The sequence below is a fragment of the Myiozetetes cayanensis genome, unplaced genomic scaffold (assembly GCF_022539395.1).
Source record: "Myiozetetes cayanensis isolate MyiCay16 unplaced genomic scaffold, myiCay2020 scf24, whole genome shotgun sequence".
NCBI lineage: Eukaryota > Metazoa > Chordata > Aves > Passeriformes > Tyrannidae > Myiozetetes > Myiozetetes cayanensis.
In genome coordinates, this window is record NW_026087456.1 from 8,221,893 (window position 1) to 8,489,998 (window position 268,106).

Below are 268,106 nucleotides of genomic sequence, written 5' to 3' on the forward strand. Positions count from 1 at the left end.
ATTTTGTCCACTCTGTCAAAACTGCATTCTTGACTCAGCTTTCAAAAACTGCTGTTTCTGTACAAATCCCTCTGAAAGGGCTAAAGTTGCTCATGTTCTTTGTGTCACTGCCTATCAGATCCCTGCTTTATCCTGGATGCTTATTGAGGACTGAGAGTTGCAAGTCATTTTGTAGGTGGTAAGGAGGAACTGCTTGTTTCTCATGAGTTTAAAAGAAGAAAACAACTGCAGCAACCCTGCAAATGATTAGCCTTCAATTTTTCCTTCTATCACATTTATTATCATCATATCCTGAGCTGTCAGTACTTAATCCTCATCTTCTGTTGCCAAGGGATTTTGATCCTGAGATGGATCTGTAGAAAGAAGGGTGACTTTCCAGTGAAATTGTTTTGAAAAAACACTGCAGGTTTAATGTTGACATAGATGCCTGGATTGAGAACACTTTTATATCTGCCTTGACATCTCAAGCTTAGCAAATCTGTTTGCTCTAGTCTTCATAAGTGGGAGAAGATAGACCCCAAACATGGCTTTGTGTTAAGGATGGAGGAAAAGGAGTGACAAACCCTAGGAGGAAATATTTCAGGGTGAAATCATCTGGCAGGTAATTCTGGTTTGGTGCACACTAGTTGTTCTGTTTGCCAGCAGAGAAACAATTCCCTTTATTAACCTCTTACCAGGCAGCTACAGGAGAACTCATGGTCATCATTTCAGTGCATGTTTCGCTATTGCTTGCTGGTAGACTCATGTTTCTATACCCAGTTCAAGGTGCTCAAAGTATCCCTGTCAGTCTAACACACACTGTCAGTAGTAGAATATATGCAAGGTAGTAGTTTGATGAGGTTTTGAAAGAATTCATTAAGCTTTTCATTTTTTTATTATGCAAATGATAATAAATTTCAAGTTAGTGGATCAGAAAACTGAAAGGTGTGGGGAGAGCTGGGTATTTTGTTACCATTTATTTCTGCTTCCACTATATTGTCAGCATCACTTCAATGTAGTTAGAGAGCAGATAAAAATTGACCAATCTCTTATTTTGAGTTGAATTCCCACATACAATAGCACTGAATCAGCTCTGTTTTCCACTGTAATGGCTTCTGAGGGTTAGAGAAAAAACAGCTTGAAAATCCTCACAATTGCAAGTTGTGGAGTAAAGCCCAAAGATGGTGACATGTGATCCATAGGGTCAGTACTGCCAGTATCCCTTGCCCAACTGTGCATCTTCTGTGCTCTGCAGGGCAGATTTACCTTATATATCTGAATGTTACTTTCCAAGTTCTTGTTTGTCTTTGGAAAAATTTGCTTGTTTCTGTGTTCTTCAACTGTTCCTCTCTGGGAGCACTGCAAGTCTTTGTTTTGCATTTCAGGGCTGCAGAGCAAGGAGGGGGAGCAGGGTATATCTAACCAGAGAAAAGAAAAAAAAAACACAATTAAAAAGGAGGATTCCAGTGTACTTGCTGTCTTTTTAACCTCTTAAATGATAAGGGTCTGATTAGGGAAAACCCACTGAAGATGACAGGACCCATTCTGCTAATCTTACTGGGTTTTCAACTAGACTTCAGTCTCTGCTCTTCCATGAACCAGCATAAGAAAATGTGTATTTTTTTGCATATGCTGCCAGCAGATGTCTCACACATTTGCTTATGAAAGCAGATTAATGATTTAGCTCACTTTGATCGCGCAGTTCCAACAAACTGAAAGTTCATGAAATATTTTGCATTATGTTATGGACAAATCTTCAGTAGCTTTAACATCAATTAATCTGAGACCTCTCCTGAGGCAGGTTTACACTGTAATCAAACCAGAACATAATTTCAGGGGGTCTTTTGGCGTTTTCACGCTCAATAGGAAACTTAATGTACCTAAAACATCTCACTCCTCACATTAAAATTAATCTATATTTCAGGCTTTCTCATTTTTTATTTATTCTTCTGCCCTTCACACTGCTCATGCAAAGAGACTCTAAAATGGCCTGGAAATCACGATTTATCACAAATGTAAAGAGTTTGGCAGAGCACCCTCAATGCAAATGAGCTTGGCTGTGTTCTTCCGTAATAACTACTCACATTAATTATTCCTTCTACTATCAGAGGACCAGTCTGAATGAAGCTGTATTTTATGCTGCTTGGCTTTAGACAGAGATTGCTCCTGAAAGCCTCAGAGAACCTGTTCTGCTGTGCTGCATCAGCCATTTGCACATGCTGTGTGTGCCTGAGCTCTGGGCAGGCTGTGAGCTGTCGACTTCTCTTAGCCAAGGAGCCAGAGAAGGATTAATAAAAATACCTGTACTCCCTGAGAAGTTCTTATCGGCCTGATTGGTCTGATCTCAGAGCAGGAAAGCAGAAGTGTTATCTGTTCACTTGAGGTGTGAGAGGGATGACACAAAATTGAGAGCTGCTCCTGTTTTTTTCTAAAGAAACTAGAGAGATCTGTCTCCACAAAGAGAAAAGCTGCTGAGGTGCTTTGTGCTGTTGCAGTTGCAGGAGAGTGCTAGCTGTTATTGTGCATTCAGGCCCAATGAGCTCCTCTATACCTGGAGAGATGACTGATGTGACATAACCCGCCTGTCTTTATTCATGGGAGCGCTGCCACAGTAACAGTGATGACTGAGTATATTCCATTGACTTGATATTCTGTGTGCGGGGGGAAATGGATGGCAGGATCCATCCCCAGCAGTCTGAGGGGCACCTTTTTATATAGGTAGGGAGATGCTTTTGAAGGCATTTCATAACTGGCTAAAGATTATAGTAATTTTGGACATCCAAAATTGAGTGCAGTGTTTCTAAAAAGGAAGAAATCACAGACCTGCATCAGGGGCAAAAATAAAATACATAAGAAAAGGGGGGGAAAGCGTGTGTAACAAATACAAGAATGTAACTGCATTGTTTTGCTTCTATTTTCTTTTTATTTACACTGTGAATCTGGTATGGTGAGCTTGATAAGTAGTAGCAGTTTGACCTGAAGCACGTGTGTGGAAGGTGAATGGAGTGAAGGAAGGACAATCCAAAAAGATGACTACAACCAAAAGGGATAATATTCAAAGCAGCAATGATCCGTACAGTGGGTCCCATATTCCTCAAGGGCAACAGAGGTCAGCATGAACTCAATATGTTCCATCTCCACCTCTCAGAGTACACCAGAAATCCTGGGGGCTTGTCTCATAAGGCTAATTTCATGTGTGCCACTGATGTAATAAACCAGATGGGGATCAAGTTTTTATTGCCTGGGACATCGACACTGAGCTTTAAAGTCTTAGACTTCGGTAAATAGTTGATTCTGGACGCAAGTGTGCTGAGCTACCTTAAAATGTGAACATTCATGGGTGTAGCACCACGAACAGTTGGGAAATTAATTGTCCTTGGTTTTATGAGGCAGCTGCATTGAAAGTTTATAGGAGGACAGAGGAATCATATGCAACTTAGAGCCTTTCCTTCATTTACAGCAATAGTGCATACAAAGGGGAACAGTAGCTTGGAAACTCATTCAGGTCTGTTTTCCAAATAGTGCAGAGGTCTCTTTCACTCCTGCTGTAATTTTCCACGGTGGTTTAATGAGTAGGTTATATAGAAGAGCAACATATTATACATCTCCTGTATAAATATGAGCAGTGCCTGACAGTCAGTTTCCCTGTGACAGATGCTGTCACAGGCTGAGCTGTGGCCTCACTGCTGTCAACTAAACCACAGCAAAGGGAGTACAGAGTGCATAAGTGACCTAGTGCAGCCCCTTGCATTTTATTCTGCCTTTATGGGAGCTATGGACCTGCATTTTGTGGTTGGACTTCTGAGCCGTTCCCAATGTGCTTCAAGAGCTTCCTTCCCCATCCCCACCTTGTCCTTCATGTGATGAGAACTGTGCCTGTGGAGCACACACAGAATGCCTTGTCTGGTGCGATTTCTAATCAATTCCCTCCAGGTGAAGTACTTTGTAATAAACTTAGCCTTAGGTTGACATGTGTTAAGTCAAATATTTGCCTCCTATTTCTCTCCCTGCTTCAGCGCTCTACTTGCAGTCGCACGTTTTATTTGGGCTTCAGCGAGACCTAAACATTTGCTTTCAACTAACTTAAACTACTGAAATTTGTTGGAATGCTTACTAACTCTGGAAAAAACCTGCTGAAATCTCCCAGTTTGAGAGAGATTATTGTGGCAACGAGCAGGATTTAGTGGCAGATCGACCCACAGGCACGAACGTTTCAGTCATGTCTCCAGAACCTCCGCTTCCCCGAGGAAGTTTGTGACACTCCTTGGCTGGCTGAAATATTTTAGAAGTAATCAGGAAGCCAGATTTATGGACATACTGGGTCATGTCCATACGAGACACATGAGTTCTGACTCTGCATGAGAGTTGGGGTGTTCAACCTGGAGAGGAGAAGACTCAGGGGAGACCCTGGAGTGCCTTCCAGTGCCTGAAGTGCCATCCCTGCTTGTCCAAGGTCCCTGCCCGGGCTGCTCAGCCTGGCTTTGCTGGGTGCCACTGGCTCCTGCCTGGCTCTGGAGACAGGCAGCCAAAGCCAGGCAGGCTCACAATAGATGGAGCAGACACAGGCAGGCTGCATCATAAATCAACAGAAACTCAGCAGAAATGTCAGCCAGGATCCCACTCCTGCTCATGATCCTTCATTATGTTCTGGAGAAGAGATGGGGCTTGATAGGGTCTGATTAGGGGGAAAGGAAATGTCATTTCTTTGTGTCTCCTTCGCTGCAGTTCTGCACAGATGTTTTCTAGGGTGGTTTCCAGGTAACTACTCAAATCATAATACACTTGTTGGAGACTGATTATGTGTATTTGTTCATTACCCATTGTTTATACAGCACTTGGCGCTTACATTATCCTATACTACACAAATACAAGATATACAATGGGAAGAGATGAGGTCACATCCCTTAAAAACATAAACAAGCTTAAAATTTGTCCTTAAAATGAGTACAGATCTTGTCTTTACCTTTCACATTGTTCCCCAGGCAGAATTTTGCTGTTAAAAAATGTAGTTCTTATTGAAATATGATGCACAGGGCCAAGTCAATAATGTAAACTTCCTCAGTATTAAAAGTTCTTGTGCTTCCAACTCCAATTCAACATCCCCTACCTGCCTTTATATGAAAATCCATAATGGAAATTATCTTACCAAGGGAAATGGGAAGGAACAGAACCTGAATAAAATAAGATCTCTGATAAAAACTGAAGTTTACTGACAAGATTTTTAAGGCACAAATACTGTTAAGTTGTTGGCCAGGGCTTGGAGCAACCTGGTCTAGTGGAAGGTGTCCCTGCCCATGGCAGGGGGTTGAAATTTTACCTCTAGAACTGCATTTTCCTGTAGTCTGCAACACCAGTCTTAGATTCTTGTTGAATATTAAGCAAATAATGTATTTTTGGTTTGTTTTCATAGAGCAAATTATTTAAAGCCGTAGCTGTTTCCTGTGTAATTATTATTAGTTTTTTTTAATATTTGAAGTGGTGAATGGTTGCACTAATAAAATGAGTCTGAGAAGTTTTGTTCATTTTTAAATGGGCTAAGGCAATAAAAATGTAAGCCTGGTTTTAAAACCACTTTGAAATGTTAGAGGCAACCAGATGATTTTAGGAACTACTTGTTTTGCTTAAAATTGGGTCAAGTTATGATTGGTAAACTAAAAAAAAAAAAAAAAACAACACATCTAAAATGGTTAAAATTCTAAATGTTACAAACTAAGCCTCATTTAGGGATAAAAGCTTTCTTTTTTTTTAGTAACTTAATTTATTAAGTTGTGCAGGACTGCAGAAGTCCCTACCTTAACTAGAAGAAATTACTAGAACTCCATTCCATAAAAACCTGTTGGAAATGTCTCTTTCACAACTACAAATAGGTATAGTTGGCTTATAAGATATTACAAGATTTCATGTCCAGATTAAAAAAGCTGAAGAATGTGTTTCTGCTGCACGTGATCAGAAGTAGATCTTGTAAGGGTAATAGTTAAACAGAAATTACTTCAGTGAGTCTTAGCAATAAATGCTAAAATAGATGTGGTTTTGTATTTCCAGGGGCTATTGACTGGAGCCTGGAAAAAAAGGGCTAAAAATGAATCTTCTGGAACTTTCAGAAGGACAAGGAAATTCTGCCTACTGGAACATCTTAGTTCAGGTATGTGGATTGCATGGGATGGGAGATGGCCCTGTCAAATGTCTCATTAATAAACAGAATTAGCTCTCAGGAGGTATCTGCCTCTAACACCAGGGTCAGCCTTTTTTTTCTTATTAGTCTCACATTTCAAACTACAGTAAGTTTAAAACCTGGAACAACTGTATTCCAAGCATTTTGTGTAACAACTGAAGGTCCACTAAGTGGAATTAACCCAGGGAGCATGGGCACTTCGGTGGAAAGAAGGGGAGGACAACACAGGAAGAAAAAAAACCAAATATATCTGCTGGTTCTTGGGCATGTTCTCAGAAAAATCTATTATTTGAATTGATTTGCAGAGTTTCCTAGAATCTTTTCAACTAAATTCATGTAAAATATTCTTCCTTTTAAAACTGATTTGAAAGTATTGACTAGTTCTTTGTCCTTGTTTTGGTGGGAGCATGCTGCCAGCACACTTGCTGCCTTCTCCCCAGTGAGTGATTTTACCAGTGTATGACTTATTATACCATTTTTTTTGGCAAGTATTTCAGCTTTGCTCTTCAGCTCCTCAGATTTTTGTTACCCATGGGATGAAGTGGGACAAATTCATCTCCACTGGACAAAATAAGCAAATATGCAGCTTTCAGTTAATTGTTGAATCTTCACTTCTTTGGGTCAGCTCTTTTGCCTAATCTCTTTTTGAGGCTTTTACGCTGCCATTCCCTGGAGAATGGCAGGAATTCCTGTGGGATGTATTGGCATCAGGCAGCTGCTGCTGTCTGAGGCGGATGCTGGCATCTGTCAGGTACAGCAGTGGGATGAGTTGTCGTGCTTTGGGTGGGGTATTGGAAGGGCTGCCCATAAATGTAAAAATGAAATCTTAGGATTTCCGAATTGATTGGTTATTGGACTTTTAGTGAGAGCTGGTGATGCCTTTTTGAGAAGAGCAGAGCTCTCTCCAGAGTCCTGTCTTTATTTTCTTTGGCTAAGGAGGCATTAGTTCACTCTAAGTACAGCCAGATGTACTAGTCACTGCCAGGAGTGCACTGACATCACATCCAGGACTTTGCACAAATATCTTGCTAAAAATGTAAGCTGTAATCTTGGATGTGTTTTTTCCCCCTATCAAACAATATAAAAACATCTGTGTGAGATAAATCCTATGCTGTTATTGACAGAGCTGTGTGAACTGAACATTCACGCTTTTAAAGTGGTTTCTGCTAAACTGTCAAGTGCTGCAGGACTTTCTGTGCTGAAGATATAATTTTCCACCCTAGGAAGTACAGTGTGTTTCAGCTAAAAATTAGAAATAGTTAGAAAAACTGTATTTATATATATATACACCCACAGTGTTAATGGCTTTAATATGGATATGATGAAGCAGTAAACATAACCAAAGGGAGCCACAGAAACTAAAAATCAATGTAGGGATGTCTGCTGTGATTTGTAATTATGCCTTCTCACAATCTTTTTGGCAAAAAGAAAGGATACTCTGTGTATTTTTTCCATGGCACAGCAGCAGCACAGTTTGCCCAGTGAATTAATCAGCTCCTGGTGTGGATTCCGTGGTGCCTGACATGGTGCAGCTCTGGGGCATCAAAGGCTTTTGTTGTGTGCCGTGGGGAGAGAGCTAGGGAGGGATCAAGAGAAACAACTGATGAAAGGGGAATGCTCAAAACTTGCCAAGGGAAAGAAATCGGATTTGTTTCTTCATGTATTAAAAAAAGGCCACTCAACAAAATGTCCACTAGGAGCTCCTCAGCTTATTCCTCAGTAGAGAGTTCATTAAACCAAACAAACTCCCCTTTGCATGGGATCAGATGTCCTCAAGATGCAATTGTAGCAGTTTATATTTGTATTAAAGATACTAAAAATATGGAAGATTTTCTTATGGTTTGTTGCAGTGTTTAAAATCTATCAATTAAAAATAAGTAATATTTAAAACAAAAATACCTCAGGATCAAAGTGTTCCCTGCTGCATCATGCTATTTTAATAGCACGGGTTAATACTGATTTCCTAAGTGTCACTAAGCAGAAGTTCCAAGTAAGTGCTGCTCTTTTTTACCCAAATTCAGTGAGATGCAAATCTTAAAACTCTCTATTAAATTATTGGTAAGTAAGGTTGTATTATGAACTATGCCATGAGTTTGGGGTCTGGGAGTCCCAGAGCAGTTATTTGCTCTGACTTGCTGGAAACCTGGGCTGTGTTTATAAACCCAGGTTTACTCAGTTAGTGCTTCCCCAAAAGCCTGTGAGTAATTGTGTTAGCCTGGTGTTCTGCTCCTGGTCCTTACTGTGTGCAACTGGAGAATTCCTGGCCTGGAAGTGGTTGGGAACTCGGGAACACTGATCTCAGATGCATCTGTAAGCAGATATTTGGCTTCTCTGTGTGCCTGCTTCTCCATATATCACTATTAAAGATAATTATGCTTTCCTACTGCTGTATTTTACAGATAAGCACATTAGTTGTGAGGTGCAGGGGAAAGGGAATCATGAACCTTCATTGATTAATTTGCCAAAACACATCCGAGGAGATTATGCAAAATACAGATGCATTTCTGAAAGCTTAGGGCTTTTTAATGAACTCATCTAATTTGCTAGCAAAATAGAACTCATTCATTATGTATTATTTTTGTGCAGCATCTCTGTTTAGTGATGTTAGAAGCATAAAGGACACCAAATGCTTTGTGCATTTCAAGACACCAATTTGAAAAGAGGTTTTTAAAATGCTTCTGAGTTCTTTTAAGCACAGCAATATTTAAGCTAAGAACCTACAAAGCACAGAAGAGCAGGGAGACTTTTAAGTGCAGAGAAATTAAGTTCTAGGCCTAATCTCACTGACATTAGTGGCAATATTGACTTCAGTCAGCAGGTATTCATTCTAGAAACATCTACAGCATGCCCACTTCATGCAAGTGAGGAATTCTGTTGTACTCAAAACCAGTTTTATATTTAGCTCTAAAAAAGACTTGGGTTCTGACTACAGGGGCTTTGACTCTTGGGTGTTACCCAGCAGCAAGCATAAGCACTCAGCTGAAGTTTGTCTCAAGTGGAAGCACTTAGAATGGATCCAGGATAGAAACAGGATTTGCATTTTCTGCTAAACTCTCAACTTCAGTCTTTCCTGTTGCTTGATTTGTGTTCTTAGACATTTGTCAATCCTGTTTTTCAAATAAGAAAAGGAATACCCAAAAATAATATTTTATTGGGCTATGCAGGGAATTTCTCTTTGAAGGAAATGCCAGTTTCCTCACTTTGCTGTCAGTCACCCAGAATTCAGTAGCAGCTTTGAGTGTCAAAACTCTGAGAAATTTAATTGTTCTTTCTGTACAACTTTCTCCTATCCCGTCTCTTCCAGCAGGATGGCCCAACATCTGAACACAAAAAATCAAAGTATTTGCTAGAGGTCCTGGCTCCCCTACATTCTGTGGACAAAATCTCATGTATATTTGTAGCTCTGGACAGGGAACGAAGCAGTACAGAAGAAAATACTTCTATCACCTTCTGGATTGCTGATCCATGTTTTGATCTGTTCCTCTTGACTTTCAGCTTTATCTTTGCTCTCACAAATGTCAGTTCCATCAATCTCTCCTCAACAAGTGCACTAGGAGAAGGCTTTTCCAGCTGCCTTGCTTATTTAAACCGGTGTGATGAGGTCAGGAAGAACCCATCAGGTAGATAAGCTTTGCTTACCAATCCTTGATAGAAATGTGATAAAACTCCATTAAAATGGAATGATTCATGGACGCACCAAAAATAATTGGATCCCACGTAAATTCTACTTGTGCTAAAATAATCTGAATTTTAACCTCCAAGTTATAATGGCCTTTGAGAGAATTACTTCCTGCTTATTCCCAGCTGGAGTTTTATTGTATTTCTGATAAATTACTCTTCTCAAACATATACAAGTGTGATGGGTTTTGCTTAAGCTTATATTTCAGCAGCTGTCAGGGTGACCACAAACCCTGTAGGAAGCTTTAGGAATAAGTAAACCAAGCTGTTCCTTCTGATATTGTCCCAAACTTTATTACACTTTATGGGGCTTAACTCCTGAACACTTGCATTGGTTTTCAGATGGAAAATCATGACTTGGTCCTTAACCTAGTTGTTTGCATGTGGTTATTACATCCAAAAAACACTGAAATAATGTGAAGGGTCTGTTAAATTGGCAGAGCAAAGAAGTCTCTCTATATTGCATCAAATTAATTGCAATATGAGAACTGGCGTTGCAGAATCTTGTAGTGACACAGGGGTAAAACTGTTTGGATGTCATTGAAATCCACTGAAACCAAACCCAAGGGAAAGGGAATGAAAAAAGATGAAACTGTTTGCAACCAGAAGACTTTAAATCAGTGAGAACAAAGTGTTTGGGGTCTTTGGTATGAAAGGCCATGTGGGGTGTTTATTTTTTTAATTTAAGTTTTAGTTTTGAAATGTTAGACAGTTTTAACTAAAACAGGGATATGTGCACGATGGTTGAATTCAAATTGAAAGCTTTCAAATTACTCAAGAAGTGCATGAGAGTTTGGCTTGCAACAGCTTTTGAGATTTTCAACTTTCTGTACCTGCTAAAAGTGGGAAAACCAGAATATTTCTCAGAGATATTCAGAGATAATGAAGTTATTTTACATCCTATTCCAATACAGTATGTAAAAGCCAGCAATCATCTGTGTGTGTGTGGAGCCTGATCTCTCCATCAGATCTGGTTTGTTACAATATGAGAGGCAATGCAGTTGAGCCCTCTGACCCTTCCCAAAACAAAATGTGCTTTGGAATCAGTTGTGGTTGAACCCATCACCACAGGATAGAAACAAATATGAGTGCACACTGGAAATGGGAGGAGGCAAAAAGTGGGAGTGTAAGACATGGAAGTATTGGATATTCTGCCAACAAGAAGTGTAACATATTAGAAGTCACTGAGAGATGGCTGCACAAACAACTAGCAAGTGAGAAATAGCATTAAGTTGATTTAGAATATAAGAAAATTAGGCTGGAGGCTCAAATTTTATTTGTGGTTGAACTGTTGAATTATATGGAGTAGATGATTTATTGGGATTTCAGTTTCATTTCAGTTCCTCCTCTCGCCATTAGTTGTGTATATTTAGATTGTCACTGAGGAAGAATTATTTCTTAATACATGTTTTCCTGCAGAGTGACTGGTACAAGCTCAGTGTAGGATTTCTGGGGACCCTGGATGTCCATGGGAAGCAAGACAAACAACTATAAGATTTCCATTTCTGTTTCTTGAGTTGATTTCTTTCTGCTGTTTCACCTTTGATTCCAAAATACTTCAGCCTGTCCCTTCCTGAAACCCATGGTAATTTTGGTTTGCCTGGAAAGTCCTGAGTGAAGGCCATTCAGCTGGTCCTGAATCTGATGAAACTGAGAGGTTAAAAAACATCTATACCAAAGCAAAATATATATGTGTGTGATATTTATATGCCTTTATATTTATAGACACAGTGACTCTCTTTAAACACTTTCACAGCCAAAACTGATTGGAGCTGAAACTTGAAATATGGCTTGGAAATTGCTCTCACCAAGAAGAAAGGCTTGTGAGTTCTCTGGAGAAAATTGGTTTTCATTGGGCTGAATTATGAGCATTTCAAATTGAATATTGAGAACGCACTGGGCTTTGCAGGAGCTTTTAAATGGGCTCATAAATTGAGTAGATAAGGATGGCTTGTGCTGAGAGTGGGGCAAAGAGCTCCTCAAAGGAACTCTTGGCTCAGGGAAAGCTTGACTGCTCCAGCAGGTCTGGCACTGAGGGAAATGTGGGTGAATGGAGAGCCTTTAATCGAGTCATGGGCAAGCTTTAAGTTGACAGCAACCAGCTAACTCATTCTTAAACATGACTTTTCCCCTCTGATAGAGTTAGTTAAAATATATTTAGTGGAAAATATCAACTAATGGGTTTTTCAGCTCAATTTTCTACTTCAATTTGGCTTAATTCACTTCAACCCTTTAAAACAACCATGAGATATTGTAGGTACATGGGTAGTGCCCTTGGGATCTCTGGTTTCCATCTCTATGGGAGCATTTTAGGTTTTAAAGCATCTGATCTCTTTTGCTGAAGGTCAGAAATCTGTTGTAGGAGCTAAAAGGGAAGTTTTTCCCTGTTGTGCAGGTGACTGTCTTCTAATTACACAGCCATCCCTGGAGAACAGACCAGAATCTCTTCTCTCTGCTCTGGTACAGACTTGAGGACTCCTTTGCAGTGCTCTGTCCCTAAAAGCTTTCCTTCACAGGCACAGGGCTTGTCTTTCACAGAGAAAACATCCAGCTCTTCAGAATTTGAATGAGACATTTGAAGTTAAGTACACACAAGGACAGACTAGAAACTGCTAATCCCGAGGGTGTGGGGAACAAAAACAACCTTCTCCTCTGCTTCCTCTCCCCAGATAAATATCAATCAGAGCTTTTCCTAGACTGAAACCTTTTGATTTTGCTTCCTGCCACAGAAACCAGTCTTTAATTATTTTATAAATGACAAGAAAAATTCATACTGACAGCTGTCAGTTCTTTGCTGAACTGCAGACATCACAAGTTTATTTTTTCTCCACGTCAGCTGTTTTGTCAATGCTTCAGCTTTAAATCTGGTATAAACACACCCCAGGATACAGTGGGTACAGCCCTGCTAGAATCAATTTTGCTCTGCACATATTTCTTCTGCTTCTTTAAACTTTTGACTTATAAACATCTTAATACAGTCACAGGTAAAATTCTCTAATGACATTCAAAGGAATTAGTTGTTATCTACTGTATTAGCCATGTAAGTCAGGATTACTCAGGAACCAGCACTGAAGCAATGTAAATTATACTTTCATTAAATCACAGTAATAAGTTAAGATCTGGTGTAAATAATTGAGCAGTGTTGATTATTACCCACTATGGTTTCTTGTCCTAAAAAGAAAAAGTGTCAGAAGTAGAAAAGGAAAAAATTCTAACCACAGGAGTGAGGTTTTGAATCTTTTCCCCCTAAATTCAAGGGATGCAAATGGATGGAAAGAAGGGGTTTGTGGGTTTTTGTTTGGTTTGTTGGGTTTTTTTCACAAGTAGGTATTCTGTTATTCTAGAAGGTTCACAGGAACAACAAACTTTAACAAGTACAACCTTGAATTTGACAAATCTTTGTGAAAGTCATTATTATCTGACAACTTCTGTAGTAGTCAAATACACCCACCTTCAGCACCTTCTGTTCTACATAAACTTATTCTGTCTGATGAAGGCAGAATGCCTTCAATCAAAGGAGATCTTCAGATAATTTTCAACAGCAGAAAATGCAACTCAAAGAAAAGAGAAACTAATATGTTCTGATTTTTAACTCCTGAATAGCTTCATATCAGAAATATTTGGTGAGTAAAGTGCAAACAGAAAAAACAGGGACTACTAGGAAAAAAATGGGTTTGAAAATGACCAGGGAAGTGTCACATTTTGCCTACTGGGTTCTCTTTGGAGCAAACAACAATAAAACCACAGACTTAAAATCAGGATTGCATCTTCCACAGGTACCAGCTTAACAAAAGGATGCTGCTGCTGCTATAAACAACCCAGAGTGCAGGGGGGGGAATTGTGGAGGCATTGCAACATCTCCTTTTCAATAAATGTGAGTTCCTGGCCAGTCACAGGCCCTGACAAAGCAGTTTTATGGCTACTGCTTGAATAGAATCTGGGGAACTGTAGGATTCCCAGTCCACCTTGTTATCCTGTAGCTGTGTTTTTCTCTGGTCTTCAGCAGATTGCTGAGACTGATTCATTTCCCCCACCAGTTCACAACTCTGTGCCAGAGGATTTGCACGTGGACAAAGGAACTCTCTGATAAGACTGCTTTATAAGGAGTTTTGTGGTTGCCCACGTCATCAACTGAAGAGTCTGTCATTACAGTATTTCACTTGCTTAGGAAACTTTTATCAGAAAAATGCATATAACAGTGATGCTCTTTGTGCTTCTTTTGCCCCAGCATAGCTAAAAATGTCATCTGGAAAAAAAGATGAATTATGTTTTTAAAAAATCACAGAGAGGGATGATTTTGATGGAGCACCAAAACCTATACCCAAGGTTTTTGGGCTTTTGTGCTCCCTCAGAACTCCCCTCCCCACAGATAGGGGCAGAAGATGAGGGGTGACTTGGCAAATTGGGGTCCTCTTGCCTGTTCCTTCCCGTTATGAGAACGGGGATACTGAAGCAGAAGCTGGCATGCTGAGACTTGAAAACTGGAGTGGAAAATGGTTCTGAACAGCCCCGTGTTGCTGGAGCACCAGGTGTGCTCTGCAGATGCTTTTAAGCTTGAGAGCTTCTGCCAAAGGGCTGAATCGTGAGCAGGGAGAGGCACCGACCTTTATTGTGTAACGTTTCAGGTGCTGTGTCCACCCGGTGTGTGGGAATTAGCAGACACTTGCAACTTTGTTTATTAGGAACAATAAACAGAGCAACCAAATGAGGTTGGGCTGTCATCTTCCTTCTATCATCTGAAAATGGATAGGTTTTGCTTATTTTCCCCTAAAACAAGTTTTTATTCTCTCTGCTTCCTGATTTTGGTTACTGCTATGTCAGGCCATTTATTCTGAACTTATCAAAGAAAAGAAAGTAAATTCCCATTTTTTATACTGCTTTGCTTGTTTATTTGGCCTCCTGTAAGTTCAAAATTTATGAGTATTCTATTCTGCTTATGTCAGAATCGTGTAGGATGCTGGCTGTAAAATCTACTTATATATGATCTCAAGAACTTTTCTTTCAACTGTTCCTTCTTAATGTGTGAGACATTGGAGATATTCTTCCCTAGGTTTCTGTCCTTGTGATAAAACAGAGCTTGTCTTTGAGGGTCAGTTTGTCTTTGCATATTTTATAACCATGTCTGTGCCTCTCAACTAAAAGAACTCGCTCCCCCACCTTTTTCAGGCTTGAAATGATTCTTGATGCAAAGAGCTCTGCTCATCAAACCACACTTTTGGTTTGTACACAGTGTTCTGGGTGGGCAGAAAGAGAGAGGTTTGCTGGTAGGATTATTTCCATCCTAATAATTCTTTTAATCATGGTTGTTCTTCTATCCTTGTTCTGTTACAGTCTAGACCAGCTGTCACATATCTCAGTGAAAATAATCCCTTTTAAAGTACAGCAACAAACTTCACAAATTAGCTTGGAGAGGAGTCCTCTACACCTTTTTGGGGTCTGCAAACGCTTTTCCAAGTAACACAGAAGGCTTTTCCTGCTGTTTTCTTTACTTTTTATGTCCTTTGGGCACCTGCCCACTATTTCAGGGCATCCCTTAAAAATAAAAAACAAAATGCACAAGATTATCCCACGACATCTTTGGCTCATGGCACAGAAAGAACCAACATCAGCCTTCAGTGTTCTCTATCTGCTGCTGGTATTGACATGAAAGTAGGAATGGGTGACAGGGTTTAGGGCATCATGTTGTGATCTGTCATGTTAGGCTGTCTGTGGAGCACATGTTCAGGAAGACCTTCTGGCTTAACTGTCTAATCATCTCATGATGATGGAAGAATTCTCCTCTCCTGGTTAGGGATATTCCAACTGCATTGAATGATCATAGAAATCAACTTGCATAATATCTATTATTCTCATTAACTTCAGAAGCTATTATTTCTTCTTTAACTGGGTCAGACAGAGACTTTAAGGGCAGAAGAGATGACTTAAATATTCTGAGACAGAAATTTTAAGGGCAGAGGAGATGACTTAAATATTTTGAACTGATCTTGCTTAACTGAGCACAGATTCTTGCCCAATGATTCCTGCCCTAAGTAACACTTCCTACGGGGTGAGGAAGCCAGCAGTAGTCTACAACTGCCCTTTAAATGCTTATGGTATGATTTTATATCTAGCACTTCCATTTTCTCTTAGTTCTGTCTTTTCTGTACATAAGAGAAAGAAGTGTGTTCCTTCAGGTGCAGGTAAATGCAGGAAGCAGATGTTCTAAAAGCAGAAAAGCATTAGATGTGGCTTTGTGTATTTAGCACCAATTGCACACCAGCAGGAAGTTCAGCTATAGGGTGAGAGAGATCTGTGCAAACCAAGGATGGTCCGCAGAAAAACAAGGGGAATATTTGCCTTCATGAAGGAAAGCAAATCAAGCTTTAGTTTCTCTGTCTTGTAAGGTAAAACAAACTATGATAAAGAAATCATATAGATTCTATCCAGGGCCTTGTATATTAATATTAATACAGGAAGAACTTCTGAATTTGGAGTAAATTTTCCTGTTCCTATATCTGAATGACTGGACTGACCTCTAGATAGGGATGTATGTGTGGCTGCCTCCCAGCTTGGAGTATTTCCCAGTGTCCTTCCCACAGAACATGATATATTGTATAAATTAGGCCTGTATTGGTACCCTCAGATCAACGTGCCATCCCTCTGTGTGCACAGTGCTTTTAGTTCTGTTGAGGTTTTTGGTGCTAAAACTAATCTACTCTTCCTTGCAGCAAATATGCAAAACAGGACTTTGAAATGTAGATACTTAGGAACAGTTTAGTTAGGTAAAAATTGCTCGTGGGAGCAATTGAGTAGGTTGGAAAATTTATCTATTAATGGTAAAAAAAAAAAAAAATAGGAAGGAACATTAGAACTCCCATGGCTCTTTTTTTAAACTGTGACAAATCCAATAATTGCTCCAGTAAAATGCTAGTTTGAATTTGCCTACAAATGAGCAGGAATAATTCTATATAAATGTTCTACTGGCAGTGTAGGCACACAGTTTAAAGTCTACGTTGCACAACATGAATTAATTCACCCAGAGGGATTGCTGGGGGGTGACTGTTCCTGAGCAGTGTCACTGCAGGTGCTGCAGGACATCAAGGGACTCGTTCCCAGCTGAGGGATTGGACTGATGGTGAATTCTGTCACGTAGTAGCAAAGTTATTAGAAATGAAAGCCATTATACGCTGAAAGACTCGGCCAAGGAATAAGGTGTGAGGCTTTCTTACAGTCTGTCTTGTTTCTGTTCCATTATAGTTGCAGGGCATAGACTGTAAAACACTTAAGGAACTGGCAAGTACATTTTGGAGCTGTGCAAAACCAGAAAAGCTTGAGAAATTTTGAAGTCTGGTTACGCCAACAAGTGGAACAAAATGTTAGTGTTTCAGATCTCTTCATGAAGAGATATTGCTGGTATTTTAAACACAGAATTGTTTTGATTTTACAGTGACATGGTTTTTAACTTTTTTTCTGCTCTCTTCTGAAACAAAAGATAAAATCCATGTGTTTTCATGGTTTTGACTTTAATAGACTTGCATATTCAGATAAAACATCCTTCCAGTGCTGTTTTTCCAACAAGCTGCATGAATTGTGAACTCTCCTTTTCAGATGGTTTAACCCCACCCAATGAGGTTATGTATAGCTAAACATGAATGAGTTCCTAAACATCACAACGTTTTCCTATTGTAGACTTAGGGTGCAGGTTTTCCATGAGGAGGTCCCAGTCAGTTTTCCCTGGATATCCTTGTGTCACTGGGTTTTCCACAGAGAGGTCCAACCCTCATCCCCAGGGAAGATGGGTCATCCCTCAGCGCTTACGACCAAAGAACCATGAAAAGACTGCAGTGGTCTTGGACCACATGCATAGAAGTATGACATCTGTGTCTGCATTCCCTTATGGAATTCCAGTTCTGGCCAGTGTTGGTGTGAATTCCAGCCCAAGGCACCTAGAAGCAGAGGGGCTGACTTGGCTCTCAGCCTTTCCTCTCTCCGATCCTCGCACAGAGCAATGTGTATCTTTGGCTCTTGTCTCCGTTCCCCCTGGACCAGGCACGGGCCAGCTGGAAGCACAAGGAGAAACTAGAATAGAGCTCAACCAGCAGGATTTCATGTTGTTATTAAACAGCTGTCCAAATACCATGTCAGAGTTACTTAGAAGAATTCTTTCTCTCAGGTTATAATGAAGATTTCTCGAGCAGGATCATAAGCCAACATCTTAAAGACTAGGTTTATTTTGAAATTATACTTCTTTATCCTTGAGAAGGATTTGCATGGCTGTCAATGGGAAGTGAATTTGGGCCCTTGAGTGGCATGTGATCCTCTATTTGGTATATATTGGCACAAAAGTTCCAAGTCCAGAAAAAGAATATTTCGTACCCCTGTAAGATGTTAACTGTTCTTTAGAAGGATGTGACCATTTTTTTCCTCATTTTTTGAGAATTTTTTCCTAAAACATTTGTGTAATTCCAGTTTTATATTAGTGTGTTATAAAAGAAAAAAGCTTATGGCTTTGCATTTGCTCAAATTATTGACTAAAAATCCCTTATCTTCCATCCCTTTTTGAAGACCCAAAAAAACACAATAGGTCAGACTCCAGTCACAGCTTGTGTGCATGAAGCATAATGTGTGAACTTCACCTTTCGAGGTTCTTTCTAAGAAACACTCAGGAAAAATAGGGAGTTAAGCTAAAAATAGAGAAGAAAATAAAATTCATACCAGGACAGATACACATATATATATATGTATATGTATGGATATATATGAGCATCAGAGCTGGTGTTCTTCTCTCAACATGCTCTATATTGCCAGATCGGTTTCACCTCAGTGGCTGCTTGGAAAGCAAACAAATAAACACTCTCCATTAAGAATGGGCAGGCTGGCACAAATATTTAGTGTTGTGACACGTGGGAGCCGCTAAAATTGGCTGCACAGCTTGAGCAAAGTAGACTTCTAGAGCAAAATCTTTTTAAACTTGAAGCATAATATGTATTTTTAGCAGGGAGAGAAGCACTTTCTGCAAGGTCTGCTCTTCCCCACTTTGCTGCTCAATGTGTGCTTTTGTGGAGTTGTTATACTTTGGTGTTTGCCAGGAGTAGAAACATTAGCTAGAGACTCTGCTAATATAAATAATTGAGTTCTATGAACTGCTGCCTTTTCCACCCACGGGGAATCTGGTCCATTTTTTTGAAGGTGCATATGGGCATATTGAAGTGACTAATCTTTAAAAAATGTTCTCTACAAGCATTGCCCACCCTTCCACTGCTCGGCTGCACATTTGCACTTCTAAGCCTTGTTTTCAGTTTATTTTGGAATAATAAATAAACTGAATGTGCAAATCCTGCCCTATTCCAGCTGCAAAGATCTTGGTTATTCCTTCCCCCTTTCTGAGCCTTTCTGGGTTTGGTTTTTTTTTTTTTTTGGTAATTCATATCCTTTTTGCTCTCCAGTTCCCAGCTGCAAATTCCCAACATTATATTCAGCGTTTTCACCATATGTTTAAAATAAAGAGCCCTCCTTTCCCACCCCTTTGGAGAAGAGATCACTCCAACTCAGCCAATGAGACTGTGGGGAAGGACTTGCTAAATCTCGACAGGCACAGAGGGGGAAAAGGCAGCATTCACAAAGATCCTCCTGTTTCTTCTCTCCAGCAGAGCTTCCTCCTTGCAGCTGAGCATGGTAGGAAGTTATTCCCACAGGGCTGTGCTTTCAACAGAGTCAAAATTTACATGCTGCCAGCCCTTTTCCTCCCCACATGTGCACACAGAAAGGAGATTATTTTATCTCCTGAATCTTGCAACATAGACATTAGCAACTTGTCTGAACAAGTACAAAGAGGACATTTCTTGGCATGCAGTGCTTTTCCATGTTAAAGAAGTGAAAAATCACTGCATTTTCTTACAGCTTCTCTCTCTCTCAGCATATGGACATTACTCAAAGAACTGGAACCAAAAATCCCATTTCCAAGGTATTGAGAAACCTCAGGGATGGCTGATGTCATTGGGAGATGTGGTTAAACGAAGACTCCCATATTTAGGATGGCTAAACTGCTGGCTCTGCTCCCACCCTCATGTAGCAGGGCTCCATCAGCTTTGTTTTGGACTCTGGAGAGCCATCAGATAGAAGGAATTCAGGAGTCATGGATGACAGCAGCCCCAGGCAGCCCAACCTTTCCCTTGCAGAATGATCCAGCCTTGTCCAGGATGATCCACGGGCCTTGGAACTTCAGCAGCCCCTGTGCTTTACTTGCTGCTATTCCTAGGAATTTAGGTTTTCCAGTCAGCTCAATGCCTTGCAGAATTCCTCCTTTAGCAGGGAAACCCCACACTGACCACTGGCATATCAGCAAACAATGATGTTCTTTAGAGGGCTGGTTTTGTTTGCCATGCCCAAATCACAAGATCTTTTCAGCCCCTGAGCATCGCAGCAAACACCTCAGGCTTTTTTTGCACTGTGTGCCTCGATGCTTTTGCAGCCCTTGATTAAGTGAAATAAATTCCATCATTTACCTCTAAGAAATATATCCCACTTTTCTTTTAGAAGGTCCGTTGTCTACTGCCAAATTCCAGATGTAGCAAACTCTGGTCCTGAATCAGAGATTCAGGCCCTGCTGAATTGCTTTTGAGAACCACCTGTCCTGACATTCCTTGGACTCTTGGCAAACTTTGTCCCCTTTCCCAGCTGCACCTGGGAAGGTGGAAAAGAATTCCTTGTGCCTGTGCCAGAGTCCATAACTCTGGAGCAGAACCAACCCTTACTCAGGGTTACAGGCTAGTGACACTCAGCATGAACTGCTGTCAGGGTTGTGATCCACGGAGAAGCTGCATTTAAAAGTGGATTGTTGGGAAAGGGCCACACACCTTTGGAACTCAGTTCCTGATGCTGGGTGACAGCTGGACCCTTTGTGAACCCCCCCATCACGTTTTTGTTCCTCACCTCCAGGCTGGGAAGAGCAGAGATGAGCTGAGATTCTGGGCAAGCTTTTAGAAGCACAGCTGTTTCAAACACACTGGGGGCAATATTGAGAGTGACTCACTGGCAGTGTCTGTGCAAGGCATATTTTCAAGAGCTTGTCAAAGGTATCTGGAGGGGGGAACAGGCTTTGTTTGCAGCTATAAAGAAATAATGGACTTATCAGCAGGGCACCAGTATATTTACTTCGTAGCAAGCAATCTCTGGAAAAAGCTAATCTTCACATGCCGTAAAGTAGGAAAGAGCTATAGCTTATTTATAACACACTCATGTTCCTCTGCAGAGCTAAAAGATATATTATTGAAATAGAAAGTCCTTGGGTTTGTGAAATGAGGGTTTAAAAATCATCTCAGTGATTAAGAGTGCTTAAGTCAGTCCTAGAGGAGGGACAATTCATCCAAGTCTTCATGCTTATGTGTCACTCGGAACAAAAGTAACCAATAAATCCCTCATAAAATAGTAATTAACAAGAAAAATATGGCAGATATGGATTGCTGTGAGCAAAAAATACATGTTACACCTCTCTAGCCTCTCTGCAGTCTCAAATTTTGAAAGAGCAAATTCAGCCTTGCTGTAAAAACAATGATTTTCATGAGGCTGAATTAGGATTTGAAGTGAGGAGAGTGGAAGTGATCCAGTAGTCTTTCTCAGCTAAAGGGAACTGGTAAGTGATGTTTGTATCAAAAATGCAGCAGTATTTTCCTGGGTTTAAACTGTATTTACTTAGCAACTGTAATTCCTAAAACTCTTCTTCCAAAATACTGAGATTCATTCTTTTGGGTGACTCTGTAGATGAAAGCAAGCCATTTGAGTGGTTTAATTTGAGCCTCTCAGGACAATGTTGGGCTAGTTGGGTAAGAGCAAACAGACTGTCCAACAGGGCTCAGGGTGTCCCAGAGAACTGTGATACTGCAGCTGGAATGTGTACTGAGGTGGAAAGGTGTAACTGCATCTTTACAGCCAGCTATGAAGTTGTCTGAGTCAGTCAGTTGCTCTGGAAGAGTTAACCACCCACGTGTGGTTCTGGTGAGAGCACAGCTATTACCTCTGTAATCTGTTTGTGGGGGGTGGTTCTGAAAGTAATGCAGCAACAAAATGTTGTAAAAATACTGTAACATTACCTTCCAGAAGTCCTTCAAAAAAATTATTAACAGTTGAAGGTTATCTGAAGGATGACACCTTACCTTTGAGTGTCATGGCTCTGTGAAAGAAGTGCAGGAGCTTTGCAGTTTGGTCTCTGTCATGCCAAAACCCCTGATGAAAAAACCCAGTTATGTCCCTGATTATCAGACAATGTGCTTGCCAAAAATAACATTAAGTAAAGAGCTGGCGCGTAGGAACAAGATTTGCTTTCCCTTAATACACCTTTTGTTTTTTCTTCCTTGAAGCTCTGGAAAGGGGAACAAATTTCACTTTTGGTGAAATAAGTGACGGGTCCCCATTGTGCCTAAGAGTATCCCGTGCCTTGCTTAGATCTGCTGGAGCTGGATTCTTTTCATCCCAGCACTGTGGGTGTGTTGTTTCAGCGAGTACGGTCTTGTAAAGGGTAGGGCCCTGCTTCCTGAGTAACCTGGTGAAATATCTGAGGGCATCTCAGAGGAAAGCACAGTCCAACGTGCAAAAGAATGTCAGAAGAGCCCATTAATCCTCCTCAAGTAATGGTTATGTGTTATTAAAGGTCAGTGGCACGCTGACCCCTGAAGTGTTCCGTCTTCTTTGTAGATCTCTTCTCTTCCCCTGCAGAATAAAAGGATTCTTTGCATTTCAGTGGAAAGAGAATTGAGTTTACATCAAGAGAATGCACAGTAAATTGCGAGTCACCAGAGGGTGTTTCGGTGACTCCGAGGGTACACGTTAACCTCGTGCAATACTTAGCTTGCAAACTTAAAATTCTACTGTTGTGCTCAAGCTTTCTGCCAGGGTCATCTACTTACTTTTTGCTGAAACACTTAGAGAATAAATCACTCCTCTAATTTCCCAAAAGGCCAGCTAAAGCAATACATTCCAGCATGCACAGTTAGTAAAAAGATTTGGGTTATTTGAAAGCAGGACGAGGCAGTTCCAAAGGCAAGGAGCAGTCCCAAGGAAATGGCAGCCTTTTGACTCCTGCCAGGGCCTCCATCCATCAACAGTGTCAAAATGGGTAAAAATAGCGCATCTTTCCATTAAAGATCTGCACGAGGGAGGTAAACGCTGGGAACAGGACCTGTGTCAGGGTCTGAGGCAGCTCTGGCCGCTGGAGGGCTCCTGGGTTTTTCTGGCTGGTCAGAGCCCGGGCTGTGCTCACAGGATGGCTCTCACGGAGCTAGCAGGGATGCTGAGCTGTCTGCTGTCCTGGAGAACAAGCAACCAAGAAAACAGAGCGTTCAACCCAATCGTGTTAACACTTCCTCTACCCGCACTCAAAAATCAGCCTTTCCGTCCTGAAGATTCCTGCTGGTCTCCTTTCTTCAATTCTGATTCATTATTCTGAACTGGAAACCGGAGCATCAGCAGCCCCTCTGCTCCCACCTGGCTGTGAGGATGGCTCAGCCAGCCTGGGGAAAGGCAGCTGGTTTGTGCAGCCTTTGTTGTTGTGTAAACAGTCAGCCCTGAGTGCAGTTCTCCATTCTTTCCCAACAAAGATCAGAACGGATTCCTTGGCTCTGTAATGAATACCCGTGTTTGAAGGAATTAGCACAGTGACATTTCAATTCGCTGGTTTGGAAACGAGATATGAAGTAAAATGCTGGGAACAGAGGCTTTTCAAGAATTTTTGGCTGCCCCTCCCTCTCCCACTTAGGGCCCTTGCCATAATGAGCCCTTGTGTGTGACAGTGGCAGGAGCAGGTCCGTGCAGGCACAGCAGCAGAGCAGAGCTGTGTGGCAGGAATTCCTGGGGCAGCTGCTCCCCTGTCTCACGCAGCTCCTGGCAGACTGTAGTGCTCCTAAGATTTCTTTACAAGTCCTTTTGTGCCACATCTTTTAAGGAAAAGGGTCAAGAATTGAACTGTAGTCTCTGAGCAGGGATGCTACTTAAGCAACCAGATATAATTAAGACAAAAAGCACCCACAGGATTATTATGGGAATCTCAGAGGAGCTTTAGTTGGTAGAAAGTACTGAATATGGAAATAATATGCATTTCCTAAATCTGCTTGAGACAGCCTTCACTGATGACAAATTTGCATTACTTGCCCCTAGGAGCATTATCTCAGGGTCAGTTATGTTACACAGGGCAGAGACTGAGAAGAGAAATACATTGACAAAGAATTCTACTGTCCAGTTAGGAGATAATTAACTATGAGGCTGAATATGAAGAACCAGTAAGACAATGGTGACTGCTCAGAGAAACAATTTGGCACAGATGCATTAGAAACTCCGTTACCACAGGCTGTTTAAATAAAACTGCACAGGTTTTCACTTGCTGCTTTTACTTGCTCCTTAGAGAATCTGCTAATTCTGAGGCCTCAGCATTGAGTAGATGCTTGTGTGTAGTTGGGGATTTTATTTGAGCTCTTCATCTTATCACAGCTCTTTCACTCACATTTCGCCAAGGGCTTGTCATGTGGAATTTGCCAGCACTTTCCCAAAAGGCTGAGGGAAGAATGTGATGTGTTCTGCAATTTGTGTCCTTTTTTTTGACTGTAATCAGGGAGATTACTTTAACAGCATCTTCCTCTGCTGGGGCTGTGCTGGTTGGAGGATGACTGTACATGCTCTGTGTATTCTCTCATCCCTCAGGATGTTATTATTCTTAGTGTTATAAATATCAGGATAATGACTCAATGGCCTATTAGGTTTTCTTAAGCGTTCTGCCGAACAGTGTGGTTGGAAGCTTCTTTGAACTTACCAGCTCACTGATTTTTTTTAAAATGTACCAAAGCTGACATTTACTCTCAAATGCATCATAAAGCACCAGAGATGTAGCTGATGAAAATCCCCAGATTACGTGGAGATCTTAGTGTCCCTGTGGATGGTGGAATGGCAGGCTCAGAGAGCCATAAGGCTCCTCCTTATGGAGGAAGCAGGCAAACATCTTCAGTGCTCCTCTGCCTGAGTTCATTTTCCAGAACAGACACAGACTTTATTTTATCTAGGTTTGAGCATCTTTGTGTAGAAGCACAAAAGCTTTTTTTGGCAAGGAGAGGATTTTAGGTAAATGTATAGAGGGACCTATGCACCTGAGATCTGTCCAGTTTCAGTTTCAGACACCAAGTCCTAAAATACACTAAAATACTTTTCTGCTACAGCGCTCTAAACCCCCTGAATCTTGAGCTGCTGTTTTGTACGTAAATATTCACTTTCAAAACAGGTCTGTAAAAGGCTGCATCTCGACAGCAAACTGTTTGTGCCTCTGTGCAAGTCCTTAGCCCAACTGAGATATGTGATAAAGGGTTTATTATAAAATTCAAGTCATCTTCACGGCATTTGAGTTGAAGCTCTGACAACTGCGTTAGAAAGATAAAACCACTCAGTTTTCCTCCTGCCTTTGAAAGAAAGTTCCAAATCCTTCGCTGGTTTTAACCTCTAAGCTCTCTTAGGACAGAGGAAGAGAATTAACCAGTTTGCAAATGTTGGCATCGTTGTAATAGAAGCAGTGCTTTATCTGTGTGTCTTTTCAAAGAAACAAGAAACCAAATTGGATTTGGAAAGAGAGAACACATTCAGAAAGACGGGGAAAGCAGGTACTTTCAGCTCCTCATAAAGAGATACTCTGCAGTGGGGACTGGTAAAGGGTTCTCCTTGAAAACTTAATCCAAGAAAAAAGGAGCAGGCTGAGCTCAAGTGACCCAGATGAATAAGTGTATGTGGTATTTCAGTGAAAGGGAATGACCACTGCATACAGAGTGGTAAACGTCCCAGGATTTACATCCTAAAGCAATCTCGATAATCCCAGGGATGAGTCTAATGAGGGCTGCAGCAGGAAGAGCAGAGTTTGGGTGAAGAGTGGTTAAAACTAAGCGTTCCCACAAGCTCATCCTGGAACTCTGAGAAATCACTTAGCTCTTCTTGGATTTTTTCTTTTGTCAGTGATCTGCGCACAGGGAAAACACAAAAGCATTGTGAGTCTTCATTCATAAATACTAGTAAAGCACTTTCCATTCCCTGAACTGGAGATGTTGTACTTATAAAAGAATAATATTAGAGGACTTTCTCTTTTTTTTTTCAGTGCAAACTAATGTGGGTTGAGTTGGCCCTGAGGCTTGCGTGGTGAAAGAGGGGAAGGCGAAGCACCTCAGGACTGAGGTGCAGACCTAAATGCCAGGAACATTTAGAAGAGATTAATGTTGTGTTATTAATGCTGTGCAGGCTAAAAAAGGAATGGGAATAGCTGTGGGTGAATCAGCAGTGGGTGGTGCCTTGGATTTTGCAGAGTGGTGTCACCTGTTTGCCTTGCAGCCACTACGTCTCAGTGAGAGCTTTTCGGTTTCCATCAACACCCCGAAATGTTGAAACTCCACTTTTTATTGCTGATGGATACGGTGATGTTTAATGTGAACTCTGTGCCTTGACCCGTCTGGCACAGGAACCACTTGAACTGCAGAGGAGGTGTCAGTAGGAAATTGTGAGGCATTTATTTGAGCCTGTACCACAGGAGTGTATTCCCTGAGCCACAGCTGTGGGGACAGGCCCGGGGTCTGCACTGGTGGGAGGGAAATGGAGTTGGCCTGCTGGAAATAAATTAATTGAATGGCTATGAAACAGGAGAATTCCTCCTGTTATACGATTCCCACTCCGGCTCTCCTTCTGCTGAGGTTCATTTATTATTGCTGCGATGCAATTTTCAAGAGGGTATTTCACAGAGGGAAAAGTTTAATGAAATCAAAAAACTCAAGTAGGAGAGTGCAGTGTTAAAATATTTATACTGAATGTGAAGTGAAAGGACTATAATAAGAGTAAATAATAAAAGAAAATTATGTAATTCCTGAGAGAAATGCTCTAAACAGTAAAATGTTAAACATGTAGCTCTGTGCTATAGAGGAATGTACCATGAAATCAGAGAATCACAAGGCTGGAAGCAAGTTCAAGAGATGATTTAGTCCGCTGCCTTCTCCCCCCCCCCATAAACGTACCAAATGTATTTGTCATTCCTGACACAGCTGTAGAGCTCTTTCTTAATTTTCCAGTGGAGATATTCCAAAACCTCCTGAACCAATCTTGCAGTTGCAGGGCTTTTTACAATATGGAGATTTTCATAAATCTTCCTTGATCCAATTCAATCCTGTTTTCCTTGTCTTATTCAACATACACATGAAGAAAGAGAATCCCTCTCTTCCATTTCACAGCACTCAGTTGTGTTAGGAGTACAGGAAAGCACCAATGTTTGCATAATCCTAATCCAGCGTTTATTTCCTTTGGGCCACGCCTGCCAGACCTGTTACAATTTCTGCTGATTCTCTTTGAGCTTTATCCAGTGTTCCCAGTTTTTACTGAAACACAGAATCCAAGCTGATCATAATGTTCTAGCGCAGGTCTAATCAGTGTTAACTTCAAAGATTTTTTTTTTTATGTAACTCATGAATACTGAGATAAATTCAAGGACAACTTGTGTTCTCTTCATGATCCCAAGTCTCTTTGCTCTACAAGTAAATTGAATTGGCTTGGCATGATTTCTCCTTAACAAGCTCATGCTGGCCTTTATCATCCCTTTCTCTTGGACACAGTCCCTGGTTATCCATTCGGAGATTGGGGGTTCTTTTTCCTAACAAAGTATGCCATTCATTTTTTCATTTGAAAGTTCTGTTTGTTTTGCTTTTTTCTTTGGTCCCGTGTTAAATAGCACTGCTGTTTGTTTGCATCAGGGTGGAGGATAAAGAAAACTTAGACCTCTGTATGTACCCTGACAAAAGTGCTGGGTGGCCTTTTAAATGGAAGAGAAAGAGTGATAGAATTAAGAATTGAGTCTGATATGAAGTAGAGGTTTTTCAAAGAAGAAAATAACTGGCACATTGATCCTGAACAGCAGCTTCCCTCTCCTGACCCATTTCTGAAGGGAAACTACCACATCCACATCGTGGTTGTGTTTTTCCAGCAACGTGAGCTTAGTTTTGGAAGTATAAAACATTATGGTGTGGCCTGTGTAATCACACAGGAACCTTCACTTGTTTATGTGCTGATTCCTATTGTCAGGTAGGCAGTTCCTCCTCAGTTCCAAATGACAGAACATCTTGTTCCAGTACCCACAGGCTCGTTTGCATTCTTGGATATTCATTAGAATCTACAGAACAAAAAAATATTTCTGTTTTTCACAGCTGGTTTTCATAAATACAAACAAAAAAAATGCCAAAGCTGTCAAAATTGCTCCTTTTGGCAACTTCCCACACTTGTGCCAAAAGAAAAAGGATTGAATCCATCCATCAAGGAGATGATGATAATAATGAGAAATCTGAACTTTCTGAAACATTTTAATGTTCTTATGAGGAACCAGAAACAAGATACTAAAGTTTATGTATTCTCAGTACTGGGACTTTCATTCTTTTACCAAGTGAACTTGGAGATCAGTTTTGAACAGTCAGTCCAAACCAGCGAAGGCAACAGGTAAACATTCCGTTACAGAAATAGTTTTATTCATAGAAGTGGTCTTTCCAAAGCAGATTTTTGACGTAGAAGCCTTTTCTTTTCCTCTTAACCTTTTTAATTAACTTCCTTCTGGAGAAACTGCAGCCTGTGAAGGGCTGCATTTATTCAGTCCAGAGGTTGCTGTGTTTGAGGATGAGTCAGGTAATCTCTTTATATAATCTGTAAATTATTTGGCCGTGTTCTGCCAAACCCCATCTGGCAGAAGGTTGGGCTTTTCTATCTTCATATTTTATGAACCTCTGCCTACGCTGCCGAGGATACTTTGGCACAACATAAATATTTACAGTTCCATCAACTGTATTCTGTTTTCCCCCCCTCATCTGTCTCAGCCCTGCAAACCCAGGGTTACGCAGTGTGACTGGCCACAGTCGAACACTTTGTTCACTCCACTCACTCAGGCTTTGCTTTCAGCTCTGGCTCTTAATGAGAAAGGTTCTCCTAGGAGGTATCTTGCCCGTTGTAACTACTAATCACAAATACCACATAAAAACCCCAAGCTTGAAAGAGAATTTTTCTTTTATTGTTATTTATTTAGTCTGTTTTTCTACCTAGCACACATACTAATATTTTTCACAGTTGGATAACAGAAGAAGTGGAAGCAATTTGACCTGACAGTTCTCAAATGAAACACTCTTCTAATGTACCCAATGGCCCTGAGTTCTCCCTCTCCTTGTAAACAGTCCTGTTATCTCCCAGATAATGAGTGCTCACCCAGTGGCGCCGGAATTGCACCCTAAGTGGCTTTATAAAGCAGAGCTCCATAAAAAAAGAATCCAGCTGGGTAGCAAAACTTGGTACCTTTAGAGGCACTCGATCATTTTATCCTTTAGGGTTTGTTTTCTTGATTGGGTTTTATGGGTTTTGGCAGCTTTGAAATCTGTTGCTGCAGTCTTGTGTCTCACAGAGATGCTAATGAAACCTGGTACCAGTAAACAAATACAAGGGCAGGAAAGAGCTTCTGATGGTCCGTGTGTCCTGTCCCATGTCTGGTGTTCCTAATACACCTCAGACACAACATACCTAACATGCTTATGCCCAAATTTTTTTATTTTTGCTGAAAAACCTGAATCTCTAGGTTTGAATCCTTGCAGTAGACTGGTCTTTAAATAATATCTACTTTTTTCCAGGTTTCATGCATAGGAGCACAGTATGCAAATTGTTTATGCAGAGACATGGGGAACACAGTAAATAAATTACAAACTGGGTAAGATCTGCTGCTGAATGATTTATAGGGCTTCAGTTAGAGATTTTTAATGACTTACTGTTGTACGTCAGGCTGTAATCAGTGGGTGGTAGAGGACCCAGTCCTAATTAATTAGCAGATCACATTAAGCCATGAATATATGCTTAGAGTTAACTCAGTAAAAGAGAAATGTTCTTTGGTATTCTGTGGTTTAGAGTTTAGTAATGAGCTTGTAAATTTGAAATCAATTTTCTGTAATTTATTATCTGAACCAGATGAAGTCACTAAAGAACACAAATGTTTCCAGTAGTTTTCAGAAATGAGCTAAATAGCTCATCATAGAAAATGTCTGATTCTGTGTCATTCCTGCTATCAGAGACTCAATACAAGAGTTTCATATAGCAGGTGACATATTATAGTGGTACTACCATTGAAAAAAAGGAGCATAAAGATTAGGCTTTATGTTCACTGGGTCCCTAAAATTGGAACAAGGCTGCCTATGTTTTTAAGATTCCCCATAAAAGATAAGCATGAATCGGTGCTGGATGAATTTACCTTGTGCTGCCTCTGGGATTGGGAGCACAGGAATGTGTGAACTCTCCCAGCGGTCACAGACCTGGCACAGTTCAGCAAAGCCATGGGAAAGCCAGGGGAGGGAACCCAAAAGCTCCCCAGCATTTCAGCCACATGTGGGCAGCCACAGCTGTGAACTTCCTGCCAGTGGTTTGCCCAGATCCTTAATTCTGCTGTGCCGAGGCCGACTTCCCTTTCTTGCCACTCCACTGTGTACATAGTCCAGGGATCAGGATTGTTTTCATCCACCTGGACATTATATACCCGAGTCTTCCAGCTCAGGAGATGAGGTGACAGACACACATCCGTGCTAAACTCTGTACATTGAACTGGCTCATTCCCAGGGAGTCTTTCTCTGCACTGCTCACCCTGCAGGACTACCTGTTTGAGGCCACTACTGGACTCAGATGGAGGAGTATCTGTGACCATTTTCTGGTACTAAAAACTTCCCCTGATATCACACATTCTGTCATCTAAAGTTAATGAAAGATTTTAATGTAAGGCTGTTCTTTTTTAATGGCACTGGCCCTGCAAGGTCTCACAAAACTTTATAATCTCCCTCATGAGTTTTTTCCTGCGCTGTTTATCTTGTTACTTCTTCATTTTTCTCTCCCTGCCACCATCACACAAATGGTAGTTTTTCCTTCCTGCTGCCTCACAGTGCATTCTGATCTATAGAAGGTGCTGCTGCTTCTTGCCACTGGTAATAAAGAAGCAGCAGGTTAATATCTCTGCTATAGGACTGTTTTTAACAGAATTCTGACTCAGAAAGGACAGTAAAACCTTCCTCCTGGAGTGTCACTTCTACAGAAATACCCAAGCTGGATTATGTCTCACATGTCTGCCTTTTCATAATAATAATAATTCAGCTGCTTGAGTCATGAACTGGAAAACAGCTAGGGCTGTAAGGAGCATGATTTCATCCGAGTTCCATGATGTGAACAACAACATCTCAGCAAAATCTGTCATATTTAAAAAATACGAGCGAGGCTATACTGTGAAGAACAGAGACAATCCAATGAGAAAGATTTCATAAATATTCATTACAAGAAACCCAGACATTTGTCTTGCATTGTTCATTGCTTCTAGCAATGCCTTTCTCAAAGTTATTAACTTTCAGTTAAAATAAATGTCTGACTGTCAGACATTCGTGGGCAATAGGTAGGTGTAAACAGCTTATTTTGGTTGGAAATATTAAAGAATAATTATATAACAGGGATCACTTAAAAAAGAGACTCTTTAAAAATGTTATTAATATTTTTGGGTTTCAAAACCTTTCAAACAGTTGCAGAGAATCTCTTAGTGTGAGTAACAAACCCAGAAACAGTGTTCTTTATCACTGGTGATCCAAGCAAAATACTGCCTTGTGCTAATCTCCTGATGTATTTCTACCGGGGGCTGTACTGTGCTCCTGGATGTATGGCTGGCAAAACAAACCAGGATATCTGGATCTGACATTTCTGTGGTTCAGCTTGCTGGTCAGAACAGGAGAAACATGAAGTGTGTCACATTTCCTAATGCAAATGATGAGCTTGTGGAGAAATGCTTCTACCTCATGAATTCAGTATTTGAGCCAAAATCGCTTTCCTGCTGTTGATTTTGAATTGAATGTGTTATTTGCTCACCCAGTGGTTTGGCCCCATTGCTCCCAATCCAAACAAGCCCAATTTGCTACAACAAAGTAAAAAACTTAAGAACTTGTGAAAAGTGTGGTTTGTTTTTTCTTGACCGTCTTGCCACTGTGAACATTCCAGAAGCATTCCTGCCATTAAGGTCTGGCACTCTCTCTCTTCCTCAAAGCACATCCCATTCCTGCCACTGCAAGGATCTAAGTGCCCGTGGATTTACTGTGTGGTGAGCATCCACTCTGCTAATTCAGTGTTAAGTGTTCCTTTGCAGAGATTAAAAATAATTACAATTTTGCCTCTGTTAAAATGGAAATTAGCCACCAGCTTCAGTTTTACCCTTGAGTCTTGCCACGTCCTTTTCCCTTCAGACCTGACCGCATGTCTTGTGCTCAAATTACTCAATAAAAAACTGGGACAGTTTCTTTCTTTTGGTGCACCCAATCCAGAATGTGACTGCAGAGTGACCACGTTGCTGTAAAAATCTGCCTGCAGAGCAGGATGCCTCATGGTTTATTATGGAATGTTTCAAAAGCTGCCGTCTTCCAAAGAGCCACATCAAGGCTTTGCTCACCAGCCATCCAGGTACTCCACTGTGTGCTGGGGAACAATCCCTGAGCCCTCAGGAGAGGACAGGAGCCTGGACTCTTGAGGGAAGGAGAATTCCAAACCCATTGTTCAAATAGGAGCTAAACCTACCTGTGATGCCTCTGCTGGAGAAATGGTCTTTACTTTTTGGTGCACTGAGTTGGTGTTTCCTGGCCAAGAGTGAATATCTAACACTGTTTTCTGCCCAGAACAACTGCATATCCTGCTACTGAAATGAAACAAAATTCCTCTGTGTGGGTACAGCTGTTCTGAACCTCCTACAGGAGAGCAGGGCACCAATAATGAGGTGCAACACTAAGTACTTGTCTCTCTCTTATTTATAAGTTGGACACTGGAGCCAGAGAAGTTTTATTCAACTGGTCAGCAAGTCACTTCACTTCTTTATGTGTGTTATCCATGGCTCTGTGTGGATCAGTTTTCTCTGTTTCTAAGGCACATCTTAAATCTTCTGATTTCAGCTGTGCTTAACACTTTCTTAAATGGCTCTTCAGGAAACAGGAGAGGCCCAAAGCTCTTGGTCTGGGCTCTCGGAGGCACACAGGCATTTCTCTGAATTATTTCAGCTCAGGCAGGAATTCTGTAGGTAAATGGTGGGCTCATCTCACCATTCATCGTTGCTGAAAGGGAAATTCTCTTTCTTCACCACTGTGTGTACCCTTCCTCTTTATCTCGCACCATCACCTTCATCCCACCTGATCCAGGAGAGGCTGCCAGTGGGAAAGCCACTGTGTTTGGTGGCGGGAGTTCAGCCTGCCTTGGCCATTTGACAGCCCTTCCCTAAACCTCTTGAAGCAGAACATCTAAACACTTCAACCTGGCTTCATATCAGTAGCATAAACTCCTTTCTAATTTCTTCTTTTCCCAACAGAGGAACAGCTTGGCTGAGCTTTCTCTTTGCTTCACAACTGCCCATACTTTGCCCTCAGCTTTTTACCACCCAGACAAATGCAAATCCCAAAGAAGTTACACCCAGTTGTTTTCTTCCCCTCCTTTTGTCTTTTAACAAAAACTCGGCTGGGTGCACAGTGGCAGAGCTCAGGTCTGAATAGAAAGAGCCTCCACCCAGCTGATGCCAGAAGGGAAGGGTGGGTTTGGACTTATTGCAGGTTCCCTGTAATTTTTCTAAAGATCATACTGGGCTGACAGTCTGCTTCAACTCGCAGCAGTTCTTTTCATTAGTTCATTAACCCAGTCATTTAATTGCCAGTGCACTTAAAAGATTCCCTAATAATTTTGAAGACACCTTTTTTAACTTGTGTTTTAAGGGATGTGCTTCCAGCCTGCAAAGAATCATCGAGTTCTTTGAGCTCAGCCACATTCTCAGTAAGATTTGGTGACTGGAACCTTGAGAAGTCAAACATGCTCCAGGGCCCCCAGAGGTTCCTGACACTTGGGAAGCGTGGCCCCCTTTCAGGACTGCTTTGAAAGGGTCCTCAGCTCTACAGCTTAACTTTCCATCGCTTTGTACACACTCCTGGTGCACACAAGCTGTTCCTCGCTCTAACTAACCACTGCTGGGTAGGGATTCTGTTTGCCCTGTGATTTAGTTCCATGTAAGTTATCCCAAGCAATCTGGGGTTTTGAGGCAGCTGCAGTCCCTGGAGACTAAAGAGCTATCTTTATTCACGGAACAAAACCAATGTAATAACCAGCGTGGTCCTTCCTATTCACTTGCTGTACTATGGCCCTGATTCCCAGGGAGTACCTAATATTGTTCCCAATTTCACTCCTTGTGTAACCTCTGTGCTTTGAATGACAAGCATGACACTTAGACTTCGTCATGCTCCCTCCAGAATTGCATTTACATTCCCTCAAATGATTTTTACATGGACTGGAAGTTGTACTGAAATAGTGTTACATTACAGGGAACAGCCATAACTGGGTGCCACCCAAAAAAGGTCAGTAAAAGCATTTCAGGTTTGTTGAATAACAAAGCAGATGATACAAACTAGATAAAATCCTGTTATGCTTCACCTCTTCCCTCAACAATATATTTAAGAACTTTCTTTTGAGTGAAGGAGTCAGCAAAGCTTGAAACCTAAAACCAGAAATTGAATCTAAAATCCGGCTTCTTAGGAACTGAAAACAAGGACAGCAACATCGAGTCATTTATTTTTCAGTAGAAGATCATGTCCACAAATTGATTACTTTGGGAAGTATTTTAAAAGGGTACTAAAGCCCTTTGAAGTGGGAGAAAGGTACTGAAACCTGAAAAGACATACATAACTTCTTTTATTTTAGCAGGACTATAACTTTGTAGGACATTTCTGAAGGATTTCTGTGCCACTGGGAATAAAATTTTAAAAACCCCGATGTAAATAATGACCCAGAGAATCCCCTTTAGAAGGATGTTTTATAACTGATGTAAAGTGAAGAGAGGTCTGCAGGTTTGGTGGGTTTCCTGAAAAATTATGTATTTTGCAAGTTGCTTTGTTGTTTTGTGGTTTTTTTTTTCACTCAGCTTGGCATTTTTTCAAGAGTATTTCTGTGTGCAGGTGCTCATCCAGCCTCCAGCAACCCCACAGCACAGAAAACTGGGTACATTTTGCTGTTCTTAAGGAAAATGGGCAGATATTCAAAAGGAGTATGAGTTGTTTAATCTTAAGAAAAATAAGCATTGCTATAATTAATATCCTCAGCGTTAGGAGAGATTTTTCTCAGAAAACTCAAGCAAAAAGCAAGATCAGATAATGTTATTATGAACATTGGTTCTTATGTTTATCTGCACCCTCCTGCTGTGATAAACTACAGCTCCTTTGGGGGTTCTTGACTCACAGAAAGGGAACTAAGGAAGCAGAAATTAGAAGAAATCAACCCATGCTGAAATCCTTCTGGATTCTGTTTAACTCAGAGGTGACTCTGACTTGTATAAGAGGGAGGAAATTGCTTTCGGCTCATATTCTGACTTGCACTGGAGGAATCTCTGTAGGCTTGGAGTTTTCCCTTTAACTGGATAAGCAGATATTGACACACAGGAAACTATCTTTTCCACCTGCCAAAATCTACTGGGGATCCTGTGATGACAGGTTTGGTTTTGGCAAAAGGCAGTAATTTTGTTTTCAGACGTGACCAGCCCTAAAAAGCGCAGAGGTGCAGAAAAATGAGAAAATGAGCAGAAAAAAGGCAAGACGGGTTTTGAATCTGAAAAAAAATTTGCTTGTTGCCTTTTGAGATGCTTTAGATTGGTTTGTATTTCGCCTTGTCCCTGTGTAATTTTTTTAATTTGTAATGAAGTCGAGCAGTCTCCCACAACTCACTCATATCGTCATTCCCAAGCAGTTTATTCTTCCACAAAGGCAGAAAAAGGATAATATGAAATAGACCTTTAGCCTGCTGTTGGAAAAGAAAAGAGAGACTTTCACAAGGATCGTTTAAAGGTCGTTCCTTGGAAAAATTCAGAGTGGGGATGTGCAGAATGTCAAGCAGTTGCTGGGTGTTTGGGGGAGAAACAAGGGGGTTTCCTGCCCAGGAGGGGTGGAAAAGCATCACTTGTAATGGACAAAGGACTACTGGTCTTTGAAGCAAAAGGGTGCCAAGGTAGTTTGGTAGAGAATTCCAGTTTATCTGTGTGACTGACACGTTTAGGGAGTGTGCTCTGCTTGGAGTGAGTGTGTCACGTAACATCATCAACATAACACAGCCGAGGTTTACGCTGGTCCTTTAAGGATTTATCTCAGATAAGTCACTCCATGCTTGCGGTAACTTTCTGTTGTTGCTGTTGTTGTTGTTTTAGGAGTGAAAACATTTGTGAACGCTCTTGTATATACAGTTCCAGGGCCTGAATCACTACAGCATTTGTCTGGGTTTATTTTGGCACCACTTTGCATGTTCTGGTCTACAGCACTTGTTTATTTGCTTAACTCTTGTCCTAAACTCCCAGAAGAAACCACCAATTTCCATTCAGTCACTCAGTTGCTTTTCTGAAAACCAGCACCACTGGGGATTCAGGGAATATGGTATCAGTGAAAATCTCCATGTTTGCAGGGATTTCTTTTAGTCTTTGTTGTCATCCCAAGTCACTGTGACAAGTCATCTCCCAGACGGAGACTTGAGTATCCAAACCCAGGCAGTGGAACATCCGATACTCTCTGCTGTAGTGGATTCCCTAAAAGGACACAAAGATGAGTTTAGAGCCCCAAATCAAAAAGATTTATTAATAATAAAAATAGAAATTATTTCAATTAGATCTCGAATATAAACTCAGGAGAAACAAGGATAGTTTATACACAAGTCTCTCCCTTGCACAGACCAAAAAGTAGAAGCTCGGAGGTAACACCTCCCTTTCCTACAGCACTGCAGACCTGCAGCTCCTGAGGTGTTGCAGTGCTCCTGTGTTTGCAAGGAAGCCAGAGATGGTGCTGAAATCCTGAGAGTGACAATTATGTTCTGGAATTCCCAGGGAATTGATTCCTACCACACACCGTCTTGCCCCAAAGATGCTGGAAAGTGGCATTTCCTCTTTCTCTGGCATTACCAACACCTGTTACTACTTTTCCTCAGGGCAGCTTTGCTGGCTTCGACTTCAATTTCCTTCCCAGTGCATGTCTGAGGAAGTTCTGCCTCAGGGAAAAAGCAAATTCTTCCCTGCTTTTTTCCCTGTGATGCTGGCAAACATCTGGTTTATGTGCTGTTCTATAACTTGCTTCATAATCTGATCTTATTTGCCACTCAAAAGTACTTTCTGCAAGATGCATCTAAAGAGCTACAGATCACTTTTATCTTTTCTTTACCACAGTTTGACTTGAAGCCATTTGTAATTTCTCCTGCGAGAGAGGAAAATCTGATGCTGTGGTTCTCATCCCTGAAGTCAGGCTTGTGTCAGCCTTTCCATTATATAAACCCTTATTTTGAAGAGTTTCAAATTCAGCCGTAAAAATTCAGTCCGTGCTGGAAACTGGCAAATTAAGGCTTTGCATGGAATGTTTCTTTCAATAAAAATTAAACAACCTCGTGCATTCAGTTGCCTTTATGCTTCTTAAGTCCTTGAAAGACCTGTCAGGCTCCACTTAGAATTTTTTTTTCTAGTGAAGAGCTCTTACTGCAAACTTGCCTACTGCCACATTTTACCCAGTAATTCCTTCCCCATTAAAATGTGAAGGACAGGAAGGATAAGGCCTCAAGGTGCTGGCCTTGTTGTTCTGGGAGATCAAAAATCGGTGTAGGTCGGATGCTGAGGGAGGTTTCACTCTGTTGTCAGGCAGAAAAATCACTGGGAATTAATGTGGAAGAAAGGGGAACTTCCAGATGAATTGTAATCATTGATTAAAATAAATATATGTGTATATTCCTCTGTATTGGATTTCTGCCCTGGTTAGTGATGTCAAGGCTGAAAAAAGCTCTTAAAACATGACCTTCCTTTTACTTTTTTTTCTATACCCAAGGTTCGTATTTCCATGTTAAGTGGAGATATTATTTTACACAGAAAGATGGGGAATCACTTGCAGAGGAAGGAAACAAAGCATGAAATTACCCCTGCAGATGGGCCAAGTGCCAGGGCAGTGGAGGTTGCACTTCAGTGAGCACTTAAGCACACGTTGAAGTTTGTTCCTTTCCACCAAAGGACTTACATGGGCTTAACTTTAAGTACGTGCTCACATCCCATTGGAATCACATGGTCAGGTGCTTTGGTGAGTGTGTGTTACTGAAAACCACAGTGGCACAACTGGTAGAGATTGTATTTTGCAAGACCAGTAAATATATACTGATAGAGATTACAGGAGTGTAATCTATATTAATGCCTGCTGTCCCCATAGAAACCCTCTTTGGGGTATATTCACCTTCGTGCTATAACTGGGTTTAATGACAAAGTCTGACCTTCTTCATGCTCCCCTCCATTTCAGGTCTTTCCCCATCTGCTTGGCTGTTTCAAAGCTGGACACTTTCCTTGGGTTTTTTTTTAAAGAAAACTTTTCCTGAAATCACAGAATTACAAGATGGTTTTGCTAATGCATCAGTTTTTATTTGAGAACTCACTTGGCTCAGAACTTTGGGTACTGAATTCCAGAACTTTTGACCTGACAAAATACCCAAAATAATTGGATTTAGATTCTTCACAGGGACCAGCTAACATAAACCTCTCTGTGTGTCAGCGTAGCCATAGGGCTTTCTTGTTGTTATAAATATCAGTGATAAAACCTCACTTCTTAATTGAAAACCCTTCTTTTTTTTTTTGTTTTCTACAGTACAATGCTATTTTTATCCTTGAAGTTTTATGTTTCTTTCTTCTGCTAATCTGCATCTTCTCCCTGGCAATACCCCTGTGCTCTACTGTGCTTCAAACAATTTGGCAACGGAACGAGTGTTTGAAGCTGATTTAATTACATTAGCACGAGATGCCAATTAGATATTTGTAGAGGGATTTTGCTGGATGCTGTTTCTCCAATAGCTGGACAACTCAGCTCCTGCCAGACTGACAGTAATGTAAACTGAATCCCTTCCTGCAGCCACTCCACACAAAGAATAAACAGTGGGTGCGCTTTATTCAAATGGCCTCTTGTTGTAATCACTGAAAAAGATGAACTCCCAAGAAATGTCCTCATTTAGTTGTGTTTTGCCTTGGTTTTTACATGAGGCCTTGGCAGATTGAGCAATTTTCGAGATGAAAATTGGACAACTTAGAGCAAAGGACGGGAAGCCAGTTTGCTTAAATTCTCTTCCAGCTACTCACTCAGCAACAATATATCAAAAACTGTGTTTGTTCAAGTTAGGCAGAGATAATGAGCAAGGGCAGCTCTCATGAAGGCCGAGATGATTGATTTCCTACTTTATCCTTAGTTTTTATGCAATGAGTTTCAAGAATGGGATTGAAAGTTTGGTGTAACATCCATTCAGGCTGTCAAATGATAATGCTCTGATCTCAATAATGGCTTTTCTCCTGGTAATTTCCACTAAATCCCACTCTACAACCCTAAGGGCTGAAGCAGTTCCACAAAATTCAACTTTTAAGGAGGCAGGTTATGAATCTGGCAGGCTATCTGTGGGTGCATATTTATGAAATCTTTTACCTCAAGTGATCATGATACTGTTAGTGAAGGAACTCAGGGCAGCCTCTCTGTGGCTTCACTCTATTGGTAGAGTTCACTTTGAAATATTGACACGGCTCTGAAGGTGCTTGGAGTCGTCTCAAAAGGAACGATTCAGCACTCTGGCAGCTGGTAGTGAAACCTCTGGAAGGAGGAGACCTTCACGTACCTGTGGAAAAGGAAAGTTTACCTGCGGAATTTTGCACGGCCAGAATCAAGAGATTTGCACAAGGGCACAAACCAGAGCCAGAGGTGGTTGTGTAAATAGTGAGGCTTCTGTGGGTCCTTCGCTGTACTGGCGGTTGAAGTCCAGGTTTCTCATCCCCGCTCCTTTGGCAATCTCGTGCCAGGAGCCACACTATTGTCTTGCGGGGTCTGTTGCTGTGGCAACGGCAATATTTTTTTAGGAGGGCCGAAAATCTCCGTGTTTCTAATGAGGCTGCCGGAGCCTCGCGGCACCTGCTCGGCAGGTCAGGGCTCCACAAGGGGGAGTGGGGGCACAGCGAGGGGTAAATGAGTTCCCTAATTCCCGGGAAACACTCCCCTTGCAGCTCAGGCCCTGATGAAACTGCCCTGGTGAGCACCTTTTCCCCAGGAATGGGAGCTGATGTGCAATTCAGTGCGACATTTCCCAGCTGAAAAGATGAGCTGCATCTAACTAATAATGCCTTCTTTTGTTGTTGTTTCGTTTTGTTTGTTTGTTTGTTTTTTTAAATAAGAGTAATAATAACAATAAAATTCAATGTGTTATTTTTTGTCTGCATTGACCATTCATTTCTGCTTGCAGAAATGTGAAAACAGAGGAAGTCTTCTAATGAGAGCAGAGAAATCCTTTAAGGTATGTTGTTATTGGATTGCTGCTGTCCTCTGACCCTTCTCTTACTGGGAATGACTTCACCTACGTTGGTAAGTCTCCTTTTGCTCACCAGTTCTAATCCAGTGGATGTAACTAGTGCTTGCACAACCCCTCTGTTTGCTGCAGTTCTTCATTCCCTGTTGCAATGCCTGATATTTTTGGGACAGCCAGGACGTATCACAACACATACAGCAGCACAATCCCTGCTAAAGTGCGCTTCCATCACCCTTTGCTGTAGATCATATAGACAGACCTATCTTATTTGGGAAGAGCTTATCCCAAGCCAGGCTCACGTGGTACACGGCTGAGAAACCTGCGTTGATGTTACGTTTTGCTATTGTCAGAGAGCTTGTTTAATTTTTAAACCAAATTCCTGCCGTGCTACCTTAATTCCTCTTCCCAAAAAGAGCTGCTGGAGTTTTCTCAAAACTAGGGATAACTGTACTGTAGAGGTCACTTTGTGCTCCTATAAAAATGATTCCTGAAAACACCCCCAAAACTCCAAGCAAGTTGGCAGCTCAGGGGGTGAAATGAATCCAAAACATAGCAAGAACCACTTCCAAAGCAACTTTTTGGATGGAACCCAAGGAATCTGTCAGCTCTTCTGCCTTCCTGGCACTGACTTGAAACACAAAATCGAGAGCATCCTAAGGACTGGGAAAGTGATAATTTAATCTGGAATGTCATGGCCAAATTCTGAGGGCATGTAAATGTCTGTGGAGGGAGGGGAAAAAGACCTCACTTCATAATGACCTCATCCAGAAGAAATTCAAGTGCCATATGTTCCTTTGGCCTGCATTTGATACCGTAAAGACTGTGAGATACATGCAAGGAGGAGAAGGGGGGTGGCTTTTCTATTTTAGGGGAAGAAACATAACAAAGTGGTTGTAAATCTGTGTCTGGATTTGTTCACACCAGTTTTAATCTGCTCCAGAGGTTTCCTCAGATGTAAAACATAATTTCAGGTGGAAAAAAATGGACATATCCTATAGCCACGGCTTAATGTTCTCCCTCTGCCAACCACAGACCATCTTATACATAGCAAGCAAAGGAAAACAGTGGCAAAACAAATTAATGACCCCGCAATATTGAGAGATTTGGTTGAAGTTTTTCCACTGATCTTGCCATCACCCTTAACGAGTTACAGGAATGTAATTTGTGATGTAATTCTTTTTTTCCCTTTGAGTTTAAATCCAGCTACTATGAAAACAATGATAAGTGGAATGTAAATTCCGTTCCAAAATATTCCTCTAATATAGGAAAGGCCTCTGTTCCCGTTCCCTGTTTAAAATGAAATGGCTTATTCAGCAGCAGTGCTGCTGAGGGGCTTCCACCCAGCGCACATCGACACTTAATTAAATTACGGCGCTATCTGAGCAAAGAGGTGCCGCAATTCCAGAGGCTGACAGCTGGATTTACACCCGCGGCTCGCTCCCAGCTCAGCCCCGGCTTTCACAATGCCCAGGCTGTGGCTGCCCTTGGATTCGGTGGCACAGCGCCCCGGGGCGCCGCAGCTCAGCGCTGCCAGCTTGTGCCAGCGCAGCCTCCTTTGTCTGCCGGCTCTTCCCGGGTGATGCAGCTGCGCTGGGGGGGCTGCAGATCCCTGCTCCCTTCCCTCAGACGCTTCCCAGAGACAATTCACAGCGCGGCCTTTGGAACTGTCTGCAGCAAAGGTGCCCTGGCACCTCGGGTCAAGAACAAGCGCCAGGAGGGAAGCCGGGAGGTGTTGCCAAACCCTTTGTGACAGGGAATTACAGCCCGGGGCCGTGCACGCTGTAAATGGGTCTGTGCCAGTTCATCAGGGCAGCTTTGATTCTATCGCTGCCTGAGTTCTGTCGCTGAACTTAGCTGTGGTTGTTCCTTTCAGAGAAACCAGCCCACAATATCAACACTGTTCCCTGTTTTAGGATGTGCCAAGGCTTGCCCTAGTGCAGTGACAAAATGTTTGAATTTACTGCTTCATTTCCTTTGCTCCTTACCACTTCATCTTTTTTTCTTTTTTTTCTCCTTTCTCCTCCATGTTAAGGTTTATGTATTCTCATTTTGTGAGGTAGTTGACCTTCATTTTTTTGAATGATTTTGGTATTTCATTGAAAAAAAAAAAGGCACTCATAACATATGGAGGTTGTCTCGTTTTGAGAATTGTTTTGGGCATAGGAAAGTTGCAATGAAAACCTAATTTAAAGAAATAATAGCATCTCTGGTTATTTTTAACGGGATTTCTAAATTCATTCTTTTTTCCCCTCAGAGAGTAAAACAAATAACAATTCTTGTCATTTGTTGCATAAAAGATTCCTCTGAAGCGCTATAACAATTTGGATAAACAACCAGATCTGTCCTTGGGGTTCTCTTCTTGCTGTCAGTTCTCTTTGCAGTTCCTAGTAAAAAATACTGCCATCTTTCCTTAGCAATTCCAGGCTGTGTTAAAGCAGTGTAGTAATCCAGTGTCTGCATCTGTGTTTTCACCCCTGCACTTCTCACACCCATATTCCAGGCGGTCTGGAATGAAAGGAACCCAGGGAGGAACTCCCCAAATGCTGCTTTGCAAAATAAGAGCCTTCACATATTCAGCCTAAGCAAGGTTTTCCGTGACAGAGCACACGTGGTGTTTATGGATGTCTGTTTAGCAGCTTCTCTTCCTCCCAAACCTTCACCGTTTATCAACAGGCAGAGGCCCAAACTTCCTCACAGTTCATGGGGAAATTCGCTGTGCTGATATGAAGCGAATGCTGCAAAGAGTCTCTGTTCTGAGACTCCCTTTCCAGCAGTTTCCTTCCTTACATGTGCTCTGAAACTCCCCCGGGAGCCCAGCTGTAGTTTCAAACCTACAGAATGTGACTGGCAGAACCCCTTAGTCTTTTTGCTTCTCTTTTCCCCTCAGAAAGGTGTGATGACTAGTAAATTTGTTAAAAGGAAAGGGCCATCGGGGCCTAAGTGGAGGTAATGCTCGACATGGGTGAATTTATTCTATTCCACTTCTTTTGCTTCCCCTTGAAAACATGGAAAGCTGTTCCTTGTGTTTCCAGCAGAATCTCTGCACAGTTTTTAACAAATGGCAGTACCAGCCAGGGCCACTAATTTTTTTTTGTAGAGGCCCAGAAACCTCTGCAATTCTAGATTCATTTATTAACTCATCTGGCAAACTAAAAAGCTCTCATTGTTTTGAGAAACTGAATTTGGATCAGCTCAAAACTTCCTTTCCGTTATAGTTGATCCTTACAAAGTCATTAAACCTGTTATTGTTCTATCTTTACCTTAATAGTCTCTTAGTATCTGAACATTCTTATGGCTCTTTTCTCTCATTAGCCGTTTATTTTCCATAAATTTTGTCCGGTTGCCAAGTTATTCTTTTAGTCCATGAATATAACTTCTTACTAGAAAAACTCTGCCTTTCCCCCCACACACACACTTTCTTTTTTGTTTGCACACCTGTTTGCCTTGTGTCACGTTTTGAGCATCACAACGAGCTGCCAAATTTGCTCTCCCTTCTCTTCCTGGTGCAACTAATCATTTCCAATCATTATTTCATGCTTAAAATATTTGAAAACTAGGAAATAACTGAGATTTCTTCCACATGTCTGGGTTGTTTGTTTTTGTTTAACAGTATGTGTGTGAGCAAAATTATTCACGTGGTGCCATTTTTTGGAGTGTTGTGGTATCTAATGGCTCTCCACCAACCAAGGCATCTTGTACAGTGCTAAAACCCAGCCCAGGTTTTATCAGCCACATCCTTGCCTTCAGTGGCACGGGCTGGAGAAACTGGAAAAGGAGAAAGGAAAAGGGAGAAACTTGTCTGCTTTATGAAGTAAATCCCTCCCTTTGCGCTTTTTTTTCACATTCCTTGCCTCCTCACCTTTGCCAAATATGGTCTCCGAGCCCATGGCTGTGTTTGGAAAAGCAGGGACAGATCATGCTGAAAGGGTTTGGGTCTGCCAGGAAAGAGGATTACAAGGGCAAGGCTGATGATATCCAATATTTACTTCTGCCTGTGTGCTACAACTTTGCACCCATAAAGTAGCAGGGGAAAGTGTGACCTGTGGTAATTAGGCAGCGCTAGCTGGATCTTTCCTAGCTGGATCTTTTCTCCTGTCACTCGCTTTCCTTTTTATCGAACCGTTTTCTGAGAGGTCTTTATTGCTTAGGGAGGGTACTGTGGCTGGCACTAATTTTGCTCATTCAAACACAGATTCTGCGATGTGCTGTTACCTCACATCCCTCTATATTGTGAAACGACAGCTGGGGACCCGTTCCTAACCCGTCGGTAATTTGGTGGTGATGCCGAAGAGGCACGATTTCCACCTCTGCCATAAACCCTGTGCGTGTTTGACTTGCCTCACACGAGCAGTGGGGCTGCTTATGCTGGGAATTTTGAGTGGGGACGTCAGCATGTGCGGGATGAGGGCCACAGTCAGCGTGGGGTAAAGCAGATCGTGCAGAACACAGCTCGGGTTTCATTGCACTCCCAGGTACCGTGAGGAGCCAGCAGGGAGAAGGTGTTTCCAAATGCCTGGAGGCAGCACTCACATACTGCGAAAATCCTGATTACACTGACAGACTTACCCCGGGGTTACATCTGTACCGAATTACAGGAACTCGCTACATTTCTGCAGATCAGAAATGTGTTTTCTGAAGGCAGCACTGTTTCTGCTTCCCTCTCTGTGGATGGGACACCAAAGAGGTTGCTTTGGTGGATAATATTCCATATGAGCTGTAGTGGGTTTCTGTAAGAATTCCTACAGAATTGCTTGTGTAGCATTTACAGCCTGTGTTAATGATGACTATAAAGTTGTTTGTCTTCATGGAATTAGATACATCCATAAGGCATTTTCCAGCTCAGCTATGCTGAGGCAATAAAGCAAATTCTGCTGGCATTACTCACCGCAGTAATTCCCAAATAATTAGTCAGAGTAGGTAATGGATGTGTGATGTGTCCCAGTCATAAACCAGGGTAAGGACATAAAACACGGCGACTGCTTCGGAAATGCAACACCAGAAACCAAGCTGCTCAAGTTCAGTGAGGAGCCAGCTCAAATCCTGTTCTCAAAGCCTCTTGTGTTGCTTTTCTTCCCTTCTAGCATAAGGAAAAATCTAGTTGGTTTCTTAGACCTCGCTTAAGCCCTAGTTTTTCACTTCAAGTTGCTTATTGGTTGCTAAGGAGCAGTGATTTATATGCGTGCTTGTTTTGTTTTCCCTCCCTTTACAGAGGGAAATATCGATGCTTAAAAGCAGGAATATGGGTGGGGTTTCCACCCCCCTCCCATTTTACCTTCTGGCTGCCGTTCTTCTGTCCTGGCATTAAAAACTTCCCAGGGTGTAGTTCAGCTTGTGAAGCGTTGTACATAGTGCTCGCAGTGTTTGGTGAATGTTACATGCGGAGGAAATTTACTGTTGGAAAATAAATCATCCTGAACCGATTCCAGGAGCATTCAGCGAGTGTGAGTGTGTTCGTGCTTGGGTTTTGCCCGTGTGGATTTGGATTTCGCATCCACAAACCGGTGCTCCATTGCCATAGAAACAGCAATATTCGCACACATCCTAAAATCGGTTCAGTACATGATATGACAGCAATTTGCATCAGTGCTCTGTTGTATTTGCTTCCTGGAGAGTTTCTAAAGCACATAAATGTGTCCTTAAGGAAATCACCACCATCGGTGCAACAACAAAGAAAGGAGGCGGATTGCTCGAGGCAACAGTGTGTCATGCAGCGATTTCCAACGGGCTAATCATATTAACAGAGAAAACGCTGGTGCCAGTTTTACTTTAACTAGTAAAGTTTTATTGAGTGCTACTGTCCCTAGCTGCTGCCCTTAACTTCATGTGATTGCTAAACCATCTACAGTTTGGAACTGCTTTTACAGTTCACCCTTCTTACGGGGGAACAGCTGGCAAAAAGAAAAATCATTTAAATGCCAACACTTAAAATGCAAAAAGTGGAAAGAAGATCATAAATATAAAAATCAAAATATTGGTTTTCTTAAATCCGTGGTAATGACCTCACTGGGTTCTCCAAAAGGCAAAATAATCTGGATCTCTGAGGCTCCCCTGAGTGTTATGAAAGTCAGTGGAATAAGCTCAGTCTCTGTGAAATCCCACTGGGAAAATCATCCTTCTAGTTGATCCTGTTCTAGAGCCAATGATCAACTGGGCTGGAGGGAGGTCCCTCCAAAACAGGCATCCTTACTGCTTTTCCTGTGCATCAGGACAGAACTGTTCCCAAGGTGTAACTGGCTGCAAGCCAGCTAAACAATGTGGGAGAAAACATTTGGGGATCTCAGTTTTACGCTGTGGCCAGACAAAACTGCCAGAGGTCCCTTCCAACCCAAAGCCCGGCACTCCATGTCCCTGCTACGCTGCTTTCCAGGCCAGAGCTTTTTTGGATTGAATCTTAGTTGTGTTTGTTAGGCAAATTACAGAGTGCCAGGAGCATAATTGGTGACTAATGTCTCTTTGCAAGCTATGGAAGTGATTCGTGGCAGGCAATGTTTGGGGTCCTGTCACTTGTAGTTAAAAAGTGACCTCCCAGGGAGTTGAATCCATTTCAACGTTTGGAGCTGCCCCAGAGTCCATTTTCTGGTGCACCCCTAAGCAGACAGCTCTCTGTGTGAGATATATTGGAATTCTGTCTGGTCTGTGGCAACCACCAGGTGAGGAGAAAGTGCTGTAGTTTGGAAATCACTGGAGTTACACATGCAAACCCTCAGCAACCGTATTTGAAGTGATATAAGAGTCTCCACCGACCGTATATTACTTGTTTCTGTGAGTTAGATCCAACCTCGCACACTTAAATCTTTCTCCCCCCGAAATTTTACCCAGGGGACTCTTTCCCTCACTATTACGCTGTACATTGGAAACAGTAGATCAGGATCAAGGCCACAGATCAAAGTCTGATCAGCACAATACCTTCCTCTTGAGACTTAATGCATCCACGGTATTAGTCATCACACGTGGAAAGGAACCAAGTTTCCTGTTCCATGCCTCCAAGCATATCCAAGTTACTGTATCCCTGGAATGAGGACCATGGGATATTTGTCTGGGGTATTTGAAGTGAGCCATCTAGGAACAGAACTGAGGATTTGCTATTTACTGTAAATAACTGTGAGAGCTGTGCTCTAACCGAAGGTTAATCTGGTGTGCTGTACACCAAAAAATTGGAAATTAATGTCTTCATCAGTCGGTTGAACCCAGACGAGAGAGAATCAGGAGCTGGTTGCAAGCAGGGCGGCTCTGGAAGAGACCTCCTAGGTTTTTGGCACTGGGTTTCTGACTCAGCAGGGAATTGCCTCCTCAAGTCCTGTTGCTCCAGTTGCCAAGCCCATCTTTAATCAGCGACAGCCTGTGCTTTCAGCAAACATAGGCCCCTTTGATTTTCAGAAAGCAACTTGTGTGGTTTGCCTCTACACAGACCCTGATCTTTACAGATGAGCTCAAGCATCCAAATAATAACTTGAGGAACTACTTGTAACTCATGCATTCTGCTAGTAAAATCAAAATACATTAATTAGGTTCAATTAATCCAGGTTCAGAGTTTACCTTGTTTAGCTCAGTCACATGTCAATTAAGGAATTACAGCATTTCTGCTTCTTCCATCATTGTTCTAAACCTGATATTTTCCTTCTCTGTAAAACAGGTGTGTCCATTTTTATCATTAATGTTGGCTATCCTGGTTGGATTTTGCCTCTAAATGTTTCTATTAGAAAACTCCCCAGAGAGGAATACAAACAGAGAGTGGAACACAGCTAAATACATGTAATAAAGCAGCTGGGCTGCTGGCTTTAACAATTTTATTGCCATCTGAAAATTTACTTATGGGCTGGAACCTGAGTGTGAGAGACAAATGAAACATGACTTGAGATTATCTGTGGCAAATATGTGGTTGTGTCCTTACTTTTTTTCCTTAAAACACTGGAAATACAATGCATTAAAGCCTCAAAATTCAGAAGAGATATAGGACCCACATGTATTAAACAAAAATATTCTCTAAAAATCCCATGAAAATTAGGTGCCTGACCCATGACCTCAAGGCATAGAGCTTTGGCAATATTATAAATGTCCATAAATACATTTATAATTGTTTACTTTAGAGACAAGATTAGAAGGAATTTTCCATGATGATAGAAAGAGAGCTTGTATTTTAATCTCTTTTCCAAAATCCAAAAGATGGATAGAGCTTTAATAGAATTATAAATAGTCATTGCTGCATGTCAGAAAAAAGGGCAACATATTCTTTCTCAGTCCTTGTATTTCACACAGTTCTATTGCACAAAATACAGTTTAGGTTTTAAATTTATTACAACTGCAGTAGAGGAAGTTTGTACCTTACATACTGCTACTGTGTCCAAAATCCTGAGGGTTTACGATAGCAGGAGTTCCTGCCAATAGAGTGTGAGTGAAATAACCTGTGGGATAAAGAGCATCCAAAATTAACAGAAACAGCTATTGTTTTATCCATCTTATGTACATGTATAAAAAGCGTGTGTATATGTATATATACAAACACTGACCTACCAGCAGCTGCAAATTATTTCAGCTTTAAGGGCAGATTTTGCCAAATACATACAGTTAAAATCCACTCCCGGGGAAGAAACAGAACTTACAGATCAAATAACTCAAGGCTGATACTGAAATGTCTGACACCCAGTTGAGGGAATGAGTTTCTCAGGGCTTTTTCCTCTTTTTTTTCTCATTGCTGCACGTGGTGATAGTTTGTATTTCACAGCATTTATAAGGCCTATCGCCAGGGAACAGAGAAAACTAAAGTAGTAAAATTCCCTTTAAGTTGGGGCAATTATTTTAGCAACTGCAGAATCACGATGCAACAGTGGCTTGTGTCATTCCAAGGGCTTCATCCATAGCTCACCAGAGCTCTATGGTTACATGCCTGAGTTTTCTCTGGATTAATCAACCATTCCTTAGTCAAAATGGGTTGCTCCTGTTTGTAGGCACCGTGGACTGTTGTGTCTGTAGGTGCACACTGCAAAGTTGGGTGGTTTTTCCTGGACTGGGCTTGGGGAGGTGGCTGGAGTTGTTGGCACACCTACACCTGCTTGCACAGGGTATTCTCACAGCCTTCCAGCTCTCCTGCACCAACCTGGATGGTTACTGTGAACTCTGAGGAAACAGCAGAGGAATAGGAGCAGCCTGTTCTCTCCTGAGCACTCGTAGAAGAAAAGGAAACGGCTCTCTAGGAGCACATACAGACCTCTAACAACGCGTCCTTTGAACGCTCTGCCCGTGCCTTTCCCTGCCCTGGGATAGGGATTCGCTTCCCTACACAACGCGCAACGCCGCAAAACTCATTAGGCAGCATAAAAGTATTACTGTTCGGTGTCTAAAGAGATTTGTCCCTGGTGGGGCTGAGCTTAATGATACTGTCAGTAGTGCGGAGCTGGCAGCGAAGGACCCGCGCGGGTAATTCATCCCGAACGGGAAGGCGAGGAGACAGGAGCCTTTCATTTCGTCGTGGGGAGGGAAACGTGAACCCACCTGGGAGAGCAGCCTGGGTTTATTGCGGGGCTGTGTCTGTCTAAAGTCCTCCTGCAGGAGCTGGGTCTCCTACGGTGCTGCCTGCTTGGGAAGGGGATGGAGGAGTGAGGAATGAGGAGAAGTGACGGGTGCTGAGGTGACAGAGGAGGACGAGGGAGCGTGTTGAGGAACCTCAACTTTGTTGTTATGGTAAAGCAAAGCTTTCCTTTGCTGATCTGCCCGGGAAAGGATTCGAGTTTCCTTTTTCTCCCCCGCAGTGTTTGGTTAGTGGTGGAGATGTTTCACGAGGTTTGTGTGTAATTGAAAAGACAGCCCGATGCGAGCCATTGAACATGCCTGACAGGAATTCGGAAGGGGCAATCAGTGCGGCTTCATCCGCAAGCTCGGGACGGTGCTGGGGCTCTTAATCCAAGCAGCGATGTGTGTGATATCACCAGAGCAGAACGCTGGAAAGGGCTCTCACAAAATTCTTCATTCCTTACGTTTGCAGTTTGGGCAAGCAGGGGATGGTATGTTTTCCCAAATCCTGGCAGTCCTCCAGGGCCAGCTGAAATCCTGTCTGATGAGCAGAGCTGCCGACTTTGAGAATGCCCACAAATTCCCAGGGGAACTGAGAGAAACCCTCTACCTGTGGAATTTCGGCTCATTGTTATTTCTTGCACTGCAACAGTGCCCTCAGGCTCTAATTTGCATGGCATTACTCCTGCAGAGGGTTTGGGCTGGGGCTTATTGCCCTCTGCAGAATCGAGAGGTTATGCTTTATGCTTTTTAATTACTATTTGAACTTAATCAGCTGTTTTTGATCATCTTGGTGTTCAGAACGTGCTGCTGCCTACAGCTTTTACAATTCTGTGTGGTTCAGTGTTCCACTGAATTCCATTTGGTCAGCTTTTGCAGTATAATTTGATAAATGTATTTTTTTTCCTTCCTTACCTTTTGGTTCCTTAGCAACACTTATTTTCTGCCAAATTAGTTATCCCTTTACCTGGTGCTCTATGACACAAAATATGCACTGAACACTGTATGTTTGAACACTGTATGTTTGATTTTAGTGTATTAAGGGTTTTTTTTTAAGAATGTAGAAGTGGTTAAACGTCATTGATCTGTGTAGCTGCTGTATTAATTTTGTAAAAATTGATGATTTCATCCTAGAAAAAAGTGTCTGCAGCAAAGAAAGGCACATACAACCATTACCCACATGAAACAATAGATTTGGCAAGACAAGGCAAGAGAAAAGCTTTATAAGACAGTAACTCCTGTCCGTCGAGGAGTCCCTTTCCAGTGGGCTGTAAATTGGGGGCTCACAAGTCAATGTCTGCACAGCAGCTTTAATGAAATTTATCTGTAGATGAAGAGGTCATTTCAACTGAGGGCCTTTCTAAGGAGCAATAGAGCCTCATTTATAAAAATGGGAATAGTAAAGTGAGGACACTCATCCCCCCCAAACAACATCCATTTGCGTGTTCATGATAAATACCATTTCTTTGGAAACGTACTATGTTCACACATGCTTAGATAGTTTACCAAGCTTTCATGAAGTACTGTTTGATTTCCATATCAAAAAGAGATTTATAACACACGTCTCCTTTAAAGCCTTGTGGGTTGTTTTTATTGGGTTTTTCCCCCACTTTTTTTTTCTTTTATTTTACCTCTTAATGTGTGTTTTGGTTACATGTATCAGCAGAGAGTTTAGAAACCGGTGAGGAATACCAGTAGTTGCCTCATGGACTGGACAGTATCAAGTTCAGATGAGAAATAAAATACAGAACTTCCAGTGATAGTGTTTAACAACTGGAACAGTGAATCAAGCTCTATAATCATAACTTTTAAATGAAATCTGTGTTCATTTCTATAACACTTGCTCAGATGTTCACAAGAGCATTCATTCAGGGAATTTCTGTATTCCCTGTGGCATGAGCTGCTATGCAGATGATCGTGGTGGGCTCTTTCAGCTTTAAAATCTGTTACTAAATCTAATTCTTAGAGTCTTGACTAAGTGCTACTGTCACTGCTTCAAAAATCTCATTATTAAACTCACTCACAGTAAAAAAAGCAAATGAAGGTTCTTGCAGCATGGACTTGCAAAAATAAAACGTGCTGGTTCTCTTGTGCTACCAAATAAATAGTATTAATAATATCTGTGCATGTTAGCAATATAGCAAGGGGAAATGTGTCCTGAAATGTTTTTAAGTTTTCTTTTAATACACTTTTTGACAATTTAATTAGGATATGAAACAGTTGCTGGGTAAGGAGAGATTAAATATACTTTAACTTTTCAGTGTTCGTTGCTTTAAGACTGGGAGAGCATCATGATTATTCATAAATTCCCGATTCTTGGGAGGAAAATGTGTGCTGAACTGTCATACTAGACAAAAAAAAGAAAAAAGGGATGCAGAGCAACCCAGGAGGTAGCAGGCTTAAAAAACAAATTTGAGGTGGTATTTCTCACAGTGCATCAGCCAAATTGGTGTAAGATCAAAAATAGAAACAGGCTTCATAGAAAACCGTGTAATTTCCCTTTCAATTATTGACTGTGACACAATAAACTCGGGAAATCCCCAACCTGCTGGTTGCTGGAAGGGACCCGTTTCTCAGACAAGAGGCATTTGTTCGGGCTCCAGGCAGATAAGGAATACTCCGGATCAGGCTTTATTGCTGTTTCCAGTGCGTGCAGAAGGAATGCAGTCGGTGTTGGTCTGATTTGACTGCTTGGTTCTGCTGTTGAGCTCAGTGCCCCTGTTTGGTTTGTGCGCAGCTCCCATTGCTGAGCGCGGAGATGACATTCATGATCCATTACCTAACGCTTTTCTGCGGCAAGGACATTCTAGCACTTCATAATTCTGAGCTAGAAATGAGCTCAACGAAATGGCCCAGGCAAAGGTGAAGGAAGGAGGTGTTGGGGTAGGTTTGGGGCTGTTGTTTTTCTTTTGTGGAGGGAGAGACTCAGTGTTTGGGATTTGTTATTGTTGGGGGCTTTTTTTTTTTTTTTTTTTTTTAATCAATCATGACACAGCGTAATTAAAACTTATTACCAAAGTAACCTCTGACACTGCCATTGCAATCTGTAAAGTTCTATTGGCATGACCTGAAGCTTGTGTTTGGTGTAGCAGTGAGTCATCTAAATGCCATTTCTAGTATTTCACAACTATTTAAAACATCCTGAGCCTTACAAGCACTTCATTAGCATTCTTCCTTCTGCAGCCCGTGCACTATTCCCAGTTTAAAAAGCATCCCTCTCCTTAAAGCTCCTTTGGAAAGGGACAGCCTTGTGTCAGCTGTACACCCGTAACCTTGACATCAAATACTTCACGAGGCCAAAAAGAAATACTTTGAGTTATATTTTGCTACACTTAGACCCTTTTGACCAATGTGTATTTTCAGCTTTACTGTTGTAAAGTTCCATACTGTTGTATGGAAAAAAGCATGTCCTGTTGTGTGAAAGACAGGCACTTGGTAAAACACTTGCAGCAGGCCATGTTACATCCCTCATAACCCAGGAAAGTTTTGTTCTGGACCAAGAGAAAGACTTCTCTTCCATTGCAAGACTTTAGTGATTCTGAAAAGGTAATAAATTTTCCACCCTGTTTTAAACTTTCTAGATTTATGTTGCATTATAAACTGGTGCCTTGCCCCAGTTCTCTTGCACTGGCCTTAACTGCACTAATATAAAGACAAGTTTTAAACAAGGTGACCTTGTCTGTAAAAACCTTTGATTTAGGAACAAATGAAACCATTCCTTCTGTACAATTTGTGGCAATGCCGGAGATTGTAGCTGAGAAAGAGACTTAAACAATAACATGCCAAAGCTTCAAAGCTGGTGGCAGTGGCAGCCTCAAAATGTGTGCTGTAAACTCTTCAGATTGTTTGGCTCTTCAGAAAGTCAGTAAAGCCAGGAAAATGTGCACACCCCTCCCTCACTGCCATCCAGGGAACGGTGACCCGTGTTCAGAGAGCTGCTCTGGTGGGAGGTGTCCCTGCCCACAGCAGGGGGTTGGAACTGGGTGATCTTTAAGGGCCCTTCCTACCCAAAGCGGTCTGTGATTTTATGACTTGCCCCAGCATCTGCTGCTAAAATGTCCCCTTTCCTTAGGGAAGCACACGTGGTTGCTGTTTCCAGGAGCAGTCGTTTCAGTAGGGCATTTAAAGGCTTGCTTCTGTTTCGTTTGGGCCCACAAACCTCGTGTAACTGGGAAATGGGAGACTCCTCCAGGAAGGTAACCTAAAGCTGTGTTGTTTCAGTCGTCACAGGGACTGACCCGAGAGGGATATCTGAGGTCACATCCCAGATTTCCAGGGCGACTTCATCGGCACCAGTTGAGTGGCTGCACGTTTACATCACTGCAGGAGCTGAGCTCAGGATCTGGCCCTTTGCCGATGAAACTCGGGAGGGAGTTGAGGAAAGTCTGTGTTAAATATAGACTAAGCGAACAGCAAAGCTCTGTTTATGTCATCAGAGAGGAGGGAGTAAGCCACGGGTGGAATCTGAGCATTCCCAAGCAGCACATCTGTAAATTAATTACCAGGGTCCACCAAAGGAGGCAAAGGGAATGATGTAAGTCCCGTGACTCACCAGGCTTTTTATTCATGTTTTAGGATGCTCTTTCCAGTGATGAGTGGCCTGGCAAAAGTGCAGCATCCACCTGGGAAGAGAATGCAGGGATGTTCGACCTTTTCCTTTCCCTCAGGGGAAGGTATGTTGAGGACAGGGGCATTCAGAAATGAACTGGGGGGAAAGGAAATGCGGTTACAGTTCTTGGAAATATGTGGAATATTGACTCTGTGTGTAGGCCAAAACCTGCTTTGTTCCTACTGTTGTTGCAGCTATTCAGCTAAAAATAGGAGTTCCCAAAGCCCTCCTTTAAGCAGGGGCAAGGTTTTCTGGCCTCAGGCGTAACTAGGAAGAGGCCTGAATTGGACATCCCAAATTGCAACCTTCCTTGTAACTGAGAGCTCTGAGTCAAGGGTAAGCAGAAATGTAGCCTCCAGCTAGGAAGAAATACTTTTCTCCAGCTAGGAAGAATTACCCTTTGAACACTTAGCTGACCTAAGAGTTAGAAGATCAGTTTTAATGTTACTGTAAGAGTGTTAGCACTTTGATCTACTTCTCGCTGCAAACTCTTCCCAAAATCTCATTTACCATTATTATTCCTGCTTTTCTGGAACTGGGAGCGAGATTCCCTCTCAGGATGAGTACTGGCACAAGGAATGAGAGTTGGCATCTTCCATCCTTGGCACACTGGAGCTGTGTCCAGTCTCTTCCTAGACCACAGGGCTGTCACCTCTCCCAGGCAGCTGCACAAAGGGCCCCTCAGGGCAGGGAAAGGAAATGTGTTACTGTCCTTTGTGGAAAACATTTTTATCTGCACTTCCAAAGTTGCTGTCTTCTTGGGGTGGGTGTATTTCAAACATGGATGGTTTGGAAAGGGCGAGGTTAAACCCAAAACAACCCGAAAAGGGCACCTTTAAGAGCCCCACCTGGATGGCAGGTAACTGCAGAGGAGCCTCCAGCAGCAGCCACGCTCTCTGCACGCATTTAATTAAATTAATTTGATGGTCTCAATACATGCAGAGGCTGCATAACAAGTACTAAAAATACCTCCTTTCCTAATGGTGTGCTAAATTCAATTTCAACCAGTGTATATTTGAATTAATGTATTCAGTGCACTCAGGTTTAAATACCTATGGATGTTCTGGATTTTTTTTTCCCTGAGGGGAAAAAATACTTCCTCCAGCTTTCACAACTCTTCTGTTCCTTTCACTGAGCATCCTGAAGGGGCTGTATAAACCTTGGCTGCAATTCCTAAGCATCTACAAATATTTCCTTAAGTGGATTATTAATAGCACGTTATCTTCCAAGGCCTCTCTGCTTGAAGGTCAGCAGAGTATTTTGCTGACATAAGCATACTTTTGTTTGTTTTTTTTTTTTCAAAAGTGGAGGAGGAAAAAAAAAAAAGGGAAGCTTTGTCAAGCCCCTAAAGAGAGAAGGTCGAGTTTATAGATGTCTGGCAGAGATTGCCCTGGGGTGTTTTCGTTTGCAGCTGGGTGGTGACTAACAGGGCTCTGTGTGGCTAATGGGGCAGTGGGAAGCTGCAGCCTCTGTTCTCCTGTACCCCAGTAGCTGTACTGTCTTGTATCTGCTTAACAATATATACTGTTTTCTTACTTTCCAAACAATCTGAATTCCAAACTCTGCTTTAAATGATTCCGTTGTTCTGCTCACTGACCTTGGTCACCTCCTTGGGAATGATCCCCTCCCCAGCCAGCCTCCTGCCAAGCTGAATTCTTTGGATGTGTTGGAAATATTTTGATTCTCTGAGCAAAATTATACATGGCTAGTTATCTATATGTAGATACCATAAGGCATGGGCTATATAATAACTATACCATGATAGGTGATATTTTAAAAACAAACTGAAGAGTTAATGAAAAATATATTTAACTACTAGAAAAAAAAATATGCATGCATGTGATCAGATGTTTAGTAAGATGCTCTGATGTTTGACTGGGTCCAGGGTGCTACTACAGCTTATGTTAAAAGGGCGTCATAATTTATGCTGTTAAAAGCAAAATATCATCACTAATCTGAATTGCACTTTACCTTTTATAGGTTTAGGTTTCTATATGTATTCTTTTGGTCTTGTAAACGTGGGGAAAATGCAGTAGAAAAAAATGTGAATTGAGAATTCTTTTAAAGGGGATATAATTTCAAGGAATGATAGAATGGTTTGGGTTGGAAGGGGCCTCTAATTCCAACACTCCTGACGTGGGCAGGGATAGTATTATATGAAAATTTCAGGGTTTCTTCAGTTTAAGATTTTGGATTTTTTTTTTTTTAAGAGTTGGAGTTTACATGCTGTAAAGTTCCTCTGATTTCAGGAGATGTTCCACTTCAGGGGTTAAACTCTGTAGGTTTTCCAGCGCAGACGTAATCTTATTGTATTACTTTTCAGTGTGGACAAGCCCTTACATCGCACACTGAAATCCACTTTTACTTCCATGTTTCCCTGCTGTACCATTGCAAACTTCAGCACAAGGCTTAGTTATTTCTGAACAGCTCTTTTTCAACAGAAATATTAGCGTGGGGACACTTTTGTGCAGCCTGATGTGAGCAGAACCAGTTAGATTCAACCCAAAAGAAAGTTTCCTCTAGACAGCACGACTTGATTTTAATCCAGGAGGGATCCCAGAGGGATGCAGGCCAGTCCGTTGGCAATGACCAGCTGGAGTTTAGCACAGAGGTGCAGGAACTGGAGGATTCGGTCCAAGTGGCTGTTTAAGAGTTAATGCTTTGTAAAACCCAGTTTGAGTGAGAGTTGTTCCTGTCATGCTGACTCACGTTAGACAAGTCAGACCTGCAGATTTACTTTAGTTCAGCCTAATCGTGCATGAATGTAAGTTTCTGCTTGACTCAGTGTCTTCCAGGACGGGGTGAAGTTGCATTTTGCAACTGCAGCACATTCGTACTTCAACCCAAATTCTTAAAAATTGTTGTATTCTGCAAAGGCGCATTCCTGGCGTTTGCCACAGCCCCGCCAGAACTGGCGAGTTTGGGATTTGGGGCCGTTTTGCGGCTGCAAACAAATCCGGTACGTTCATACCTTCCAGATGTTTGTGGCCATGTCGGAGACACTTAAACCAATCGATATTTGGGGGGGGATGTGTGTAGGACCACCTCGCTCTGGGGGGCGGCTGGCTGGGCGGGGAAGGGGGCTCTCCTCTGGGATGCGGGGGCGGGCGAGGGAAGAGGAGGAGGACGTGCGGGGAGAGGGGAGGAGAGGGAAGGGCAGAAAGAAGTTGCGGACAGGGCGGGCAGGGGCAGGAGCCGGGATTGCGGAGGGGGCGGGCGGGGAGGAGCGGGGCTGCAGGCGCTCCGGGGCCCGGGTGCCCGTGTCCTCCGGCAGGGCCGGGGTGTCCCTGTCCTCCGGCGGGCCGGCAGCCCCGGGGCGGGGGCGAGGGCGAGGGAGGGAGGAGGAAGAGGAGGGCGGAGGAGCGGCTCGTCCCGGCAGCGCCGGCGGGGGCGGGCGGGGCGGCACGTCCCGACCCGTCCCATCCCATCCCGGTGCCGTCCCGTCCCAGGGCGCCGCGGCTCGCCCCGCCATGGGCACCGGCCCCGGGACGGGCTGGCAGCGGCGCCCCGGCGCGGGGCCGGGGGCGGGCCGAGGGTGCTGTGACCCCCGGCGGGGCCCTGCCCACCCGCCCGGCTCCGGCACCGGCTCCAGCGGCTGAAATTGCCCAAGCTGGGGTGACTGCGATGTCCCCCGGGCGGCGGGACCCCTGACGGGCGCTGCCCGCCCCCGAGGCCGCCTGGCTTTGTTGGGATTTTGTTGGTTTGTTTCCTTCTCGTTGCCGTTTTCCTCCCGTCCCGCCGCGGTGGATGGCCCGCGGTGGGCGCCGCTGGCCGCGCCGCCCCTGCCCGGGCAGGATGGTGGCGGCGGTGCTGGCCGGGCTGTCCCTGCTCAGCCTCCTCACCTGCGGCTACCTGGCCTGGGGCAGCCGCCGCACCGGCCCCGGCGGGACCCCGCTGGCAGAGGAGCCCGGGGCCGGCGCCCCTCGCTCGCAGCCGCACATCATCTTCATCCTGGCGGACGACCAGGGGTTCAGGGACGTGGGGTACCACGGGTCCGAGATCAGGACGCCCACGCTGGACAAGCTGGCTGCCGAAGGGGTCAAACTGGAGAACTACTATGTCCAGCCCATGTGCACGCCATCCAGAAGCCAATTGATCACTGGAAAGTAAGTTTGCTACTACTTCGTCATTCACTCTCTCAAGCCTAAACGCTGTCCCTGTCGGAAGCAGAATGGGTGACCCTGGGCGGTTCACCTCTGAGATATCCTGTAGGCAGAGAGGAGCCCCTCTGGTTCGCTTAAAAACCTCCAATGAAACGGACTTCTAACATGTTTGAAATAGGCAAATAAAGCTGTCTCAGCGAGGCAGGAGGGTTCAGCACTGCGAGCTGCCCCGCAGAGCGCTGGAGCACGTTCATGGTTACAGCATCACTAACATACGTGCTACTTGTCAAGTAACGTTGCTATGGCTGGGGAGCGATCAGCTTCGCTTGGCTGGGTGATTTCCGAGGCACTTAGAGGAGGAGTCGTGTCAGGGAACTGCCAGCCTTACCTTTTTCCCTCTGTGTTTGCTGCCGTTGCATCACGGGTCTCGCTGACACTGACTCAATGGGAGTTCTCTCCAAGGGTTGTCCTGAATTTATGAGGTGGTTCCCCATTGTGTCACACGTGGAGGAGCGCAGGGAACCTGGACTCCCTCTCAGCATCCTCACAGCTGCAGCATCCCTCTTGTCACTCTGCAAACCATTAGAAACTTTTCTCTTAAGCCACTGAAATAGATGCCTCACCCAAATGGTGAAAGCAGTGGATTGGTATCCATCCAATGGTGTTTATTGTGGTCTGTTAACTAAATAATCAATTACCCAACCTCAAAGCCTTCTTACATCAGAAGGTTAATGAGGATTAAGGGGGAGAGTGTATGCATTGGAACTGTAGGAACAATTTCCAAATACCTCCAAGTGTGGACCCATTTCCTCTGCAACAAAACTGCCTTGTTTCTGTTTAGCTTAACTCCCTTTGACAGGAGCAGGGAACTCTTAAAAGAGCAAAACATAATGAGAGGAAAAGAGTTTATTTTCTCCTTTCCTAGAGCATAAACAGGAACAAGGCAATGTTAATATTGCTGCTAAAGGAACACATGTCAAATAAAACAAGCAACTGGCCTGGTGTCTTGCATCTCCATATGGTAGAGCTGGAGATAATTCCCAGTCTGGGTCTCGTTCCCAGACTTACTGGACCAGGGAGATTTGCATGAAGAGCTGACAAGGTTATCTAGAGCAAGAATGCAAGAATTCCACACAGGTTTTTGTTTGGGTTGGTTTTTTTCCTTTGTGCAAACCGTGTCTCAGAAGTTATTTCGAGACACCTCCTCAGTCATTCACGAGAACACAGTTGCCCTGCGGCAACTAAAGCAGCAGCTTACAAGGGAAACTTGTATCAGGACAGCGTTTAGCTGTTGTCTTTAAAGGCGTGCAGCGGTTGGGAGCCAGGAGCTCCGCCAGCAGCACGTAGCCAGCCAGCTTTCTGAGGACCGTGGTTTGGGAACCAGTGCTTTACAAAGGGAATGTCATGCTGCACTGGAATGACTCACACAGCAGCTAGAGCGATGGGATGACCGGGTTCCAGGGGAACCAGGGTGCCGCTCTGGCTCTTGGAGGCTGCAGAGGTTGTCTAAACATGAAAAAGAAAGGAAGTCAAGAGTAGCAGTAAGTCGGTTTAACTCTTTTGATCCTTCTCTAAATACAACAAAAGCTAGGCGAGTTCTGAGGAGCCCCGTGCTTTCCATCGGCTCGCCAGGCGGAAATGGCTCTGCAAATCTGCCTACTTCGGGTTTGGAACCTCTTATAGGAAGAAAGAAATTTACTTATACTTGCTTTTTATTTTCTTAGTCTGCTATTCTAAAACCCTTAGAGCATTTGTGTGTGTGTGTGTGTGTGTGTGTTGTTCTACTTTAGGGAAAAAGGAGCAGCAGAGAGAAAGAACTGCCTCGCATGACTGAGAAATCAAGGAGGGCTTGGCGAGGGGTTAATAGGCTGGGGAGAGTATTCACAAGGCAGACTCAGAGAATACTGTTTCCATTCTGGCCGAAGATAAATGCTTGTGATAACTGCTTTTAAGGCTTTCTTACTAGAGGCACCTTATTTAAAATGCCAGGACTTGGAAACTTCCAATCCGGGACAAGTGCTGTTATGTCTTGAGTTCCCAAATGTGTTAGTTCAAGGCTAGAAGCCTCCCAATACACATCCCATGCTTAATGTGGAATCACAGGTTGGCAGGGACCTTTAAAGGTCATCTCCTCCCTGCCAGGGGCAGGGACACCTTAAACTAGAACGTATTGCAGACATGTCCTTACTGATGGGTCAAAACCAGAGGGACCAGTGTAAACCAGAGTCACGAAGGAGCCCTGACTGACGTTGCCAAGTGGAAGTTAAACTTCAGGCAAAGAGACTTTGAGCAGCCCAAAATCTTCATAGGTCTCCAGCCAGTTCCTCTGAGGCTTGCGTAGGTAAAGAGACCCTTCCTTTGGTGGCTGTCCCGTGTGTGAATGAGCACAGGGAAGGTGGCTGGGAATGACATGTTTAAAAGGAAGAGGCAGAATTAGCTGCTCCTTTTCCTGTCCGTGCTGTACCACAGCTGGTGAACTTGTCATCCTGACCACTTCTTCTTCCCTCTGTTTGCTTTCTCATCCCTCGTGCTGGTTAGAGCAGGGCAGTGGCCTGTGTATACTCAGGAGATTACTGGCCTCTGATAACCTGTAGAAAGGCTGTAGGCATGTTTGGGCTTTGTTTCTTTTTTTATTTCTACCAGAGGGTATAATTGAACATAAATTGTCCTCCAGAGGAATTGTTTTGTGTGATACAGTATTTTTGTGGTTGTTTTCCCCTTGAAAGTGACAGGTGTGCCTCAAAAACTAAATTTAAGCAGAACCCAGCTTAACTCTAAGACCACCTTTTAGCTCGCCCGTGAAAGAAATGAAAAAATAAACACATTTCTGTTGTTTATGTTACTGTCATTTACACAGAAGAACATAAAAATAGTGCCTGAGACTTCAAATCTTCGAGTTCTCCCTGCTAAGGAAAAGGGAGGGGATAGATACCCAAGGATACCCACACAGAGAGCCATCTTCACTCTTTTTAAGTGAAGAATTATTGAAGCACAGTCAGGCAGTTTCCCAAAGTATTTTAAGAAATTTTGTAGGTTTATGGCCAACAGGACAAGTATTCCTTTGAGACAAAGACTATGAGCTTAGATGAACATCTGTTGGGGTAGCTGTCCCGATTCCATAGAGGGCATTATGCAATGCAGTGGCATTTGCTGGAGCAATACTTAATTTAGCGAAGGAATTTGAGAACTAATCCTGACTGATAAGAAGGAATCTAGATCTAATATGCCATAAGTGTTTTTGGCATTCTGTAGGCAGCAGACACCTCCTTCCTCCTCTAGGCTCCCAGTTTTCTGCTGACCATCAGACTTGTGACCCCAGGACCATTACATGCACTGGAAGGAATCCCTGTGGGCCACAGGAAGGTTCCTCGGGAATGGGGATCTCTCTTTGTAGGGACCAGTGCCCAGCTGGAGTTCCAGGTCACTGAGGAGTCTGAACTCCCTTTTGTGAGCCATGGAAGCCCTACACAAATCTCAAGAACGAGCTTTGCACAGTGGATGGAATGTGGAGATGGAAGGTGTCGAAGAAATGTTGAAAGTCTGGGGAAATAAATCCTTTTTTCCCCTGGAATAAAATGGAATATGGAGAATTTGCTCATTCAAAGCAGACAGAAATAGATTGTTTAATCAGTAAGCATAATCTAGGTGTTCATTCAGCATAAATAATTCTGTGTGTTACTCTGGGGGATCAGAGTTCCTGGTAAGGCTCCTCTCCCCCTGCCTCCTGGGTGCACCGTGGTCCAACCTGCCATTGCTCTGGGAAGGATCCAGTGCAGTGGTGCGTGACTGGGAAGTTACCCGCTGTGCTCCGAGCTGGAATGGAGGGTCTGGGAGCCTTGACGGGATCCTGGGGAATGTATGTAACACTCCATTATACCTATTCCCTGTTCTGCAGTTAGCAAAATATGAGGGCTGCACAATATCAGCCTGAAGTACCTGGAGGTGATCTGATACTTTATCTGCTCTGGAGTAAAGAGGCTTGGCAGTCGTTGGTCCCGGGTTTAACTCTGATCAGTGTTTCCATTAAGAACCGGGACGATGAAATAAAACGTTCGGATTAAACGCACCAGGAAGGTGGGAGGGCCTGCCAGCATGAAGGGACCGTGGTCATAGCGAACATCAGCTTGGCAAATTAGAGAAATAGTCTGCAAAAAAAAGCAGAATTAAAGCCAGCAGTGATAAACAGGAGATACTCTGCTGAACCAGAAAGGATAACTCTGCAAGCTGAGGATGGTGAGCACCTCCTTACACAGCATTTCTTTGGAAAAGTAGCTGGAATTACAGCGAATCATGCACTGAATATGAGGTCAATGTGTCATGCAGTTACGAAAAAGGCAAAGATCATATGAGCTTGTGAGAACAGGGGAGCCTGGTAAGTTTGTGAGGCAGCCCTTCTGCTCCATGGCTGGAGCACTTATGCCCAAACTTGGGCATCATTCTCCAAGAGCAATCTGTGCATCACTGGAGAGTGTCCAGAGAAGGGTGATCTGATATCTCAGGGAGATAACTGTGGGGTAAAGATCTGAAGAAATGGAGTTGTTTAGTCTAAAGAAGAGAATAATGAGAAGGCACGGGGTAAATCTCCAGTATTTGAAAAGCTGTGTGTGCAGTGCCGTGATGGGTGGTACCAGAAATCAGGGGCTTTCTGGAGCAGGGAAAACTTCATTTTAGGCAACAGGGAAAACTTGCAAGTCTGAAGGTTGTGAAACACCGGAATAGCCGGATTTGGGAAATTGCTGAGTTTCTTCATCAGCAGTCATTAAGAACAGGCAAGACAAATATGTCGGGAATGACATAATGTAGTTGGATCTGTCTTGGGGAAAAGGGTTGAGCGGGATGGTGTCTCTTCCAGCTCGGATCCATCTGTGGCTCGTTTGAAGTACAGATTAACTACAGAAGGCGTTTGAGGGGCAGTGTGCATGGAGGAGTATTAAATGCTAGCAATGATTTCAACGTTCACTCTGAGAAAACACCACGTTAAAGTTGCACTTCAGTTTTCTCCTAGAAATCCCTGTTTTCTGTATCCTCCTTTTCTCTGGAAATTTTCAAGATTTCCCCCCCCAGGCCTCATAACTCTTGCAGTATGTCATTGTTTATTTCTGCTGACATCTTTCAGGACTGTAGGTGGGACTACTGCCAAAGATGTTGAGGTATCTTTTTCCACGTTCATCTTCTGTCCTTCCCTTAGGATGACACTGTCCATACATACATCTATGTGCAGCATGCACCGAGAACAAATAATTAGATGCAAGAACTTCCTTTCTTTGTTTTCTTCTGCCTCTGTGCTCTCATTCAACACAAGATTAGGTCCAGGTACCGAGCTGCTCTGTGGTCTTAAGCCGTAAGAAGTCAGTCCACACCACTCTAATTATGAATGTGCAAAGGAGCACGTGGAGGAGAGAGCTGGAAAGGAAACTACTTGCAAACAAACACAACGTGGAGAAAGTAGCAAAGGTTGTGGTGACTTTCTCTTGCATCACTCTCTGGCAGCATTTAAGAACCTTGTTTGAGAGTTTAGGTCCATTCATAGGACAACCACAGCGTGAGCTGACATCTAAAACTGACTATATTGGGCAACCTGACTTTTGGTTTTCGGTGTCCAAATTATACCCAGTGCAGGAAGTTAAAGAAGCAGTTGGAAATACATTTAGAAAACCTGTGACTGCAAATTAGCTCTGAGGAGTTTAAGGTACAGACTTTTTATCCAGTGGGGCTTTTTTAACTGTTAAAGAGAAATTATATTCTGTGGAAAAGTTACACTTAAAATAATTAAGCAGTTTAGTTCATTCAGCATTGTTCCTGCTATGTGTGTTTTGTACTTGATGATGCACCTTGCTGCCTGTAGCAGCAATTTGAATATTTGAATGAGTGGACTCCTATTCAGCTCTCCCTTTTCACTGTTGCTCTTCCTTCAGGAGGCCCTTTAAGTGAATCAAGATAGGAAACTGAGATGGGTGCCTGAAAATAAAATGGGAAACAAAAAGATGGGCTTTGCTTTCACGTCGAAGGATTTAGACCATATTGCATGGAACAAATCAAATTAATGTTTTTCATTTACATGCTTTACATTTCACAGGAAGATTTTCCAGATTCATGAGCTAAAGGTTAGAATAAGGGAATAATCTGTTTAGTTTCTTTCTGTGACACTTTTGTGGGTGATAGTACCAGACCCAGGGGGTTGTTCTCATAATTTTGTGTATCTGACTTCTGGGTTTGAGTTTTGCTGCGCTTTGGGTTTGAAATCAATCTGTGAGATTTCCTATTTCCCCTGCATTTGTTACCTTGTTTTGCCTTGATTCATAATCAGATTTTCTATCCTGAGGTGAGTTTGCTCAGTTCTAGAACCTCTGTTTCAGGGTGAAGGGGGTAATTTCACCAGCCTTCACTTATTCCATTCATATAAATAGCACAAGGCAAGGGAAGATTGTTCCTATGTGAGTGATCTGTGTAGGATGTGTTTGCTTTCTCTGTATCAGTGGTCTTTTTATCAAAGCTGCCCAATTTATTGGTTTTCTTACTTAAAAGACCTGGCTGGTGACTTCAATGTAAATTGGGAGGCTGAAATGAAACATGAGGAGTTCAGAAAGAAACCGAGACAAGCCTAATGGGTAAAAAATTTAAAGGATTAATATAAAAGATGTTTTAACCATTGAGATTGAAAAATTTTAAATAGGGAACTTCCTTGTACCTGCTGGCTCCTAATAAGAAAGAAATTAAGCATGTTTCATCATTCCAGCTCAACTGCAGCTGTAATATGTTAATTAGTGGTGTCAGCTATCACCTGCTTATTAATTCAGGCTCTTATCAACATGTTATCAAGCTCTAGGTTGGAGGGACAGGATGTTGCTAGAGCTGGAAAACAAATCTGGGATAATTATATACATTTTAATACGCTTCAAATACAAAATTATCTTCCTAAATGCATGTCTGCAGAGACTGTATTAGATAAGCATTAAAGCAGACATTATTAATATTATAGGTATGTTGTGGCTCCACAGTGTTTCTTTTCAACCTTGGGGCAGAAAATTCATATATAGAAACCAAAATTATTCCTTACTTTGCTTACACTTAAAGACCTGATTAGAGTGAGGACATCTGTACCATGGCAGCTTTCTCAATGTCATGTAAATGCAGCATTCTATCCAAATTACTCTGGCTTTTATTTTGCTTTTCCTTTTGACTTTTTGTGTGTGTGTTTTTTTTAAATTAAAATACTAATTCAGCTTTTTGGAGCACGTTTTAATTCCAATACATCCATTTATCAGAATATTCGCTGTTTTCTAGAGAAATTCTCTTGTGTCCGTTTTCCCCCATTCACTCTCCTTTTATCTTCATTTCTGCATTTTAAAACATTTCTTCCCCTGAAAGAGAATAAGATAACATTATGTAATTTTTCTTAGCATTTATAGAACACAAGTGGGTACCAAGGTACTGCTGTGGGGGCAATCTCTGTGATAATAAGCTCTCATGAGAAATGAGTTCCCTTCTGCTTTGAAGAGGGAGAAAATTACAAATATGAAGGAACGCTGTAATTTGAGGAAAATGTGAAGCTGGAGGGAGTGGAGAAAATCAGTCTCAGGGCAGGGGGAAGCAGTGTAATATCTTTAGACTAAATATACTTTAATAGACATACTGGTGCCTCACAGATTGTGCCTCTCTGAATCCAATAAACTTTGTCCAAACAATATTTACCATCACATTTTATCTACTTAGTTTCAGTTGTCATGTATCACAGTTGATAAAAGTCGTAGAAAACCGGGTTCCAGGGGACCCCTGGAGCTTCCTGAATCCCTGCCAGCTTACATTGCACAGCAGGGACGTGCTGACTTTATAAACTCTCCTTTATTGTTTGTTTCCTCCTGGAAATGAAACAGTATTGCCAAGTATTCAAGGAATTGGAATATTGACTATTAGGGAATTCCCTAACTGTACCAGATTGTGAATTTCAGTCAAGAAAACTGTTTCATGAACTTCTTTATGTTTAATATTTAAATGTTCTTTCTTTTTAAGGGCCAAGTGATGCAATTAGTGAGTTTGTTAATGACCACAGCATAATGGCAGCTCCTTCCTTAAGTGTTCCATGGGCCTGTTTTCAGGAGCCTTCAGAGGAAGCTGTTCTAGTTTTCTGGCTGATTTCTCTTAAAGCTGAAGGCTTTGACTTTTTTATGTACTTTACTGCCACCATTCCCAGTCAATTCTGATTTGCATTTGCTTGAGTCTCAAGTCTTAAATTGTTTTATGGTTCTGATGTGCCACAATAAAGTCCAGGTGGAGGTGGGGGGGAGGAAGGAACAGCTTACTCCTGTGTTGTTTCTCCTCCTGAAGAAGCACTCTAATCAAAAAATGAAGTGTTTGGGGTGCTTGGTGCTTGGCTTACGGCCCTCTCCCTTCTTACCAGCTTCTGTTTCCGTGTTTCCTGTATCCATTTGAAATTTGGGAGTGCTTCACCTGGTTGTAAAAAAGCTTTCTGCTTGCTCTGAGCTTTCCTGATGGCACCTATTTCTGTCATGCTCTTTCCCACTGGGCAAATGTGGCTCAGTAGTGGATTTAATGTCCTCTCTTCTCACCTCAAGGCTCTGATCCATGTTGCTCCCAGGAGCCAAGTGGGTTCCTTCAGCATCCTTTTGGTGCTCTACCTGCTCCTACTGAATGTGAGCTGGAAGTGCACTGCAGTTTAACAGCCTGAATTCCAGCTGTTATCTCCCACACTGCATTATCTTCACCAGTAAACTGATTTAATGGCACTTTTTTTTTTTTTTTAAATAGATGTAGCTTTTCTTTTCGAGTCCTTAAAGTGCTTTGGAATCTGAAAAGCTGTAATGTCAAGATTACTCTTATTATTCAACTTTGTACCTGAGTCATACCCTCTCACTTCAGTAACAAAAGCATGTATTTTGCTACCATTATCCATGGTGACTCAGCTTAGGTAAGGCAAAATTAAGTTGATGGGCTATTCTGCTTTGTTTTTCTTAATAAACAAGCTGCAGCCTGAGACATCTTAAAAGAAAAAATCAGAGTGACACATTTCTGTATGAAATTATTTCATGCCATTTGAGTTTTGAGGGGGTGTGTGCATTTTTGCTGCTCAACAAATTGTTTCTGGCACCAAGCAGAGGAAGAGCCAAACCAAGTCTTTTTCTCGAGAAAGAATTGTCTCACCCTGTCCTTTAGTTCTCTAATTCTTCAGGTAATTTTTGGCTGAGCAGCCTCGATGTATCTCTCAGATCCCGTGAGAATTTATGTTCCTGTTAATCAGTTTCTGGTGTGCACAAAGCTTTTGTATCCATAAGGAAAGAATATTTATACTTGCCTTATCAGTGTGTTTTAAGGCTGGATTAATTAGAGTTGATCATAGTAGTAAATACACTTTGAAGGGTTTCATATGATATTTTAAAACAGTTTAAAAGCCTGTTGTCAAAGGAGATTTTCCAATAAATACTTGATTTGTACCCTGTAGCTTTCCATCAGTATTGTATTTTAAAACTGGAAGGAAAAAAGCGATACTAACAGGCAGAAGAAGGAACTTCACGAAGTTTGTGTTACTCCTAAGAGTCTTTGGAGAAAGAAAACAAACCTAAGGCAGTTGGACAGAGTTCAGGGGTTTCTAATTAGATATGACATGATATGATATGTGACGTGATGTGATGTACAGGCAAGATTATTCTCCTTTCAAGTTCACCCTTTATTCAAACCAAACGGGTGCTTCCCTGATTTACTGCCAGCCCTGGAATGCAGTTCTCTGCTACTGCCAGCTTGTCCCAGCAGCGCAGGGAAATTTGTTACCCTGGGGTTTGCAAGCTGAGATGGGAAGGAGGTGTTTTTGGTAAAGCAGATGTTCAGTGTCCGGCTGCATTCTGCCCAGTAAGGAATGCAGGGAACAATCTGGCACTCGCTGCTTTGTGTCGGTGGGTAGCTAGAAAACAGTGGTTGTAGAAATCTTAATAAATTACCTAGTCCATCCTTCTTCAGGAAACCATTAAAAAGTATTATTAAAATACGTGGGAATAACTTGTTCCTAAAAGATTTTCAACGAATATTTGCACGCTTTCCCCAGGCGGTCTTAGCTATGATTTTGGTTATAGAGCTTTTAAGTGGTTATAGAGCTTTTAAGTTGTCTAATTTCCATCTTTCTTGCTGAAGTTTAAGCCTCTGATCTCTTGGCAGTTTTCAAGTGAAGAACTAACTTTGCTACAAAAAGGTGATAAATCTCCTGTCCATCTGTTATCACATCTCTGTTCTTCCTTTCTCCAGCCTGAGTGAGATCAGTTCTTTTCATCTTTCCTCATAGATCTTGGTTTATACAACTCTGACGGCTCTTAATGTTCTCCTCTGGACTTTTTATATCTGGGCCTATTTTTTATTGGGAAGTGACACCCAGAACAGGACACAGTGTTCCAGTTAAAGTCTGACCAGTCCCCTCAATATTTTGTTCTGAATCTCAAAGTGTCTAAAATATTTTCACAGTTGAGTAATTGGAAGGCAGTACATCATCTCCTTTACTGGCATGGATTTACCTCAGCAGAAAATCTGGCCCAAGCGTCTGTTTATCGAAGAGTGTTTGAGGCTTTTCCGCTGCTGATGGGTAGGAAATGTCACAAGAACAACAGGTCTGGTGCTATTTTTACCGGCTCAGCTGCGATCTGCAAATTAAAGCGAGCTGATCATCCTTCTGGGTTTGTTCCTGGGAGAACACCCACGTTCTGGTGCAGCACCGGTCCAAGTGCGCTCGAAGCACACCGATCCATAACAGGATAAGGGCCAGCTTGGAGTCATGTCCCCTCTGTGGGTGTTTGGATATGAAGCAAATGCGTTTCCTTTTCTTCTAACAGCCCTGAAAGACCTTTGTCAGCTGTTTAATTGCCATACCTTAAACAGGATGTTGTGTGTTTTACTCAACCGCTTGTACAGGTCTCAATAAGATGGTGCTTTTTTTTCCCAGCTCTGAGTTGCTGCTGACTCATCTTCAGGCTATCAGTAAGCTCCAGATCTTTTCTTTCTGTGAGAAAATAAGTTTGAGCTGTTGATTATTCCTCCTCAGAAGCACAACTCTGTGGTTATTGTAAGTGAGTGGCCTCCTGTTTAGTCCAGGTTATTCCTCTAATTCAATTTCCTTTAGAATTTCAACTCTTCAGAAGACAGTGCAGCAGCTCAACGAGTGCAAATTTGCAGTCTGACCAAGTAATGGAATTAAATCTGTATAAATTTCACCTTAAAAATATATTCATAACCCCTATGAAAATAATCACTAAGAATGTAATTAACCCAATTGCTTTTACTAATTCCTCACAGATGTATGTTAAGAATGAAAAAGCCCGTAGCTCAAATATTTATTCCAAACTCATCATGTTACAACTTGGATTTGCCAAAAGTCTTTTCAGGATTAGTTGAAGAAATTATATAGGCATATCATAGAATGGTTTTAGTTGGAAGGGACCTTGAAGCCAAACCAGTTCCACCAGTGGAAGGGACACTTCCCACTATCCCAGATTGCTCCAAGCCCTGTCCAGCCTGGCCCAGAACACTTCCAGGGATGGGGCAGCCATAGCCTCTCTGGGCAACCTGTGCCAGGGCGTCACCACCCTCACAGTAAATTATGTCTTTTTTGTGATGTCTTTTGGGCTTTTGGAGTCTCAGTTTGGGTTTGGTTTTGAGGTGTTTCTGCTCTCCCTTCTCGGTGTTTCTGGTCCGTCAAACAAAATAATTGTCCTGGGGTTTGGCATTGACCCGTGCCATTGTCAATGCATCCTGCGTAGCTGGAGTATTAGTGGATGTCATCTGCAGGTTGTGAATAAAGATAAGAATGGGTCAGTTGTTCCATCTTCACTTGTTTTGGTATTTCTCTGGAGAAATGAGGCGAGCCATGAGCCAAATGAGCAGCCAGAACCTTCTCTGCAGCCACGGTGTTGTGCTGGAGCTGGCAGGGCAAGGCTGGAACAAGCTGGGAATCCAGGCTGCCCTTTGATTTGGATCTTGACTGTGGAATTCTGATAAAGAAAGGAAGGATTTGTCTTTTACAGGTTGTAATTTCTCCGTAGGTGGGGCTGAGCCTTGTTTTCATAGACACTCAAGATGAAGTTGCGTGAGTGTATTTCGTCACAATAATTGGTCTGTATTGCAGCTTCTGTGTTCAGAAATACAAGTACACTTGTACTCTTTAAAATTCTCCTTCCTCCATTTCTCTGCTTGAGAAAGACTAATTTCATGATTTAATGGGCATTGACATATGAAGGTGTTTTCTTAAAAGACCATTTGAAGCTTTTGGGTCTTTTGAAGCTGACATGTGGTGTTTAACAGCAAGGACAATTCCCACAAAATTACTCTCAGGGCCTGATTAGGTTTTAAAGATTAGAGATGACCAATCAGGCACGCTCCAGGTGTTTCCTCTGCTGTAGCTAATGCTGGATTTTATTAGAAATATGACATTTATTTGCTTTTGAATCGTGTCCAGCAAAATGGAATTGTCACTTGTTATCAGTGAATTGAATTTTGGTTTTGCAAACAAACCATGCATGGTCTTAGAAGCTGTGCCTAAGACTTTCTTGTTTTCCTCTTCAAAGAGCATGGCTTATGATGAGGAGGGTAGGAAAAGAAATCTCTTACTAGAGTGAAACATCAAGGTTATATAAAAAAAATTGCCAGTTTCTTCTTCTAAACTGGTATTACTGGAGAGGGCAAGGTCTGTCACTCAGGCATTCCTCTATGGAAGATTAATCTGCTGTCTCACTTGAACTCTCAGTCCCTGGCAATCAGTGTGCATGGCCAGAGTATTTGGCTTCAAAAAACCACAACAAAAGTGCACCAAACCCCTCACCCTTGTCTAACCTAATTCCCTTGGCTTGCATGAGGGAAATTTTGAATTTAGCAAATGGAACAAGTGTGGTCCCAGCCTGCTCTGTTTGGGAGCAGCTGATAAATTGTGGCAAAACAGTCCTGCGTCCTTGGAATTAAATCCTGCACATTTTTTGAAGGAAACACTTGCAAATATTACCACGCTGCAGAAGTGTCTGCAACAGTTGGTGCTGGTACAACACTGGCCAGGCAGCAATGGAATTAAAATATTTCCCTTCCACCGTCTGCTCGAGGCTTATCAGCTGCTGATGCCACACAGAAACTTGGTCTGCCTGCAGCACCCCATTCCAAACTGGAAAGATTTCCCTGCAAAAAGACTTCTCAAAGAAATCTTTCAGCAGTTTGGGCTCTAACGACGATGCTTTAATTGCAGTCAGTTCGTCTCACCCCAAAACCTCCAGTGCATCAAACTCTACTGCCCTCCATAATTAATAACAGAAGATCAATGGCTTTGGCAGGAGTGGAAATACTCCAGGTCTGCAGAGGTCCAGACTTGGTAGTGACTTTGTATTGGAAAGTGTTCAGCTTGTGAGCCTAAATGAACTAGACACAGAGCATAAATTTAACTTTGCGTCCTTTAAAAGTATAGGCAAGTACTTTATGCAAATGGCCTGAGCACCGCAGGCCCCAGATCATAAATCTCAGTAATTTGTTTTAGGAAACCTTAGCAAAGGGAAGAGATTACTTGGAAATGAACTGTAGAAAAGTTTACTGTAAATATAACTCAGCGTAAACAAAGACTTATTTCAGTGGTTCCTGCAGTTCAAAAACGCAATTTTGAAAATTTATTTTATGGGGGGTTTTATTTTGTTCTTTTATGGGGTTTTTATTACTTTTTTTTTTCTTTTTTGCCAAAGACTGCCAATGACTGCACTTCATCCTACTGTGTCAACCTATATAACTCACGTGGGGAAGAAAGCACGCTCCATGTTTTCCTCTGCCTTCCCTTTCTGTCCAGCAAGGGATGCTCAGTCAGCATCAGGAACTAGGAATGCAACACTCCTACCGTGTCCCTGCCCACAGCAGGAGGTTGGAACTATATGATCTTTAAGGTCCCTTTCAACCCAAACCATTCTGTCTTCCCATGATTCTGGTTTGGTTTTGTTTGTTTGTTTGTTTGTTTGTTTGTTTTAGTGTATTTTTACATTGTTATATCTTTGTTTTGTTATCTAGATGAACCTAAATTTAGGAGCCAGTGAAGCCCCTATTTACAATTTTATTTAATTGCATTTAATATACTCACATGGTTTTGCCATGGTTAATGAAAAAGATATGACTTATTAAAACAGAAATAACTTGTTAAATATAATATGTAATTCCCTTAAAGCTATAATTTGATAAAGTGTGGATTTTGTTAAATGAGTAGCTTAGTTAAATAAGCCTAAATAAACCCAGACAGTCCACTTAGGTAAGTAGAGATTGCCGTGCCAGAAAACTTGACAAGGAGAGAACAGATTGTTTCCCTTCGCTGAAATTTAACCTATTTATGGCACACAAACATTAGTCTTTGAAAAACCAACTGTTCCCACAGTGTGTGTTTGCTGATACCACTCGTCCTGAGTCTGCACCTCATCAATTCGGGCTTTAAAAAGTGAGGAAAGAAAGAAACCACATCCCAATTTGTGGAGGTGGATGATAACACCAAAGCCAGGGAAGCAAGAGCCCAGAGCAAAACTCCTCCTGGGAAAAGAGAACGTGATTCTGTAATTGTTTGAGACAACTCAGTAGAGAAATTCCACTTTTCCTGAAGCTGCATCTTGCTGCTTCAGCTGCCAGTTTGCTTTGGGAGGGAAAACTGCAACGTGCAGGCATGGTGTTTATTTATTTATTTATTTATTTATTCATTTCTCTTCAAGAAAGTAAACTACCTGCAGGTAACGAAAGGCCATCCAAGGCTTTTCAAACAAGCAGCTGAAAACACGGGCACAACCGGGGAGGATTTTGAAGGAGTCATTAGGGCGGGAGAAGCGGAATTCTGTAAGCACACTCCTGAGGGAGTGAGTGGGAGAAATCCTTCTGTGTGGTGAGAGCCTGGCAGAGTGTGTGTGCACCTTTGGGGGGGGTTTATGCAAAGGCCAAGTGTGCTCTGTGTGATTCCATTTGTTCAGCAAGCTAATTTAAACCCATCTTTTCCATCTGTAGGCTAATCAAGAGCTCCGTAGTAGTCAGGCACTTGAGATCTTAAACACTGACAGATTGTCGTTTTGTTTCATTTTCCTGTCTCAGTAACACACCTTGGAAATTGTGGATTCAAGGAGAGAATGAGAATTTTCTTAATTTTTTTTTTCCATCCCAAGAGAAGAAAGCAAAAGGCAATATTTTTTTCAGCTGAGAAAAGAAAAGAAAAAAAAAAAAACAAACACAACACAGGAGGATGAGCAAAATACATAGCTTTTTATTTTGTTGGTTCCAGTATTCTGTTTCTTACCAGCAGGTTGTGTAAACACCTGGTATAGCTAATAATAGGGACAGATGATCTTGGAGGAACCTGGTCTAAGTGGAAAGTTGCCTGCCCATGGCAGGGAGTTGGAACTGGATGAGCTTTAATGTGCCTTCCAACCCAACCCATTCTATGGCTTCAGTAAGGAACCCCAGTGACCCAGAGAGGCTTTTATTCCAGCACATAAAATCCTGAAATGTGGCTGATGCAAAGGATATTTATATGCTCTGAAGGAATACAGATGAGAGATTTTTCCAGAGCAAATGAAATAAAAGGGAGGTTTGTTCATGCTCTAAATCATAGTGAAACTAATGTCTTAATTGTGAGTCCAACTGGGAAAGAGTTGGAACAGCTATTTCAGATCCTGTGCAGGGAATGCAGGTAATCTCAGCAGAGAAGTAGCTATTTCCTTGTCAAACCAATCCTTCCAGCTTAGATCCTGCAATTGCAGTTGGCTGTATTTTCAGGCATAGGGTTTCTTCCTTCATCCCACAGGAATGAGAATGAAGACATATGGGAAGAAGTGAAGGGGAAAAAAAACACAAAACAAAACCAACAAAGACACTTTTCCTCAACTGGAAAGGTTTGGACGATTCTAGAAAGCATTGTTAGTGCAGAGCTATTTAGTTATGTTGGACTGGGATACTTCCATGGGCTGGGTTAAAGGCCTTACAGTAGATATTTTTTTTTCCATAACACTAGAAAACCTTGTGCGCTTTATGAAGCACCAAATATTAGCCTGGGATTGCCTTGGAACAACCTGGGCATCACTGGCAGGTCCAGTTCCAGATATGCAATAAGATCCATACCCATACACAGCCCTAGTTTAATTTTTCTGTGAAAATCAGGGTTTTCATTAATCCTCACAACAAGAGGAGCAACTCTTATTCCTCTTTCAAGTTTTGTTTGGGAGTGGCTAACTAAAAGTATATGAAGAATGAATTCAAAGCTGTTTGAACTTTATGCTTTTAATGTATCAGAATACAAATGTCTCCAGGCAACCTCGATATGAAGTAGAAATTTATTGTCCTTCCAGTTGACTTGTAGCACTGGCAACAAACAGAATCACTGTTGTGGGTTTTTGTTGGGGTTTATCTGGCAGGCCAGGAGGATGCATTTCTCACAGCACAGGAGATACAGTTTCAGGGAGGCACATGGGAATCAGTCAATGGGTCAGAGAAGCTCAGTTCAAAGGCCCAAAGTTCATAAAATATTTATGTGCTGTTATAAAAATAAAGTGGAAAGGGAGCTTATGTAACACACACACACACACAAAAAATGAAGAGCCAGCAGAAAACTTCCTCTCACATCCCACAACTTAAACTGAACTTCTGTAATTCCAGAGAAAGTGTGTCCAGCCGTGGCTTTGCCCCAGCTATCCCGGGGTGTCTGCTGTCTGCACATCCAGCCACCCAGTCCTTTGCCATTCTATTGTTCCTGCACTGGTGCATCACATCTGAGCTGTGCTCGCTGAGACCAAGTGCAGAAAACTAGTTTGCCACAAGAGTTTTATTTCCTTCTTGGCTATAAGAATGCAATCTGCAAGAGGAAAGGGAGAGGAGGGAAGCAACCTCAGCAAACTCACTGGATGGTTTAAGTTTGAATGACATGCCAAACAAAACCACCACCATCCCCAAAAGCAGAAAAAGAAATCTGAACTTGCGAGCTTTAGAAGTCTGGGAGGAAATTATGTTGTCCTTTGTGGTGTCCTTTACACTCTTAGTGCATACTGTTATGTCTAGATTAGATGGCTTTGAAATTTATTTGGATTTTTAGATAAGTATCTATTTGTTTTTAAACTACTGTGCTTACATAACAATACCCACTGCTGGCTGTGTGTATAAAATATTAGGTACTGAAAGTTCTAAAGGAAAACGTACAAAAAATAATGAGAGGCTTGGGCTGATGTTAATAACTGGATCAAGCCCTAATGAAATCATGAAGTTCCCCTCTGATTCTAATGTGGGTTCCATGGATTTTTCATCTTCCCCTTCTTTTATCTCCTTTATTCTGAATACAGGGCAACAGTTGTCGTTCTGACCAGGAGGGATGGCTGCAGTTCCCCTAGGTGACCATCAGTACTGCTTCCCTCTTGGTTAAACAGATTACATGAGAAAGATGGGAGAAACTTCATTTTCCCCAGTCAGAGCCAAAATGCACTTTTAGCCCAGACTCTCGGCTCTCAAGGAATGTGAACTGAGGCTTTATGGATCTTTTTCTGCTCTCCCATTCTATTGCTGACTCTCTGGTCAGCTCCCCTGGGTTTGGATGATTTTGAACACGTGTACATAAGCCTGGCTTTGAGAAGCACATGCTTGACTTTAACACAAATAAAAGCAAAGCAGTTGGTCCTGCAGTTTATCGAGCTCTGCTCGTGAAAAGCTGGGCATGCAATGGACTCTTTAGGAATTTTACAACCATGCAGCCAGATTACCAGAATTCCAAGTATATTAGGTGCTGAATATTGAACAGGCCAACTGGGACAGTTAGTGAAGGACTGGTTCGGTTGCAGAACGAGTTGAAAATATGTTTTACAGTGTGCACCCACTCCTGTGAGAAACCTGGTGGAGTGATGCTGGGTAAGGCCAGGGCTCTGACAGTGTTTGTAAAGTTGGCCATGGCTTAAAACTGTGCACGGGAATGTTGATTTATCAGACTGAAGGGGAAGAGCTGTGCAAGCAAGTTATACAGTGCTATTACTAATAGGAATATAGAGATAAGGATTTTGTTACTGAGTTAGCTGACAGGCTCTCTGGTGGGATCACAGCTTCCTCTGGGCTCCTTCCCTCCTGCATGACCCGTGAGGGCTACACCAAGCAGACAGATTTGTGCAGGGGCTGGCAAAGTCTGGTGCAGCAGAGCTGAGCAGATGTGGTGTTGATGCTCAGCTGTTCCATTCACATCTTCCCGTCCCCCTAAACACAGGCAGCTCTGTGGTCTTGTCACCACTCATCAGCCCTGGGCTGTGGTGCAGTCACAGCCCAGGCACTGCTACGCAACATCAGCAAACCTGCTGTGCTGCTGATTTTCCCTCCTTTAACCCCCCTGGCTCCTGATGAGGAAAGAAATATTTATTCTTCTCGTTCAGGGCAGATGCAAAGCGTGCCTGATTCTTATCTCTTCTCCTTCCCTCTTTTCCCTTTACAATCCTCACAATTCCCAAACTTCTCTTCCCACACAGAGATAACAAGAGATATAACAAGACCCCAAATGATGGTGCTTCTTTGTTTGACATCAGAGCATTTTACTCATTTTGATGTTATTGCCACAATTATTAACCACTGAAATCCATAATTTCACAACCTTGCCAGGACATAAGTGGTTTGGGAACCAGAAAGTATTTGCCACTGATTGAGTAACATTTCACAGAGATAATTCCCCTTCAGAAGAATAGATGGGTTTTGATCTCACTGTTGTCTTTTCCAACTAATGCTTGGCTCCCACCAGAAACCCTGAGGGTGGAGTGCAAATGTGTAGGAGCTGCTCTTCTGTGATGATGATAATTTTGGCTTGGCACCTGTGAGAAAACTGTGAGTATGCCCTTTTCATCTTGCAGCATCAGATTTTTCTTTTAGGGGAAGTTTCGTATTGCAGATTGGGAATCAGTGGCCTTTTGTTAGTTGCTGTAACTTGTATTGATTTCATGGAGATTTAGGGACATGTTTTTGACAATCCCTGTTTGTGTCTTTTGCTGTAAAAATTTAGACTGGTTTCTAAAATTCTTGTGGAAATGCACTTTAGCATCAGTTCAAGAGCAGGCAGTTGTTTAAATCCATCCCATTCAAGAAAGCTCTTCTGTCTCCAAGGAATTTAGGCAAGTGTGGAAGGTCTGTCCACACAAAGGGATCTTCTCAGGGGATCTTGTTTAATCTATTTAATGAAACAAATGCTTTGATAAATACCAAATATGTTTCCCTTTCTCCTGAATGACTAATGTTTCTTAAAGAATCACTACTTCTACCTTTTAATTTTTAATGAATGATCTGTGTTTTCAAGGGGTATCTGCCCTTAAATCACTTATCACAGGGTGTGTGATGCTAATATCACTCTATTAAATGTTTTCAGACAGGGAGAGAAGGCCCCACAGAGGGCAAGCATTTAATGCCGATAGCATCTGTATGTAGGTTCCGTGAATGTGCTAGGAATTAATTGCTGGCTGTGTTGGATGCACACTGCCAAAACTTTGTGTGTGTCCCATTTACACCTCACTTATTCTTATCTAGCTCACTCCATTACGTGAGTCATTTCCGTGGCGTTTTGTCCGGGCTCAAAATCATCGTGTTGACATCTTAAATAAGGCACAGCTTCATTAATGTATTAACATTTTATAGCGAATATTTTATGTGTGCTTTGTCTGCTTTTAGACATAATTGCTAGACATGTAAGAGATGCGGTTTCTAGATTTTTGTTGGACCAACAGTGATGCACCTGTTCCCATTCCACTCCTATGTTATGCTCCATTTTATTTCCAGGGATATTGCACTGTGGCCTCAGTTCCTGTCAGGCTTTTGGGCACTCCTGCAATGCAAACAGCAGAGCAGGATGTGAGTGAGGAGCAGCATAAATGAGAAATTACTGGTCGTTAGGAGGGATTAGGGAGTGCAGCAGCAGCATCCAAGAGAGCACTACTTGTTTTGCTAAGCCGGATTTAGGAGGGAAATAAAGAAGCATTTCTCCAAATCACTTTATTACTCGTGGCATGGTGACCCAGGAACAGCTGTGCTCTCAACCTCTGTCCTGTGTTAGCTGCAGTTTGTGCCTTTCCTTTTTAATGCCGTGCTATACAGCATGTGATATCTCTGATGTGGTAGTTAAAACTTGTCACAGAACTGACTGACAGCCCTGAAACACTGCTCCCCCCACTCCTTCTCCCTGTGCTACAACAGCACACCTACATCCACTCAGATAGTAGCAGTGAAAGCAGTTCATTTCCATGTGGGATCTCCCCTGTGAATAAACAAAGATGTTCCATTTCCCCGTGCTGTCAATCAGGAACCTGTCGTCTGGGGCCCGAGTTGATACAATACTTCATTACCTTAATCCCTTTATGCTTTGGGAGCTGCACACGGTGCTTTTGTCTGATCAAAAATGGACTTGCACATTCTGGTCGGCTCTGAAAAAGGGATTTGGATGCAATATTTCTCAGGTGAATTGGGAAGGAGAAAAGAAAATCCAGTAGCCAGCAACATGTGACAGAATTAGTACACAACTGCTGGTAATCATTGTAAATGAGTAGGTGCCTGTAAGCGCTGTGTTGTAACAAATCCAGTTACAAACTGGTTCTAGCATCAAGGGGAGGCTCCTTTGCATCCTGCCCGTGGTTTTTCTCAGGACTAAAAAGCCCACTTTGAGCTGTGTTGTGCAGCAGACATGGTGCCATCCCTGCTCAGAGGGGTGAGCAGCACAGGAGACTAAGAAACTAATATCCAAGTGTCAGAAGGACGAAAGAATTAGAAGTCAGTTGGGATGCTCAGGCTAAAAACCCTGCTGAACAGGGGAGACTGCGTCTCTTGGCTTCCAGCCCTCCCTCCCTTTCCAGTCAAGGTTATTCTTGTTGCTGATGATTCAGTGCCAGTAAATGTCAGCCCAGAAAACCAGCGATGTTGTTGAAAAGTCAAAATGCATTTTTTTCATCAGTCCAGATAAAGCTGTCCTTCATGTTTTCTGGGCTGCAGATTCTCTTGGAAAAGCTCTATCCCATTGCTCCAGTGGGTATCCTGCTCTCTTGGATTGCTGTGTGATACGCAGGGGTTGAAGGAAAAGATAATAATTTCCTTTTGATGCACGTGTGCATGGTTTACAATGAAGTTATATGATAGGCTGCAGTAGGTAGAACAAATGGAATAGCAAAGTTGAGATGAACAGAAACAATGATCCAAGTATATTTCTTAATTAATCAGCATTCCCAATGAACCTCCATGCTAGAAAAGGAGTTTCATGCATTAATTCATAGAATTAATTAACAGAATTAATTTTGACAGGGAGCAAAAATTTATCCAGAAGAGTATTCAATTGAAATTGATGGAATTATCCTTTTATTTAAATATCTACATATTGATTATGGGGGCCAGAATCTGTTCTGTAATAGATTCTTGCAGACAGCTGAGCTTGAGGCATCTCATAGAGCAGGATAATAGGAATATTATAAATACTAAAGAGGGAATTGTGACCATTGCCACTCGATTATCATACTCTCAAAATAATAATGTACCTCTGATTTTAAATTGGTGCCTTTTAGACTAATCTAAGGTTTCAGAAGACACTTAATGGCCTGTGATACACTTCAGCTCAATAAAGTGATGGAACCACGATGTTCTCCAATGTCACACTCAGAAATGGTGAGTTTATGTAGTTGTTCAATGATTAATAGGAAATTGTAGCTGTCACAAAGTTTGCATGTTGTGTGAAGGTATCTAAAACACCTGAGCTGCCTCTGAAGCACCGCATAATCCTCATTTTTTTTCAATGTCATAATGTCCTTTAGTTATAAAGCAAGAACCTCTCTCAAATGATGCCATATAAACCCACAATGTGGTAGTTGTTAAACTGCGTTTTACATCTTATCATTTTGTCCTGGGTCGTCCTTGTTGCCAATTCAAGGTCATTTGACAGCACTTAGGTTGATACAGGCTCCAAGTGCTGGAGGTATGAATAATACATAAGGGCAGCATGAATGCAGAAATGGTACTAAATGGCCGAAGTGAGGACTTTAATTAAAGACAATAACTGTTTGGCTGCTACCTCGAGGGCTGCCATCGACTATGTCATTTTTATGAGAGATGTTTTCCTATGAAAGGCAGTCATATAATGGATACCTTCCACATCCCTTGAGTGCAGTCGCTGAATCAATTCTTCCCAGATAAAGGTGAAATAATTTTCCTAAAAGCTCCCACAGAATTAGGAGTTTCAGCTGAATTTGTATATGATCTGAAAAGTATTCCACACATGTGCATGACAGGGTGGTAGGGGTTTTTTTTGTCGTGTAAACATGCCTGTGTCGTTAGCAATTAATGTATTCTTTTGGGCAGAATGAAGCAGGTTGAGGTTTGCCCTACCTGACCTTTACAAACCGGGATGTGCTGTGTCCCTGTCCTGGCAGCTCTTCCTTAACTTCAGGGACAGTGCACTTCTTTCCCTTGTGGTGATGAGGTGTGGTATCCCACGGGATCTGTCGCTGCAGAGAGCCCAGAATTCGGTGGCGAGGTCTGGCTTTGCGGTCGGCACGAGAAGCGTTTTGTCACGTTGTTTCCTCTGCGTGTCCCTCACATGCAGACATGAAACCGCCACGCCAATTATGCAATGACACACAATCCCCCCCTCTTTTTCTTAATGAGTAACAACACCCAGTGATAAAGCTGGAAGCTGTGCTCTGTTTCCACAGCTGCAGAGAGCCGGGAGCAGGGAAAACAATAGCTGCACATCCACATGTGCATTCCAGCTGCTGCCGGCTCCCACGTCCTCCTTATTATCCTTTCAGTCCTCCCATGCCAGCAGGTAAGTTGCCTCAGTGACAGGAAAGGTTGGTAGCAGATAAGCTGCCAGTTTAGTAATGTTTTGTAGAAAATCAGAGTTAGTGTATCACAATATTAATTGCAGCTTAATTTGTGGGGTTATTCAAACTTGAAACTTCTGCTTGAGTTTCGTTTTATGGTTTTTCTCTTTCCTGACACTGAACACCCCTTGGAGCCAGGGAGAGTAACCACCATCCAAAACCCTGAAAATAGGGCAAGATACAGAACCTTCCAAATGACATGTTTGCAATAGCACTGCCAGAGTGATAAAACAGTGAATAACCTGAGTTAGAGTTTTTCTGTAAATACTCCGTTTAGAAGTAGATATTTTTCCATGCTGATTTATAAGCCCATAAAAATTCAAGGAATACAGCTGAGGATGAAATGAATGTGTGTGTATGTCTGAGTGAGCACCTTAGGTTTGATTTACGTGGGACAACACAGTGAATGTCTGTGAAAGTTTGGAGTTTGCATTTGATCTTTAATGTTGCATTTGCTTGTCTGATCCATCTACACTTGTAATCCTCCTTCTCCCCAAAATCTTAGAGTTACAAGCCGGAAGATAAAAACAGTTAAATGATAGATTAAATATAGAGAAGTGTGTTTCTCTGGCATACATTGAACATTGACAGAAGACTTGAGCAGAGGAAATGTTCCAAGGGACATGTTTGGATTCACCCAGGAGATTTTCCTCTTGAAATCTAAAATTAGAATTCTTAGAATTCTTTGATTCTAAGTCTCTTTTTCATCCTTGTTCTTGTTTTAGTTTTAAAATCCTCAGCATATTCCATGTAAAACATTTAGGTTTTATGGCAAATATTTCTAATGGAGAATGATTTTCATGTGATCCTTTCATGTCAATCCATGTCCAATGTGTCCATGATCAGGAGTTTTGCATCCCTCTGCCCTGCTCTTCAGCAGCCTGGTTGGAAGGCTGAAAGCAGAAGAACCCCTCAGCAGCTTCTGCTTCCCTCACAAGAACCTTGCAGAGCTCAAAGCAGCTTTGAGGTGAAAAAGAGTGAGCATTTTTTAATTTAAAATATTCTTTTCTGAATCCTGGGCTGGAGTTTATTATTTTAAACACTGAGGGGTTTTTTTTTAACATATCCTGAGCTGTGCAAGCATAAGAAAAATACATTTTCCATATGCCCTAGCTAGAGCAGTGCTAGCAAAAGCTATTGAAATTAGAAACTTCCAACTGAGCTTCTTTGTTAATCTTCAGTGAGCCTTAGAAGAATCTCAGTTTGAAGACAATTAATGCAGTATTTGAACATTGTGAAAGCTTGAAATCAGTAGTGTTGTACATGCACATTACAGAATTAAAAACATCCCAGCTTCTTCCTCAGTGCAGAACCCACCCTGAAGTTAAGGGGGAGAACACTCACCAGGAAACTCCTGTTGGAAAGGGGTATCATGAGCTCACACTTGGGATGGAGGATTTATTTGCTTATTTATTTATTTTAAGAAACCTCTGAAACATTCCTCTTGGCATCCAAGAGGCAGAGGGCCTATGAAGTCATCAGGATGCTCCCTCTGGGAGGCTGCTGCTTTCAAGTCTCCACTACAAACAAGTAAACAGCGCGGTGTGTCCGTCAGCCAGCGCCCAGCAGCTGCCCTGGCAGGGCTTTTACTGCAAACATCTGAGCAACCACACCAGCAAAATGAAAACAGGAGTGGAAACTGCACTGAGACATCCCCACGTAGCGAGGAGAAATTAATTTTAAATGTGCATCGCATTAGCTGGACGTTTTGCAGAGGGGCAGGGAAAAGGAGAGCATGGCACGTGCTTATCAAGTACTCCCAAGTCTTGAACCCCTGCTCTTTATACAGACTATTGTCACTTTATTACCTGTGTGTAAATAGTGCCCACAAAGATTGAAGTCTAAAAACCAATGAAATTAGATCCTCTGGCCTGTCAGCATTTTACTTACATTGGACTGGTTGCTAGTGTTGAAATTGTAATAATGAATTCCAGGCTATTCAGAGCCCTAACTTGCTTTTTGCATTTGGGATTAAATTCAACAGATTTATTTTAAAGGATCAGCTGAACTTGTGGTAGAAAGTGATGAAATCCATAGGATGTATCTCACAGACATTTTATGGCAGTTGGGAGGTTGTGACTTTATCTTCCAGAAAACTCCCCCAAAATCAGCATCTGCCTCTTATTCCCTTTATGTTTTGCCTTGTTCAGTTTTTTTCCTCGTGCAGAGTCTAAATACAGTTCCAAAATAGTCGTGTTGAGACGCTTTTCCTGTTGCTATTAATGCCATTTGCTTCCATATCATCACTGTCGTTTGCTCAGATTACTTTGCTTTCCCATGAGTGCTCTGCAAGTCCTTTGAAAATGAAATACTTTCACTGAAAAAGTAATATTGGCACATAATGGATCAATTAGGAAGGCATGTGGCACAGAAAGTGAACAAGTCCTAGCCATTTTTGCAGCAGTGAAAAACATTCTGATAATCAGGTTGATATTTCTTTGAAGCATTTCTACCCTTGAAATCTTTTGACTTAAAACTGATTGGTTTGCAGATCCCTTTTTGCACGTATGAGCATAAAAATTTGCTTGTCTATTTGTCTGTGTGCCTATAGGTATATTCAGAAGCACAGCTGTGCCAGAAATAGCACACAGGCACACACACATATGGCAAACACACCAAAGTCTCATGCAAGAAGGCAGCAGCAGAGAATATACGTGCATTTATATTTATATTTATATGTTATATGTGCATTGTTGCCAGCAGATTGAATAACTGAGCGCACCACTGAATCAAGATGCAGTGCTGTGAATGCCTGTGTGACTGAGGCTAACTCTTGATGTTTTTTGGTTGAAAATTTCCCAGATTAACAGTGTAGGAATTTCATGCTTGGATCTCTAGCTGAAAAGGCCTTCACTGGGGAATCTGCGTGGTGCTTTAGGAATTCTTTATGGGAATTAACTTTGTGTGACTATCCTGATTTCTGGGTAGGCGTTGTCAAGAGACAAATTGGTTTGCAACGTGTCACAAATTCTGTTGCCTTGTTCCCCCCAGGCTCAGCTTCTGTGTAGAGGAGAAGTGTCACTACAGCATCCCCTTAGAGAAAATCCTGACTTCCAGCAAAATTAGCTTATCAGGGGAGAAAGTGCCCCACTGGAATTAGGGGCTGATCTTGAGACTGGGGACAATGTTAGTGTTGAGAAAGCAGAAGCTCCTTACTAAAATAGCAGGGTGGGGGCAAGGACTTTTCCAGCTGGATCAAAAAATGGGAATTTACTGAAAGGATTTATTAAGGCAGAAGAAAGAAAAGGGGAAGGAAATGAAATGCCTTGTGGACAAAGTTCCCTGAGGACTCTCAAAGATGGAATGAACTGAACTGCATGGTTTCCTGATGGGAGTTTACCTGTTTTTGAGAGGAGAATGTTGCAGCAGAATCACGGGAAGGATGTGGGTATTTGTGTGTGCGTGATATTTCTTTCTTAAAAGCCACGTGTAGGTGCCAGAAACCCATCATTCTGAGAGTGTGCTTTAACTCCAGTGCAGTATCTCCTGTGTCGGCACCAGCTGTGAGTTTGGGGACAATTGGGTGGCTGGGCTCCAGGTCCCCAAACTGTTCCCAGAGACAATGCTCTGAAAAGGGGCCAGGGAGGCGAAGCAAAGCGGCAGCTCTGCAGCATGTTTAGTCCAGTGCGACACCCAAAGCTTCTGCAATGAATTAGTTAGGCCAGAGCTTCTGGTTCCGTGGAAATTAGTTCAAGAATTAAGTGGGAGTTACACAATTCCTGCAGATTGCCAGGCACTAAAGACAGCTATGGCGCCTTCTAAGATCTTGGCCAGGAAGCCATCGTATAAAAGCAGGATTTAAGTTATTTATGGACAGGCAGAGCCTAATGTTTTTAATTTTCTAGATAGCTCAGGAGGCCAATCAGATTGGCAACTCCAGCAGAAAGTGTCAGGAAGTCCCAACTCCTGCTACCAGGAATGAATTCAAAGCGGTTTGGGGGAAGATTCGCAGTATTGGTGGACCTGGCTGTTCTGTTTGTGCCTGAGAATTCAATCTATTTTCACACTCAGGGAGAAGCTGCCTTTGGTTTACAATCTGCTATTCCATTCTATTTTTTAGCGTTGAAGTGATAGAAACATATTTGTCCTTGATTTTTGATACTTATTGCTGCCCATGCCGGGTTCGTTTTCTAATCATATGGAGGCCATATGTATTCTTTACACATAGACTGTGCTACACTGCAGAATTTATTATCCCATCCTTTAACTACACTGCTCTTACATGCTCAAAGTCCAGCATTTTTATATGCTGTAGATGTGTTTACCGCTGGCAAGTTACGAGGCATTGTAAAAACTGTATTTATCCACATCATTTTCTATAATCATTGCTAAATGGAGACATGTGAAAGCTTTCTGTGGAGGAAAACAGGCTGCCTGTAAATACCTGTGCTCCCGTATTTGATGTACAAGCTCTGAAATATTCCCAGAGAAGGTTGCTGCATGCACAGGAGTATCTTCTGTTACATTTGTGCACGTGGGTGTCCACACAGCTGAGCCTTTCCTCCACTGCCCCATCTGATGCCTGTCTCCTCCCGCCTCCAGGTACCAGATCCACACGGGCCTCCAGCACTCCATCATCCGGCCGACCCAGCCCAACTGCTTACCTCTGGATAACGTCACGCTACCTCAGAAGCTGAAGGAGGTTGGGTACTCGACGCACATGGTGGGCAAGTGGCACCTGGGCTTTTACCGCCGGGAGTGCATGCCCACGCAGAGGGGCTTCGACTCCTTCTTCGGCTCCCTGCTGGGCAGCGGCGACTATTACACGCACTTCAAATGCGACAGCCCGGGCATCTGCGGCTACGACCTGTACGAGAACGACAACGCCGCCTGGGACCACGACACCGGCATCTACTCCACGCAGATGTACACGCAGAAGGTGCAGCAAATCCTGGCTTCTCACGACCCCGGGAAGCCCATCTTCCTGTACATCGCTTACCAAGCCGTCCACTCGCCCCTTCAGGCGCCGGGCAGGTATTTTGAACATTACCGGTCGATCAATAACATCAACAGGCGGAGGTACGCGGCGATGCTGGCCTGCCTGGACGAAGCCATCGACAACGTGACCCTCGCTCTAAAGAAGTATGGGTACTATGAGAATAGCATTATCATCTATTCCTCGGATAACGGTGGGCAGCCAATGGCCGGAGGAAGCAACTGGCCTCTCCGAGGGAGCAAAGGGACCTATTGGGAAGGAGGCATCCGCGCCGTTGGGTTTGTCCATAGCCCCCTTCTGAAAAACAAAGGGTCTGTGTGTAAGGAGCTGGTGCACATCACGGACTGGTTCCCCACCTTGATCACGCTGGCGGAAGGGCAGATCGATGAAGACATCCAGCTGGACGGCTACGACATCTGGGAAACCATCAGCGAAGGCAGGCGCTCTCCGCGGGTGGATATCCTGCACAACATCGACCCCATTTACACCAAAGCCAAAAACGGCTCCTGGGCCGCGGGCTATGGCATCTGGAACACCGCCATCCAATCCGCCATCAGAGTGAACCACTGGAAACTACTGACGGGAAACCCGGGCTACAGCGACTGGGTGCCCCCGCAGGCCTTCAGCAACGCGGGCCCCAACCGCTGGCACAACGAGCGCATCTCCTGGTCCGCCGGGAAAACCGTGTGGCTCTTCAACATCACCGCCGACCCCTACGAGCGGGTGGACCTCTCCGCCAGGTACCCGGACGTGGTGAAGCAGCTCTTGCGGAGGCTCTCGCAGTTCAATAAGACCGCGGTTCCCGTCCGGTACCCACCGAAGGACCCTCGGAGTAACCCCAAGCTGAACGGAGGAGTGTGGGGGCCGTGGTTTAAGGAGGACGAAAAGAAAAAGAAGTCGGATAAAAGCAAAGGTGCGAATAAGCAGAAGAAGAACAAGAACAAGAAAAAAGCAAACAGGAAAAAGGGGCAGTCGTTCCCTTGCCGGTCACGTCTTGCCGGTGGGTAGACTCTGAGCAACCTCTTTGGCCGAGCCTGAGTCGGCTTGGACCAACTGTCTTGAACTTCTGACGAACAGACTAGAAATGCCAGTTCTGCACTATGGATGAAAGTTGTCATCTTTGAATTTTTTGCTCTGATTTCACCAGCACAAGGTATCTCAACACCCTGAGAGTCCACGTGACAGACTTTCTCCTCCACAGGATGAATGGTCCTCACCCATCACTGCCACATTCCAGACAACAGCAGCGATAACACCTCATTTCAGGAAACTCTGCTTTGATGGACAAATGGTGCTTCCTTTCCTTAATTAGTAGGAATCTTTGGAGAGGATGGAGATGTTAATGGCAGATGTTCTCTAAAGGAAAGATGATTCAGAAAGAGAAAGGAAAACCAAAACCTCTGTGGGTCAGTAAGTGTTAGTCAGCAACCTATGATGTTTTTGATACAACACAGCAAAAATACGAAGCCATCAGGGTAACTTCTTAGAGGTGCTGGGAAGGGGGGGCATGATAGGAGGAAAGCTGCTTTGAATTAGATTTTGTCTGTCTTAAATAAATCTGAAACATTTTTAACATTTCCTAGATGTGCTAAGCTCCCCCCATTTGCAGTAAAACACATGACCAGCTAGCACACCCCACATATAATTTATTGTAGGCATAGACAAAAACACATCGCCAGAGTGAATGTACTATTTAAACACTTTAACATAACTATGCAACAATATATAAAAGACATAATTTATTTTACAGCACGATCCTTATTCCTCTCCCGTTAAAACTTCCTGGCTGATGCAAAGTACCCCTTTGGGTGCCAGGGTTCTTTGGGGGGTTTTAACTTTGCTTTTTTACTTTGATTTCCAGCCTGTCATTCAGAGTTTTATTTAACAGATCCATATCCTCAGAGTACTGTAAACCAAGGAAATACTGTATACACTGCTAGGATGAGGAAGGAGAACGATTCAGGTGCGTCATTGCATTGTGTATTTGCCTCCAGTGGTTTTGAATGTAACAAAGGGTTTATTTAATTTAGGAGTCATGTGAATACTGTTCAGTTGCTGTACAGAAGCTAGGCCATCTTGCTGTTCGGGGGGAAAATTCTACTTTAAACCTTTTATTTATGTACCTATTAAAATAGTTTATTTTTATGGCATTCATAAAAGTAGTCTGCCTCTTTTTTGCATCCAAGATGGCAATTCTGGCCTAATTTATTTTAAACAAACTCGGGTGAGATTTTTTTATTACTATTATTTTTGGTGTAGGAATGTTTTATGACATTCTGCTTCTGAAACAGAATTTCTTCCTCCAGTATGTTTATCATTTGAGACATGCTTCAAACTTTACCCTTTTCCAAGGTGTCTGCACAGATGATGGATGCACAGACTGGCTGCACATTCCTGGAGATCTGGGGTAATTGATACAATACATACACACATATGAGTTTCAAGATGAATTATGTTAAGTAAAATTGATGGTTCATTTGTTGCATAGCTGTAACATATTTTGGTAGAATTTCAAATAAGCCTGCTTTTCAACGATGTCTCACTTGACTCAGAAATCACATTTATGTTGATGGATTACAGTTGAAACATTCCTAAAACCAGTGCAGGCAGAAATCTGAATGATGTCCAACGCTCCGACACCTCCTGACCTTCTTAAAAGGGAACTAACTGCAGGTATGTGCTGCCAAACCCCAGCAAATGGCATATTTTCAGCTATAAAGCAGCATAAAGCTGTCATTAACAGAAACATGGAAACAAGTCAGTCAGATTTTGGAGTTACTTCTGTAATGAATATACTGGGGAGAACACAGAAATGGACTTCTTGAGTAGTTACATATAAATAATTATTGTAAAGGGATGATGTCTATCTGCCTAAGCGGTTAATATTGTCACTTCTTTTTCATACTGTGTGGCCCTCCAGAAGATGAATTAACTTACTATTCAGTGAGTAATCAGGAACTCAGATATTCTCTAATTTCTCACTTTTTCTTTTCTTTTTTTTTTTTTTTTATGTGCCAGTGATGTCCCTTAAAAGAAATGAGAATAATGTCTTGAGATATTATACTGGAAAATGTGATGTATAAAATTCATGCCTGTGAGAAAATGTGCTTCATTTTCCAAGGTCATTTTAAAAAGACCAGAATTAGGTGTGTAAGCTAAGCTATATATAGAGGTGGACTGAGATGTTTTAATTTATTTTGGCATGATAGCAACAAGGCAGTGTGATAAAGTGTCACCCTCATAGAATCAATTATTGCCCTTTCCCGTGAAAGTTTTATGGTGGCTTTGGCTTTTATTGGACCAAAGCAACCAGAGAGCATTATTCTCTGACAGTATTTTATTCTGTAATTATTCATATCTGTTCTCTCTCAGGCAAAATGGGAGTCCTTGAAAGTAACTGGTGCAAGGCAGAACAGTGGGCCGGTTCTCTGTGTGTTAAATAAATGTGGCACAAGAGTAAGTGTTTGTCGAGTACATAAGAGGAGTACTCAAATTCCCCTTGAATTTGATACTTTGAGGCAGTATAGGGCAAAAGTTGGGTTCAGAGTGGGTAAGAAAATAAGAAATATAAGAAAATACCCACGACTTGGAAGCTTTCCTGAATATTTTGCTGAAAAGCTCCTGATGTAAAAGATGTCGTGTCTGCTCTTGTTTTTTTTTCACTGCATCAATGCAGAGGTTTCCAGTTTTTGGTGATGCTGTGCAGCTCTCAAACCTGGCTTTTTGTTGACAGAGCTGTAAGTAGCTCATCCACTCTCACGGCAGGATTCCTCGGGTTATTTATGGCTGCAGATGTGTTACGTGCCCAACCTCAGGGAAGGTTGGATAGGTAATCACTGGAAAAGAGATCTCAAAAAAGACTGGAGGTGGGAGCAAAGTGGAGACGATTTACTGATGATTTTGAAGTTGTGTCAAGCCTTCTCCACATGCCCTCTGGGCATGGTCAAGTAGTAACTCTGATCCTGTCTTAGTGACAAGCCACACCTTCGGGAGGATCAGCCTGAGCAGGGAGACAATATTTCTTCCTTGTTTTTTATCAGATTTTCTCAATTTTGTTTTAAAGCTCTTCTGAATTAATTTTCTAATGGTAAGATAATTTTATCATCATCAACTACTTCTTAAATTTTGTTATCAACAACTTTATTGTTATTGTTATTACTACTACTATTATTATTATTGTTGGTGGTGGTGTGTGGTTGTTATTATTTAGTTTGACATGAAGTTGGAGGCAAAGCACTCTCCTGACTAAAGACCAGCGGAAAGCAGTGCCAGGAGCAGTGAGTAAATCAGAACTGGCAGGTTTTGTGAGGGTCATGCTGTGAGATATGAGGGAATGTCCATGTGGTTGTGCAGCTCAGTCATGGAATATGAGTTGGCCTAACTGATGGAATTATTAGAGTCTGAGACATCCCAAAGGCTCTTATACTTGCTGGGGACATGAGGATTTTTAGAAAGAGAATTAGGCCTTTAAATCTAGCAATTTTCTGTTCCCCACTGGAAGCAATGGGCACTGATTGGATTTCAAGCCAGTGGCAGGGGACTCACGTTTCTATCCGTGCAGGATTCTACATGATGGGTTATCCATGGTACTGTCTAGACAACATTGAAACCTGGGGTTTTTTGTGGTCACACTGCACAGAACAAGCTGCTTTTTCTTTCTCTCTGTTTCATGTGCTACACGTTCAGCAACGACCACTGACACTCTTACCCAGCCACCCGCACTGCGCTGCCCCAGGGGGTTTCGGGGAGGGTTGGTTGAGTCACACTGGGTAGGAGAAACCACAAAGTTTCAGGGGGCTCAATACCAAACTTTTACATGCAAACTTCAGAACGTTAAGGTAGAATAAGGCGCTTGGCAAATTTTAAAACAAAGTCCGCACAAAGTGTTCACAAACTTCACAACTTTACACTTCACAAACTTTAACTTGGCAAACTTTAACTTATCCAGATGCAGCAAGGCACGCACTAAAGCCCTGACTGGAAATTTTTACTCTGGCTTACGATATATTTTTATATATGCCATTTTGGGGCAGGCCATGGATCAGGCCGCCATTTAGGGTCATTCTTGGGCTCACTCTGCCATTTTGTGACAGACCTTGGGCTCACTCCGCCATTTTGGGGTCGACCATGGGCTCAGGCCACCATTTTGTGACAGGGCATGGTTCAGTCCGCCATTTTGGGGCCGGCCAGGGTCACTACGCCATCTTGGGGCAGACCATGGATCAGTCTGCCATCTTGGGGCAGGCCATGGGTCACTTCGCCATCTTGGGACAGGCCATGGGTCACTCCGCCATTTTGGGGCTGACCAGGGTCAGTCCGCCATTTTGGGGCCAGCCGTGGGTCACTCCACCATTTTGTGACAGGGCATGGGCTCACTCTGCCATTCTGGGGGCGGCCAGGGTCACTCCGCCATTTTGGGGCAGGCTATGGGGTCACTCTGCCCTTTTGGGACAGGCCATTAATCAGTCCGCCATTTTGGGAACTGTCAGAGTCACTCTGCCATTTTGGGGACGGCCATGGGTCAGTCCGCCATTTTGGGGACGACCATGGGTCACTCCGCCATTTTGTGACAGGTCATGGGCTCACGCCGCCATTTTGGGGCAGGCCATTAATCAGTCTACCATTTGGGGACGGCCATGGGTCACTCCGCCATTTTGTGACAGGACATGGGCTCACTCCACCATTTTGGGGACGGCCAGGGTCACGCCACCATTTTGGGGCCGGCCAGGGTCAGTCCACCATTTTGGGGCAGGCTATGGGGTCACTCCACCATTTTGTGACAGGCCATGGGGTCACTCCGCCATTTTGTGACAGGTCATGGGGTTGGCCGCTGCCATTCCAGTGTGGACCAGAGGCTGACAAAGGCTCAAGGGAATGGGGATGGAGGAGTGGCTGTCCCATCTACGCAGAACTCACCCTGTTCCCCCACACACTTCCCACGTGGTTGTTTTGAGCCACTCAACCATTCCTCTGGTCTCCTACATGCATTTACCACTTATAAAGAACAGCGTTTAGGAAATAAAATAAGAATGGACTTGATGGTAACATTTCTTTTAATTGAAGGAGCTTATTTGGTTCTTGACAAAGAATGAGGGTAGTTTCCACAATGCATTTAGACAAAAGAAATATGCCTGAATTCTCCTTAAACTACGAGGAGATACTAAATTCCTCACAGAGGAATTTTTCGGTGCAAATGGGGGTGCTGGATCTACCAGCTTCTGCTCCAAAGGTGGTTCAGGAAATCTCTGAAGAAAGAAATGGAGAAAATAGCTTTTAGTATGTTTTATAGTATGATTTTTTTTTTCAGATAAGGAGATGTATGAACAAAGGCCTGTATCTTTGCTGACTATTGGTGTACATTATACACAAGTCCTGGAAAAAATACTTGTTGATTTTCAGTATGTACCATTCCCAGACTAACAACAGGTTCCTTTTGTCTTCTGGCTTTATACCCAGTGAATATTCATCAGCGATGTTCAAGCAAAGTGAGTAAAATCTAGTTTACTTCATACTACAGATGCTATAAAATATATTCTCAGTGTTAGGTCCACTTGCCCAAAAAATAATGTTAGCTCAGAGAAAGTCACTGGAACATACAATGTGCCTGTTGACTATTGGCTTAATGAACTGTACTCTCAGGGCAGCAATAACTTCTCTGGCTGCTCTCGGTCTTTTATTTTCTCCTTTACTAGAACAGGCAAAGAATGTGTATTCCCAAGAGGAAAAAAAGAGCATAAGATTTAATTTAGCAGTTAAATTACACAAACTGCACTTCAGCATCCCATTCCTGTTCAGAGGAGTACTCAGTGATGTACTTGATTTCCTTTCTGTGGAACATAAGTCAAGGTCTTGATGAAGTGGAGGATTTGTGTCAAAGGCAGACCAGTGTGAAAACACAAAAATGTTCTCTTTCCCTGAATTATGCTTGTTTTCACCTCTGCCAAGCAAGTTAATAGCAATAACTATAAATACAGATAACAGCATGAAAGAAGATATAATGCAGTGCCTGGATTTGAATTAATGTTGCAGCAAAGGTACAATCCATGATACGGTTAAAAGTTATTTACTAAAATTCCATTCACTTCAGTTATAATCAGGGCAGTGTTGCTGAAGTTTAGCTTGTGACTGAAGTAACAGAATTGATTAATGGTTGTTATTGCGAATTTCCATAGCGAGGGGAGAACAGGGTCCTGAAATGTCATACCAACATTGCCTGAAAGATACATTTTTGTAATTCCTTATAAACATCAGAGTCTTGGTAAAAGTCAAGTATTTAATCACCTGAAATTAGTGCAGGCTGTGATGTTTGTTGTTGCTCTAGGTTTGCTTAAAAAGATCCCTTTAGAGCATTACTTGGCAAGGGCACGTTTATTCCTCCTTTAAATGTGGTTTTGCTTCCACTTGTTAAGCTTACACAGCTCAGAACTGCAGCAGGAGGAAGAGGGACTTTAGGAGTAGGAATGGCTCTTTATTATTGGTATAAAGGGGGCATTTTGGAAAAGGACATCACTAGGATCAGAATCCAGCACGTTTGGAGAGATTTGCCAAAGTCTAATGCATTAGACTAATTAATTCCTTTCAGAAAACCAAGATGTATTTGTATTTTTCAAGATGGCTGGAGAAAGAGAGGAAATGTGGCCCTGTGAGAAGATGAAGAGTACCAAGCTGTGACTGCTGTCATATTTTGAATGAAGAAATTGCAAGTTGCTTAGAAGGAACATTTTGGGAGAGTGAACTGTATGTCATTAAAGAAATATTTCATCTATCATCATCTGGTTTTCTTCTTATAAAACCCAACCTTCAAAGCTCTAAATATTGGCAAAACTTGAAGGTCAAGGGCGTAACGAGTAATTTCTTACCTCTGGGCAACACTTGTAAAAGTCTTTCTCTGACAGCATACCTTACTGATAGTAATTGGTTCCAGTTTTATTGGGGTTTTCTTTAGCAGATTCCATTACATTTTGTCACTCTGGATGGAGGGAATGCAGTCAGTGCTGATAAAGAGCATATTGGAGCTTTTGGGTCAGTGGAGTTTATCTTTAGCAAATCATTTGGGCTCTTAAGTGATCCCTAAGCAATCTCTTAGCCAGACCCTTTTCTAATACACTTAAATAATTGATCTCCTATTACTATGTGGCTATGGGATGGAGGATTTGAAAGAAATCCACAAAGAAGGATTTGCCAAAGTACAGAGGGAGCTCACAGCCCTGGCCTTCTGCCCTGATGACTTCAGCAACTCACAACCTTTTGTCTTTAGACATGCTTTCTTTGAGATTTTTACTGCCACCAGATAATTTTTGCTCTCCTCTTTGCAAGTAAAAAGGCTACATGATTAATTCTGCTTTCAGCATCGGATGTGAAAGCCTGCTTTGGAACCCCCCTGCGTGGAATGGCAGCAGAGAAGAACAAGAAGTGCCTGGTCTGTGTCAGGAGGAACAGGCTGTGCTGTTTCCAGGGCTCTCCTCAGCCTCCCACGGCCACAGAGTCCTTAACAGCAGTCATTAAAGTTGCTAACGTGTGAATATGCCAAGCGCCGATGGTTATCCCAGCTAATGAGCGAGTGGAGATGAAGTGGTGCCCTTTGTGGTTCCTGGCCTTCTCTCCCGTCCCTTTCTCACTCCCACACACTGCCTGAACTGGTGGGATGCTTGTGCTGAAATCAGTGGAAGATTCTCAGCAGGCTGAGATCTCACTGACATCTGTTTCCTTCCCATCCATGCCAGCAGAGACCAGCATGAGGACTTGTACCGGGAGACAGTCCTTGAAGTCTGGCTAAAACCTTTCTCCTGTTAGTCATGGTTGTTCCTCAGAGCCACGCAGGTAACATCTCCTGCAACATAATCCTAAATTCAGCTAAATTCATAGGCAGATAACAACAGTTTGCATTGTCCTGTCTATTTATACAGTAGCCTTGTGAAACGCACAGATGTCTTGCTAAAGACACAGGGTTCAGGTTGCCATTTCCTATCTTTAATTCCCACTTCATTACTCAGACCCGTGAAATCCTATTTAACTAGAAAGTAACTGTTTCTTGAACTAACACGAAGAAAAACATCCAGTTCTGATTTAAATCAGAAAAATGTGAAGTATCTATTACTTCCCATTGAAAAAGTCTTGCAACAGTTAATATGTGAGTTAATACTGAGTTAATATGCCTTCTTTCTAATTAGATTTTTTGTCTGGCTACAGATTCCAGCCTTATGTTATTTTTATCCCCAAGACAAAGAGTCCTTTGGCACCTGCTGTTTTCCTGTTAGGATTGTACATCTGTATTCCAACATATCATTTTTTTTTAGAAGCTGAGCAGATTGGCTCCACGGAATCTGATCATTGCATGGCACTTTCTCCAGTTCCCCAGTGCAAGTTGAGGCTTTTTTTGCACACCTTCTCCAGATTTTCAGTAGGCTGTGAAAAATGTGGACATCAAAAGTGAATAAAATATTCCCATATTAGTGTCACTCCAACTCTATTGAGGAATATTCCCTTCTGAGGAGAAAGGAGCACTCCTCAGACTCTGCCCTGTGGGCTGCACTGAGCCTAGAGCATCCCCTGCTGCTCCGGCCTTGGGATGGCACTCCCAGGCGGGGAAATGCCTGCGCGGTTTGTGTTTATTTTTGTTGGGCCGTGTCAGGCAATCTTTTACTCCTTAGGTGTTGTTTATTCTTACAAAAAGACCCGAAAAACCTCAAGTTTGAATCTGTCCCAGAAAAAGGATCTGATGTTTTCTCATAGCGTTTCCATTCTTTGTCTCATGTCCTACAACCGTTTTTCTAAAAGTCCCAGTGCTAAACATAAGATGAAAATCCAGACAAGAAAAAGAACACAGAATAAACTCTCTTACTATATTTTATGTCCCAAAATATACTAACAGCAGCCATGCCTATAAGGTCCAGTCAAGGAAAATATGGATGTCCTTCTCTAAGGAGTAAATTTGCAAGGTGCTTTTGTTATTTCCTCATTCCAGAGAGTAGGGTCTGTTTAATTCCCACTTACTTAAATCAGAGATATTATATTTATTCAGATACGGCCCTTAGGGTCTCTTGCATAACTGAAGTGTTTTAGTGGTTGCATTTCCCAACAGAACATGTTGAAGATCTTGTAGGTGAGTAATCAGTGCCATAAAATAGCTGCTCCATTTCTCTGGCTGTAGACAAATCCTCATTCTGAGTGCAATGTGCTGGTCTATCACTGGTGAATGAGGAAATTCACTCCATCTGTCTTCTGATTTCAGAATTATTTAGTCTGTAATTGCCTACTGATATTATTTCCCCAAAGATCATTTGTTTCATGTTTGTTTTTTTTTTTTTCACCAAGTGCCTTCAGAGAATTTGGAACAGAAGTAGAGTTGCCCTGCAAGGGCTCCTGGAAATATGAACAGCTTTAATGAGACAAGTAGGGCAGGTTTGAGGGTTTGTAGTTGCTGCTGTTCACAGGTCCAGGTGAGATGCACGCTGGCTTAAATGGGCACTGGGGGAATTACTAAGGTAGGTGTGACAGCAGTGAACCAAAATTGTTCATTATGGGGAGGGAAAACGGAAGGAAAACCGCTGCAGGTGTAATGTTATCAACACTTTTCCTTTATTCCCAGAAGAAAAGATATGTCAGTGATTCTCTTCTGCATTGTCTTCCGGGATAGAAGACTTCCCAAGGTATGAAAGTGCATTTCTGATGCTGTCACTGAGACTTATCCATACAATCCTGCAACCGGTTCCTTAGTTCACCTTAAAGAAACAAAGAAAAGCCACCTCTTTGTTGTCTGTCCAATGCCCTCCATTTACCCACCCCAACATCTCAGTGCTATCTTTGGTATCTACCCCCATTATCACCTCGTTAGGTTCCTCCCGATTCACCCAGCCCTCAGGCTTTCATTCTCCCCTGGAGTTTTATAAGTCTTGTTGGTTTTCCCTCCTCCCGTGCAGTTGTAACTCCTTTCCCCCGAAAGCAGCAGCGCTGGTTTGTAAGTGGTGCGGATATTCCCTGATCCATAATGCGCAATAAACAGGTTACCCCGCGCAACTGGACGGGAGATTAAATCCATGCTTTTGTTCGCAAGTTGAAGCACAGGCTTTAGCTAAATTATCCCCAGTGCCTTTGCCTGACCATCTGTTTCCAACGGAAATGAATCTTTGGCTTTAATTATAAATCTCTTATGAATTTTATTTTTCTTTTCTTTTCTAACCCGATCTGCCCTTTTTGGAGGTGGGTTGAACTCCCCCTGTGCTGTCTGAAGGGTGGGTGGGATCACCAGCGTGGCTGATACAGTGATTCATATTTTTTAATTAGCCTGCCTGTGAACGATTTCAAACCTATTTATGCACTTGCTGCAAGTTGAAGCAAAAATCTGTGTTAGCAAACTGTGTTTATAAATTTGCTACAGATACCGTGGTATGAAGCAGCCTAAGTACAAACATGTTAAACCATATGGAAAATCCACCCCAATGTTGCTAAATTGTTCCAATGTTTAATTGCCCAGATCATTAGAAATGTCCACCCTCTTTCTAATTGTTTTTCTTTTTTTTTTCAATTCTAATTTCCTGCTCTAGCCATCAGATTATGTTATAATTCTTTATGTTCCCCATGAAGGTGTGTGTAGATTGAAACCAAACACGAAAACCTCCTACTGCAAGTGCTGTTCTCCAACAAAGAATTACTCATCCCAGTAAGGATTTGTCATTAAGATGCTTTGTAGTTTATTAATTTTTTCCAAAGAAAGGATGAGGTCATTCCTTTTATTTTAAATTAAAGGGTGGGGGGATGGGGAGGAGGGCACAGAGAGCTCTGGGTTGGGGTGTCAGGGGAATCCTCAGTGTTCTGGAGCTCTTCCCTCTTACCTGGTAAGGATTGGGAAGGGAGTACTCGCATCTTCTGTGGTGCAGGGCAGCAACTCCTGTTTGTGACCAAGAAAGAAAAGAAAAACACACCTAGTTACGCTTGCTGGCACCTTTTTCAGCTCCTCTGGAGAACTTGGCCCTTGCTAGTCAGCAAGAAGACCTTGAGCAAGAGAGGAATGTTTTCCTGCCAAGCTTTCTTCCCCAGCACAGGCCAACTTGTAGTAACGCGGTGTGGAGATGAGTCAGTGCAAAATGGACTTGGTAAACACTCTCACCCTGCTTCTCCAGAGACAGCTGCACTTATTGCTTCATCCAAGAACCACTGAGGTGGGAGGGGATTGAACACTTCTCACTGGAATCCTGGGGTATGTGCTGGTCTTCTCCTTGTAACTTTTACCCCTGTGAATTTCAATTCCCATCCCTCCTCCTCAGCTCTTCATCAGCTCCTTGTCAGTTTAGCTCATATTCTTCAAAGGATTTCCAGTTTAGAAGGGTGCCAGACTGTCTTTTGATCTTCTTGAAGGTGTTTTCTCTCCAGAATGACCAGAGTAGCTTTGATCTAAATACATTTTATTGCAATGTTTTCATAACTGTGGCTTCATTTGAGTCACCTTCACTGGAGGGATTTAAAGGATGTATAGATGTGGCACTTGGTGGCTTTGGCAGTGCTGGGGGAATGGTTGGACTCGATGATCTTAGAGGGCTTTTCCAACCTGAACGATTCTGTAATTCTATTTAATTCTCTAAATCCCAGATCCTGCCATCATAGCACTTGCTGCCACTGTTCAGTCAGCCTGTGGGTTTTCTTCCTGTGTGATTTCACTCTGCTAAGGGCTTGTGCAGAAAGTGTATCTACACCAAATGTTTCATACAGCTTTCAGAGGAGTCCTGAGAAGGTTCAGCTCTTACTTTATAGAATGAGAGAGAGAATATCTTCACACTCACCCCTTCCTCCCCATTTCTGTACTAAGTTCAGTGAGTGAAAATGATTCACTGTGATTCACTCTCATTCCCTCCCAAGTTGTGCTCTTCCCTGAAAAGTACAATATATCTTTTCATGTTCTCCTTGAATACTATGCCTGTGACTTCTTTCTTTGTGTTTCTCATGTTTAGCAGCAGCTCCTGTGAAGAACAGGCACCTGAGGAGCATGAGAGAAAAGCTGGGGTTGTATCTGGAACAAGCTCTCTGCAGCTCTGGGAGAATAATAACCAGCTCCTGGAGTAAGGGACAATGCTCTGAGGGTTGTTCAGCTGGACCTGAAAGTTTGTGGGCTGTGAAATGTAGAATTAGAGGAAATGTAGGATTAGAGAAGCAGGAGATGGAAGATAACTACAGAGTTCCCTGCAAATCAAGACTCTGGCTTTACACAGTTGGCCTCTGGGAAAAAATTCAGATGGAATTGGCTTGTAAAGCAGAAAACATGTTGGTTCTTCATCCATTTTTGAAACAAAAAACCCCCAAACAACAGAAGCATTCATCTAGATTTTCACACCAGCAGATGACTGTTTAAAACATGTATTCTCAATCACTGTCTATGTGTATATTTAGTACAAAACTATGTTTATTCAACCAAAGATAAGCCAAGAGACTTGTAAGTGTTATCATATGATGTTAGCAAAGTTACTCTCTCAGCAAGACAAAGAGTTGTGTTCAGCATCCCAACCCTGGAATTTGGGCACCTCTACTTTTCCATCCATAAATCCTCCTAAACCAATGGCTTCTGGGTGTTGATGGCTCGTGTTAGGCCCTCTCTACGTACCACCCTTAGGAAAGGAAGCCTGGGATATCTGTTTCAGGTTCCAGCTGCTGTGCTTGGGGATGTGAGAAGCGTGCTCAGGCTCATTAAATCTGCAGGACTTGGAAGCTGTGCCCGTGGTGACACCACAGACAACATTCCTGTGAGACCCGAGCACTGGAAGTCTTTGGCGTCAAGCACAGCCCACGTGAGAGCTCAGGAGCAGTTCCAGAGCCCACTCCGACACGTCTCCTTGTTTTTCAGCTGCTGACACAGAGGTGGTTTTTACAAAAAAAAAAGTCAGAAATGAAACAGATGTCCTTGGGGAAGCTGGAGATGGAAATATTTCTCATGTGAGCCATCGCACACGCTCGGACTGGAGGCTGCTTTGGGAGGTTTCTCCAGAGACCAGCGACCTTTCCTGCAGGTCGTGGGGAGCAGAGCTTTTCCCTGCCTGGAGTTCTGTGGGTAAAACACAACACAGTGCTTGATGTGGAATTGTTAAGCCCACTGAGGATAGAATCCTACAGGAATATATTACCCCAGGCTAAGAGAGGACAGTACTTTTTAAAAACAGGGCTAAGCCAGCTATGCTACTGGACCATTTCAGTTGTTTCCAACTACAGGCAGAGATCCAGAGACATCCTGGATCCAAAAGATCCATTCTGGATTTCAGAAGAAGGAATCCTTCCCTTTAAGCCTGCTGATTTCTTCAATTTCATACAGCTAACCTGAAATACTCCGTCTCTTTTAAACTCCCTTTGCTTTTGAATTGCTTTCATCTAGAGTGTGAAATTCCAAGTCACTGTGAAAAAGCTGCCTCAGGAATATTCTTGGCAAGGCTGCAAGCAGAAAGTACAGGAAACCTCACAAGGGAGGTTGTTCCAGCAGCACTGCCATCCACGTTTCACAGCTGCAGGGACATCCAGAGCAAATCCAAACACCGGCTTTTCCCTTCCACGGAGCCCTTGCTGAGGTGCAGCTACCCAGGAGCCATCCCTGGAAGCGTGCAAGGCCAGGCTGGGCAGGGCTTGGAGCAACCTGGCACACTGGATTATTCCTCCAGAGGAATAACAGAGGGTGTAATGGCATAACTGCCCTTCAGTTGGGTTTTAATCTCAGCTTTCCTTCAAGTTTGCCATACAACTAACCCTTTTTAAGCCCGTTCCTGTCAGAATTATTTTGCTTTCAGGCAGTAGAGGTGTTATTTATTTACTGGAATTACTGAATTTTCTCATTTCACTGTGGGAAATGATAGATATTTTTTTCCTAATCCTGGCAACTGTAATAACCACATAACCCTGACCTTGCTGTTTAACCCACTGGGGTTGATTTAGGAAAAAAACCATCAGAGAGGTCTCGTAGAGTTTAAAAAAATACCTGTATAGCAGTGTGATTGTGGGTATGTGTGAGCAGTGAGCTGGGTCAGCAAATAGTTTGTCAGTAATTCTTATGCAGAAGTCTGACTTACTATTTTCTAATGTATAACACTGGAATTATTCGGATTTCACAAGGCAAATTTAAGGGGTGAGTAAAGCTTCTGTGAAAATGTAAAGATTTGGCTCAATAAATTAGAATGCTTTACTACTAGCCAGAAGACTGCAGTAAAAAAAATGCACCAGGCTGGTGGATTTATTGTAAGTAAAGTGTAATCTCAGAGTAAGAATGAGTGTTGATGGGGAGTGATGAGATGTGAAGTCTGACTGGCACAGGGTCCAGGAATTAAAAGTTGGCCTCAGCATTAAGAGTAAATCACATATAGAAATATAATTTTGGTACAGTTCTGTTCCAGCTTTTGAGGATGCAACACCAACTCCCAGAAGGCATCCTGGAGCCTGTCTTTATTTTGGGATGCCTCAGCTCCAGTTGGATTCAGATAGAAATTAACCAACAGCATTTAATTACAGCTACGTCAAAGGCTTGTGTCCAGCAGTGTAGGTGAGTCAAAAAGGAGTAAAAGTCAACTAATAGGCTTCTGAGACAACTTTCCCAAGTATACTAAACCTAAGGAAGTATCTAAATGCATTCTTGAGGTATTTCAGGAATAGGAGATATCCTTTTCTTGCAACAAATGACTTTAAAACAGAAAATAGTGATCATGTAGAAGGGCAAAGCATTAACAAATACTTGATTGCACTAAATACTCCCCTTTAAAAATTTTCCTGATTGTCCTGACCTTTTCTTCTTCTCGCTTAGCTGATCTGCATGTTATGACTTACTGGTTGAATGGGGTGTAAAAACAATTAAAAAACAGCTCCCAGGTATTTCAGGATGACTAAAGTAAAACCAGATGACAGGTATAAGATAGCCATGCACTGGTATTCATTATTCAGGAAACAATATATAGGAGCAAACACTGGGAAGAAGGAGTACACATTTTTTCCAGTTTTTATGTTATCTTCCTCGTGGAGTATCAATGAGGTATGGAAATCAGTTAAATGATGAGACAGAGATTTCATTTACTAAATATATTCAAGATAGAAGAGACTTGCTAACCTTTTCTGCTCCCAGAGTGGATGTGGTATCACAAAGAAGGAACATATGCTTTCATCTTTTGCTAAGGTATTACTTTTTTTTCCTTTTTCCCCTCATTTTTCTTTTTGGATGTAAAATAAATTGTCCAGGCAGAAAATGGAAAGTAATGGTGTAAGGGCTGAAGACTTTCAATCATGTAAGTGAAAGGAGTAAAGAGAATCCATGTTCAAAGTGAAAGCAGCACCTTAGTGCAGCAAAACCCCACAGCCTGGCAGGATTGGGCATTATGGAATGCAGCAGCCAAGGGAATGAGTTGGAAGAGGCAAAAGCTGCCCAGTATTTGCACCCAGCATGTATGGTAAGAGTATGGTAATATGATTTCCATATATTGCATATCATCAAGTGGTTTTTCCTGGGAAGCTGTGGGAGTTGTAAGTTGGGAGTGGTGATGTGGTGCTCATCCTTAGGAGGAGAAATGCTTGGGAAAAGTTGGCCTGTCCAAGTCTAAACACAGGGAAATGGCCAGGCAGGTGAGGTGCAGAGGCACTCAGCAGGTTGCAAACTCTGAGTCTGCATTACTAAACCGTGACAAGACTTCTGTCTGATATCTGCACGTGCTCGAAGTGCAGCTTTCCATCTTTGAAAGATTCCAGAGTGGGTACAATGAGGTGCAGCGTGACAGGGTCACCACACAGCTGCTGAAAACACTTACCTACAAAAACTTCCAAAAGCTCCATTATTGCTCAGAAAGTATCATCACAGACTGGTGAAAACTACAGGGTTTTTTTTTCTTTTTTTTAATAACTTGGCTGGAATCGCTGTAATGACTCTCAACATGCAATAATATTTTCCCCTTGGAGTTTGGAGAGTAAGAGTTAAGAGAGCTCAAATCCTGTATTATTCTGGGCAGCTGTAAAGGAAAGTATTTTGTGTTTGGTCGAGAGGAATTGCTGGAGTGTGTATTTTAAATTGAAAGTGCTCACTAAACTGAAGTGGTCTAAATTGAAACTATCATGGTTTTTCACGAGCTTTGGTAGTTCCTTTAGTTTGATCAAGTAAATTAGTACTAAAAAAAGAAGTGTAACACACACGCACAGTTTACTGTCTTTGTACCCTTTTAGGAAAGTGTTTATTGTACATTTTATCCATAAAAAGTGAGTCAAGCCCTTGTTTAATTCCTGTAGTGATCTGAATATTGCAACTGCAGCTAATTCTATCAAATTTCAGTGGAGCAGCTTTTGAGTTGATGTGAACTGTCAGGGGTTCCTAGGCTTTCTGGGTTTCATTGTGTTGGTCACTAAGTTGTTGAAGCCTAAAGATAAAGGAAACTTTTGCATGTGGGGTCAGAGGCAACCTTGAAAAATACTTATAGTCAAGAATAAAAATGTATTATATAATATCAAGAATGTAAGAAACCTGCTGACTTTATAGAAAGGGAGGGAGAATGAATATACAAGTGGTGGCTTAAATGCTCTTTTATTGCTTTGATTTCTCAATTGCAGCAGCTGGTATGGCTGTTAGAATCCTTCTATTATTTACATTAAAAGGAGAGAAGGAAGAGGAGGATATCTGGGGAAAAATAATAGAAGAAAAAACCAAATTGAAGCTGTGGGGAAAGTAATTTTTCTTTCTAAGTACAGCAATTCAAATGGCTCATAAATGGGGTCAAATAAAGATAAATGCAAAGAACCCCACCAAATGCAATGTGTGCTTGTTGCTCTGTGATTTTATGGTTCAATCCCACTGCCTTTTCCTGGGAAGTGCCCAATATGCCGTGGTTATTCCTAGTGACAGCTGTCATTTGGTGGTGGTTCCAGGCGATCACATGACCAAGCCTACTCTCCTGCTATTCCCAGCTCTTCCTTGTTCCCTTGTGCCTTTTCCTTGAGGTCAGAACTTCCCTCTCTGACCAGCAGATCCCTGTGTCAGACAGGGAATGGCCACAGCCCAGTTATCTTCATCTCCCCACCCTGCCTCCAGTACAGGGAAAAAGATAATGCTTAATGTTTTTTTCATGGCCCATCATAAATCTGTCACTTTGAAGAATAAGGAGAAGGAGTTAAATTAATTACTGTCATATTGATTGCCCTTGGCCAGATTCATTAGAGGATCCCATCCCTACATAAACCACCCACACCCCCACCACCAAAATACCGCTCTGGGTAAAACCTGGCAGAGAAATGCGTCGCCTCCACCAAAGGACTCATTCATATTTCATTGTTTTAAGTGGTTTCCTCTGTAAATATTTCATAGATGATGTATATAGATGAATATCGAAGCAGAGAACCTAAAGAAGCCTTGACTGCAAGCTTTCAGGGGTTCCTGATAATCTTTTTTAATCAGAAAAGAACTAACAGCTCGCTCCTAGCACAGGGCGATTGGGTTTTTACAAATGGGGAGCAGCTGCCTAAATACCAGCATCTGTCCCAATACTTGCCATTAACAAACTGCATTAATTAGCAGATGCTTGCACACAAGACCTGCACACAGGTCTTATTATTCACATCAGCATCTATTGTTTGAATCAAAATTGAGCCTGTATCTCAGGATGTAGAACGGAGGAGGTGCCCGTTCATTTCTTCCATGCTTCTAATGCTTGACAGCAAAACCCTTGAGTGGCTATTCATTTATTTATTATGATTACTGTTCCTTTACACTTCAGCAGTGGTTCAGACATACCCATGTGTGCTCCAAGCTTTTTATTTCCAGAGAGGGTAAAGGTGGCTATGACATAAGTAAAGCCATAGTAACTCATGGAATAGTGACCCAGGAAGAGTCTGGTGTGGTAATTGATAGCAAACCTAAACATTAGGCTTGTAATCGTGCAGGGGCCATCAAAATTAATTGTACTTGAGCACAAACTGTTGAAAAGCTAAATCTCTTCAGGGAAGGATTTGTGGAAGTGCAGTATTCCTCAGGGAACCATGCAAATCTGCATTGCAATAGCCTGTTTCCTGAGCTTTCCTCAGGGATCCCAGGGAATTTATAGGACGGCTGTATTTTTTTTGTAGTCTCACGCCTTTACCAGCTGCACGAAATTCTTCCTTGAATGGCTACATTCCACAAAAGCAATTACAGAAAGTGCTGGGCTTCTTATTTTCATTTCTTTTAGTTGTACCACAGAGACAACCGCTCTCTCTGAGGTACCCCGAGCGTGCACATGCCATGGTGGAGAGGAGCCTGCACACTTATCCTTTACACTGAGGGTATTTGGAAAGTGCTATTACGATTTCAGGGTGTTTGGAAAATCCTGTTGTTTGCACACATATTGTATGCAACTGAATTGGAACAATGCTTGTGATTTTTATAAGGAATATTGAAAGGAGCATTGACTTGTGCCTGTGGTGGGTGGGACTGGATACCCAAGGCCACACAGACCAGACATTTAATTCCTACTCTTTATCTCTTCTAGTGGTGCTGTCTGGGAACTCACTCCCCATCAATGCAGAATTAAAAAAAAATGCTCTTTTCTTTTAAAGCAACAGCACATAAAGAAAGCAAAACCTGACCTCATTTGTTGGTAGCAGCGCTGAGATGAACTGTGGCTCTGACCTATTTCTCCAGAGTTACAATTATCTGCTGTAATGGTACCATTTTACTTCTTAAATCCTGGATTATTGTAATTTGAGATTTACAGAAGTTACTCTCTCTCTCTCTGGTTACAGACCTTGGTCCTTCAGGGGCAAGGCAGTGTGAAGGGAGAATGAACACACGTGAGGCAGCAAAGACAAGGCATGGGATCAAGACATAAGGAATTGGTAATTTTTTGTTAATATTCTTATAGACATATATAATATAATAAGTTATATACATAATCTGTATAGTTTTACTTATTTTCATGTATATATATATAAAATATATTTTTGATAGACATTTAAAAAATTTACTTCTCCATCGATATGTGGATATGATCATACATGGAATGATCTGAGCCAAGGTCACATGGTGAGGGATCTGGATTTTGTTCAGTTGTCTGGCAGAGACATGCTCAGCCTCTCTGTGCACCACAGGAATGATAAATACAAAAGACTTGAAGAAATCAAGTTCTTAGATATTCAGAACCAAACCCCTTGGTGATAGAAGTTGACGGAGCTGCCTTTAAATCAATTTAATACTTACTTAAATCAGTGGAAGGGAAGTGAATTACATTGCGTGAGGATCTGGTATTTGTAATCTGATTTCATTTTTTATTTATTAGCAGCGTATCCAACCTCACAGAACAAACTTTTTTTTCCCCCCTGAGTTTTATGTTGGTCTGTATCACCAAAATGAACAGAAAATATGTTCCTGTGTTTTCCTCAAGTCAAATTCCAATCTTCAGAATGTAAAATTCACTCAGTGGGTTCAGTGGCCATGGTTGTGTTTGGGTAAAGGTTGCACTTGATGATGGACCTGGAGGTCTTTTCCAACCTTAGTGATTCCATGATTCTGTGCTTTTGTTGTTTTACTGGTAGAAGTGTTCACAGCAACACAATGCTGGTAACAAACCCTGAGTCCTGCCAACCCAGATGGGCAGAAATCATGAGCTGGGTTCTCACCAAGCACAGCATCAGCTCTAAAACGTGAGTTTTCAGGAGAAAAAACCCAACAAACCAAACCAACAGAACCAACTCATATCTTTTTATTTACAGTCTGCCTTCTAACACATATTAAGCTTTGCCCCAGCCCATAAACACTGACAGAACACTTAACACCACGAGTCTCCCACAGTTACATGCCAAATGCTATGAACTTCATTCCCCACTGTCACCAAGGACGGTGCCCAGACCATTCAGGCCATGCATTTCACATGAGCTGGACTTGTTTTATTCAATCCTATTTCTGCATGCCTTCAGTTTAATGGGAAATCATCCCCTTTTTGGTCACAGATCTACTCTATAATAAACTGGTTGCTCAGGGCTGCCTTTCAGCCCTGTCAGGGAGATGCCATGAGCACCACCCGTGGAATACGTGGCTTTAAAAGAGCCAAAGCTGAGGAGGCTGAGGTCAAGCAAGGACAAGCAAACTCCAACTGGAATTGCTCTTAGTGAGGGGCCTCTCTTGTTTTTGGACTCCTGTGCGAAGTCATTAAGTTTTGCTGTGGGGGGAACGGTGCTGGATGAGGGTTTGAGGAAGACATTTATGGCTCCATCCCCGGAGGGCGGACACGCGGGCTCAGCATCTGCCAGCGTGGGGTGAGGATGCAGGGGCAGCATTAGGAGCAGCTATGGCAGAGGCAGCTGAGAAAGATGAAAAATGTGCTGCTCTTACTTCAGTTACTTAAACAGATTTTAAATCTTTTCCATCAAGGGAGCAAAGAAGGCACTTGGATTCCGGTAGAGGGAAGTTTTGGAACAGAAGCAAGCGGAAGATATTGCCATGGTTTGCCCAAAAGTGAGACAGAACGTTTTCCTTATTCCTGAGGGACGTGCCTTGGGAACAGGCTAAAGGTGGGTGCATCCAAGTGACGAGAAGGTTTTGCTGTAAATGAGAGCATACAGCATAAAATCTCTGGCACTAACTAAATATAAGAGTAAAGTAAACATTTTCCTCATTCTCCCAACAAAACAGTTCAGGGAATTCATCTGAAAAGGCAGATGAATAATTGAGTCAGTCTTGGTTCTCAGCTCTCCAGGGAATTTCAGGTACTCTTGGAATCTTGTGGCTCATGACATGGCAATAACATGCAGTTCTTAGACTGGGCTTTATTTGAATTTTCTTCTTCTTTTTGTCTACATACAGGGGTTTTTTGTGATAGCAAGATATATGCATCAAGGTGTCATCCAGTATATAATCAACTGGTTATGGGTTTATTATCATAACCAATTACTTTGCCTCCCTATAAAATATATAATTAGGTTCAAGGTCAAGAAAACTTATAAATGTCCGATATTTAACAATTACTTGATAGGCATTCAATTAAAATTGAATCTTAACAGAGATCTTGGTTAAAGACTGAAAACTGTGAGGTGAGTTAGAAGGATTTCACAATGGTTAAGAATCACCAACCATGCAATAATCTAATACAGCCAGACTAAAGTGTTGTGTCCTTCTATATAGCTGTAATATAAGTACTAATTGCCTCTTACACGATGCAGTGTTTAATATTAATTAATGTTTCTAGGCTTTACATCAGATTCTGGGCTGTGAAGTGCGTCCCATAGGCATTTTTTCAGCTGTTTATCTCTACTTTGCTACAATTGCAGCAACAGTAATTCCTTGCTAAGAAAAATATAAACACATTTGTTACAATGTAGCTTAATTTGGGGGTTGGTTTGTTTGGGGATTTTTTGTTATCAAAACTTAGAGTAACTGACTAATTGTGTTGTGACATCATCTTAAAAAAGCCACAAACAGATGAACTTTATAAAGTCTAACTAGTTTTTCAATTTTGAACCAGATTTCAAAGTATGACATTTTGACCAAAATAGGAAAAACATTGTAATTAGCTATAGAACTGGTCAGGTTTTAAATGCTGATTAAAACCAGATATGTTTAAAATCTGTGTCTAGCTCTCCCCGCTCCTCACTTTTTCCCTGCTAGCTCAAGTGGTAGTCTGGGAAGAAGGGGAGATAAAATTTCTCTTCACCATCTGTTATCTGACATTTGAAAAAAAGTCCTTGTTTGACCAGTAATGAGAGAATTAGCAGCATTTGGGCCATAGATCATTGCCCTCAAATTTACAAAGCCGGTACATTTTTATAGGCAAAACTGATAATGCCCTCTGTGGAAACAGCCACATCCCCCAATAAGCAGAGCCTCATCCCAGCATTAAAATGCCAAACAGATGGAGGAGCCTTTCACGGGAATATGCATAGGAAAAAAAAAATGGCCGAGAAATATGGGGTAAGAAAACGCTGCCAAGCTCAACAGGGCCACAGAAAGTGTTAATGACTTGAGGATTATCTTTTCCAAAACTACATGAAGGACACAGCTATGAGGAAAGATGTTCTCCTGACACAAACACCCAGTTAGGAAATAGCATATACCAACATGGAATTATCCCCCCACAAAGCTAAAATTGGAAAGGGTTTCCCATCCTAATTACATCAACCTTCTGAGGATCAAGTTTAGACAAAATATCCCAGAGCTGACTTGACAACTTCACAGGATTGGGAAAAAAATAAAAAGCAGACCCAGATGCTCCGTGTTACGGGCGACTTCATATTAATGAATCATCTGCATTATGTAAGCAAAGGGCAGGGGAAAAGGACCATGTGGAGGTCACCCCAGGGCTGCTCTTGTGCTGGGCACTGAGAAAACATGGAATATGGGATGGCCCCAGCCTCCAAGAGTTCAAGCTCAGAGTAGAAGTTGGGTGGGGAACCACTACCTGGTGTGAATGTTGTGTTAATCCAAGGCTGCTTACAGGGAATTGTGGTGCTGTGATACATGAGATGATGATGGGTAGATGGATGGGCAGATGAAGAGATACATACTCCTTTTTTTTTGGCAGAAGTAGAGAAGGTAGATCTCGCTGACTGCAGCAGATTGGGCTTTCAACAAATGTAAACAGCATTTGGGGAAGAAAGCTGTGAATAATTTTTGTGCCTGTTTCTGCTTGCTATGCCATTTGCCCATCCATAGGAGATGATTAAATGCCTCAACACTAGCATGTCTGGAGGTTGCACGTGGAAGCCTGTGAAGGTCCCCTCCAAATTACCACTTCCCACACACCTAAGGCATCTATGGATGCACCCTGGTGTTCTTGCCTGCTCTGCTGTGGGGGTACAAACATACCTTCTGGCACTGTCAGATTAGCAGATCACTACTTGTCAGCACCTTAGAAAGAGAATTCCCCAGGGAAGGGACATTTGCCTTACACAGACCACGGGAATTTTGGTGTGTGTAGGAGTGAACCCGGCACCGTGGCTGTAAGAAGTGACTGTGCCTTTCTGTCACTGAACATGAGATACACTCTGTACCCTGCTGGAGTGAAAATGGAAGGTGTTTCTTCTCCAGACATCCAAAGGGGAACATTCTGCCTTGGCTGTGGCTCTCTTCTTTCCACCCTTCCTATGGATTTTTATTTGCTTGCTCACGGGGGGAAAGCAATAGGTAAGAAAAGCCTAATTGAGGCAAGATTAATGCAGGTCCTCTGAGAGTAAGAGAAAGATTTATTCTCTCCCTCCCTTCCACAGATGTCTTGTAAGGGACTCAGCCATGCCTCACATATGTACCTTTATTCATTTACTTCCTTCTGGTCCTCTGGGAGAAGCCTCTCTCCTGGAATTTATTGCCTTGGCTGCCTTGCTTCTGTCTCTGTTAATAGTAAGACGTATTGAATGCCCATAGATTTGTCTTATTCTCAGATGTGAGTGAAAGGGATTTATCTACGCTGAAAAATATGTACATTTGGCTTGGGACAGCCAGGAGTTACCGTAAAGAAAACCTTGAAACTGGAGCCCCTGAGCTGGCAAGAAATAGGAAGCTTTGAGAGAGTGGGACCCAGCAGAGCTGCTGAAATAAAGCATCAGGTTCCAAAGCCACGGGCAGCCTTGGGATCCTGCTCCGGGAATTTCTTTCCCTCTCACCTTGGGCTGACAACAGACATTAGCAAGTGATGGAGGAAGGAAATACTTATTTTAAATACCTGTTTGGTGAAAGGCTGTGAGAGGGGAGGGGGAGAACACAGGAGCCCGAGTGAATTTGTGTCTAATTGACTTGGGCAAGGGGAAGGAGCTTGGGCCAAGCCCTGCGTGGGGTGTGTTCCTGCTGACCTTGTCCTTGAGAGGGGTGGATCAGTGTCCTTCACAGCTTTGAAGGTCACCTCGTGCCATCACTGTGATATTTTACCCAGAAAAGGAGTGTCTTTACCCACTGCCAGGCTCAAAAACCTGCCATTGGCGTTAATAAGCTCGAAACAGGCCCTGGGCCTTTTTCCCAGACAGCTGCATTTACTGAAATTGTCTGTACTTCTCTATACTCAAAATGTCATTTTCAGCTTTGCTGTTCAGCTGCTGTCCTTTGCTTTCCCGTGTACAACCTGCCCTTGGCATTTCACGACTTCCCATCTGGGAATGTGCTTTTGGGGAGCCGTGAGTGATGCTCCTGCTCCTGCTTCCCAAGCTGGTCCGAAGCTGCCACGGACAGTGCGGGAAGCAAAGGTACTTTTGAAAAACTCTCAGTATTTCAGCTCTGCTTGCATATTAATATTTTCATGCCCTTTGTTTCTCTTTTTTAAAGTGCAAGTTTTCATTTCTATTAGCTGCTCTCACCTTTTCCTTCTTCTGTTCCATGGTTTAGCTCATGCCTGGGAATGAAGGGAATGCTGTTGAACAGAGCAAGGAAATGAAAACAATATTTATCTTGTTTTATTGTGACTTTCATTTCCTTCAAAGCCAGGAGGCTTTTCTAACCTGCAGTTTTCTTTTTTTTAAGCCTAAGCTTGTGGTTTTGGGGGCATCTGCTCAAAGTATTTTTATTAAGTTCTCAATTGTCACTTTCTGCAGTTTAATTCCTTTTTCCTCTCACACCTCGTGTTGCTTAAAATTGGTTTTGGCTTGTGAAAAACTGTCTCTTAAACACCAACTAAAATACACTGTTATTCAGGGTTGGAAATGGCTTCTTGACTTTGGGGACTCTTCTGTAATTTGCAGAAATCCTGAGGCTGTTCCAGCAGTAGAGGCCTGAGGCTGCCATCCAACTACAGGTAAGTACTTTCTCCTACCCTTCGTGCTCAAGGGTGTTCTTATTGAAGAAACTCATGGTGGGTTCCTCTTTGTGCTTCAGTTTCTAGAGCTCTGTTCAAGACTCTGAGTGTCCAGTTTGTTGTCGTCATGGTTACCTACATTTTTTATATTTACTGATATTACTTCTCTTTTACCCCCTTGATTCTGGCTCCAAGCAGCAATTTAACAGTTGATTTTTTAAAGAAAAAACCCAAACAAACCGACCCCCAAAACTCCAGCAGATGCAAGTGCTGGCAGCTAAAATGGATTCATACTAACTAATAAAAAATTCCAATTCTTTTTATTTGTCCCCTGCAATAGATTGAAATTACATCTTCCCTTTTCCTAAGCAGCTCCTGGATATTTTTCTTATCATCTTGACTGCTAAATGATTTTGCTCTCTCTGTCCTGTTTCAGCTTTTCCCTCCTGTGCTGGTTTAAGGGTCTCCTGAACCCTTGGCTCAACACAAGGTGAGAACTATTCAGGATAGTTTTTAAAGCTTTTTTACACAGCCAATGGGGCACTTATGGTTCTTCTCTTTCCCTGTTGGTCAGGGAGGAAAATGGGATGGTAATTTAGGAGTTATTTCTGAACCAATGATGTTCCTTTTAAATAAGAAAACTGCTGCTGCAAGGAATTAATGGTTGTTTTCAGCTTATGAATAGTCAATGGTATTTGAAAATGATTTCCACTGATCCATCTCCAAATGAAAAAGGGGCATTTCTTCTCTCAATCTGAGGTCAATGCAGGGAATTTATCCTAATCTTCCTAAACCATCCAGCCTCCCAAACTAACAGTCACAATCAGGCAGCTGGCAGGTCACAAACACCAGCCCTGGGGGGGTTGTGGCTGTGAGTAGGCAATTTTACAGCAATTTTACTGCGAGACAGGTCACCAAGAGGCATTTTAACCTCAGCAATTATTTTTCCCAATGTCAATGACATCATGAAAGGAGCCAGGAACGTATTTCTTTGGACAATTAGAAGCAGAGATTGCTCTTGACCTTGATATTTATGGGGTCCCAAGCATCTTGCAGCAAGAGGTTATATGAGTCTCCAGAGCAAACCTGCCAAAAGTTCGGAAAAGTTCCAAAATAGCAATAATCCATGATTTCATTGTGCGTGGCTAATTGTTTTTCCTGAAAGAAAAAGCTCGTGTTTGGCAGGTTCCTTTGTAACAACGAGATAGCAAAGGTTGTAAATCCCTGCACAGCAATTACTGCACAATCAGACTTGGTAACTCATATATATCTCCCCTGGAAATACAGTAATGCTCTGCTAAAGGCAGGGAAAAATGGGATTTGGGGCCATGGTATTTCATTCTGAGCTGCACAGAGAAAATTGAGTCTGTTTTCAAGAAATGATTAGTTAGGAAATGCATCAGTATGAGAAATATCAGTGTCTGTATATGCAATGTGTACACAGTGCAGTGGCCTACTAGTTCACTAATGGAAAAACACTATGGAGATTGTGGGGTTTCAAACAAAATAAATTTTAAACAGTTTATTTCTATCACTCCATTTAATGAAAGGAGAACGCAGGTAAGAGGAAAAACGTTGATGGATCAAAAATCTGGTGTACTCTACTCATGCCTGAGTCCAAACTTTCTCTTCTCTCGTGGAGAAGGGAGGGAGTCTCCTCCTTTGGACTGAATCCCTGTTGAATTTTGGCTGTCTCTAGATAAGTGTCTGAGCATCACTTGGAAACAGCTACTTGGAGATAGGCTTGGCTTTGCCTTCTTCAGATGATGGTTATATGGGATTTGTGGTGCCAGAATTTGTCAGAGTAGATATAAATATGTTGTTGTATTTTAAGCAGAAATAGAGAAGGGCTGGGCCCCCCACCCCAAACAATAATTCTAATGAGATTTGGACGTGTAATTATAAATAATATGTAGAGTTTGGCTTTGCCATATTTGAGAAAGAGAAAATCCAACCTGAACAGCTGCCAGGGGATGGAACAGCCTGATCTGAACAGCTCTGAACAGCCAGTCAAGGATGACAGGGAAAAGGAAAACCTGTCTTCCAATCAGGGACCGAAACCAAAGACTGAGAGAGGATGCAACTGCTCCCTGAACACAGAAATGGCATTAACAGCATTTGGGGACAGGCATAATGGAAATTAAAGGGCAGCACTGGAGCAGAACAAATGGCTCCACGCTGAAAATGGAGATGCGTGGGCTGGCTATTAAGCAAAGTTTTCCAACTGATAATGTTGTATTGGCTTGGAGTAGAATTTTAATCTGATTAGCAGAGGAGGATGAGAATCCTGCCTGTATATATATGGCCCAGAAGCATCCTTCTGGTCCTATATGTTCAATTCCTGCATGCCTGGAGCAAGGACAAGGCCCATAGGCAGGCTGACCTGCAAAGGAGTCAGGGAAGAAAAACTGGAGAGAAAACCAAGGAGCTCCTACATTCCTTGCTGAGATTTCCCATTGCCTCAAATGCTGTAATGCCCCTTGCAATTTCACAGATTCAACCCACTCTGTTCTTATGGATCTGATTAAAAAGAAGTGAACCAGCAAATACTCAGTTAGGCAAGCACATTTCTAAATTCATTAAAGGTAGGACAGGGAGCAAAGACATTTTCTGTGAAGCAGGATGTCTCCTACAGGAGCCCTTTCGTTCCCTGCTGCTGCCTTCCTAAATGACCTCCTCAGTTTTAATGATCACTGGGTAGTTTCAAGTCAGCAATTAATCCCAGGCAGGACTGAGCCCAGGCTCCCCTAAAACACCACCTTGTCAGTGATGAACTCCTTACCTGCTGGCAGCATTTCAGTCCCCTGCTCACAGCTATTGCAGCCAGAGAGATCAGTGCATCACCGTGCCTGTCAGTATGAAAACTGGGAGGTGCTTCTACCTTGGATCTCCCTGGTTCCTTGTTATTCCATTCACTTAACCTAAATTTTCGACCTGATAAAGATTTCAGCTGACAGGCATTATTTATAATGCCCATAACTTCAACTGTGGCATTTGCTTATAAATAATTTATATAAAAGCATATGCTTTCCTTTTATAGAGACACGGGAGATAATTCCATTACCAGGGGTTCCGTTATTAAACACATTCATCCACCTGAAAAAAAAAAAAAAAAAAAAAAAGAAGAGTCTGAAAGGCAAAGCAAATATGCTGGGAAAAATATTAGGGACTGATGTTCAACCCCACCTGTTAAGAAGAACACACTATGGGAAGTTGTCTTGACCAAAGGCTTCTCCCTCTTGTTATCATCATGTGTCTTTTTCACACTGAACACTTGTCATTTCTGTGAGCTTCCCAAAGTGGGCATAATTGGTAAAGCCAGTGCATTACTGGTACTTGATGGTTTGAATCTTTCTTTTGGCTTCGAAAAGGAATAAGTAAACCTTGATAATCACTGCAGAGAGGGCAGAGAGCTACATAGAAACTACTTTGCTTTAATCATCTCGAAAATATCTTGTCCTCATTCTGTGGATTCAGGGTCACACAGATCTTATTTTTCAGCTGAGATTGGAAGGTGATGAAAGAAACGATACAACCACAGCCCTGTCTCCACATCCTGAAATAAAGAAATCTTATGGCATGGATATATAACTTCTTCTGCAGGTGATGGGTGGGTTTTGTGCATAAGCTACTTGCAGAGATGCTAAACACAAATGCAGACGAGGGCACTATTTTAACACTTGCCAAGCGGCTTTCTGAACCCTTTGGCAGGGCTGTTGAACTCCACACAAAGCTTTTATCTCTCTGAATCACTCGCAGGGTGGATTAATCCTTCACTTGTAGGTTTGTCAGATGAAAAGCAGCTTGGATGGTTTGATATATATATTGTTTTAATTGTGGCTAAAATACTGTTGGAGTTGTATACAAACCGTATAAAGCCAGTCAAAAATTAGGGACACCTTCCACTAGACCGAGTTGCTCAGAATCCATCCAACCTGGCCTTGAACACTTGCAGGGATGGGACAGCCACACCTTGCCTGGGCAGCCTGTGCCAGGGCCTCACCACCCTCACAAGGAAGGGTTTCTTCCTGCCTGGCATTTGCTCCTGCTGCTCCAAGAAACACGGGCAGGGCTGGAGAGGCCGATGCTTTGACGCAGCCGGGTGTTTCTTATGCTCTTATACTCATTGGATCCTACAAATCCTTACTTATAAAGCAATCTTCTCTGGTGTAAGTAGCTTTGAGCACTCAGGCAATATATGATTCTTTATCTGACAGCGTCACATCCACATTTTCTAGGAAACAAAGTGGGTCACAGGCATTTTGGTGCAAGTCTTTCACCTGACAGGTCTACACCCAAGGTGAGCTGGTTCGCTGGGTTGAAGGGGAAGCCAGTTTCTCTCTGCCAAGTTCTTTGCCAGCCATTCTTAAGGCTTATCATACCCAGTTCTTCCCCACAGAAATGACACTCATTTTCTCAGCAAAATGGGAGAATAGCAGCCTAATTTCTTGCAATCCCTGCAATGTCTTTTTTGAAGCTCAGACAGGATTCGGAGATGTTCAGCCTATTCCAGTTCTGAATGGCTTACTGAGTTCTGGAAAACTATTATTCAAATCTTTCTCTGCTTTTACCTTAATTTTCCCCACCACCACCTTTTCACACGGAATTTGTCAAAATCAAGGTGATGTCTTTTAAAAGTATTTTCAGAAAGAAAACTTGATTGCTGTTTTCTACCTGGCCAGGTACATTTCACATTTTCACATCCCAGTTTTACATTGATTATTAACTTTAAATAGTTCATGAGAAGAAGGAGATAAGGGAGAACATGGATAAGAGGAAGAAAGGAAGTGACAAACCAAAGAGAAGACATTGCTGGGGATTTACACTCTAAGAGTTAAATAAGGCTGTGAAAGAACATGCCTGTTCTTTTTGTATTCTAACTAACCCATGTAGGTGACTCTGGAAATCTCTATCCCTGTGTTTTCCCATTTCTTTTCCCCAGGGAGGACATATATCTGTAGGTCAAGCACAGAGGTCTGAAGAACAACTACATCAACGAGGAAGCAACACACAAACAGAGTCCTGAATCAATATTCAGTCAAGGCCTTTAATTATGCAGCTCATTTTGTGTTGATGTAAGTAGATCCTTGATTCTGAAGCAACCTGTGCCTAGGGAAAAGGAGTGGAAGAGACTGTGGTGTCCCTGTACACAGCAGCTGATGGGGAAGCATGATACAGTGAAGAGATGGAGAGTGTGAGAGATGTAAAACCTCAGCCAGTCTGACATTCAGGAGCAGTGGAGATACCCAGGGAGAGGAGAGGGAATATGGACCTCAGGAGAAGAACTTATTTTAGAAGCATATATATATATATATATATACACCTGGATTTGACCCATCTTTATGTCAGATGAAAGACCTGGTATAAAAGGAAGTTTGTGTGATGAAGAGTGGAAGGTTGTCATCAGGCCATGGAAAAATCTCTTCACAAATTCTTTTTTTTCCACGTCGGAATTCGGGAACAGAGGAATGTAAGATCTAAGTAGCTCATATGCTACAACCTTTAAAGTAGCTTATTTTAAAAATAGAAATCAGATCTGATCTCTCCTTTGGGAATAAAAGAAGTGTTGTAGAGAAAGGTACAAGGAGTTCTGGATCAGATTCTGTGGTCAGCAGCTCAAGTGGCTTGAAATGATCAAAACTCCGGTTGAATTCTTCCAAAAGACTGTTCAGATTCCTCTGGGTGTGTGTCTGTGCTCGAGTGGTCACAGCAAGACAAACATCCGGCCCAAAATAGCTGGAATGGAGGACAACAACCACCAACTTTGGGGTGAAACTCCAGTGGAACCCCAGTAAAACATCACTGTCACTGGAGAATGAATTACATCGTGTCAGTCAATGTGAACATGCGAGATAACACCAAATTACAGGTACTGTTCCAAAGAGAGAGAGTTCCTGGCTTGAGAGCACCTCGGTGTGAGCTCTGTCCCTGTGAGAGATGCACATATCCACGGACATGCAGGTTTTTAGGAACGCTCCACGGGGGCTGAACATCTCCTGGGAGTCGGGGAAAGCCGAGAGCCCTGGCAGAGGCAGCAGGCTGGCAGCTCATGAACTGCACGTTACTCTGCGTCTCATAAATCTGCACGAAGTTCATTTCTTCTCCTCTGAGAATGACTAAATGTGAAGCTTCTCCTTGCCAGTTATTGTAGCGCTGCACCGAGCGGGTTGGATGTGGAGGCTGCTATAAATAGCAGCGAACGAGCTACTAATTGGGCAGTTATGTAATGGCTTTGTTATGAAACCTGGTTTGGGTTTGACACCTCCTGTCTGCTAAAAACAACGGGAACAACCCCAAACAGACCCAGGGGTAGCAGTATGCGACACGAAATAAAGGCTGGATAATCGCCGACGTTTCAAAACTCAAATAGAATTAAAAAGAGGGGGGGGAAAGATCAATTCGTTTCTCTGAATGCCAGCAGGATGTGAGCTGGAAGGGAATCATTCCACAGATCTGCTGTTCAAAGGGATACTTTAAAGTAACTTTCTTTAATACCTGCCCTGCAAATACTGGCCAAAAAAAAAAAAGAAAAAAAAGAATTCCAAGCAGCCTGTTTTCGTGACTTGTGAAGTCTCAGAAAGTGCTTTTTTCATTTTAAAAAATGGGGTTTGAATGAGTATGAAGAGAAGATAATTTAAGGAGGAAGAAGGACCAGAAAATGTGCGTGTGAGACACGCTGATACAAATCCTGCACTAGGACGAGGCACTAATCTCTACTCTTGCAAATGACAATAGACTGCCTGGGCAGTTTGACATTTTTAAAGTAACTTTAAGGAAAAAAAAAAAAAAAAGAGAGAGAGAAACAGATGGGGATGACATTTTGTTCCCTGCCATACAGAAGCAGAGAAAATTGCATTCCATTAGGAGAGAAGCTTTTATCCAGGGTGGCCCTTTGCAGTGACTGTTCCTGGGTATTCCAAAGGCTGGACATCACCAATACAATGTGCAGCACTGGGAGCTTCTGCTCCTGATGAAACCCTCTAGTTGTGGGGCTCTTTTCCTTTGGATGCATCAAACACTGCAGCATGGAGAGCCTGGAAGAAAAAGAATCCTTATGGAGGTTTGTAGTTGTATGTATGTAATAATATATAAATATCATAAATATACAAATATCATAAGTATATAAATATCATAAATATATAAATATCGTAAATATATACATTTCAGGAAACTGACCACAGATACCACACTCAGCCGTGCTGTCTCTCTGTTATTTTCTACTCCTTGTCATTTTAAATTGCCTAGGTGATGACAAAAGCCCTGATTTATCCAGCACTGTATGTTAGGAAGGGTTTATTCTAATAAAGGAAAACTCTACTTTGTTCCTTCATTATTAAAACACCCAGAGGAGGCAGCCAAAGGGCTTGCAGAGATTTGATGCACCATGTCCCAGCACCACACTAATTACAGCCAGCATGCCTAAAAAGCTGTGATAATTTAGGGTTCAGCAAGTGTTGAAAGGAGTAGGACACTATGGAAACCAAGCTGGAAGTTGGGTGGTCCAGATGGCTTCCACATGTACCCAGTTAATTATCAAGATCTAGAGTCTCTTATTCTTTATGTATGCGTACATCTATATTAGTATGCAGAAATATATATATATATATATGTATGTATATAGCCTATTCACCTCATTAGGATATTTTGGAATTACCATGTGGCAAATAATAGAAGAATTTTCTCCTAAAATAAAATATAGGCAAGCTTTTCTACTCCTACACGTCAGATGAAAGGAGTTTTCTCTCAGATGCATCTCTTCACTAACGGTGTAACTTGTCCATGTTGTTGCTATGATTTCTTAATTCTCAATTACTCTGAATTCATACTGGTGTAAAAGTATATTTTTACAATACTTCAAAAACTTTTAAAACACTTTTGCACTGTCTAAATCTTTAACTGCTGTTTAAATTTTAGATACCTTAAAATTATCGAAAGTTACCTTTGAATGATGTTTAAATGTGGGAATACTTTTTCCTGTGTCTGATATGAATTTTTTCCTCTGTAACAGTGTTTTTTCCACCCTTTGCATTGCCTGCCTGCAGTGATAATACATCTGCTACAATTCCCTGTGTATCCTGCTGATCCATGTTTTTCCCAGGATAAGGCAACCCAACCTTTCTCATTGGTGAGTGCATGTAATTAATGCGTGTCTATTGTCTACTAATATCTGTTAATTGCCATTTCCTGCTGGATGTACATATATTTTTATTTCATGTGTCCGTCACATTTCAATTCATTTCTGGCAAATGGTTTTCTAACTGAGAGGCTGAGAAGCTTCTTCTCTGTGGGATGTCAAAAAAATACCACAAGCAGTGGAGCCACCACTCCACTCCAGGAGGTAATTAAAAGACATGTGATTAGGGACACACTTTGGAGGTTGTACATATCCTTATGTCCTTTCATTTTATCCTTACTGGGAGCACTCCCTGCTGTCAGGGTGATGGGAACCAGTCACTGCATTTCTCCTCTGCTTCCATGTAAAACCTCCACAGGTCTTACAACTGTGTTCTCCTCAAAACTCAGCTTCTTCCCAGTCAACAATGTCTCCTATGCACTGGTTCCTTCAAGATCTTTTCTCACCAAATCTTTTCTCTCCTCTTCGACTCAGTCTGTCCAAACTATTGCCATTAAAATATTTCCCTTTTCTCTCTGCCCCCAGCATGTTCATCTCCTTCAAAAATCTCAACATGGACTAATTTCCCCCATAAAATTCAAGCCAGCTCTGGTTAACTCTGTTCCTGCTTGCTTCTGACTCCCCTCCTCTTGGAAAGCCACCTCATCTCCAGGGCTGGGAATGCCCGTGCATGGGAAGCAGGGGCTGTTGGTATTAATTCCCTTCTTCAACTTTCTTCATTGAAGGGATGCTCTGAATCTAAAACATATGGTAGATTAAATGACTTCAAGTCCCTCGCTTGTTTTAGCAAATGCCTGGAAATATTTCCCAAACAGTCACCAAAAGCATTGAGAATGAAGATTCAGCACGATTTAATTGATTGCCATGCCAGTGCCTCACCACCCTCACAGGGGAGAATTCATTCTCAGCATGAAGGATCTCTTTTTTAATTGTATCTGTCTTTCAAATCCATGTCGTGCAAGCCAGTGGCTAAAGGTCTTGTTCTCAGAGTGTTACTGACTCTTGTAATTGCTTGGAAGAAGAGCTGTGTAAATAATGGAATATTTTGTTTGCTAAGAATTCATTAAAAATTACTCAGCTTAAAATAACCAGGACAAGCGGATTATAAAGAAATCACTCTCTTCAAATACATTCTTTTAAAGGAGGATTCCTAATTAAAAATGCTTAAAAAAAAAAAGCCTAGAAAAACATATTCTTTAAAATTCTGAGGTAAAACTTGAATCCTGTCAGAGCACTCCTGCTTCCTTTCCAATGCAAACAAATTAAAACATCTCTGTTAGGCTCAGCCTGTGTTTTTGTCCTTGCCCCATGCAGCAAGCTAGAAAAAAACGGCATTAATTTTTCACCTATTTCTCCCTGTGGTGCTTCCAGAAGTAGGAGTTAAGTGGCCAGCAATGCCTCCCAGCCCGTCAGGAGTGATGCTTTTTAAGGCCAGAGAGAACCTGTGGTCTCTTGCACACCAAGAGCGTGACAGAAGCACTGAGCTATCAAATCAGTTATTCTGCCAACATCTTTGTGGTTCACTGAGGAGTGAATTAATGCTCCCTAGGAATGCTCCAGCAGCAGGGAGAGGCAGCACTCACACTACCCTGCCCGGGCAGGAAGGTGCTGCCAGGAGTGTAAGTCATGGAGAAATAATTCATCTTCCTTGAGGAACCTTCCCCGATCTGCTTCACAATCCAGCAGAGACCTGGGATGTCTGGGTGATGTCACCAGTCCTTCTGCCCCCTAGAGCTTCACTTAGGAGAGTCCAACAGCTCCAGGGAGAAAACAAGAGACACACGTCATGGGGTGCAACAGAGAATTCCAGACTGACCTGACATCTGGTGCCTGCAGTCCAAACTGCTCAAGGAACTGCAATTCCATTTTTTTCTGGGTGATTTTTCTCAGTTAATTTAAAAAAAAAAAAAATTGTTCCTACATCTTTCCTGCTTTGCACATACCTGATGGATGTTTTCCTTGCTTTCCTGAGGTGATGTGCCTGTAACTGCTCCCATGTTTCCCACCGGTTGCCCCGAGCCAGTTAAGTGCTTTGCCACAAGAATATGGGCAACCTTGGGAAGGATCAAGGATTTCTGTTCAAAACCACCTGGTCATAAAGCCAGTATTTACCTAAACCCCAGAGCACTCAGGTTTTCAGGGCATTTTCTGTCTAGACCTCTGCTGTAAATGGCTGTTGCGTTTGTTCATGAACTAAACACACAATATTCCTAGCAGCCCTCATAATGAGCAATCTACACAAATGACCTTTTGAAAGCTCTGGCTCCTTCAAAACATAAGCCAGTTGAAAATCTGTACTTGCAAGGTCAGAAATAAAATTAAAACCTCACTTTTTCTGTCTAAAAATAAAGCCATGCAAAGCAAAGGCCTGGCTGAATAGCAAACTCTTGAAATAAATACAATTTCCTTTGCACAAATAAATGTTTCAGTATCAAGTGGAATACATAATTCATTCCACTGAGCTGTAACATTTTGTTGAACTGCAGGAACTTTAGGGGAACAGCTCTTCAGTTTCTTTCAGGCTTGAAGCACTCTCTTAAAAACCTGGGGAAGAGAAACATGCTCTGGGATGGGTTTTAAGCATTTTTTTTTTTTTTGGTTCATCATTGAGGTGTGACTTCCTTCAACAAGATTAATTGTTCCTGTGGCCTTATTAGAAACCTGAAGCCCTAACCAGCTTTTAGAACTTCACCTTGTGGACCAGATCCTTGGCTTCCATCCTGCCTGCTTTGGTGTGCTCAGGAAGAATTTGGGGAAAGTACAGAGTGCTTAAATGGCAGCTACAAATTAAGGTTTTCTTTCAGCTCAAGAGTGAACTATACTTAAGAGACGATTGTTGGAAAGATAAAAAACCCCTCTGAACTGAAGCGTTTCCAAGCTACTCATCACTTCCTTAGTACCTCTTCTTGTGGAAATCAAGTCCTGTGGTACTTGATCTTGTAAACAATTATTTTCTTTCCTCAGCTCCTATGATGAAATTCACACTTGATATTTCTGTAGGAACTCCTTGTCCCCTTCTTAGGCTTGGTTTGGGTTTTTTTTTTTCAGGTTGTGAAATGGGACAAAAAAAAGAGGAAATTTTTTTTTTTTTTTAAATCTCAGTTTGGTCACTCATCCTCATAATGTGTTTAAAAAACATCAACAAGAAAAGAAAGTGAATCGAAATTTTGAAATTGATTTTACTAATTTCTTTGGAACACTTTTTTATGAGGTAATAACTGTGTGGCACGGTAACAGCAGATACTTTCGGCAAATGCTTGTTTTCAGAACATACTATCAGGGAAAAAATGACACGGGCCAGGGGAATCTGCCTGATTTTTTCATGCCTGTTGTATCCGGATAAGGAACCTGACAGGTAAGTCCCCACAAACACAGTTATCAGCTCACCCTGGGGTTTCAGCACTGCTGATCGTGTTGTTTATGCACATTCCCCTCACGGGTATGGGAATAGGTCCGTTCTTGCTGATCTAAATTGAAACATCCTGCAGTCTCCCTGTACTGACAGTGCTGCACAGAGCGTTTCCCTGGAGAGGGACCGATGGAGTAAATGCTTTGTACTTGCTCACGAGTTCCAAAGGCTCCCTTTGCTGCCACCTTTATGCTGCAAATTCCGTGTATTTGTACGAGGCACTGCTGCCTCGCCCAAAGGACAACTACCCTCAGCATTCCTGTTGTACGTTCATGTTCCTTTCGTGAAGAGCTGACAGGTTCTAACTCTTCCTATAGGATCCGGCTCTGGATCCTGATTCCGGTAACTCCAGAGATTTCATGCAGAGGAAAACTTTTGCAGATGTATTTTGTCTGTGTGTCTTCTCACGCCTCAAAATAAGGATGGAGATGCTTTAGGCTGCCGTGTGTCTGTGGAGCTCTAATTGTGCCCAATGACCAAAGTGCTGTGCAGGTGTTAATTTAACTCTTTATGTGTCTCACCACCACCGAGTTTATCAGAAAGGAGCAAAAGCAATTCAAGTTCATCAGAAAAGACTGAAAGTACTTCAGGTGGCCTGATAGCCTCCAGTTCTGTGTTCAAGTGGTTACGGCCCCAAACCTGACAGAGCTCGAGGAGCATTTGGATAACGCTCTCAGGCACGTGGAATATTGGGGTCTGTCCCGTGCAGGGCCAGGGGGTGGACTCGATGATCTTTGCGGTCCTTCCAGCTCAGGCTATTCTGTGATTCGCTGTGGCCTTTGATGGTGCGGTGTGTGTTGTTGTAACAGCGGAGCCCGGCCCGAGGTGAGAGGAGCGGGCCCAGCTGTTTGCTGTGACATTCCACGCGTGTGCCCTGCCCTCCCCGGCGCTCTGCGCAGCAGCAGGCACGGCGTTACCCCGTGTCCCGGCGGTCCCCTCCCGGACCCGCGGGTCATTCCCACGGGGTGCAATCACAAGGCTGTGCCGCGTTCCGGCGGGGCGGGGGTCCCGCGGACACGGGCACAGTCGCGGACACGGGCACAGTCGCGGACACGGGCACAGTCGCGGACACGGGCACAGTCGCGGACACGGGCACAGTCGCGGACACGGGCACAGTCACGGACACGGGCACAGTCACGGACACGGGGACAGTCGGAACGGGACATCGCGGACGACAGTCACGGATCGCGGGGCACAGTCGCGGACACGGGCACAGTCGCGGACACGGGGACAGTCGCGGACACGGGCACAGTCGCGGACACGGGGGACAGTCACGGACACGGGGACGGTCACGGACACGGGGACAGTCACGGACACGGGGGCAGCCGCGGCCGCCACCAAGCGCACGCGCCATGTGTGTGTCCTCCCCCGCCTTCCCGGGCCCGCTGTGACGTCACGAGCCTCCCGGTGTGTGTGTGCGTGTGCCCCCCCGCAGCCCGGCGGGGTGTGACGTCACGAGGTGCCCGGTGTGTGTGCGTGTGTGCGCGTGTCCCCTCCCCGCACGCGGCAGGGGATGCGGGAACGTCACGGCCCCTTTGCCCGCCAGCGCGCGCCCGCACGCGCCCCCCGCCGCTGCCGCGCGCCCCCATCTCGCGCACCCCGCATCTCGCGCATCCCCCCCTCGTGCCCACCTCGCGCATCCCCCCCTCGCGCCCTCCCCTCAGAGGGGCTCGCAGGTGCACCCGCTCCCCTCAGGGCAGCGCCGCGGGTGGAAAGAAGGTCCAGTCCTCCCCCCGCTGCCCGTATCTCCCCGGCTCTCCCCGCTCCGGCAGCCAGCGTGAGTCCCCCCCATCGGTGCCAACGCCGTCCCCGGCGGGAGCGAGCCGCGGGGCCGGGGTCGCTAGGGGGAGGCAAGGCACCGGCGGACGGGCTGAGCCGCCGGCGGGGCGGGGAGGGAGCGCCGCGCCCCCCGCCCCGCTTTTGCTTTCCTTTCGCCGCCGCCTTTCTCCCCGGCTGCGCGCGAGGGAGCGGGGAGGACGCGCGGTTGTTTGTTTGTTTGTTTATTTATTTAGTTAGTTGGTTATTTAGTTATTTGTTTGTTTGCTTCCCTAAAGGACGAGGGGAGGGGAGAGGGAAGACCGGAGGAGGGCGCGGAGGCAGCGCCGTCACTAGAGGAGGCGGCGGCGAGGAGGAGGAGGAGGAGAAGCCGGAGCCTCGCCTCGCCTTGTCTCGCAGCCCCTCCGCCGTCACCGCCTCGCCGTCCCCGGCCGCCGGAGACACCGGCGGCCGCCCGTCCTCATGATGGCCTCGACCACCTGCACCCGCTTCACCGACGAGTACCAGCTCTTCGAGGAGCTCGGGAAGTAAGGACCGGCCCGGGGGGTGAAGGCACCGTGGGGCTGCGGGGTCGGTGCGTGAGCCGCGCCCGGGGCTCCGTCAGCGCTGCCGACAGCCCCGCGGGAGCGCTCGGGCTCCGTCCGTACGGCCCCGGGGCGGCGGGGGGCTCCAGGGGGGCCGTGGGAGCTCTCACTTCTATCTATTATTATGTATTAATTTTTATTATTTTTTTTTTTTAATGACTGTGAACTATTAATGTGCCGCGGGCGGGGTGGGGGTGTCTCTGTCCCTAAGGGGGCTCCCCCCAGCGGCGGGGCAGAGGGCGCAGCCCCGATCGCCATGTTGGGTGTCACCCCCCCCTTCCCCCGGTGTCACCGCCGAGGGGGACACGGGGCCACGGCCACTGCCGCCCTGGGCCCCCCCAGCCCCGGGCTCTGAACAGCCGCCTGCCCTCGGCCGCACGGCTTCCACCCCGCAAAGTTCTGGTGAATGAAATCAATGCCCGCCGTCGCTGCCGGAAAATCAGAAAACCCCTTTCTATTTTTGTTTTTTGATTTTGATTCTGCCGACATCACACCCCTCCGTGCAGCCCGTTAGCCGGTAAATGGCAGTGGAGTGTTTCAGTGGGACTGACACTTTGCCCGGTTCTTGGTTTCCAGAGGGGCGTTCTCCGTCGTGAGGAGGTGCATGAAAATCACTACAGGACAAGAGTACGCTGCCAAAATCATCAACACCAAAAAGCTCTCGGCTAGGGGTAGGTGTATTTTAACCTGGTGTTTATGATGCCTCCTCCCTCTTTCTTGCATTCATATGCTAAGCATTAAAAAATTATAAAAATAGCTGAATTATTTAATAGGTTTCTTAATATGTTTTTAATTATTTCCCTTGTTTGATTTTTTTTTCCACTTGATGCCTTTTTTTTTTTCTATGTTGAACATTCCATGGATTGACTGCATGGAGGTTGCTGTAAAGCATTTTAAGAAAAGATGTTCAAAACCAACTAAATATAATGCAGCCTCTTCATTTTTGTATCCAAGTAATTTGAGTATCAGCAAAATTTTGACTGTCATCAGGCATTTTGCAAGCTGATATTTTTGAGGGGAGATTGGTAAATCGTAAATTTCCATTACAGATTTTATCTTAAATATTATAGTTGTACTGAATTCTCTGTTCCCACTGCACCTAAGCATGAGCATCAAGGCCTATCTGACTATGAATGCATGCGGAGAAGTGTACTTTTACCTCACAGTAAACTTTCTTGTGAGATGAAAACGATCGTTTTTGAACTAATAAGAAACTGTGAGGAAGTGCTGAACGGTGTTACTGTTATAACCTTGCTGCACAGCTTGTTTCTGCCTTCCTGTGATGTGTGTGTTCCCAGGAGCTTGTCAGTATCAATGGCCGGGTTGTTAGGATACATTGTAGGTAAATATACACACGGTGTGGGTTGTTGTTGTGGAAAGGAAGCCCGAACCGTGCCGTGTCAATTGCTTGTGAATTCCCAGTCCCAGTGCTTGTGTTCGGATGTCCGGGATTTAGGCAGCATTCGCCCTTAAGGTTATCTGTGTTTTGATACAAATTTGTGGTGTGGTTAAAGAACATGGGAGTGAATAAGCAAACAGTGTCAGTGTGAGCCTGTTCACGGCCTGGTTTGCTTCTGACCCGAAGGACTCACTGCAGGTAAATTAAATTTAAACATAAAATATTGCATAGGACATAATGGCATAATTGCAGTTCTGATAACATGCTGATCTCTGATAAAGATCTTTTAACATCATGTCAATGCTCTTATTTGCAGTTGATGAAAGTTGTGTGAAAATTTACTTTTTGCTGAATTTCAGTCCTTCACGGTCTCACTGTGATGTTTGTTTTCTTTTATTTTTCAAAGGGTACTTCAATTTAAAATATTTTTTTAGAGTTATGAGCTTAAAGAGAGGGAGGTTAAGAAATTCATGATACTTGAGATAAAATATTTTCACAAGTTTGCTTAAACAATTTCTTTTTAAATTTGTTAGAATAGTAGGGTGATCTGTTGAATTTTGATACTTAAAATAAAGCACCACATCCTGTGTTATTTCACAGATCTAAGTAACTTTCCATAGCAAGATCAGCACCAGGTGCCAGTACCCAGGTGAACCAGTGCTATGGGGTATATGTGTGATGGGACACATCCTGAAATGCTAGGCTAAATTAGTAAAAACTCAGTTTTTCTAAGTAGTCATCATTTGGAAGGTACTGTATTTCAGGCTTTAATTTTTGTACTTCGTTCATGCAGGGCCAGGTTGGTCCTTGGTGTGGTCCAGCAAAGAGAGCAAGCATATTTGGAAGAAGCTGGCTCATCAAATGGAATGAGCCAAATTTCACACAGCTTTTTCTGTAGGGTTAGCACATAAAGCCCATAAAAGAAGGGGCTACACCTCAAAGCTGGGCTATGAAACATCCTTTCCTATCAGAACACGTGTGGTGCCATGTCCATGAATGCAGGGAATGCCTTTCCTTCTGTTTTCAGACATCCCAGAAATGTTGACGGTTTTTTACTTGCTTGTTTGTTTTTCTGTGGAAGTTGCTTTGGTTTTCAGTGCTTTGACATCTACTAAACAGCTTCTGAAAAGCAAGATTCTTGGAAAAATCTTCAGATTCTTATTAGGTAGTTCTTTAATTGCAGGAAGATGCCCTTGAATGACACTTGTAGTGCAAAAAACTAAGCACTAAAAAGCCTCACACTGTGATACTTTCTCCTGGCTGATAATAGGGGTGCAGTTCATAAGTGGGATGCTGTTTTTCAAACTTGTTTTGTTTAGCTCCATGTGAACTGCTCTGTGAGGAGGTAGCAGTTCACTTCTGTGTTTTGTGCTTACTTGAAATACCAATTGCAGTGTAAATCATTGGGTCAGCTTCCTCTGTGAGCAGAGTTAAGAGGTTGTTCTTGGCTTAGAAGTGTGTATCCCTTGTACAGTGCCTGGCTCTCTGGAAGCCTTTTAAACAAAATGTCAAATCTGGGCCCTCTTTGTCAGCTTGAGGAAGAGCAGCGTCAGTGTATGATATGGCAGAGTCCAGGCTCTCAGCACTAAAGGAAAGCTTAATGTAGCTTTGAAATTAGAACTTATTTACTGCACTCAGCCCAGTCATGACAATACTTGTCTCCTTAGCCCTCCTTCACCTCAGCCATAAATGTTCTTTGGAGATTTATCCAAATCCTTACTTTAGTAGTCCTTCTAAACTGAGGAACTGATCTGAGCACAGGCTAATGCCAGTGAAGATGTGTTCTCATCCGTTTCCTTGTATAGTTACAGGGAAATTTCAGGCTAATTGCGTGTGTGCACAGGCATGGGCTTGGGCTGGAATTTGGAGGGGACGGGAAACCAGGTCCCCTTTTCTAACAGGAGTAACCTTTGTGCTTTTCAAGTTGATATATATATTTATATAACTCTGATTCCATGCTTTTCTGATTTTTAGTAATAGAAATAATAAACATTTGCAATTTCAATCATTTCAGTGTAGTAAAAATGCTTTTGCTTGTTAGAACAACATATATTCTCTTCTTGAAGTACCCTTAAGCTGCGCTTGAAAGTTCTGAGCTTTGACTTGGCGTTTTCTAAGTCATCTGGAGTATTACATTGATACTAGAATATCAACAGCTAGTTTTGTATCAACAGAATATGTTCTAGACAGGCTTGCACAAGTTGATTATGATGCTGATTTTAAAGGGAGGGGAAAAAAGATATCCTCTACAATTAAGTGCAACAGTGAACAAGTACAGGGAAAACTAAGAATAAAGTGAAGGACGTGTTTGCTGATTTTGGGTTCTGTATTGTTTCATCTGATGAAGTTCTGGGGTTCCCCTTATTACTCAGTGTGTGCTGTTTTGGTCTTCTCTGTGCTGTTTTTGTTGTTTTGTGCTTTATTTTAAGCGTCAAAATTCAGCAGATCACCTTATTGTTCTAACAAATTAAAAACCATGCAGATAAAAGTGAACTTCTGTAAGGTGACTTTACTTTCCCCCTGTCTGTTCCAAACACTAAATAATGAGCAAACAGTCTGTTTCTTTTTGTCATTATCTATACATCTTTTATCTTCTCTTTTGATAGTCTTCTGGCTTTGATCCAAATTGATTTCCTATAAACAGATCCACTTTCTTAAAAGGTTTTGCCATCCTTTTCCGACTTAAAAAAAAAAAAAAAGAAGAAGAATCAGACAAGTGTTTCAAGGGTTTGCTCCTCTGATTGTACTTGAAAAGGTGAATTACTGATGTATTTTCACTGGGTGTAATTCTTGACAGTAACTCACAGTGACAGTTCCTCTGGTGGCCAAAAGCCCGGTGCCTTAGGTGGCAGTTTGATGGCTTCCGTGTGACGTTCCAGTCAGTCCTTTTTCTTTTCTGGGAAGCTTTTGTAAAAAGACTGGACACAGCTCTCCTAGCCCTTGGGTTACTGCAGCAGAATTATGAGCACTTTGGTTTTTTGGGTGTAGGAATAATGTAAGAGTCAGCTGGAGGTTATCGCTGCTTGTGAGCTTTCAGGGACCAACCATTCCATCAGCTTTGAGCTTTGGAGGTGTCACTGGGTATTTACTTTCCTTCTTAGCAGGAAATCTCCCAAATCTTTCTCAGCATCTTTCCAGTTCTTCCAAGAGAGGATATTTGCTATGAGCTCGTAACTACAGATGTGAGGCACAGCCAGAGGTGATGAGAGCTATCTCACTCACCTGCACCAAGCTGGATGGGTGCAGAGGCTGCAAACCCCACCCTTTGGGAACTGTTCTGGGGCGCTATGGAGCAATCAGGCTGTGGGAAGAGCATTTCAGTGTCTAAAGCTGTCCAAGTAGGGCATCTCATGATCCCTAAAGTGATTTAAAATACATTAGGGAGATGAATGAAATGGGAAGTACGTAGGGTAATGTTTTTCAGCGCAGCTCCTCATGACACAGAGATAAGCGTTTTTGATGTGTCACTAGACCTACATTTCCTGTAGTCAGGTAGTCTGTGTCAGTCAGTGCCAGATGTTTTACAGGAAGGCAAGCTCTAATAAGGCTTCCTGTACTCCACAGGAGGAGAAAATAATTCTTTCTAATCTAGCTAAAGATGTTAATCCCTGAAGTGCACATTTACCTGGGCAAGTTTATTACAACACATGTATTTTCAATGCTCATTTCTGTTCTTACGCACACACGTGACGTTGTTCCCACATGGAGAGTACCCTCCTTAAGGGCATTCAGTTGTCAGTGAGGCAGTTGCTGTCTTTGTGAAGAGAGCAATTAAGCTTGGGATTTTAGCTGTTTTCTCTGTGTCTTGCTGCCCTCTGTTTCTTTCTTAATTACCTGTCATTAAGAATGTTTTGAAACTGTTTTTCCTCGGTATGTAAGAATGCTCACCTGCTAACACGTGGTTGCCCCTTTTTTAACATTTGTGCTCAATGTTTGTGTTCAGCTTAGTCATGGCATTCTTTTCAGTTTGACATAGTTGTAGCACAACATGTTTGTTTGCATTTTTATCTGCAAGTATTTTTCAATTGCAAATTACTGTAATTTAACAGGCTACTGGATCTGTTAAAATCAACTCCATTCACAAAACTCTGGGTAGCAGAGAGGTAAGAGTGTTATTTAAAAAAAAAAAAAAAACAAAAACAAAAGGGATTTTTGGTTAGGTGTTCTGTTTTGTGAAGTTTTGGAGCTTTTGTCAGTTTTAGTGAAAATCTGAGGAGCCTTCAAATACCAGTGAGAATGAGAACTTTGAATCTCTGTTGTGAATGTTGGTTGGTAGTAATTTATTCTAACAGTTCCAAATAGGTTGGAATGAAATGCCCTGGCAGTTCATAGTTAAATTATTCATAGCAAATACTATGGGATTTTCTTAATGTCACTTCTGGGTTTTCTGCAGAGGAGTTATTTTCTCTCTCCATTGTGACTGGTGTTTCTCTTAGAAAGGGAAATTCTCCTCATAGCTCATACACTGATGGGCCTTAAATTGCATTAGAATTTGAAGATGCACATATTGCTCTGGCTACCAGTAGGGCTTGTTGCTGGTGCTGTTACTGGGAAGTATGTACTAGAAAAAAAGTTAATATTGTAAATAAATGTCCTTGATGTGTAGCTACAAAGCTTGGAGTGATACTCTAAAAATAGGGCTTATAAGTTATCCCTAAAGTGGAAGTTTGTGCAAGTGTAGACATTGATGGCAGTGGACAGGAGGCTTGGAGAATTAAGGTGTTTGCATCATCTGTCAGCTCATTAGAGGAGGGGAGGAAAATGTACATAAGAGAGGATTCTTGGGGACTTATTTGGCTACTTCTTTCCTGTCATTTTCTGTCAGAAGTTGCAAATTTTGGCACTGACTCTGTTTTGTGTGTTCACTTGCTACAATCTGGAGACTTAGCTGTACATCTGAACGGCTCCACTTCCAGAATTGCTTCTGTTGGGAGAGAAGGGAGAACTAGATGCAGGCGTAAATAGGAACTGGATACCTTTACTGAGCTCCCACACCCTGATACTGAAATGTGGATGTGTTCTGCTCCTCCTGGTCTGGGAGAAGTTGTGTTCCCTGCTAATGTTTTACTACATCCAGGATATTGTACTTCCAAGGGAAATGTTTGGTCAAATATGAAAACAAGGAAATGAGCACAATGGTCAACAGTTTATTGTAAATTGGCTCTGTTTGTACATAGAAAATATTGTTTTATGTGAAACTAAAGCTGAGGTGTTTGAGACTTGCATCTGCTCTCCCTGACAGCAAGGCAGAAATACACTTGTTCCTGGAAGGACCGAACCTGGACTCCTGGAGGGTTGTTCACTGCACTTCATTTCAGATCCTCTCATAGTCTTAAACCCAACTAAAATAACAGGGGTGTTAAAGTCTGAAAGTCCTGCCATATGTAGGCAAATTGTATTGATCCGAATGCTGCACATTATTTATGCACTTTCTCTGGTTATGGTTAGGGGTATGTGGACATTTATTCGTTACATTTATTCACACTTCTATGATTCAAAGGTTGGGGGGTTGATTTTTTTATTTTTAATTTTTTTTATTTAATTGGGAAATATCTGATCTGAGAGACTGAAATAGAAGTCAGTGAAATATTATGCTTTACAAATGCATGTACTGCCAAAATAGTGCTTTTCGTGTATCTGTCCTTCATTTGACCTCCTGAGAAATGTAGGCCAGGGTGTTTCATGTGTCAGGGTCCAGCTTCCTCCTTCATACACATTTATTGCACATATGTCAAATGCTTTGTAAGGACATTGGGGGGATTTTCAGAGGGTTATGTGACAAATGTAACTTCCTTTGTGCATTGAAACAGGTTACTGGAGAACATAACCTTAACGGTGGTAGTTCATCTTGTTTAATTCCTTATTAAAAATAATTATGCCTTGAATTTGAAGAAACATCTGCTGTGTTTTGGAGGGGCAGAGGAATCCAATCTGTCTGTTTATTCCTTGGATGTATTTAGCTCTGTGTGTATCTTTGAGAGCATGTTTGTGCAAACTCCTCCTGTGTTTAATCCTTGTATCATGAGAAATGCCTTGTGCTTGGTATCAGAGAGGGTGGAGAATTTGTGTGCCATAGGGTTGGTATTTTCTTCCAGGGGAGACAACTGTGCTCTTACTCAACATCATTTTCTGGATGGGTGTCAGCTTGTTCTGAAATACATTGAGTTTCAGTTGTTTGAATCAGAGAACTCGCTTTAAGGCTTTGCAGCCCCTGTTAATTCCTGAGCCATCTGACTGAGAGCTGATGGATATATTCTGCTGAACTGAGTTTTTACTTAATTTCTCTTCAAACTGTTGCTTCTAGGTGCCACTGGGTAGAAGCAGTAGCTATAGCAGGGTCAGAAAACCCAGGGAGGGGCAACTTGTGCAAATTTGCAAATATGTCTTATCCCTGATTGAGCTTTTATTCTAATCCAGGGCCTCTTTAGTGGAAATTGAGAAGTGTAAATTGTGCTGCAGCATATATTTGTTTTTCCTAATTAGGTTTTTACGTCTAGAGAGCGATAGTTAATGTGCTGAGCAAGCTATTACAGATAAGGCTGTGCAACTGTTGGTTTAAGTTGGTAGAAAGGACCTTTGCCTACCTGGTGGGTTTGGGGTAAGTTCTGTTATGTGACTTCCTGACCTTTGATAAGCAGCAAGTATTTCACAGGAAGCTTGGAGAGCAAAACATGCAGACTTAATTTAAAAAAACAACCCCTCAAACCTCTCAAATGTAACAAAGTAGATTTTAATAATGGCAATGTGATGCTGTGGATATTTGTTGGTCGAGATGAAACATTTCATCTTGTGGTGGGAGGCTTTTTTATTTTTACCAATAACCAAGAATTTATCACTGCTAAAGGTATAAAGTTAATATCCTGGTGATGCTTTCCAAGAGAGCTCTCTGGCATCCATAAAACCAGAATTAATTTAGGTTCTGGCAATTGCTTTCACCTTGAATATAGAGTGTGCTTGTTGTAGAAGTTCACAACTGTTTGTGGAGCTTTTTTTGCTCAGTTGCAGCCAAGTCAGTCATTTCGGGTTGTCAGTTGGACAGTCTCTCCCATGTGCTATGTGGGGAGTTGGTTGTTTTTATTATGCACAAGTTTTTACTCTGCCAACACACAGTTTGCAGTGCCATGGCACCACCTTCCACTGGATGGACAATTTTACCTAAATCCACTTGAATCAGAGGTGCAGAATTAAGAAGTGCAGCATCTGATTTATAACCAAACAAAGGCATGAAGGGAGTGTTTGCTGGGTGGAGAAGCAGCTGCGTGAATTCTGACAGCTGTCTGTTGCAGGATGGGTCAGACCCTGGCAGCCACACGCAGTCGGTGTGTGTGTGGTCTGCAGGCAGGTTTACAGCCCTGCTGAACAACTCTCCAGCCCTGTGGCCTCCAGCTGGCAGCTCCTCACCTGAAAGACTGGTAATTAATTTGTCCAGCATTCTGGGCAGGCTCTGGCTCACGTGGCACAGGGCACGCTGCCACACACACTCCTTCCCTGTGCTCCAGAGAGCACTGCACCTTGCCCAACAGGAAGATTAATAAGCCCTGGTGCAGGTGCAAAGGGTATCACACCTCAGCACATGAGAGGAAGAGAAACATAAACTCAGAGCATCAAAGCTCTTATCCGTGGGCAACAATCTACTGCATGTGCTTCCAGAACTTTGTTCCTGATGTAACTGGGGTCAGGAACTGCTTACTTGTAAATTTTCCACAATGGGAATGCAAGTGTTGCAGCAACAGTCACGTTGCATATTCATATTGCTGCACGAACAGATGGGGTTCCTAAATAATATCCATATTTGACAATCTGATGGGATTTGCCAAGCCTAAGCTTTCATTTAAATTTTAACCTCTTGGAGAGATAGGTTTGTGATTTAATCAGTCAAGGGAGACCTTCAAGTTATTTGTATTGCGTAGCAGATTTCAAGCTGGTGCTTAGGTGTGATTTTGGTCTGGGAGACTCCCTGTAGGAATGCTTTGAACAGGCTATTGCTCATTAGGATAAGGACTCACCCAGTTCAAAGACTCCTCTTGGAACCTTATTCATTTGGTGGATTCTGCTCATATCCTGCAGAAAGGGAAGATGTATATTGTATTTTAACGTGGGGTAACATGGGCAGAGTGCTGCTGCTGCTCTGGTACTGCCTTGCAGGGATGATTTTGTTCTGGAGGGCAGACGACCTTTGGTTTCCCTCAGGGCAGCTCCAGGTGCTGCTGAACTTTGGTTCACTCACTTAAACTCACTTAAAGAGTGAGTTTTAGACATCTTTTTTAGAGAAAGATGTCACTGATGTTAAGTGTCTCCAAGATGCAAATAAATATCAGTACAGAAACCTTCAAAACTACATTTTCCCATTATTTGTGAAACACTGTAGCTATGAAAATAAAGGTGTCATCTTGGTGCTTTTTATACTGTGTATATTACTTTTAAAATCAATAAACCTTGTGTGTGAAGTAGATTGCTTAGTATTTGCTTTACATAGCATAGACAGCTGGAAGTTGTGATTAGGACTGCAGTGATGTGTGCTCCTGGGACTAAATACCTTGCTGATCATGGCATAAAAACCTTCTTTTTTAAGGACTTTTTAGAATTACCACTCCAAAAGGGAAAAAAAAAAAAAAAAAAAAGGGGGGATGGAAGAGCTTCCAAAACCCAGTTTCATTTTTTATACCTATAGCACTTGATGGCCTTTCCTAGCTATTGCATTTCTGGGGGTAAGAAGAGGAAGAAAAGGTCACTGGTACAATGTTCTGTGTCTGTGTGCACGTGCACATGTTAGATGTAGAAAAGGACCTGGCAGAGCCTGTGTGTCCCCAGCCACCCTGTTTGTTGCAGGAAAATAATTCATGCTAAAAAACCTATTAACTAAAGTGGTTTTACTTGTAATGAGGGCAGGAATTGGTGTCTTTACATTTTTGTTTATTTGTGTTAAACATGATTTATCCTTTTAAACTAATAAATTGCTTTCAATGCCATGTTAATCACAACATGTAATGAGATTAATTTTCCCAGAGCAGAAATTGCTGATGTGTGGTCTGTCCCCTCCCTTAGGAACTGTGTGCTGATGATACAGAAATTGTTTCGTCTCAACGAAGTTCATACTCCTTAAAGTACAAAATATTTGAATAAAACCTTTTCTTTGTCCTTTACGTAGAATTGATTCACCTCCACCCCTTTACATAGGATTGATTCCCCCCTGTCCCCAACTGTCTTGCCCAAGTAGTTGTGAATAGAGAGGGTTTACCAATACTCAAAATGAAAATCAAATGTAGTGGTATGTTTTTGTCTGCTCTTGGTTTTGCTGGTTGGTGTGACAGAGTCTACTGAAACTGATGACTTCCACTTCCAAATCCCATTTATCCACTGTCAGATTTCTATAGGATAAGAGAATGTTTGAGCACGTATTACCTGGGCTTGGCCTTAGGTGAAAAATAGGAAATGAAATTAAAGTGTATCCAAGGTGAAGTTGAGTCCTTCAGAATAAATAATCTGATTCAGTAGATTCAAACTCTATCTTAAAATTAACTGGGGAGGTGAGGGGGTCATTATTTTTGCTTTAATGAGGCGAGAATTTAGTACTGCCCTCTTTTACTTCAAAGGCTTTTCTGATTTACAGCCCAAATTTAGTCATGGACAGTGTTTGTTGTCTGTGCCTGGGCTGTCCTTCAGAGAGTGCTTCATCTTCAATCAGTACATTCATGAAGGATGATCTTGTTTGCATTATTGTCTTTAACATCCATCTTCCTTTAGTTCCTCCTGTATGACAGCCTTGCCATTATTATGGCCATCCTTCCTTATGCATGCTCTAAACTGATTTATATATTTACATATATGTGGATGTTTGGAATGGGGGATTGGATCTCACCAGAAAAAAAAAAAAAAAAAAAGGTGAGGTTTTCTGAGTGTCTTTAGCAATCACTTGTGTCTGCATGGGAAGATCTTGTTGGTAAGTTCCAGTGTTTATTTACAGATTCACGTGGCTGATTTTGAGGCTGATACTGAAGGAACTTGTTTAGTAATTTCACTTCAGCTTTCCCCGTTCACCACCACATTTCCTGTCACCTCTTTTACCAGTTGCCTACCAATTTCAAAGTGATCTCCAATTTTACTAATCCCCAGATGCCTCATTTTCTTTGTTTCTGCATCCTGAACAGTGAAGCCTGGCAGGAGGCTTTGATCCCTGTGTGGAAAAATTTCCCAGAGTAACGTTTTAGAGGACTTGCTGTACCCACCCAGTAACAGATATGCAAAGATGTAGGTAGCTGCAGGGTTTTTTTGGACAATTTCTCGAGATCTTGTACACTGAGACCAAAGTCCAAACCCATTTCTTTCCATCCCAGGCTGTTGTGCAGTTCCTGACACGGTGCCTTTCTATAGCCTGCTGTTATGTTGCCTCTGTGCAAGTTCGAGTGGAAACTGCTGTGAAAATAGCTCCATGAAACGAAGCTAAATTAGGAATACTTTCTGTTGAGTGTTGACTTGTTTCTGCAGCCACAGATGCTCATCCAGACAGCAAAGCCGCGAAAGAGAAAGAAGGCTCTGCAAATGCACTTAGAGCAGCCCAGTTCATTGTTTGTTTAAAGTTGCAATGATTCACAGGCTGAATAAACTGAAACACTTTCGAAATGTTGCTAATTGTTGTTGACTGCTTTGGTCAATAAGATACAGTGTGTAAAAAAGCCTAACTACCTCAACGAGGATTTTGAGGGTTTTTCCTAAATTGCAAGGCCATTTCTTTTCCTTTTTTTCTTTTTTTCCTTAAAGGTACCTTCCCTTCATGTTTCTCAAACTGTTGTTTATAGGCAACTGGTGTTTCTTAAAGCTCTGGCAGTGGACAGCAGAAACTTCCTGAAGAGGGAAAATGCATGAAGTTCTGGTGATGTGAAGCTGAAGTTGACCCACGGGAATCTGTTATTTCATAGCACAGAGTTAGTGAATAATCTCGGCTGTTATTAAAAAAAGAAAATTAAAATATCTCTATTTATATTACAAAAATTCATTTTCAGTGGGAGAATGACATACACAACACTGATCTGAGCTAGTCAAAGTGGCTCCAAAATAAGAGGTCAAAACCCCAATAACTGTCTTGTTTGACAGAGATTATCAGCTCCTTTGGGGATTTTACTGCTGATTTTACTCAGAAGGTTTTTATGACATCATCATGTGTAGCTACATAAAATTATCACTGCAAATTTTGAGTATTTGTAGGCAAATCTGTTCCTGAACTGCTGTGCTGGGATGCACAGAAAGCAGCATTTGCATTTGATGTTCTATGGTTTTGGAGGATTCCCATGCCCCTCTGGGTTCTTAACACATGGGTTATTTCTTTGCCAAGAGAAGAGTCTAAGAAGGAGCCACCAAAAAGCTGAGCCTGTAGACTTGGTCTGGGAATTTCTGTTCAGGATGTTTGGGCTTTTGTGCTTTATTTTGCGACTGTGGTGGCTTTAACTGTGTGCACTCAGGAAATGCCACTCGTGGGCAATAATTTTCTTCCACTGCTGTAACTTGATCATGTTTAGTCTGGTACCTGTATCCTTGGCAACTCCTGGTGGGATAATAGAAGGATATGGATGGCGTCTGAGTCTGTGCTCTTCACGTACCCTTCTCATGCCCACTTACCCCACCGATTTGGTTAAGCTGTTAAAGAGCTCCCGCTCTGAGAACTCTTGCTCTCACTCTGATGCTTGAGAAGGTTTGTAAAATCGACACCTGACTCTGGCTCTGTAGGTTTGGTGGTGGTTTCTTGCTTTTGTTTTGGTGGGGTTTGTTTTTGTTTTCCTTTCAAATTGTTACATCAGCCCATCTCTGAGGTAGTGTCTTTATACCCTCATTGCAAGGTAATCTATTTTAAATGCTCTTTCATATTGTTTTGCCTGAAATGGGCTTGTTTTCCTTTGCTGTGTTATGTGAATATTCAATGTAAAAAGAATTTCTGTAGTTAGAATGTTAAGTCTTGTGTAAAAATGCCCAGCTAGCTCAACAGGGATTTTGAGGGTTTCCCCCCAGTTGTGTGACTGTTTCTTTTTCTTTTTTGATTTTTTCCCTAGAGGTCCTTTTCCTTAATGTTTCTCGAACTGCAGTTTATAGACAACTGGTGTTTCTTAAAGCTCTGGCAGTGGACAGCAGAAACTTCCCGAAGAGGGAAAATGTATGAGCTTCTGGTGATGTGAATTGTGCTTTTTTTATCTGAGCTGGTCTGTATTAGTGGTGTTTTGTAAGGAAGTTGTGGCAGTTAATGGTGAATAAGAACGAAAAAAGCTGGTTAACTTCAGGGGGAAGTGTGATGGGTTTTAAACCTGTTTTTTATTGGTAATTTTACCTGACCAAAAAGTGAAAATAGTATCGTGGTGTCCCATTGTCCTGTCCTTGTAGCACAAGAGCTAAAGAAAATGCATGAAGAAAGAAAAGTCTGCTGCTGAGTATCAATAATAATCCATAAAGGTGTAGCTTGATCTTGCATCAAAATATGAATCAGAATAAGACTTTGCAGTGTAGTTAACTTTTAATTGCCTATTTACAAGGAAACATTTACCTTATTAGTGTGGGAAGATTCTTCATGTTTTCATGGGACTTTCTGTGGAACAGCTGAATAAAATGCTCAGCCACTACTTGAGCCTGATCTCATTAAACGCATTGATATTCTGTGGTGGATTGTTGAGTGACAAGCATTGCAAATGTGCTTGAAGTTTCCCTTAATGACTAAGCTTTCTTGCCTAATATAAAAATGAACGGCTGTGCCGGAGCGAGCAATGTTGTCAAACCTGTCATCAAGTCCTCAGAGCTGCTTTGAGTACTTGTAATGTTCCTCCTTTAATTGACTTGGAAATTGCCAAAGGTTGGTTATAAAAGGGGAGAAGCAACTTTTAAAGGTGGTGGGAAAATTTAACTTTATAGTTAACTGAGCGAAGGCCTAAATAATTAACTGCAGTTCAGTTGCCTGCTTTTGTCAGCCTGGGGGCTTTTTATCTTTTTTTTTTGGAGTAGGATGAAAACTTATTGAAGAATCTATAGCCCTTCAAGAGGGTTTGGAGGTTGAACTACAAAAAATGTCAGAAATAATCTTTTAATTTGTTGGGCGTGAGTTTATTGTTATTACCTGAATGTCATTGGCTTTCTTATTGTCATCAAGAGGAAAAAAAGCCCTACCCCAGTGCTACGGAAGTTCTGAAATGGAAACTTTTAGTGTTTTGAGAAATGACAAACAGTAATCATGGTAGCAGTTGGGTGACAACAGGTTAAAAATTAAAAAGAATTCAGAAACTGTAGTTTTATTGAACTGCAATTTATTTTTCCCCTACTGCAGAGGTGGCAGTTAGAAAGCTGGAGTGTGCACAGCTTAGCAAGAGCTTCTTTTAACGTCCTAATAATCATCCATAGCATAACCCTGGGAAGCTTTGGGAGCATGGCAAATGGGGATCTGAGGAGAATCCATGATGAACCCTCCTTTATCTGATCTTTGTTTTAAGCTTCAGCCTAATCCCCTTTGTCTGTGGGAGCCAAAGGTAGGGCAGTGTCGTGGTGTCCTGTGGTGACAGCCCTTGGCTGCCTTTGTCACCAGTGCCCTGACCAACACTCAGTACTGCCTTGCTGTTGTGCTGTGATCATAATGTGACCATGGGATGTAATTCCTCCTCTGAACAGAGTTTTCCCGATTTGTCAGCTCAACAGAATTAAATGTAAAGAATAACTTGTGAAACTGTTGGATTTGTACAATTGCACAGTGCCAATGACAGATGGGGAGGCAACAATATTAAAATGGCAGATGGCTCTCTCGTACCCTCTGCCAAAGAAATTGCAATAAAAGACCAAAAGTTTCCTTTAACTTTTGGGTTCTGATATTTCCTTTAGGAAATAGCACATTATATTTTTCATTCGTATGCCTGTCCAGTTATTCCTGTTGAACATCAGGTGCTAAATCGGGAACCAGGGAATTGCCATTGGGAAGATGACAAAAATGGATTGCAAAGAGAGCTGACTTCAGAGTTGTGTTTTGTCTGTTAAAAAATGAGCAAATGATTGAGATGGTGTCAGTGATTCTGTCTGTGTGTTTGTGACACTGCCTCCTGTGTCAGAGCAAGCACGGGATCCTCAAGGTGATCCTTCACTGAATTCAGCTGAACCCAAGGAGCGTTTCAGTTGATCGGTCGGAAGGTGTGGGTGAAATCTGGACTGTAATTCTGACAGGTGACAGCGTGTAAAATTGCCATTTCCATTCCTTCCTGGGGCCATGCGTGTAACTTTGCCAATTGCCTGTGCGTTTTCCGACGGGGAGTGATGTTCCACAGCAAGTGACCCTGGAAGTGATCTGTCAGGGGTTATCCCATGAGCGCTGCAGCCGATAGGAAAATTGCAGGGCATGTCATAAACATTTGATGTACGTACAGCTCTGCTGCCACTCAGCCAGGCAGTGTCGAGCCTAATCAAGGGAACTTCAGCTGTCCTGCTTAGTAGAGCGTGTGTGCTGATTCCAGTAAATGGACTGTGGAGAGAATCCTCAAACAGCCTGTCCAAAACTCCCTTTTCCTTCTTCTTCATGCCCCGTGCTAAGCACTGCTTGTCTGACTGCTCCCCTGTGAACACAGAGAGTTGTGTATGTCTGATGTGCACCAGCAGAACAATTGCACAAGTGGTCTGTCAGATAACTGTTTGATTAGTACATAACCACTATAGTGACAGATTTAAAATAGGACCCGAAGCTGCAATAGGCTTCCATGATGCAGTAGTTATAGTGAAGGTTTTGCTTGGATCTTGTTTACACTTATAATACAAAGATTTGTTTATTTATAAGTCAGTTGATTTTTCTTTGGAGAGAAGTTTTTGCTAGTGGAAGCTCTCTTTTTATGAGGGGCATTCATTGATTAAACCTCATATATCTGGTTTTTTAGTGTAAATCATGCTGCCCTGTTAGGTGGAGAGGTTAGTATTTTGGGGTTTTTTTTAGACATTGTCGTTTTACCCCTATCTTTGGTGGTAGTACTTGTTTGATATTGCATGATGTTAAAAATCCAATTGCAGGGGGGTGAAACTGTGTTACTAAGGAAGCTTTAGATCCTGGTTCAGCACGATAGATTGTTAATTATATATCTTGGGACTAAACATACCTTAGGTCTGCTTGTGTTTGCATCCATTGCATTTCAAATCCATTTCAGACCCAGGATAGGGATCATGTTGCTTTGCTCAGTGATTGCACAGCGATGCAATGAGGAGTGTTTGCTCTCAGTACTGATACGGCACGAACATGACAGTCCCTATAAGCTTCACTTCCAAACACTGTTATGTAAAAGCCATCAAAAAATTTGAAAGGGCTGAGGTCACAATGTCTTGTTTTGGATTAGCATCTCGGAGTTTTAATGGCACGCAGGAGGAAAATGGGGGCTTCTGTTTTCCTCAGAGATGTTTCAAAACCGAGAGATTAAAAAGTATTTTTATCTTCAGAAATGAGCTACTACTGGTGTCCAGTACTGTTTAACCTGCATTACTTATTGATCTTTATTTTCACAAGAAAACATTATTTAAATGGAATCATTTTTATGCTATTAGTTGACTGAAAATAACCTAGAGCAATATTTGACTTCTTAAGACTTAGAGGGTGAAATGCTTTGATGAATATTAAAAACTGTGGAAAAACTAGGAGAATTGATGTTGAAAATACGAAGGTTTTTGTTTTTTTTTTTTAACAGGGGGAAGGGTAATGGTCTTGAAAGGTGAAAGGCTGTTTAGCTTTTTGTCCTCATTTGGTCTGGGTTTGGCACAGTATATTTAAAAGAGCATGAAGTGTTCTTTAAACAATATAATTTCTGACAGAATTTTTCATAAGAGTTGGGGAATAATGTGCAACTTAAGTGCTGCAAAGTCCTTGATGAAACAAGGCATACTTTTGCCTGGGATGCTGAGTTCCTGTGTGCAGTGAGATTTGGCCATGACGCCATCGCTGTTGGTGAAGGAGGTGTCAAGCAGAGATTACCCAGCTGAACTCCTCCTCATGGAAGTCTGACCCAGGATGCTCATCATGGTTCCTGGTGTCCAGCTCTGCAGAGGTGCCACATGTTCCCTGGGAAATACAGATCTTGTAATGCCTGTTCACCTTTCTTGACGGCTGTGTTCCTGAAAGGGATTATCTCTGTCTGATAAGCTCCTTTAAGCTGCTCTGCACAGGCCTTTTGCTTCACAACTCTTCCCTCAGGATATTTATAGGTAAAGCATTAACAATATACACCTTCTTACAGGCCTGTAATGGATTTTTATATAGGCTTTTTCAGGCTTGTCAGCTAAGGAAACTCAGCAACTGGCTCTTGAAATTTTGCAAGGTGTTCCTGTAGAATTCCATTCATGAGGAATATTTGTTTCTTGTGAGCAATGGTCCTACTAGTGTTTTTCACCCTTCTTCCTACATTTCTACAGTCTACATCAGACAGAGGTGGTTTGTGAACATGCAGGAGGAGAAAAGAGCAAATAGAGGAGGCGAGGGTGGAAAGAGAGGGTGGTTTTTTCACTTAAATGTTGGGAAGCTGTGAAGGCATAATAGCTGTTTCTCTTTCCTTATGATGCTTTGCCATGACACTATGGAATCAACCTTCAAGGGATAGAAAATGTCCTTGTGCTGCACAGAATTACTCACAAGAAGCTGTTCATTCCAGGAGGCAGATTGTAATGTGGAAAGGATGTTTTTCTGCTATAATTACTTGGTATATGTTTATATATACCAGCTCTTCACAAGAAACTCTTTGGAGAGATGACTGTTTGCCTTCAAATCAAATTATGCTTCTTGAATGGTCAGTGAAAAGCACATGGAAAAGATAACAACAGTCTCTGAAAAGGCTACTTAACTGCAAAGCAGAAATTACCACTTTTCATTGAGAAGTGTAGCTTACAGTCATTTCCACATTAAATATTCAGGCTACTTTTCTTTCCACACTTAAGTGTGCCTGTAAGCTATCATTAGTTACTGCACACTTGTACAAATCTGTGGAGGGTGTTCCTCAGCTGGTATTTCTGTGCATAAACTGTTCTTTAAGGAATTGCTAAGCTATTAATATTAGGCTCTTTCAAAGGAGTGGATCCGAACTGCTCTCACCTTCCTGGCAAAACTAGGCAGTACATCTTTTTGCCCAGAGCAAAAGCATCACTGCTGTTGAAATTGGTTTAAATGCAGTGATGTAAGAAAGGCTTCAGTGGTGCCACCTGGTAAATCATGTTAGACTTTACAGTATGCAGAGTGTTCATGAGCTTTTGACTGTTCAAGAAGCAGCCTTGTCTCAGTTATTTCTCTTAGAACAGCAGGACATCACTGAGGAACAGCATAATTTTAAAGAATGACCAGTGAGTCTGGATAAAATAATTATGTGTGGCTTATACTTATAAATGAAGATAGGTATCTCTGGATGAGTACCTTGTTATCTTCATAAATTTTGACATGGTTCAAACAGAAGGATAATTAGGTGAAGCAGAATGTCTTTCTGAGCAAGTCAACTGATCAAGAGGTTTAAAAAGTTGTAAAAATTTGCAAAGTGCAGTGAAATATGCTGAACAAGCTCTTCTGGTACGGAAGGGGAAGAAGGGGCTTCCCCTTTGGTGGAGGGGGAAAAAACCAAAACCAAACATGTAACCAAAAAAATAAGAGAAAAACAGACAATTGAGGAACTTGCTGGGGATACTTGGATATCTTGTGCCCAAGCTGTAAAACAAGACCTTTGTGAACTGCTCGAGTAAAGTGAATGGGAAGCGCTGTGGTTCTTACAGACCAGGGAGGAACTGAAGGTACAACTCAGGAGGAACAGTCTTCTCTGTCCAGGCAGAATGAGTTCTTGACTCCTTTTAAACTTGGAGGAGAAGCTGCTGTATTTTTGGATTAACACAGTGGTGAATATTAAAGAAGAAATTTTACTTAGCCTGAAGGAAGTGAGTAACATTTCTACCTAGGCTGTCCTTCACTCCAAGCAAGTGATTACCTTCCCCTGCTTCCCCTTGGACAGGTGATGTTTACAGGTCATAAAGAAGCCCCAGCCAAATATAAAACAAGCTCATTAAGCAGAGCAGAGGGGTAATGCATTTTTCCGTATTTATATTGAAAGTACTGTAAATACTTTTAAATTTTCAGTGCAAGTATTGAACTGTGTGATTCTCATACCCAGTGATAGAAAGTTGCCACTATTTTCATTATAGCTGAATGATTGATGTAGCTTTGTAGGCTTTGCCTTTTTTAACAGGTTATCTACCAGAGATCTTATTTCTTAATTTGAATAAATTAAATTTATGTTTCTTAGACATCTTTATCCTACTGCTGCTGCTTTTTGAGCATAAAAGTCCTTCAATTTTCACCCTGGTCTGAATCCTTGGGTGACATCCCAGTCCTTTGGTTATTTGATTTGTCTTCATCCAGCCCAGATCTGAAATACGTGCTTTTCACAGTATTTTTCTTTTCTCTCACCTTCTTCCCTGTCCTCCCCAATCCTTATCCTCCATTTGGAGAGGAGATGACATCTGTCAACCTTAATGGCATATCAGAAGGGTTTTTGAAAGAACATGGAGCATAATTTCCAAAACTGGGTGTAGCTGCTCAAGCATTTGTAGCAGGGAATTGTCAGGCAGCTTTGAGGCTGCCAAGGCCAAAGCTAGACTTGCCCAGTGCACTGAAAGCCAAATGCAGCCTTTTTGGGAGCATCCTTTGGAGCACTCTAATGTGCTGAAGCCTGAGTTCACAAATAACTAGAGAGTACATAGAAATTTTTAAAATACATGGACGTGCAGTGTTTAATTGCCAACAGAATACAGATTTTATTTTATCTGAAAAATTCAGATTTTTATTTTGAATATTTAGAATCATTGGAAGAGAGATAAAGGAGCAAAATTCCATTGTTATTGATGAATGGACAATTTTGTTCAGTCTGGAATCACTTCTACATCCCATTAAACCTTTTGAACTGTCTAATTTGATCTCTAAGCAGAAATATTGACACATGACCCTTAACTGCAGATATGTTAAATTGAGATAGGAGTGGGCAATTAAAAATGTATCTTTAAATAGAAGTGCAGTCTACACAGTATCCAGCCCATTGAGTAAACTCTCAGACTGTAACCTCTCCTTACTGAGAGAAATTGATGATTAAATTCTTGAGGTAGTGAAGGAAATAGAAGTGGGGATTAGGAGGATGGAAGATGGGTTTGAAAAAGGTAAGCATGTTTGTTACATGTTTGTTTTTGGAGATAATTTAGAAGTGAAAAGCTGAACTTTAAATCTCCTGGGAGAGATGATTGATCTCTCACATTATTACACTCTAAACAAATACCTAAGGGTGGAGGACAATAATTTTTAACTTTGCATGGTTGAACCATGGAACAATGAACTCACACCACTGACACTCTGCACCCCATTTGTACTTCAGTGTCCTTCTGCACGCTGAGTTCCATAGCTTGCTCAGGATGTTTCCTGACTTGGAATAACTCTGGGATCCTTGTGTGTCCCTTCCAGCTCAGGCTATTCTGTGACTCTGTGAATACATTGTAGCATTTATGAAAGTCATGAGAAAACGTGGTGATGAGCTCTGTGGGCTGGCATGTGTTTACTGAGAAGTTGGTACAATGGGTTCCTGGTAAAGCAAACAAACTCTAGTTCCTGCTCTGCTCTCCTGAGCTATCCTGCTCTGTTCTGTGCACTCATGGCTCTTCCCCCTGGCAAAGCTGACCCTCGAGGCTGGCACTGTCACACACAGTGACATACAGCAGCCCTGGCCACTCTGGGACTGGGCACAGGGATTTCTTTGTGTGTGTGCTCTGCCCCAGCATTGGGACAGCACGGCACAGTGAATTCAGACCAGCTCTTGCTGTTTCCCTTGGGATCTGCTGATGGATTGCTGCATCACAAGAGCTTAGATTGTCCTGGTGGACCGTGTGTGTTCTCCACTGAAAAAGCTGAAGTGCAAGTGCAGAGGGAAATCTCTTCAAACTGTGGGGTTTTCTTTTCTGTTGCATTTTCCACATGGGAGTTACGGAGGCTCTCTTTGGTAGCAGCAAGCAAAGCCTTAAGTGCAGAGCTTAAAGCTATTTGAGGATTTGACCCATTGATCTTGCTTTCTAAGTTAGAAAGAACAATTAATTGGCAGTAGAAACCTGATAAACTTCCAGTTGCTTGACAACATCAAAGCAAACAATACTACCGTGTGTTTTCTCTGTTGTTTGTATTTAAAATAGCCGTGAACGTGTCAAGTGGGGACATGAATAAAATGCTGCTGCAGAAATAACTTGTATAATTAAATAGAGTTTTAAGTACCTGCTTGTTTCACTGGATGATGTTGCATTGTGTAAACCTATTACTTAGGGGTTTTTACAGCTGTTTCACTCACACTGGGACCTAAAGGTCAGCTTGTGTTTCTTTGTGATGGGCTCCTGTTTCTGTGCAGCAAACAGCAGATCAGAAGTTAAAGCACTGGTGCAGTGCCAAAGGTGCCCAAAATCCTGTGCTTTTGTGAGTCTCCTAATAGGTTGAGAATGATGAAGAAAAGGGATGTCGAGTTACATGCATACTTTAGAGTCAACTGGCACTGTATAATCAGACCACACATCGTTTGGCTTTGTGAATTAGAAGTATTAATTCTGTAAATAAAGCAAATACTGATGGGTGCAATGGCATTAGTGGATTATAGACATTTTTGCATGAGGGTTGCCACATTCACTGGAAAACCTTGACATTGTTATTTAAATAAAAGAAAAACTCTACTCTTATAAACAAAAGTGTAGCACCTGTGTGGCTGAAAGCTTAGACAAGAATTGAAATTCCTGTGCAGCAGTTGATTCGCTCCCTTATCTATGAACTGCTGCTTGCAACAGTGATGCAGTTCCTGTCCTTCAGCTGGATGCTCTTCAGGCAGGAACTTGCACCCAGCTGTGCATCAGAATGAGCGAGCTCCTGGCATATTTTGGCATGCAGGCAGCTCTGGAGTGTCCAGTTGTTGTTTGCACTTCCAGAAATGTTGGTTGGCCTGGTGGAGAATAAATGATGAACCTCCCAAGTGATGGCCCTGAAAATTCCTGAAGTTTATCACACCGTAAAATAGTGAAGCAAAATAATTTTGTGGCCTTGGAAGGCGTGAGCTTTTAAACTCTGCTGTTTAGATGGAATAAATGAGCCCAAGAGAATCAAATATTGACCAGGAGTATTTAAGATCTTGTTTGTATGTGCATACAAGAGTATTTAAGTTAATAAGCATGTGAGCAAGGCCTGGTTAGTTGTGTGTCACTTGGAGAAGCTGTATGTGAAAATGGAAGTTCAGAACTGTTAGGATTGTTCAGGTGAGCTGGGCAGCCTTGGTCAGCAGGAGAACTGCAGTCTGGGACCAGTTTATTCTTGGATTCATTAGCCTGGAGAGAGAAAAAATGGGAAATTACTTAATTAACAAGTTATGTGGTGTTTCTTTGCTTTTGGATCCTTAACTGAAAGCAGATCAGAATATTACTCATTCTGCTAGTAGCCAAAGTAGAGTTAAAAAAATAAATAGACCAAGAAAAGAAGGTTGGCTGAGACTCAAAGCCAGAGCAGTTTACCTGCAGTTGAGGTGTATAATTTGGGAACAGTTGTGAATTGGTTTGCATTTCAGACAGGATGTTTTTTTGGATTTTTTCTTTCTGTTTTTTATGTTATTTTTCTGCTGTGGATCATCAGCTGGGAATTCTGGATCTCATACTTGCATCTTTTTTACTTTCTGTTAAGTCTATGAAGCAGTAGAATGAGAGGACTGATTTATGGCATTTATGTAAATCTGTTCTAAAATTAGAAGTTCTGAACAAACTAATTATCAAAGGTCCTTTGTAGCAGAATTGATCATTTAAACCTGTACAAAGTGCTGCATTTTAATCCAAATAAATCAATTTTTTTAAATTCTCCCTTTAGTTCATGTTAGAGATTGTAATGATTAATTTATCAAATGGCCTGGAAGTATCCTCAGATAATAAAAAGAGATCAGCAGTATTCTTTTTGTCTGAATTTGAGGGCTTCCCAAAGAAAAGGCAGATGTTGGGCCCTTTGCAGTTAATGCAGGTAGCAACCACACGGTTTTCTTCTGTTCAGCCTCTCTGCCAGATGTCAAACAAAACTTCCTGGACCTTTTCCTCCGGGATAAAGTGAAAGCAGAGCAGTCAGACAGTGGCTGCTTCAGGGCAGGGATTGAGCTGTGCAGGCAGAACAGCGTGTCTTTTATGCAGTGAGAAACAAGAGCTTTTCCTGACTGGGTGGCTTTTGGGTGGCAAATGTCAGTGCTGAAGGCTTGTTGGCCCAGCTCTGGTCACAATTGCCCGTTTTCATGTATTGCTTCCACGGCTCTTGTCTGCTGAGGGGTTTGTTGCCAACATTGCACAGCATTTTGGTCTGTCAACTACTTCTGGATCTGTAGTTGTTTATCTTTTCAGCTCCTAGTAGTGGTTCTTCCTCATCCCTGTTCAGGAGCCCATTGTCATTTCCTGCCAGAGTCAAGTGATTTAAATAATTTGTTTGACTGCTGATTGTACCTCTCTGTTAGGGTTTGTCTTTCACTTTGGTGATAGTGCTGCACACCTCAAGTCTCATCCTGACTGTGAGCTGTAATTGCCTGGCCTTGTGGCTTTTCTATTGTCATTACCTCATTTTACCACAAGCAAATGAATCAGAATTATGTTTTGTTCCAGTTCAGGGCTGGTCTTGTTACTTTTCAAATGAAAATGGACATCACTGTTAAAGTAACTTTATGATTTTATATGGAGTAACCAAATTTGGATTCAAGTATTTACACAGGTGAGCTGTACATGATTTTTTCAACATGATGGTTTAAAATTAGTTTGTGGCAGTTAAGATTTGTTTTCTGGTGATAACATATTGTATGGCATCAAATTAAACAGACTCATCTTCTACACCAATGCTTCCAGGTATAAATAGCCCAGTTGCTGTTCATAATTTATAGTTGATGGCTGTGCCAGTTTTCTGTTTTATCTGTCTCTCACACCTCTGAAATCTGGAAGTCAGTTCAAATGTGCAGAATTTGCTTGGAAAGGTCATCACAATATATAACTTCAGTTAAGAAAGAGTGGAAAATAGCCCTTCTGGATAGTCTTGGGGATGATATGTCTTGAAACTTCAGTAATTCAGCTACTAAATATTGGAGATTCATAGCTTCTCTTAAGAAGCCCTTCTAAAAGATGCAGTCTGGCCCAAGTTAAGTCTAATAATTACTGACAGAGATGGTGTTACTTCAGTGAAGTGGCAGCATGTGAGGTGTGCTCAGCGATTCACACGCTAAATAAGCTTGTTTCATATTTCAACTCGAGACCTTCAGGGCACACCTGGCCAGCAATTTGCTGCTGGTGTTAATTTTCATCTGAGAAAAAGCCTGTTAGCTGCAAACATGCCACAGGAAGTTTCTGGTTTGTGAGAGTGTTTTCCTTTGCAAGGCAGCTGACAGCTGAGGTGTTCAGTGCATCTCAGAGACGTCACGTTGCTGACAGTGATCTCTGTCAGGTTCAGGGTTCTGACACCGGGGGTGGTGGTGTCAGGGGCAACCATGGGGGTTTGAAGGTTGGGTTTGAAGGAGAGTGGATCCCTTCCTCTTCCCTGCAGGCAAAAAGCCACGTTCCTCTTGGTTGGGAAACAAACCAGTTGTCAGTGCTGCAAACTGCCTTCTCTTCCTTATGATGAGAAATGGGAACAGGGATGGAAAGAGAGGAAGAGGAGCTGTACAAAGGCACTGATGCCTTGAAGCTTTTAACATGAATAAAAATCCTTGAGAAACCCCATTTTACATACTGTGATAACTCAGAGGTGTGACAGCACCCTTGGAGAGGGTGATGTTTGAGGAATGAATGTACTTGAGAATGTAAGTGGTTCTGATACCACAGCATTACAAACTTTATTTCTTGTGCATTTACTGAAAGGAATCAGACACATGACACTGAAGTAATTCAACATCCTGGTGGAGGAATGCTGTCGGGCATTTGGATTAGTCTATAAATAATTGTTGGATTTGATTGCTTAGAGCTGATCATTAATCTCCAAGGAACGCTCTGATTTTTTTTTTTGCCAACTATTTTCTGAGCTCACCAATCATACCAAACTTAGCAGTTAGTCATTAGCTTTTGTTTTATTAGAAAAAATGTTTGGCTTCAGAAATTCCTAAAACGTGTCTGGTTGCACAGCCGTGTTTGTGGAGTAAACCACCTTCAGGAGAAGGACCTCTTATCCTCCTCTTTATCTGTGTCACTGGGGCTGGGTGTGACCTGGTGGTGTTGGTCCTGGTGCAGTGCAGGAAGTTTACCCCGCACATGTGGGGAGCAGGAATTCTCGGGAAGGGAAGAGCAGCTGCAAGGTGCACAAGTGGAATGAGGCAGAGCCACGTGATGTGGTTGGTTTCCTGGTAATATTTGATCAGCACTCGTGAGCAAGCTGGTACAATGAGTCAACCAGCCGTGTCTGGGAAGTGCTGCAGGTCACACTCGGGTCACTCAACGTGGTCAGCTGGGTGAGAAGCGTTAGTTTGTAACTGTAGGCAGCTCTGAGTGTTTTTTTTCCAATTGGAACACTCAACGTGGGGGTTTGAAGGAGGTTGCATTTAAAATGATATCTTTGTGGAGCTGATCTCATCTTTCAGTATTTAAAAAAAAAAGGAGAATAACTGGAGGTTGTGGTTCACCAGTTGGATTGCTCCGAGGCAAGTTTGGGGTTCATAACTCACTCTGAGCACGTTGGAAGTGGAGGGTAATTTGATTAATATTAGTCAGATTGGAATGTGGCATGTTAATCAAGAATGCTATTTCAGGGGGCAGTAATGCCTCTCTGCTGCTTTCTGCTCCTGCTTTTACTGCAGGGAATTACATCTGAAATTTCTTCTCTCTGATTTCTTATGTGCATCAGCACTGGCCTGATTCTTTGCACTGTCAGGAGGCAGTTGCACAAAGACTGTTCTTTGCAGACAGAAATATAAATGAAGACACATTTTTGCTCGCTGAAGTTTGATCGTTGGTAATAATACAACTTGATTTTTGAGTCCTAGGATGAGATGGCTTTTCAGAAAAATGTTAATTCTGCTGCAGAGTCTGTGTGGATGTAAGAACCACGGGAATGCAAGTTATTTTGTTCCATTATTTTTATAAAACTCTTCTAGAAGCAGGATCAAAACAACAAAATGAAATGTGCCATAATATCCGTGTTGTTTTGCTACCAAGTGAACTGCTGTGCTGGTTGTACTCAACACAGATAATTAGTGGTTTAAATGCCTTGTTTCTGGCATTAAATCTTGAATTTCTTTCAAAAGTAGTGGGTGCTGTGTTTGAAAGATCACTTGCAGAATACCTAAATAGCCTAAATAACAGTGTCCTAGAGAAAAATGATCAACCCAGGAATGTGTGAAGGCTCAGTTGTTTTTGGAATGAGATTCCAGTGCCATGGACGCTTTGCCTGCCTTGCCATCAGTGACCCCGTGCTGGCCCCTCCAAAGCAGGTGTGTTCATGGCTCAGCAAGGGGCTCCCTGGGTCTTCTTTTCCTTTCATTTGCTTGACACTTCAAGCTGTGAGTCCTTACAGGTCCTGCTGAAGTATTTCAGTGCTTCTGTTTCAGGCTTTTAATGTATTAAAATGCCCCTCTGGGCCCCTACTGAAAACACAACCTCATTAGCACATTTTTGTTTTGCTTTTTGACAAAGCGATTGCACATTGAAGGAATTTGCTACTCACACCAAGCTGCTAATTTTCATAATCTATCCAAAATACCAAGTTGATAAAAATAAACATATCTTTAGCCCTAAAAGATGGGTTGCCAAAACTGCTCGTGGTGGGTGGCAGCTCCTTAAAACACTTTTTGCTTACACCTGAAGCTGTAAAATAGCCCTTTTCAGGAGCACTGTTTCTGAACTCAGGTTTATAAGCCACTGGAGCTGGGAAATGTTGTGTTCTGTTGCAGAATTGCCACGTTCCTGGCTACTGCAATCAGATGCTTTAAGTGCAGAAAGTCCAGTGTTGAATGGTGCAGCCCTATTTAAAATATATGCCAAGTTACTGCTTAAGCAAAAGCATTGATTTTATTATGAAACAATGAAAACAGTAGGAAAGAAATGACACAGTACCACCAAAATCATGTTTATGCCAGAGTTGCTGAAAATGCCTGTGAATTCATGTATTTTTAGAGGACCACTTAGTGCAGTCTTAGTGGTTTCAGCCACTGAAATAATTTACTTTGGAATTGTTCTTTCTGCTGTAATTTTTGCTTGAGTTTTTGTGGATTAATTTCCCAGAGAGATAGGTCTTGCTTGTTTAAATCCCTGGTGGCCAGGCCTTTCTTCACGTAGCATTGTGTGTTATGTGAAAACACCGGTATGAGGGTGGGGAGAATGTTGGTGTGTTAGTTTGTGTGTCCCTCCTTTTTGTTTTTTATAGACCTATGTAACCCCAAATTTGTTATGATCTAGATATTCTTTTTACATTTGCTGTGTAATGTACCTCTAAGGAGAGTGGTAATTGCCTGTGTTTGTAGCTTCCTGCAGCTCCTTTTCTAATGCTTCTCAAAAGCTGCTTGTCTAAAGCCATTTTAAAGTTTAAAGAAATAGTCTGGATTTTATTATCAATAATTAATTCTGGTCAAATCTCTGCAGTGTCTGGGGAGGAGACTCATTCCCTGGTTGTACACACGTACATCCTGTTAGCACTGAAGGCTGACTCCAAAGGGCTGTTCAGCACTATTGGCTGGGACAACAGGAAACCCCATTTTACTAAACTGGAAAACTTGCTGGACCAGATGGTCACAACAGACTTAGGTTGTTCTTTAGTGGATTTGTGGAATTTGCTCTCAGTGAGCTCTTAAGTTGTGCCATGGCTTTAGCAGCAAGTTGTCAGAGTGGTGCTGGGTGGCTGGAGAGGCTCTTTCCCTGCAGGCACTGGGGGTGTTTCAGCTCACAGAGGCACAAGGCAATCTGCGATGCCTGCAAATCCTCGTTCTTTGGGGCTGCTGCAGCTGTAGCCTGAGGTGCCCAGGTGAAGAGGAAGCACTGCAGTCAAGCACCTTTTCCTTTTGTTCATATTGCCCGTACTCTTAACACCTCTGGGCTTTGCTTTTACCTTCTTGGCTTCTGACACTCAAGTTGGCACTTCAGCCCTGCTCAGTCATCGCAGGTTTGCAAATTCCACATCTCCAGCTGCTTTGATCAATGGGATGTGCTAAAGCACACTTAAACAGGAGAGTACTTTCAAGGTTGACTTTCATTTATTTATTTATTTAAACGTGTATGCAGGATTGTTTATGAATGTAGAACTGGGATTTCTAAATACACAAAAGTGAATGCAGAGGCCCAAAGCCTGTAACTGGGAAAGGGAAGTCCAGGAATGAGATAGGTAATTGTGCTTTGCTTTTTGTAAATTTCTTTCAGCCTGAAAATTAAGAGGAATACGCAAATCTTGCATCTGAAGTATGTCCAGCTCTCGTTTTTGCTCTCCAGCTCATTGATTGCTGATAATAAAATATTTTCACACTTTGTCTTGAGAACTTGGATCCACATAAGAAATACCTTCTTCCCTTTGAGAGGGATGTTTTCCTGAACTTTATTTTGTAGAGAAGTTATAAATTCAGTTGATTGCGACTCATTCCTGGTAGAGGACAACAGGCTGTTCCAACAGGTACAGGAGGGAAGGCAGTTGGATGCAAGTAGCTTGCACAGCCAAGTGTTTTGTGGTAGGTCTACAGGGGACCTTACTGGTTTCACACTGAAACCCACTTGACTGAAGCTTAACTTCTGTGTGCTTAAACCTCATCTGCTGTGAAGCTGCACAGTAACTTCTGGTGATCCTTTCATAGGCTTTCTGCTCTTAATCTGTATGGACTGTGTTTTTCTTGGCCTGTCATGAATAATGAGCAGTGATAGAAAATGAAACAGTACCTCTGAAAGCCTGGCAAGTCTTTCTGCTGTTGTTACACGGCCCTTGCCAAGGTGAAGGCTGAATGTTTTTGCTGTAGTGTCAATACCTCAATATTCTTGCATGCTGACCCAGTTTCTTTTACAGCTCACACTGTGACCCTGTCAAGGCTGGCTTGGCTGGCAACAGCCAGGGGTCAGGAGTGAGGGCACCTGTGCCCAGAAGCTCAAAGGAAATCCAGCCGGGTCTAATAACGTACAATTCAATTAGTAGCCTAATTTGGGCATCACGAAGGATGAGAAATGTGTGTGTTCCAGAATGAGATCCTTGCCAGTAATAGAAGGGTCAGTTTCCTGCCTCTGGGCTTTAAAAAGTCTCAAGAATAGCATTGACAGTCCAGTAAAATTGGGGTTTAAAGGTGGAGTTTTCCTTCTTTTAAGTCTTTAATACTTTAGCTATAATATAGGTAAAAGGATTGGGTTAGTTTTTTAATTCTTAATAGGAATGTTTTTTCTACTTTCTGTGTATTTCTGATGATCACTGGATTCTTTTTTCTTCAAAGGCCAGGACAGTAATAATAAATATTCTCATCTCATTTTTCGGTGGTTACTGGATGTTTAAGAAACTTTTAAGTGCAAGTTCCTTTTAGCAGCCACCTGAGAATGTTCTGTGACATTGACACAGGCTCTGGTCGTAGCTCGATCCACAAGAGACAAACCCTAGAGATCTTTTTTAGAAAACAAAATTCTTAATATAATATTTTGTCTTATTCCTCTATGCCTGATAGTTGCAGAGGTCACCAAATCTTGCCTGGTATCTTTGGACTAGGTTTTAAAAAGAGAAGTAGCAATTGAAGAAATTCTCAGGAGAGTTACAGCAGAAATAAAACCAATAAAGATAAATGAGCTAAACATTGCTTCAAAACATCCAATTAAAAATAAAAGGCAACAGAAGGGTTTGTACAAACCCCGTGGGAGGAAAACGTGAAGCAAGACGTGTTCAATAAATCTTTTGGGCTAGGCTAAAATATATGGAAACAGTTTACTTTGTGCATATGGGTTTCTTTTACACTGTACCACTGCTGCTTCAATGGATTCTTAAAAAAAACCCCAAACAACCAGGCAGCAGCTTAATTTGTGACTGCTTGTAATTTGACCCTTGAGGAGAGAGGCAACAAAATAGATCATTTTCAGTGTCTCTCTCAGTATTAGGTGTCTGTGCTACCTCTGGAACCAGTTTGTGGTGCTGAACAGTCTTTTGGCTGCAGACACAGATACTGATATTGTTACGGTAAAAGCTGGATTGTAGGATGTTTGAGTGAATTTTAATTAGATGGGAAGCAGCTCCAGGAGCCAAGTTTTTGTAGCATGAGTCATGATTTGCGTGCTGTGGAGCAGCTCCATCAGTGAGAGTTCTCCCAGAGTAATGACTACAGTGCTGGCCCCATGCCAGGGAAGGGTGCGAGTTTCTGGCTGTGCCTACTGAGGTGCTTGTTAGCTCTTTTCTGACTAAGAGCTCCTCTAAACTCTTAATTGAAAACACAGTCTATCTTTTGAAAAGTGTTAAGTTCAGGAACGTGCAGAGGTAATGGTGCCAGAGATATCTGCAGTGGTAATGAAGATTTTGGTGCTATGTTGTCTCTGCAGACCACGGTCGGTGCTATGCAAGGGTGTGCTCGCCCTGCACAGCAGAGGTTTTGTTTGCAGTGTTGAGGTGTGGGAGCTGGGTGGGCGAGGGCTGGAGGCGACTGTGTCCATACACGATGCATAATAACCTTGCCCACAGTTGAGCAGGAACACAGGTTATGATTCAGGCTGGAAGAATGCGAAAGTGAGGCAATTCCGAGTCATGTTTTCCATGGCACCGGCACCGGGTTCTGCTGCGCAGCGTAAGGGAGTTTGTCACACTCCTCATGCACAAGTCGAAGTTGCCTGAGGAGCAAAAAGGGGCACATTCCAGAGGCAAATCTGATCAGCTGGATTTGTGATACTAGTGCATGTTCTGTTCACTAGGTGCAACAGTAAGTGCCAGAAACCAACCTCTATCCACCCCTACTCTGGGGAATTAAAGGTATTTGTGCTGGCAGCCTCATCGTGGTTGTCTTGCTGGCCAGGATCTGTCCTGATGGACCTTTCCTTCATGTGTGCTTACCTGAGCAGTCACAAAATGGTACCATGTGCAAAGGTGTGGAGTGGCTACAGTTATTTTGGGTATCTCAGAGCAGGAAGTTCATGGCAGATTAGCCAGGGTGTTGCTAATAAAACAACAATTACCTAAGCAGCAAACTTCTTTGCATTCTTAACGTGGGAAATGTCTACTCAGTTGCACAAGTGGAATGTTGATGTACCAGGAACGTGTGTGTGCTCTTACTAGTTCCTGTGGTGGCATGAAACAGGTAATTCGCTTTTGAGCTGGGTATTGCAGAGCTTGGTTTAACATCAGTCCAGACTTGGGAGCCCTCTCTGGAGAATGCCTACAACTGTTCTCTCAAGGACTGAGGATTGGCATCTTCACATGGAGCGCTTGTGTGTGAGGACACTGAAGCCACGTGTCCATGACAGTGAGCTGCTGTGGGATATCCCTGGGGGATTCCTTCACCCCAGGGCTCACGGAATTGTTGAATGGCTGAGGTTGGAAGGTACCTCTGGAGGTTGCTCAAGCAGGGTCACCCACAGCAGGCTGCCCAGGACTGTGTCCAGCTGGCTTTTGAACAGCTCTAAGGACGGTGACTTCATAACCTCCCTCCCTGGGAAACCTGGGCCAGTCTGTCACCCTCACCCTAAACTGATGAGTTGCGCTGGGAAGAAGCTGAGATTTGCTTTGTGTGTTATCAGTCCTTTCTGTGCCAGTTCTCCTGGATGTTTTAGAAGAAGAGAAAGTTCTGTGGTCCTTTTCTGTACTGAACTAAGAAGTCCTTTCATCTCCCAGGCTTTCCAATACACATTGTGTATGGCTATGAGCTCTTGGAATTAGCTGAAAGGACTGTGGGCAAATACAGTATATGAGTGATGAATTTCTGTTTTAGAAACTTGCTATAATAATGGTACTATTTCCCCAGTGCTTTGCCAGAGATTTAATTAGAAGTGGCAGTTTTAATTAAATAACACAACTGGAGGCTGGGTTATTTCTCTCCTCTGGTTCCTTCTCGGTTTCAGCAGAGAGGTGTTTTTTCTGCAGTGTATATTGTAAGTAGAATATTCATCTGTGCCATGGAAACCACATGAAATGTGGCTGTTTAATAATAGTGGTGCACAGCATCCATAATTTAAAGTATTTCCACTAAATAACTTTTTCAGTTATCCAGCAGATTCCAGAAAAGCAATGACAATACCAGAGGCTGAAACTTAGAGGGAACAGGAACCGAACAAAACACTTTGTTGTTGTTGTTGTTGGAAATAACCTCTCTTTAGTTGACAGATTTTCTGTTGAGTAAATTGAAATTCTACCCTTTGACTCTGAATTACATTTAATTCTTGTGGTTTAGTTGTGGTTTGGGCTGCTTTTTGGGGGATGGGTTGTCTCAAGTGTTTGCTGTTTTTGCCAGTGCCCTGTGCTGTGATTTTTCAAAGCCATACTTGCATCAGGAACTGGGATTTGGCAGTAGAATACCTCTAACATACCCTCTCTAATTGAGTAATAAAATTCCTGACTTAAGTGACTACATGGATATTTAGAACAAATTATGTTGTTGTAAATATATCCTTTTACATTTATTTTCTCTAACTCATCAGGCTAATCAAATTCAATCATTTCCCAATTAATATTGATTACTTACTTGCTTTCTTTTGTAACGTCAGTAGGATGCTGTGCAATGATTACCTTTGAAAATGTTCCAGTTTTACTCTTTAAGACAGCTAATATCAATGATATTCCAGTTTTTCCCTTTTAGATAGCTCATGTTAACCACGGTGCCAGAGTTTGGAGTCTCTGGAATATTAGAATATCTTCCCTGGGTTTTTATTTACAGAAAGAGGGGATAAACATTCATTATCTAGATGGACTATTGACTGGGTTTGTTATATCCCTGAGAGAGTGTGGTTTTAAAAGATTGATCATATCTTTACCTCTCTAAGTGGTGGCAGGGATGAACCTGACTACCAGTTATCAAGATTGGAAAAAGATCACTGCCTGTGAACCACTGATACAATCAGAAAGCAGGCAGCAATGAGAATAATATGGGTTTATTAATGGAAAAATCCTTGCAGCCGCCTACAAATAACTTTGATCTGACATGGAGCCAAGAAAAAGGGGAAAAAAAGATTTAATGCACTGACCCAGGAAAAACTCAGCCTTTACAATAACTAATGCAATTCTGTGAAACCTGATACAGAATATAGATGTGTAAATTTGGGGTACTGACTGACTGTACGAATATAAAGACTGGAACTAATCCTCATTCCTATGACAATATTCTAATAATCTAATATTACAATTTATGACATCTGCATCAGAAAATTAGACTGTCTGCATAGAGTTTCAATCGGGCAAAGCAAGTAACAGATTGTTTTCAGTGGTATCAGTATTTACTTTCTGACAAAAACTTACCCACATAGACTATACCCATTTCTTGGATTACCTCATAATATATCTTATAATTAAAGGAGTGTATAATTAATGTCTTCAGCATAAATCTCTTCCACTAAGATGCCATGATTCTTAACCCAAAGTGCTGATCCTACACGACCACTTAAACTGAGCTTATCCCCACAGCAGAAATGCCTACTGCTCATCACTTATCAACACAGCTATCCAAAGTGCAGAAATTCTGACAACAGGATGTACTAGGACACAGCTGCACCTTTTTTCTTATATCAAACTGACCAAAAAGATTTTCTTTTGCTCACTCTTCACCAAAAAAAAAAAAAAAAAAGAAACCCCGTGGAGCATTAAAATCCCTCTTCTCTTCATGATTTTTGGTTTCTATTAGAGTTTAAAACTCTTGTTGCAGAATGTAACCTCTGGGCACCTAAAACCTTACCAGAATAAGCTCTTCTATCTTAACAAGAAAGATCAAGAGACTGTTCCCAGAGACAAGAGGTGTTTAAGGTCTTTGAACTAAGCGACAGAGAGCTTTGAACCTGCTAAGGAGATGAAGGCCTTCCCTAAAAACTTAAGCCCTGTTCCACATAATTTCTAGGCAGCTCAGGGGCCAGGGAGAACCACCTAACCACACAACCTTGGAGGAGTTTCTGGGGTGTGCAAGGAACACCTGGTAATATTAAGGCAGGGAGCTGCTGAATGGGGATTTTTTCACTGGCACAACCTGAGCCCATGAACTAACAACTAACAGCCCATGTCAGATTTCATTAAGGAACAAAACCTTTTCTTTGTGCTCCTTTATCACAGGAGTGCCGGGATTTTTAAACTGGTGTGAGGAGGGTTTGCACACAAATGGGCTGACAGCTCCCTGCTGACTTAGGCAGGGCATCGCTGTTCGCACACGTTCCACACCACACAAGGACACGGCTCTGGAGGTCTCCCACCCCAGACCACAACCACGCCTAGAGCTGCAGACCAGCAGGACAGGACCCCTCCAGCTTTGCACTGGTTCCCTGAATTCTTATTTTTTATTAAATCATCCAAAAGAACGTATCTGCCCGAAGCAGAAGTTCTGGGGCCAGTCCCCAGGCTGCACTGACATCATTAAAGCTGTGCATGTGCCCAAACAAAGGCACCAATTCCATGCACTGTCTGTGCATGGAACAGTAGGCAGAGATGCTTCCTGACAGGAATACAGGTTGTCCAAACCAGCTTTGCCCTCTCACTTCTAAGGGATAAAAAGGACCTGCTGGAACCCATCTATGGATGATGTTGCTACAATGCAGTGGCACTGACAAAGTTAATGGAACTCTCCCTTGAGAAATAAATGTGTTGCTTGTAGTAAAAATATGTAAAACTGAAATGTTAAGACTAAGATAAACCCTTCCGTGGGTGCAGATTCTAGGCCAAAAAAACCACAGAGCTGCAAAATTTGCTGTGGGGTAAGGTGTGGGGGGAGAAAGAAAAGGCATCAAAGAAAGTTTAAATTTCAGTAGCATCAAAATGTCAGATGTGAAGCCTGGGTGACTGAAACTGCAGCCACGTTCTTTCTGTATATCTTTATATATATATATATATATATAACCCTGGCAGTTATGCAAACTAATCTTTGTAGTTCAGAGAAGGAGACACACAGGTTAACAGAGCAAAAAGCCTCCCCCATCACCACCCTGATTTTGTCAACTTCACTGACAACTGCACAGAGCACACTGAAGTACCCTGGGTCTCGTGGAATGTAAATATTTGTGGTCTAAGGGTATGCTGTGTATAGGAACAGTGCTGCAACAGAGACTTGCTTTAAGTCCAGGAATGTGGTTTGTACACAATCTAACTGCACCAAATGCATTCTCTAAGCTCTCTCTGAGGAAGCATTAAGGCTCTGGAAACAGTCCAGTTCTCTGTCTTAGACCTGACCATTTCTGTAAGTTGAAGTCGTTATTGGGTGTCCTGGTTTCAGCTGGGATAATTTTCCTCCTAGTGGCTGGTGTAGTGCTGTGTTCTGGATTTAGGATCAGAATCTTAGCTGCTGGCAAGAAGTGTTTACACTAATCAGCTTCTCACCCCACCCCACCAGTGAGAATACTGGGGGGCACGTGAAGCTGGGAGGGGGACACAGCCAGGACAGCTGGCCTGGACTAGCCCAAAGGACATTCCATACCACATGGTGTCATGCTCAGCATAAATACATAAAGTAAAAAAAAGGTATTGCTTGATTCCAGCAAAGCTTTGGACACTGTCTTCTATAACATCCTCAGACAGAACAAGGGACAACAGGCACAGGGACACAGGAAGTTCCATCTGAATACAAGGAAAATTTTCTTTACTGTGATGGAGACTGAGCTCCAGCACAGGCTGCCCAGAGAGGCTGTGGCTTTTCCTTCTCTGGAAACACTCAACCCCTGCCTGGACACAATCCTGTGCAAGCTGCTCCAGGTAAACCTGCTTTACCAGGGAGTTGGACTAGGTGATCTTCAGAGGTGCCTTCCAACCCCAACCATTCTGTGACAAACTTGGGGCAAAGCTGGCTGGGGGCTGCTGCTCAGAAACTGGGTGGGCACTGGGCACTGAGCAGTTGCACCATGCATCACTTGTTTTGTATATTTTAATTCTTTCCTCATCAACCTTGCTATTATTTTTTCCCCTCCTTTTCTGTCTTATTTAAGTATCCTAAACACAACCCACGAATTTTAATTTTATTTCTTCCTATTCTTTCCCCTGTCCTCCTGCAGGCTGTGGGAGGAGTGAATGAGTGAGGCTGTGTGGTGCTAAACCACGACAGTGGGGACCAACAGTATTACTAAGCCTCTGCTTGAGCTGGTTCTTATGAAAGACAATTTATAGACCTTTAGCAATTTGTAACCCATTCATTTTCAGCTTGTAGGATAAAACAAGAACCACATTTATTCATATAACAGCACATCACACAGCCCTCCGAATTTTCCATTACTGAGTTCACGCTACAGCAATGCTCCCAGAGAAACCTCACTTACCCCTCCACTATTCTTAAAGAAGGCAAATGCTAAGGAATACAGGGCTTTTTCAAAATGACTGTTCCAGCATTCACTACCTGCTCCTGGGGAGACATTTGAAAGCAGTCCTTACTTATTCCTCTCTTGCAGGTATTTATAGCTCAGAAAGTGGGACATTCTTATAATAAACAATTACAGACACTGCGAGTACTCATCTGACCCACCCCACCTAATGTTTCTGAGCAGAGCCACGCCAGGTGTTCATTGTTATCAAGACATCTTTTCCATGGATACCCGGCTCCATAATGGGTAGGAACATGCAACAACAATAGCAGAACCAGTTCTTTTATTAGGCCACTGGTCAAAAGCATCAACAGAGCAGAAATCAGGGCACCGAGGATGCCTCCAGTTATTTCTATGTTCGCATACACCCTTCTCTTCAACCAGCCTTCTGAATATCAAGGAAAGGCAAAATATATTAATTCAGGATGCTTTGTAAAATAATGGATAAAACCCACACCTGTAGAGCCTCAAATTCTGCCCCAGGGCATTGGGAAAACAAAAGGCACGTTTGTGCTCAGCTGCAAAGGCCCAACAATAGCAGTTCTCAGCTGGCTGATGTTCCTGCAGGGCTTTCTTGCACTTCCCGCCCGCTTTCTGTGTTAATATTTTACCATGCCCAGCGTGCGAGAAATTGATAAATGGACGCAGGGACTTCATTCTTGCCTACAAAGCACACATTAGAGACAGATATGGTGAAGTGTCTTCAGGCCACTTTATCAAGACCCTTTAGCCCTGATTTCTATGACACCTGTGACCCAAAGGTGCAGGGTATTGCTGCGTTTCTTTTGTTTCTGGCAGCGCTGCTGAAACCCAGGAGTCCGTGACTTCAGTGAGGTGACAAAAGGAGTAAAGACAACATGCGATGTTATGGGCAAAGCACTGAGTCCAAATGATTTCACTTTTCCCCCTGATTTATGCTTAATGATGTCCACAATGAACAGAGAGAAGAGACCAGCAGAATGGCAAGAATGGGCACTGGATTTTACTCAAACGGTGGTGAGTTTGAGCTAATACATCCAATTTTTTCACCTTTTTATACTCCATTTTGCTGTAGATTGAAACAGCCAGCTGGCAATTCACTCACTTCACCCTCCTGACTTAGAGAAGCAGGAAAAGTATGACTTAAAGTCTGAAACTGCTGCATTGTCCCAGCACCTACACTGGCACAGGTGAAGTCAACTTTAAACAACAGTCCCTAGAGAACAAAGAATAGTTATTCTTTATATGCATTTTGCTTATTTCTAAGTTAAACATCCTCATTAGGTTAGAAGAGATATATCTCCATTTTTAAAAAAAATTAATTTATATACACATTAGTTGATATACATATATGCATTAATTGATGTTTCCTATATAAAATATATGCACAATTATATACAGTAGTTTTATATCTCTTCTATATTTTAGATACTAAACAAACAGCACATGTACTGAAACCAAGTGCTGTGAAACTCTGCAGTGCCAATGTAAACAGAAAGGTGCCAAGAGCCAGAAGTGCGAGTTTGATCACCTGGTCACCTCCATCTGTTTGCCAACCAACCTGCACTTCACACTTAACTCTGTGTACCCTGTGTCCCATCTTGTCTTTTAATCTGATCTCACGTCCAGTGCTGCACCTGGTACCACCTCCCTGAGAGATCCTGATGCAAGTGTGACATCTGCCTCAGCAGGAAAGCCTGAAGGTGCTTTTCCCCCTCAGCCTTCCCCTCGCTGACCCTTTTTGTCCCCACACCAGTGTATCATCCCTTGTGACTCAGACTTGCCAATTCTTGCAGCAAATGGTCAGCCAAATCTTCTTCAGCCATTCCCCTTCCACCCCTGAGACTGCTTTAGCACAACACACACTGCAGCCCAAGGGCAGCTCCCATTTCCCACATTTTTGAGGAATACATAACAACTGGAGTTGCAGGGTGCTCACCGCCTTTGTGCATCGTACACATTGACAGCTGTGGAGAATGAGATTAGAGAGGGAGGTGTGAAGAAAACCCTAAATGCATCTAAATGACCTTCTGAAACTGGGACTGAAACCATTTGCAATTACAAAACGCTGCTGAATCAGCACTTGAGGCCCATGAAGCATCTGTCTGAAAGCCTTCCTACCCATCCCCTCGTGCACTGACAAGTCAGTCAACCAAGCACTGAATCTTCGCATCCTTCTCCCACGTATTTTCACATACACCAACACTGACAAGGAGTCTTATACAGCTGGTCCTGAATGAATAGCTCCAAACCATAATTAGGGAAAATATTGTTTCTGTTTCTTAACTCATTTCCTGCCAAAAGTCACAGTAACTTTGCAGTTTGCTTGGGTGCTCATTAGGGCTGAGTCAGTGCCAATTCTTCTTACTTTCAGCTCCTAAGATCTTTTCTCCAGTTCAGAAAAATGCATCATCTATGAGATGCCTGGAATCCGAGGCACTGACTCAGCACTAAGGAGCACTAAAGCATCTCAAATACTCTGCTGGAGAGGGATGGGCTGCAGGACATCCTGGAGTGCCTTGCTGAACTCCAGTCCTACAGATCCCATCCTAACCCCATTAAATCCATGAAGAGCATTAGAAATTCTCAACAGACTTGTGTTTGGCAACTGAAATTTCGGAGGCATCTTCAAGTACCTCAGGTTCTGAAAGAATGCTGTGAGACGCTCACAAGAAATACTCATCACTCTTGCAAATGTTAGAACAGCATTGTCTCATAGTTAAAGAAAAAAAAGCCCCTCAGATTACTATAAAGCCAAAAATCCCTGACAGCTACAGCAATACACAAACTACAGTAGCAGATGATCTTTTGAACTTGAAATAAATCGTGACCTGCTGACTGATGCCAGCTAATTTTAATGTAAGTGAGTAATTACTACATGTAGGACTGGTACCAAGTCATGACCTAGGACAGCCACTTGGCTGGAATACGCATGAGTAAGAAACTGATTCTGAAGCTGCTGCAAAGAGCAGACTCTGAACTCTGACTTTCAGTTCTTTACTTTGGCAATGCTTGTTTTCAGAAAGCCTATCAATGCTCACCATCTTTTGCCCTGATGTCATTTCTAGAACAAGATGTTGCATTCATTGTTTGTTTGGGAGGGAGAAACTTCTTTATGTTTTTAAACAGAAGATGACCAGAGAGGATGTTCAGTTCACTGACAGCTTGGGATGAAAGAGTATTCCATATTTAATAGAAAGGGAAATTCCATTGTGCAGAAAAGGTCAACAACTTTTATTTCCATTATTTCCTGTAGTCACTGCTACTTTAAAACTAAACATCACACATGACTTATCCTACCAGAGAGTAAGAGCTTCTTTTATGCAAATCCACTTGAAATCACTGACATTTATCTTAATAAAAGCTCATGGACTTTAACCTCCTAGGAGGAAACAACTGTAGAACTAGAATCAAGTCCAAATAGAACAAAAACAATGGTTTGGCAACTACAGTGATGACTCAGAGGAAATTTAAGCAGCACATCAAAGCCGAAGCTTTTCATAACAAAGAGAAATGCTAAGAATACATAAGCACATGCCCACAGGAATATTTCTTCACAAATAACAGTAGGCTGGACTAGTGTTATAGGACTAAAGATACTACTGCATTAATAAAAATACCCTAACAGCTAAAGCTCAGCCTTTACAAAATAAAAGGTCATAAGTAATGTAGGTATTTAATTCTACTTGCCCTATAAAAAGCCAAACCAGTAAAAATAATAAACTCAGAAAGGAGTTCCACATTAAGTTGTAATTTGATTGTCTTCCTTCCATTGCCTTGTTTTAAAACAAAGAAGTGGATTATGACTAACCCACCGTATTATTTTGTTTCTGCTCTGCCAAGTTTCTAAGTCTTTGCTCAAAATAACGGCAAATCTCCTCCTCAAATACCATGTGTATGAATAGCTTTTAACCATCTGAGGCTTTATATTCCAGCCATCTTTGATACCAGGATCCTGATGCTGTGTAGAGGCCATTGTTCACAAATGGAGACTCTCTTTCATAAAATAACCTAGAATTTCTAAAGCTTTCTTTCTTCTGCATTTGCTTTGCTGCTTCTTGAGCTTCTTACTTGTATTTTTCATTTAATGCCAGTTTCTCTTCTAGACAGTGTAGGAGGCCTCTTTGTAACTGAGTCTAGGTAATTAAAAGAGCAAAGGAAGCAAGTATGTAAATGTGTGTGTGTGTTCCTTTTCATTATGTGTGTGGCTTTAAAGCTTGGCTTCCTCTTCCTCATAATCATTTCTCCCATTTCTGGGTAAACTGGCAGGTAAATACAATTTTAGCCATGAATTATATGCTGTCAAAATTGAGAGGAATTAACTTTTTGATTTCAATAAGTGACCTATTACTGGATTTATTTTTTTCTAGAGCTTTTCCTCTGATACTGCTGTAACATAAACATGTTATGGCAGATGCTACCACAGACTCCCTCAGGATTTGTGGTGGGTTGCTGCCTGCTAGGTAGTTTCTCTGGCTGTTCTCTCCATGGCAGGACACTTCCTTCCCGAGGAACTGGGTCGAGCAGCACACCTTACACCTCAGATGTTTGGGAGCTGAGTGCTCCAAGTATTTCGGTTCAACCTGCCCTTTGACATTCACCTTTAGCTCACCAGTAACTGAGACCTGGCAGAAACCAGGGGAACAGAAATAGATATTTATGTCCAGCATTTGCAGTTGCATGGGCTTGTAAATAAGCTGAGTGGAGAGAGGAGGGAACACAGCACTCCCTGAAACTCGTAGAAGAAACACGCAGGTTTTAAAGGAGAGGAGGGTACCCCACAAAGTTAAATTTATATTTCGTTCCCCTCCAAAAACTTGCATACTGAAAGACTTACTCAGAAGGTTTCTGAGTAACAGTTTCCTCTGACAATGCTAAGGAATATTTTAATTCTTTGGAAGTGCAGCTGTTACCTTCTGGATGGTGATGTCCACTTAAATCCCTGACCCAGGGAGTATCTGATGCTCTTTGTGCTGCCTCATGGCACAGTGTGTGTACTGGGAGGTACCTCCAGTCACTGGCATTTCCTTTACAGCAGGGGTAATAGCAATTATAAAATAATGAGCAGACAGCTCATTATTCTAATTCACATGGCACCAGAGACCACCTAATTGGCACCTGTCAACATACTAGTTCAGTTTGGAGGGAAAATCTGGGACCATTGCAATGCAGGCAATAGTGGTAATGATGATGTAACCTTTAGATGCTGCAGCACATCCAGCAGCATTTCTGAGTAAGATGTTTTTGTGGTGACTTGCAAAAAGTCAGGCATTTTAGTCAATACCGTTCTTCTTATATCATGCAGTCACAGTTTAGCTTCTCCCCAGACCTGGAAGTGGTCAGCCCTGGTATTTGTTATTTGAGCCCACTGTCATGTGTGTAAGTGAGAGCTGAATATTAATGTCAGCGTAGTGTGCTTTTATCCTCTAGTAGAACGTGCTCATCAGTTATCCTGTAGTTTTATGGCACAGCCTGGAGCATCTCCACAGGCACAGCCACCTCTGACTGGGTGCTGTGGCCACATGACACGTGGGGCATGTCCTTGCTTTGACACGGAAGCTGAAAGTGTGAGTAACGATTGTGTTCGCTGCCTGCTTTTAATTGTGAGCTCTTACAGCCTGGAGCTTTGTCTCTAAGAAAACATTAATTCATGAAGGAAATGTATTTTTTTCAGAGAAATATAATAGCTGTAGCATCAGACTTAGCATTGTGAAGTTCCACAGGCAAGAATTTCTGTAGCTGAATAAATGAAGTATGCTGTTCTGTTACAGTGGGTGTCATTTCAGCACGCAGCACTTCAGTCAGTATTTCAGTATCTGAACATGTGCAGATACCCTTTATTTTGTTAAGAAGTTGATGCCAAAATGTGATGTCACAGTGACGTCAGTGGGAGCCAAGAGCTGCCAGAATCTTGCAGGTTTAGACTTGTGGTTTTCAGTTAAATGAGAGAGCTCCATCTAGTTTATGCTCCGTCAGCTGAGAGTTTATTTCACCTAGTAAATTGTGAAGTAACAGTTACTTGTCTGGTTTTTTCACCTTGTTTAATTTACTGTCTGTCCCCGGCAACAGGAGGAACAGTTGTCTCATGTTGGCCGTGGTTTGTATGTGTTTGTACTCCAGGTCACCTCACCCAGGTGGTGCCTTCCTGCTCTGGGGGTTAAGGGGGCTCTCAGGTGGGGTGAGATGACCCTTAAGGTCCCTTTGAACCCAAACCATTCTGGGATTCTATAAAAGCAGTTAACCAACCAACGAAAATGTTTAGGGGATGTGAGAAATCAATCCTATCCAGTACCAGTTCAGAAGCTGTGGTATAGCAAAGCAATTTCAAGTGTTTATACTCAAAGTTGGAGATGAAGTTCCCTTTTATATCCGTGTTATTCCTGAAGAGTCGACACAGGATGTTTTTAGCACTTCATAGAAGACTCTGGGACACCTTCCAGGTTTTTGGCTCTGCTGGCTGATTCTGTGAGTATAGATGGAGGTGGTACAGAACTGCCTTTCAAAGCAGAGCTGGTAGTGCCCTGGAGATACAGCTCTGATGCCAAATGACCAATAGTCCCTGGAGTGGTTTCTTCTCCTGAGACACTGATCCCATTTTCATGTTTCTCCTAAGCCCAGCCTAGCTCAGTTTGCTTTCAGATCATCTCCTGTGTGCTGAGTGTAATGTGGCAAGGGCTCAACCCACGGTTGGGTTACAGCCAGAGCTGATTGACATTAAGGGGCCGTAACTGGATATGTCTGTGCTTGTGTTTCAGACTTGCTGCAACTCAATTTCTCAGCACAAAACCTCAGTGCAAGAGTTAAAGTTCCTAAAAGAACTTTCACCTTAATCATGCAGATTTTTAATTTTTTTAATTTTTTTTTTTTACTGTCTGATTTTTTTTATTTGTTATGAAGATGAATGAGTTAAGCTGACTTAAGATTTTCTCATGCAATTGGTGAAGACTCTGAGACCTCACAGGATATGATGGTTCAGCTGGCAAGTGGTGACTAGCTCAAGAACTATCCCAGTTCTTACAAGAGTATAAAAATAATCTGAACTTTTATCATATGCAGAATTGATTCCACTTGTTCCTGTTGTTAGAGTTGACTGCAAATATTGGGAAGTACAAATGACAGAAAAATTGAAGTCCTCCTTCTTGTTTTTTCCTCCAGATTTAAAGTTTTGTTTTACAGACTTAAAGTGCTAAGTGTTTTAAAGATGGTGTTTGCTTTTTCTATTTTATTTTAAATCTGTTGTTATAGATCTTTTAAACCCAAATATCTAAAACTTACATATCTAACTGTCTGGGTACTTTGCAGTAAGGACTGAGCTTTTTAATTTTCTTTAAAATGTGTTGCTCAATTATCAACCCTTTAGAGTTGTCATCCATGTAAACTTTTTCTAAACTTGTTTGTTCCATATCACATGATGCTTTTTTTTTTGCTTCTCTAAAGCAAACACACTGAACTGTGTTAATCTTCATACTAAAAGCAATTGTTTTGCTTTCCTTTGTTGCAGATCACCAGAAACTGGAAAGGGAAGCCAGAATCTGTCGCCTCTTGAAGCATCCCAATATTGGTAGGAACTTTTCATTGCTTCATACGGTGTATATCAGTTTAGAAAACTGAGGGAAAATGCAAAATAATGAGTACAAATAGCAGCTCAGAGAAGTCCAGGGCAAATATCTCCAGGCAGGACTATTCCTTCATAATCTGCTGCTGCCCGTGAGTTCTGCTGTGGGATGCAATATCCTGATGGATCACCAAAAGCAGCGTGCACTGTTCCATCTTTAAGCTTTTGCTCTCTATGCCAAGTGTTTGGGGTTTTTTTGTGCAGGGTGTAGGAGGAGTTATTTCTGCCCGTGACTTCTGGAGACCTGCAGAAGAATTTCAGCTAACAGGGTATGTTGCAGAATGTGGATAGAATTGTTCTTACTGAGATGCTTATTTTATAGTGTATCTTGTGTTTGAGAATCTGTTCTTCTGCAGGAAAGACAGGTGGATGCAGAAAGCTCTGCTCCTTTTATTTCCACAATTTCCATGTGTTTTCTACTCATGTAAAGCAAAGACGTTATTTGGGAGGGTGGGGTGTGTCTGTCTCCTTCCTTTAGAAACAATATAAACAGGTAGGTACCTTGATCTTTAAGGAACTGTAGCTGCGTTTTTCAGTTTTCCAGACACTGAATTAGATGCCAAGGGTATCACTCACAAGAATATTTGCTGTATCTGAGGCTTCTGCAGAAGGGTGGGAATTTCCCATCCATTTTGTTCCTCTGTCCCCAGAATGTTCTGTGTATGTTCTTGAAAGTTGTCCCCAGAAAAACTAGTAATCTCACTGAATGTTTTAATCAAACACATGCTTGGCACTCCAAAAGCACTTGGCAGTCTGCTTGATCTTCCTTCCGGTTAGTTCTCCTCCTTTTCGTTTTTAATTTGGAAGTATTAGGGACATTTTTAGATGAATATAATTGTTTCGTGCCTGGGATAAAATCAGCTCCTTCCTTTTAGTAATAAACATGAATTGAAAACAAATGTACCACTGTTCCAAACTGAAATGTCAAGTCTCTGAAACAGCTCCCTTAAGCTTAGAGCTTTCACATAGAAATTCGTTTAAGGAGGAAGAGTAGTGATATCTCTGGTTTTTTTATCCCTACTGAAATTTTTGCTATGTAAAGTGGGGAAAGGCCAGGGCATGTACAACTCCTTGTGGGGAGAAGGTGAGGTTGTGGTCACACATCTGGTGCTATCAGGCTCCAAAGTCATTCACTTTGCTGTAACTGGAGTATATTTGTGAGCTTGAACAAGCCAGGGAAGATGAATAAAACCCAATAATAAACAGAAGCAGTGGAAGGGCTGAAGAGCACAGAGCTGAGCTGAAACAAAAGTCTAAATTGGAGCCATGTGATCACGTGTCTGCAGCTTGTTGAGTAGCTTGGACCAGTGTGGGATGTGGTCCAGATGCTGTGTTCCACACGGAGTATTTATATTTGTGAGGGTGTGACTTGGAGTGCCAACAGGCACTGGCAGCTTTGGTGACAGGCAGGTAGGGTTGGAAGTCAGCACTAATTCTGTGCGTCACCACCTGCACCGAGGGGTACAACTCAAAGCATCACAGACACAGTGTTCTACCCCTGTTCCAGAAAAGATGCCGTGTTCTGGATCTGCCTGACAGAAGATTTTTCATGGCCTGGAATTAATATCCCAGGGTTTGGCAGCAGGCGTTGTATTCTGTCATCATGTGCAGTTTGTGCTGTCAGCTGTTCTGCCAGCTCGGCCTGTGTATCTGAAAGAAACTTGTCAACAATAAGTTTAATTTAGAAAATAAATAAAAAAATATAAATAATAGTTTTTTAATGTGATTTCTAGAGGAAAGCAGAGATCTAGTGTAATTGATTGGGCAGTTTCTCAAAGTTGATATCCCTGCTTTTCTGCATTTTCCTCCAGTGTAGCTTTTTTTTAGTTCCTTGTCTTTTTGAATTCCACATTCATTGCAGGGCACAGACTTCTGAAATCCCAATTCACTAATCTTTTCTCTTATCTTTCAACCTTATTCTTCTTTATTCTCCCTAGTTAGCTTGATTAACTCTCCCTTCAAAAAGTCTCTTCCTGTGAAGGTGTCAGTTCCTGGTTAACTTTATTTCTAAAATAAAACATATATGATAATAGCATTGTATGGTCTCCTCTGTTAATTATCTTCCAAGTCTTGGACTGTAGCAGATACTCCAGGGTGTAAACCTCTTGTTAGTTACCTTTTTCATACTCTGCCTCCAGTCAGAGTGAAGCAGCACAGCTGTGGTGACTCACTGTTTTGATTTTAGCCTGTGAGTAAACACATTGTACTCTTCATGTGAGCAAGATTTTTTACTTTAGAGAAACAGTTCAAAAAAACACTGAAAAAAAAGTGAATTACCAAAAACTTTTGCAGATCACTGGTTTCGTATTTCCAAGTTAGGCTCCCAATTAGTACCTAACTAAAAAAGTCTTTAGTTTTTTAGTTATTTCATCAGGATAAGAAAGATTTCAGGACTGAAATTCTTAACAATCGACATACCTATTTTTAAGCTCCCAACAATGGCATTTTTATATCCATTTCATATCTTATTGGCTGGTGGTTTTATTTAATGAGGGCCATTATGCAGTTAGGAACTCTCAGGATGACATTTAAAAAAGCCTTTCCACAGTACTCTGCAGTCAAAGGTACTAAACTTCAGAAGTTCCTCTGCTCTTGGCAGAGGAGTCTTAAAATTGGATATGAGTGTTTTCATTTCTTCTAAATGCAGAATTTGAGCAAATGGTTTGGAAAAGCTTATGGGGAAAATAGGAGAGACTAAATCAGATTTCTTTCTTTCAAAAGGATAAAACTCTGAAATTTGGAAAGTGAGGAGATACCCATGGTAATATTTTCACTACAGTTCCTGATTCGAATCTCCCTAAGGAATCCCTGTAAACAAAACATCTGTGAGGAAACAAATATATTTCCTGCAGACTTTCTGAAAGTATTTATGACACCAGATTATTATTTCAGGGATTGACAGATCTGCCAAATGTTCACAAGTAGGGTATTTAAATAGGCATGGAGGGAGATTAATTCTTATTAGGCTTTTCTGCTGAAGGAGTGATTCTGAAGTAGTGTAAGATACCTTGGAGCAGTTGCCTTTGCTTCTTGTACACGTAGAGCTCCAACATATCACTGAAAGCTGAACTTCTCTGGCTAGACTCTGTTTTGCACATAACTAATTCAGTTAGTTTTTCAGCATCTCTTTATTTTATTCATTCTTTTCATAAATCCATGATTTCTGCTCCATCCAGCTTTTTAGTCGCAATGCCTAATGAATGGTGTAGGAAAAATAAGGAAAGTGGATTAGAAATTTTTCTTATTTCCGTTCTCCTTTTTTCAAATCTCCATTTGCCACTTCAGTAATGTATATATGAAAGTTTAAAACCCACAGAATTTCCTCATGCTTTCCCCCTGCAATCATTCCTTACCAATACTCATTGCTCACGTTGTGATTTCTGCCTCTTCTCACCTCAGTTCTTCGTATCATTGTGGTGGAAAGCGAGCTCTGCTGAATTTCGTGTGGGAATTAAAGTGAGGCAAAATCCATGAGCTGAACTTCCAGGCCTTGGGGAGAAACTCTGTGGGGGCTCAGAGTGCTTCCTTTCCAGTCAGTCTTTGGCAATACTGGTCTTTTCTCCTCTTCCAGCATTTCTTGAGTAATCTGGCTTCTGTTCCACTGTGGTAGGAAATTTCTGGGCAAACCCAGCTCATGTTCCTGTGGTAACAGAGCTCCTGGGCTGCAGTGCTTTGTGCAGGAGTCTGATTCTCAACACTGCTGTGTTTCTCAAATTCTTACCCTGAGGACGTGGCTGGAACATCACTGTATCCAGGGTTGCTTTTCTGCAGTAGGTTTTAAAATGAAAGATGCAAATGTAGGTTAAGCCTTGCTGTTTGGAGAACATAGTGCTTTTCCTTTCTAAGACTGCACATCGGGTTACATTAAAAGCTTCCTTCCTTTGCTGAACAAATACCCAGAAAGGATTTGTCATCTTGTGTAACTATTCTTTTTCCAGCAGTTATGTGTACTAATGCTTCCAATTTAGAAATTTGGAAAGAAAATTGCTAAGGAAAGTAATCTTCACCAAGATAACATCGCATCTCTCCACCAAGAGTTCCAGTGTCATTTTCCTGTTTTCTGTTCTTTATCTTTCTGTTCTTTATCTTCTTTTGGTAAACTTTGGTTTCTTACTCATCTTTTAACAGCCTTGTTCATCTTTTAACAGTCTGATTTCTAGTCTTGCAATCCACGTGTTTTTGGTGGTGTAGCATCATTGTGCCACCTTATTATTGCTTTTGGTATTGATTTACAGCCTACTTTGTTAAGTTTGGTTTATGAGATCCCAAATTATGATAAAATCTACATTAGCTTGATGATGCAAGCTCTGACCTAGTCTGATTCAAACATGGTATCACTGGGATGTTTTTCCCAAGCTGAATTTGTACATGATCTGCCTGTTGCCCCCTCCTTGGGGGTGTGTAAGATATGTCAGGCAGGATCTATTAGTCAACTACTTCAGGCTCAAGTCTGACTCTGATGAACCTTCATCCCTCCCCGAAAGGCGAGAGCAGATTTTACTGACATGTGGCAGCCCTTCAGGTGATAAATGAAGTCCTTTTGGCAGCAGGACAGGTTGTCCCTGGATGGCTCTGTAAGTCAGGGTACTTAGAGGTAAGTAGGGCTGCCAAGCAGAGACGGTGTCAGCCTGAATAGGTCTGAGCCTGTTCCTGCAGATCTGCCTGTCCAGCCCTGGTCTCACCTCCCCACAGCAGCACAGCCCACGAGCACAGAGCTTGTTCAGTTCCTCACCTAGGGGACAGTAAGAAACTGAACATTGCCTTGTCCTTTTTGGACAGAGGGTAATTAAAGACACGTGGGGGGGGTTGTGTCCTTTGTGCATGACAGGGTGTCCTTTGTGTTCCATATTCACCAAGTGTGTGCATGGACTTCATGAAGTCACAGCAACCTGAAGAGAAGCACTACTAATATACAAAAATGGAGATGTGCTAAATCCTTTCTGAATTGCATTTGACTTACAGTGGTACAGTTGTGAGTAGCTCAGCTGGCATTAGTTAAGTGTCTCTATAAACCAAAGAGAGTGAAAATCAGACCTGTTCATGTTTGGTGGATGTCATTCTTTAGCACAGTGGTTTTTTTCTGGGCTTACTTTCAGGTTTCACTCTTTACATCAAAAATGTATAGTTATTTCCTGATGCAGTGAAAATCAAACATGGCCCTCAGGGATATATTAATTATAGCTATGCAAATAAATAAATAAATATAGCTCTTCATATAAATATGAAGCTTTTGTTTACGTGGGACTGATGCATTAGAGGCTCTCACTTCCTTTAATTATTTTTATTGCTTAGATGAGCTGATCATTTCAACAATTTTAAATCTCATCCATTCTGTTGAATTAATTAAATTTGCTATTTCTATGATGATCAAGGTGAAACATAGTCCTTGAGCGAATTAAAATAAACCATCAAGAAACCAAGTAAACCAGTGATATAACATGATTTCATACTTAATGTAAAAGGTAATTTAATGAGTATTATAAAATAACAGCTTCAGTGTTTAAGCTCAGCTGTGGCTGCAGAAAGTAGCTGACTAGTGAAGTGCAACAACAGAAAACAGAAGGTGGTTTTGCAGTTGCTATTTGTGAAATTAAATGTACTGTAACAGGACTGAACCGGGCAAGAACACATAAGGAACAAACATTGTGGGGTTTGTTGCAGCTGGTTTTTCTGCAGGGTCCCCAGTTCTCAGCAGTTTTTGTCATTATTGTGCATTTCACTCCTTTTAGCTGGTGAAGCTGTGAATACATGGTTGATGTTCAAGAGGAAAAGGCTGAAAGTTTTAACTTCTGATGTTGTAAGAACTTGTGGGGAAGGGCTTTCTGTAGAGCTGCTGGCGGCCCTAAAAGTGAGTGGAATATCAAAAAAAACCCCAACCAGTAGTTCAAAGACTGTAAGTTATTCACTGCTAATCAATGTGTCAGTAATTTTCAACATGTAACATGTGAAGCAGATAATGTGGCCTGAGTGCACCAGCAAAGAAGGGTGGAGGCAGCTTCACTGGGTGTCACAGCTTTTGTCTCTGTTTCCCTTGCAGCAGAATCCTTTCACTCTGGTGAAAGTGGCACTGCTTCTTTAGGTTTTACTCTTCTGGGTTACTGAGGAGCATAAAAATGGCTTTGAGTGTAGACAATGCCCCTGCTCTTTGCCATGCTGCGTTAATTCCCTTTCCTTTTAATGGAGCACGAGGTTATTCGAGCTCAAGTGATGCACTGCTGGTTGTAATATCCCTGATAACTGTGGCAGCACCCAGAATAGACTGAGGAAATGAGATTTCATGAAGACTTGCCACAGATTCTCTCATTTTCTTTCCTCGCAAAGTATATGCCTAATTTGCACCAAAATAGGTAATGATAAAGTATAAATCAAGTGTGAACCAGACCTTGAAGCATTTTCCATGCTGGCTTAGAGCTGGTTTTGTACGTTTCCTTAAATGCATGAAAATTCTTTTCACAGTGTGCCCGGGGTTCTTTTAAACATCTTCTCTTTCCATCAAGTCTGTTCTGCTTTTGCAGCCACTCATTTTAAGTAATCCACAAAAACAGGGAAGTGGGATTTAAACACCTCTCTTGAGGAACCTGCCGCAGTGGGGGAGCACTCTGGTGGCTGCCACACTTCCCATCTGTATTTTCATCTCTTTTTTTTTTTTTTGTTTTGCCTTCTATATGTGCTTTCTGGAAGGAAGAGTTTCATAATTGCATTGCTGACTTCAAGTAAATAAGCTGGATTGAAATGAATTGCTCTCTCTTTGCACACACAGGCTGGATCTTTGAGAACTTACTTTTTTGTTGTTGTTGTTTGAAAGCTTTGTTTATTATGAATCTGCAACCACGTGTTATGCATAGGGATAGACATCATGACTCCCAGCTAAACCACAAATATGCAATTTTCCTCTGGACCCTTTCCTCCAAAAACAGAGATCTCTACTACCTCAGCTAAACTAAGCTTTTTCTTTCAGTAAAGCCAGAACAGACAATTTAGAGCACTTTTAGGGGATGTTGTAAGTTCTGCTCCCTTTGCTTTTACAGTGTTGCTGATGGCCTAATAGGTGGATTCTGCTCTAGTTCTTGGATTGATACCCACATATCGTGAACCTTTCCTTGGGCTGGGGGTAAAAAAACCCCAAACTGAAAAAGGGTTGCAGAGTATTCAGTAGCCTGGATGGCTGCCACTGTTTGGATGGCGTTAGTGCAGCTCCTGCATGGGTGGTAAAACTACTGTGAGGTTCTTTCCAGGATAACCCAGCTCCAGCCTTGGCATTTCTGCCTCTGGGCTGAATTCTGTGGGACACTTTTGTCTCAACCTGTTTCCTTTTCCAAGAAAAAGTCGGGAGTTACCATTCAGGCAGCATTTGTTTCTCTGACAGCCTAAATCTGCCCCTTTGGAGTGTTTGGCATCCCAAGCCAGGGAGGGTGAGCTGTCAGCTGGTACATGCCTGCTTCTGGAAAAGGTCCCTCCAAGGGGGAAGCATTTGATTGTCTGTGCCATCTTGGGGCTGACTCCACCCTTACCCCTCATTTCTCTGTGCCATGCACAAAAGGATAAATTCAGAGATGGGGAAAGTGAGAGGGAAAGGAGGAGGGTGGCACAAGTGGAGAGGAGGAGGAAGCCAGTGAAGGAATGGGGCAATGCTGGGGATGTGAGCTGGCAGTAGCAAGAGGCAAAAGGAAGAGCTCCTGACTTTGGCTCATGGATCATGTTTTGATTTAGGTGATTATAAATTAGGAGTGGAGCTTTGGGAGCTCACTGTGGAATGTCTTAGCTCCTTTTCCAAAGGGGATAGAAAGCCAGAAAGCTCATTAGGAGAGAGAATTCATGGGGCTACTCGCATCTGCCCAGACATCTTGATTTACTTACATATCCTGTCCCCTGTAAAAAATCATGGGATCATGTGGGTTGGAAGGGATCTCTGTAAGTTATCCAGTCCCAACCCCCTGCTCAAGCCATGCCCAGTAAAATTAGATTACTGAGGGCTCATCGTGCTGCATTTGGAGGCTCTCCAGGGAAGGAGATTGCACAGCCCCTCTAGGTGTTACTGCAATGCTTGACCACATTCCTGTCCACAAAAATAAATAAATATATAGATAAAAGTGTCTTTATGCCTAGCTGGGATTTTTGCATACTCCACCATGTGTCTGTGGGCTCTTATCTTGCCATTGCACCCTGGAGAACACTGTTTGATTCTCCAAAGTCTTTCCTGCTGATCAGCAAACAAGGTACTGGAAGGAAAAGTGGATATTCCCAAAAAGAGCTGCATCTCTGTCAGGATGGTTTTGTTCCTTTCCTAAAATTACATCTGCTTTCATGTTTAAGTATTGTGACATAAAACTCTTAGGAATGCATTTTTTCTTTGGTTGCAGAAGCAATGCCTTTGGAAGTGCATTTTATGTGCTGACCTTGTGTTTATCATGTGACACAGAGAAATCCCTTTCCCTCTTTTGCCTTTTGGATTTCCTGTGCATCTTCTGCATCCTTCTAGCAAGTGTTTCAGGAGTCCCTTAGGATTCTCCTTGCTCCTTGAAACCTTTGCCTTTAAAAAGTCACAGAGTCGCTTTTCATCCTGGTTTTGTTACTCTGCTGCTGGGATTATCTGTCGAGGCCATGGCATTCCGAAGGATGCAAGCTGGACTGCTTGGCTTTCCACATGCTGCACCCTGGCACACAGTGAATGCTCTGACCCTGCAAATACCACCAACCTCCATCCCTGGCAGTGGATAAATAGCTCCTAATGTCTCAGTTCAGCCTGGGTTTTTTAAGATCTAGGCATTGAAGACTTTCCTACTCCTACAAAATTGCTGATCCAGGCTATTTTTTTTTTTTTCAGTTGAGAGGGGTTTAATGATACCTCTCTCCTCCCAGTCACCTTCCAAATTTGGAAGTTCTTTTTTTAGTGCCTTCACCAGAGTGTTAGTATTCTCATGGACTGCCCATGGGAATGTGCTTCTAATTTTAGTTTGTCCTTTGCATGTCTGTCTCCTTTAAATACATGCAGCTTCTCATTCCAGCCACACTGGGCCAAGCATGACACCCTGCTCCTGATACTTGTACCTTGAGGATGTTCTGGTATTGTATTGGAATCAAATCCACAGCTTCTGCCCTTGTGCTGTTCATGTATCAGCAATTGTACCATCCAAACAGTGCTTTTAAATTCATTTACTTGCCATGCCTTTATTTGTGAGGTGACCTTGAGAGTTATTTAATTGTACTGCATCAATTTATACTTGGTGGTGTTATTGCTGGGCTTGTGTGGAATGTGACTGTGCAGCCTTGCCGGGAAGGACTTGGTTGATGGTCTAAAACCATAATTGCTGCTGAGTGGCTTGCAGCTATCTGCTCTAGGAGATATATTTTGGGAGTTCCTGGATGTGCTAAATGAGAGGAATATTTAGAAAGAGATTTCAACAGCACTGGTAGTCTGGTTTTGTGAATACAGACCGGCTGCAGCTCCCTCCTGCAGCTTTTCCACCCAAGTCTCTGTGGGTTGTCACTGAGTTAATTACAGTCTTACAAATGGTCCCACGGGACAGGACAAACTCTCTAATTTTCATTTATTGTGAGGCTGTGATTAAAAGACAATGGCAGCTTCTCATCATAAGCCTCAAGTTCGTCATCTATTAAGTTAATATGCATTCCCTGCTTTTTGTAAAACAAACACTTGGAATAATTTGGGATCATCATTCACTTGTAAACTTGCACGTTAGAGAAATGACAGTAATTTATAGTTGCCTTCAGTTGTGGGAGCATGACTTACTATGACAGTTAATTGGTGGAGAGGGAAGACACATTCACTCAGAAAATAATACAGATGGTGTTGAGCCCAGCCCAGTGGATAGAGATGCAGTGGGGTTATTGTGGAAACGCTCTGGCTGGGCTCAGGACTTGGAACTGCTCAGGCTCTGTTAAGTTACTGAAAGCTCCTATGAATGGAGTTGATCTCTGGGATGATCCTGTTGCTCACAGTCAGGATATTCAGGATTGATGTTTGTGAAAGAGGGCACCAAGGACAGAAATGTCACTCTAATTATGCTTTAGGTCTGTTCCATCCATTTTAGGTCTTTTTCCTCAGCTGGTAGCACAAAATTTGGGGACCTGATTCCTATGAAGGTGGCTTTAGCCTTGTTCTCCTGCACAGATGTAAAAACCCATCAGACACAAAAAGGGAGAAGCTAAATTTACAGTGGTGCTGTATAACATAAGAAAGTAATAGGTTAATTCCACAAAATACAGAATTTTCTATGAAGTTGACTTTATTGTCCTAGAAGTAACTTTTTTTTTGGCTGGAGCAGGTCCAGGGCCTGCAAAAGCTGCCATCACTTCAGAATAAAGCTTTTTCTGATCTCTGAGGACTTCTGGGCATTACTGCATAATCAAGAAGTGATTTAGAGATTATATTGACTTGGTATAAAGGGTGCTACCTTCTGTGATTCAGTGAAGGGGGTGGTTGTACTGCATAAAGGTAGTTGTGTGTAGGTCTTCAGAACCTGCTTGTCTCATGTTTATAACCACTTCCCTGAGAGGTGTGACTACATTCATACTGCATTTGATGGGTTTGCAGCTTCTCCATCCTACAGAAAAGATAATACAAGGCATGATCATCACTGCAAATCTGGGGCATTTGAAGATCACACAAAGATAATGATTCAATGAGGGACTGGCAGGAGGAGTTACATTTGATGGAGCATTTCCAGCACAGTGGTAATTAATGTTAAACTTCCCACGTAGGAAGTAGAGTTTTAGGTCTGGCTGCCTATAAAAGCTGCCCAGCTTAATCAAAAGCTGATTTATTTTTAAACTGATGTAGCTGTTTCTTTGTGGCCACCTACTGCTCTGTAAACTGGGTAATTGGTTCAGTTTAAATTAGCTGATGCTTTGTTTTAAGCTGAATTAAGAGAGCATAAACTTTGTTTTTATGGCAGCGCAATAACATAAACTGGAGCATTTTTCTCTTGTAGACAAAGGTCTTCACAAGTAGTATTTGTAATGCTCAGTCCACAGCCTGCAGTAAAAAATAAGGGCAAATAAAGTTGCTTTGTATATTCCGTTGTCATCTTTCCACAGGGAGGGATGGCAAGAATTCCCTGAGACAACTTCATTTGAAAATAAATTAAAGTTTCCATTTTCTAGGTCATTTATTCCAGCTTGAGGTAAAATGAACTTTATAACTTTATACTTACTTATTGTTTACAAGGTCTTAAGTGTGGTTTTTGTGAAAAACCAAAGCTCAGTAGCAGCTTTTTCTGAACTTCTGTGTTTTCAGGAGTTCAGTGTGACAACAATGATCATTTTGACATGTAAAGGTATATATTGAAAGACTACATTCATCCTGTTTTATGCAGTATCTAACATATATTTAAGGGCAGAGCTACAAGAGAGGGGTTTTATCCTTGGGAACTGAATGAGGCAAAACACAATTCCTTGTGTTTTTTGTCCCCCAACACAGGAATGTTTTATCAGCAAAATTTATTGTTTTGGGTTTCTCTCCAAACCCATGTTCTGGTACGGAAAGTATGGCTGGGAATGGAACGTTCAGCCTCATGGAAATATGGGTTTGGTTCCTTGTTCTAGCTGGAAATGAGGACAGTGGGTCAAGCTGGAGTTGTATGTATGTCCTGCCCAACAGATGGAGTCCATATGGAAAGGACTTCTGCAAATGTTTACATGTGTTTATCAGTGTGAGCAGATTTGTTACAGATTTGTGTGCTGGTCGGCTTCTTGCAGTGGTTATAAGTGCCTTGGAACAGCTGGGGGAAAGGAAATCCTTAATAATTGAGGATTGCAGGCCATTAAATAGGAAAAGACCAGCTTGCTCTGTGGCATTACATGATCATTTATTAAATTCCTCATTGAGGTAGGCCGTTTACAAACATCTTCTTTGCCATAATTTATTGATGGTGTTCCACCAAAGTGACTGGGGCACTCTTCTAAATGGGTTCTAGAAAAGCTTTCAATGGAAGTTTTTTTCCCCATAGTATATTTTCTTTACAACAGAAAATGCTTGTATAGTCACAAATTTGAAAGTACTTCCTTTAACAAAATGAATTTCGTATTTTAAGTTGATGTTGGGTGTGTGTTTGGGTTTCTACTTTTCGTTTTTATAGCCTGAAAATTATTTGTTAGGGTTATTAGTAAAGTTTCTTCAACCCTGCTGCATTTCCATAGTGTTGCAAAGTCGATGGAATATAATGGAATATAATGACCTGAAAGACAATTTTAGGGAAAAGGGATTGATGTTTTAGTTGTCTCCAGCTACCAGAATGACCTATTTTAAAACATTAAGGCCCTGGTTCTCCTAAAGCATTGAGACCAAAAAACAATGACCGTGCATATAAATACTACATTTTCAGTATTGCCCCTTGGTCAAATCAATATTTCAGGGTAATTACAAATATGCTTTGTTAGGATAGTTACGTAGGAGTGGTCCCTGAATTCAAAGCATACAAAAATTGGAATGTCTCTTAGTTATTAAAGGAATTTGAATATTCAACATAAACATCAGTAAAGACCATCTTTGTATCTTTTATTTCTTTAAGTTATCATAGTTCTAATCAACTTTTAAATTAAGAATTTTACAAAGTTATCTTGAACACACAGTCATTCCCTTTTGGTTTTACTTGATGGCCTTTAATAAACTAATGAATAAGCTTTTACAATTGAATAAAATAAAAGGCCTAGAGTTAAAACCTTTAGGAAATTTAACTACAAACTGAAAGGTTTAGCTTAGGTTTGCTAAGTAAGTTGTGATTAAGTTACTCAATAAAGGTGCCTTAATTACGGTGCTGCTTACTTGGCCAACGTTGTCTAAGGCTGCTCCTGGCTGAGAGGTTCCTTTCCTGTGCTACCTCTTGGGCTGTGCCACAGGATTGCAATCTTCTGCTTTCCTTTTTGTTTAAAATATTTAAAGTAGAGTGGCTTTGTTTTCATAAGCTGCTGCCTTTAAATACCTTAAGTCTTGGTCCTCATGAAAGGGGAGCACTTAAAAAATAACCAGCCCCAGTTCTCTGAGTGGTCCTTGTATAAACTGTTTGTATGTCTGTGTTTTGTGTGTTTTAAAGGAGGAAAGCCAAGAAGGGAGGCTGTGTCCTCCCAGTGATTACAATCCCCCAGCATCCAATTTTGTAGACATGTAGGTCCTAAATATTATTTATATAAACCTGTTCCCAGGGTTGGCCAGCACTGCAAATATCAAAAGTGCCAAAGTCTAATTCCCTCCATTAAAGTACAATGTGCAGCTTTCTGAGCCTCTTAATTTTAATTGAGCCCCTGGTGGTCTAGTGGTAAAGGCGCCGCGCTATCACCGCGGAGACCCGGGTTCGATTCCCGGTCAGGGCCACTCCCGGGCAGGTGGGGCTCGTTAGCCCTTAAAGGCAACCCACCTACGTCCTAAGGACCTCACTGCCACCGTCCAAGCTCGCTTGGCCCCGGCAGATGAACCTTAGGATTAAAGGGTGGGCTCAGTTCCGCGCACACTGTGTCTCACCTAAAAAATCCAATGCGCAGGCTGGAAGGTGTAAAGACCTTCCCCGGATCTTCGCTCGCGAAGACTGGCCATTATTATAATTTTAATTGATGTAACATCTCTATCTTACAGCTTGTCCTTTTGTTAGTTAACACCCCGTGAAATTCTTGTGTCTTTATAATTCTTGTGTCTTTATTCCTCTTCTTACATCTTCTGATGAATGGTAAAATGGTTAAAAATTGTTAGTGCTTAAAGCATCAACACTGGCAGCTCAGACATCAGTTTGCTCTTAGCAAAAATTTGTGTCAGCCTTCCTTTTAATCCATGCAGTTATCCTCATCAGGCTTAATCTGATGACATTTGTAAGGCTTTTTGTTGCATTGTCAAAAATCTTGTTAAACTTACAAATTCAAGGGTTTGGCTGCAAAGAGGAACTGGCTCAACCTGAAACACAGGATTTCCAGTAAATGCCACGGTTGGGCATGAAATGAAGACATGAAGTCACAGGTGTACATTTTAGTCCCCTGCTCTTCTTTTCAACAACTCCATACAATTCTGCTGGTTTCATACAGGAATAATGAAAGAGGTGGAGCTCCAGCTGTTCCTTTGAACTTCCAGGATATGGGATATGATCCCACAGTCCTGTTCTGCACACACAAACTCACACACCCCCAGGTTATGGCGACTGAAAAGCCACAAAAACCTGCTGGCTAAAGAAGGAAATGTCAGTTATTACACCTGCTCTCCCTGGAGTCTCCTGACACACAATTATATGTTTTGGAATACCTGTTGGGTTTGTGGCCTTTTTTTTTTATTTGTTAGTTTTATTTGGGGTGTTTTATTTTTAAAGACTGTCAGTCAGTCCTCACCCAGCAGGAATTAAGCAAGAGTCTCACTGCAAACTTTGATCTTTTATCTACTTTGACAAATGATTTTTTTATTTCCTGTGTAGCAAGAGTCTTTTACCAGTGTTAACAGTGTGACAAACTAACTTCTCCACATGCAGTAGATTTGAGGGACTTTAATGAAGGCAGAGGATGTAAATATTCCTGGCATTTAATCAGAATACAGACATTTATTGTGTGAGGGCCTTGATGGGGGAGGGTTTTGGTCACAAATGAATATTTTTGCAATATATGGCATTTTGTAGTAGTCAACACTTGCTGTTACAGTGCCTCTGGGACAAAGGCAGTCTTTCCAAATATTAAATTGCCTAATTAGTTTTCCCATCATTTTTTATTATACCAATTCAGATGCAAATGAATAGGATTTTTTCTCAAGTTGTTGGCCCTAAATAACCATGAATTTGCAGCGTAATAAAAAAAGTTGTGTATCGTTTGAATGAATTTGGAAGCTCTGTAGTTTTGAATCACTGTTGCTGAATACAGACCACCTGTTAATGGCATACACAGCACTGCTGACTTGCATAAAGTCATTTCATGGCAGTAAATCTTGCAGGATGCCACTGGCTTTTGTTTAACAGCATTGGGGGGGTTTATTTTCTTAGAAGTGCAAAATATTACTTCATGTTTAATGTTTATCCCATACTTACTGGCAGCCAGGTAGCAATTCACAGAAACCCCAAAGTTCAATTAAGTCATTCCATTAAGTTAATTTTGGAAAGTTTGGGTTTTTTTTCTAATAACATTGGTTTGTGTATGATCTGCATAAATACTGTAATACACTTTTGGAAGTGAACCTGGAGGAAAAAAATATCTTTCTGTCCCTTTTGCACACCTCTTGCAGGAAGGCAGGAACTTAAAGAAATCATTTGCATATTTTAGCAAATGTGACAGAAGTTTTTGTGACTTTCAAACCCATTTTAAATCTCTACTACTGATGAATGACCTCTGTAACTTCCTAAGACATCAAACTTCACAGAGTGACAGCATTAGTGCATCGAGGGGTCCAGAGATCTTAATCTTTAATACCAAAGGGAAAATGAGTGTCTTTACCATTAACTGTTGTTAACCATTATCCTTAAGTAATTTGTCTTTGTAACATGATAGCAAATTTAGCAAAATGAGCATTTCAGCAATTTCACACAAATAAGTATTTGAGTTTGATATGGTTAAATATCTTTATGCTGGAAAATTTCTCTCTGACTTTATCTCCTGTTTGACTTGATTCCTTACCTGGAAGAATTTGATTTGCTTTGAAAGCTTGTGGAATGCTATTATTTTGTTGTGGTTTGTTTTTTTTCTTTCACTGCAGAAATTCAGCAAGGAGATAATAAGGTTGCTTGGCCATTATATCAGCTGTTTTCTGTGGAATAGACACAAAATGCTACAGTTCAGCACAAAAAGTCAAATAATGGAGTTAATTTCACTTTTCAGTCAGATTGGAGCTTGCCCACACTAATAGCTGGTACAAAGATAATAAAGCTAATGGGAGTTCTCCCTAAAATTTTTATAATGACTTTTGCAGGGTGGTTATTGGAAAGTATTTCAGGTGAAAATCAGTCAGGGATATTCCTGATGTTTCCCGAGCTTACAGTTCTCCAAAAAAAAAAAAATAGCTATGTGCTCCCTGAATTCCTGTCAGGCATTTCAGGTGGTTTGCTGAAGAGCAACCACTTTGTCATCTGAGGTTGTTAAACACCTTCTCTGGAAGCCACTGAAGGAGAGTGACCACAGGGCTACAGCGGGGAGCAGGGAGAAGAATTACCCCAGGGTCCTTCCTGCCCTATCGTGGGTTTGTTCCCTACAGCACTGAGGAAACAACTCCAATTAACAATGATTAGGTCTAGCTGTCTAACTTTTCCAAACAGATAAATTGAACTGTTACTGCTGAAGAATGCTTTGTGAGTCTGGAGAAATGGGAATGGCAGTGTGAGTTCCTGATGGGAGCTCATTCGTTGGGTGGATAATCTGTGTAATTGCTGCCTTTTGCTTTGCAATGCCTGCTACGTGTGCTGGATTTGCCCCTGTGCTGGTGTGCAGCCTTTCCTCTGGATTCTCTGCCTTGTCTGCACCAGGGATTCTTCTCCTCTGCCCTCGCTTATTTGGGATTTTCACCTTGCAGATTTACTGGCATAGCCCTGTGTCTGAACTGACCAAAGGAGCCAACAGAAGCACTTGCCAAAAGGCAGTTTTGCTCTTCCCTGGCTGCCTCAGCCTGTTTTCCTTTCCAGAAACAATCAGGGGCATGTGATCTTGATTCAGAGAAGGATTTGTTCCATCTCACTTCTGTGATTCAGGCATTTGGGAGGGAAGGGAAAGACAGAATCTGATCCTTGAGGAAGATATCCCCGTGGACGTGTCAGACTCTAGTTTGGCTAGTAAGGAGTTAGCCTTGCCAGGCTGAGAAAAACATCATCCATCATCTCAAATCACAGGCCTTTCTTAGTCAGAAGGGATGGAGCCATGGTTCTCTGGGGACACTGAACCAAGAACCCTCTTCTAGAAAAGGAGGTGTCAAAGCAAGAGCACTTGCTGCTTCAGAAAATCCCTTCACGTGCTGCCATGCTGGGCTGTTAGTAACAGATGCCCCTCTCCAAGACAAAATTTCTCCTCTTGGCTCTAGCTTTGTTATTCGAGCTCAAGACTAAGACTTTCTGGGTTTAATACCAAACTTTAAAGGTGGATTTAATTTCTGAATTTTGAGATGTAGCACTTTCATTCCATTTGCTATAGCCATTTCAAAAATCTGGGTTGTTTTGCACACTTTGGAGGTCTTTGGAAAGAGGAGGAAACAAATACTCTGCATCACCAGAAGTATTTGGTAGTTCCCACTATCCATACCTGATATGGGAAATCAAATATCATATTCCATTCCACCTGTGTGACTGGAATGCTGTTAGTGAGCAGTGAGGAGCAGAATGCTACTTTCATTTCAAAGTTGGAGTCCTTATCAAATCTATTTCAGGAACAGGCATTTTCTGTCAAAAAGTATAATTTGCAATGTATTAAATCTTAGAAAGTTTTAAGCTCTCTCAGGGAGGTATATGTTGGAGAGGTATATGTAAGGTATGTGTGGCTTGCTGCTCTCCAGATGTTACTGGTTTAGGGTTATGTTGCATCTGTGAAATCCCCCATTTGATGGGCAGTGTCTTTGGAGCTGCTGTACTCAACAGGCAGATGTTTTAGGGGTCTCAGCTCTGAGACAGAAATGTGGGCATAGTTCCATGGTGTCTCATCTCACATTTGGTTTGCTTTAAACCCCAGACATTCGGGGGTATTGAGATCTCAGCTCAAAGAGTGCAATTGATTTGGGGTTGGGGTTCTTTTGGTGGTTTTTGTAGGGGAATGGCTTGCACTTCACAAAAACATCAACTAATCTAGACTATAGAACCAGCCAAAACCACAAATTCTGATTTAGACCTACTTGGCTCCTCTGAATCATCACGAGCTCTGGGCACTGAGTCAGGCAAGAGCTGGTTTTCTCTTCAGCATTGTGTAAACACAAGATGTTTCCCTGGGCTAAATATTATTAAGTTAAAAAGTCATGTTTATTTGATCATATTTTTCAAAAATGTCATGTATTGTATAAAAAAAAAGATTAATACACAGAGTTACCATCTGGGGAGATCTGAAAATCCACTTCTTTTACTCTTTGTTCAATTTTGAACACAGATCAGTTTTAGATTAACCTGATTTTTTTATTTGGTTCTATAAGGGATAATTATTTGAATCAAACTACTGACAAAGCTTCCTGTATTAGCTTTGGAAATTGCAATTTCATTTAAAGTAATTAAGAAAAACTGCAGGACTTAATTCATAATTGTACCACCATGTGATGTGAGTTCTCAAAATTCAAAATGAAGTCTGCAGCTGACTAGGCCATTTGCAGGGAAAACTTTACATCTGGGCACACAGGTGTGTTTAAACATGACATGGAGCTGTAGCAGAATTATAATCCTCTTTTCTCTCCCTCAAATCAAGCACAGGCATCAAAGACATGAAAAAGGTGACTGGTGTTTATCTTTTTTCCCTCCTTTTCCACAGTGCGGCTCCATGACAGCATATCAGAAGAAGGGTTCCATTACTTAGTCTTTGACTTGTAAGTATGTGTTTTTGCATATTTTTAGCATGGTGGCGATGTGGCGTTTAAATTTTGAAATGCAAATACAAGTTCACAAGAGAAGTGCATGGTCCTGGTGCAGTGAGGTGGACAAAGAGCTAAACAGCTAAAAAACCAGTAGCATTTGGTTATTTGCATGTGCAAGAACTCATTTGTGTGTCACTGTAAGGATTCTATATTAGAAACTATTAAAAATCCCCCCTTGAAGTGGATTTAAATGTAAAATGTAGGTATGTAAGTAAAAGTTGTATTATGCCTGCCAAAGCTAAGCAGACATACCACTCAGAAAAGAGAATTTGCTGCAAGCCAGTTGTCTGTAAAGGAAACATTAAAAAACCCCACGTGGAACAGTAGTTTCTCTGCAGAAAATCTCTGCTGCTTGGATTGACGGGCAAGCCTGAGTTTCCAGAGGGAAAAATTCTTTCAGAATAATTTAGAGAGGGAAATATTGTTTCAGTATTTTATTCCTGATTTGTGTCTCACTGATCTATGGAATGTTTCATCTTGACACCACTCCAAATGTAAAGCACACAGACATAGATAGGAAGTTTCCTACTGACATCCTGTTTGGCTTCAGGAATTTAAGTCCTGTGAGCTCTTCATGTCGTGACTGTTCCTGTATGGAGCTTGTTTTTCCCAGATGAGGCTGTTTAGTGGAAGAAGGGACAGTGACAGCATGAACTGTGTGTCCCAGACTCTTACCTTAAAAAGAGAGACGCTGATTTCCTCATTCTTCCCTGGGATGGGCAGACTTTTCCACTCACTTGAAAAGTTACTGCTTATGGTTCTGGGTATGGACAAACATGAGTGATAGGAATTGTACTGTAAAATTGGCTTATTTAAGTGAAATTATCTTTTTCAGCTGCAAATTTTTCCAGAGCAGTATATGATTTAACAGATAAAACACCCTCCTATCTTAGGTGGCTCTCCTAGGCTCACCGTGCTTTTGCTGGTTAGGATGAGAACACATTATTACCCCAGAAATGTGAAATAGCTCATTTCTAAGCATACAAACAGAATTATTTGCTTTCAGCACGGCTGAGTTAGAGCCTGGATCTTCCACAAGCAATTGTGTGCTTTCATGTTCAGGTTACATTCTGGTTTATTTTCTCATTTAATTTTTTTGGAAGAAATCTCTAAAGACTTCTTGGAGACTAGATTGCAGACTAGAAATACACAATATTACAATACAAAATATTAAATAGTCTGTCTGCAGTGAAGGCATTCAGGATTCAGGACTCAAATCCTAACAGGAGCTTATATCTGACTTGTGTATATCCCAGGTAAGTGCTGTGCCTGTTGCCTTGGAAATGGCTCCAGGGCACAACACACACACTTGTTCTCTGCCATGCACTGGGGTTTGTTGTGTGATTGTTTTTTTTTTCCCTTAAGGGCTACAAAGGAAATCTTTCCATGTGGAATTGGAAAAATCTCCTTAGTCCCGAACATTTCCAAGAAGTACATGCAGAATTCTTAGTTCTAGGGACAACATCCCTTCTATAAACTGTTGGCTTTTTAATTTTCTTGTTGTACTGCTGTCCTGTTCCAAACTGTGGCCCACTGCGATTGCAGTTAGTCCACGTCTGCCTTAAGCTGAGTGTGTAGTGCCAGACTTATCTCAGGGGATTATGATTGCCATGTGAACCAGAACATTTGAACAACTTCAGAGTTGTAGATACCGGTATCTATATCTTGATAGTAACAGAACAAATAGGAGCCTGTATTCTGCAATAAAAAATTAATGCCTAACCCAAAGATACTGTCTTGGCAGAAAACTGGATCCTGCAGGAAGCATTCTGCACTGCCTGCAACTTCCTCTGTTTCCCTGGCAAACACAGGAACAGACTCAGAGCATGAATATACAGCCTTTATGTTTTGGTTGTGGTTTTTGGGACAAAATTATTTATTTTACAACAAACAAAACATCTAAATGGTAAAGGCAGTAACTTTGCAGACTGATTGTTGTCTTTGGAGAAGCAACAGGTTGCATTCCTGAAGAACTTTTGCCAAATGACGAAGAATACCTGTTCACAGTTAATTTTTCACATTTAGACTAAGACATCATTGCTTTAATGCTCACTAATACTATTTATTAGTGAGACTTGATCTTTTAGTGCAGTTACAAATATGTGGGTTGGTGCCTTGTTGAAATGCACATAAAAGAGCTGCCACGCTAAAAAGGTACCGTTTGCACTTCTTGAGCATGAAGGCCAAGTAGCTGCTTTTCTTTCTTTAATTTTTATTCAACAGGAGCCTGGCTGTGGTGTAACACTGTCACTCTGCCCACACATGCCATCATGTCATTTTCTTAATGATTTCTTTCAGACTGTGTGGGATTCAGTGCCACTGCTTCTTTAGAAATTTCTCTTAGGCTGCATCCCACGTAAGAAAGTAGAGAAGAAGACTGCCTCTTCTGTGGATAGAAAAAAACCAGTTATTGTCACCTTGTTTTGAATTTCTAATAATCTCTTTGGGATAAGTGCCATAGAGATGTCTGCAGCCTGAAGGAAAAGCCTGTTGCTTCACTTGTGTATCTCAGGGATAGCTGCACATTTATCTGGAGAAAAAACAGTGTTTAAGGTGTTCTGTTCCCAGGCCTGCATTTGTGTGGACAGTTGTAGCATCAAGGGGTAAGGTGGAAGTCTCTTAAAATCCACATGGGAAATGAACTTCATGGATCTAATAATGGACTTCAGGAAGTTTTTGCTCCTCCTCCCTCACTGGTCCAGGCACCTGTAGTCAGGATTTCTGTCTGTCAGCCCATTCCAGTTGCTAAGCACGAGTGAGACTGTCTTGTCATGTTAGATGAGTTCAAATCCAATCAGTTCTGTCAGTATTAATTGCTGGATCTGAATGGAAACAGCTGTAGCACTTGAAGACTCTCTTGTGCAAGTCAATGAGATCCTCTATTTTCAGTGTCTCACATTCTAATGCATTTGATGAGATGCAACAATTGGTACATTAAGAATCCTGGCATTGCTTTTGGATTCCAAGTGGAGGGACTGTACTGTGTAGAATAAACAAAAAATACAAAAAAAAAATAGCCTAATTGCAAAACAGTGTTTGCCTTGGGTAAGTGCCTGAATATCTCTTTTTCAGAAGTAGAAAGGCCACAAGTAAATGTGAAGATTCTGTGGCCACTCTAGTTTTATAAGTTTGCTTCCTTGCACCTTAAAGCAATTCAAGAAATCAGAAATGTAAGCTAGGAGGAAACCACACCAGTGTGATCATCGGCAGAGCCTGTTTTAGCTGTCTTTGCTAATTTGTGCATCCCTTTTAATTATTCTCTTATATTTGTAAGTATAAAACTGCAGTTTTTCTGAAAGACATGCCTGGTGCAGAGGGCCTTGGTGTCTCTGCAGGCTGCTTGTACTTCTGTTTAAACAAACTCATGTGGTTTAGATGCTGCCACTTGAGTCTGCTCTTCAGAAAATCACAAAAGAACCACTGGAATTTGTGAGAACCAGTGGCTTTTAGGTTGTACCCTGAAAGTTCCTAGAGCTCATATCATCAGTGTCCTGTCATGAAATACAACCTCACTGGAGGCAACAGTATAGATATGGAAATTCCACAACCTCTTTGAGCAACAAGTGCTTAGTAATAAGTAATTATAGTAACAACTAAGGAGGAAAAGTCCTTGTATCTATTTGGTGTGCTCTGGCTCTAACCATCTTGGTGGCCCTGCATTAGTGACAATCCATTATTCCTTCCCTCTTTCTGGCCATTTAGCTCTTCTGAGAATTATTCCTAAGGTATCCTTTGGCTACAGAGCACGGGAATTGTTGTCTGTTTGTTTGGTTGTCACAGTGCAATTCACCTGCTCTGTTCTTGCTTTTATCTTTCCCTCGTTTAACAGTGGTTATGAATACCAAGCAAATGTTTAGTGTCAGCAAGTGGGATTTCATATCCCCTTCTTTCCTCCGTGCTACAGAAAAACAAGCATCAATTTGATATTCTCTCCCACTGAAAGGCACTTTGATGACTAAAGCTTTTTGTCCTTGGATCAAAAATAAGCATTTTAGCAAAGAGTAAGATCAAAGGATGCTTTGTTTTTTCATTCATCGAGAATTGAGAATCGTTCCTCTTTACCAGAACTGTGGCAGACAAATATATATGCAAAGAGGAGATATGAGAGACTGTCAAAATATGCATCAATCAAACATTCTGTGTTACAGCAGCCAAAGCGAGTTTCTGGAAGGCAGAAGACAAAAAGAAAGAGAACACAAATTAGGCAACAAGATATTTTACCTCCTTCAGATTTTACTGCAGGCTTTTGTACAAAATAGCATTTTGGTACCTGAAAGTCTCTACCTTCAAAGTCAGTAAGGTGTGAAGTCAAAAAAAGCATATATAACCCACATGTAACTGAAAACATGGAAATAAAGTTCTTGAACTGGCCTTTTCAAAGAAAGGAGCAATGCTGCTGGTTGAGCAGGTCCTTTCTGTCATCCTCTAACAGGACTGAAAGCTGGGATCCTCCACAAAGTGCTAGTGCAGCAGTTTGCAAATGAATGTTACAGTTCCGAAGGTTCCAAGCATGCTCACTTTTTGAATACTGTTAAATTTAATTGTGTTCAATAGTAATTGTCTTCATTGTAGTATAGATTTTTAAACATTTTGTAGTACCTTGTATCCCACTCAAGCTTTTACTTTTGGGAATGTATTGAGAATACAATGTGCTAGTATCTGCATTCCTAACCAGTAATGAAATACAAACATGGATCTGTCCCCTAGGAATTATTTTTGTTAGCATATCAGTAGGTGAAGGTTTTGGAAAGCAGGAATTGCACTGGTTTGTGCACCCAGTGTGGGGAGGCTGTGTTTAGGTGCTCTGGTTACACTGGGCATGTGGGTACTCCAGGCTGTGGGAATTGTTAGGGTTTGCATCTATTTTCAACTGCTCATTCCAGCACTGATATACATGGAAAATTGCATTTAGCTGTGAAAATATGCCAGCGTATTCCATAGAAGAGAAATATCCCAGGAAGGGTCTTCCTGTTCCATGAGTCCACTCTTCTTCACACAGCCAGACAAGTTTTATGATTTTATTTAAAAGCTCATCGATCTTTGTCTTTAAAATAGAGCACTAAAACCTGTTTAATTACACCAGCTTTATGATTCCTAGAAAACTTCTCCTGCTTTTAACCTTATTTTTACTCCCAGATGTTGCATGCTCATGTATTATTGTACCAGAATTGTCCCCTACAACTCTTCTCTATGAAAAGCCTGGTTTGTGCTTGTCTTCAGTATTTATTTTCATCCCCCTTAACCTTAATTTTGCCAAGCTAAAGTGGCTTTGCTTCTCTGAGGACATGTGATGATTGGATAGCACAGTAGCAATTTTTCTACTCATCCTGCTGTTCCACTTCCCTTTTCTGAGTGAGCCGGAAAGAGTGACCAGAACTGGTATGATATGAGGAGGGATTTTATTGCTTTATGTGAGGACTCATTCTGGGCTGTCATCTCCAGGCTATAACAATACAGTTTGATTTCCTTTTAACCACTTTCTATCCTTAAAGCATTGGTTGTACAGTGAAATCCTGAGTATGCAACAGTGCACAGTTGCTTGTTACTGATCCTCTGGATCATACAGCTCTCCCCTCATAATATTAATGCCCCTTATTATTATTTTAAGTAGCACTTTGACTAAACTATTCTTACTTTCTGGACAAAGATAACTGAACATTTTCTAGGAAAAAATCAGCCATTACATTGATTAAGGAACTCTGCTTCTACTGATGTTTTCCCTCCAACTCAGCAATCCTCTTTTTAGTCAAAGCACAACAAGATGGCCCTCTGGCACCTGAGTTACACCTCTGTTGAGTTTTGGCCTGCACTGAGTTCCTGCACCTCTTGAATTTCTGTGCAAATATTTTGGTTATTCCTCTCTGACTTCTCCCTGTCAAGTTAATTTTCACTTATGAAATCTCCTTTTTTCCCATCTTGCTTTTGGTAACAGAGTCACTGGAGGTGAATTGTTTGAAGATATAGTTGCAAGAGAATATTATAGTGAAGCAGATGCCAGGTAAGTCATTAGTTTTTCTCATGTTGCCTTTGATAGGTTTAGGATAGTTCCTTAAATATCTCCTGGTGTTTGGCATCAGTTTCCCCAGCACAGTCTGTGAGATTCCAGGATTTCCCCTGGAGTTCTCCTAGACTTGGAAGGGCACAGTTTGGCATTTTGAGCTCATGACTGTGTGATGGAGAACTCACATAACTCCTGATGTCTGCTGATCTGAAAAAGCCAAAACTGCAGCTCAGCTTGGTAAAATCTTTGTAAATTTGTGCAACTGCTAAAACATTACCTTCTTTTCTCCTCTGCAAACTGGACATACTGGTTCAGCTATCTCATCCGTGGATTCTTACATTTGCTGATCCAAGTTTGAAATACAAGAATTTTACATTAAATATCATTTTTTATTCCCAGGCCAGAAGTGCTAATTAAACATTTCTGTTGTGTTTCATCAATAAGCAATTATGCTGTGCATCTCATAGTCTGAGCTCAAATATGAAATCTCTAGCAATTTTCTGCAAGTGCTTGTTGAAAAACTTGAAGAATAAGTTGACAATTATCATGATTTCCATGCTGACATGAAGTACCAGGGCCACTTTTCCATCTCAGAATCTGTTTACCCTCATATAATAATAAATCCTTATTATTCCCATGTAATTATGAATCTTCCACATTGTAGGCAATTACTTCAATACAGGTTCAACCACTACACTCTTCACAGAAACTAATCTCAAAGTACATTGAAACAATCCTCTTGTTTTGGTGTGGTTTTAGTCACACACCACCACTGATACAGATTTAGTTCATGTAATTTTAAATTATGCCTTTACATTTGGAATTATTCAGCAGATAACAGGCAAGGATTAAGTGTTCCTGACAACACTGGCAGGATAATGATGAGCAGACATGAAATTATTCTGAACAGCAGGAAGCTTTCCCTGGTTTTGCCCTTACTACATCTGTAGGAATGGTAGAAACATCACTGCTTTAAGCCTTTAAATATAGTACAACACAAAGCTGTAGAACAGAAAACCAAATTAATGGTTTAGACGGGGTTGAAGGAGAGGAGCTATGTTTAAAAAAATTCAAATTATTTTTTCCTACTGTGATTCAAGCAAAATTTCTAATATTGATGCCAAAGGCCAGTATATGGTGTCCTTGTGTGTTTTTAAGGTACTTGGGATTTAAAAGGAAAAATTGTATTGATGATTTTTTTCTGTTGTAGAATTATGACATACTGGAAGGGGCTGTGCATATATACATATATATATATATATACACATATAATATATATATGGATTTTATATATGCAGTAAAAACTTGACCAAATAAGTGAAATATCTAGTTATGATGCATCTCTGTTTTATATATATATATACACACACTTGTATGTATATATACATATATCTATACCTATATCTGTGTAGTGTTTGTGTATGTGTGTAACCCTATGGAATTAGTGAATGTCTTATATGGATGCCTATCCTAGGATGTAACACTGGTCTGCTCCTGCAAGCCCTTCCTCACCCCAGTAGTCAGAACTCACACCAACAGCCCAGGTCAGTGAGTTGGGAACTACTTGCCTAAGGAAGGGTTTTCAGGCTTGGGCTCCAGTTACTGATTTATGACCATTCCTTCTGAATTCCATGGTCAAAACGTTTTGGATGAGCAGTATCAAATCCTTGGCTCTTGACTGTTATGGATTACTTTTCATCACTCACTTGTGCCACAAGGTTATCTTTAAAAAAACATATTATGAGCTTTTGTGGTGCCAAAAAAAAAAATCTGAAAAAGTTCCAGCGCTCGAAGAGATGAATATTTTAGTTGTGCTCTTTGGCATGGTAGGCTGGCCAAAACTTGCAAACCTGGGCATGGATAAATAGGTGCTAGTTAAATTATTGAAAGCACCAAATGAAAACATTTGTCTATTTTTTTAATGTGAATTTTCATTTCACAAGTTACTCCAAACTGAACTAAAGCTTGATGCTATTTTAAGTGAAAATGCATGCCACCTTTTTGAGTGACTTGGCTTTATTCTACTAATAGTTTTAAAGTAACCATTCTATTCAAAATGGAAAATGTTTTGCTTTTCCTTAGCTTTTGACTTTTTTTGTTTCATTTGTTTTCTGTGTATCATCTCATTTCTGAGCACTTTCTTGTTTCAGCACTTATTGTTATGTTAGCTTCACCACAAAAAAAATTAAGAAAACCAAAAAATGCCATTAATGGTTTTATTGCCTCCACTTTATTTTGCCTATAGCAGTTTTTGGAAACTGGAAAAAGCTTCCATACTGCTGAATGAAAATACAGTCTAATGATTCTGTCTCGTAGGTGTCACATGTTCCATGTTAAATGTCTTTTTTGGTTTGGTTTTGGTTTTTTGTTTTGCTTTGTTTTTGGATGTGTTGGAGCTGGAAATATCCAGCTCAAAGTGCAATCAAGACTTGTCAAAAGGTGTAAAACTGTTTTTGTTCTTTACCTTTTTTTTTTTAAGTTTTATTTTATTTTGTATTTAATGTGATTACGTGCCTTTAAAATGTTCTCCCTTCCATTCTGCCCTTGTATCTTTGCAGTCATTGTATACAGCAGATTCTAGAAAGTGTTAATCATTGTCATCTAAATGGCATAGTTCACAGAGACCTGAAGGTCAGTATCTGGTGCCCATCAATTGGATATAAGAATTTTGGGGTTTTCTTTCCGCTGGGCAGGGGCAGAGGGTGGGTTGTCTGCGATGTTCCCTTGCCTACCCTACTCACCCTCCAAACCACCGGTCCAACAAATATTGCATGACGCCTCTCTCCAGTTTGCAAGTCTACAGGCCTAATATACATCATGGCAAAAGGGGGAATGGTTGCCCAAAAAACCGTGTCGTTCCGAGGCGCTGGATTTCCCCCGTGCTGTCCGCCGTGTCCGGTGCTGTGTTGGGGCTGTCCGTGTGTGGCTGTGTGGGCACACGGAGGTGAACCTTGGCTGTGATGTATGTCAGCTTGCAGATGTAAACGCCACCGCTGTGCTGAGGCCCTGGGGTGCAGTAGCAGAACAACAGGGCATGACGAGCCCTCAGGCAAGTGACGCTAATTGCCGCCTAAATTGGACAGCGACAAGTTAATCATTGACCTCAAACACCTGCTGTGAAGGGGGGAGTTTGGGTTTACCTCAATGCCCACTGCAGCTTCTAACCCTTCCTACAATTTTCTAACGCCTCTGTCAAGGCTCTCGTTATGAGTCAGGAAGGAGGAAAAAGCACAACCTTGTCAATGAATTAGTGGCAAAATTTTTTCCCTCTAAAAATTGTCGTTAAACTACAAATCGGTATTAAATTAAAAATCGGTATTGAATTGAAACCAGACCCAAGGGCGGTGTCTCCAAGACCAGCCCCTCTCTGCCACCCCCTCTCACAGAGCCTGAGGCCGTCATGCTCTGAGCGGGGCCAGGTGGGGCCGGGCAGTGTGGGGCGGGGAGCACGGCCACGCCCAGCCCTGCCCGGCCCCGCCCTGGCACCGCCGCCCTCGTGTCCGTGCGGGCGGCGGGCGTGCGCTGGGAACTAACGGGCGCCCCTGGCGTTTGCATGCAGTCATTGCATTCAGCAGATCCTGGAGGCCGTGCTGCACTGCCATCAGATGGGCGTGGTCCATCGCGACCTCAAGGTGAGTGCTGCTGCCCCGCCGCCCGCCCCGGAGCAGCATCCCTTCCCAACAGGGCCTCCAACAGCCGGAGCACAGACGCTTCTCTCTTCTTCCTTTCGCCCTTTGGTTGGTTTGTTTCTAACTCGGCTTCCCGTGCGCGCTCACCGGAGGACGTGTGCTCCGGGCTGGCCGGTACCTGCCTGTACAACACCTCTTGGCAGCGCCAGGGAGAACAGGAGGTGCTTGGCTAGCGTTGGGTGTATTTGGTGAATACACGGTCTTCCTCTCTGCCATCCCAAGCTTTTGGGGCAGGGCATGGTAGGAGTTCTCCATCTCTCATCAGCATAACTTGAAGTGCTTCTGGGAAGCACAGTAGCCTTTGCACGTCACGCATCTCAGTGACGGAAGGCCGGCTGCTCTGGGACTGCTGGCACAAAGAGCTCTCTCTCCTCCAGATGGTGGCTGGGCTACAGAGCGTCTTTAGAACACGGGAATTTCTGCAGTGTTCTCACCACAGTCACCCGAGGAGTCCAGCTCCTTCCAGACAAACTTTAGTATTGGGAGAGAAACTTCAGAAAGGAAACTCTTATGCTGAGAAGAACATTCCCTGTTTCTTAATCATGTACTTGCCCAAATGGCTGGAGACGTCTGCTGCAGGAATGCTCTCTGCATTTAAACCGTGCTGGCATGGGAAGAAACAAACTGAGATCATTTTCTTTTACTGTGAGGCTCAGAGAGACAAGGTTGTCCCAGAGCTGGTAGTAAGCTCACCTTGTGGATAAGGGAAAGGACTTGATTTGGGCACTTGGGCTTCACAATCCTCAAGGAAAAGAAGATTGTTTATTTTGAAATCAAACAGAAGTGCACTGTCTGAACTATCAGATCCTTTACGAAGGCAGAGAAAAAGTGATGTGTGGGCTAAGGCAGCAGAACACACTAATCCCTTCTGGCACAGCTTCTTGGGCTCTTGTTTTCCTTTCTTGAATGAGTTATGGGGAGCAGGGATTTCCTCCTGGGACAGGAGCTTGCTAGTGGTTATCATTAGTAATAATGTTGGAATCAGAAAGTCGTCGTCTTCCTTGCCATCCCTCACTCCCAAACCTTATTACCTGAACGCATAAAGTCTCTGCTGTTGTCCTATGGGACCATACAGGGTTCTGCTCCCTTTAAATGAAAGGATTTCAAATTTGTCCAGCTGCTCCAGCAATTCCTGTCCTCACCATCCAGGCAGTACTATGCTTCCAGCATCAAAAGGAATTTAAAAAACAGCATTGTAGCCATGCAAGCTGACAGAATAAGGAACGTTTTCTAGCACTTTTCATACATTCACACAAAACAACTTTTTCTTTGGAAATGCATGAAATCCAGCTGTTCCCTGCTCCAGACCATGTGTGGATTTTTTTATTCTGTCAAATCCAGGATGAATGGAAAAAACAGTGAGAAAAAGTGTTTCTGCCAAACTGTGGTGCCCAGTTTCATTTCTGAAAGTGAAAACTTGAGGAAGAAGAAAACCATCCTTCTTCAGTTACTACTTTGTGGCAAAAGCCAAAAACCCAAAGACTGAAATGACAGACTGTGGTGAAATCCCAGCAGAACTCCGTGTGCCGAAGAGAAGATGCCAAGGCCCGAGACCAGAACTGCAAGACATGTAGAAGGTGGTTGTGGGCTGGCATGGATCCTCAAACTGCAAAACCTGATGGATTTTTTTTTCCCCAATAACTCAGTCCACAATTTGATAGGATATTTGGGGGTGGGGAGGGCACCGAGACAAGATTTTGGATTACCTCCTTTTATTTAACTTCCCTTCTATTGTAATTTAGTAGCAAGTGGAGAGGAGCTTTTGCAGTCCCTTGTGAGCTGCAGAAATGCTCATTGCTGCTCTGTTTGTAATCACTGGTGTAAGTCAGAATAGTGGTGGGTCCTAGATCCAGAAAAAACGAACCTGTCTTTTACAGCAAGTAAAAAGTGCACTTCCAGGGAGGAATTCCAGTTCTTGTCAGGCAGCAGCTTTGCTGCTTTTGTGAAACTCTGAGGTTACAACCTTCTTGCCTTTCCCTAAAAAGCGGCTGCTCTAGTTACGTTCAAGGACAAACACACAGAGCCATAAGTACTTGATGTCTTAAGGATTACAGACCTTTGGAAAAACACGGCATAAATCAGGTTAATTTATTTGTAAGTAATTTTAGCAGTTAACACTGCCATTCTGCATGCTTGGCTGCAGCCCATCCCCTGGGAGCACAAGGTGACACCATTGAATCCAGAGTGTGAGTCCTGCGTGGCCCATGCCGGGCTGTTAATGTTTTCCAAGTAATTGCAGCCATTCCAAGTTAATGCATGATAATTAGGCAGCGTGCCTCTCGTCAGCCTCAAATGACAGCTGCATGTTGGTTAAGTGCACGGTCCCACTCGGTGTTGTCCGAAGGGCTCTTGCCTTTGGCATGGGAGTAAATCAGGAATTCTGGTGGAAGGTACATCTGACGGTGGTGTTTCTGCAGAGCACTGTGATTGGCAGAGCAAAGACACAGAAAGGAATTAACAAAAACATCCCAAGGGGAGAAAAGAAACCAGCAGTGGGAAAAAGCACAAAACTCCTGTTTTGAAGGAAATCCCCTTTTGGGAAATGTTATGTGCTCAGTGGGGTAGTGCTCATGTTCCATCCGAGAGGGTGAGGCTTTTCACTGCTTTTGGCTTGCCTGAAGGTCATGACCAAATAGGATCATCCATTGCTTTAAGAGGTTTATGTAAGGAATTAATTGCTGTGAACTTCTCTCACTCTGAGAGGAATCTTTTCCGATCTGTGTGACTGTACATTGAAATTAGTGTTGTTAAATGGCAAGGAGTGTGACATCACTTAACTCAGTGTTGATGAACCTCAAGAAGCCTCCTCAGCTGTGCACTCAGCGTGCCATATAATGTAGGTGAGGTGATTATTGATAATGTAAGCAAATATAAATACTGTATTACCTTATTCTCTCAGTTTTTTAAAAATATGGCAATAGAAGGTCAGCACGTAACTAGTGATGGAAGGTTTTTAACGTTGTCTGTTCTCTGACAGAGCAACAAAGGGAGAAGTGAGGGTGTGGTGTTTGCAAATTGCTGAAAAAATGTGCCTTTACGTTTTGATGAGAGGGTAAGAAACACCTTTAGACTAAAGAGTTTGTCAGGACCAGTTGTGTTATTAATTAATACAAGTAGCACAGTGGCTGAGGTCTTAATTAGGCTCAAGCATATTTTGCTGGATACCTGACATGTATTAAAGATAGCCTTTGCTGAAAGAAGCTTATGATCTTAATTGTTTCCAAATTCAGTACCTGCATGGGATTAACTGTAATCACATAAATAGTCCCTTGGAAATGATATGATTGCTACTGGATTTATCATGGAATACATATTTAAGAGTTTGCAGGATTGGGTCCCCAGTGCCAGGCTGGATATAGTGAAGTCCCTTGTCATAGACCACTTCAAAAATTGCTTCTGAAGAGTCACAGCCATAGCCTTGTAACTGAGGTTTTGTTGTTCTGTAAATGTAGAACAAAACCTGTTCAGAAAATTAATGGAGATATGAAAGAAAGAAATGGCAAGAAAACACTATAAGGTCACAGTTCTCTGAAACAATCTGTGGAATTCTACAGTGAGTTATTTGTTTTTTTAAAAGTCAACATTCATACAATGAAGTTGTGTTTGGACAATTTGCATTTGATGTATTTGCTAACTGAGGATTAAAGGATACATTATGAACAGTGGAATGAACACCATTGTTGTGTTCATGTTTTTATGTTTCCTTTAACTGTGCCAGAGTACTGGTGCACTTGATTTCATGTGGGATTCAGATGTGACCGATGTACCCTAAAAAAAAAAAGAAAAGTGGGAACTTTCACTGACTTCCACTGTTATTTCTAAAGGTTCTCTGCAGGCACAAACATGGGTGTGCTGGTTTTGCTGAAGGATTTGTGATACCAATACCCCTGCCCTCTAAATATAAATATAAATACTAATATAAATATACATTATATATATATATAATCATCGGGCTGCGGTTGCTAAGCTGGCATGCAAAACATTTCTGCTTGACAGAAATGCCTAATCCTTCAAACTGCCTAGGATAGGCTGATCATCAAAGAATCCATGATTTTGGGGGAGGTTCTGCCATATTTTTCTGGTAGGGAATTTCTGGATTGTCCTGTCACAGGAATGGGTGTCACAATTCCATACTTCAGTCATGGCTGACTCCTCTCCACACTGTCCTTAGCCTTGCTGTCATGGGTTCATGCTGGCTCTTTCCAAGTAGGAATGGGAAGTGCAATTTTTTCAATTTCATGGAGAAAACTCATGGGTTTTTTTCTCTTTTTCACTCTTCTAAGTATGTGATTTTTTCCAGACTACCATAACTAAAAAAAAAAAAGACAACCTGTCTAAAATGTATTTACTTATCTTCTCATCTCAATTTTTTTCTCTCTCTGAATAAAGCCTGAGAACTTACTTCTAGCTAGCAAATCAAAGGGAGCAGCAGTAAAACTGGCAGACTTTGGATTGGCTATAGAAGTCCAGGGAGAACAGCAAGCTTGGTTTGGTAAGTAAATATTATTTTTTTCTCACCATTTATTCAGTGTAGCCATTAAACCTCCCAGCTCTCACCCGAGTGTAAAACATGGGTGTAGAGCCCGGGAGGGAGATGGATGGTTTCCCATCAGGTGCTCAGATGGATAAGACAGCAGGTTAATACTGCTGAGTGTACCTGCCCAGTCATCAAAACATTCTCTGTCAGCTGGAGACACCTGAAAATTTCATTCTGAAATGTCACTTTGAAATGTGACTTGAAGGGGAAAAAATAAGGGGGTTGAGTACCTGAGGCTGTAGACAGATACTAATTAAAGAGTGCTTGTTACAGTTAACAGCTGTCCAAAGGAGAATACTGGAAAATACTGAATGCTGGTCATTTAAAATAACAGGACATGCACAAACGTGCTACACATGTCTCACCACCTTCTGAACAGACGTCAAGCACGGGATAAAATTTATTGTAAATCCCAGGTGGGAAAAAGTACAGAATAAAATATTTATAGCAGCTACCTTAGAGCAGCTTGAAAGTGCAGTTTGAAATGGAACAAAGTGACTGTGAGCTTGCTGTCAAAGGTCAGAATGAAAGTACAAAAAAGCTTTTGTGCAGGCAGGGAGTTGGGATGTTGAGTGTTTGCAGTCGGGGCTGTAACTCCACGTAGATGCCCGGGCAGTACCGTTGGACATATGTTGGCAGCTTGATAAGCCAGCATGTTGTTTTAAATCCCAGCCTTTATATAAATGGATTCCAGTAATCCACAAAAGACAGAGGAGATTGCTCTTGCCCAGCAACAAATAGACTAGTACAAAAGGAGGGGAATGGAGACAAGGCAAAACACAAGTGGTTTGTTATAATGACAAAAACAACAGCTAAACAGGAAGCACCTCAAGACAAAAATCAGACAAAAGCACCTCAAGACAAAATTGAACTTGACTTCAAGGATATTTTCTGTGGCTGCAGATGATGCATAGGAGGTTGCACTTCCCTGTAAAAACCTCCACTTTATTTTCTGGTCATTTGGTTCTTGTGAAGTGCTTGGTTTAGACTTGTAGCATCATGAGGACTTGGTAGAAAGAAACAGAATGTCTTCAAAATATGTATGTGAGGAAGAGTCAGCAAGCTAATGAGAAGAAAGTAGCCTAATGTGGCTCTGTTTTTTTTTTAAAAAGGTGGTACTTGTTCTGTACCTTTTTTGAAACTTCCTCTGCAAAACCTTTTCATAGTGGTTGGAGTGCCTTCCTTCAGCTCTAGGATTGCATTAACAGAACAGAACATGAGCTCCAATGTACTTGATATTTTGAACTTTTTCGAGCTTTCATGAGATTGTTCTGCTTCCCCCTGAATTCTGCAGCACTTAGTGACTCATGGCATGCTCTGATTCTAACTATAGCTCTGCATCACCGTTTTTTAATTTGTTTTTCCTTTTACTTTTCCTTTTCTCTTTTTCTGGGTGCAGTCCCCTGGTGTGATGGTCCCTTTTGTGCTTGTGCCATGGCTGTGCCTCAGCAGGAAACTGGCTCGAGCTCTGTGTGTTTGGATACAACAGGATTCTTTCCTGGTTTGCATGTTTGCAAAACAAGCCTGTTCTTTGTCTATTTGTAGAAATTGTTACAGGGTTTGGTGAAACCTCCCACCCTCTTAGCAGGTGTTTGATGTACTGGGAAGGTGTGAGGCAGATGAACTCACCAAAACAAGGATTTTGTCCTGTGCCTCTGGACACTTATTTAAGTCAAACAATGATAGGAGTCTTCAAGGTCCCTTCCAACCCAAACCATTCTATGATTTTATGCAGTAAAACCATACCAATTATTTCTGTTCAGATCCATTCTGTATCTTCATCAAGAGATGAATTTAGCTAAGTCCTGCATTTGTTTTTGCTTTAAAGTTTATTTTCAGGTGATGCATAGTAATGTTGTGAGCTGTGGTAAGTTTTAAAGTCAAGGCAACATTATTTCCCCTTTAAAATGAGCAAAAATATTAATGTAGAGCACTACACCCAAAAAGGATATGAAACAGCACTCTATTTAAAGCTACTTAGAACATCTATATTTCAGCTTCTCCAAGGAGCTTAGGATGTGTTTCCTGAGTGATAGTACTCCTTAACAATTCATAGCTCTCATATCAGGAGACTGCAAACAACAAGCTGATTTTTCATGACCATATTTTAGCTCTTTTCTCAGTAGAATATACAGAATGTGTTTCTTCATTTCCTCCTCCCACTCCAAAATAATTACCAACTGCAGGGCAAAGGCTTCTTCTCTCTGTAGCTGTGCACTCTGCGTGTTATCACTGTCTTTAATGAGTTTTGTGGAATCTAAGGTGGTATTGCACAAATGACAAGTGGTCCCTCATGAAAGCCACGAAATTCTCACCTTTCAAGTTATTCCCAAGTATTTATTTTAGGCAAAGGTGCTGGAAAGAGCAGATGTACTCACTGAAGTGGTGCAGGCTGTTAATGGTCATGAAGTTTTTATCCTTTGCAGTGTCCTGAGAAAAGTAACATTTCTCCCTCCATTTTGCATTTCTGCTAGGAGAAAGCAGCATTGCCAGTCATGAATAAAGGATGAGGGATGTATAAATTTTAAAGGCTAGATTGCTTCAGAGATGCTTTCTGTAAACTTTGGGGCACAGGTTTCCAGAAGTGGAACAGCTTCACGGAAATGGGTTTTGCAGTGGAAAGATTGTATTAAGGGACAGCAAAGGCTGGGAGAAGGCTGAGCCCGAGTCAGTGGACTTCATCCTAAGTAATACCTTTCAGAAAGCTCAGCCTGAACACCTCTGAACATTTACTTTGCCACCATCTGGCTTTGGCTGAATTGGGTTTTCACTTCTGTGGGAAGAATTTTGAACACTGCTCTTACTCTCTTTTTGGATTTTTCCTCCTAAATGATTTCTTTGCTTTTCTTAAATCTAACCCTACATGTTGTTTACTCACAAAGCTGCCCTCCCGTACCACTGAGCTGAACTCGCCAAATACTCCTTCTGTTTACAAACATCCCTTGATTTTTGCAGAGCACGTTCAACTTTAGACAATAATTCCTTGCCTTTTGACAGGCTTTGCTGGTACCCCGGGATACCTTTCTCCAGAAGTGTTACGGAAAGATCCTTATGGAAAACCTGTGGATATGTGGGCATGTGGTAAGAAATCGCTCTGTTCAGTCCACTGTGGGGTGTTTTAAGGGTGAGAAATGATGTCCAGAATATGCTATGCTCTGCATCAGAAAATTGATATTTAATAAAATTCAGTATTCATTGGAGAATGTTTTTGTTATTCTCCCAGCATGCTTTTTTTAATTATTATTTATGAAGGTGTGTTATCATGGTATAATGCACTTCCACAAAGTGTTATAAAAACAGTTGCAGGTGTAAGACACCTAACTAGGTAGGAAACACAACAGCTCATACTGTGAGCTGAGCCGTTGGTTCTGGTTCACAAGCAGCCTAAGATTTGATTCGACCAATGTACCACAAACTCAGGCATAAACTACAAAATTAAATGTTCTGTGAACTGGAATGCAGAGCTGTTACTGTATCATGCAGCTCTTGAAACGGTGTAGTGTGAGATACTGCTACAAGTGGCATCTCCCCAGCTGAGCACAGTGGCTGCTTTCCTTATTTCACTTCTACCCACACTTTTTATTTGGTTGTATTTATGAAAGCACTTGTCTTTAGCCTTGGTGAATCATCTCTGTAAGACTGGCAGGTGGTCTTTTTCGTTTCCTATTGACTATATACAGATAAATTGCATTGCCCAAATTTTCTTTGCATGAGATGAGTTAGAACACGATCTTGCAGGCACCAGTAGAAGCCACTATAAAACCAGAAGTAAAAAAGGCATTTTCCTAGGACATCCAGAATCATGGAATATTATTTCTCCATCAGTTCAGGTTTTCAGTGTTCCTAATCTGATGTTGTGTCAGATGCTCATTATTGCCCCTGCTTTTCTCCTGTATTTTCCAGCAGCTGGGATAACACTCTTGAGCCATTTGTTTTCCGTAGTTTTTAGGTGCAAAATTTCTGGAGTTTGTCTCTTGAAATCCCTTAATCCTGGTCTGAATTTTCTGCAGGAGTCATTCTGTACATCCTTCTGGTGGGATACCCTCCATTCTGGGATGAAGACCAGCACAGGCTTTACCAACAGATCAAGGCTGGTGCTTATGATGTATGTACCATACTCTGTCTATTCAGTCATTTATAATTGTACCTCAAAAGAGGAGTGTTACAGAGTGAAAGGTGAAATTAGAATTTCTTCCTAATGTTTTGGTATCTTTGAGTTGCTCCAAATAATAAATACCATTTTATTAACGTGAATCTTGTTGGAATATGCTAGCTTAAGTCTTATTTCTGCTGTTGTATTATCTTCTGCTGTTGTATTGCCCACTGCTGGAAATACAAGCTGCTGTAGAGCGTTGCAAAAGGAATAGTTTCATTGAAGACAGGCATTCTGACAAAAAATATTCCGGCTGTTTTTAAGTAAGATCCAATGATTTGGTGGCACATGAATTTTACATCATCATCTATTTATATTGCATTAAACAGACAAAGGGCTGTTTGTTCCCAGATTTAAGCAATTTGTGAATGATGAAGAGGAAAAGGCAGAGCCTTATAATTTTTAAGCTCTTATTCCAACCCAGCAATGGATCCTCAAGTAAAGTTATATAAAGATTGTACAAAATAATGTGCACTTCCTTATTTTTTTCCCGAAGTTCCCCTCACCAGAATGGGACACGGTGACTCCTGAAGCAAAAGACCTCATCAACAAAATGCTCACCATCAACCCAGCGAAACGTATCACAGCATCAGAAGCACTGAAGCATCCATGGATCTGTGTAAGTAATTCCCACACAATTCACAGCATAGATAACTGGGCAGACAAAGCAGCGTCCAGTGAAAGTGTTCAGAGAATAAGTTCTGTCCTTACTCATGCAGTTCTGTAATTGGAAGTTGTAAAATTATAGTTACACAGGTACAGTCAGTAGTGGTGTATATTGAGATCTCAGCCTGGGATAAGGCTTTTGCAGAAATGAACTCCTTTGCTTTGACTTTCAAAAATTCACTGCCAAAATTAGAGTGTCATTTTAAATTCTCAGTGAAGAAAGATGTACAAGAAAGTGGCTTTGAGTCAGATAAGGCTTTGCATCTTCATTTCCTTGTAGTCATTATGATAAGCGAGAAATGTAAATGCAGGAAATTAAGAGACTTCTGAAAGTCAATTTGAAGGTAGCAGAGGCTGCCTGGTTATTCCTGGATCCAGGACTGCTTTCCAGTTCTCAGTATATTCCACACTGGGACTTTTCAAGAGGACTTTACACAGAGAAAAGCCTCATAAAATAAGCACAGCATGATAGTCAGACAAGGTAGAAATTCAAGGCCCAAGTTTTGAACCATGTGGGTTGTGATATGTGAGTTATAGAGTAACTAAACTGCTGAACATCTGGCTGGGGGCCTTAAAACAATTCTTTTCTTCTTCTTTCAGCAACGTTCTACTGTTGCCTCTATGATGCACAGACAAGAGACTGTAGATTGCTTGAAGAAATTCAATGCAAGAAGAAAATTAAAGGTAAGAATGAACACTTGTGCTTGTGCTCCATGTGTTAAACCAATGGTCTCCAAGTACATTTTTTCTTGAATATTATGCTTAAATAAACTATTGATAGGTGATCAGCTTTTGGCCTGAGGATCTTAAGAGCTTGTTCTTTTGCATTATCCTTTGTTTTCTCCTGGCCAGACAGGGTAACTTTGAAGATGTGAAGTTTTCTAATGTGCACGTTAGAAATAAACTGCTACTCCTTCCCAAAAACAAGAACCTGAGGGTTGCTAGTAAAGTCTGTTTCATATTCAGATGTGTATTTTGCTGATAAGTGTTGTGCCTGTGAATATTCCTGGCTTATCTTCATGTACTCAGAAATGACAAATATTTGAGCTTATAAAGATGGCTGATAGGTGTGTAATTAAGATTAAATGACAGTTTATGCTCTCTTGACATGGCATGTGGGAGGTAATGCCCAGGCAATCCATTCTTTCAGGGTTAATTCAGTAATTACTGTAATTTACACATGTTTTCCTTTTTGTTGTGTTGTATCACATTCAGACTTTTACACAAGTGTGATGCTAATTTGAGAAAATGTATGTGTACACAGGGGGCCATTTTGACAACAATGCTGGCTACCAGAAATTTCTCAGGTATGTTCATTGAGCTCCAGATTAATGCAGTCTTTATGTTTTGATGTCTGTGAAGACCCAAATCTGATTAGGATTCCTTAGTACAGAAAGATCTCTCTTATTCAGGAGCATCCAGATATGATATATCTTAAGTTGTTTCCTTTGTAGAAGTAATCAAAATTAAACTATTCAGGCCACAGAGATTCTCTTGGAGGTGACAGTCTGATTTTTCTGTAGAAGCTGAGCTCCTTCCCTGCTTTTTGATTGTTACCTGTCAAAAGACAGTGTTTTCATGTCTGTTTTGGTGGAGGAACATTGAAAGTTCTGCATGTAGCTCCACATGCATAAGTCTCACCAAACAACATCTACAAAATTACTTGTTTTTATTATGTGAAATGTCGTTCCATGATTCTGTTGCATCCTGTGTTAAAAAATAAAATAAATACACATTCATTTCTTTATTGCTTTGCTAAGGAGTAAGAAACATTGTAACATGAGTGTTCCTGTTCCTTCTCTTCTAGTGCCCAGCAGTGCTCAGCTGGATATAAAAAGAGTTGTTTCCTCTTCGGGAAATAATTTTGTAGTGATGTCCTGGAGATTTAAGTCTTTATGCTAAACAAATTTTAGTAACAAAAGCTAAAACTCATTTGCTGTTAGTAGAGTTAGAATTGTCCTCAATAGTAGTATTGCCAAAATCTCTATGCTATGTTGAATTTTTCATTTTGCCATTCGAGATTTCGAGTGAGTAGTGAGAAAGAACACCAGATTTAAACATCAGTAATTCTACTTATCCTCCTACTCTGTGATGTAACTGTTGGAGTGTAACATAAATTACTGTACAGACAAAAACATGGCAGTGCTTTGGGCATGTTTTGAATAATAACAAGCACTGACTCATCCAAAAAAAATTACATAATCATGAATGCAAGGGCAACTTGTTCAATTTACATAGTATTTGAAATACAATTTCTTTCTTAATCAGTTCCCTTATTTAATACACACCTAAGCACAGAAGATTACATTTATTTAAATTACCTTGAGTTAGTGCTTAATGAATTGCCAGTGTCTGCCAATTCACTTTAAAGGTGGGAAGGCTGTAGGCTGCACATCTTGTAGGAATGAATTACTGTTAAATATCAAACAAATAAATCATTCCTTATCCCTTCTCATAACTGTCACTGTCTATACGTGTAAGGGTCAAATTCAACTTCCATGAACCAAAAAAGCTGAAGTAGTTTTAAAACAGCATTTCAGCATGAAAAGCAAACAGGGTTTTAGGATTTTTTATTTTATTTTGTTTTATTTTTTTCACTTACCATCCCATGTTTTACACCATAATGACCCACATTTTTTCCTTGATGACACTTTATTTTTTCAATTTATTTATTCACTGTATTTCATTGCAAAGCATGCTTTTGATGGTCATTTGTCCATAATGATGTGGTTATAAAAGTGTTTTATTTTCCTTTTTTTTTTCTTCCTTTTATGTGGAATGTATATTTCTTGTGAGGTAAGACCCTCAGCACGTGAAAGGAACATCTTTTTTCTCTTCTAAATCTGAGCTGCTGTTTGTCCTCAATCACTTTAATTTCTCCATGTTGTCACAACACCACTCCCTTTCAGTCTGCTTTCTGGCCTATTAGTGCTGCCCTAGGTTTTATTTATAGCTCTTGCTTGTAGTTGCAAGAAATCTTTCATTGTGAGCTTAATTTAGAATCTGCTGATTGCTTTGCCCCTGCAAATTCTTTAAATATTTGATTTGTGTGCAGTATCTGTGATTAAAGAATGATGAGTCAAAATACTATTAAAAATGCATTCCCAGCCAAAAGCACCAGAGGCAGCTGAGCACAGAATATGTCCTATAACATGGAATACTGCATGGAATACTTTCTTTCGCTCCTTTACATAGAACATGTAATGTTTGTTAAGCATTAATAAAGAACTCACAAGTTTCATGCACAACTTTAGCAAAAGGACCTACAGCAGCCTATAAGAATTAATTCATGTTTTCCCATATTTTTGTAAGGGCGAAGGGTATAAAAGAGGCTTTGAAAGCAGTTAACTTCTGGGATTCTTGGCCTTAGCTCCTCCCTTTTGCTTTCCCAAAATGAATTCCTGAAGTTAATGGAGTGCCCACAGTATTTTTGGGAATGTGAAAACTAAAGCCCTGTTGCATCAGGTTCTGTAAGCACATATTACAACAGGGAGTCTCCTACCTCAAAAATATATGAAAAACAATTTGTTTTCAATATTTACCCACATGTTTCTGTAAATAGAAACATGCAGTGGTTCAGGCAAATTTCTTTTTGTTCATTTTAGTTGTAAGTCATGGCCTTGTGGGAGTTTTAATGGTAGTGTTGGCTGATGTCCATAATTATTACACTGAAGGGCTGATATATTAATGAAATTACAGAACATTAACCTGGCTTCACTTTCCAGGTTTTTTCATGTAAGCAACACAATAATGGAGATAAGTCATTTCTGGATGGTTGCTGAGGTGATCCTACATTTTCTGTGCTCTAAATTAAGCACTTAATGCAGATGCAGCTGGAAAATAAGCCACAATTACAAGAATTAACTTTGAGTGTAAACTGAATACTCAGTAACTCTGATATCCTCAGCCAGTCTGAGCAGCCTTAGGCTTGCAAGGTCCCATCGGTTTGGGGTTTTTTTAAAGACAAGGATGGCAGGAATGACGGGATCTCCATGTCAGGACTGTCTCCCTTATATACAGAACAGGAATTTCTTACAACCTAAGCTGTGGAACACTTTCTGATGGGCAGATCGGGTCATAAACAACAATAAACCCCAAATCACGCCAGGCTCATTGTGTAATTTATTATTCTCCAAGTCTTTGGCAGTGAGTCATGAAGCATTCACGCTTTAGTGAATAGTTTATTTGGATTTGGTAGGTCAGGCAGCGTGGATTTCTGCTGAAAACATTTTCAGGTTCAGAGCGGCGCTGTGCGTGTTTGCACGTTAGCCCTCCAAATTTAGGAATTCCGAATCATTCGGTGCCAGTTTCGAGTGGGGCAATCTCAAACCTAACACATTAATAATGTTAAGGCAAAGGAAATGTTGCCCCTCAGACTCCACTGCTTTGAAGAGATTTGATCAGCGTACAACGCAATTGAGAAAATAACAGGTTTTCTTCACGACAAGCTGAGGGGAAGCCTAGGATTTGTTATTACTGACTGCTGGGAATTGACCCTCCAACACAAATTGTCCCTCCTTTCTTATTTTTCCTGACCATTCACACAAGCAGACTGATGCTGTCCTGGTGGGAAATCCCCACGGGTGGAACAGAGAGCATTGCACTTCCCCATGCTCTCTGGGTACCTCGCTGACCCTTATGGATCACTTTTTTGTCGCTGTCATATTAGTAACACCATTAAGATACTCTGTGAACCCCTGGTCCAAGTCCCTGCCACCAGGACAATATTTTTTCATAGTCATATCAAACTATCCCATCAACAAATATAAATGTATTGCAGTTGAAAAAATGAATATATCCAAAGCTGCTGCTTTTACACTCACCTTGCTTCCATTTCCTCTCTGCACCCAAGGAGCTCTCTCCTTGTATAACTACAGTTAACCTACAGCTTTAATCAGTGCAAAAAGACATGTATGGTGATCTAAAGGATTGGTAGTTTCTTAAAGACTTCATTTCTCAGAGCAACAAAAGGAGGAAATAAAAGCTGAGCAAGTGTCTGGAGCTGGGAGGCAATGGGGGGTTGCTGGATGAGCTCAGGGGGACCCACCTGACACTGAACTTCTTTGTCTCATTTTACAGCAGCCAAAAGTTTACTGAAAAAGCCGGACGGAGTTAAGGTAGGTTTCAAATATATTGCATTAGGCACCACCTACCTGTACCTGCTGCCAGGTTTTAGAACTGATTATTGTTTCTTTCCTCCATAGAATCTGTTTACAAGTGCTTCTCGCTATATATATGAAGTGATTAAAGTTAGTAGGTGAAGCTTAAGTAAAAGGAGTACTTGCAAAACCAGCATTAAATAAGTGGAAGATAGAAAACTACCAGAGAAAATGCTTTTCTTGCTATTTTAATGAAGGATGTTTGTGTAATTAATGACTCAAAGTTATTAATTAGCTTACAATAACGGTTTGGTGATGGGCGTGTTAGCTTTGTAGGCATCAGTGTTTATCTGCAGCTCTATTGCCCCTGTGTTTCCCCTTGACTTTTCATTAGATTTCATGGAAGACCTAAAGTTTTTGGGTAGGTCTGGCTCCACATGAGGTGTATTCTGCCAGATGTACTTGCTATATTTGGCAGAACTGCAGGGGTTTACTATCTCAACAAATCAGCTCTTCCTGACTAAGAGACCTTGCTAAGAAGGGAACATTTTGGCAGCTTTCGTGCGTGATTTAGAGCTCCTATTCTCACGTCACCAGGCCCTGCAGGAGGAGAGATGCCTCACAAATGAACGTTCTGGATAAATACTGGGAAAAAAAGCCAGGAAAAAAAAAATCACTCGGCAGGAAATATAATTTATTTCTTTTCTCAGAGGATTCCTGAAGACTATATAAGATAATCTAATACCTCAAGCTTTCATTATAACATTCAAAAGATATTCTTCTGTGCTCTGTGTGTTTACTCAGAAGTGTGTCTTTGAAGTGAATTTTAATTTTCTATTTAATCCTAATGTCTTACTTTAACAAAGCATTATGAATACTTGTTTAAATACCAGATTCACAGTATATTTGTGCCTATTCTCTGACTTCTGCACACTTTTCTGGTCAAAGAAATCGTGAGTCTGACCTAAAATCAAATGAGTACCCCACAATTTCAGTGCTTCTCACTGCCAAGCAGTAGATACCGTAGTTCCACAGAGAAGCACATATTCAGTACTATTCTATCTCTCCTGTGGAAAACCCTTAACATGTTTCCTTGTGGAATAAGTAAATTTTATGTGCTCTTCTCTGACCAGCTTTTCCTTTTTAAATATCATTCCTCCTACAGGTCTACGATGGTATTTGTTCTACCTCAATTCTGATTATAATATGGGAAACAATTGTTGCCAAAATTTTGCCTAAATTGCACTCATTGGGATTGGATACTTTGGATTTCAGCACATGTTGTGTGTCTGCTGTTTATCTGCATGGTCATGTGGAGCAGAGGGAGTAAATTTACATCTGGGGAAGTCTGTTTTTGTTGTTTCTGTTACTGGGCTACTGTAAACTCTGTAGCATTTTTTCACCCCTTCCTACAGCTTAAGCTGTCTTTTTCTTATTAAAAAAAAAAAAAAAAGCCAAACGAGAAATATACTGTACTCCATGCATTGATACTTCAAATCCAACCAGTCACATTTTCTTCTTTTCCTTTCTCTCTGACTGGTCAATTCAGAAAAGGAAGTCCAGTTCGAGTGTTCAGATGATGGTGAGGATCTTTATCGACAGATTTTTTTTTTTTTTTCCTCCTGTGAAACGTTCACACTTAGAAACCAAACAGTTGCATTTAGCTTTGTTAACATACTGTGAGAAGCTGCAAGACTTTAAAGTACAACCCTGTGAGTTTTAAGCCTGCAGTTGCTATATGCCATCCACAGTGAATCGTTCTGCTGTTCTTTCAAGCAAGTCTTTAATTGTTTTTTAACCTGGGGACATAAGAAAACAAAAAAAGTAGATGTAACATCAGCCAATGCAGCTGTCCTTAGTGAATAAGAATAGTAACAAAATAGTAATATCGTAACAGCCTTCTATTCATTTTTCCAACCTCCTGATTTTAAAAGCTAATAGTATTAATATCATAGAATGTAACCACGTTGCACAGTGAAATAGTATTGCATTAATTATGCTGCTGCAGCCCATGATGTCATGCAAACGCTCAGGAGTAAAAATAATTTCCCAGCTTTTCCATACTACAGTTTCCCAACCAGCTTCCTTCACAGCTCAGGACCGTGTCACAGGATGTCCCCACTGACAATCTCAATAACTTTTCTTCCTCCTCAACCCACTCTCCAATCCTGTGTTCATTTGGCCTCTGTGGTGCCACGCAGTAACTTACTCTGCTCCTGTTTATTGTGAGTTTGAATCTGAGCGGTGAGGTGTTCACAGTGCTGGGCTGTGCCATCAGCAGAGAGGGGGCAAATGTCCCTCATCCACACCATTCTCTGGGAAGCACAACTCCCTGAAAAGCACAAACTGCTGGCGAGGTCTGAGCAGCCATGCAGTTTTGTAGGAAAATCACCTTTTATTTGGGTGACCACAGAATTTCAGCGGTGTCCAGAGGAGGGTCCCTGGAAAGGTACAGTGTGAACACTGCCAGGATCCTGAACCTGAACTGTGTGTTAACTTTTTGTGCCATCTGAAAAATAAAGCCCCAAGATACACATTTTGTTTCTTAAAAATATTTTCCTAACATGTGACAAAAGACCACTAATGATTCCCACAGCCATGCCCAGCTGATTGGAGCGTGTGTGTGTGTCTGTCCTGCACTGTCAGAGCTCAGAGAGGGGCTTTTGGCAAGCAATGCCTTAGCAAAAACTTCTCCTTTTTCACAACAAGGTCACTGGCTAAGCACAAATCAGTTTTGAATAACTGTTCCCTATGAAAATGTTGTCCTCCTTTTTGGAGTGATTTCCCTTTGCTGTTAAAAATACATATAAAACACACCCCATGTGTTCATAAATTAATATGTCTGTGTTCCATGAGAGAGAAAACATGTACAGCTTAGTGCTGTTTCCTCTCAGAGTTTCAAAGGGTTTCACCTGTTCTGTTTACACGGGCAAAATAACTGTGTTTTGAATCCCATTCTCTCTCTCTGCTGTTACTACTAATGCTGGATTCTCCATATCTCACTGAAGAAGTTGTGAATGTGTTTCCTGCAGTTCTCAGCAGTGGCTGTAATGGATATTGTTTATTTTTATAGGGCTTTCACCAAGGGAGTATGGATCCAAGCCTGCTCTCCTTACTCAGGCAAAATTGGAGTTGAAATTTGATTAACCTGTTTTTGTTATGTATCCAACAACGAGCATTCATTTGGCACATCACTCTAGTTTTTGTATTAAGCTGCTACTGAGCAGGACTATATGAACTCCGGTGACATCTTCATTTCTTTCCTCATGTTTTTTCTTTATGCCTTTTGATAGGGCCTTTTTATTCATAGTCTCTCTGACTCCACTGTCATAAAAATGTGAATTTGTGGTTATGCAATTTGATATGTAAATTTTCTCCTGTTTGGAAGGTTTAGTCTGCTGTCAAGCAGCATTGTTTGTGTTCTCACTACTCCACAGCTCTGTAGAACTTTCATTCACTGAAATGGATGGGATGTTTTTAAAGTTTTTTCCTGAGTAAGGAGTTCAGGTTCTGCCCATCTTAGAATCCCATAAATATCAAAGCAAAGAAAATACTTGCCAATAATTATGTCTCCCCAAGAAAGACTTTCTGCACACAGGTATTTGTTCTCTCCCTGCCTTGACTTCAGACACTTCTTCAGCTCAGGGCTGCGGTTGTGAATAGATAAATGAAGTTTATTTGATAATAACTAGGCCAAGTTGGGGCATAAACACTGAGCTCAATGACAACTCATAGTTTCTCTTAATGACAATTTCTGTGGAAAGACCATTGTTTAAATTAACTGTTTCTCATCCTCCTACTATAAAGCATCATGAACTTTGATTTGAAATCAAAGGAAATTATTTTTATTCCATACGGGAGAACAGTTCCTATCACAAGTATTATCAAATACCATTTAGTGTTGACATAATATTCCCTGATTAACTAACGAAACTGCTTTATATTCTTCAAAGCCTGTAAAATGCTGGGTAAGACAAGGAAATTTGCAGTCTGTAATTAATTACTGCAAAATCCTGTTGACATTGCCATAATCTAGACATATCCTAAGGCAGAGTCACTTCAGCTGCAGCCTTAATTCCTGCAATCCACAAGTCAGCTGCCACGCCTGGCCCAAAGCAAACTAATCATCAAAACCCACTGAAGTTCCATGAGTTTTCATTTCTTTCACTTCCCTGAGCTTAATTACATTTCTAGAAAAATCCATTGACAAAACTATTTCAGACTTCTTATTTCCTTTGTTTTGCACATTTATTGCTCAGTACTGTGACTAGAAGGTTAAGTAGAGGCTCTTTTTTTTTGGATCCAAGTCTTTCCAGGCAATATATATATCTTTACACCCAGTTCTGCATGCTGCTTTGGATTGCTCTTGTTAAAATCAGACATGACCAAAAGATAAGTAATATTTTTTCCTAATTATTGTTAGAGAAAAAAAATTACATCTTTCAAAACAATTTTATTATACTTGACTTTTGCTTCTTATGCATGTCAGAAGTGGCTCGGTACATTGTTTTTAGTATTTCTGTTCTTCCCATGCCATGGTATTAATGAAAACTAAATCTTAAAAAAATGGATTTAAAGAATCAGATGCCTTTAAACTTACTGCTAAATGGTTTGATTTGAATTCCTATTTTGTGTAGGTAAAAGCCAAAAGTCTTGTAAAGGTGTAGTACTGTGCTAAGCTTAAGAAGTACCATTTGAAGTTCAACAGATATTTATTGATTGGTGGAGTAAAACTACAGGTAGTGTAGAGTGAAACCTTGCACTTTCAGGTTATAGGGCCAAAAGTGCCAATTCTTTTTGTTGAGAATAACACCTGAAAAGCTAAAGGGGCACCAGTCTCCTTCTGGCATCAGTCATATTTATTCAGCTATGGAATCAGAAGCCAGTCAAACTAAATAGATTACTGGAGAGCTATGAATAATGAAATAATCAAATATTATTTATGGCAGTGATAATTAATTAGAGATACAGAACTACAGGGTGCAATTGCTTAATACTGTTGCATGTCACAAAATGTCTATTTAGGACTTCTCTTCAGACCCGTATTAATTCTTTATTCTTCTTACAAGAGATTAGCTGCTACTTAAGGGCTCTCTGTTGTGCTAAGTGTCACTGGAGTCATCTGTGCCTTATATAGACCTTGGTGGAGTGGCTCTGCAGTGCCGTGGGGAGGAGCTGCCAGCCAGCTCCCGGAGCTATTGTTAGCGCTCCTGCCAGTTCACAAGTTCATCTTGCTGTGATTCTTTATTTCCATATCTATATCTGTACATAGATATCTATATCTGCCTATAGATGTTCTATACAGAGAGATATAGATAGGGTGCCTCCCGCGAGTTCTAAGGCCTGTCTGTTTCTATTTTCTGCATACCTACAGATAAACAACAAAACCAACGTGGTAACCAGCCCCAAGGAAAATATTCCTACCCCGGCGCTGGTATACCTGGAATTTTCCTTCTCATGCTATCTTGAAGTTTTTGACTGTCTTCCGTTTGTTATTCCTTCTTTTTTTTTTTTTTTTTTTTTTCTCTGCTTTTTCATGCATTTAATCTGTTTGCTTTCTAAAAACAGGTTTTGGAAAACCTTTTTGTTTGAATTCTGCTGTCTTATTTTTTGTGAGGAAGTCCATTAGAGCGTGTTTATTGACAGACATTGTTAAATGGAAGCTGAATGCGGTAGAGTCGTAGTGTTTGTAACTGTAGCTGAGTTTTTTGCATGCTGTGCCAGAAAGTGAGTAGAATGCGCTTGGTGTTGCTCTTAGCTCTTTGCCTGATGACTGTGTCCACCTTTCAATGTTAACATTTTGCACCAAAAGAAAAAAAAATTCTAAAAAAAAAAAAGCAGCTCTGTTATTTTCTCAGCTGTCTTAGCATAAGTACTGATATCCAGGAGAGCTAACAGGATTATTGCTAGGCTGCCATAAACCAGACCTTATTCAGATTTTCATTCTGTATTTCTGACAACTCTGCAGGACTTTGCAAGTCTTCTCTGGGATCAAGAGGCATCTAGAGCTAAACAGTTTTGCTTGTTTCTCTTCCATTTAAATCAACAGAGGAGGCATTACTCATTAATAAACTTCTTTAGGGACGTATTTCTAATCAAAGGGATGTTCATGAATGCTTAGTGCAGTCTTGCTTTTATTAGTAGCCCTGTTTCTCAGATATCTGTGTGTCACAGGACTCACAAGCATAAATGTGGCATATTATTTCCCATATGCATATATAACTTTGAAAGTGTGGGTAATTCACACCCATTTGGAGAGAATTTTTTGGAGCAGCTGGCACTGACTCACACACTAAGTAATTCCCAAGGACCAGCTAGCAGGTTTCATCCAGGAGTGGATGGCACTCTGTTCCTAGACAGAGCCGTGCCCAATAGTCCAAGCTGAAAGTGTGCTGGCTGCCTGCCATTTCAAAGATTATTGAATCTTTTTTCAAGGCAAAAGGATTTGGGGAAATTACACTTTAAAATGACGCAAAGGCCTCTCTCGCTTGCTTTAATGCTGCTCTGCCAAGGCAGCAACTGATGGTAATTTACTCCTTCCAAAACACAGGAGTGTTTAAAAGTAGTTAACTTATTCTTGATCCTTATCACTTCATCTGTATTTTGATTTGATCCCTTAATTCTAACACAAGCAAACATGATTAAAGAAAAGGGGTGATTTGTGGCCGCCCTGCCTGGCCTGGCTCAGGCTGGAGAGCACAGGGAGCATTTTGCCTGCCCTGGTGCAGAAGAGCCTCTGCAGGTCTCCAGAGCTTCAAAGCCCTGCACACCTCAGTCCTGAATAAGGTCTCTGCATGCTGCTGCATTAGGTGAGATGGCCTTTTTTGCTGGCTTGCTGTTGAGGAAATCTGTGTTAGAGACATCCAGTTTCACCCCCTCTGGAGACAGTTAATGTTTGTTTTAACTCTTGTCAGTGTTCAGCATTTGTGAGCTGGCTCTTCTTGCACTCCCTCACACCGGTGAAAATGTGTTTACCAATGGGAACTCTTTCTCTCTTTATTTTGTTCTCGCTCAGGAGCCCCAAACTACAGTAATCCACAACCCTGATGGAAATAAGGTATTCAGAAAGTATCAACTCCATCTTGCTTTTCCACACCACACATTCCATCCACCACTATTCCACAGCTAAACAGGGCCGTTCCAGGAACTTGTGAAGGAAAAATCTCATTCCTGCGTTTGTTGCACGTGGTGTCTCTTGAGCCTGTTTCCATCCGTGTCCATCTGCTGGGTGCTGAGCTCCCGGAGCTCTTGGGACACTCGGTAGCGGTTGGCAGAACCCAGTGCCCTGTGGCTGTGCTGAGAGTGTGCTGAGATGGTCCTGACGAGTTTCATGTGCGGTTGTCACCTCAGACAAAGATGTCACTGCAGTTTATCCCGCCTGCTGTTTCTCGGCATGCTCGCACACCGTGTCGTGACGTGTCTTTTGCACAGGACTTTGGTTCTCTTCCGTAACATCACCGAGAAGTTTCAAAACAATTTTCACATTTCAAGTGCCAAATAGGTCTTTGATTTTCACGTGTTTCTTCATGCTCCTTTCTTTCTCTTGTGTATTGTGATGTTTGCGTCTGGCAGCTGATCCCTAAAACGTGTTTTGTTTTGTTTTGTTTTTTTCATGCATGGACTTGAAAAGGGCCAGGAAATACCATCATTTACATATTACACATGTTCCTAGATTTCCTGGAAAGAATTTACTCTTCAACAAGAATTTCCCTGTTTGCAGTGTTGACTTAAAGAATTGACATCTCATTTATCTAGTCTTAACTCCCTGTGGTTATTTCATAAGAGAAGGATTGGATCTGAGCGACAAAATAACGCATGCAGGCATTCCTCAAGCATGGAAGTGCTGATGGTGTGTGTTGTGCTCGTGTATCCCGTTCCTTTATGTCCCCTGCATCTGTCCAACACAGAACTTCTGGTTTTCTATTACTACTTTTTCAGCTCCCCGAGTTTAAACTCGTAGGCAACGAGCAGCCTGTGTTTGAACACCAGGCTGATCTTTCTAACTGAAGTCCACTAAAGCCCAGAAAACCCAGATAAGATATTGGCATGACTACATCTACTTGATTTTTATTACGTAATCTTAGCAATTAAGCTACTCAATGTCCCGAAAGGTCCCAGCAAACAAACGAACCGCTCAATGCGGAGAGTTCCTCCCAAATTTGTCTGGAAGGCTGATCCTTGTAGTATGGCAACTGGAGTGGATGCTTCAGTATTAGAGGCTGCATCTGCCCTGTGAGCTTTGCATGGTGTTTACAACTTGTATTTGTGTGAGGTTTTTGTTCACTCATAAGTACTTTGTCTAATATTTTAAGTGATGGAGCATGATACATCCGTGTAGAGTGAAATGTCTAACACAGCCAGGCCAGGGACAGCATGGTGACTCCTTCAGTTTTGTTTGTGTGTGAATTAATTCCTGTAGTTTTACTTATGAATGCACAGTTGTTTTGGTTTTTTTAAGGTCTGAGTAATGCATTAGCCTTTTGAACATTCCTTTGGCTCAGCCTTGTGAGGACACAGTAAATGAAGGGCACTGACAAATTTACCTTTTATTGCTTGATTATAAAATCCTTTAAAGAGTTAAATACAATAGCAGTCCTATCTTCTTTCTCTGATAAAAACAGATCACTTAATCCTTTTTGTTACTGGGCTGTGAATTAAAAAAAAAATATATATGCTACTTCTCAAGAAAGTATATGGATTAAGAAAAAAAAAAATCAAGCTTAAAAAAAACTTTCCAGCTCTCTAAAGCTGTTAGATTTGACAGTGTCCTGTTGAATTTGTCCATAATATTTCATGTTTCTGGTAATTCATGAAAGACTGAGATATGATATCCTTGCCTTTTTAACAGTGTGAAGGCTTAAGAATAAACTGTCTGGGAGATGAGTCATTCCTCTATATTGGTTGGCTGAAGAACGCTGCTACAGAGAAGCCTTAGCCTGTCAAAGTTGTTTTCAGATATTTACCCATTCTCCATCTTCTTCAAAAATTAAAAAAAAAAAAATTATCACACCAGTATAAAAATGAGAGAATCCGATCCCATCTGCCTTAAATCACCATGAGACTTCATTTTAATATCCATTGTGTGAGTCACATGAGCAGAAAATTGGTTGTAAATTGTAGCAGGCAACACTCTGCATATTTCAAAGGTGGAATTGGAATGGAATGACTTATTTTGCACAGTTGGTTTATCACTAAGCTTAAAATGGCAAGCTTTCCTACTTGGCTGAGGTAATTCATGTGACATTTCAGATGGACTTTGTACAGTTGGATGTTAAAGGAAAAAAAAAGTTTCCTGTACATTCCTGTGAAGTAAAAGCATCAGACAGCAGGAAATGTGTTTCCACTCCCTACCGTAGAGAATGGCAGTGTGTGCCATCCCTTTCAGGTGGAAATGTCTTAATCCAGTGTGTGACCATTTGTTTGTGAATGACATCCCACCCTGCTTCAAGGCTTTGCATGATTCCTGTAACTAATCCTGTCCTTTTCCGAGGCACGCAAATACGGCTTGGCTTGTTTGATACATTCTACTCATATTTACTTCTCAACAGGAATCAACAGAGAGTTCCAACACAACCATCGAAGATGAGGATGTGAAAGGTAGGATTTTAAGCTTGGAACATTTGGAGAAGCAGTAACATGAGTTTTGTGAATGTATTTCAGTAGGTCATTAACCACAGAAACCCCTAATGAATCCTTTGGGAGAATACTGGTTTTCCTTCTTGAAAAGAAATCCCTTTTGATATGTTTCAGACTTCAACTTTTCAGTTCCCAAAACACCATTTTCAATTGTGTTGGGATCAAGAATATAAAGTTACTGCTTTTTAACTAAAATACTAGTTACAGTAATAATAGCAGTAGATTAAAAATGTGTAAGTCAGTGCTTTGTAACTCTCAGTTTATGTTTAACATGCATTTGTGTTTTGGGTTTTGTTTTGTTTTTTTTTTCTTTATGTCACCATTTTCATTTTTATTCTGTTCAGATGCCAGTGTACTTTTGTGGCTTTCTTTTATTCTGTCCATACACTTATTTGAATCTTCTTCTATTCTTTAAAAGAACTAAAAAAAATTTTTTTATATAGACTTAGTTTTGTAACTTCACAGTTAATATTTCTGTTTCCATTTTTTTCTCCCTCTAGATATTAGGCTGTGATGTTACCCATACCTACTTTAATAATATTATGTTTTAAAACAAAAGGTTTGAAAAAGAGAGTGTTGGGTTTGTGTACCTCTGGTTCACAGGAAAGGTTGGGTTTTTGCCTCAAGGAACAATGTGATAAGTACAGGTGAGAATGGAAACAGGAGAATGGATGCAACCTAGTGATGCTGGTTGGAGTTAATGTGGAATGAGAGAACAATTATAGGGATCTACAGCTGATGCCTAGGAAAATGCAGTGTAATTTACCTTTATTCACAGCTCTTTGTATTTCTTCCTTCAAACTACTACGTAGAGTTTAGCAACCAAGCTCATTAAATGAATAATTTAATTACAGGGCCTCTGCCTGATGATATAACGTGGTGTTATTACAGTAGGATTTTTAGACAATCCTGTCTGAAGCTCAGCACACAGAATTGTGTCTCAGGGATACGATTATAAAAAAGCCAACAATGCAAATAATTTGCCTGATTCTGCAGTATCACAGCCAAGAGCCACTTGGATGGCCATGATACATGGTGTTCCCCACCCAGTAATCACAGGTCTGAGGAACAAGACCCTGGTTGTGTCTTTCCCTGTGCACTGTGCAGGGATTTCATTTTCTGCTTGTTTAAAGGACAAATATAATCTCCCTGTTATTAATTGTTTGGAAGCTTGCTTGTTTTTCACTTTTTAGTATTCCTCTCACACTTCCCATCTTTCCACTGGAGGCTGCTGTTCAGATTGTTTTATTATAAATTAAAGCTAACAGTGCCCCCAGGGTCTAATTTGTAGAATGATTCAGGGAATAGGCAGTCCTGCAACCCTGACAGCTATTATAAGCTCAAGCTTCATGCTTTAAAAGGACACTTAGGAAAGATTATTTCCCCACATACACACCAAACTTGATTTCTGGATGTAGATTTTTCTAGGAGAACAGTGAGAAAACTATGCTTTTGTCAGGAGCAGCCACTGGAGACAAAATACTGATAGGGACAAGTGGATTTCAGAGAGAATTCTCCCAGATTACTGACTGTCCATGTCCTCACATATGTGCTCAAGACATGTGTTTGTACCACATTTGAGACCTTGAAGGGATGTTTTCCACCTTAGGTGATAAAGAACCTCAAAAATCATTTTGCTTTCCTTCGCAGCATGGGGAACGACATGGGAAGAGGGTCTCCTCCCCCATGAAGGAGAGGGGGAGTGGGGCTGCCACTCTGTGACTGGAGAGTGTATTAGCATGTTTTATAGCGTTGCAATATGACCCCCAGCTGGCAGGGAATGACTCTGCAAAGGCAGTCCCGTTATCCACACACAAACAGGTACAGGGTTCCTCCCTGTGTACAACCCACCAGCCCACACACACCGAGAACACTCAGCTCTGCAGCAGGTGCTTTTCTTCTTCTTTATTGACTGAACTCCTCAGAGCAGCGTGGATCGTAGGGCTGTGTGGGCTCTGCCATCCCCAGCACGGCTGTGGGGCTCGTGCCCTGTGGGAGTGTGTGCACGCACGCGTCTGTACAGAGTACGGTGTGACTCACTAAGAAAGGGAGCAATTAAAACTGCCTTTTATCAGCTGTCACAAATGGGGCTTTAGGAACACATTCTGAACTCCTATCTGTCAATGAACACATGCAGCGTTCTCTTGTGTCAGGATTTCACCCTCTTTTCACTTTCAAAAGCAGGTATTTAACTTAGAGACAGTCAAGTCAGGCTTGCTTTGCATGTTTTATTTACTGAAAATCTTAGTATCTGTAACTTTGCCTTGATTATGTATACATTCACATCTTTTATGACTGGAACACATTTCTTTTGCTAGAAACAGTGTTTGGCAAACAACAGTGAGCTTTAATAATTTAAGGAATAAGCTAATTCTGTCATTTGAGTCTGAAATGACTTGAAGCTGCAGTTCAGGTTCCTTGCTAACACAAATGTCTGACATTAACCATTGATCACTGGCTTGTCTGCATGACAGTGATTCCTCCTAAATATGACAGGAGTGGACAGAAAGAACATGCTGAGAACTGGACCTTAGGCAATGCCTCCTTCTGGAATTGCTTGTGGGATTTCTCCTTGCTATAGTAATGAGACTGGAACTATTGAGCAGCATCTCTGTGATATGGATTGATTTTTTTTTTTTTAAAGTAATGCTGTAGAATACCACTGTTATTTTTGTCCAGCAGTGCCCACAGGCTTTAAGAAAGGTGAGTTGTTAAATTTATCATGGACAGCAGATCTGGATTTCTCATGGTATCTTTTTGCCTCTGGAATTGAATTAATGAAAGCATTAGTAAGAAAGATGATTCCCAATAGGAAAATTTGTGGAGTTGTGGGACACTTATAGATTAGGTGAATTGTGGCTAATTTTGCTACTTGATACATCTGTAAGGCACATTGTTTCAAAATATTTCATATATTCTAATTTCATTTTATCCCTGATGGTTTTATTTTATTTAACAGGAGAAAGAAACCAATTTAAACTATTTCTTTTCGAACACACATTCCTAAAGATAATCATTCAAATTGCTAAGAAAAGCTCTTTCAAAGCCCTGTGTATCTCAGTCCTGGATACAGGGGTAAATCTGCACTGGCATCTGAACAGAGTCACTCATGCCCACGACCTTTACAACTGTTCTTTGGCACCCACACTGCCCCCTGAAAGTACATCATTAACATTGTTTGTGTGCTCAAAGATATTTTAAGTTCTTGTTGCTTGTAATTAAATTATCGTTATTTTTCTTTTGGCCTTCTTTTTTTCTTCTTTCACATGTACTTGACCCTCACAAAGCTCTCACAAAGGAGGGGGACATGGAGAGGTTGAGTTCCACCCACCACTCCTCCTCTTCCATTGCTTCTTCATCCCACTGGTCACCACCCTTGCCGTGCCCCAGCGGCCGCTCCTGCTGCCAGTGCCTGCTGCGGAGTCTGATCACACTCTACCTCTTCATCTTTGTTTGTTCATATGTTGTGTTTCTTTCCATCAATTCAGCGGGCAAGTCCATGAGAAATGCAAACTCAGAGAGTCAATCGCTTGAGTCTGAGCTCTCCCACTCCACTCCTTCCTCTGTGCTATGTAAGTTGAGAGACTCGGCTGTTCAGATGGTCTCCTTTGCCTCTCTTCCTCCTCCCTCCCCACCATCTGAGAGCAGCAGATCACTGCTGTGATCTGTCTCATCTAGGAATAACCTGTTCTTAGGGCGTACAAAAGAATGGAGTATATTTCTGTAGATATTTATTTCTTGGCGAGGTGTTATTAATTGTACAAATAGTAACATCAGCTGGAACAGCAAGATAAATAGGTCTTTTAGAAAGCTGCATCTTGCAGAGCTGATCTTTGCAGTGGTTTTCAGCTTAGATTTCATTCTCCCCTCTGGCTTGGATCCTGGATAGGTTCTCAGGAGTAATTACCTGTGGTGTTTATTATATCATCAAGTTGCTTTCTTGAGCATCCCCGTTGGTAAAGCCTCGTGTCGTGGTTTTGCCCACCAGCCCGTCCCTGGGGCTGAGGATGGTTTTGTCCAGGTGATTTCCGGACAAAAAACCAATCAAAAAGTTCAGTGACGCCTTTGCTAATTACATCTTTAAGAAAACGGAAGAGAAGGTTGGTGGCGCAGTTGAAATTAAGAGCAGCAGCCATGTAGGAGAGACGCGGTGGGCCCGAGGAGGGCCAAGGCCCCCTCCTCCCCGGCTTGGGCCGGGGGGGGCAGGTGCAGCACTGAAGCCTCCCTTCTCTCTTGTGAGAGAGTGAAGAAAAAAAAAGGTTTAAAAGATGAACTGCTTAGACGAGAAACTGCTGCAGAAGAATTCCAGCCATGAGATAAGAAAACTTCCAAGGTCAAAGCTGCAGTCGCAGGAGAGAGAAGAAAAGTTCGAAGGGGGGAGAGCTGCTTTTTTCTCCTTTTCGCTCTCCCTCCCTTCAGCAGGGTAAAGACTGAAAAATAACACCCTGCCACCTGTAGAAGTTGTTGGGGTGAAGAGACCCCCCATACGGCTCACAGAGGAGCTTGTGGATGCACCAGAGATTTGTGACTTTAACAGAGAAAGCCTTATGCTGGAGTAAAAGCGGCTCAGATAAGGCAGAGTCCTGTTAAAGACTTTGTAACCCTCGAAGGGATCGATGCTTATGCTGAAGCGAGACGGCTCAGATAAGCTTGGGATCTCAGTGAGAGATCCATGCTGCTGCTGTTGAAGATTTATGACCCTGACAGGTATTAAAACCTACGCTGGAACACAAAACGGTTCAGGTAGGGATGTTGGGATCCATGTGTGGGATCCGTGCTGCTGGTGCTAGAGAGAACCTACGCTGGAGCAGAAAATGGCTCAGGTGGGATATTGGGATCCGAGTAAGGGATCCAGACTGGACCCATGCCGAGAAGTCAATCAAGGACTGTTCTCCCATGGGGAGGGACCTCCATAGGGAAACAGGGGTGAACTCTTAAACCATTATCCCCTGTAACCCTGTGGAAGAAGATCCATAGTAAGCAAGTGTCCCCTTGCAAGTCTATGGAAGGAGACCCTTCAGGACCTGGGTAACCCTCAGCCTTCGGTTTTAACCCAGGAGGGGGGTAGGCCCAGCCCTGGAGGCCAACACAGAATGAGAGAGAGAGAGAGAAGTTCCAGCTGCGACGAAAGTGCTGCAGAGTTACTGGAGGGAGAGAGCTGGAATTCTGAGAACAGAAAAGGACTGCTTCTCCTCCTTGGACTGATATAAAGGGAAGTGGGGGAAAAGTATCTTTTGTAAATACATAATTTTTAATTCAGTCTATTTTTGTCTGCATAAACCTTCTCTCAACTAATAGTAATTGTATGGGAAAATATAAAAGTAAATTGAACCAGGGCAAAACCACGACACCTCGTTAAAGCTGCTGTGACAGCTGTTAGTGTGGAGCGTTGGTACGACACTGAGAGGTGTCATGCTTTGCTCAGGGGGAGATCTGGGATGATTAGTGACCAGCTAACTGCAGAGGAAATCTCCAGTGTGGGCAGGCTTTGTCTGAGCAGTGAAAATAGAAGAGGCAAAAGGCATTGTGTTAGTAGCTGGTAGGACGTAAAAGACCTGAGTAGATCATTTCTTGTTTATAAATTAACTCAAAATTTCTTTAGGGGAGGGGGGGAAACCTTGTGGGTTGAAACATGGGCTGTGTGCCATTGACCTGAACCTTATTTTAAATCTGAGTGGAATTTTGGGTGGGTGCAGCTGGTGCAGGTGAGGGGATGAACTGCTTCCAGTCACAAAAGTTGCCAGATAATGCTAGAAGAGAGTTTCATTCCAAGGGAGGAGCTGGATGGTCTCTATCAATGTATGGATGACCATATGTAAATTGGAGCTGCTAATACCGACAGTGCAAACTGCTCAGAGCCTTAAAAAAGAGAGGAATTAACAGGAGAGACATGGACCTGTGTAACACTGAGAGCTGATACAGTCATAAGGCATTTATTCCATCCACAGGAATATCCCCAGAATATCTCTTATGTGCCCAGAATTTTCAGGCCTGAATGCTGGCAGCCTCACATTTCCCGCTCCACTGGGTAGGTAATAGTGCAAAGATGGCTGTTAATATTTAAACATAGATGTTCATTAGTAATTTCATTACCAAATTTAGGAATAGTGGCACTAATTTTTTTAAAGGTAATGCAGTTTTCCTGAGCAAAATAGGCAGATGCTGCATTTCTTAGAATTATTGTTTGGGGATTGTTGTTACAAATAGCACATCTCAGTGCTTTTTAAACCTTACTTAAAAGGAAGGAGATGCAGAATTGAGGGTTGTTATTGATTTTCACACTAGTGGACAACAAGATTGCACTGAATGGGCAGAATGATTGTGCAGGAGCAGAGTTGAAATAAAAATTTCAACGGCAGCAAACCTTGTTAATGTCTCAGTTATGGAGACTTCAGACCTCATTTCTGGAGACAGCAGCCAGATTCCATGATTAAAGTAACCTGCTGGGAAATAGTGCAGCATCTTGTAGATGCAGTGACCATGATACAGCTTTGCTCTTACACTATAGGAGATTTGTCATTAAAAAATAAACATTTGCCAATATTCGCTATTCTGTATAAATATTAGTGTCAGTTTTTAGTGTAATCATATAGAGAGCATCTTCAGATGTAATTGATTTCACATAAATAAAAAAACACTATGTAGGGCATGTGACAAGTGGCTTAACATCAATTTATGACAAAGGTTTAAATAGAAGGTACATTGATTTGGTTGGATGTTGTTTTGTCAGTACAGGGTGGAAAAGTGCTGGGATAATTTTTCAGATATTTGCCTAAATAACTAATGAATTAAGTTTTTTTTTTTTTTCACTAGGGCAGTGGGAGGCTTACTGGCTTTCAGAAAGGTGAAAGCCAGCCAATAACCTAAATAAAATCCTGCAAATCATCCATCCATACCATAATGTGATGAATCAGAATGAGCCTTTGGAATCAGCAGGCTCTAGGAAAAAGATGTTACATTTAAGATGACAACTCAGCTGTCTTAGCCCATATCCAAGTTTAAGGTTAAGTGGTGAGGTGAGAGGGAAGCTCTGTTCTTGTATACACTGCATCTTCATCAACTTCTTAAATGAGAAGGCCCCTGGGGCACACCCTGTCATCTGAGGTTCTACATGGGGTTTGTGGAGATCTGACACCCAGTCAGTTGTTTATTCATGCAGTAGCTTCCTTTATTTTCTTCACAGGAGTTATTTACTTGGAATATTTGGGGTATAAGCAGTAAGAGAAATTATCAGCAGAGAATTTTCTAATATTGCTGTGATGAGAATCATTTGAAAGAACATTGTGTGATGTTTAGCAGTCTGTACTGTAAAGTGGAATGAGATCTGGTACATCCACACAGCCAGAGCTCGTTACACAACACAGGATAGAATTTCTAGTCTCTTCCTCTTCCCTTTCAGCCTTTGGTTATTTTCAGAGTATAGAAATAACACCAGGGGCTATATGCTTTCCGTGGAACTGCTGTTTGTTGGATGATGTTCAGATGAGAAAGGAAGCTGGGATCTCCCATGCTGTGCCATTCCATCTGAGCAGCCCAGCGTCACCTTGCCATGGACTGTCCTGTTTGGAAACAACAGCACCATGGGGAGGATTTGTCTCCCCAGATTTAGCCACCCTCCCCAGTGTAGATATCTGTATTTGAGCTAGTTGTCTAGACTCCCTTTAGTCGATGCAAATAGGTCAGATGAGTCACACTTGTCTTCAATATCTATTTTAGGCTATGATGAGTTGTGCCCTGAAAGTACTTATTTCTCTCCATTGACTGTACGGGAGGGAAGCTGAGAGAACAAACTCACTTGTCCGTACTTATACATCTCCAAAATGTTGTGAGATTAATCCAAACTGAGGTGTACCGAGATGTGGAGCTGAGATTACTGAGTTGAAAAGTTTTAAGGGTTTTTGCCTTGAGAAACAACATGCGAGCGAGGCAGAAGCAAAATCATTTTAATCATCTTGGAGGGCCTGTGCAAATCTGGAACCAGGCTACCTTGTCCTTCTGGAAAGGTGCTTTACTGCTTCACCAGGGCACTGCAGTTATTACACAGTCAGTCATCTAGAGGATTGATGACAATAGGAAGATGCTCCAGCATCTGAATGAAGCTTAAGGTGACTTAAATTATTATTTTCAGAAGCAAAATGCTGGTGTTAGTTCTGGAGGAGAAAAAAAAAAAAAAGATGGGTGATGTGGTAGTCAGTGAGTTACCAGGGGTTCTTTTTTTGTGTTTCACAAAAAGGGAAGTTTGTGGTACATGTATTTCTGAAGGCCTCATTTTCATATATCTGCAGCTCATTTTTATCCTGCACCTTCATTCTACGATTCAAATACCCAAATATCCATTGTTTCTGTGCGATTCTTGTAGATTGAGTTTACAAACTAGGGCTACAGAAAGGGAAGAAAAGCCCCAGAGTTCCCTTCTGGAACAGTTTTTGCAGTTGTTTTGTACCTTTTTTATTTTCACTGTGATGCTTGATTTCACTAGGTGGGAGATTGATCCTTGTAGGTTTAAAGGATTGATAGTGTTAGATGCTTTTTGCTTAAATGGTGTTCCCACTTATTTTGTGTTCTTTAGATATTAGTGTTAATGATGTTCTTTAATTGTGAAAGATTATCCCCCACCCTGTAGCTGAGCAGGAAGAAAAGGTGGAGAAATATAGCTAGAGGTTACTGACTCATTTAAAGCTAACATATGTGCTACTGCACTGCTGCAGAAATCATTTCAGCCAGTGTAAGAAAATGTTCCTGTTCGTTCTCTTCTGATTATTTGGTCTTTTTATAGCTCTTCTGCATAATATTTTTGCTTGAACTGCCTTTGTATTAGTCATAAACCTTCTCACTTGCCAAAGCAAAGATTGTATATTTTTTGAACTGCTAAAACCTTATTAATTACCTTTACTTTCTGACCCTGTGGGGGTAAAGGTTCTGTTTGAGGAGTAGGTCCGTGACCTTTTCTTTAATGGATTTACTTCACACGTATTCTGAGCAAAGACTGTAAAAGCCACCATCTTTTCCACACAAGTTTACCATATCTACAGGCTGTTTCATTGGCAGTTGTCAGGAAAATGGCTCAGCACCTTTGACTTCTTTTAACAATATTCTTGCTTTACATCTCAGTTGTTTTAAAGACACCAGGTGTACTTTTGCTCAGTCACCCTTTGCTTACAGAGAGTATATAATTTTATGCCATGGAAAGCCATTGTGATATTCTAAGACACTACAAATGGGTCAGGCTTTAATTTTTGAATTGACTTTTACTGCACTCTGTAGAAAAATAACTGAACTAGTTTTATCAGAATCTCATCACAATGGTCAGTTTTCTTTAGGAAGTTTAATTGCCTTAGTTTTATTTAGGAAGTCTTCGCTGCACATCAAATGAAAAGTATAATAGCATAAAATTACCACTGTACATCAAACAGCATAATTGCCCTAGAATTCAATACAAGCTAAGTTCACTATTGGATAAAAAAATAAATAATGAAAAAATCAAATGAGAATGGTGATTGCAAGTGACAGTTATCTGGCAGATGGGAACTGGCCAGATGCCTCTTCCCTAATGCCTTGTGTGTTCGTTTGTTGTCCTTGTATAGATTGTCATGTGTATTTGGATGGAAAAAAAAATTGGATGTTTGGAAGAGCATATGTTACGTGGAGTCCATCAAATTTATAATGAAAATTTGGTATTTTTTTTTACCTCTTTAAGAACTGCCAATTACTTCTGTCAGCTGTTGTCTGCAATAGCAGGACTTTGTTCCTCCTCAATAGCCATTTCACCTTAGTTCATCTCCAGAGCCCTCCCTGTTTCTTCTTTGCCCTAAGGATAAGCACAAGGATTTGACTTGGTACCCGTGGCCACCAGGTCATGGCTGCACTTTTCTTCTGCAGCTTTCCAGTCTCCTTCCAATTTTCTACTTGTTGTATTTCAGTTTTCCCATCTCCTTTCCCTTCCTTCCTTACTTCTGGGTTAAACCTCTGCTTCCAAGACAATGGAGCAGAAATACTTTTGGTATCTGTTTGTGGTCTGTCTCCCTGCATGCAGGAAGATGCGAAAGCTAAGATAAAAACAAACCCCCCAAAACAATCAGGAGGGGGTTTGTGTAAAACCACACTGGCTACTGAGATTTTTAATTAGTCTTTGACACCTGCCGTTATTTCATACTACCTTGTTTCTTGACCATTTTTTCCTTGCAATGAGGTAAGGGCTGAGAACGAGGCGAAGGTTCTGCACATAGGATAAATCATTTCAGGAACTCCACTCTCTGAATTATTCTCCATCTCTGTCTTTGGTTCTCTTGGCAAGGAGACTGCACGTCAGATCACTAAATAGGAAGAAATCTAATTTTCTAATATATGTGTAATTGTATGTTGTTGAAAAGGTAAGAAGAATGCAGTTGCTTTCATAGAGTTTCATGTGGTGCTTGTAATTTTGTAGGAAAAAAATGACTTGAAAGGCAGATGGTTTGGCAACATCTTCCTGTCCCGAGAACAGGCACTGGAAGAACTGACACTAGTGCTGAAGTCAGATGTGGATTGATTGGAGCCAGTGATAACTGCTGCAATCTCCTTTCCTTGCTTTGCTGGCCTGTAGAGCTTCCTGATGGATGTGTTTTATATTCCACAGACAGGTCTGCAGACACAGCTCTGCTAGATGTTAGTACAGCCTAGAGAAGCTTTGCTGGAACCATATTCTGTAATATTAGGTGGCTTCTGTCAGAAAGCTTCATGAGAACATACATCCCACTGCAATTTCATTTTGCAACTAAACCCGGGAAAAACAACAATTTGGTGATATGGTTCAATTTCTCCCTCCTGGGGTTGATGTTGAATTATATCTTTTATATCTCAACATCAAAGGTGTGATGGTAAGACTTGGGAAAGAAATGACTGGTGTTAGTGAAAAAGGAAATATTGCCAATTGTCTCCAGCCAAAATTACGTGTCCATGTGGTTTTATGTCTCTTGCCTGTGGAAACTGCAGGACCTTAGACATATTCATTGCTTATATAGTTATCCATTAACATGATCTCATGATCGTGTAGCAGCTGATCAGAGATTTTTACCTCATTTCCCACTGTCTGATTTAATAGTCTGCAATTTCCTAGTCTCTGATTGAAATGTGTTACTGGCTTATTTAATCAAATCCTTCAGCTCCATTATATTTATGTGAGATGTTGCATGCAAAACTGGTAATTTCTTCACTGCACGAAGTCGGCACATTCTGGATTTTTTTGGCAGCCTTCTGTAACACTGCCCCATTATTTCTTACTCAGCCATCCTACTCCTTGGCAGATGCTGACAATGCCATACAGTGTCCAGGCAGTCTGCTCTGTGTCATTTAAACATACGACAATAGGCACATTTGTGGTCTCTTCATTATAAGTCTTTGTTCTTTCCACGCTCTTTGTGAAAAATAAGGCAGTTCATTCTTGACATACTCTTACCCATCGTGCTATCTAGTAGACAAGAGCTCCTCACAAGAAGTCTCACTAGGCTTACATCCACTTTTTTCTCCATCATGTCTTTCCTTGCTGGTTTCTTTCTGGTTCTTTTTCTTTGAATATATTAGGTGTGCACTTAGGAGAAGGTTAACACCACAATGCCAGTTCCTGAGCACAGCATTGGAGACTTACTTTCAGTATGTGCTCCCCAACATTTTGTTTTAGAAGAAGAGTGTGATCTCTCTCAGGACTTTGGTTTTAGCATTCCAGGAATGTTTTTGTGTGTGTTTGTTAATGGTTGAATCCATGTGTAGGAGTGTGCAGGAGAACTACAATTGTTGCTTGCACAAGAGAGCTACTGCAGCCTGGTTGCTTGCATTTATTTTTCTCTCAAGTTTGGGTTTTCCAAATGGATTCTCTGATGTTTAAGAAGGAGTAGACACTGTATTGTAAATAGACACACATGGATACATGTGCATCTTATGAAATCCTTGAGCTTTGCACCAGAGGATCTTCATTACAGGCTCAAGGTCTAAATTCATTTTTACTTAAATGTTCACATTTGGCCAAAACAAACAGCAAGTGTTGAAAAGATTCCTGAAAATCAGCACTATACACAGAAAAGGTAAAGGCCTCCTCCTGTGTGTATGAAACACAAAGCATTGATTGTAAAACAGTAATCAATTCCTTGAATTTGGAGTTAAGAGTTGGGCCTTGGTTTGTTTTGCTTTTTAAGCAGCAGATCCTTCAGTGAAGATGATTAGAAGTGTGAAAGTGGATTGGTTTTGATGTGTGTTTAATTTCCTCATGGATACAGGATTGCACTGAAGGCAAGTCAGTGTTAAGCAGCAAAGTAACCTCATGTCCTTTGGCCATAGAAAGGAGGAGAGACAGCTGCTGTGCCAGCTGAGGGATGACAGGATACCTGTCAGCTGTCACCTTCCACTTTGCCTTCCGTCCTAAGATTGGTTTGTATCTCTCCCCAGCTCGTAAGCAGGAGATTATCAAGGTGACCGAGCAGTTGATTGAAGCCATCAACAACGGAGACTTTGAAGCTTACACGTGAGTTCCTCATTTCGCAGGGAGTGAGGAGAGTTGATTTATTTGACACACTATGTGTAAATATGTGTGTTTATGTAGGAGAGCCTGTGCTTGTGTTTATGGTTTGTTGGAACTCCTCCTCATGAAACACAAAACATGTTCGTGGCTGCTTTGCCCTGGCTTTACACGTTGCCACTTTCAGAGGAGCTGCTTGTGTAAATCCAGCGTAGTTACATCAAAGTGATTAAATCTTGCTTAAATACTGATGTGAGAAATAAAAAAATCCTTTGGTTTTCACAGCAGCAGTTTTCAGTCACAACTAAAAAGTCCTGTGAATATCATACCTACCACTGACACGTGGGAACTACTTTGGTGGGCCTTTTTGGTGAAAAGATGATTTATATGAAATCTAGTCCACCTGAAGTAAGCAGCCAACTGTGCTAATTTAGGTGATACCAGAATTTTATTCCTTCTCCTCATTTAAATTCTGTTCTTTTCCAGTGTGATGGCATGTCTGATTGGAATAAAGGAAACATTTAAAAATACCCTCTCCCAAGTTGTGTTCCATAAGCATTCATTACAAACTTTCCTCTTTTCCACAGGAAAATCTGTGATCCAGGCCTTACGTCTTTTGAACCTGAAGCTCTGGGTAATCTGGTAGAAGGGATGGACTTCCACAGGTTTTACTTTGAAAATGGTAAACATTCCTGTTTCATTTCCAAACCCTCATCCGTTTTGGTGACTGTGTTTCTCCCATCTAATTAGCATTTTGGTTTGGGAGTGAATTGAATTGGGTAGGGGAAGGGGGTGTTCTTTTTTCCAGGGTTCTGCTATGTATTTCTGCTGTGCTCATTCATGTATCACAGGGCGCCTCAGGTAGTGGTGAACAGTTTCAGGTATTTCTCATATTTTGTTGTTTTTCTCATGGGGAAATAGATGTGCTTGTACTTTTTTTACACTAAGAAAGAAAAATTACCCAGAGAATGGATTTATTAAAGTTTTGGAGGAGCATGTGATGTAAGTAACCATTTTAGAGCAGACTTGACTTAAAAGGAAATAAAGTACTGTAAATTAAGGTATCATCTTATCCAGTAATTTCTGAGCAATGTCTGAGCATAAAGTGGGGTTATCATATTCTTGAATCTAAATATTCCATAATCTAAATGGGATTATAATACTCCTAAATTCTCTTCCATTTCCAAACCAGCATTTTATGTATCTTTCCTTGTAATTTTTCCTTTCATTACCACTGCTTTTTAGTTTTCCTACATATCAGCATGTAATAAAATATGATAAAGAATCAGTTAAAAGCTGAATAATTTTGGATGAAAATATTAAGTACAAATGTTATTAGGCATAACAGTGAAAGTGAAATATTGGGAATCTCAAGATAGTGGCCTTATTAATCCATGTAGATCTATGTTTAATCCATGTAGATGCATGGATTAAACATATTAAGTATATTTGATGGGAAAGGGGAAAACATACTTCATGCTGTGACTGTGCTCATTTCTACAATGGACCTGAGTCATCAGTCACGGCCATCAGCAAACAGCAATTATTAATTTATATGTGCCACGCTCGAGGTTTTGGTTTGCAAAATGGGGCTTACACGGAGAAAATGTGTGTGCGTGTTCGTTCCCCAGCTCTGTCCAAGAGTAACAAGCCCATCCACACGATCATCCTGAACCCTCACGTGCACCTGGTGGGCGAGGACGCGGCCTGCATCGCCTACATCCGCCTGACGCAGTACATGGACGGCAGCGGCATGCCAAAGACCATGCAGTCCGAGGAGACGCGCGTCTGGCACCGCCGCGACGGCAAGTGGCAGAACGTCCATTTCCACCGCTCGGGCTCGCCGACTGTACCTATCAAGTAAGAACCAACCCGTAGATGCTTCGGTCCTTAAAAACTACGGGCTTGGTGGCATCGTTGCTTGTTTTATGTTATATCCACCTGTGTGCATGTGGTGTGGGTGGGAATGTTTTTAAAAGGACACTCTTTTTGGTGGTTGTTTTCCACTGTGATGCTCACTGATCCAACTCAGGCCCTGAGCTGGCAGCTTGAAGAGCAGGAAAAGGTTTTAATGTAGGTAAGGCTTGATGGATGTCACACAAAACAGGATTAGAAAACCTGAAATAGAATTTCTGGAATGTCTGGACAAATTAAAAGCAAGAGGATACATGAAGCTGTTAGTGCTGACCAGAAAGTTTCAAGGAAAGTATCACTGTCATGAAAAACTGAAGTTTAACTCATATTTATTGTGGTTTCCAACCACCTCTGCTTACTCAGGTCTAGGTATGTTCACTGCAAGTTGGTTTTGAGCCAGTTTACATATTTAATTTGTAAATTAAGTCATCCCAGTAGCTATCACATTCTTATCTCTTTCCCCACGCTCATCCTTCCTTATCTGCTGCGTAGGCACTGTCTCACAGCTCTGACATCCGTGTGGATCAGCCTCTCATCTGTCCAGTCATCATCTTCCCCTCTTGTTCATCCAGGCCCTCCCACGCCCTCAGAGTCATGCAGTGACCCGAATTCCTTGGGCCAGGCTGTCAGCAGGGTTAATTACAGCACACTCACAGTTGCACTAAGAAGATGAAGAGTCACAGCTTCCTCAGCAGGCTGTGCTCGGGTCCTCAGCTCCCCTCCTTCCTGCCCAAACCTCACCGACTTCTGCCTTAGGCTGGGCTCTTTCCAAATTAGGCAGCATTGGCACAGGCCTTGCTTTGCTCAGTTGTGAGCCCTTTCTATAGCATATAATTATATTTGTGTGACATTAACATTGTCTTAATGTTGTCAGTGGCTGAATTTCCTGAGGTGGATGATAAGGGCTTAGATTCCATCCTTCAAACTTCATCATGTCCTGTAATTTACTTCTTGTACCACTGTTCTCCTGTATGAAATAATACATGATAAAGTAAGGAACAAAATAGACTTAAGTGTTAAACGTCACAGAGATGAATTTTTTCTTGCTTTTTTTTTTTTTATTTAGGAAAAAAGTTTGATTACTTAGTGATAACTATTTTATTTCAAAATGTGAAACCAATGGGAATGGGAATGACATCATCCTTGGTTTCTCACATTCCAGCTGCACAGCCAGTGTTTAAACAAATAATACATAAAGAGTAGCTACATTTGCTTGAAATGCAGTGTTAGGTAGGTTTTTGGTGCTTTCATAAAGGAGTGTTTTGTCAAGGGATCTGGCCTGGGTGTGTGTAGAGCCCAAGTGAAGCAGGTCCAGTGCACCCTGGACAGTAAGTGTTTACAGCAGAATGACACGAATTGGACTAAAGAATTATGTAATCTTTTCCTTTGGGTTTTTCTTTCTCCCCCTCTGTTTTTTGGGGAGGGCTGTTTTTTTGCAACTGCTCGTGCTCTCTGATAAAGAGCAGGATTTCTGAGACTGCCATGGATGGAAGGAGAGGTAGAGACTTCTGAGGCTGTGTCAGTGGATGTTCAGACTTATGGAGTCAGCCAGAGGAGATTTCTGGATTGCAAGAGGGCATCCAAGCCGAAAGGGTCACAGAGGAGAGGAGCCTTAGAGCAGCACTCAGGCTTAAGGAGAGATTCCCTGAGGTAGCAACATAGCCTTAGATGCCTGGCACTGGCAACAATATCATATCAATCCCACGCCTCACCCTAATCTTGAATTCAAAGGGGGTTTTGGACTTGCTCATGTGATTGTTCTAAAACATCATTAATCTGATGGTTAGATGCTTTTCAGTCTAAAATTTAGTAATATTCAATGTATCCATGGTTATTCTTATTTCATCTTTCTTCTACTGTACTAGGGGTAAGCATGCAGAGCTGGTTTATAGGAGGCTGTTCAGATCACTTCCCACCTTCTATTTTCATAGAGTAAATAACCCACACTAACTCAGCTGGCTTTTTTTGGTAGGATCTCCATTTTCCTGGCTACCTTAATAGCTCTTCACTGTCTTTTTTTTCATTTGAGGTTTGTCTTTAGCTTGGATTCTTCTGAAATGCTCTGTCCAACTGTGGTCAGGGCTTTCTTTAACTCCACAATGCCTGTCTTTTCCCTGCTATGTTCTGGCATGGTTTTTGCACTTTTCTCATCTTCATCACATCCAGCAGCTCATCTGAGCCAGCCACATGTTTTTCCTCAACTCCCATTCCAACCAGTGAGCAGGTAGAAACTTCTGCTGAAGCGTGCAGCTTTGCACTTCCTGTTATTCCATGTAACATTTCTGGATTACCCAGCCTTCAAGGTGATTTGGTTCTTCTTGCACAATGCTCCTGTTTTCCTTTCTTTTTACAGTGCCTTTCACCTAAGTGTAAATATACTGCATGAGATCAGTCCTACTGCTTGTACTCAGGACTGGTGGATCTCCTCTGGGCTGATGCTTCCCCTTTCAGCCCAAACAGGGTCATTTTTCTTTTAATTATTTTACATATCTTTTCTCTCTTCCCCATCTTCTCAAGTCTGAGGGGAAGATTCCCATGTAGCACCATGCTAAAATTGCCTTCCATAGCCCATCCTGACCATCTTTTAGGATCTCTGAACTTCATCTTCACTTTTCCCAGTCAGAGCAGCAACAACTCCATTTTGGAAAACTACAGGAGAAATCTAATTAAAATATTGTTCTAGTTTATCCTTCCTTTATTTGAAATGTATACAGTCTACAGCTACTTATTTAATTATTACCAGTGTACAGTAGTTAATAATGGCAATTCCATAATAAGAAAGTATCTTGCACATCATGTCTGAAGAGGAATTTCAGACCTAATCAAGTCACAAAAGCAATTATAGCTGTGATCTGCTTTTGCAAACATCATATCCTAGATTATGTTAAATCAGTTGCTGCAAGCACAGTAGCTTGTTTGTTTTCTTGACTACAGGAGGCAGTGTGCATAAATCTAAGGGTATATCTGAGCTCTTTAATAGCTATAGGTATAGGGAAATGTTTCCTTATGGCAGAGAACTTATTTGGGAAAGAATATGAGAAAAATGTGTACTGAGTTTATAAATAAATTTTATGTGTAGAATTGCTGGGAGTCAGACAAAGCAAACTTGGGTTTCTGTCTTGTCCATTTTCTCTCTGAATGATAGGAGTGATGGTAGGAAATTCTCCTCTGTATCCATGTTCTTAAGAACCTGTGCTAATGTGTTTCCTCAGAACTGTGTCTGCTTGTCCACAGAGAGTGGACCTGCTTGGTACGGGCAGTTGGACCTAAAACTGACTCCCAGACCTAACTTGAGGCCGAATGAGGCTCGTGTTCCTTCCTTTATCCCAGCTTACAGCTTCTTGTACTTTGCTAAGTGCACTGGCAAGCGGCAGGGGCCGTGAGTAAGGAGTGTGTTCTGTGTTTGTGCAGTGCCTAGCGCAGAGGGATCCCCACCACGGCTCCAGCCCTCCATGCTACGGTAATACAAGCCATGTTCCAGCCTGAGTTAGTTACCTACCTCCTCTCACCTTCCTGCTCTTCCCTCCTCTCTCTGCATATGGCTCGAGCATGTCTTGCATGTTCATGACATCTGACTCTTCCTTGTTCCTCGGTGCGGTGCTTGTACAGACCCTCGGTCCGTGGCAGTGCCTGCGATGCCCATGCTGAGGAAGTCAAGTTACACTCAGAGAGTCACGTCTGAATTCAGCCCTCCCTCCTTTAAGGAATCCCTTAGGGCACTTGGGCTTCCTGCCTCAGTTTCCTTTTTTATTTTAACGGCCTCTTTGGAGTCCTGTAAAGATGGAAAATGATGTCTATAAAGTGGTTTGAAAAATAAAAGAATGCTTTGCCTGAGCCTTTGGGGTTTTTTTTTTTCTCCTTGGTTTTCTTCCCAATATCATTTTAAATGATGTTGAGTAGGTGGGGTTTTTTTTCAATAGCATTGGCTAACACTTGAGCATGTACTGTTACGTGGTGGTGATGTTATCAGTAATGGAAATCTGTTTTCTTTTTCTTCTTCCTCCCAGCTAAAAATATCAGCGGTGCCGCTCTTGCATTTTCTGTCCCCGACACACCTGGTTGATCACCATCTTGGCCATCCCGTTCTCTTCATGCATGTTTCTGAGTGCATGGAGTCGTGAAGGTTCTTCATGTAACACATTTGTGACGCACCACGTGGCTGTATATTCCATCTGTACACTGTTAGCATTTCAATGAAGGCGATGTTCCATGCAAATAGAGAATAACAAGGAGTAAAAGGCAAAAAAAAAAAACCAAACCAAAACAAAAAGAAATAAAAATGTTGGATGGACGGCAGTAGATACACAATACATCTGTCACTTCCTCCATTTATGCCAAGTTTTGAGAGACAACTTTAAAAACTATCCTGTTTATTAAAAAAAAAAAAAAAGGAGAAAAAAAAGAAAAAGTATATTTTACCTTCTTTTTTTAAGAACTGTTTTTTGACTCCTCCTTTTTCCCCCCCAAGTCCCAGGATTTTGCTTTGGTTCTGGTAGGAATGGTTAGGATTTCCGCTGGCAGCTCCGTTACTGTCAAACAGATTTTTATTACGGCACGTAGATGGACAAAATCACTGATAAATGTGGAAGTGATAATATCTTGGCTTTGGACCAGCTGAAGCCTTCTTAGTTTATTAGTCTGTGTAAACTGGAAAAAGCTCCTCATTTGCTGGCTTGGCCACTCCAGAATTAACTGTCAGTGTTCTGGTGAGTCAGCAGCTTCTGTTTTCCCGTGGAGTCCTTTTTGCTTTCTTATTTTGCTTAACTGAAAATTTCTATTGGATGATTAAGCAAAATGAAAAATTGTAAGGAATTAAGGAGATAATTGAGAGGCATTTTTGAGGATTAAAATGGAAGGAGAGAGAAAGATTTTTATCGCTTTTACGATGTACTGTAAATTTTCTAAGGAGGCTTTAAAAAAATATAAAATATATTATGTTGGTTAATCTATAGACCAGTTGTGTGGTTGATATACTCGAGAAATATTAGGCCTTAAAGCTGAGTATGAAGAGTTTACTTACATTACACTGCTGCTGTTGCTTCTCTGGAAATGAGTTATGGATACACCGGTTTTACCACAGATTTGTCTCCCCCTCTTCCCCCTCGATGCGCTGTTGGTTCCTTAAGCTCCTGGTGCAGCGTGAGGTGTCGAGCCCAGCGATTCCCACAGCGATGCCCGTGGGTTTGGCCGGAGGCAGCCAAAGGAGGGACGCTGTGCTGCCAGCGCAGAACGCAAACCTCGGAACAGGGACTAGTTTTCCTTCCCTCACGTTGCTGTGAAAACACATCCTCGCAAGAATTTCGGTTCCTTCCCTCCCATTCCCAATAGCAGAGCGCAGGGATGGGTTGTTTTTTCGTTTTTCCCATTGGTTACTGGTTCTGTTGGCAGGGCTCCCTGCTCTCCACAGCGCTGTACAGTGCATGGGATCTCCATCACGCTCCTTTTTAGCTGTTAAAAACTTACAACTCGGCAGCCTGAAGTTTTTAAAATGGGAAAGCTTCCTAATTTGTATCATTTCACTTTCTGTGTTGATGACTAATCAAAAGCAGTTCTTAAACATGTCGATGTTGTTACTAGTGGATGTATGGTAGATGGATTTAAGCTTCTCTGATAATTACTACATGATTTTAAACAATATATATTTAAAATAAGCATCTACAATAAATGTGTTGAGCCATATTAACCTGCCAATGGGATCTGTGAAAAAAGTAATGGCCTCATTTTTTTCTCATTAATTTCTTTACCTTTTTTTTTTTTTTTTTTTTTTGTGAAGCGGCTATAAGTGGCATAACTGTATTTAAAATTAACAAATTAGGTGTAGGGTGTTTTTTTTTTTTTTTTATACTTCTAACATAGCATGTGGTGTTGACGTATTACTGTAGACCAAGTTTGTCTTCCACACCAAGACGTGAGGAAATTGTGATTTGTTCTCTCCACCACAACTGAATTATACACTTCTGTCATTTTGGAACACTGCAGTTTACCATGGGACACAGTGTACATATTTCTTGCCATAATGGTAAATGATTGATATATTTAAGGATTAATAAATTTGTGATTTCTGCTGACATTGGGCTTGTGTTTTAATTTCCCAAGTAATTGTGATCTTTGCATCGGAGAACCCACAGTTTGTGTTTGAATTAAGTCATTGGAGATCCAGATGGAGTTTCTTGGAAGCTGAATTTTCAGTTTGAAAACAGGAGTGTTTGCTTTTGTGGTTTGTCTGTGGGTCAGTTCTGAAGTGCCTTTGCTGAGGGCCCAGTTGTACACTGTTCATGCTCAACTTTGTTGACGGACTTTGCACATACCTTGTACTCGTAGGTCCATATTTAGAAATGTTTTAGGTACTTTGCATGTTTCTGTAGCTGCCTTGCAGTGTTTCACATCCATGCTCAGCCTGTAACACAAGACTCTGTAAGAGCAGTTATTGTATGTTATATAACACCATAAAATATATATGGTAACAAAATGCCATAAAATGCGTTAAAGTCCATAAATAATTAGCATTTAAAATTATGTACCAGTTTAAAAGCTTTCATGTGTGTCTGTAGCGATTTTAGGCTTTCTTAAACCATGCTGAGCTGCAACTGAGAACAGTCTTTTATACCAGCAGAGAAGAAGGACGGAGGAGAGGAGACAACCTGCAGCTTTCCTGGCTCAGGGAATGCAGAGCTGGATCCCTGCGCTGCTGCGGGGCCAGGGCAGCGTGGCTGGAGCAGCAGCACTGGTGAGGGAGCCACAGCCAGTCCTGGCTTGGTCACAGTTTCAGTGCTTCCTTTTGGGTGGCATTTTGTAAACGAACAGAGAAACACTCAGCAGAGAGCTCAGGGGGTTGGAATTTGTCAGTAAACCCCAGTAGAAGCAAAAGCAGATTAGTTTGGTGGGAGGTTTTACATTTTGTCACATCACTTCTACCTACTTTGTTTGCTCATTTTTTCCAGTAAGTACTATTCCAGAAATCAGTTTGATTTCCATTTTAACTGTGCTCCTGCAGAAAGCTCTGGCAGCAGAGGAATTGCTCCTGATTTCAGGTATGCAGAGATGAGAGATCAGTATATGAAGCAAAACGATGAGCAGTTGGGTGGGAGAACGTATCTCCTAAATATTAGGTTGAGGATTTGAGAGAGGGGCAGGGTTTTGGGGTATACTTTTTTTATATAATGGTGGTGAGTGCCCTTTTATAGCACAAATATTTTAATCTGCTGCCTCCTGGTGGCTTTTATAATGCTGTTTTTTATTTAGGAGTGCACAGGAAGATGCTATGTGTTCCGAGCAGGAAGGAACCCAGTGCTTTCATTCATTCACTTTTTAATGTGAGTAAGGAACATGGAGAGCCTGAAAATGACACTTTCCTGGGTTGTGAATATATGCTATACACATACCTGGAGGAATCAGATTGGTTCTATTTTCTGAAAATGGGTTCCCAGGACACAGTTAAGAGAAGACACATCTCCTAGAGTTGTGTATTAAGTCCAGAGTTCATTGAGTCAAAGATTAGCTTTACTGTTTCTTCAGGGAGTTATTAATCTTTTATCATCTCCTTGGGCTGTGTGCTTGCAGAAAACAGAATTACTTTGTTCTTCTCAGGGCTTTTCTTTCTTTCTTCTTAAATTTGTACCATCAAACCTCATACATTACCTATCTTGAGAAAATACCATTATTCAAAAAATTAACTGGATTAGTCGAAGAATGGATTCCAATTGCTTCAGGAGTTTCAGCTTCTTTCTTCCTAACAGATAATTAGTAAAATACAGACAGATATGGGTGAATGGGAGTTCAGTGCTGGAAGGTGCAACTGCTAAATCTCAGGTTTTTGCAGGGAATGCAGAAGTTATAGGGAGGTTTTGATACCCACAAGGAGGGAGGCCTCACATGAAAGGAAACCTAAGCAGAGCAGACTAGAAGCCTTTTCTTCCTTCCCCTCCCTCTCTTGCACAGAGACCCATGAGAGAGCAGGACAAGGTGCAGGATCTTGGATTCCAAGGCAGCATGCTTGGGGAAAGAGGAGAAGGCAGCAGTTCTGCAGACAGTAAGTTTGGGGAAGAGGAGAACATTTAATCACGGAGTGGGAGGGGAGGAGAGTCAATGCAAAAAAGACAAACTGATAGAAAACAGGGTTTAAAGGCAGTATTCCTGTATTACAGAAATGTCACGTTCTTTCTTTCAAGATATTGCCAGAACTCAGCTGTGGGGCTGGATCATATCAAGAACTAACTGGAAATTTGGCCCACAAAACCCTTTTTCTATCACAGTGACCTCTAAGTAGTTAAAAAAGTCAAATAGTTAAATGTGGCAAGTGATTGGGATGGGGTTGGTTCCTTAAAATAGCAAGGGCTGGGGCCTTGATCTTACAGTTACTCTCTTCTGGTATTCCCCAAAGTCAGCCCCCAATGGAAAGATGCTGTCTCATGTCAGGGCAGGAGTAACAGCAACGCCTATCACCGAGTTAATTCCCAGTGTCCAGCAGCTGGTACAGGAGGAGGGGTGAGTATTAATGCACAGTCCACTGCAGTGAGAGAGAATTCATGGCAAGCAGAACAGCCTGGACTGGGAAGGAAGAGCCCACTCTGCTCTTTGACCACTCCTTTTCCCACCCTTCCCAGGCATTCCGTGCTGGCTCTCAGAGGTGACAGCTGCCCGGGGTGAGGCAGTGACGCTCACAGCACTTCAAGTGATCCATGCTGCCAAGGGACTGTACTAGCAACAGCCAGCCTGAGAGTGGGGGTAAGAGCCCATGTTTGTGAGCCAGACAACTCAGTTTATAAACAAACTACCTGAACAGAATTCAAATCCTTCACGAGAATGGAGAGGAGAGCACTCCCAGCATATATTAGAGCAAGACATCAACTTAATTAAATGACATAAAACTGCTGCAGTGTCCTGTGCACCAAAGAGAGGGTAAGTACCAGAGCAAGAACAAGAGTTCAGCTTAACTTACTTGGTTAAGTTCCTCGGACAAAACAGGCACCTGAACATCTACTCCCTAACTAAAGATGGTGGTCTCTGGGGTTTTGTTTCTGAACAAAACTTTTTAGAAAGTAAAGCACAGAAGCTGGGCCGTGCCAAAACTTACCTGCCTTTTTCATTGCAGCAAATATAATCAAAGGTAGCTCTAATTCAAAGTCTATTCTTACTGAAAAGTTTTTCTAAATAGGATTTTGAGTACAGCAGAGCACCTTTACACATAGAAGAGGGTTTGGTAGCATGCCCAGCCTTCTGTTTGCAAGCTTTATTTCTGATCCTCTGGTTGGCCCTGGGCTGCCTGGAGGATATGGTGTAGATCTGTGCACTTCTGACTGATGTGGCAATTCCCATTTCCAGCCCTTCACTGCTGCTCTTTATATTGGTAATATGAGTAGAGAAGGATCTAATTGGAGTTTCAATGCAGTTTTAAAAGAACCGAGTCAAAATCTGCCTGAAGATCCCTTTCCCTGGACATCTGTCAAGTGAAGGTGCCACAAAGGCTAAAAAGTGCCACTAATTAACACAAAGCTAGGGGCAAGAAACGTTACAAGTCTCTTTACTTAAATAACAGGATGTGTTTGATGATTTGAGGATGTGAACAAATACAAATAACTAAGGCTTGAAAGGTCCCGGTTGGTGCTTTGCTGATCCCCTCTTTGCAGTGGGTTTCCAGAATTAGGAGCCTGAGGTGCACTGTATTTACTCTCCTCTGTATGAATGGGGATCTCAGTGTTGGAATCTCTCCACATTCACACCTCTCTATAAACAGCTTCCCAGTGAAGACCAGCTTTTCACACATGACAAGGCAGAGCTACTTTACTTCCCACGAGTCTTACACTGCCTGCCAGAAGGATGTGAGCGAGATGTTTGGGAGAGTGGAGGAGCTGGGGGATGAGGAGGATGCTGTTTACTGTTTTCATTAAGAGGCCTCAGCAACTCACACTACTCATCTCTGAGGAGGAGCAGCTGGCACGAAGATCCAAACATTCTGGTGGTGAGAGGAGAAAGCAGGTGAGGTTTCTCTGCTATTGGACCCTTTCACCACTCAGCTTCTCCCTGTCCCTCTACCCTTCCCTCCACTGCCTAGTGCTCTGCCCTGCCTTCCTCCCCTTCCCAAATCTTCTCACCCTTCCCCCACAAGAAACACTGAGGTTCTTAGCACACCATTTATCCTGTTAAAAACACTGACAACATGTACCACTCCTCAAAATCAGTCATTTACTTCTGTGTCTGAGACTCTGCTCCATCCGTCCTCCTGATTTTTTTCCACTTAGCTTTTGTGTCCCCCTTTTATGTAAGACCCATTCCTGGGGCACAGCCAGCAGCTGGAACAATAGGCAGTGTTACTGGGAGCAGCGCCCTGGTGATAGGGAGGCTTTTCAAAGCATTAGCTAATTAATCCTCACTAGGTCACTGATAGTAGATGAGCACTGCCTGCCTAGTTTTAGCCCTAAAAACCTGGCAGTATATAATTTGCCCAAGGCCACAAAGTTGATGGATGACAGGGAAACCTAGGTCCGAGGGTGAGTTTTCCCCCAGTGAAAGTGATGACAGTCTGTGGATGAAGGATTTATGGCCAGAATTACAGGGAGAGCTCAGAGAGCCTCGTGCTTGCTCACTGCCTGGCCCGTAGCATGTCACAGTTTGGGGCCTCTGCTCACATTCCAAGTCCTCCTCACAGGAACCTTTCTCCTTCCCAAGCCAGTGGAGAAGAGGTGGGGTCCCAAGTGAGATCCCTCTGAAAAGCCAGCTTCCCATCCATCCTGGCAACGGGAGCTCTGCAGCGGTTCCCAAATCTGAGAAAAGCCACATCACACCATTCCAAGGGCACGTAGCACTGTCCTCACAGAGCACATGCAAATACCCTGGAGTTCTGAAGGTCACCTAGTTAATTTTATTACCTAGACCCAACTTTCTGCATCTGCCAGCAGTTCAAAGGCAATACAGATGGAAAACATTATCACTGTGCTGTCTTTTTTAATAATAAAAAAGAGAACACCACCAAAAGTCCTTTCCAGAAAACCCCAAACACAAAGTTACTGGAGGGGTTCTTTTGCTTTTTTTTTTTTTCCCATTGATACTGACCTGAAAGTGCAAACTAGTTAGATATTTAGATGCCAGATGAATCTTTCTGAACTGGCAGTTAGACAAACTGAGGAGATCTGAGATGGTGATGATTGATGGAGAAGATGTAATTACAGGGGTTTGGTTTTGCAGTGACTTGGTTAAAATGTAATGCTACAGAGCACAGTCTGAACTACAACCAAGGGTTCTGTTGCCTGTTTTTGCATAGGTGACTTTTTTTAAAGATAAAGGTTGACAAAGAACTAAGAGCAGTTTGATGACCAGCCTAAGACAGCTCCACTACCTGTACTAGGATATGATACCAGATTTTCTGGATTCTGCTCCAGGTCCCTGAACACAAAAAGATCTGTACTGTAGGGCTGCAGTGAAGTCATTTGAGCTGTGCACAAATGCATTTGACCAGAACTACTCATTTGCATAAAATCGTGCAGACTTCATGCTTTACTCTGTGGCAGGAGTCTGATGTGATCAGCTGTCCCACCACCACATGGAAATAAGCCCAGAGGAGGCATTCATCATTTCTGCAGCAATTTGTTGCAGTACCCACTTCTTATTGTTGTCAGCAGTGATTATGATGATGAAAAATTTGAGCACAACCCAGCTAAATGAATGCATAGTTTTATCTATGATAAATGCATAGTTTTATCTATAACATTCATTTTGCCTCACTGCTGCCAGCCAGTCTGTCTCCCCTCAGGAGTCAGAGTAGGTCAGATGAGTGAGGAATGAGATGCTTTTGATTCATAACTCAGGATAACGTTTGAGAAGTTTCAGGAATACTTTGTACAGATGGGTTGCAACTTCTCATAAGAGTTTGGTGTCAGGGAATGAAACAGCAGGTATGGAGAGAGAAAATGGAAGTGTGAGGGAGAGAAATATTGCATTCGCATCTTCCATCTCCTCTTTAGACTGTAATTTTCCCCTTCTTTCTCCCTTGCAGTCAAATAATAAAGTGGGAATTTAGTGGCAGGTGACAGTACAGAGATGATACAGGCACAGCATAGGCTTTCTCATCCCCTTCTGCTACACATATCTTCTTTGAGCTGCACTTAGCCATGTGAGCTATCACAGACCCTGAGAGCAAAGCTCCAGAATAGCACGAGCAGTTTATAGGCATTGTAAATAAAACAAACCCAGCTTTCATTTCGAAAAAGAAGGCCATTTTCACAAACGTGTAATGAACCCAGAAATGTTTCTCGTGAGTAGAGGAATCATTCTCTAAGTGGGTCTCCTAATGAGGGATGTCACAGCTGAGGCAGCAGCAGCAATCATAGCACATAAATAAAATGTTTCTGTAACTTCTGGAACAGGGAGCTTGGAGAAGTGCTGAGCTTGAGTGGAGTAAAGGCTTAGGACAGGCCTGGGACAATAAGAGACTTGCATGTGACACAGTCCCTGGTACCAATCTGGGGCTATAATCAGTGATCTGTACTGAGAATAAATTCTGCTGAATGTAATTCCAGCCTGACAGCAAAATGGTGCTGAAGATGCTGGTAGGCATGAGCTAGGAGCTGAACACTTACAAGGGATTACAGGTCCTGTTGCTGCCAACCCGGGCCTGAATTCCCACACGGACTTTTACCCATCTCCTCCTGCGTAAGTATTTCCACATCCCACGGGATCAGGCATTTTGCTGTTTCTGCAATGTCTTTATTTGTAAGTGTTGTCCCTGCAAGGGGCTTTCTCTTCCATACTGAAATACTGTCTGCCCAGGAGCCCAGCCAGAGAACCTGGACACCGTTCAAAATTCCAGTGACTTAATGTCCAGAATCAGCTACAGCTTTTTTGGTGCCTTCCAGTTGTCAGGCAAGGCCATAAATGCCAGCCTCTTAAAAGTGTAATTCATAGTCTCTAGTGCAAAGACCTCAGAGAAATGGCAATTTTTTTCCAGTGTGTTTGGAGTAAATGCACAAAAGCTGCCTGTGCTGTTCAGTCGTGACACTCAGATAATGAAACAAGCAGGCCAGGGAAATTTAGAGCAGAAGCAAAGACCTCTAGGCAACAATGTAATATAATACAGCAAAGATATAACTCAATTGGAAATAGCCAGCTGGCACTAATGGCTCATTCGTTTAGACTCATATTTCTGGGCTGTCTGGCTTTTGGTGAGATGGGAGCAAGGCAAATCAGGCCTGGCTGCCAGTGGCTATCAATAAAAGCACTGTTAAACAGAGCCATTGCTCTGCAGCTCGGGAGGCACTGCAAACCACCTTGATAAGTGGAAATGGTTTTAGGAAACTGCCAAGGATCTGAGCTTTGTCATCTCAGGTGCTTGACAGTTTCCTAAAACCACCTCTGGTAAACGCTGGTGGGAACAGACTCATCCCTGCACATGCCCAAGGTACTGAGGGGAGCCTAAGTTATGCCTGGGCTTTTAAAGCAAAACATGAGATCTTGCTGTGCCTGACAACACCCCTTGAAATTTAACCTCCATACAGCTCTTACTGCCATGCTGGTGGCATTTTTGTTAACAAACGTTAACAAAAACAGATACAACAAACAAACAGAACCAAACTCAAACACCAAAACAACCAAACAATCCCCCCCCAGACACCTAAAAACCACCCAGGACTGTTTTCCCACAGGTTCAATGCCAGTGTTGTTGTGGAAAATAAGCAGAACAAGCCCAAATCCAGAGCCATGAGATGTGTTGGTGGAAGGGTGAGTGCAGTGGGAAGCAGTGGCTCCTTCCCATCTGGCCAGGAATGGGCTCTAACACAGGATAATGTGACCCATCTGTCTGGACATGGGCATTGGGGGATGGAGTGCATCCTCCCTCCCTGTGGCCCTCCCGGATGCAGAAGCAGGTTTGACTCTCTCAGTAGGGTCAGGACACAGGTTTTGTTTCAGGCCCAGTTCATACAACTATCTTATCCCTTCTCCCATTTTTTGACCCTCCTTTGTGCCATCCTTGTACCTCCCTTGCTCTGCCTCAGTGCATGACCCAGGGCTCTTGTAAGCAAAACACAAAGAGGGAGTGAATATGTCCCATGATACTGGTTAGAAATTACTCATAAAGAACGAGGGGATTCACAGGATTTTGGGTGAAATTCTGCTTTGCATCTCTTCCTTCTGCTGTTGTATTTTCAAGTGCTTTGTTTGCTAAGTCTTAAAATACCAACTGAATAAAATATTGTTTGTAGTTCTGTTAATTACTCCAATTAATCTGTTCTGATCTTGGTCTAACAGACTCAGAGAACCTAAAAATATTTATCAAAAGAGTTGTGTAATGTCATTGTACCCAAGGTGTGATGTATCATGTACTACAGAGGTGTATGAGGAAAAAGAGGAATTTCTGAATGAGTATCAATTGAAGCTGGATCAGCAAATGATGTAGTTATGTGATGCTTGATTTTTTTTTTTTAAATGAAAATATGTATATTCACAAAAGATGGATTTGTGGAAAACGAAATTAAGAACTGTGTTCTCAGTCTCCACTGAAAATTAACCTGCTGATTTCTATTGGAAAAGTGTCAAATCTGTGGAATCATAACCTGGTCTTCTGAAATGTAACAGCTTTCCTTTCTATGTATTTCTCATTTTATGTAACTTTGCATAAACCTAATTATTGTGGTAGAAAGGCTCAGGAAAAGCAGCAACAGAAAATATCTTTGGAATATATTTTAACTGTAGATTTTCAGTACAGGGATGGTAAAGAGTGACTGTAACTCCCATTTCCCAGTGTGGTGAGTGAAGCACTGAATAGTTTATCTGCAGCACTTTTGGTTTGGTATAAAAACCCTTCTGAAAGGTCAGATTGGATCCAGTGGGCTGTGTCTGTTATCCTCAGAATCAGGTCCAGGATGGGAATAGGGGAGCACTCTGAGTGTAAATAAATACACGTGTACTTCAGTTCTAAAATTTACAATAACAGATAGGAAGTTTTGGTGCTGATACTGGACTATCTGCCTGCAAAAAACTTCGGGGAGTGGTGTTGGCTTTTTCCTGTTAAATAGCGATGATTTGCTGCCCTCTAGTGGCTGCTGGATAGGAGCCTTGTGCAAGGTCAGTTGTGCTCGGAGAAAGCCGGCCGTGAGTCACCTCCGTACATACCCCGCTCACTCTCGAGGGGTCTCCGCTTCAGTTTCCATAAAAACTGTGTTGTGTGTCAGAGGAACACAGCTGATACCTGCTCTGGAAAGGCTGGACAGACGTGGGAGAGGGCTTGAAAAGGAGCAGCTCAATCCAAATTAGGTATTACATAGGAAAAAGCCTGGGTGGACGCTTCAGGAAATAGTTGTGGAGACTGACCCAAAGCCCTCTGAGATCAGAGTCGGCCGTCAACAACGACCTTCCCCCCGCAAATCCAAGGTCCCCGCTCCCGGTGGGACCCGTGACGGCCACCAGCCACAGCCAGCTCTGTCCCAGCCCTGGGAACACAGTGGCCACCAGCCTCTGGCCTGCTGATACACCTTTGTATTTGTATTTTTATTTTGAATCAACAGCACTTTCAGCTACTTTTATTATTGTTTTTAATTCTCCTAAGTCTGTATTTGCTTCGGAGGAAAGAATGAAAACTTGGGATGAAATGAAGTGGATCAAAAGGTGGAACAAAAAGGAAAAAAGCAGAAAACATTTCAAATATTACTAAAGTGATTTTTTTTCAGTAATATAAAACATGAAATTCCTTATAACATTATAGTATTTTACAGTTTTATGAACCTTTCTATTGTGACTTTTATGGAATCAAAAGATGAAGATGATGAGATATTTTAGCATTTATATTTTTCAAAATTAAACGTATACTGAAAATAAAGTAACTTTATGCATTTATGGGAGAGTTCATGTCCATTTTTGCTCATTATGTGTCGAGTCTTGTCTGATTGAATTGAGATCCGAGGATCACTGTGGTGATATGGGGGGGTGACTGGCAATTTGGGATGAGGCGTCACCAGCTCGCCTGGATTGCCAAAGAGCAGTATGGAGACAAGCCCAGTGGTCCGAGGGGTCTCACCTCCTTCAGGAAGCAGGCGGTGGGTACAGGGGAGATGCAGCAGGTGGAGACCATGGAGAGGAAGGTCCTGGTGGAGCCCAGGAGCACAGGCAGGGGCGCCTGGCTGTAGCTGCTGGCGTACTCGTACAGATACCTGCGGCAGGGGCGGGATGAGGAGAGCCGGCACGCCGGGATCGGGAGCAGGAGATGCGGGATTTAGGGGCGTTGGGGGTGCCCTGGGATGGGAGCCCTCTCCAGCTACCGGGAACGGCGAGTCTGCACTGCAGGGCTTGACCCACAGGGCTGAGGACTGCGGGAGGGACAAGGGGTTATGGCCACACACCACATCCCATGGCATCCGCCCCCGGTTTGGCGTCCATCACCCCTTTTGGTCAGCCTCACCCCGGCATCGTAGCAGGAGGGGTCGGCGAGGGTGGTCTGGGTTGAGGACGGTCCCGGTCCCGGTCCCGGAGCCAAACCCGCCTCGGTCCTCCGGCACCGGGGCAGGGGCGCGCCCCGGGGCTGCGGTACCGGCCGTGCCCACTGGGGGGCAGCGCTCCCGTGCGCCGTGACAGCCCCGACTCCCCCGGCCCGAGCGGGAGCGTGTCCCGATCCCTGGTGGGGTCCCAGCCCCGGCCCGAGCGGGACCGTGTCCCGATCCCTGATGGGGTCCCAGCCCCGACTCCCCCGGCCCGAGCGGGACCGTGTCCCGATCCCTGCTGGGGTCCCAGCCCCGACCTCTCCCGGCCCGAGCGGGACCGTGTCCCGATCCCTGCTGGGGTCCCAGCCCCCGACCCGAGCGGGACCGTGTCCCGATCCCTGGTGGGGTCCCAGACACCGGCCCGAGCGGGACCGTGTCCCGATCCCTGCTGGGGTCCCAGCCCCGACTCCCCGGCCCGAGCGGGACCGTGTCCCGATCCCTGCTGGGGTCCCAGCCCCGACTCCCCTGGCCCGAGCGGGACCGTGTCCCGATCCCTGCTGGGGTCCCAGCCCCGACTCCCCCGTCCCGAGCGGGACCGTGTCCCGATCCCTGGTGGGGTCCCAGCCCCGACTCCCCCGTCCCGAGCGGGACCGTGTCCCGTTCCCTGGTGGGGTCCCAGCCCCGACTCCCCCGGCCCGAGCGGGAGCGTGTCCCGATCCCTGCTGGGGTCCCAGCCCCGCTATGACCGCAGCCCGAGCGGGACCGTGTCCCGATCCCTGCTGGGGTCCCAGCCCCGACTCCCCCGTCCCGAGCGGGACCGTGTCCCGATCCCTGGTGGGGTCCCAGCCCCGACTCCCCCGGCCCGAGCGGGACCGTGTCCCGATCCCTGGTGGGGTCCCAGCCCCGGCCCGAGCGGGACCGTGTCCCGATCCCTGGTGGGGTCCCAGACACCGGCCCGAGCGGGACCGTGTCCCGATCCCTGCTGGGGTCCCAACCCCGACTCCCCCGGCCCGAGCGGGACCGTGTCCCGATCCCTGGTAGGGTCCCAGCCCCGCTATGACCGCAGCCCGAGCGGGACCGTGTCCCGTTCCCTGGTGGGGTCCCAGCCCCGCGATGACCGCAGCCCGAGACTCGGCTCCAGCGCCCGCCCCGGAGCGGCTCCTCCCGCCCGCGGCGGTCCCGATCCCAGCCGCAATCCCGGCCCGCTCCTTCGGCCGCGGGACCCGCACCCCGGCCGGGCGAGAGGCGGCACCGACCGGGACCCGCAGCGGGCACGAACCCCCGGATTAATAGTAAGGGGTTTGAAATCCTCAAAAGCTCAGTGATGATAGAACTGTGTTACTACCTTTATCAGCTCATCTCTAATTTCAGCATGTCACAAGAAGCTGTGCAGAAATACCCATCTCAACAAAGATCTCCCAGAGCAGTCCAAATCCAAGTTCAGTTGTGCACAAGCACCACTCCTGCTCACCTCCCTGCTGTGTTTGACAGAGCATTCCTTTGGGGAACGTGCTGGTACCTGCTCACGAGGAAGCTGATCCACAGACTTAGTGCCTGAGGTAAAAAACACTCTCCAGAGTAATCACCCCAACAAATGTATCAGATAGAAACGCGTACTTAGAAATAACCACTGCGATGCCAGCCAAGGTTTCATGTTTTAAACATTCTGTCTCTCCCTCAAGTCCTCCTGGGAATGTAGGCCAGCACTGCACTGCAGAGATGGTGACACTGTTCCCTCCCACATTTTACAGGATAGCAACTCAGCCAAACTGTGCTTGTACCATAGAGACTGCCAGGATAATTTGTATATGTCATTAACAAGTGTGACACTAATGCTAATTCTTCATTAGAAGAAACGGGGCAGGGAGGCTGATGTAACACAGGGAGGGATTCCTGGGCTACCGTGAGGACACTGAACACAACTGGGGTGCTCTGGAAAAGAGCAGGTATTGACCTGACGAGGCCTCAGACGGATGTGTGGCAAGAGGTCGGAGGTGGAGCTGGTACCCGAGTCACTGCCCATTCCCACACAAGTAGTCCCTGGGCTGCAGAGAAGAAGGGGGCTCCTGCCTGCTGCTCTCCCTGTCACTGCCCCGTTCCCTGGGAAAGTGCAGCTCTTGTCACTGCAGCGGAAAGGAGGGGAAAAGGCCGGGAGGAAAGGCAGCCCAGCTCGGGGTGCCCCTGCCTTCCTTCAGCTGCTGGGAAACGTGGCCGGGGCCCTCAGAGACACTCGAGCTGAGGAGCTGCACCATTGCCAGAAGGACCGGGCAGCGACGGGGCGAGGGCGGCTCCTGCAATGCCCAGCGGGAGGAATGAGCTGCGGTGAGCGCGGCCTCGGCTCCGCTGTCCTTATTTCACGGTCTTTGCTGCCATCTCGCGTCCTTTTGCTACGATTGCAGTCCCTGACAGCCTGGACGCGCTCGGGCTTTGTTGTCGCCGGGCAGGCCGCAGAATTTGCAGTGTTGAACCTGTCTCGTCTCGGATGGCTTGTTTCTCAGCCTTGAACGCTGGCTGCTGAGTGGTTCCCTGTCACTTGGAAGCTACGCGTTCTGTCCGTTTGTAAAAGTCACGTTCTTTCCCCACTGCCCCTTCCTTACAAAAGCTACAGCCCTTGTGTAAAGCTTAGCAAAGTCTCAGCAAGGTGAGCCAAAAGGCCAGGTTAGACTCGCCGCTTGGTGTAGCAGAAGCACAGACGTAACTGCGGCCTGAAACAATTCTCTCAGCTGCTTTCTGCAGCACACAACCTTTCACAGCCCCCTTTCAGTCTCTGCCCCCAAATGCTCCTGCAGTCCCTGAGACTGTTGGTTCCACGGTCTGCAGAGAAGCTCCTTTGGCCAGCAGGTAACACGGTTTGGGATCTTGGGGTCTTCTCTGGACAGCGGGTTCACAGCTGAGCTGCAGTGTCTGTCATTGTGCCCGGTGATGTATCGGCCCAGCTCGGGAGTCAAATCACACAGGGACACCAGCTGTGGGTGCTGAGGCTGATCTAACTTTATTTTACAAAATGGAGGGGGTTTATATGCAGATAAGGCAGGTTCTGGAAAAAGGGGATAGGTATATATGAACTTGGACAGGGCATTGGGTAGGATTTAAGATTGATAATAGAGGGGATACATGCATCTTCAGATAACTACTAGGTTCTTAATTGGGAAAACTAACTGCCTCTGACTGGACATTGGCCAGTCAGAGAAACCTGCTCTCCCCCAGCAAGAGAGAGAGCTCACAATCTAACAAACAGTCTGTATGTCTGATGCTGTCCGGCCTATATTGCCAGAAGCCATTTCTTTCCACCCTCCAAACTCCTCTTCCTCGTCCAGATTACTCCCAACAAGCAGGCAGTCCCAGAAAGCCCAGCCACGCGTGGCAGAGATTCCCAGAGCTGCCACGTGCCCCGGCTGTCCCTGAGCCTGCTCTGGGCTCGGCACTGAAACGCTGCCGGGGCCTGTCCCTGCTGTGCAGGTCCCTGGGGCTGCGGGACACGCTGTCACACACCACACACGGCCACTGGGCCCTGCCAGCTCCTGCAGCCTGTGCTTCCTGAGTGCCAGGCGTTTTGGGGGCCGCCTGTCTCTGGGGATGGGCAGGGAAACAGATTTCCTGGGACTGGGAGCAACACACGGCCTCGGCAAGGCAAGCAGATGGCCCGGCTTCGGGTCACCGTGTGCAATTCCACCTCCAGGTTTGCTGACGCAGCAGCAGGTTCTTGTCAGCAGGTTCCCAGTATCCCTGAGCCCCATATCCATCAGCCCAAACGCTGCCCAGCTGCAGCTGTCAGCAGGAGGGTGGATTTCAGCCGCGAGGTGCCCCGTGGCGAGCGGGCAGGAGGCTGCGGTGTCAGCCGGCACGGCCCTCGGGACCCTCCCTGGGCCCGTGGCAGGGAAGGGGCAGGTCCTGCTAACGTGGCCCTGCTCCCCCTTGGGCTGCGGGGCTGGGCCGTGGACAAACATCCAGCTCTCTCAGCACGGGCAATAGCGGAAGGAGGCCCCGTGGGCCCCGCTGGAATTAGAGCAGGTGCCCCCTCCGGGACTGACTGGCGGCCCCTCAGTCCCGGGGCTGAGTTTCCTCTCTCTGGGAAGGGCCGGGATTGTGATGGGTCTCTCCTCTTGCTGATTCCTCTGCAGGCTCCGGAGGGGCACCCAGCCCCTGGCAGGGGCCACGCTGGGCTCGTTTCTGCTGCGCTGCGTGGGAAGCTGTGCCTGTCAGAGCCACGGGGACCTGCCTGGAGCCGTGCAGGGGACAGGGACGATCCCTGATGGAGGTAAAGGAGCCCCTTTTGCCTGTGGCTCTGAGCTTCCATCTCAGCTGCTGCAGTGCCCCGTGGGCAGCTGGGCCGGGCTGGAGGGGCACACGTGGTGTGCAGAGCCCCGGCTTTGTCCCATCCCGGTGCAGGCAGCCCCGGTGGGACCTCTCAGCCTGGTGACACGGGCCCTGCCGGGATAAACCCGGCTCCTTGCGGGACCAGGCAGTGCCAGCCCAGCCCCCAGACTGCCCAGTCGCTCCCCATTTCCCAGCTGGGCGCCCTCCCCTCCTTCTCTCCGGCGGGAACAGATCGCTCCCCTGAGTTTTGCTGCCATTCTTTTCACGGAGAGACTTGGATCCTCCAGGAGGAAGGGGTTTCCCAGCTCGGAACTGTTGCCTGCCAGGGCCTCGCTTCCCATGTCTCCCGCGTGCCAGGGATCCTGCCTTCCCCTCTCTCCTGGTGCCCCTTGCAGGTGGCCCTGCCACGCTGCCCCTGACACAGGGACACAGTCAGACTGGGGACACTGCTGTGCTTGGGGACACTGCTGAGGGCTGGGGACACTGCTGAGGGCTGGGGACACTGCTGAGGGCTGGGGACACTGATGTGCTTGGGGACACTGCTGAGGGCTGGGATCACTGCTGGGCTTGGGGACACTGCTGTGCTTGGGGACACTGCTGAGGGCTGGGGACACTGCTGTGCTTGGGGACACTGATGTGCTTGGGGACACTGATGAGGGCTGGGGACACTGCTGAGGGCAGGTATCACTGATGTGCTTGGGGACACTGCTGTGCTTGGGGACACTGATGAGGGCTGGGACACTGATGTGCTTGGGGACACTGATGTGCTTAGGGACTCTGATGTGTTTGGGGACACTGCTGAGGGCAGGGATCACTGATGAGGGCTGGGGACACTGATGAGGGCTGGGATCACTGATGTGCTTGGGGACACTGATGAGGGCAGGGATCACTGATGTGCTTGGGGACACTGATGAGGGCTGGGATCACTGATGTGCCTGGAGCGCAGGGAAGGGGTAACGCTCCGCTATTACTTTGTTGTGCGCCGGCCAATGAGATTTGTTTTCCCCTGCAGCCCGTGTTTACTTTGGTGTGGGTGGGCCGGGCTGTGTTTCTGTGTCAGTGCCAGCTCCAGCACAGCTGTGGCTGCTGCAGTGCCGGGGCGGGGCCGGTGAGGAGGTGCCGGTGCCGGTAACGAGCAGCAGGTGCGGGGCGGGCGGGGCCCGGAACGAGCAGCAGGTGCCGGGCGGGGCCGGGGCGGGGCCGGGGCGGGGCCGGGGCCAGAAAAGCCTCGGCCGTGGCGGGGCCGCTCCTTTCTCAGGTCTGGGCTTCTTTGTGGGGTCTCCGCTCCACGCGGGGGCAGCGGCGGCGGAGCCCGGAGCAGGTGAGGGGCCGCGGGGCCGGGAGCCCTGCCGGGCTTGGGGCCGGAGCCTCCGGGGCGCACAGAGGCGGCCCCGGGCCGAGGCTGTGCCGGGACGGGTCGGGCAGCGGCGGCGGCGGGGCCGAGTGCCGGGAGCCGCTCGGGCTGGGCAGGGACGGGCAGCGGCTGCCGCGGCCGCCGGGGCTTGCCCCGGGCGGGGTCTGGGGGCTCCGAGGGGCTTTCTCTCGGGGGAGCGGGCGGGAGGTTCCCGTGGGGGGTTCGGGGCTCGCTGCGGCCGGAGGGCTTCGGGGGCGGCGGGGCACGTTGGGCTGGACACAGGCGTGGTGCTCCGTGCCCGGCCGGGCTGTTCCCAGGCAGGGCTCCCCTGGGGGCTGCGGCTCTTTGTGTGTGTGCAGGTGCAATAAACGTGAATAAAGTGCTCCCCCCCGTCTGCCGGCGCGGCCCCACAGAGACACGGGACGGGCCCCTCCTGCACGGAGGGCCCTCCAGCACAGTTCCCAAGCACTTCCCGCCGACTGGACCCGGGCCCTGGGTGGGGGGTGGGCAGCGCTCCCTCCCAGCCCCCCAGCATCACATCACATCACACGCGGGGTCCCGGGCAGGGGTGCAGTGCGGGGTTGAACTCCAAGTGCTATGTTTTGGGTGCTTGGAAACGATGTGAACTGGGGTGGGTTTGGAGCCCAGAAAGGGACTCAGTGCTGCATTTTCCACGGTTGAAAATGGAGACCAAGTCCTGTGTTTTGGGGCCTAAAAGTGGAAGCTAAATCTTGTGTTTTCATGTTTTGAGAACAGAGACTGAGGATTGCACTTTTGGGCCTTGAAAACAAGCTCTGGGAAGGATTTTGGATCCCACAAGCACAGCCTTCTGTGAAGCTCCCAAAAAGACTAAGTCCCACTTATTCAACCTTTGAAATGCAGGTTAAGTCCTGCAGTTTCAGCCTTTGAAATTTTGGTTAAGTCCCACAGTTTTCCCTTGGAAATGCAGGTTAAGTCCTGCAGTTCCTGCCTTTGAAATTTTGGTTAAGTCTCACAGTTTCCCCTTGAGCTCCAAAAATGACTAAGTCCCACTTATTCAACCTTTGAAGTGCAGGTTAAGTCCTGCAGTTCCTGCCTTTGAAATTCTGGTTAAGTCCCACAGTTTCCCCTTGGAAATGCAGGTTAAGTCCTGCAGTTTCCCAGCTCCGAGAAAGAAACCCAACTAAGTGCTGTGCTTCTGGGGCTCCAAAGCAGAGGGTGGGCAAGGCTTTTCTGAAGCTCAGAAAAAAACGAAGTCCAGCACTTTTCCAACTTGGAAATTTGAGGATTTAGCCTCAGGGTTGCCTTTCTGGGCCTCAGAAAAGTCCCTCAGGGCCTTGTTTTGGAGGCTGGAAGCAGCGGCTCAGCCGGCTGTTTCCAGCCCCCCAAAACAGAGGCCGGGGCTGGGCTGACTTTGGTGGGAGGGCTGGGTGGCATAAGGACCCCCTCCGGAGGAAGGGTTCCGGAGGAGGAGGGCTGGGCATGAGGACCCCCTCCCAGGGAGGGTCCGAGGTTGCGTGGACCCCCTCCGGAGGGAGGTCCGGTCGCGTTGTTCCCCAAACTCCGGGACGCCGGCATGCACCAGGCCGATTTAAGCGTTCGAGATAGTCTCTGGAGCGAAAGGCACTTTCCAGCCCTTTTTCCAGTCCAACTCTTTATTTGTACAAACACCGGAATAGCTACAATATTGAGACAATTATGACAGCTCATATTCATATACACTCGATGACAGTGAGTGATTTACAACTTGGCCAGAAGCCCAAATCGCTCCAAGCACCTGGAGCTTTAACTGGCTTGCAACAAGAAGCAACATTTAATAAGCCAGAGCTGGAATCCACTGGAGCATCTCGGAGCCAGAGCTGGAATCCACTGGAGCATCTCGGAGCCAGAGCTGGAACCAGCTGGAGCAGCCATCAACTGGAGCACCTTGGAGCTAGAGCTGGAATGAACTGGTGCATCTCGGAGCCACAGCTGGAATCAACTGGAGCAGCCTAGAAGCACCTGGAGCACTGCACAGCCACAGCTGGAACCTGAAGAAGCTGAATGGGGCATTACCTGAAAGTGAAACAACAGAAGGAATTGCAATCACCTGAGTCTCCAAGCATCCTGAGCAGTAGGACAGGGGAGGGTCCAGCAGCAGGAGCTGTACGAAGCAGGAACACTCTTGTCCAGATTGGTCGGTGGCTGGAACAGCTGCGTGGCTGGAGCTGGAACAGGCCTGTGTGAGGGAGAGCTGAGCAAACACACACAGCTGGGCCGGGCCAGCACCAAACAGCAAATGCAGCTGTAACAAAGACACGAGGGGTCCAATCCTGCCACAGCCCCCCAGCACAGACCCCCCAGCCCGTGTCAAAGCACTCACCCGACATTCCCTCCCGTGTCACCTCTCCCGGGGCTCTGCTGTGTCCTGGCCGGGCTCGTCCTCTCCCGCTGCTGTGCTGAGCCGGGCTGGCCCGGGCAGGGCTGCCGGGAACGAGGCACGGCGAGTTTGGAGACTGCAACAACCGGGAAACCTTTCCGCTGGCTGACCCGCAGGTGGCTGCGGTTGCCCCGTGCTCGGGGAGCCCCATCCTCGGGGGCTCTGGCCGGCAGCCCCGGGCAGTTCCGCGGAGCTCAACCTGTGCAAAGACGGTGGGAAAACACTCGCGTCCGCGACACCGAGGCCGGGCGCGTTCCCCGCCGCGCCGCGCGTCCCTCCGGGAGAGGCCCCGGCCCGGGGGCAGCCGAGCTCCCGGCACGGCCCAGGGCGGCCGCTCCAGTCCCCCGGACGGGGCCGCAGCCGCAGCCGGGACGGCCCGAGCCGAGCTCCGCGCCCTCCGTCCCGCGGGGGCCCGAAGGTCTCGCCGCACACGCGGCCCTGCCGGGCACCGACACCCGGGCTCGCGGCACCCGCAGCCGGCAGCTCGGCCCCTCTCCGCGCAGCCCCGGCACTCACCTGCTCCTCCCGGACCCGGCACACCAAAGCTCCCGCCGGGGCCCCACTGGCGCTCGGGAAAAGGGCCGCGGGGCGGGGCCGGGCCGGGGCGGGCCCTGCGCGGCACCTGCGGCCGCGGGGCGGGGCTGCGGGAACGGCCGCGCTCAGTGGCGCCGTCTGGCGAAACCGAACAGGAACTGCAGGCGGCATTGGGGGCGCGCTGTGCGGGGCTGCGGGAACGGCCGCGCTCAGTGGCGCCGTCTGGCGAAACCGAACAGGAACTGCAGGCGGCACTCGGGGCGCGCTGGGCTCGTCCGCACTGGAACTGCAGTTCCCGGTTTTGTTCGCCCCGGCTGCGCACTGAGCGAAGAAAGGGCACCGATGGTGACTTCGGGGCTAAAATACCCCTGCCCTAGGGAACCTGAGCAGCTGCCCATCTCCCCATGTCCGCGTGTCCATCGGGCAGCCCCTGAGCACTTCTGGTCCAGGAGCTGGCACTGATCTTGCGACGGGTCAGGCACAGGCTTATCCCAGCTCTGCCTCTCCATGCTCTCAGAACTCACGGAATTTCAAACAGTGACTTTTTACCCTCCAGTCAATAAGGTGCAGCTCATCTGACAGCACCTGCCAGGTTAGACCTGGCCCTCTCCTTCCTCTCCCCCCATTGCTCTGCAACTCCCACTCTCCAGTGGCAAAACCCGTGTTTTCAGAAGCCCAGCTGAAATATTTAATCGTTATTTCCAGATAGGGAAGGTCCTGCCTGGGATGGACACAGCTACAAAAGAGGAAATTTCAAAATGCCAAAACCAGGCCCTGCCATTTGAGTCAAAGCAGGGAAAGACTTGGGCTGTTGAAGGTTTTATTGTCACGTGCTCCCGACACACACAGCATCAGGAGTGACAGACAGAGCAATGAGCTTGGAAGAAAGGACATCCAAAGGTCCAAGGATTATCTGCACTGGGGGCTGGACACTCTGCTGAGCCATTGCCACCCTTATTTCCTCTGAGGGACCCCACAGGGGCACCAGGATGTTGCCAGAATTGGATCTTTGGGGCCCCAATCACTTCCTGGGGATTCCTTAGAGGGGGGCAGCAATTGCATGTGAAACTGTAATAGCCCACCGAGCATCTAATTCCATCTCTGGATATGATCTTGGCAGAAGGGAAAGTCACCTGCCCTCAGCGTAAATATTTAGTACATAAAATACTGTCAAGAAATCCACTCTTAATAAATATCTGTAGCTCTCCTTTAGATTTTACCCTGCTAGATTTTAACCCCCAAAATTTCCCTACCTGTGCACTACTGATTGCCTCAGGTTACCTCACAATAGCCATTCTGTGTGCTATAGACCACCTCAAGTTTACTTCAGAAGGCCACTACTGATGACCTCATTTTTTATTTCAAAATATTCATCCTCTGCACTGGAGGTTACATCAAGTGTTTTCCCTCTCCAGAATTCCCTACCAGTCCATGACTCACTGCCTCAATTTACCTCAAAATGTCCCTTCTCTGTCCTAGAGATCACCTCAGATTTCCTGCCAAATTTTTCCCTATCTGTCCCCCTTTCATTACCTCATTGTTACCTCAAAATGTTCATTCTCTACTCTTAGATTACCTGGTTTCACCCACCAAAACTTCCCTAATTGTCCCCTTCTGATTACCTCATTTTTACCTTAAAATATGTATTTCCTACCCTGGAGATGACCTCAACCTTGACCCCTCCCAAAATTTTCTGACCTGTGCAATATTGATTGCCTGAGTCTACCCTCAAGATGTTCATCCCCTCCTTAGAGATTGCCTCACATTTTAGACCCAGAAGTTTCCCTACCTTTTTTCTAGTGATTGCCTCAATTTATCTCAAAATATTCCTTCTCTGCACTATACACTACCTCAAGTTCACTCCCAACCTTTTCCCTACCTGTCCACTAATGAGTACCTCATTTTTACCTCACAATACTCATCCTTTTACCTGCAGATTAATTCAGGGCTTAGGCCAAACCCCTCCATTTTGTCCCCTATATATTACCTCGATGTTAAACCCAAATACCCCCAGATCACAAGTCAGGGACAGAGGAGTTCAAGCACATGAATAGTTCAGAGTAACTGACCAGGATGTTTATTAAACACACACACACAATTTATGTCATCCCCAAAATGTTCATTCTCTCACCTACAAATTATGTCAGGCTTTTTTTTCTCCAAAATACTTATTGCCCCTTACACCTTACCTTAGGTTTTGCCCCCCAAATTCTCCCGAAATGTCCACTGCTGATTACCTCATTTTTACAGTCCCCTGCAGCCAGAGCTCAGCACGCATCCAGAGAGGCAATTCCATCATCTAAAAGAAAAAAAAGAGGAAGAAAAAAAGTGATTTCTTTTGTTTTAATGCTATTTAAAATTCTTAAATTCAAGCCAACATTTGCTTTTCCTTTTTGTTAGTGGAAAAATGAGCAGTGGGCACAGGTCACATCACTAATAATGATGTGAATGATGCTTTCTGGGGGAAGACCAACCGATTTCTAAGTTCAATGCCTGCCCAGTGACTTATTTCTCCAGGAGAAAACCTCTTCAATGACCTGATTTTGTTCCATCTAATAATCTTTTTTCTATCTGGATGTTGCCAGGCCGAGGTGGCACAGGCACACGATGCTGTCAGCACTCTCTTCTCCAGACACAACCAGGGGCTCCTTGGCAAAAACTGCCTCTGCCATTTGGTTTTCTCCAGGAGAAATGAAGAAATTCCTCATGGCAGTTTGGAGATTAACTTATCACAAAGGGAAGTACAGAATAAATACTCCTGGAAGAGCCCTTGGGATCTGCTGGGCTGAGATGGGAAGGGGATTTTCTGCAGCGAAAAAGCTGACAACCTCAAACACAAAGCAGAGACTGTCAGGTGGGGTATGAAAGCACCAGTTTGACAAACTCTATTCTCCTCATTCCTTTTAGTGACTTTTCCAATCCAGCTCTGAAGCTGACAAGCCCAAACTGTCCCCAGTGCTCCGTCCTGAGGGACATTCCCAGGGATGGTGTATTTAAAGCACATTCCCAGCAAACACTCCCAGACAGCCCAGAGGCACAACTGGATCTCGTGTTTGGGGCTGGGAAGGGCTGCAAGGAGGACACAACCCCCAGGCAGGGTGGCCTTGGCAGTGACAGCAGCAAATTCCCACAGCTGGATGGCAAAACACAGAGACAGAGGCCAGCAATGCCCACGGGATGGGCAGGTTTCCCTTCTGCTCCCTGGGGTGCCACATGCCCTGAGGAAATCTCCAGGGGGGATCTAAAACCTCAGGAGGCAACAAAATGCAGCTTCTGTCCCCCTGGTCCTGTTTAAACTCTGTGTGTGGGCCCAAACCTCACACCTGCATCGACCTCACCTGGATCAGTCTGAGAATGTAGGACTGAATCTTTGCAATGAAGAGACAACAGAGTTGTTATTAAACCTCTCAAACATTGTTATTTCCCAGAGAACTGTGCCATCACTGAGCTATGCCCGTGTGCCTGGAGTGGTTTTGGGAAGAGCAAGATGACATCCCACTTCTGTTTGGAAAAATTCAAGATAATAAAAAGTAATTTCTCTTCTTTCTCTGACCCTTATTCAAAACAGGTGTGTAGAACAGCCTATTCATGGAAGGATTGATTCAGCTGTGGGGGGGAGGAAACCCTAAACAAACAAAAACACATCAGAATTGAAAGTAAAAACATGCTGCTTTGCTTAACAGGAGCACACAAAATTAATTGAAGCCAGAGAGGAAATTACAAACCAGGAAAAAAGCAAAAAGAAATGTTCTGCATTATTAATTCCAAAGGAAATTCCCCACCCATCATGAGCAATTACTAACAACTTTTCCTCTGTCAAAAAATTCTGACTTGGGTTTCTGCTGAAGTGTTTGACACGTTCATCGTGGGTTCAGGGGTTTGGGGGGGATGTTTATGGCTAATCCTGACAGGCCCAGGGCAAACCCAGCCAGTCCCATCACTGCTCCCCCCAAACTTGGGTGAAAAATTGCTATAGCTAAATAAATACTCCCCTTCCCTGCTATCCAGTCCTTTGTTGCACAGTCATGGAGCAGATTTATTCCCAACAACTGCTCTCCAGCCCAATTCCCATTCCTACAGACACAAACTAAACAGACCTAAGGCAATGATTCCATCAATACCTGGAATACCAAGCTCTCTGTTCCCTGGATTGCTCATCCAAACACTCACAGCATTCTCCCCTCAGCTCAGAGACTCTCTGGCCTCAGAGGGAAACACAAGCTGAAGTGACACAGCTCTGGCACCACCTTTCCTCTCATTCCTGGTGCCCTGGAAAGCCTCAGGCAAACACAACCCCTCAGACCCTGCCTCCCTGAACACCAGGACAGCTGGAGTTTGAACCAGACCCCGTGCCCTGCACAGTTGTGTTCACACGAGCACAACAAGCCCGTGGCTCCATCCAGCCCAACCCTCCAATCGGCCCCAGAGCCTCCCAAAGCTCCCCTGTGTCTGCCCCGTGCCCAGAGCCTGCACCAAGCCCAGCTCCAGGCTCTCCCCCAGCCCTGCAGCAGCTCCATCCCTGGCAGAGCTGGAAACACAGCCCGAGCTCGGCTCCCCGGGCTCCTGAACCCCCAAACCGATGCTCAGGCTCACAGACGGGGACCCACCTGCCCCTCTCAGCACAGCCCAACCCCACAGCTCTGCTCTCCCAAAATTCCCTGCCATTGCCCTCTCCATCTCCCAAAATTCCCTGGCCATTTTCCTCTCTCCATCTCCCAAAATTCCCTGGCCATTTTCCTCTCTCCATCTCCCAAAATTCCCTGCCATTCCCCTCTCCATCTCTACCATTTTCCAGCAGACACCTGTAGGACCAGACTGGAGTGTTAGAGTGTCATTTCCAAGTGAGTTAATCCCAACAGCCAGGAAAAGAGAAGAGTGTCCCTCTGACTCTCCCCACCCCACAGGCAGGACCAGGTGCCCCCAGTGCCTGCTGGGGGCTTTTGGGTTTGGCTGCTCACATGCCAAAGCATTTGGCATCAATACACTGAATTAAATGATTTTTCCCATCCTGAAAAAGAGGAGAAAAAAAGGAAATAATTAAATCCACTGTGGAAATTAGGTCCACTGTGGAAGCTAAAGGCCCCTGGCTTTCACACCTCTGATTGCTTGCTACAGGAATTTCTTCCATAAAAAATGAGAGGTGACACCAAATAAAACATAAAGCGCCCTTTTGCAGCCTTTTAATTCCTACTTGCTTTATACATAAAAAGGATGCCCATTTTTCCCATATTGTGTTCTCTGCCTGATACACCCCAGTATTGGCAGTGGGAGAAGGCAAACCAATGCTTGGTGTTGGTTCTGCACAGTGCTGGCCCTGTGCTGCCTGCTCAGGGCTTGTTGCTCATTGCTCAGCCCCGAGAAATACTGGAGTAAGAGAGCAGCGTTCCCATGGCTGCTGTGACTCAATTGTCTGCAGTTACCTGCTGACTGAGCAGGTGTTGTTGCTGCAGACTGAGCCCTGGTGCATGATTGATTCCTCTCCAATCAGCAAGGATTGTTCCCCAATGTCCTCCTGTGCCTCTGTACCTCGATAAGACTCTATTCCTCAATGCTGAGATGCTGTTTTGTTGCTCCTGTGTTCACCTCTTTGCATTGCCTGCTGTGAACATGTTTGTGTTTCAGCTCAGTAAAGTCCCTTTATTGAAGTGTTTATTGTGTGTGACTTCTGTTTATGTTATATTTATATTATAAATAGATAGACTATAAATATGTTATATTTATGTTATAAATATACTCGTCAGTTGCTCCAAACACTTCTCCTTGAACTGATGCATCCCTGGATTGTGATGAACTGCCTCTTATGCTGGAGGAGTTCTCTGCTGCCCTCAACACAGGCTGTTTTTAAGGCCTATAGGCAAAGAAAAGCAATTCACCTGAAGCAGGGCAGTGGATCCCTTCAGCATTAAATGTTTTCAAAGTTCATATAACAGGGGAATCTAAAGAAGAACAAGAGTCCCTGAGCATCTCCTCCCTCACACCTCACCTCATATTGTGCTGCCTGTGCCAGGTCCATGTACCATCCTGGCTGTTACCTGTGCAGCTCTCCGTGTGTATCCCACCCTGTCCTGGCTGCAGCTGCTAAAATACAGGCCTGAGGTGTTCTTAGCAGCAATCTGTTATTATAAAGGAAGGGAAAGTGCTGGGAAGTCTTCATGGAATAAGTGCAAATACCAGACTGTGTCTCCCTGTGTTTCCTGTACTTCTCCTTGCTGTTCTCACCTGGCCTGGA

The 268,106-nt window shown here is 42.7% G+C and overlaps 2 protein-coding genes and 2 long non-coding RNA genes across 17 annotated transcripts; 3 read left to right on the forward strand and 1 right to left on the reverse strand.

Annotated features, from left to right (window-relative positions):
* The first annotated feature begins 57,804 nt into the window (after positions 1 to 57,804).
* Positions 57,805 to 88,353, forward strand: ARSJ (arylsulfatase family member J). The gene is made up of 2 exons (XM_050320691.1): positions 57,805 to 58,420; positions 85,801 to 88,353. The coding sequence occupies exons 1-2, from the start codon at positions 58,062 to 58,064 to the stop codon at positions 87,200 to 87,202; spliced, it is 1,761 nt and encodes a 586-aa protein (XP_050176648.1). The 5' UTR covers positions 57,805 to 58,061; the 3' UTR covers positions 87,203 to 88,353.
* A 17,547-nt stretch (positions 88,354 to 105,900) lies between these two features.
* LOC126642804 (uncharacterized) lies at positions 105,901 to 107,640 on the forward strand. The gene is made up of 3 exons (XR_007629556.1): positions 105,901 to 105,994; positions 106,691 to 106,798; positions 107,526 to 107,640. It is a non-coding gene; the product is annotated as an uncharacterized LOC126642804 (long non-coding RNA).
* Positions 107,641 to 125,051: 17,411 nt separating this feature from the next.
* CAMK2D (calcium/calmodulin dependent protein kinase II delta) lies at positions 125,052 to 242,939 on the forward strand. Of its 14 annotated transcripts, XM_050320730.1 has the most exons (23): positions 125,052 to 125,187; positions 125,465 to 125,713; positions 126,347 to 126,441; positions 170,071 to 170,130; positions 188,587 to 188,641; positions 194,622 to 194,687; positions 197,249 to 197,321; positions 202,769 to 202,871; positions 205,914 to 205,997; positions 206,927 to 207,021; positions 207,566 to 207,688; positions 208,336 to 208,419; positions 209,000 to 209,042; positions 212,815 to 212,852; positions 214,384 to 214,416; positions 218,209 to 218,268; positions 219,850 to 219,891; positions 222,383 to 222,431; positions 234,888 to 234,963; positions 235,545 to 235,639; positions 236,589 to 236,817; positions 240,283 to 240,331; positions 240,879 to 242,939. In XM_050320730.1, the coding sequence occupies exons 2-22, from the start codon at positions 125,649 to 125,651 to the stop codon at positions 240,287 to 240,289; spliced, it is 1,575 nt and encodes a 524-aa protein (XP_050176687.1). In that variant the 5' UTR covers positions 125,052 to 125,187; positions 125,465 to 125,648; the 3' UTR covers positions 240,290 to 240,331; positions 240,879 to 242,939. The 14 variants fall into 14 exon arrangements, with proteins under 14 accessions (XP_050176687.1, XP_050176689.1, XP_050176695.1 ...); XM_050320732.1 differs by lacking the exons at positions 125,052 to 125,187; positions 197,249 to 197,321 and adding an exon at positions 198,250 to 198,322 and having other exon boundaries at positions 125,293 to 125,713; positions 212,818 to 212,852; XM_050320729.1 differs by lacking the exons at positions 125,052 to 125,187; positions 197,249 to 197,321 and adding an exon at positions 198,250 to 198,322 and having other exon boundaries at positions 125,295 to 125,713.
* Positions 242,940 to 260,561: 17,622 nt separating this feature from the next.
* LOC126642705 (uncharacterized) lies at positions 260,562 to 261,478 on the reverse strand. The gene is made up of 2 exons (XR_007629505.1): positions 261,287 to 261,478; positions 260,562 to 260,979 (listed from the first exon to the last, which is right to left on the reverse strand). It is a non-coding gene; the product is annotated as an uncharacterized LOC126642705 (long non-coding RNA).
* Between the last annotated feature and the right edge of the window lie 6,628 nt (positions 261,479 to 268,106).

What these genes read in the sequence shown, in the direction of transcription:
- ARSJ (XM_050320691.1), top strand. Translation starts at nt 58,062, where the DNA reads ATGGCCCGCGGTGGGCGCCGCTGGCCGCGCCGCCCCTGCCCGGGCAGG. An exon ending in AGCCAATTGATCACTGGAAA is followed by an intron (nt 58,421 to 85,800) that starts GTAAGTTTGCTA and finishes TCCCGCCTCCAG; the next exon opens with GTACCAGATCCACACGGGCC.
- CAMK2D (XM_050320730.1), top strand. Translation starts at nt 125,649, where the DNA reads ATGATGGCCTCGACCACCTGCACCCGCTTCACCGACGAGTACCAGCTC. An exon ending in ATGCAAGAAGAAAATTAAAG is followed by an intron (nt 208,420 to 208,999) that starts GTAAGAATGAAC and finishes ATGTGTACACAG; the next exon opens with GGGGCCATTTTGACAACAAT. An exon ending in CGAAGATGAGGATGTGAAAG is followed by an intron (nt 222,432 to 234,887) that starts GTAGGATTTTAA and finishes ATCTCTCCCCAG; the next exon opens with CTCGTAAGCAGGAGATTATC.